At 38.8% G+C, this 282434-nt stretch overlaps 28 protein-coding genes, 1 long non-coding RNA gene and 1 pseudogene across 49 annotated transcripts; 12 read left to right on the top strand and 18 right to left on the bottom strand.

Moving 5' to 3' along the window:
• Nucleotides 1-2130: 2130 nt before the first annotated feature.
• Nucleotides 2131-4840, top strand: LOC116255702 (protein ECERIFERUM 2). The gene is made up of 2 exons (XM_031631612.2): nucleotides 2131-2813; nucleotides 3704-4840. The coding sequence occupies exons 1-2, from the start codon at nucleotides 2406-2408 to the stop codon at nucleotides 4652-4654; spliced, it is 1359 nt and encodes a 452-aa protein (XP_031487472.1). The 5' UTR covers nucleotides 2131-2405; the 3' UTR covers nucleotides 4655-4840.
• Nucleotides 4841-5822: 982 nt separating this feature from the next.
• Nucleotides 5823-9168, bottom strand: LOC116256277 (myb family transcription factor EFM). Its single transcript, XM_031632598.2, has 4 exons — nucleotides 8809-9168; nucleotides 7678-8292; nucleotides 7469-7545; nucleotides 5823-6573 (listed from the first exon to the last, which is right to left on the bottom strand). The coding sequence occupies exons 1-4, from the start codon at nucleotides 8996-8998 to the stop codon at nucleotides 5995-5997; spliced, it is 1461 nt and encodes a 486-aa protein (XP_031488458.1). The 5' UTR covers nucleotides 8999-9168; the 3' UTR covers nucleotides 5823-5994.
• Nucleotides 9169-14887: 5719 nt separating this feature from the next.
• On the top strand, nucleotides 14888-17591 carry LOC116256381 (protein PARTING DANCERS homolog). Of its 4 annotated transcripts, XM_031632739.2 has the most exons (9): nucleotides 14888-15130; nucleotides 15720-15841; nucleotides 15920-16008; nucleotides 16079-16174; nucleotides 16258-16352; nucleotides 16432-16472; nucleotides 16546-16629; nucleotides 16948-17123; nucleotides 17212-17591. In XM_031632739.2, the coding sequence occupies exons 1-8, from the start codon at nucleotides 15067-15069 to the stop codon at nucleotides 17095-17097; spliced, it is 741 nt and encodes a 246-aa protein (XP_031488599.1). In that variant the 5' UTR covers nucleotides 14888-15066; the 3' UTR covers nucleotides 17098-17123; nucleotides 17212-17591. The 4 variants fall into 4 exon arrangements, with proteins under 4 accessions (XP_031488599.1, XP_031488596.1, XP_031488597.1 ...); XM_031632736.2 differs by having other exon boundaries at nucleotides 15720-16008; XM_031632737.2 differs by having other exon boundaries at nucleotides 15720-16008; nucleotides 16948-17119.
• Nucleotides 17592-18730: 1139 nt separating this feature from the next.
• Nucleotides 18731-20385, top strand: LOC116256789 (molybdate transporter 2). Its single transcript, XM_031633275.2, has one exon. The coding sequence runs from the start codon at nucleotides 18785-18787 to the stop codon at nucleotides 20201-20203; it is 1419 nt and encodes a 472-aa protein (XP_031489135.1). The 5' UTR covers nucleotides 18731-18784; the 3' UTR covers nucleotides 20204-20385.
• A 2167-nt stretch (nucleotides 20386-22552) lies between these two features.
• On the top strand, nucleotides 22553-25863 carry LOC116255543 (uncharacterized). Its single transcript, XM_031631405.2, has 6 exons — nucleotides 22553-22872; nucleotides 22961-23076; nucleotides 23179-23297; nucleotides 23412-23574; nucleotides 23668-24219; nucleotides 24313-25863. The coding sequence occupies exons 1-6, from the start codon at nucleotides 22696-22698 to the stop codon at nucleotides 25475-25477; spliced, it is 2292 nt and encodes a 763-aa protein (XP_031487265.1). The 5' UTR covers nucleotides 22553-22695; the 3' UTR covers nucleotides 25478-25863.
• A 3127-nt stretch (nucleotides 25864-28990) lies between these two features.
• LOC116255689 (root phototropism protein 3-like) lies at nucleotides 28991-31062 on the top strand. Its single transcript, XM_031631597.2, has 2 exons — nucleotides 28991-29961; nucleotides 30246-31062. The coding sequence occupies exons 1-2, from the start codon at nucleotides 29161-29163 to the stop codon at nucleotides 30867-30869; spliced, it is 1425 nt and encodes a 474-aa protein (XP_031487457.1). The 5' UTR covers nucleotides 28991-29160; the 3' UTR covers nucleotides 30870-31062.
• Nucleotides 31063-33389: 2327 nt separating this feature from the next.
• Nucleotides 33390-38390, bottom strand: LOC116256301 (uncharacterized). Of its 2 annotated transcripts, XM_031632635.2 has the most exons (3): nucleotides 38071-38324; nucleotides 34016-37780; nucleotides 33390-33886 (listed from the first exon to the last, which is right to left on the bottom strand). In XM_031632635.2, the coding sequence occupies exon 2, from the start codon at nucleotides 37672-37674 to the stop codon at nucleotides 34531-34533; it is 3144 nt and encodes a 1047-aa protein (XP_031488495.1). In that variant the 5' UTR covers nucleotides 37675-37780; nucleotides 38071-38324; the 3' UTR covers nucleotides 33390-33886; nucleotides 34016-34530. The 2 variants fall into 2 exon arrangements, 1 of the variants encoding a protein (XP_031488495.1); XR_004173090.2 differs by lacking the exon at nucleotides 34016-37780 and having other exon boundaries at nucleotides 38071-38390.
• Nucleotides 38391-40288: 1898 nt separating this feature from the next.
• On the bottom strand, nucleotides 40289-44824 carry LOC116256177 (uncharacterized). The gene is made up of 7 exons (XM_031632442.2): nucleotides 44319-44824; nucleotides 43880-44199; nucleotides 42885-43619; nucleotides 42288-42416; nucleotides 41755-41958; nucleotides 41319-41516; nucleotides 40289-40890 (listed from the first exon to the last, which is right to left on the bottom strand). The coding sequence occupies exons 1-7, from the start codon at nucleotides 44572-44574 to the stop codon at nucleotides 40753-40755; spliced, it is 1980 nt and encodes a 659-aa protein (XP_031488302.1). The 5' UTR covers nucleotides 44575-44824; the 3' UTR covers nucleotides 40289-40752.
• A 3757-nt stretch (nucleotides 44825-48581) lies between these two features.
• Nucleotides 48582-50243, bottom strand: LOC116256179 (caffeoylshikimate esterase). Its single transcript, XM_031632444.2, has one exon. It carries the CDS (start codon nucleotides 49842-49844, stop codon nucleotides 48867-48869), a length of 978 nt encoding a protein of 325 aa, XP_031488304.1. The 5' UTR covers nucleotides 49845-50243; the 3' UTR covers nucleotides 48582-48866.
• An 872-nt stretch (nucleotides 50244-51115) lies between these two features.
• Nucleotides 51116-53730, top strand: LOC116256180 (V-type proton ATPase subunit c''1). Its single transcript, XM_031632445.2, has 4 exons — nucleotides 51116-51510; nucleotides 51631-51708; nucleotides 53138-53308; nucleotides 53379-53730. Exons 1-4 carry the CDS (start codon nucleotides 51383-51385, stop codon nucleotides 53542-53544), a joined length of 543 nt encoding a protein of 180 aa, XP_031488305.1. The 5' UTR covers nucleotides 51116-51382; the 3' UTR covers nucleotides 53545-53730.
• Nucleotides 53731-54122: 392 nt separating this feature from the next.
• LOC116256176 (putative pentatricopeptide repeat-containing protein At3g15930) lies at nucleotides 54123-57065 on the bottom strand. The gene has a single exon (XM_031632440.2). It carries the CDS (start codon nucleotides 56407-56409, stop codon nucleotides 54235-54237), a length of 2175 nt encoding a protein of 724 aa, XP_031488300.1. The 5' UTR covers nucleotides 56410-57065; the 3' UTR covers nucleotides 54123-54234.
• A 1001-nt stretch (nucleotides 57066-58066) lies between these two features.
• LOC116256178 (ADP,ATP carrier protein 2, chloroplastic-like) lies at nucleotides 58067-62201 on the bottom strand. Its single transcript, XM_031632443.2, has 5 exons — nucleotides 61309-62201; nucleotides 59509-59778; nucleotides 59280-59423; nucleotides 58858-59205; nucleotides 58067-58747 (listed from the first exon to the last, which is right to left on the bottom strand). Exons 1-5 carry the CDS (start codon nucleotides 62074-62076, stop codon nucleotides 58352-58354), a joined length of 1926 nt encoding a protein of 641 aa, XP_031488303.1. The 5' UTR covers nucleotides 62077-62201; the 3' UTR covers nucleotides 58067-58351.
• Nucleotides 62202-69426: 7225 nt separating this feature from the next.
• On the bottom strand, nucleotides 69427-84489 carry LOC116255763 (carbon catabolite repressor protein 4 homolog 6-like). 6 transcript variants are annotated; one of them, XM_050078427.1, is made up of 18 exons: nucleotides 83921-84489; nucleotides 82597-82687; nucleotides 81377-81670; nucleotides 81015-81285; nucleotides 80450-80616; nucleotides 79777-79842; nucleotides 79387-79439; nucleotides 77730-77811; nucleotides 77325-77374; nucleotides 76837-76927; nucleotides 74397-74489; nucleotides 74258-74290; nucleotides 74074-74168; nucleotides 73581-73996; nucleotides 72515-73281; nucleotides 71178-71263; nucleotides 70755-70839; nucleotides 69701-70061 (listed from the first exon to the last, which is right to left on the bottom strand). In XM_050078427.1, exons 3-18 carry the CDS (start codon nucleotides 81443-81445, stop codon nucleotides 69705-69707), a joined length of 2781 nt encoding a protein of 926 aa, XP_049934384.1. In that variant the 5' UTR covers nucleotides 81446-81670; nucleotides 82597-82687; nucleotides 83921-84489; the 3' UTR covers nucleotides 69701-69704. The 6 variants fall into 6 exon arrangements, with proteins under 6 accessions (XP_049934385.1, XP_049934384.1, XP_049934383.1 ...); XM_050078426.1 differs by having other exon boundaries at nucleotides 83426-84489; XM_050078428.1 differs by lacking the exon at nucleotides 69701-70061 and adding an exon at nucleotides 69427-69694 and having other exon boundaries at nucleotides 82597-84489.
• Nucleotides 82637-91199, bottom strand: LOC116255914 (ADP,ATP carrier protein 1, chloroplastic-like; annotated as a pseudogene).
• Nucleotides 91200-96280: 5081 nt separating this feature from the next.
• Nucleotides 96281-191471, bottom strand: LOC116255729 (protein INVOLVED IN DE NOVO 2-like). 8 transcript variants are annotated; one of them, XM_031631667.2, is made up of 11 exons: nucleotides 107848-107975; nucleotides 107582-107745; nucleotides 107316-107479; nucleotides 106784-106947; nucleotides 106621-106681; nucleotides 104813-105767; nucleotides 103200-103381; nucleotides 99752-99841; nucleotides 99357-99635; nucleotides 98927-99136; nucleotides 96281-96765 (listed from the first exon to the last, which is right to left on the bottom strand). In XM_031631667.2, the coding sequence occupies exons 6-11, from the start codon at nucleotides 105741-105743 to the stop codon at nucleotides 96538-96540; spliced, it is 1920 nt and encodes a 639-aa protein (XP_031487527.1). In that variant the 5' UTR covers nucleotides 105744-105767; nucleotides 106621-106681; nucleotides 106784-106947; nucleotides 107316-107479; nucleotides 107582-107745; nucleotides 107848-107975; the 3' UTR covers nucleotides 96281-96537. The 8 variants fall into 8 exon arrangements, with proteins under 8 accessions (XP_031487527.1, XP_049934388.1, XP_031487531.1 ...); XM_050078431.1 differs by lacking the exon at nucleotides 106784-106947 and adding an exon at nucleotides 107050-107213; XM_031631671.2 differs by lacking the exon at nucleotides 107316-107479.
• On the bottom strand, nucleotides 114431-117148 carry LOC116255732 (3-ketoacyl-CoA synthase 11-like). Its single transcript, XM_031631678.2, has 2 exons — nucleotides 116910-117148; nucleotides 114431-116461 (listed from the first exon to the last, which is right to left on the bottom strand). The coding sequence occupies exon 2, from the start codon at nucleotides 116385-116387 to the stop codon at nucleotides 114852-114854; it is 1536 nt and encodes a 511-aa protein (XP_031487538.1). The 5' UTR covers nucleotides 116388-116461; nucleotides 116910-117148; the 3' UTR covers nucleotides 114431-114851.
• Nucleotides 119654-131001, bottom strand: LOC116255728 (aminopeptidase M1). The gene is made up of 18 exons (XM_031631665.2): nucleotides 130402-131001; nucleotides 130157-130259; nucleotides 128419-128605; nucleotides 128253-128346; nucleotides 127885-128038; nucleotides 127689-127793; nucleotides 127477-127593; nucleotides 125335-125448; nucleotides 124878-125060; nucleotides 123247-123568; nucleotides 123050-123171; nucleotides 122879-122976; nucleotides 122004-122181; nucleotides 121803-121917; nucleotides 121657-121724; nucleotides 121461-121538; nucleotides 120337-120414; nucleotides 119654-120214 (listed from the first exon to the last, which is right to left on the bottom strand). Exons 1-18 carry the CDS (start codon nucleotides 130779-130781, stop codon nucleotides 120029-120031), a joined length of 2682 nt encoding a protein of 893 aa, XP_031487525.1. The 5' UTR covers nucleotides 130782-131001; the 3' UTR covers nucleotides 119654-120028.
• On the top strand, nucleotides 138251-151931 carry LOC116255731 (uncharacterized). The gene is made up of 13 exons (XM_031631677.2): nucleotides 138251-138577; nucleotides 140005-140179; nucleotides 141326-141409; nucleotides 143346-143587; nucleotides 143719-143962; nucleotides 144275-144354; nucleotides 146670-146754; nucleotides 147364-147495; nucleotides 147569-147682; nucleotides 149111-149158; nucleotides 150263-150347; nucleotides 151309-151359; nucleotides 151444-151931. The coding sequence occupies exons 1-13, from the start codon at nucleotides 138411-138413 to the stop codon at nucleotides 151512-151514; spliced, it is 1578 nt and encodes a 525-aa protein (XP_031487537.1). The 5' UTR covers nucleotides 138251-138410; the 3' UTR covers nucleotides 151515-151931.
• LOC116255733 (pentatricopeptide repeat-containing protein At4g14190, chloroplastic) lies at nucleotides 152185-154827 on the bottom strand. The gene has a single exon (XM_031631679.2). It carries the CDS (start codon nucleotides 153970-153972, stop codon nucleotides 152743-152745), a length of 1230 nt encoding a protein of 409 aa, XP_031487539.1. The 5' UTR covers nucleotides 153973-154827; the 3' UTR covers nucleotides 152185-152742.
• On the top strand, nucleotides 162541-166418 carry LOC116255735 (EG45-like domain containing protein 2). The gene is made up of 3 exons (XM_031631685.2): nucleotides 162541-162720; nucleotides 162793-163096; nucleotides 166314-166418. The coding sequence occupies exons 1-3, from the start codon at nucleotides 162606-162608 to the stop codon at nucleotides 166318-166320; spliced, it is 426 nt and encodes a 141-aa protein (XP_031487545.1). The 5' UTR covers nucleotides 162541-162605; the 3' UTR covers nucleotides 166321-166418.
• LOC116255734 (EG45-like domain containing protein) lies at nucleotides 174199-180112 on the top strand. 3 transcript variants are annotated; one of them, XM_031631684.2, is made up of 3 exons: nucleotides 174199-174487; nucleotides 174575-174875; nucleotides 179411-180112. In XM_031631684.2, the coding sequence occupies exons 2-3, from the start codon at nucleotides 174622-174624 to the stop codon at nucleotides 179574-179576; spliced, it is 420 nt and encodes a 139-aa protein (XP_031487544.1). In that variant the 5' UTR covers nucleotides 174199-174487; nucleotides 174575-174621; the 3' UTR covers nucleotides 179577-180112. The 3 variants fall into 3 exon arrangements, with proteins under 3 accessions (XP_031487544.1, XP_031487541.1, XP_031487542.1); XM_031631681.2 differs by having other exon boundaries at nucleotides 174203-174491; nucleotides 179411-180082; XM_031631682.2 differs by lacking the exon at nucleotides 179411-180112 and adding an exon at nucleotides 176293-176454 and having other exon boundaries at nucleotides 174210-174491.
• On the bottom strand, nucleotides 179706-187369 carry LOC116255915 (protein INVOLVED IN DE NOVO 2-like). The gene is made up of 5 exons (XM_031631999.1): nucleotides 186481-187369; nucleotides 185894-185996; nucleotides 185557-185636; nucleotides 185360-185481; nucleotides 179706-179912 (listed from the first exon to the last, which is right to left on the bottom strand). The coding sequence occupies exons 1-5, from the start codon at nucleotides 187367-187369 to the stop codon at nucleotides 179706-179708; spliced, it is 1401 nt and encodes a 466-aa protein (XP_031487859.1).
• A 5665-nt stretch (nucleotides 191472-197136) lies between the features above and the next one.
• LOC116256679 (dnaJ protein ERDJ3A) lies at nucleotides 197137-202785 on the top strand. The gene is made up of 7 exons (XM_031633090.2): nucleotides 197137-197355; nucleotides 199751-199806; nucleotides 199953-200026; nucleotides 200729-201252; nucleotides 201363-201704; nucleotides 201790-202143; nucleotides 202249-202785. The coding sequence occupies exons 1-7, from the start codon at nucleotides 197263-197265 to the stop codon at nucleotides 202528-202530; spliced, it is 1725 nt and encodes a 574-aa protein (XP_031488950.1). The 5' UTR covers nucleotides 197137-197262; the 3' UTR covers nucleotides 202531-202785.
• A 537-nt stretch (nucleotides 202786-203322) lies between these two features.
• On the bottom strand, nucleotides 203323-208183 carry LOC116256779 (cytochrome c oxidase copper chaperone 2-like). 2 transcript variants are annotated; one of them, XM_031633260.2, is made up of 3 exons: nucleotides 207765-208183; nucleotides 204157-204199; nucleotides 203323-203587 (listed from the first exon to the last, which is right to left on the bottom strand). In XM_031633260.2, the coding sequence occupies exons 1-2, from the start codon at nucleotides 208014-208016 to the stop codon at nucleotides 204185-204187; spliced, it is 267 nt and encodes an 88-aa protein (XP_031489120.1). In that variant the 5' UTR covers nucleotides 208017-208183; the 3' UTR covers nucleotides 203323-203587; nucleotides 204157-204184. The 2 variants fall into 2 exon arrangements, with proteins under 2 accessions (XP_031489120.1, XP_031489121.1); XM_031633261.2 differs by lacking the exon at nucleotides 204157-204199 and having other exon boundaries at nucleotides 207765-208175.
• Nucleotides 208184-212735: 4552 nt separating this feature from the next.
• Nucleotides 212736-221122, top strand: LOC116256848 (U-box domain-containing protein 34). Its single transcript, XM_031633361.2, has 9 exons — nucleotides 212736-213215; nucleotides 214969-215090; nucleotides 215269-215384; nucleotides 217486-217607; nucleotides 217695-218092; nucleotides 218254-218355; nucleotides 218462-218890; nucleotides 219788-220540; nucleotides 220637-221122. Exons 1-9 carry the CDS (start codon nucleotides 213011-213013, stop codon nucleotides 220832-220834), a joined length of 2445 nt encoding a protein of 814 aa, XP_031489221.1. The 5' UTR covers nucleotides 212736-213010; the 3' UTR covers nucleotides 220835-221122.
• A 1968-nt stretch (nucleotides 221123-223090) lies between these two features.
• LOC116255474 (protein ALP1-like) lies at nucleotides 223091-225000 on the bottom strand. The gene has a single exon (XM_031631309.2). It carries the CDS (start codon nucleotides 224734-224736, stop codon nucleotides 223336-223338), a length of 1401 nt encoding a protein of 466 aa, XP_031487169.1. The 5' UTR covers nucleotides 224737-225000; the 3' UTR covers nucleotides 223091-223335.
• Nucleotides 225001-233930: 8930 nt separating this feature from the next.
• Nucleotides 233931-234596, bottom strand: LOC126410176 (uncharacterized). Its single transcript, XR_007573711.1, has 2 exons — nucleotides 234387-234596; nucleotides 233931-234273 (listed from the first exon to the last, which is right to left on the bottom strand). It is a non-coding gene; the product is annotated as an uncharacterized LOC126410176 (long non-coding RNA).
• A 1988-nt stretch (nucleotides 234597-236584) lies between these two features.
• On the top strand, nucleotides 236585-240178 carry LOC116256112 (protein phosphatase 2C 50-like). Its single transcript, XM_031632322.2, has 5 exons — nucleotides 236585-236869; nucleotides 237011-238487; nucleotides 238586-238924; nucleotides 239002-239107; nucleotides 239639-240178. The coding sequence occupies exons 2-5, from the start codon at nucleotides 237534-237536 to the stop codon at nucleotides 239971-239973; spliced, it is 1734 nt and encodes a 577-aa protein (XP_031488182.1). The 5' UTR covers nucleotides 236585-236869; nucleotides 237011-237533; the 3' UTR covers nucleotides 239974-240178.
• A 4731-nt stretch (nucleotides 240179-244909) lies between these two features.
• LOC116255916 (protein phosphatase 2C 16-like) lies at nucleotides 244910-249245 on the bottom strand. Its single transcript, XM_031632001.2, has 8 exons — nucleotides 249207-249245; nucleotides 249090-249109; nucleotides 248007-248175; nucleotides 247886-247924; nucleotides 246595-247614; nucleotides 246158-246496; nucleotides 245975-246080; nucleotides 244910-245436 (listed from the first exon to the last, which is right to left on the bottom strand). Exons 1-8 carry the CDS (start codon nucleotides 249243-249245, stop codon nucleotides 245102-245104), a joined length of 2067 nt encoding a protein of 688 aa, XP_031487861.1. The 3' UTR covers nucleotides 244910-245101.
• Nucleotides 248845-257718, bottom strand: LOC116256111 (probable 1-deoxy-D-xylulose-5-phosphate synthase, chloroplastic). Of its 2 annotated transcripts, none has more exons than XM_031632319.2 (11): nucleotides 257096-257718; nucleotides 255721-255831; nucleotides 255462-255626; nucleotides 254417-254567; nucleotides 253862-254133; nucleotides 253167-253422; nucleotides 251674-251984; nucleotides 250967-251248; nucleotides 250354-250638; nucleotides 249207-249511; nucleotides 248845-249085 (listed from the first exon to the last, which is right to left on the bottom strand). In XM_031632319.2, exons 1-10 carry the CDS (start codon nucleotides 257264-257266, stop codon nucleotides 249362-249364), a joined length of 2154 nt encoding a protein of 717 aa, XP_031488179.1. In that variant the 5' UTR covers nucleotides 257267-257718; the 3' UTR covers nucleotides 248845-249085; nucleotides 249207-249361. The 2 variants fall into 2 exon arrangements, with proteins under 2 accessions (XP_031488179.1, XP_031488178.1); XM_031632318.2 differs by having other exon boundaries at nucleotides 251674-251987; nucleotides 257096-257717.
• Between the last annotated feature and the right edge of the window lie 24716 nt (nucleotides 257719-282434).

Here is a 282434-nt window from a genome sequence, read left to right on the forward strand (position 1 = left end):
AAATTTCTACATTTATGTGTCGATCTTGTGAAAATCGTCTACTGAAGGTTGAGAAGTAAGAAATTTGACCTGGATTAAGTAATTTCTCTGGACGTTGTTAATTGAGTGGTTGAATCTGGTTCGTGGTTTTTGGGACTAAAGTTGATAAAAATGCTGCACATCATTAAGTCTGAATCCAGTTATCTATGAGTTCCTTGTTGAACAACTCGGTGGTTCTTCCATACATATATTTATGCGTGTGAAAACTGAGATTAGTCAGATCCCACCAGTTTATGCTGATTAAAAGATGCACTGAAGGTATTGCACCTCTTTTAGCTTGAAGGTCTAGTGCATTGGAACAAAGTTGCGTATCTAGCTGCAGCACATATGTAAGGATTGTTCACGTAAAAGTGGCTTTGGAAAAGGAGAGAGGGTATCTCAAACCGTCGACAAAATAAAATGATCATGACACTGATCATGCAAAAAACATGCTACACTTCCGAAGTTTGCTTCGCGTTATGGTGCAACTGATGTTTGTTGCAAGATAGCATGGTTGTCACACGCTTCAAGGGTATTCGGTTTATATTACTGAACCATCAAAAAATGCAGCAAAAAATGCAGCAGCCTCCCCTTATGGTGAATGTGCGGTGTAGTGTTTCATTTTGAAAAGTTTAGTCTTGTATTTAAAATTGTAAGGAATTTTGAGGAGCTTGAGAGTTAATTGATTGGTTTTAAAATTGTAAGGAATTTTGAGGAGCTTGAGAGTTAATTGATTGGTTTCCATGACTGAAATTATTAAGGGTTAGGTTGAGATCCACCAAACGAGGAGCCCGAACTTTGTATGAGATTGGGTCACAGTGATATCAGAGCCAGTTTAATACTTCGATAGAGAGTTTTATATGTGTCGATTTGTGTAGCTTAAGAGGAGTGAATTGTAATGTCCCACTTGAAAAAGTTTAATCTCATATATAAGATTGCAAGGAATATTATGAGATAATAGAGTTATTTAAGTGATTGATTTGCCTTGGTAGTTTGTTTTGGGATTAAAATCAAAACTGTTAGGAGACGAGCTGGGGTCCATCAAACCCGGAGTTAAAATCGGTGTGGAAGTGGACCAAATTGTTACATACAGAGTCAATATTAAATGTATTTTTAAAACTTAAAAGGCCACTGTTGCTGCATGAACAGGATTGTTGGGCAGTTCATGGCCACGCTTTTAGACCCAACACCTAATGCTCCCAATCTAAGAAAACTATTTGGTTGCGTTTGGATGACACCTTAATAAAAATGGTTTTTTTTTTTTTTTGAAAACCTGGTTTTGTGAAAATCAAATTGTTAATGAGTTTTGAAAACTTGGTTTATGTGTTTGGATAACCTGTCAAAAACCAGGTTTTCACTTTTTAAAACCTGGTTTTTTGTTTGGGCAACAAAAATGAGTTTTTACATCATAATATTATTTACAACCAAGGTTGTTGAAATATTTATCATAGTAACCGAAGTAAGATGAACAGTGCCCTTTTCTCCAAAACATCGTTTTGGCTGAAAAAAGACAACCACACCACGCACGTGATTTTTGGTTGCAAGAATGACCGTATTCTTGAATAAAAAATGTGAAACCACAAACTGTATGTCAATATTTTCTTTTAAGTAAATCACTTGTAAATATCACTTTCTAGGATTTCTTAAAAAGATTAACGTCGTCAACTTATGGATGCAGGATTCTTGGAAAAGCATACTGGTTGCTCTGGATTTATGTTATTTACAGAGTTGCGCTGTCAAAACTTCTAGAATCAAATTCGTCCTGCCAAATAATAGATGTGTAAAGAAAAAGTGTGGTAGTTGCCATTTCTGTCGTAATCCTATGTCACACAACCAGTAAGAGCTCCATAGAATTTCGAACTTGGTAGGTTGATCAGTTAAGGATGTGAACAGTCCAATACCAGAAAAGCTTCTCCTGGTGTAAGATAGCAATACAATTCTGCCTCACCTAAGCTTGCTATATATATACACACACGCCCGCATACACATACATGCACACAAGAGTGAGAGAGAGACTTAATATACCTCAAAAAGAAAGCGGCATTGCAATATTTTGGTCCTAAAATTTTGCTGTTTATCTTACTAATTTAAGTTTGTTATAAACACGCCTGTGCTTTGTGTGTGCCCACGATTTGATACACCTTCCAAACAAAATCAGCCTTAATTGCAATATTTTAGTGCTAAACCTTTGCTGTTTTATCTCCCTAATAATCAAAGTCTGCTACTGAGAAACGCCACCAATCACCATCCATCCTAAAGATGAACGGCCTTAAGCAGTAAGCCTTCTGGCTCGCCTCTGAACCTTACACTATAAATCTCCAGTACCAAGAAAGGTTGTAGACACGATACCGGAAGGCTATTGGGAGAGCGGCCTCGCCAACAGTGAAATGGCTGAAGTCTTCATTAGACGTGTAAGAACTGTTCCAAGCACAAAGCATTCGATGCCATGGAAAATTTTCTCTCTGTCAGCCCTCGATCACTGCATGGAATTTAACAGCCTTCGCATCATTTACTACTACAAGTTTCCCGGCGAAGAATCAATTACCAGGAGGTTGCTGCAGTCACTTTCAGAAGCGCTAACGAGCTTTCCGGTGATAACCGGGAGGCTCCTAATGGATGACAAAGGGAATTGGACGATCAAAAGCAATGATGCTGGAGTCAGGGTGATACAAGCTACAACAGGAGTGAGCCTTGATGAGTGGATGAAGATTGCAGGTAACCGTGACGAGATCAGACTTACATACTGGGATTACGAGCACGAAAAATCATATGTCTGGTCTCCCCTTCACATCCAGGTAGAGAAATTACAGTGTCTCATTCTTCAATTTTAGTCTTGGAAAATAAGCTTTCTGTTCTTGTCCACCAGTACCCATGTGAGCTTGGATCCTGCAGTCAGTCCTGCATCCATTATTTGGTCGTTTTGGATCAAGTTGGATGACCAAGTTATGGTTGGTTCGAATAATATGCTCCCACTGTTTCAAATAAGGCATATGTTTTGGCAAACAAGTAGCTCAAACTTGATCTTTGAAACAGAGAAATTCATGAAAATTCATTGTCTATATAAGATTTTTTGAGCTTCGAACGCTAGCTAAGACTTAATTCTAAATCCTTTATGATCTTTGTCTGCGTGTCAGATTTTCATGATTTTTCTTTTTGAAATTGCAGTTTTAGAGGTTCTGCATCCATCGTATGGTTGAAGTTGTAAAAAAAAGCTGTAAAATGGGTGGACTGAGTGGACAGAAAATTCTAATTCCCACTTATATATGTATCGGTATGATAGGTAACAGATAGCCTAAGGCCCTAAACATGCCGAGGCTGTTCGCTGAGTCATTTCAAATCAACATGAAAAAGTTCTTCTGAGCCGAGCATGATTCTTAATAAGTTGTAAAAAAAAAAGCTGTAAAATGGGTGGACTGAGTGGACAGAAAATTCTAATTCCCACTTATATATGTATTGGTATGATAGGTAACAGATAGCCTAAGGCCCTAAACATGCGAGGCTGCTCGCTGAGCCATTTCAAATCAACATGAAAAAGTTTTTCTGAGCCGAGCATGATTCTTAATTCTTATTATCCTGATATTTCAAAGTGTGGAAGAGTTCTTATATTTTGACTTGAATTAGGCCAAGTTACTGTAAGATAGCGGTGATGGCATACTAAAACCATGTAAAATTTTCATTTGTGAAGCTAACAGAGTTTGAAGGTGGAGGGTTAGCGATCGGATTGAGCTGCACTCATCTAGTTGCAGATATGGCCTCCCTCACCATGTTGGTCAAAGCTTGGGCAGATACGCATGCACTGAAAGAGAGACCACAGCCTCCTTCTTTCTATCCCTTACCTGCAAAAGCTTGCAAGAAAACATTTTCTAAGCTTGAAAATGGGATGATAGAGTGCTACAAGTCCATGTCTAAACCAATCGACACTGAAACTCCATGTCCAGAGACGTGCGAGCCCAAATACGAGACACTTGCATTTCTCTTCACCGAGGAACAGATAAGCAAGTGCATGGAGGCAGCACAACTTGGGTCAGTCAATGAACCTGCAGCTTCTGCCGCGTTTGAGGTCCTTGCTGCCTTGTTTTGGATCAGTTGCACCAAAGCAAAGAAGAAACCCAAATTAGTGGACCTGTTAGTGTGCATTGACATGAAGAAGACAATGGGGTTTCGATCCGATTTTTTTGGCAATTCCATGGTTTTCAATAAAGTATATGGCTCAGACGAGATGTTAAGAGATAATGAGTTAAGATCTGCATCAAGGGCTGTACATGGTACTGTTAGGAAGATGGGAGAGGAGGAGATGCTGGATCTTCTTCAATACATGGAATCAAATAGAGATGAGTATGGTCGACTTCCGAAGACTGTCTTGCACTATGGACCTGACCTAGTCTGCATTAACTTGGAGAACTTGGAACCATACTCTGCTATATTTCAGAAAGGAACAGAGCCTCTTCATGTCTCTTTCCACTCATTGCCCATGGTTGGCAGCGAGGGACAGATTATGATTCTTCCGTCCCCACAAGGGGGATTGAGCAGGATGGTCATGGTTTCGCTCCCGCTGGATCAGATCAGAAGACTTAGGGAAGATGCAGCTATACTAGGCTTCAACCCAACTATACTTGGGGGGACGAGGAAACCATGAGCAACATAATCTTGGATGTGCTTTTAATAGGCTATGCACAACTTTGAGTGGATCATGAAAGAGAACCAATAATGCTTTTATTCTAGCAATCTTGGGCTTTCTAATCTTGAGAAGTATCAGAAATCTTCTTCAAAATATCTGCTTTTCCAATTCTTGAACTGGTAATGCTTATCATTCCTTACAATCTATACGTTTTCCAAGTTCATTTTCGCCAAGTTCACAATTCAGCACGATTCCTCATTATGAATGGGTAATAAATTTTACATACTAAAGGGAAAGGTGAAAAGCCTTTATGATCTCAGGTTTGCTAATCTAGTTCCAGTTTTAAAGTCAGAACTTTGACCTCTTTTAAATTGAAGGCCTTATGCCGGATAACTCAGAGCTCTTAAATCAAGCATAAAAAGCTCTGAAATTTCAGAAACTGAATTTGTCAAATGTAATTTAGACAATATTGTTTTCCAAGAATGATTGGATACCTACGACCAACATGAGCCAGCACATGCACATACTACTGCTGAATCCTCCATTAACATGAGACAGGAAACCAATCTGACAAGGAAATGCCTAAAAAGGATTCAAACACGGTGCCGTAAGCAGTTTTACATCAATAACAAGGCATGAGAGGATACCGAGACATAAGTTAATTTAAGTGTCTCAATAGCATAGTGGGAACACATATACGGAACAAATAATACAAAAACATTACAGAAATAAATCTTACCTCAAGGGGATGTAAGATGCATGAGATGATTTGTCTAATATGCAATGGAAGGCTCAACGATCTTTTTGCAAGTTAGAATATGATCACAAGACCTAACTTGTGCGATCACTAGGTAAACTGCAAATGCCCTGAAATCCTTTGAGATTTCTAGTTTTTGCTAAACTATGCTTACAAATTTACAGGTTCAAAGCGAAATTCAGCAATTTGAAGGACTTCAAACTTTAAATATGCCATATATAAGAGTTAACTTTGGTTGGATTGAACTAAAAACTATGGGAGCGTGACTTATCTAAAATTAATATTTCAAAATCATGCAGCTGAATGTAAGCTTACCATATTCTAATGACCTACATGAAAATTTTTTGATTGTATAATCTGTGTACTCATATATTTAAATCTATAAATGGATGAGACAGAGAGATGGAGAATATAAGCATACTCCTCAAGTACAAATAGGGTCTTGATACTTTTCCTGCAATTCTATAAACAGACTCCAGTCTCTCTTCCACAATCACAAAGCCCAAAAAGAAAAAGAAAAAAAAAATCGGAGAAAATAGGAAAAGAGAACTGCAACCTCAAACTCTATCAGGAAACCCAATAAGAATTGCAAAAGGCTTCCCTAGAACTTGAGGGTGATATCGCTGCCCGTGCTCTCCTCGCCCTCCTGATCATCTTCATTCTCACTTCTTAAGCACCTGCTCTTTCTCAAAGACAACCCTCTTCCCAACTCTTTCCTGCTCTCCTCGGCATTCTCTCCCTTCCAGCTGCCGCTCTCTGACTTACCCTCCTCCTCAACGCTCTCTGTTCCCTCACCTGCTGTACTGGAGCGAATTGAGCTGTGAGAATTGGAAGAAGTTTTGTTGTCATTGTTGTTGTTGCCGCTATTGTAGTTATTGTTATCCTTAGTAGTCTCTGCATAGATTTGGCGGAGTTGGTGGTGGGGAGGAGGATTCAGTTGAGAGCAGTACCCCAGAGTCATGGCGGAAGGATGAGAATAATGTGATGGTGGTGGTGGTGGCGGTTGTACCGCAGCGGCTGCGGCCATAGTAGTAGTGTACACATTTGGTGCTGCTGCGTGGGCTGCAGTTGTGTACTCCTGTGGAACCCATATCCCACCAAGGACAACCAGCTGATGTGCTGGCGCTGCCACTACTGCCTGCGGCGTGTGGCTTGGCCTCCTTGTGTGCAGTCTGTATTTCTGCATCGTCACACAGTAAAGCAAATCAGTTCAGATTTCTTGTGAAGTTGTCTACCATGAATGCATATTATACGGTTGAGAAACACTAGATCATCTCCAACTCATGCATAAAATGCTTGCATCATTTCATGCAACAAATAAAAATTAAACTATATATATATATATATATATATATAGATAGATATAGATATATAATTTAGCTTCTATATTTGTTATTTAATCTTCATCACTTAATCTCGTCAAAATAGACAACCTAGTTAAGTTTCATCAAGTCTCTGATAACTACTTATTTTCCTATGTATATAATTTATCTTTAAAGGAAAAAGGAATTTCTTTCTCTCTCTTTTTTCTTACAAGAGAAGCCTTTTTTATTTGTGATTCGGGCGTGATGTCTCTCTACTCATGGGAAAGTACACTTGGCTTCCACCTTACAATAAGATTCGAACTCATGACACTTGACCTAAGATGATTTTCATAGGTTATGTCTACCAAAGTATTGTCGACAGGAATAACCTTTTGTCTTTGAAAGGAGGAAAGCTAAAAACATAGGAGGGCTTGTGAATAAGTTATTCCTAGCCTGCTGCTTTAGTGCATAGCATCAAGTACATGGCACCATGCATTCTGCCTTCATATATATATATATATATATATATATATAGCTCCAGCAATATGCTCTGTCATTGAAAAATAATGGCATTAATCTCTGTCCGCTCTTTTGTCAAAAAGTTTTCACTTTGTTCTGGCTATTCTGGACTGATTAAGTTGACGAAAATAGAATCTTAGTGATCTCATGTCTCGCAGCATCCTTCTCATGGCTAATCAAAATCGATGAACTGAAATATGGACTTGACAACAGGCGAAAGTTCTGGAGAGAGAGAGAAAGAGAGAGAGAGACCTGTAGATGACTTTTCACCTCATCATTCGTTAATCCATCAACCTTCATCAGCTCACGTATCTGCTTTGGAGTTGCGACTGCAATCCAAATGAAAAGGAGTAATCTGATCAGTCTAGCAGTTGGCAAATCTCTCTCCCTCTCCCTCTCTCTCTCTCTCTCTCTCTCTATATATATATATATATATATATATATATATATAGTAGTTTTACCTTGGGAACCACCCAATTGTTGCAAAGCATTGACAAATCTGCGGTGAAGATCAGGAGACCAACACCTTCTTGGTTTCCTATGAGTCTGACCTGCAGTCTGCGCCTGCTCGTTGCCACTCTTATGATCGGTCCCTATTCCTCCACCACCATTGTCATTGCTACGGTGGACGTCCTCACTGCTCATGATTCTCGAGACCGGAACTGCCAACTCCGCCGCTGATTCCGTCTGGCTGGGCTCGTCGGCGCACTTATCACTTGGAGCAAGTGCGAGTTCCGGAAGAGGCCTTAAGGCTTGAGTTGCGCCGGTCTTATCTTTCGTGAATGGAAGAAACGCACCTCCGTTTCTTTGCTTAGCATCGAGACCTAGCTTCGAGGTTGCCGGTAAGCCGTGCTCGGATTCCATGGCTGCAGATCCTTTCTGCTTGCTGCCATCGTTGGCTTGGCTCCATAGTTGGGCTGTGGTCATCCAAGTTGTCTTGTCAGGACTCGTTTCGATCGCCGTCAGGCTTCTATCAGAGGATTCCGGATGTTTAAGAGGTATGAATTCTTCAAGAACTGGGCTAGAGCTGTGATTCAGCTGGCATGCTGCTAGTTGCTGCCTGGAAGCTTCCATGACTGCACATAAAAGCAATAATTATTTAACAATATTGGATCCAACCAGAGAGAAAATGATCAGCTTTTTATGGCCAATATCAATCAACCAGGAGCCACCCTTAACGATGACTATCCATCACTTGTTGATCTAAGTGGCGATGGTGCAATTAACTAGGACATAGAATCTTTTCCTTAGATGACAGAATACAAAATCTCCGTGAGAGGATTATTGGGTTGTGTTCGAGAGAGAGAGCTGACAAAAAGTACAGAGGCCTTCTCCCTGAAAAGAGGCCGGTGCTGTTCAAGTCAAAATTTCGTCCTTTCCAGACAGCCGATGTGGAATAGATAAAAGGAAAGAAAGAAGAGACAATTATTAGTTGGTAAGGCTCATTTAGCTGCTGAGATTCAAGAAAAGACGAGAACTGCTGCGCAAGTGCTATACTGATTGCCGTATAAAATTGCAGTGATCTTCTGCTGATCAGTTGGAGCAGAAAGGAGATGGGGAAAAGGGAAAGGAAAAGAGTAGATTTGAAGTACCATCATTGAGCAGTTGCATGCAAAGGGGAAGTTCACGTCTGAAGGCGTCGATCTTGAGGCGCTCCTCTTCCAATCGGTTGAGGAAGTCTTCGAGCTTGTTGGTCTTGTCCAACTGATCGCCAAAAGACTTGAATAACAGAGCGCAGCTGCTGGGCTTGCTCTCTAAGCTGAATTCAGAAGAAGGGTTCATCTCTCTTAATTTCTCTCTCTCTCTCTCTCTCTCTCTCTCTCTCTCTCTCTCTCTCTCCCTCCCTCTAAGTGTTCATGTGCTTCTTGTTTTGCTGATATGGAATAACTGAGGATGCTTGTATGTTGCTGGGGATTAATGGAATATGAGATGAGGAGGAGGATATCGGGGATCGATCATATTTTAGTGCAGTAGAAAGAGAAGAGAGAGAGAGAGAGATCAAAGAATAAAGCAGGAATAAGGAAAGAAAAGAAAGCGATAAAGCAAGGGCTTGTAATTTCTTTGAAAGAGCAAAGTTAGAAAAAGGTTAACAAGGAAGGTGAGGAATCAGGTGGCAATACCATGTGCACTACCGCTCTTGCCTCGTAAACATTGAAATCCTTCAATTTTTTCCTTTTCTTTCAGACGAACTTTATTTCCTCTTTCTGTGAATTTTTATGCTTATTTTATTTTAAAATCGCTAGTCAAGAAAAGCCTTTTTCCCTCTCCTTGAATCATGAAAAAGACAGAAAGGCCGTTTCCATCTTATATTCATATAAAGTTTGTGAAAATATTGTCTCTTAAATCTTTAATAACGAGAATGACCTTTACCTTTGATAAATCAAACAAATTCCCAACTTTTATTACAATTATAAACAGTTTTATCTTCTAAATTGTCATAATAATACATAATTTACCTAGTAGAGCAGAGACTCATTAAGCATGTAGTTTTCATGTTTTCATACGATTTAGAGCGACAAAACCCAATGTCATTCTCACATTGCACCGAAAGAAAGTTCTATCTTTTTCACACTGTACTAACAGATACATTCTTCTATTCAACCCAAAACCTGGTTCAGGTAAATTAATAAGTTATTTGAGAGAAAGAATTATACATCTTAATTTAATCAAGCAACTCTTTTTAACCCATTTCATGGCTGACTTCAAATGAAGAAACAAACAAATCGCTAGATTTGAGGTTGTTGACAAACCGCAGGTTTCTAGGCTTTGTTCTACACAGTAAAAAAATCGTGTGATATTTTCTCCAAATTACGAGGAAGAACCATTCAAGGAACAAATTAATTAGTTGATGGGCGTTGCTCCTAATTCAGAAGCCAACCCTGACAGAGATCAAATTATTATAAGGAAAACACCAAGAGAAAGTTGAGACTGAAAATTGCAGAATGGTAAGAAGGTTGGCATTTCATCATCAAGTTCCTTGCTTCAGCATCATCATCATCACCAGGCGAAATGACACAGATACAGTAGACCTCCTTAGACAGAACCTAGCATACGTTGCATCATTAATGATGTTTGCCATATCACTGTATTATCATGCATGGTAGAATAACATCATGATGGTCGATCCTCACATGATCCATACTATCATTGCTAGTCAGAATGATGTTATGCTCCCCATTTTCTTAGTATTCTAAAAGGCAGAGTATCCTCCTCCCCCTGCTCATCATTGTGATAGAATTGCAATTTGCAAACACGAGAAGATAGAAGAATTAAAGAAGAAAAGGGAAAGAGGGAGGAAGAGAAAAAGAAATTAAAGTGGGAATCTTGCCTTGTGCTTCTGACTTTAATGCAGTGGGAAGGAAGGCAGGAAGATTCTGATGATCTTGCAGAATTCTAATGGCAACAAAGGAAGGAGAAGGAAGAGAGAAAAATAAAAAAAACTGCATCGAATTCGCTGTGCAATTATTGGATTTGATTGCTGGACTTAAAACTCTAAAGGGAAGTCTTAATTTGCAAGCTTCCAAGGCTCACCTTTTTCTCTTTGCCTAAGATTCTCTTGTTTTCGATGCGTCGGCAAGAGAGAGAGAGGGGGAAAGAAAAAGCGAAAGAGAGGAAGGGATTGTTACATCCTCCACCTCTATGGCGCCCAGCCACCACCACCGCCGCTACTGGCAGCGCCATGGCCACCACCGGGGCCCAGCCACCACCACCATCGCCGTCTAAAGAGAATCCGTCAGCGACAAGTTCCCACATATTCTGTTCTATGAATATCCTTTTTGTCTCCGGTTTACCAAAGAATATTCCTCTTTAAAGAGCACAGGCGTTCACATTGCACCACCAAGACTGCACTTTTCTTTCAAAAAGAAAAAATCTTTAGCTCAGCTTGAGAGAAAGTATTATTATGACCTTGTTTTCTTTAATGACAAGGAATCATCTGCGTTAGGTGCATGGATGGAACTTGTTGCCAAGATTGATTACAAATTTTATAATTTGAATCATGAAATCACAAAAATGTGTCGATATCGGCGCCAATATTTTCTGCAACATTAATCACATTTGCATGTGCATATATCCTGATTCTGCATAAGTGGTTGATCCTTCGGAACTTTGAGCAGACAAGATGGCCAAGAGTTTCACATGTTTGACTCCAACTTTCAAGAGTCATGTCAACCAATTAACTAATATGGAGGGAATCAATTATATGTCACAATATTAACCATAACGCAATGTCCTTGGACATGGTTGAGAATCTCTCCATGTCCAATATTCTTCCTTTGTTTTACACCTCTCTCTCTCTCTCTCTCTGCACTAGGTAGGTATATGCAACGTTTCCTACCTTTTTCTGACTTAAAAAACAGATGGGGTAAGGCAGATTCTCACTAGTTGCAGGAATTTGTTCTACCATCTTTGTTTCTTTGAGAAAACCAAATGACTAATACACGACTTACAGTTTTCCATCTTAATTTTGAGTTTAATTCATTCTCATCACACACACATACACACACAAACTCCCATTGCATATCTACAATTCTGGACCTGATCGATGAACCAGTTAGAGTGTGAAACAAAAGACATGACATACCATTTGGAGAATTGGTTGTTTACGTTTTGGTGGATCATTTGGAACTACAAAAACAATATTATTTATAGAAATGAGGTTGTCTCAGTTCAGCGCATGACATCCTCCATTTTGAATGATGTCTGGTTAATTTCCTGTAACCTATGGAAAAATGATTGTACATTCAACTTCTTACAAGAATTAAGAGCTGATTTTTAGATGCAATCTTTATTTGAGGTTCAAAGTTTTTGTTGGACTTATGTTAAGTTATCTCTCTCTCTCTCTCTCTCTTTCTTTTCTTTTATGCTTCAAGGAGCATAGCGTAGTTGGTCGAGCGAGAAGTACACAAGGCACATACATTGTAAACACACATGCATGGCAGCAGCAGAAACAAGGAAGAAGGAGCAGGAATATATATAACTTGCTTTGTCTTTCTAATGGACGAAAACCCCTTCATCTGCGAGAGTGCAATTCTGGGATATCCATGGACTCATCTTTATTTGTCTCCATAGTTCAACTGGAATCTCTATTATGCCTCTTTTACAATGTTAAAACAAAAAAAAAGGAGGAAAAGAAAGTAAAAAGGAAAAGCCAATATTTGGAGAATAATTGTCCAAAGGGTGTTCACCAACATATTTTAACAAAAGAATAATCAAAAGCATCAATCTAAAAGGAGATTCTAACTTGTCGTGGTTGTTTTCTAAAATACAACAGAAAGAAAAGAAAAAAAGGAAGTTCCTCTGCGTCCCCATGGAGCCATGGGTGGCCCAATTTTAAGGCACGGTAAAATTAATGACTGTAGGGACGAATATGTGACAATTACATTGTCTGGGCTCGTGTGGGCAGTTGCCTACGCAAGCCAATGCCTCTGCCCGTGCTGAAAAGTTGGACCAGACAGTCTCCTTTTTAATTTCCTTGGCAAACATTCTCCTGTGGACACTTTTTGCTATGCTTGAAAATGACTGAAGAAATTATCTCCCGTCCCTCTCTCCTACATAAGGTTGTGTTTGTTTCACTATAGATCTGATATAAGCTGTGATCCGAGATCCTTCATGGATTTAAAGTCACATCCTCCTCGCCTCCATTCCAATCATAAATCCATGGTTTTTAAACATTTCATGCTACTCACAAAAATAACTCATATTTTTGTGTAGCATCAGATTTAAGATCCAAGACTATCAAACACAACCTAAAAGAAAAGCTAGAAACAGATTTTTAATTTCCTTGAGACATCATTAGGGAGATTATTTCAACCAACATTTACATGGCATTGGAGGTATCTAGTCCAAAAAATACACCTGCTACTTGGTTGGGAACTTCATTTCTAAAAAATTATGCTTCTTGCTAATTTGGACCTAGGGGTGCAAACTAATTGGATATGGATACTCAAAATACATGAAAAGGATTATCTATAAGATATCTGCCCTGAATCCAATCCGTTTGCAACACTATTTGAATATGAAAACTGATAAATCGGACCTGGTATGCTCAGAACTTTGCTTACAGGTCAAAGATCTGCAAAAACTTCATTAGTTTTTTTTTTTTTAATATACGAATGTCTCTTATGGTTTAAAATTTAAAGTAAGAGTGCATTTTAGCTGGTCCTATTGTTTCATAGAGTTACCCTCTTGGATTTGGATCCAGATTCACTTTCAGGTTCCCAAGTCTGAGTTCAAATCCAATTGGGTCGGATCCGGGTGAATCCGAACCGGCTCGGAAGGGCTGGTGCTTTGTCTGACTGATGCAGCCTTTTGACCATGTGGGCTAAAAAGTAGGATAAGATGTGCTGGGACTCGGGGAAAAAAAAGTTCTAAAATCGACCAAAAACAAGATTCAGGGACAGCTGATGACCGGTCCATAAAGTCGTCGGGCAAACGTCACCTTTTTCCTGAAAAGAATATATCCGGGAATTTCCGGGAGACCGGAAAGTGCAGGCCCGGATTCTTTCTGGCAGAGAAAGACAAACCTGGGGAATTTCCCGGAAACCCATGAGTGAAGCTGGCGGTCGGTGCAGCTCCGGCCGTCGATCTGAAACACGAACGGCTGACAATGTGCGGGTTCTCTGGCGAAAAGTACGGTCCGGACTCGAGTCCGAACGGCTCTTTACCAGGTTTGATTTAACTGGATCTTCTTTTAAAGTCTGCCCACTCAACCATGTTTAACCTTTTATAAATCTGTCAGATTTTTTTTTGCTTTGGAGGAAGAGTGAGATCAAAGAAAGGAATTGGAGGGAGGGCAGCAGAAAATATATGTGTGGCGGTGGCTCCTTTAAGAGCTGCATTTGCGATGGTTATTAAAAGATTGTACCTGGATGTCTACCATTTTCCTGTATTATCTTAGTTTCTAGACTTGTACTTCTCACCACCAAGAACTATTTGAGTAAAAGAAAAAGGTGAGAATTATGTCCACCCACCTCTCTCTCTTCCCCTCTATATGTGTATAAAGTATTCCTCACATCTTAAAAGTAATAAAGTTCAGTCAAGTATCTCTGCAACTAATGCGCTTTATAGAAGCCTGAAGGGTGTACATGTTGTTAATTCGATTCTTATGGATACTATTCAGCGGTGGAGTCGGAAGTTTTCGATCAAAGGTTACTCGTTCAAAAAAATATGTGACATAACAAATAAATAAACTGATCGTTGGAAATTGCCAATTTAAAAATGTGGAACTGTGTGGGCAACTGTCCACACATGCCCATATGCAGCTCAGCCACTGATACTATTATAATGTGAGAGTGTCACACTTAACTGATAGGACATTGTCTTCCATCATATGCGCCAATGCAGATTTAAACCCTAAAAGCAAGAGAAAAAGGAAGGGCTCCTTGTTTGGATGGCTTTTCATTCAAATCCTCAAATATGTTTTGTAAAAATTAATTATAGAAATGTGATCTCCATGTATAGGAGCGAAGCTATGTTTTGAAAATTTTGAAATACTGAAAAAAAAATTGAACAAAACAGTTTCGTGGAACATCCCTGATCATGACTTAATGTAAATCTAAGTTTAGTTATGATTTTGGGGCTTAATTGGTTTCCCCTAAATAAATATTGAATATAAATATTAAATTTAATGTCTCATTGGAATGTATAAATGTCAGTGGGGAGGAGGGAAATCAAACTTTTGCCGCCACCCTGACCTCAACGGACGGGAAGAAGAGAAGGGCCTTCAACGCCTTCTCCTGGCTACGATTTCTATGCGTCTCCTCTATGTTTTTCTTCCAAAAGAAGTGCGTAACAGATTGTGTTCTTTCTTCACGAAATCACGAACTTGTTAGCGGCGATCTCACCCTACAATGGCCGGCTGCCGGCAGAACTACAGAGTTCAGAAGAGCGATTCTTCTACTTCAGGAAATTTAGGTTTGACTTTGCTTTATCCCGAAACATTTGTGCTTTGTTTCCCGCACGCTTCAATTTGGGATAAATTCTATTCTAGCCGTCCCTAGCATCAAAACATTTTGATCGAGTATGGCGATTGTCCGTTTTTCGTTTTTTTTTTTTTTTTTTCTTTTCCCATTCTGCTCTTTATTCGTGTCCTTTTAGGTATAGCGTGATCGTCGATTTGATGCAAATCGTGAAATCCTTCTCCGATTAAGTTTCTTGATATATTGTTCTATCGGCTTAGCATTAAGTTTTTCTTTGTACGATTTTTCAGTTTTCCCGTTCCTCTCGTGAATTTGGAGAACGGAATCACGTTGACTAATAGCATGGAAGGAGCTGCAATGTTATCTACAGTTTTGAGGAAATCAGCATACTTCTTTAGCTACTCTTGCTTTTGCAGTCTCTGCTACTTCGCAGAACCTAAGTTCGTAAAAACAAAATTTTCGGAAGTACAAATTTGAAAAAATTGCAACATGGCTGTGCATACCACTGCATTAATCTGCAGGATCCACGTATTTAAACTTGTTAATCCTTAACGAATAATGATGGAAAGTTCTTTTGAATACAGGTATCGGTGTCTGCATGATCAACAATTCATGGAGAGATGAGCAGCGTCCAGACTTTATACAATTTGTTTCTTCCTTTCTGAGAGCGAATGCTTATCGGCTCAATTTCCTGCCAATTGCTCCCGTAATTTTCCCTCAAGATATATTTTACTTTCATGCCACACTAGTTCCATGTATTAAGTTCCCTGAGCATGAGGTACAGGACTTTATTTTCAACAATGGTGGACTGTCCGTCGCATTCATCTTTATTACAAATTGGAACCCTCAGAATATCCCAGCAATATTTGGCAGGTATACTATTTGAGCACGTGAGATCAGATTTCATAGTTCATTAGCTTATTGACGTTGTTATTGCCTGCAGAATTACAAAGTTGAAAAACCAGTTTGGCCACTTCTATGCTGTTGCGACTATTTGTTCTGCAGAGCAGAACGAGTCATTCATTAATTCATATTTCAAGTCAGTGTGCAAGCTAACACTGATCTCTTCTCTTATTCTTTGATGGATATAAGAAATGTCTTATATTACTTATTATGATGCAGATATGGCATAGAGATTGGCAAACCCACATTTATCATAGTAGACAATCCAGAAATGGGATTTGAAAAGATTGTGAAGATTGCATATGTAAAAGGAGGTGAAAAGCCATTCTTTACATTTTACAAGATGCATTTATTCCCTACACCGTAGTTAACTATGTCCTATTTCCTCCACAGAATGTAAGAGAAAAGATGTAATCTCCAAGTTGAAGACTGAGGTTAGTCATTGTTGAATTCTCAAATTTAGCAAATTAAGTTGCTGACGAACAATGGTTCTCTGTTTCTTTAAAGCGTGAGCTTTCAGTGCAGGTTATGGAAGCTTATGTCAATGTAATCACTGCCATACCTGGACTTGACAACCATGATGCCAGTGCGGTAATTTAGCTTGTTCTTTCGAAACAATATTGAGACCAGCACCAACTTTACGATGTCATTCTTGTTTTATTCTATGTGTGGGCGAGTGAAGCAGGAAGAAGGCATCTCCCAAGAAATTAGAGCGATTAATGTTCTGCTTCACTGTGCAGGAATTTGGGTGGCTTTATGAGTCGAATTTTGTTTTTTTTTTTTTCCACTGCGCGTGTCCGTTTTTGTTTGCATGTGCAAGATTTTGCCTTCATTTCCAGATGTTGACATGTCGTGCTTGTTTATTTTCATCTATTTATCCTTTACATGTTCCTTATTTTCGTTGTTCAGCTTATTGGTTCCATTGGTTCCATCGAAGCATTGTCTAAAGCATCCAAGGAGTTCATAATGGAGAACACTGATCTTTCAGCTGAGAAAGCAGAACTAATTGAGAAATTCTTTAAAGATCCCAAGTATTATCTGTCTCCAAAATTTAACTAGTGCTATGCTGTTTCCACAAGATGTGGGTAAAGTAAAATACTTTCTGACAAAAAATGGGGTTCCTCAGATTTGTAAATTCATTCGATTTAATTCTATGGTTACTCCTCCTTTCAGGATATCCAATTGTTTCAAGAGACCTTCATGAAAATGGATAAGCAGACATTAAGCCATCTCTTGGTTGTTGCACAGCTATTTTTATGTGCTTCCAACTAACCTTGTCAACTCTCAACATGTACCTGCCCCTTTCAGAGCAGCCCCAGGTGGAGATGCTGCTGCAAAACATACATGATCTGGTGAACCGTTACATTCAAGATTTCTTTGTGGATGCCATCAAATAATTCAGGACCTTCAGACTTGGTAAGACTGCTGACGCTGAACTCCGGAATGGGGAAACTATGTCCTTCAGTTCTTAAGCGAAGTTGCAGCAATCAAAGTTGCTGATTTGACGTACTCGGGAAATGATGATCTTTTACTGCTACGTGCCTGCATATTTGGTCAATATGGTTATGATTGACTCTACTGGTATATATATATATATATATATATATATATATATATATATATATATATATCAAAAGTCTTATTAAAGAAAACAAGTCACAAGAAAAAATGCTGGCCGCCAGAAAATCTCATTGGAAAATTGCTGGGCATAAAAAAATCCTACTGAATAGGTGGAGTTTCAGGGATCTTCATTTCCATTATATATAATGGTTTAAATGAAAACGTAATTTGTAGATAAAAATGGCTGGATCAACTTCGACCGAGTCTTTAAAAAGATGGATAGGGCCATAGGTTTGTTGACTGTACCCGGGTTTGTCTGTGTTCGGGCCATGTTCAAGGGTCTGCTCGTAGCCTTAACCGTATCTTACACATGACGACACAGGTTCCCTGTTGACATAGCCACATAAAGGTACCCGTGGCCGTCTGATAGATGATTCAACCAATTAGGCCTGGACGTGAAGTGCTTTTGGTTTGTAGTTGTTAAAAGTAGATGTGTGAATACTGCGCTTTTTCAACTACAGAGGACGTTGTGTGAAATTGAAAACAAAAATGTTTTTGGAAATTATTGTCAGCAAGTAAACAGCTTTCTTGGAACCTGTTTTCCATTCAGGAAACTCGGAAAAGTGAAGCCCATTTTTGGGAGTAACTGCAAAATATTGCCCAGATGGAATTTTCTCATTAACCATGCAGGAAAGGATTTGAAAATAAGTCTTCCGGCGCCTGCAGATTCTCAAATTTCTCTGCAGGCGACACAACTACTGCTTCTGGCCCAGATGTTCCAAATAATTTTTTTTAGCAACAATTACGAAGGCTGTACAGTTCAGAAAGTCGATTCCGCTTTAGTTCTGCACCTGAAGTTCCATGCTCTGAAATTTAAGCATATGTATGGAGATAAAACTGGTACATCTCCATGAGGCCGTATCTAGAAGGAAGATAAGATCCAGACACTGAGCAAGAAGTATCAGTTCCAAAAAAATTAATAATAAAAAAAAAATGGATCTGAGATTTTATGCTGTTACGTCCGCATGTTTTAGCCAATCATTCAGTGTTACCGACTTCCTGGAGACCGATACCAAATCCAAACTAAACCGTCCCATTGCCAAAAAAGCATACGAGATAAGACTCCTGAAATAGCCAATCATTATTCATAAAGACTCCGGGGGAGAGAGAGAGAGAGAGAGAGGCCATGGAGGCGGAGGAGGAGCAGAGAACCCCACTTCTCCCTCAGCACTCACACCGATGCCTCTCCCACTGCACCGGCAGCTTCCGCTTGAAAACCAGCCTCTCGTCGGAGCTAAGCGGTGCCGTCGGCGACCTCGGCACCTTCATCCCCATAGTGCTGGCCCTGACACTGGTGAACCACCTGGACCTCGGCACCACCCTCATCTTCACCGGCCTCTACAACATCGCCACCGGCTACCTCTTCGGCGTTCCCATGCCCGTCCAGCCAATGAAGTCCATCGCAGCCGTGGCCATCGCCGAAGGCCCGAACCCTCTCACCGTCGCCCAAATTGCCGCCGCCGGCATATCCACCGCGGCCGTCCTCCTCCTCCTAGGGGTCACCGGCCTCATGGCCGTTTTCTACCGTCTTATCCCGCTGCCGGTGGTCCGAGGGATTCAGCTCGCGCAGGGCCTCTCTTTCGCCTTCTCGGCCGTGAAGTATATTCGCTTCTCCCAGAACGTCTCCACCGGAAAATCTGAGTCTCCGCGGCCGTTCCTCGGATTAGATGGCCTCCTTCTGGCTCTGTTTTCCCTGTGCTTCATCATCCTGGTCACCGGCTCCGGCTCCGGCTCCGGCTCAGGCTGTTGCAATGGACCCAGCACCTCCAGCAACAGAACCAACAATTCGGAATCAGGACACGAGGACCGGAAAACCCGGCCGCGGATTCCGGCAGCGTTGATCATCTTTTTTATTGGGATTGCTCTGTGCTTCATCAGGAACCCTGCGATCGTGAAGAACCTCAAGTTTGGTCCTTCCAGAATTTCTCTCTTGGCGATCTCAATGGAGGACTGGAAGGTTGGATTCTTGAGGGCTGCCATACCTCAGATCCCCCTTTCCATCCTCAACTCAGTCATCGCAGTCTGCAAGCTCTCCACCGATCTCTTCCCGGAGAGCGGCGCCCACGTGTCGGCGACGACGGTGTCGGTGAGCGTGGGCGCCATGAATCTCATAGGCTGCTGGTTTGGGGCGATGCCGGTCTGCCATGGCGCAGGCGGGCTGGCCGGGCAGTACAGGTTTGGTGCCCGGAGTGGGTTCGCGGTGCTCGCTCTCGGCTTGGTGAAGCTGGTGCTGGGCCTTGTTCTGGGGAACTCGTTCAAAGAGATCATTGGGGAGTTCCCGACAGGGGTTTTGGGGGTTCTGCTACTGTTTTCTGGCATCGAATTGGCAATGGCTTCCAGAGACATGAACACCAAGGAGGAGTCTTTTGTGATGTTGGTCTGTGCCGCGGTTTCGTTGACTGGCTCCAGCGCGGCGCTTGGGTTCGGCTGTGGGCTCCTGCTGTTTGGTTTGTTGAGGGCTAGGGAGGTCGACTGGGTTGGGCCGGTGAGAAGGAGAGGTTGGTTTGGGAAATCTTTAGGAGAGGATTCTGCTCAAGCTGAATAAATTGGTAGTCGCTTGATCAGTTGAAGAGCGACCTTGGAATCTGGATCTGCCATCCGTTTATGACAATATGAATGTATGTTGCAGCTTAAGTTTATGTCAATCTGGATCTGCCATGAATTTATTTCAACATAAATGCATGTTGTAGCTTCTGTTTATGTCAATACGAATATATGTTTAGGTGATGTAATTGCTTTTTTGTCAAGCACAAATTTGATTGGTGTAATCATGAAAGTGAAAGGGCTTGCTACCCACACAAGTCCCCATGCAGCTTAGAAACCTGGAGCGCTCCAACAAAATGAAGGGGACCTTTGGAACATCTTCTAGATAGTAGGATAACCTCTTGCTCACCTGAAAATCGTGAAAATGGTACCATAGATTTTAGCTTATTTAGTACTATTCAGTCCGTAAGGGTATTCTTAATAATTTGCTAATTGCTGAAAAGCTTGTTAGAACTTTTGGCAATTCTAGTGAAAAGTTGTAGCATCTCACGTGATCTTGCCTTTATTTTCTGCGGATACTGTAGATATATATAGCATATGGCTGTACACATAGTAGTATTTTGATTTTCATTAGAAATTGAATCTCAAGTTCCTGGATCATACAAAACTGAAACCATCCTCTAGTTCTTTGAGAAATAGCTGGAAGGTTAACGTTCAGGAAATCTTAAAAACAATACTGTCGTTTACTTCGTGCTGGCAATTATCGAATTTAAGCCAAAAACGATGGAGAAGATGACTAAAACATTATTGGAGTCCATAAAGAAGTCAATGCCAATGGCGTGATGAGGCTTCCCTTCATCCTCATTGTCTCCAGGATTCACCAGAATTATTCCCTTTTCTTTGGCCCCCGTCAGCGCAAACATCATCCTTTTTGTCCCGTTTTTGGCATCACGCCATCATGGTCGTCATCGTCATCCTTCTCTCCCGGCCGAGAATCCCTTTCCGGCACGTCTTCAAGTGTCAGATTTTTTCACACCGATCCCAACTTCCCGAAATCTTGAATTTTACATGTTCATCTGTGGGGCTTTCTTGTCATGAACCATGGAATGTTTAGTCTTTGTTGATTCTAAATAGTTATAGTCAATTCTTTGTTAGCGTTTATAAATCCGAGCTAGGAGATCGCTGCTACCAATTATGGAAACAAGTGCAAATAGCTCCAATTCATATCCTGATCTTCTGACTTTGCTCATTCCGGGCTTTTTATAAGCGCACACACAGTACACACAGTTTGGAAATGCCATTTGTAAACTCATACACGATCACCACATTAGGGATGGGAATGGATCAGAGAATCCCAGCATGTAATCTGCATCCAATTCAGTTTGATTAAAGAACATAGGAACGATCTGGACCCAGTGGTAGAAGGCCTTCTTTTCTTTGCCAACTTCCTACGAAAAATGAACTCTGCTAGAGAACTTCGTCGCCTAAAATAACAACAACAAAAAAATTATATCCGCATTTTCCCTAGATCTTCCGGCATGTTGAACACCATCTTGATCATCGAAAGCTTTACGGCAAAGAAAATAAAAAACGCTTCGAAAGTCGTTTAAAACAAATTGTGTATAAAGTTTTCTTTTGGAAGCCAACAAAGCATGGCCGCTTTTTTTTTTTTTTTAAAGTAGATTTTAGAGTCCAAAATCTAAGCCCCAAGAGATGTAGTATACCTTGTTTTCGACATTAAATAGTGTTAATTGATAGGTGCACCACAAGTTCACCATGGTCTTAAAGTTGCCCTATACCTTGAGGTCTTTAATGGCTTCTGTCACAAATTTCTAAAATATAGATTTTGGAGTCCGAAATCTAAGGTCCAAAGAGTGTAGTGTAAGTGGTCGGGCTGGCGGGCCGGTGATGGCATGTTTGTCCGTTTGATTATTATGGATGCTATTTCTTTAGATTATAGACGGTAGCAATGTGTTGCTTTAGTTGGCAGGTGCATTATGGGTCCACCCAAGTCCTGAAGCAATCTTAAACCACAAGGGTGAAGGTAAAATGTGAGAACTTGGACCATTTTTCGAACAGATTCTACTCATCCAAAAAAATTCAAAATCTATAACCCATTAGATTTAGTACTGCTGAGATCCAACCAAAATTGGAACCGTTTAAATTTGAAGGACAATGGCTTGATTGGAATCACAAGTCTCCACAACGGTAGCCGAGGTGGGTCCATTTCATTAAGTGGATCCAATCGAATCTATGACAAATGCCATTGTATTTGTTTCTTTCACACCTTCCGCCTCCTTTTTCTTATCCCCACCTTCCTCACAAGCTTGCACCAGATGCATGACCGTTGGGGCGCTCCGACCTCGCCCCCTGCATGACGTGGCTCCCTGTCCGAGCTTTTAAATACATGAAAACCAAGTACCATTTCAAAAAACGAAAAACCAAACTCGACCGTTGCTTAGGCGAACACCAACTCACTCACACACAGGGACTCTTGTTCATCATCACCACCTGTCTCTCTCTCTCGCTGCTGCGGAGTAGTATCTGCAAGAGATGGAAGACATGGTGGCATCCTCTTTACCCCAATTTGCAGAGGAAGAAATGGTGGTGGACCAAACGCTGGGCTTCCCAATAGCGTATGCCAAGCTCTGCAGAGACCCCGATCTCGGGAACCCCTACACGAGAGGGCCGCCGTTCACCTTCACCCCGTACATCTTAGAGCCAAGGGAGGTAAGATTGTATCCTTCTTTATCTGTTTTCAGGAGATCACGCTGCAGGATCACATGAACTTTGGTTTTTTGGGTGAATGAATTTCTAGGCTCTGAGGGTTAAAGAAATGAATATGATGTTCCCCATAGTCGACCCAGACAGCAAACCCATCATAAACCCCAAGAAATACACCGAGCTGCTGTGGAAAAGGCTTAATCATCTTGGGTAAGTTTTGAAATCTTGGCCGTCGTGTAGTGGAAAGGTTCTATTCTGGGGTTATGGTTTATGATTTATGCTGTGCTTATTTCATTACCCTCTTTCTTTTAGCAATGCTGGGTTTGATCCTGACAAGTTTCGAGTCGATCATTATGGAAACGTTCTATATTTTCATGCGGATCCTGCTTCTCCTTTGGCTTGGGATATTGATCATTGGTTTCCTTACGCAAGTAACAGTTCCTCTACTTTCTTTTTGTTTTTTTGGCATTTGGGTGTAGTGACATGGGTAGTCTTGTTTCTGCCTTTCCTAATCTTTTAGGATGATGTTGTATGAAAATATTTAGGAGGTGGGAAAACGGTTCCTAGCAATCTTAGGATAGTACAAAAGAAAGCATGCAGAAAGAAGCGAGACGCCCTCGAGTTTCTGCTTCCATGGTGGGACCTTCAACTGGGAATCTCTGTCAACCAATTCCTTATGATGTTCACATCCAGAAACAGTGATTTCAGGTTCAGTCTTTTATTTTCCTTTTTAGGACTTTTTGTGTTCCTTCTCAAGAATGATGCTGATTATTGTTACTGAGAGCTAGTAATTTTGGACAGGCAAAGAGCATTTTCACTTCTTTTCTCTGAAAGTGACAGCGGGGATCTCAATGATTCACAAGTTTGCATCTCGCATGCTTTTCCCCTGCCGTTCGAGGAGAAGAAGCGACGAGTTGGTCTTGCTCCAGCTGCTATTGTGCAATCTAATAGAGATTTAGATGCACAAATCTTGAAAACCTTGGATTTTAACCGGCCTCAGAAGAAAATATCGTGGGAGGAAGACGAAGTAACAACGAGCGCCGTTCAAAAGCATCGCCTCCACGGGCAGAAAGAAAATGACGCTGATTTAAAGAACAACCAGATAGTTGCATCATCCAAAGAATTGACAAAACTCAGAGAAGGAATAGAAAATAAAAAAACAGAGATTAGCAAACTGGATGAGGAACTAACAGAATTGAAGAGGAAGAATGATGAGGAAAGGATAGCCTTGCAGGAACTGGAGACCGTTCTCATAAAGCGCAAGAGGAGAGTCGAAAAATGCAGGCAAGTCTCAGAGGCACAGTCATCATATAGAGGTTTGCTAGAGAAGATGATCCGTGACGCAATGCATCAGTAAGACATGAAAACAAAACACTGCTCAAGTTGAATATATTTGCTCCACTCTGTTTTTTCTTTTTCTAAATCAATCTTCTTCTGCCGTGGCAGGAACGTTGTCTACAAGGAGCAGGTTAGGCTGAACCAAGCGGCAACAGCATCACTTATGGCAAGATTGGAAGCACAAAAAGCAATCTGCGATTCTTCTGAAAGGGAACTGCAGAAGAGGTTTAAGCAACGACAGGAAATTGAGAGACTGATAATACCAGAGTGGGAGAAGGTGCGCAAGAGATCAAGAATGGAGGTAAACCAAGTTGAGGAAAGGCTCAATAAGACATGTGAATCATCCATAACAGTACCAAGATCAACACCGGAATCACAAAAGGAACTGCGGTTGCTTCTGGAAGAAGACCGAAACGCATCAGAAGAAGACATGCCTGTAAAAGAAAGAGATGAAGTGGCCTTGCAAAAGCAGAAAGGAACGGTGACTAATGAAATTTATGATCTTGAAGAATGTAAGCGCCGACTAGATGATAAGTTCAAGAGTCTAGTAATTGAGGAAGGGAAGCTTGGTCAAGCCTGCACGAGAAACAAAACTTCAGCTGTAATTCCGAGAGGCGAAGAGGAAGGTGACCAAGAATACAGAAAGAAGATTGGGAAGGTTAATTTGGACAACTGGCTCCGCATGTTGCTGGACGACACGGAGGGAGGTTCTCCAGAAGGCTCGCCTTCCGGGTTCCGGCAGCAAGGAGAGAAGAAAAATAGAACTGAAGAACTGGTTAGGAAGTTGAACAACGCTAACCAGGAGATCAAGATCCTGAAATTGCAAGCAAAAGACGTGGAAGTAAAGCAAAATCCTGCTGATGTGCTGGAGGAAGTTAGCAGTCTAGCTGCTAATGTTGCAGAAAGTTCAAAACATGTTGGGGAAGACAACGCATGCCGACTCATGAAAGGAAGCAGAATTAATGGCGAAAAGAATATAACTACAAGATTCGTGCACAAGCCGATTGAGAAGCGGAGACACAGCAAAAGCTTTGATGCAGATGAAAGAAGTGATGAAGGGCACGTCAACGGTAGAGGTTACGGTTCAACTCCTGCATCTCCATGTGCAACGAAGAAAGAAGAAGCAGCTGAACGAGTTGGGCAGAAGCCAGTGGCGAATGCTGATGATAATGGCTGCGAGAGTATTTATGAGGAGAATCAGGTAATGAACAACTTCATCAAGGTATCCATCAAAACATGCTCCCAAGCATTGAAGAAGGCAATGAAGAAGTAATGTGCTTACATATCCGCATTCTTATCCTTATTATGTGTACAGATTTCTCTTTGTTCAAATAGCAATGAACCTATTGCTATGAAGCTTCTGCTTGTTCAGTAGGGAGGTTGTATCCTGTTTCCATTTGTTTGTACTAAGATTGTTTGCTTAATGATTTGTCAAAGAAAACGGATTGAGCCATAAAGTGTAAAGAAAAAAGCAGAGAGGAGAGGGTTTATGTGGTTCGGTTCAGCTGAAATCTGCATCCATGGCAAAGGCACACACACACATGATGATATTTCATTAGATCCGGAGGTATGTATACATCATCGTGTGGTTTCATCATTTTTTTGTACTTTTATGATGGCTTGTATATGCCAAAATATTAGGTTTTCTATTTGTTATCAGATATTGGCATAGCTGGATAATTTGCAATCACATTTTCCTTTGTTGCAACGATAATATCCAGCATTTACCAACAAATTTTCTTTGAATCAACATAAGAAATCTTCTCATACCTTTTAGCCACCAAAATCGATATCAACAGATTTCGTTTCAACGTGCATTCTATTGAAGTGATATATTGTCCAAAGGAACATTTTTTAGGCATAACTAAGAGACAGTTTTGTGATGGCTTAATGCCTGAATTTGTCGCTGTTAACTGGCTTGCATAAGCAACTGGGATACACTTGCATATCGGAGTCTTTTCTCTAGAACTGAACTCAATCCCAAACCCTCGTCAGAGAAGAGGCAGAACTTGTTCCCTCCAGCCAAGGAAGAGGAATGTCCATAGAAACCAAGCATGACTACACATCGGACATCCTTGACCTCCACCGACCTACTTCGGCCTTGGCTTGTTTCTAGTTCTTTTAAGCAATTTAGACATTAAACAAATAATTCAAGGTTATCATGCTCAACTTTGCACACTCTTTGTTAGTAAACCCTCTTTCAGAGATATCAGAAGTCAGATAATTCCGAACAGCTCCATTGTGATTCCATGACGGAGACAAAATGGGGAAGGATAAACTGCTGGACTGAGCAGCAGTTGCAACAGATCTATAATTAGCATTCAGATTTACTTACACTTATCTTATTTGAATCACAGCAAAGCAAATGAAACTGTACTGCATTTACTTAGAATGCTGCGAATTGCTAAAATCTTTTCCACTTTTATGTTGCCATGATCTTGAAAATCTTTGGCTTTTGTTTGGACAACTTGATTTGAAGTTAAATTCATAGGATGCATCGGAAGTTAAATTCATAGGAAAACCAACCGGCGAATTTACCTGTGCATCTTGAATGGCTTGAGAAAATGTGCAAGCATCGAGAGATTGAAGTCCAAATGAGGCATATTCTGACAGATTGCAAGTGAGCATGCCATATGGGAATATTTCTTGCTCACACGTTTGCATAGACTGCCACTTCTGCAAAGAGACGAGAAGCCCATTTAAAGAAGGAATATTTTCCCATTTAATGTGATCGTTGTTTGTTGCTTCCTTTTCTTCTAAACAATTGTCCTTGTCCTCAACACATCGACATCAATTCCCCTACTCTTTCGCTGGCCCATGCACTTTCTCGTGCTTCCACTTTTCTTCAAACGGGGATAAAGCAAAAGCTTCCAACAGCTTACTGCAGCAACCCAAGTAAATAGATGTAACTTCTGCTTCGGTTTTTTTGAGACGGGATCTTATACTCGAACCTAATACTGTGCACTTTTATCCTCATAAGAATACTGTGTAGCGAGTGGGCTCTGACCCACTTGCCTATTTCAGTGTTTTCAGTTGAAGGGGAACTACAAGACTCAGTTGGACTACTAAATCTCACCTCCCTTCTTCGATATGAAGTTTTTTTTTTTCCATTAAATACATATGTCAAACGCTTCAAGAGCAGCCATAGCGATTATGCTCCTAAATCTGGACTCCTTGAAATTTCTTTTCGCTTTCTTTTCTTTGTTTCTTAATCGCTTTCTCTACTAGGGTAAAAAATTTGATTTCAAGCTGAAAGAGGTCAAAAGTTTAATATCATGGCATCTCTTTCTGCAAACACTGATTTGATCAGTTGCTTAATCATGGCCTGCTAGATCTAAAGAAAAAAGTAACGGAAATTTTTTTTTAAAAAGAAAGATTGTTCCAAGTTTTAAGAAACTTAATATATTTATGACGTCACATTGTGCTTGCCCACACGAGAGAGAGTGAGAGAGAGAGACCTATAAGGTTTATAGATATATAGGTAAAATTCATATGTATAGCTATTCAAAGACGGTAAAAACTTTTTTTCTCAACGCAGAGATGAAAAATACATCTTATTTGATTTGTAGGTGAAGAGCCATTTTCAGGTACAGCAGTAAAATTCGTTGAATACAATGACATCCGTGTCTGTTTCCTGGTTAACGCCTATTCACGCCCAGCTCATAATGTGCAAGCTACTTCTTGGTAACTCATGCAAGTTACAGACATGTCCTGAATTCACTTTATTTGTCCACACGCGCATTGCAAATCAATTGTCATTGGCGACACTTCTCTGCCCATTACGTTGAATCATGCGACTCCTTTAATATTGCAGGTTTTCCGCTATTCATAATAAAATTTTCTGGCTTTCTTTCGAAGCGTCTCCACATGCACGGTGGAGAAAGAACAAACGGCTCAGGAAGTGAGAAAGTTTGAGGAGAAGATCGTATAAACCTCATGTGCCGGGCCACTCACAAGCCACCACGTCATTGTGTCCAGCACATTTTTTGTTCTCATAAGGGGTGTTTTTATCCTTTTTTAATGCTTCACACAACCTGCTTCGACGTAAATGGAGCAGTGTAGCACTGGGGATCTGGCAGTCAAGAGATCATCGACTCATATTGCACATGCGGAGGATTAGAGTCAATCCTCGTAGTTGAGCTAGTGTAGTACTTTGTTTTTATAGTTTATTCATCAAGTGAAGATTATGAGAAATCTTTAAAGATATATAAAAAAGTGTTTTTGGTTGATTGGTCATCCTGGTTTTTAATTGAGTTCGAACAAAAACTACTAAGGGTAAGTTGAGATCCGATAGACCAAGGGCCTTGAGAGTTGGGATGGGTCATTACAGCTCACATGCTCACCCGCAACTACATCTTACCATCATCTGATCATAATAAGACTCAAGTGAGCTTTTTGCTACCAAAATGAGATATGACCCGAAGCACATGCATAATTGTGATATGATATGTAAAATATGGCTGAATGCCGAGAAAGATTACTCCATTTCAGAAATTACTTGACCTTGAATCCTCTTCTTATCTCCATGTATGTTAGCACTTGCTTTTCATCCGACTGGATTTTCTTGTTCACGTCTTTATGCACTTTTTTTGTACATACCGTTTATGTGAACCAATTAATTTAAGATGGTTTTTTCTGATAATGTTATCCGTGGCTCAGAGAGGCAGAGAGAGAGGGGTGAATATCTCCTAAGGGGATGAAGACAAAGGTAGGAGAAACTGAAAGGGATTATGGTATTGCCTATTTATCACTTACATCCTAAGGAGAAAAACATGGACACAATAGCGTTGCATACTTATTACACCTGTTTCCTTGTATCCAAGATAGCTCCAAAAGATCTTACCAATAAAAGATGACCGAAAGAAATACCGAAGAGAGCCTTAATTTTTAAGGTGAGAGCCTCAAAAGCTATCCCAGTAGCAGAAGATCACTCCCCATTCTGGTGTCGAGAACCAAATGCTTCCGGGCGCACCTCTCCTTCCCACAACCACCAAGATGAGGCCATCTTTTGAATCCACCGCCAAGCAGGCCGCAGAAAAGAGAATGGCAGAATCAGTAGAGGCAAATTCCGAAAAAATGTCTCCTGGATGCTGTTGCGAGGATGCCTGCATCCTGGACATGGACTACTTTGTCAAAACAGTCTCGACCATCAAGGCCAAAGGCGTTCAGCCGGACTTGATCGGCTCAATGATCACGCATTATGCTTCCAAGTGGCTTCCCGACCTCGCCGGCGAGCCGGCAGCGAAGAAGAAACCTGACAATTCTCGGCACAACTCACCAGAAAACCCTATCTCCTCACTTATGAGGAAGCGCCTCTTGGTCGAGACCCTTGTGACTTTGCTGCCGCCTGAGGCGGGCTCGGTCCCCTGTGGCTTCTTGCTCAGGTTGCTTCGAATTGCAAACTTCGTCGGCGTCGAGCCGATGCACCGAGCAGAGCTGGAGAAGAGGATCGGGCACCAGCTGGACCAAGCGTCACTTGAGGACCTTCTGATTCCGGCCTTCAGCCACACAAGTGCCACGCTTCTTGACGTTGGTCTAGTGCTTAGAATGGTGAAGAGGTTTGTGGCACTAGAGGGGGGCACCAAGAATACTCCACCATTGGCAAAGGTGGCTAAGCTCACTGACTGCTATCTGGCAGAAGCAGCCATAGATGCTGGTCTAACAGTCCAAGAATTTGAGGCAATGGCCGCTGCGCTGCCGAGCCATGCTCGCATTAGTGACGATGGGTTGTACCGCGCCCTTGATACTTATTTGAAAGTAAGTGACACTCATAATTACAGAAGATCATGGTTAATTTCTTTTTTTATTCCTTTGCTTCTTGACATCACTATGGCAAGGGCTGTTCCAAGGCCTCACTCAATTTTGCCAAGGTTGCTTGCACTTGCACACCTTATCTTGGTTAATCTGCCATGTTACTTACCATTATGTGGAGTAGAGTAAATGTTAGATCAGTAACTTCAGTAGTAGTGTTGTATGTTATTGCTATTCGTGTTGATGTGCGTCTAAGTCTGAAATTTTCATGCATGATTGCTGGATTGTAGGCCCATCCTAGCATGACGAAGAGTGAGAGAAAGAGGATGTGCAAGTTGATAGACAGCCGCAAGCTCTCATTAGATGCGTGCCTGCACGCGGCGCAGAACGAGCGCCTGCCTGTGAGGATGGTGATCCAAGTTCTGCTCTGCGAGCAGGCCAAGTTCAACAGGCGCATCAGCAGCAGTCCGTCATTCAATGGACTCACTTTCAGCCCGGGTCATGGCTTAGAGGCACCTAGCAGGTGCCATTCCAAGAGAGAAACTACTGGGATCTGCGACGGTCGCATACTACATTCGGAGATCCGCAGCGCTAAAGAGGAACTGACAAAGTTGCAGTTGGAGTTCCTGACTATGAAGAAACAGATAGAGAAGTTGGCCAAGAAAAGGAGCTTCTTCTTCTTCCCATGGAGGACTTCTAGAAGAGAAGGTGTCGCCGGCGGTGGTGGTGGCGGCGGTAGCGGTGGGACAAGGAGTAGGATGGATGAGAGCAGCAGCAGCTGTGGGGTAGGAGGAGGGTCTGACTTGGAAATGTATGTAAACTGCAGCAACGGGACACCCCAAAAGATGAATGGTGTCAAGAGTTGCAAGGGGTTGGCTGCCAAAGGCTCCAAATTTAGGCGTTCGCTCTCCTAGTACCAACCAGTTAGGTGCAGTTTCACATGCAATCAATCATCGACACACCCGCCCTCTTCTTCCTCTTTTGAATGGCAACCAAACCCAAGTTAGGCAGACCCCGTGCTTTCAACCTGTGACCTTTTAACATGCATGCTTTCTCCTTTTGCAATTATTTGCACATCTGAGATAATAAACGAACCCTCTCTCTCTCTCTCTCTCTCTCTCTCTCTCTATATATATATATATATATATATATATATATATATAACATTGCCTAATATAATGCATCGAACAATGTGGCTAATCACGCCCGTCGGATACAATTCATCTGCAGTCGTGATTGGACAGAGCTTAACATGGCTTGAGGATTTCAGCTTCTATCTATATACATTGAGGCAAATCAATGCATCATAAGCTGAACACCAAATGGAACCATGCATGGGAAATGACAAGATCACAAAGCAAGTATTGAATTCATTAGAAGGATAGGCCTCATCAACCATGCACCCTGGCTTGAGCAGGTTAGGATATGGCTCCAGTGATGGCGAAAAGCAGAAGAGGATGGAGTTGTCGATGCGGAAGAGGATGGCGGCATGGGAGCACTCCGCTAGGTGGGAAGCATCTGGTAAGACTTCTTGTCTATGATGATGCCGTCATCGAGAAAAGGAAGGCTTGGTCTCCCTTGCTCAGTGAAGTAAAGGAAATGGTGGATAGGGGGGGAGGATGCAGTCTTGGAAGCTTCAATTGAGGCTCCCAAAGTAAGAAATGAAAAATAAAGAAATTAGGGCAATGAGAATCAGCAGGTTATATGTAAATACTAACGGTCAACAGAACCACATGGCTCGTCCGTGATATGATATTCCTAAGGCCATTATGGCCATAGCTCCTAACATAGGACAAGAAAATGTTGGGTATCTAAAAAAATAGGGGCCAGCATCCGACACCGTATCATCCATGCAGGAAAGGCAATGCCGATGGCGGCTAGCCAAAAAGTGTCAAATTTACCAAGGAAGATGTTGAGTGTAAGAAGCTGGGCTTTTGCTTTAGTTGTGCTTTTGGGAAAGATGCTTCAATTTCCTTTTCCAACAAGCACATATCATAGTTCAGAATCTCTTGGTTTCATACATGTTGATCTCTATCAGCTGGTTGTTTCCTTTTGTGAGAAAATTTGGTACTCGCATGTTTTGAGAATTTTTAACTTACTGGTGAACAACAATTGGATCATGTGATCAAAACTTCCGAAGTTACTCTGGAACGGAATTACTGAGAAAGAGTTTTCCAACTTTTATGGTGCAAATAAATGGAATCAAGTGGTGGCTGGCATACGCACCATCAAAATGGTGTTGTAGAACAAAAGCATCATGATACCATTGAAAATTAACCATGATGATCCATGCCTCTATGCCTCGTCACTTTTGGTTTGATGTATTTCAAATTGTTGTACATACTAATAAATGGCTTCTTACTTCAGAATTGAATGATAAATCCCTCTAAAAAAACATTTCTCAAAAGGAGCCTCAATATGATTATCTTTGGGTGTTTGGATGCACTAATTGTCCCCTTAGAATCAAACTTCAAAACTTGCTCATATGAGCACATGTTCTGCTCGGATAAGGATCTTGTCATTAAGGGTACCTTAGATTTGATTTTACTGAACAGAAGTTTTCATACCTAGACATAATGGAAAGGCATCTTTATAAAGACGATGCGAATCTGTCCCAACGATTAAAAGAGAGGCTAACCAGTGGTTATCTAAAAAATCTTCAAATGCATCTTCACAAGATGGATACACTTGTGCCCATAATGTTACCTAGACCTGCTCCTAGTCATGGTTCTTGACGAGACCGATACTTGTGAAAGTTAACAAGTTCTTACTGTAAGCCACAATGTGTCAGGTAACCATGAACAGAACGTTGGTAATGATAATCAAGAAGGAAGCTGCCATAACCAAACACCATCTCATGGCACCAATCCTTGCAATCAGAACTCATCCTATGCTATAACTAAATCTCATGATGGGAAAAGAAGACCCAAAAGTTTACTAAGCGACAGGTTGAGAGTGAACCTGCTGAGCCAACCAGCTTTGAAGAAGCACAAAAAAGTGCTCAACGAATACATGTTATGCATAATGAAATGGATGTCCTTTCGAAAAATCAGAACATTGGGAACTTCCTTCACCGGCAGAAAGTTGTAATGTTGTTGGATGTAAATGAATCTATAAAACCAATTCACGTCCAGCCTTGTTTGACAGCTGAGTAAGGACAAACTTACCGTGGATGTAGGGTGGTTTGAGCTGAAGCTGCTGAACCACGTACATTTGGTGCCATTGTTTGAAGTTGTGCGAGAGTGCTCGTTTTCTTTACAAGCGAGCAGTTGTTGCAGCCCCTCCACGACCAGAGAAAGCATGATTCGATTTGTTGCAAGTCAAGAATGTGAATGCTGGAAATTCACTAATGCGGCAAACATCTAATAATCACAAAGAGAAAAACTAACAAGATGCAGCATGCTATATTAACTTTTAATACAAATATACAAGCATTAAAAGCAAGAAAGTATAAATAATGTTTAGTAGAAAAGTAGAGAGTAAGGAGCGAGAGAGAGAGAGAGAGAGAGTTGCTACAGTAGACCGTATTGTCAAAGATCAACTACATTGACATCATGTTAAACATACAACATATTAAGTTAACCATACTTTAATAGTCTGTTAATAGCTCATGAAGCGAAACAGCATCCAGCTTGAGGAATAAAAAAGCGTAATTGTTAGTTCATAAAGTATAGACCGGTAACATGACAGTTGACCACGTACAGAACCTGCCATATATCGTTAAACCTCCCTTCGACTCCTCTCTTTCATTTTGTTCTTCACGGACTCCTTGCTATGTGTGCTTGCTGCTTCAATTGTGGTGAATGACTTGTAAACTGCACCTTCGTACCAGTAGACAATAGGCTGGAAACGCTCCCAACTGTCACATATGCCTCATGCTCTGCCTTTGAATAGAACGTAGTACTTGTTTTGGAGCTTCATCGTCGAACTCCTACAAAAAGCAAACAATTAAACATGTGTAATAATAATCATTCCACAATACACTTTCGCAAACATGAAGAAACACTTTGTTATCATTTCATATATATGCAGGCGTGTCTGGGAGTCGGACGACACACACCTACTATTTTCAAAATCTCTGAACACTTAAAGTTGTTATCGAGTGTGTGCAACGCATTTACTGTTTCCTCTTTGACAAGATTGTGCGGTAACGTCATGGTCCCTCAAGAAAGTTGCCCTTGATGCAATATCATATGATGGGCCGTCATGAACATCAAACTGCCTTGCATTATGATAACATCAAACTGCTTTGTATTATGATTGTCTTTTAGAATGAAACTTGTATTACCACCTCGGTTGATGCAAAACTATGTAAAAGCAGCATCAACCACAATAAATGCCTCCCAAAAGTAAATTACAATGATCTTTCCACTATCTTTTGCCACGAATACATAAAGAAATAAAAAATAAACGAATGTCAGTGCATCCTTTTCTTGCCCGATCCTTGCAAAATATATGCAGAAAATCTGAAATTGAGAATCTTCCTGAGTGAACTCCAAAATTTGCCAAGAAAGCGTAACAAATATGCCGAACATTCCACATACGGTCCCTGTGCAGTGTCCACGAAGTGCAGTTTCATACTTTTCTTGCCAGTGTTCGCTGCTTTGTCGCATGCTGAACAACTTTCTCCTCCACGGGGAGCCCTTTTCTTCGCCTTACAGCATCAATAAGTTTCCTCGCCGTGTTTGGTGGTACACTAGAACCATCACCAAACTCTTCTATTTCCTCTTCTGTTTTTGGAACAAAGAAAGGGTCCTCAGGCAAAGCCTCCCAATGGCTAAGGAGAAGGAGAGCACTTGAAGCACCTGACGTCCATCTCCTGAGCTCATCAGAAAATCCAAAACTCTCAGAGACTGGAAGATATGCATGCACAGTAAATACAGGCGACCCTTCTTGCATTTCTACCTTCAATACTCTCGCACGCCTCCTTGCAAGAACGGCATTCAGAGGCCCTAAAAATTCAGTTGGTGTGCTCATCTCACAAAAGTACATTGCTTCGACCAGGCGAGGCTTCTTCTGAAGTACTGCTGCCCTGCAGGCTTCCTTTACAGCATGCATAACTTGCCCTGTCAAAACTCCATATTGATCGAATTGCTGGTTATTTTCAGGATCTTCAGGTTGACTTTGCCGCGGAAGAATGTATGCCTCTATTAGAAATGCCAAACCCCACATGGGTTCATCACATAACGGTCCAGCTGCTGTAGCCAATTGAAATCCTGAAACAATGCTATTGGCAAGACCCTCTGCTTCCATCTGCAGATCCCGAGTTGCAGGATTGCAAGTCTCAACTGATTCCTTTTCTCTGTTTGCAGCAGAAGCATGGAGAAAGCCCAATTTTTCAGATACATGAGGGTAACCTCGTATGAGAATGCAGTCATCCATAGGCTTGCTTCCACTGTTCAGGCCATTTTCGTGCATGATTGTGGGAACAAGGCATACATTGGGTCCGACTTGTCGAGGACCAAGAGCCCAAATCCTTTGGAAGAATTGAAACCACAAAGTTATGTACTTCTCTCGCCGATCTCTATCAATATCTTTACTGCCAGATTCTACTTCAATCTCGATAGACTTAACCATGCGGTCTCTGAGTGCAGCAACTGAATCCTCGAAAGAAACCTCATTTTCATTGTTGTTATCAGGAACTTTGTTTTCAGAGCTTCCAATCATCTGCTCTGGTTTCCGTTCAAAAATGCTACCAAACAGGCTACCACTCTCATCAAGAACCTTTATGAGCTCAGTCGGGAGCTTCATCACTTGTACTCTCACAATGCATCTGCCATTTGGTGTCATCTTTTCAATATACTCTGCACCGCCAGTCAGCATCTTCAAGGTCTCAAGTGGGCCACATTCCTCACCCTCTATCGTCTCCTTATATGACACAAGCGGAGGTGAAACTTCCAACTTCACCCTTGCAAATCTTTCTTTGAGGTCCTTTATGCACCTCTCCAAGTGCACCTCTCCCGCAGCTGCAAGCACTTGTTCACCTCTTGAGGACACAGTAATCTCTACAATGGGATCTGCTCTGTTCAACAGCCTGAGTCCTTTCATCAGTGCACCCATGTCTGCAGGATCAGAAGGCTCGATTGCCACTTTCAGCATGGGAGAGACCTGATGCACCATGCTTGAGAAAGGCTGACAGTTACGTGTCGATGAAAGCGTGGCACTTTTTGAAATGAACTGCCCAAGACCCCTTATTGCAACCACATTACCAGCAGCAGCAGAGGCAACTGGTTTCAATCCTTGCCCCATCATCAAATACAGAGACCGTAGTTCCGCAACTTGCACATGCTTCTGTATTGTTTCACTCTTCAATGGATCATACATGGAGGAGAGCACACAAACTTTCTGACCTGTAGAAAAGATGCCACTGAATATCCTAGCAAAAGCAAGGAAGCACTCTTGATTACCTGCATCAGATTCGCCCAGTCCGCCAAATTCTTCCACGATGTTGTCGATTACCTCCCCATTAGGACCTCTTTGCGGGACCATTTTAAGGGGAACCGCAAACATCTTTGCTACAAAAGCCACGCAAGGAGCAGACGACCTCGAATCACAAATCTCCACGCTCTTCCTTACTTTCTCCATCTCAACAATTAGATTAGTATCCCATCCCCTGTTCGAGACCTCAATCTTTGGGAGCAAGCGGGAGATCCTCATTGACTGTGCAGCAATGGGATCTGGAATACAATTCACAACCATCTCCAATACAGCATCCGACAAAGGAAGCCACCGGCTCATGATGGCCTGAAGTACTGTCTTCTGGTCCTTGTTCTGAAGTTCCCGAGGCGGAACTGATAAATTGAAAGACTTGATCACCTTTTCCAACATTCCTTTACCTCCCTCACCCTCGAGAGCAGACTCATACACCTGCCAAAGTGGTTCAAGCACAAACTGCACAAACATGGGCTTGGCATTCTTGCTCCCAGCGATTCCTTTCTTTCCGACAATCATCTTTGTCTTCGGAATGAAGTAGTGAGATCCCCACAAAGCCTTCCTTAATATTGCCGAGCTCGCCCCGAGCTTACAGGCGTAAAATTCTGCGAAGGTACCAGTGCTAAAACCCCAACCATCCAAAGCACAGACGAAGACCACATTGCCCTTTTGAGGCTGGAAGGTGTCTTCTTCGTCGTCTTCCACCAACTCATGCCCTTCCTCACCCATCTCACCCGATCCTGCAAGTACTGAGTCCACGTTCGATAGATATTTCTCTGATTTATAAGCACTCATTATCCCATTGACCTCGTTCACAATTCTCTGCAACCTGGCATAGGCCTCCATGGGACTCAATTTGAGTTCACAAATCAACCGATCGATCTTGTTCAGAACCAGGCACGGTGTCAACTTCTCGATCCATGCCTGCCTCAAAACAGCATGGGTCTGAATGTGAACTCCCTCCACAGAATCAACTAGAACCAAGGCGCCGTCGCTCAACCGGGCGGCAGTGGAAACTTCACTGCAGAAGTCCACATGTCCAGGAGAATCGATGAGGTTGATCAGGTGGTTCTTGTAACTCAAGGCAATCGAAGAACTCTTCATCGTAATGGCCCGCTTCTGCTCTTCGTCAAGGTAATCGAGAAACCTAAGCTTGCCGGCCTGCTTGGGGTGGAGCAACCCGCCACCATAGCGCGCAATCAAGTGGTCTGCGAGAGTGGTTTTTCCGTGGTCGACATGGGCAAGGATGCATATGTTACGGATGTTTCTCTGGTCTTGGCTCTCCATTGCCAGACGCGCAAAATCTCAAAATTTCCCACCACTTGAAGATATTGGTGATTCAATGCACGAGGCAGCAGAAGTCCAACCTCCCCAATTTGAAAGCCCGATCATTCTATGCATATGTGATAGACAGACAGTATGACATAAGAATAAGAAGGTGAAAGCCAAAAAAAAATTGCGTCGAGCTGGGAAACTTCAAATCGCCCCGCACATTAGTGAATTTCGATTACGAAATGATGGGGAAAGGAGTTTTGGAATTTCAAACATCCTATATGCGTGTATGTGCGCAGGCGCTGGTTTTTCTGTGTATGAACGAACGTATGGACCAAATCGATATCTACTGAAGGAGAGTGGTCGGACACACACACACACACACACAGAGAGAGAGAGAGAGCCGCATACCTGTGCCAACGCCGCCACTAGGTGCAGCGAAGTCGACGCCAGTCCAAAGAGCAAGAAATCGAGCTTGGTTTTCTGGCTGGAGAAGGGAGAGAGAAAGAAAAATGGAAGCGATAAAACCGAGAGGTGAAGAAAAAGTGAAGAAGAGAGAGAGATTGGAGAGGGAGAAGAAGTAGTGGGGATGAGAAACCGGGAGGGGAAAAGAAGCAAAACAGGGGTTTTGGAGGCGTGAGAATGGGAGGAGAGAGGGAAAGAGAGTCGTCAGCCGAGGGTGAGAGGCGCGGACGAGGGCTGTCCGATCTTTCGTGATCGGACGGCTGTTACCAGCCGATGCCGGATTTCGTCATCCGATGTAACGCAAAGATACATATATATATTTACCCCTTTAAATTTTAGTTAATAAGAAAAAAGGAAAAAATAAAGATGGTATAGAAAGTTAATTCCCCCCTCCCTCCACGGCGAAACTCAGTGATTATATATATATATATATATATTTTTTGCACTTTGAATTATACCTTTTCACGAGTCTCTTGAGAGGTTTAAAATAACTCTGTTTTTTTCAAGTCTATCACCTTAAATGCACCTATTATGGTTCGTGCGATTAAAAAGAAATTGTGTATGGAACTTTGTGCCTGTTCTCTTTCTCTCTCACTATATATATATATATATATATATATATATATATATATATAGTGAGAGAGAGGTCTCTCTCTCTCCCTCACTCTCTCTTTCATTATTATATATATATATATATATATATATATATATATATATATAAAGGATGAAAGGCGCACTATAGGCTCAAACGTGAGATGTCATAGTCTCATAGAATGGTGAATTGATCAAATGAGTTCCAATGGGATCAGCGGTTCCGTGGTTTCAGACGAGTCAGACCCATGACCGCAGCAATAGCAACAAGAGGTGCGTACGTTCATCATACTTTGTTCAAGGAACCACGCGTGAGGACCATTTGCATTGGTTGAAAGCAAAGATACGTAGTAATCCTAGCAGGCTCTCTTCATGACACCCAACTTAGATGATAAAGTCATTAGCTTCCTGCCAACACAACTTATTTGCTACTTGATCCAATCCCGGAATCTTGGGCATAATCTGCCCGAAACAATAGGCCTGCAATTTTTGCAGAGAAAAGCAGCGTTTCTGGTCTCGTTTTCATGCAATTGAACAGCAGACCAGTGTTCATAGTCTTGTTTTCATGCAACAAGTCCTGTAATTTGCAGAGAAGAGCAACATTTCTGGTGTTGTTTTCATGCAAAGCCACCAATGTGGTCCTTTGGCATGCCACTGCTATGGTCCTGCAAGGTCCTGTATGTAACATTATGGCTAAGAATCAGCTTATAAAAGAGAAGATATTCACTAGGAAGGAAGATAAAAGGACCAAATCAAGCCCTTTCTTTCTTTAGGAAGAGCTCTACCAGATCACCCAGTAATTAAATATTGACTTCTCTGTAAACGAAGTTCTTATTAGCAGACTGATGAGCCAAATGATCGCAGTTGTACTTTTAATGGCCAAGCTGACTGAGGTTCGAGCTGAATTTGCAGCCTGGTTACTCCATCCAGCTTTTTTATTCCATCAAGCTGAGTCGATGAGTTGAAACAACTCCTTTTTTTTCTGGTCTGCAAGTTTTGTCTTAACTACATCTTTCATGGAAAAGAAAAGAAAACGAAAAAATGATTGCTTTTGCTACAAAAAACTACAGAGGTAGCCAAAATATTACGCCTAATGCATTTTGATTTTGTAGTGTAGAAGACAAATACTGAAAGTATTCGAACCCTACGTTGTATCCTTTCAATGAGTCCAGTTGGTGCTGGTAAATAGGCTGACAGGATCCCCACTGACATTATCTTTCGGGATTGTTCACTTCAGAAGATCGATTCGCTTCAAACTTGTGGCTTGGTTGAAGACGAACATCTTCCCGTAAAGATGACAGCCACAAAAAAAGCTCAGATGGATAGTGTAAATGGCGTTCAATGCTTAATAATGATCAAGTACTTTCACAGCTTTCAGTTTATGCAAAGACCTATATGATTGGCATGAACATGTTCTTGGACTCATTTTCTTAGAGCAGAGAACAACCTAGGGCTTTGAAAAGCTGAGCTAGCCAATCAACCATCTGTGTGTGACTTTGTATACATGCATATATATTGAGAGAGAGAGAGAGAGAGAGAGAGCTTTTTGTACCACATCTTTTCGAGGAGAAGATGAAAAAGAAGCAAAGCAAGCTTAGGCTCATGCATGTAGGTTACAAAAATTACTCAAGTAGTTCCTTGACATTTAGCACTCTCACGTGGATTTAACTATTATTTTTACAAAAAAGTGGTTTTCCACTTTAGGAAAACAATGATTATTTCCTCTCCCAAAGGAAACGACAAAGAAGAAAGCACGAAAACCTCAAATTTAAAGCAGAAAGAATAATGTTAACCAGCAGCTCTGAGTAATTCCCACATCCGCTTAACCACACCGACAAAGGTCAAACCAGCTTTGTACCTTTGCAGAAAGAATTTGTGATGTTTCATACCGTGGTTGAGAAATCTCAACAAAGGCCAGTCTTGGGATGAGAACCTCCCATGTCTTTCAGAAGACGACTTCACGGTGGTCTGCAAGAAGGGTTGGCTGTCACTTGGCTATTCCTTTTTGGCTCCTTCCCTTGTGTATAATTGAAGCTTTCATGGAAATTGTTGTATCACTGAATCTTCAGTCAAGTCACATAGCAAGCCATTGATAAAGGGGGAAAGAGCTGCCAATAATGCGTTTGGGCATTCCTCATGAGGAAGATGTCCACATCCGGATATTGCAACAAGCCTCTGTGCAAGATGAAAAAAATTCTGTCAACGACTCAATTCCACATCCTAGTTACATACGAAATTTGCAGCTGCATTAACTGTATCCAACGTGACGCAAATAGTGCATCTATACAACATGCTATTTCCTTGTGTGTGCTTCTTAACCCCAAAGAAGGAAACATGCCGTCAACCAAGTAAAACTGTGCCAAACATCAAAAGGAAGAATACCGACATGTTGCCCAGCATGGCAATAGTGAATGACAGTGAAGAAAAAATTAGGGGAGAAATTTGATGATGTAACATCATACAATCACACATTGTAGACATAAAAATACAAGCTGTTCAAAGGTACTTCACTTCGCATGATAACCTCTCTCTCTCTCTCTCGTTCACTGCATGAACATGTGCGAGTATGAACATATGGCAGGATAGGAAAGATCATGACTAACCGAATTCATGAGCTTCAAAGCAAGTGTTTGTGATGATTTCAGGGGAACCAACCGATCCTTAGCACCTGCAACAACCAGAACTGGCAAGTTCCCAACGGCTTCCAAAAGAAGAGAGGCGTTCTGAAGGGAAAGAGTACTAGCAAATGACGTTCCAATTTCTTGAAATGCTTCATCCCAACCCTCTATGCATAACGGTGCCTGAACCCAAATGTTATCACTCAGGTCAGTAAAAGAAAGATAATTGGACTCATCCCTAGGGCCACTGAACACATGTAGACCCATATTTTGAGCAGCAAAGGTGATTGTTTCCACCAGAATGTACATAAACAAACAACTATAATAGCCATTCTGCTACGGGATATGATGACATATGGGATAGCCAAAATAACAATTTTAGTAACAATCTAACAATTTTAGTAACAATCATTCAGCTTACCTTGTACAGATTCAAAACTGCAGGCGTCATCTTTCTCGCATCATACCAAGCTTGGCGATTAATCACCTGGTTGATTTCAGCCCGCAGTAGTGGACGAACCATGTGCTTCTTCCCTAATGATGTACGAAGGAGAATTCTTGCAAAACTTGGAACAACGTCTCTTGAAAGGCTGACATTCAGGAGAACAATTCCTTTTATAACCACCTGAAATACAAAAGAAAAAGGTTGAGAATAGACAGACAAGTGCAACAAGGAAGAGAACTTCGAAAGGAAAATGGTCGTCTTAATGTGGAAATGAACTCATCATGAAAATGAAATCAACAAAAGCTGAAGAAGAAAAGGATTGGAAAGAACTGGATGAAGTAAACAGTTGGTTTCCAAATTGCAGGTTCTGGCACTGTTTTTTTTTAAAAAAAAAAAAAAAAAAAAAAAAAACTCGAACAGGACGATCAGTGAAGATGCATTCCCCACTAAAAAGCTGGTAACGACAACGTCGACAAGTACGCATGACATAGGTTTTGCCATCAACCAACCTGCATGAATCTGCTGCATGTTCTTGCTCGTTCAGCAGCCTTCAATGCAAGAAGCCCTCCGTCATCATGGCCAACAAGCACCACCGAAGAGAAACCCATCTCAAGACAGAAATGAAGAAGCAAATCCACCTGTTGATGGAATCATTAGACAAAAGATCATGCTGGAATTTTCGAGCATGTGAAAAGAGAAAAGGAAAATCTGGTTCAACCAATAAGGGAGAGGAACACAAGCATACAAAAAAAAAAAAAAAGCTCCTACAATGCCTACCATGTGGCTCCAAGTACGATTAGACTAGTTGTTAGACCAAAGAAAATAGAGTTCGGCATTCATTAATTCACTATTTCCGGGGAGGTGCAAAAGTAAGTTTCTGCGGCTAACAAGAATCCAAAACATGTACATGTGAAACAAATTAAACTAATGGCTGTTGGCTGGTAATGCTGTTTTCTACTAAGTATGACGTGAGATCAGTAGAATGATGCCTATAAAGTATAAACCTTTAGGAAACAAAACTAATTGCCATAAGTAATTTTTTATCTACCTGTATCAGAACCATTTTCATGGTAGGCAAGTGAAGAATTTTTTAAGCAAAAGAATACCTGTGACTCCAGATGATATGGATTAGGCAACTGATTCACCTCCCAGTCTGACTTCCTAGGGCGAGAAGTCAGTCCCCAACCAGGTCGATCAAAAGCAGATACCACGCACTTGGTCTGCCTCGCCAACGGGCCCATGACATGCCTCCATGAGAACACTCCTCCTCCAAATCCATGAACTAAAACAATGCCGCAGACTCCATTCGCTACCTTTTGAAGATTGCCATTTTTGGCACTGCAGAAGCTCATTTCTTTATCGTGATGCTTCACTCCTAAGATAGTTATATCATCAGAATATAGACGACCAGAAGCAGCTGCAGTCAACAGAGGAGCACGCAATGAATCCCTGTCAGACACATTACTGAAACTCCTGTTTAGATGAAAGGTTTTCGATGGAACAGAAAGGGATGGCCCGTCCAACTTTAGTCTGCCTGTCACTACGTTAGGAGAGTTGAATTCTGGGTGATGTTCTGGAAAAGCACCGGTCGCCAGAGATGGGAAAACTGGTGAATCTCCATCGGATATCTTGTAATGAATCGTCAGTCCCTGGTATGTTATGAATAAGCTATCAACATCAGCCAGCAACTTCACTGATAGATGGCCTTCTTCACGAGCTGCAGAAGTAGCTGCTGTTGCAGTTGCAACTCTTCGCTTGGCTTCAACATCGATCCTAGAATTTTTTCCAGTGGTAGGAGTCGGTGATCGTGGAACTTTCAGGTGCCCAGAAAACCCAAAACCCTGTAACATCAGTGTGAGAACAAAATTATAAGTTCCATGGCATTTCATTAAAAAACGAACAGATATTGAAGTTCTCCAATCAGCAGAAATGCATCTGCAGAAACCATGATTACACTCAATAGAACTTCTATAATATGAAAGTCAAGCTCTCAGGAGCCCAAGAACTGAATGACCCCAGAAGCTGGGAAGAATAAATAACTTAGCAAGCACAATTGCACAACCAAATTTTGAGAGATATGTCAAAGATAATACGAATGTACCGCTTCCTGGTCGATCCGGTGGAAAGGAAGCTTCCGGCGGGCCCTGCAACTAGTTCGGTACGCCACCACGACATGCCCTAGAGCGAAAACCATAGACGACATGAAAAGCGCCGGCATGCCCCATGACTGCTTCAAGTGGAGTTTCCTTTGCACCACGAACGCTTCTGGCGAGCTCATGCCCTCTGATTCGCCCTCCTGGATCGGGCGGAAGAGGCATGCTTTCACCGAAAGGATAAGGATCGACGACAGAGAGCAGAGCACCGCTGTACCGACGTAAGGCCCGTGGGATAGTCCCGGCGCATCACACAGTGAGTAAACGCCTAAACAGACATTGAACAACACAGGAAGATCGTAAGCCAGTGCTTTTTCTCTCGGCAAACAGAAACAAGCCGAAAGAGAAACGGCTGAACCTTGACCATAGCGCTAGATAGGGGCTTACATAGTACGATGAGGGATCTGATCACGGAAATGATGGAGACGTCGACGAAGGAATGGCGAAAGCCGTACCTCTCGAACTGAGACCTCAAATTCCCGCCGGCGAAGACCAGGAGCAGGGCGGAGGAAACTAAGACGTCTGCGACTGCCGCTAGGACAGTGGCGGAGCAGAGGAGAAGCGAGGTCAGCAATGCTGCCATGAAGTACAACGTCCGTAGCGCCCTTCGGAACTTCTCCCCTAGGCCCTTCCCGGAAGCCATTCGTTACCTCACAGAAGCCTCGAAATCACAAAGAGGAGAATTTCCTGCGGCTAGACTGAGCATGACCCAAGGAGAAGGCCAGGCAGGAAAATGATGGCGCCGTCAGTACGGTCATTGGCTTTCCGACGACCACTCTTCCGTTTTCAACCCGGCGCGTCGTCAAATTCGCCGGATTTTTCCTTCGACCCTTTTCCTGAACTTTTGATGCAGGAAAAAGGAGATGCAGAGCGGCGAGCGGAAGGAGGCGGAGAAAGACGTTTGAAGCAAAAAGCTGACTTTGGTCCTCAAATCAACTTGAATTACAATAATGTCATCAAGAGCATTCCATCATGTTCATTTCCACCAAAGCATGCCTTTCCTTTTGAAACTAAAGGCACTTTTTCTAGGTCGTGTGAGAAATTGTTTTCCCACGTTAATGAGAAAATGGTGCCCATGAGCCCCAATTTCTTGTGCTAGTGCAACGCCATGGGAAAGAAAATGCAAGAAAAAAATCGAGGCTAATTATATTTATAAGCACAAGGTATTGAAAAGTTGTCACCTTCAATTTTTGGTGCAACGTGAACTTAATGAGTTAAGCATTATATGTTTAATCTTCTCTTGATAACTATGTTGTAAATGTAATGAATTAATGAGTTCAAGTAAGTTGGCTTTTGTTCATAAATTAGATATGCGGCTCAATGAGAGCCTGTTCGTCAGTTTGATTCCAGATATGCGGCTCAATGAGAGTCTGTTCGTCAGTTTGATTCCATCAACATTATACTCCTAGATTAACGGTTTAAACCTTATGTTAGACTCATCTCCAAACAGCCATAAACCAACATAGCCCTTGTGACAAACAATTGAATCAATTATTTTTTGCAACGATACATATCATTTATATGTCTAAGAATAATGTTTTATTGGGTAAGTGGCTTTTGTACTGTCTTCGGCAGCCTCTTCCCCCTCCCTCATCATTTACAGTGTTCGCAGAACTTGCTTCGAAACTTATTATCTAAAAAATAATGGTATTGTTATAAACCCATATGAATCGAGCCGATTTCCCATTAAAATAAATAATAAGGTCCCGTTTATCTATGGCTGAGCCAAAAACCAGCAGTGCTATGAACCTACTGCTGATATCAGCTGCGCGGAATTGAGTTCAGGCCTCTGTTGGATCTCATTTCGGTTTGAGATTCCCTCGGATTTGAAATCCGAGGGAAAACAAACGCAGCCTATGTGAAAAGAAAATTGGAACCGAAACGGCGCCAGGGCGGACGGAGGTGCCCATTTCGTAATTTCGTTATAAAAATAAGGGTTAGGTGGGGCTGTGGAGCTGACCGTTAGGGGGAGGGAGGGAATCGTGGTCGGGCCCAGAATCCTATGCAGATTGCTGGGTTGGGGGAGCGTCAGTGGGGGCCACCCCTTGGTAGGGCCCACCATATCAAGTGTGGTCACCATCGTATCGGCCGATTCGAATCGGTCGACAGACAGCCCAAGGACGTCGATTCCTTTCAGCCCATCCTTTTTTTTATTATTATTAATTAATATTGTTTCCCCATTTAATTAAGTACCTATTTTTTTTCCTGAAAAATGGCTCGTACATTTTTTTTTCTTAAATGAGAGTGGGCCGGGACTAGAGAAAGAACAAAATGAAAAATCTTTGATAATTAGTATTTATTTCGAATATGTTTGTAACAAATAGGCCTACTTTTTCTTAAAGCTTTTGGTTGTTTTGAATGTTTGCGCGAGTTTTTGAGCTGAAATTTTTATTTTGAATCTGATTTCTGATTCTACCCAACTTTTTAGGAACCGATTTTACTTTAACAATTCTGATTCGTGCAAACTTCTTGAAAAGCCAAATTTAACTCATCAATTCAAGTCGAGTTTTTATTTTGTATGCTTCGAAGGGTGTAGCATAGCTTTTTCGGCTGGCTGGTAGGCTGCCGAAAGCTTAGCCGCTCATTCTATTCACGTGAAAGTTACTTCTTTAGACCGCAAACGGTAAAATAATAATACTCTGATTGTTGGGTGTTCCATATCCTATCTAGATTCTAAAGTTTGGAAACATAAAGTGCGTCTTATTTAAATAAATGTGTTTAAAACGTTAACAACAAGTCAACCGAATAAAACGTGAAAAAAAACAATTCTTTTAAAAGTGGATAACAAAATTTGGGAGACCAGTTTTTTTTTTCATTTTTTTCTTGTTTTTTACAGTTTAAATTTACCAGATTTTTTTTCACATTTTTGTTTTTTAGATATTGGCCACATTTTTTTTTTCTGGCTAAAAGATTAATTGTTTTAAAGCTTTTCAAAACTTTCCCATTTTTCTCAATCAAAAGCAACTTTACGGTTTTATAACCGTAAAAACCTCACCACTTAAAACCCGAACCAAGGACTGCAGCCTCGATCAGATCCAGTTGTAAGGACCATGTGGTCCAATGTTCCAAGCTTTTTGTTGGCCTATTAGTATTGAGCTTGGGTCCCTTTCACCGGGGCACAAGCTTTGTCCCTTTCAACAAGCAGATTCTAACTGTAGGCATGGTGTGGACCTCAGTTTTAAAGTTGATTAATAGCTGGACTCTGCTTGGCATTTAGACATATCGGTTCTTACACTGTAGCAGATCCATTGAATGGAAAAAAGTAGAGTAAAAAAATGGAAAACTTTGAATTACTACCATATTAAATATCAGGAATGCGGCCGAATCGAATTTGAATCGGATGTACCCTTAACCATATCCAATTTATCGGATGTTTAAGAAAAAAGCTTGGCACCATATCTATATCCGATTTTTAAATTCACAATCTGAATCAGATATACATCTGGATTTCGAATCTGTCTTTTGGATAGTTAACTGAATCTAAACCGCATTCTGATTTAGTAATAACCGACTTTCAAAATGTATGGATAATGGGTATGGGACATTTATTTTAAACTAAATCCAAATCCGATCAGATGCATATTTAAAGCCAAATTCAAACCAATTTCTTGATCGAATGCTAATCTTTTTTTTTTTTCATATCTGACATTTTTTGAAGCAATTTGGTCAGATTCCCGCTTCATGAGATCTCCAATTTATATCAAACTAAGCATCATATTATCTTCACTTGCTGTCACATGGGGTTGGACCGAAGAATCATCATCCCCGAGAACATGGGTGTACAACAAGATGCATGCATTTTCTCCCTTATTAAATTCTATGGGAATCTTTGTACTTTTCTCGACACATGGTGGTTTTGGTTTAGTATGGCCGTGGCCATAAGGGTGACCAACGAGCCTAGCAACTCGAGCTCGGCTCATTAAAACTCGGTTCGAAATCGAGTTCGAGTCGGCTGTTTTAGGGTGGATTCATAAATCAGTTGCAAATTGTTACATTTATCAAATAAGCACCACATGTTTTTGTTTTTTATGCATTATTTTCATTTCAAATTATTTTTAAAACTAAAAAATACAAAATAAGGCAGTACAACCGATACAAAATGAAACCTATTCGCTGTGTAAGGATATTTACAAGAATTGGAAACTCTGAAGAGTTGAAAAACAAATAAATAGGATTCACAAGAATCAATTAAGAGTTAAATGGTTGTTGGCACAATTTGTTCTTCTTTCTAAGGAAGAAGGATCACTAGAACGATGCTAAAATCAAGATAAGAACCTGGTTTTCACATCAAAACAAGTTTGTTTAAGCTTATTTTGATCTAAAGCCAGGTTTTTCACATTATGTACCATCAAACTAAGTGGAAATGATAACTCAGACCCCTCTCTTTAAGGGACTTAATATATATAACACGAAGTCAGGTGCTACCATTGTTCCCCAAGATCTTCTTTAGTGAAAAAATGTAAAGAAAGTACAGACATTTACCAAAAAAGAGACACTTAGCAAATTATGTTTCATAAACATAAGGGTAGGATGGATTTCCTTGTGCTTTCTAAGTGATCGTTTAAAGGTTTCAAGAATCTACCTTAAAAGATTAAGATAAATCTATAAATTACTAGAATTAGATGTCCGAAACTTTACGACAAATTCATGTAACAGTTACAAAGTGTTTTATTGAAACTCTACAACCTACCATCTAAAGTCACACCAACTTGAGAGAGAATTTAGGCTGCACTTTTCGTCTTTCCCAGCACCCGAATTCCTTGAGGAAGGCAAGCAGTTGTATTCTCGTTTTTGAAAAAAGTAGTAGGTAAGTTCTACTAATAGACCAGACTCATCTTCACCACCAACTTGGTGCTATTGCTCATCCGACCAAACCAAGGTACAGCAACAGCAAAATTGTAGACGTCGGTCTACCGTTAGGCCGACTGGGCTCGACTAATCGAGGACGCGTCCGAGCCCAGTCTTGGCTCGGGCGTCGAGCCACTCTCTTATGTCCGCCAGCACCTTGGTGCTGTTCTCCTCGGGCTCGCCTTCAATCAACGCGTGGTACATCCCCTCGTACAGCTTCACCGACTTGTCCTCGCTGGCCGCCTTCTCGTACAGCAGCGTGCTCGACTCCGGCGCCGTGATGCCGTCGGCGGTGCCGTGGAGTGTGAGGAACGGCGCCCTTACCTTGTCGAAGTTGGCCTGGATGTAGTCGCAGACGCGGGAGAGCTCCCTCATGGTGCCCACCCGAGGGGGACCGGCGTACCGCCGGGGGTTGGCGACCATAATCTTGAGCTTTTCGTGGTCCTTCACGGAGCCTATCATGTTCAAGGCGGGCATGGCGGCCCAGGTATCTGCAAGGCCGAGGAGGAGGCCGAAGAGGAAAAGGCGCAGGCGGGAGGGCTTCATCTTTTCCGGCATGATGAAGAGCGGGGCGCAGAAGATGAGGCCGGACCAGCCGTCGGGGTCCTGGAAGTACATGAGCATGGTGGCGGCGCCGCCCATGGACGCGCCATAGAGGAAGGCGGGGAGGCCGCGGAACGAAGGGGAGTCGCGGACGGACTGGAAGAAGAGCAAGGAGGAGGAGGCGGTCTTGGAGAGGTCGCCGACGTAGCCGCGGAGGCCGTCGGAGCGGCCGTGGCCCAGGAGGTCGGCGCCAAAGACGGCGTAGCCGCAACGAGCGAAGAACATGGCGGTCTTCTGGAAGACCCAGCTGGTGTCCTCGCTGTAGCCGTGGGTCATGCAGAGGATGGCGTGGACGGAGGCGGAGGAAGGGAGCCATGACTGGGTGAAGATGGTGCCATTGGGGGTGCTGAAGTAGGACTGCGTGTGCTTCACTCCCTGGGAAGCGTAGTACTCTTCCTCCGGCATGTCCCCCCAGAAGTTGGCCGGCGTCCCCGAGTCCTCCGCCGTCGGCGTTGAACCCATTTTTTCCGGTTGGTGTTTGCCGAACTACCGGAAAAGCTGAAGGATTTGGTCGATCAGGTCGTTTCCTGTTGAATCAGGTGGTGGGTAGATCAGATTATATCTTGAGCAGAGAAGGAGCTCTTCACTACTTAATATAAAAGGATAATTGTCACAAGGTTCACCGGATTCAAACGATTTTCAAGCTTGAAAATCAAGCAAAGAAAGATCTAAATTTTCTCGTTCGAATTCAAGGTATTTAGAAAGCGGTAGGTTTTCTCTCCCTTTCCATTGCCATCTCTGTTGATCTCCACCTGCTTTCTCCCCCAGCTCGTGAAACGTGTTGGTGAGAGTAGGAAAGATGGGCCGGCCGTGTAGGAGCTGCCACCTACCAACCAACCACATCCCAGCCAAACTGATTAAGAAGGGGCGGGGAAACAAAGATAAAAGATACATATATATATATATATATATATATATATATATATATATATATATATATATATAAAAGTCTGTTGATCTCATTTATATCATCCCAGATATTTTAATAAGTATTTATGTACAAGGGTGTTTCAGTAATTTGATGCTTAATGTGATAAGCCCACCCATATCGGATTAGTAGTAGGTAAAAGTCCGATTAGTAGTAGTAAAAGTCCGGTTGGTAGTTGGATTTTAGTGGACACTATACCAACTGTAACTGTATGCACTATACCTACTACTCTCCACTTACCTACTACTCTCCACTAATGTTCTCAAACCCAGTGAAGAAAATAGGGAGGGGCGTTGATACCATCATAAGTTTTTGAAAAGATCAACTAAGATTTTCAAAGTTCCTCTGTTGTTCCTTTTAAGATCTTAATAACAGATATATTATGATCAGTTTCCCCGAATTTCCCGGTAGCGCATAAGGTGCTTCGGGTCGTGGAGCATAAATAATCAAATTGCTTGACTTGCAATGAATAGTTTTGATACTAAAGTCCTGTTCAGAAGCTTAGAGAAACTATTATGAGCAATGAGCTGAGTTCAGCTTGACTTAGCATGTTGAGTTCAATTTCATTGATTTAAACCGTGACAGTATTTAATTCTTGAATTTGAAACGAACCTGCCTATGGTAGCTGCATTTACAAATATTTTCTAGTGATCTTTAGAATTTTATTCGATCATGTTAGGGATGTCAACGGTATGAGTATAATTCAATATTTGATTGTGATTCATATCCAAGCGAACCGATTCCACCGGAAAATCGCATCTGAATTTGACACAGATTTTAATTTTTTATGAAATCGGACGAAAAATCACGCGGCCAATTGCTAATCAGATTTTTTTATTGTGACATCGGATGAGGTTAGATCTTGGCAGGCGTCTGAATCCCATTCGTTGTACAATCAGATTTCGGGATTTTGTTCGCGTTCTCTTCGAGGAACCAAACGCGACATTTCTACCCACGGAACCGCCTGAGTCTGGCGGTGTATTTTCGTCAGACCGTGGCAGAGAAGAAGGTCTGCAGGAAACCCTAGAGGCTAGAAGAGTTCTTTCTCCTCTGCGTCCTTCCCGGAACATCGATGTCTTCTCCCGCTGCGATGGTCGATCCGAGTTCTTGGTCATCCGCTCTTGTGCGGATCTCGCCTTACACGTTCTCTGCCATCGGCATTGCCGTCGCAATCGGCGTCTCTGTGCTCGGGGCCGCCTGGTAAGGACGATAGCAATTGAATTTTTGCTCGAGTTCTTCCATGATTATTATTTTTCTTGACTTAACAGCATCTACTTATTATTGTATTGTTCGACTTTTTTTCCGGCTGCTATATATTAGGGGAATCTACATCACGGGGAGCAGTCTCATCGGCGCAGCGATTAAGGCTCCTCGAATCACTTCCAAAAATCTAATTAGGTATCAATTCTGAAATCTACGATTCGTCGTTTTCCTTTTCATCTTCTCTGGTTCTTTGCACTAAATATTTGTGAGGAGCAATATTTCCATGTATATTTCGTTTTGGATGTAACAGCGGTGTGGATTCGATGTACTTGACTTTTTCAGCGTGGCGTTCACACGCTTAACTCTTATCAATTTATCTCTGCAATCAGATGTGCAAATTAAATTAGGCAATTTTAGTTCCCCATTGGATCTCAATAGTCCATGACCGATTAGAAATTGCAGCGTAATTTCCAACTGCCAGAGAGAATCCATTTAGATGATGATCATATAAAAACTTTTTTTTTTCTGTCATGCTTGTTGTTCGTTAGGATGCCACTGTAATCCGCGCCCTACTATGCTTGTATTACAGTATGTTTGAAACGTTGAAAGGGGAAACCAGCTAAATTATGTCAGGGTTGTCTAAGTCGCGTGAAATTCCTCCCGCGTTGATGTTATTGCAGATGAAATCTCTAGGAAGGTTATATTTAACTGTATACTATAAGCATTGGCAACTGAACCACTGGATACATCAGGAGCTGCATCATTGGAACTAGTCGAATCCTCTCTTGGGACTATCACTAAAGGAGACAGTATGGGATACTCTTTATTTCTCATTCATTATTGTTGCAACAGTAACCCTGGGTAATGAATCTTTTCTCTACAAAACTGCCATGATCTCATGCTACCAACATATCTGGTGGCACTTGTATCGAAGATCGGATGGTAACTATATCCAGTTATCAACAACTCGCTGTAGCTTCTTAAAACCCGAGTAGGTTATATAAAACGTATAAAATGGCGACTTTGCTAGCAACTTCTGGGCAACTCTGTCACATTTCGACATAACCATAGAAGAAAAGTTAAGACCGTTACGTAAAACCCTCGTGCAATAAATCTCTTTCCTGCACGTTACATGGCCATGTTTATCTGGAGCATGCGTTTGAAAGTTATCCGAAGAAATCTGGCTTTTGTGATTAGTTCATCGATCTCTATATATGTTTCCACTTATGTATCCTTGAACGAACATTAGAATCTGTTTATATTTGCTAGGTCGTGATTGTGGGGGCGTGCGCATCAGAGAGAAACCTGTGCATGTTAAAAGTACTTCAAGTTAATTTCCTGCTTAGAATTACCAAACAATCATCATACCCGTAACTAGTGTATGGCACCTGTTCTCCTGCTCTCCTGCATGCTCTCTGATTGTGCTTACATTCAAATAGCTGTGATTTCATCTGATGGCTGCTTGTAGTTAATCATGATTTATCTTAATTAGAAAATTGTGCCTTCAATGTCATGCTTCTTAGCTAGAAGATGCATGCTTCTATTCATCATTTGAATCTGCATGCCTTCCCTGCTATTGTTAATTTTTGGTACTTGGAAGTAGTTTTTGACTTCTCCATTTCAGTGTAATCTTCTGTGAGGCTGTTGCTATATATGGCGTGATTGTGGCAATCATTCTACAAACGAAGCTAGAAAGTGTTCCACCCTCAAAGATATATGCCCCTGATTCTCTGAGAGCAGGATATGCCATCTTTGCTTCTGGAATCATTGTTGGTTTTGCCAACCTGGTTTGCGGGTAGAGTATCTTATCCTTTCAGGTTATTTAATTTTTGAGGAGACGGTTCATCCCACATCTTCTATGACAGGGTCTGTGTAGGAATAATAGGAAGCAGCTGCGCTCTCTCAGATGCTCAAAACTCATCTCTTTTTGTGAAGATACTGGTGATTGAGATCTTTGGTAGCGCACTTGGGTTGTTCGGGGTGATCGTAGGCATCATCATGTCTGCACAGGCAGTATTCACAGCAAAATAGTAATTACAGAGTGGGAACTAAAGCCTACATATTAAGCAGGGATGTTTTGCTTTTGAGCTGTAGCATAGAGCTGGCTGTTGAACACCAAGCTGACGGTTGCCTCAGCAATTTTGCTCGTGTATACATTCTGCTAGAGAATATGTAGCATGGAGTTTTCTAATATATGTACTTTAACCCCTGATTCCATTCCATGTCTCCTCTTCAACGCTTAACATATATATATATATATATATATATATATATATATATAGACATTCTGCCAGAGCCTATGTAGCACTAAGTTCTCTAATAAATGTACTGTTAACCCCTGGTTCCATTCCATGTCTCATCATCAACACCGTGCTTATACCTATGCCTGTCTCATACAGGCTCAGTGATTGCTGTGGATCACATTTTACTAATATCAGCACATCGTGGCCTTTCAAATTGTGCACATATGAATTGAACGAATACGATCATTGTGACCGACTGTGCTGAATTATTCATGAAGCCACTAAACTACCGTGTTTACTCAAACCAATACTAGACTGTTTCTACAGTAAAGCTTCCCCTGGTAATTTGGTAAAAAACGCTGGTGCTTTAACTAATATAAATAAATTGAACCATTTGAGAAGAAGGGGGCCTTCGCCATTTGTCCATCGGCATTGGCATTATAATCAACTGACCACGGGAATGAGTGATTCAAAACTCTCACCAAAAATCCTTACAAGAACAGAAACCATCATCAAAATGGTGGAAACGAGTGCGGTCCCTGATGACCACTTTCCTGCCGTACAGTTTTGATATGATCTTTATGGCAGAATGGCAATCGGGGCACATCCGTAGGTTCTTCACAATTCGGATGGTTGCCTCTGGACCTGAGTTGATAAGGCCAAAAGCCAGTGCCAACTTCTCACTGTGGCGATGAAGTGCATCCTCCTTTTCTTCTTCCCCAAGATCAAGCAACACTTCCGATGTATTGGGCACGTATCCCGCTAACTTCAACTCACTTGCCATTTCGTCCAACTTTGAGTAAATAGCCTTTGACTGAGGATGAGAGCCATCTCCAGCAACAAATTCATGAACAACCCCATTCATCTCAATCAAACTGCAACCAGGTGTCTTCTTCATCTTTTTGTCTGTCATCAAAGACCGCACCTTACGAACGTCATCCCATCTGTTACAAACAGCATAAATATTAGACAGGAGTACATATGCAGCACCATTTTCAGGCTCTAGTTCAAGGAGGTGTTTTGCGGCCTTCTCAGCCAGTTCTATGTTCTTATGAACCCTGCAAGCACCAAGGAAAGCTCCCCAAACAATGGAGTTGGGTTTCATTGGCATGTTATCGATCAGTTCCAGGGCTTCGTCTAGTTTTCCTGCCCTACCGAGAAGATCAACCATACACCCATAATGTGACACTGTAGGCAAAATTCCGTAATCTTTGACCATGCTAGAGAAGTATTCCTTCCCTTTATCCACAAGGCCAGCATGAGTGCAGGCACTCAGGACACCAATATAGGTTATCTCATCTGGCATTGTTGAAGAAACCATTTTTGAGAAAAGATTAAGTGCTTCTTCTGCATAGCCATTAATGGCGAGCCCTGTGATCATTGCTGTCCAAGTAAACTTGTCCCTTTGAGGCATTCTATCAAAGATGTCTATCGCACTTTCAATGCTACCACATTTTGAATACATATCAATGAAGGCATTCCCCACAAAAACATCAGTCTTTATATTGCTCTTCTCGATGTAAACCCTTATCCACTCTCCAACATCAAGTGCCCCCAAGTGGGCACATGCTGTGAGTATGCTAACCATGGTGAACTCATCAGGCTGAACTTTTGCCATTTGCATCTCCCGGAAAACTGCCAAAGCCTCTTTGAACCTGTTTGCCCGGATGTAGCCGTCTATCATTGCAGTCCAAGACACGAAATCCCTATCAGGCATCTGATCAAACAATTCTCTCGCTTTGTCCACCTTCCCCATGTCTGTAAATCCAGTAACCATGGTCGTCCAAGAAATGATGTCCTTCACCGGCATCTTCTCGAAAATATTGGCTGCCTCATCCATTCTCCCACAAGTAGCATACATATCAAGTAGAGCATTTTCCAAGATCAAATTCAGCTCAATCCCGCTTTCTTCTATACACAGATGGATTCGTCTGCCCCACGCAAAATCTCTCAACTTCGTGCAAGCAGAAACCACCGAAACAAAAGTCACAGGAGTCGGCTTCACATTCTCGGCTCGCATCAAACTGAAGAGCGAAAGCGCTTCCTCGTACTTCTTGCTTTTGATGTACCCAGCAATCATCGCATTCCAAGCAATGGCATCCCGTTCAGGACTTTTATCAAACAGAAGGCGTGCATCGTCCACGCTACCGCACCCAGAGTACATATGAATCAGAGCATTCTGCACGAAAGAGAGCGAATCCTTCCCATATTTTATAATCTGCCCATGAAATTCCTTTCCGCAATCCAACGCCAATTCTCGGTTAAACGCCTTAAGAACAAAAGGGAAGGTGTAGTTGTCGGGACGCAATCCATTGTTCAGCATGTCGACGTAGACGCCGGCGGCGGCTCTAGGATCGTTCCAGCGAGAGTAACATCTGATAATGGTGTTCCAAGCAAACGTGTTTGGTTGGTAATGCTCTTTGTTTCGGATGAATTGAGCGTGAATTTGTCTCAATTCCTTAATGCTATTGCACTTCTCCAGGAGAAGGATTGACGGGTTGTGGTTCTGATTCTTTGGGTGGTGGACAATGGTGCCAATGGTGGTGGGGAGTGGTGGAAGAGTCTCTAGAGTGGAGGCCATGGGCGGCCTCATTCCGGAGAACGGGGAAACTGGAAAGCAGAGCTGTGGCCGGAGACGTGTGGAGAAGATCATGCAACTCCTACACCGTCGAGGCAGAGACTGTTAAAGGAACAAAGCGGACTACAATATGGCGGTGAGTAGCCGCTCCGATTCAAAATGACACTCTGTTGGTCTATTCCATAGGTGAAGATAGACCTCTGCACTCTGATAGCGACAACTGATAAGGAGGTGCAATCCATCAGAGAGGAAGGCATCACTCCCTCTAATCAACAAGAGGGAAAACCAGCTCTAGCTTCTCACAAGAACAGCTGCATCCTCTCTCAAATGCTAATTGCAAATCCATCAGTTGTGACAAAGAAAAACTTTGTAAACGCCAGATTATATAGAACAAAGTAGAAGAATTTAATGAAATTAAGAACCTCCACCTCAATGTGGCAAAGCAGGAACAGGTAATGACAGGATGCTTAAACCTTTAACAACGGACGGCCATTTATTATAAAATGAGAAACGCCATTGATCGCGAGGTTGGCCTAGTTACCATAATTTCTAGATAATTTCAACTAGATTTTGGAGGTCTTCTAGCAACCAATGAAGATAGAGATTAAACAGGGTTCTTGGGGGGAAATAACTGAACTGAATTTGCAAATACATGTTAAGTGCCTGTTTCCAGCACCCCTCAAGAAGGAATAAATGGATGTTGAACATCTTGAAACCGTGTAGTTGACGAAATTATGTAACATAACCAGGCATATAATTCACTACCATTTAATTTATCTACAAAACATTGCCAAGTGGTGTGAAAGAAAGAAACTGTTGCTGAAACAGTAACTCAGAAACTTAGCAAGCTCCTAAGCAGTTATTCAGGAGGAAGATGGACTAGCCCGATCTCAATAGCCTACCTGGTCCGCGCTTTGAACCATAGTAGCAGCCGCTAAGGATGTCCATGCGTTCGAGTATTTGTAATCGAATTGGTTTCGAAAACAATTTTAAATTTTTGGCTGTCTGAAAATAAAACCAAAGCAGTTTCTGAATATGTAAAAAAAATATATTTTTATATTTTTATTAAAAGGCTGAAATGAAAAATATAAAAGTAAACAAGATGAAATAATAATTTGGCGAATAAACCAGTATTATCAATATGGCTTCGAATCGGAGCATATATAGATAATATCGGCTCCTTGCCAATACGATACGAAACCAATACAAGTTTTATTTTTATTTTTTCAAAATAAATTTAAAACCTTTAAATTCAAAAATTTAACAAATAAAGCGGTACGTGACGATATATCATTGATACGTATCAGTGGATGTGTTGTAAATAACCAATTCCGATACGGGGTTCATACTCTTGCAACATTCAAAATCAATGAACTGTCCAAAAAAGAAAGTAAAATAAAGCGTTAGAAGGAAAATATAACATATTTTTCGGCCGCCCACAACATGCTCTAATTAAAAAATAAAAAACAGAGCCGCCTAATCCCACTTGCACTACCTTATAGTTATCAAGAAGAAAGTGGGGAGCCTAAATGACGTCCAAAATTTTCTTGATGGAAAACGGCAAAATCGGTTGTTTGGATTTAGAAGGGAAAAAGGTTATTCCATGATTGCCGTTGCATGCATCGTTTCGATGCACAGGCTTCCAGCAACGATACTGAGGATCTAAACGGCAACAAGACAAATTACTACAAGTCTACAACCTTAGAGAACTAAACAATCAACTGCATCCACATTGATAAGCACCTCAATTCAATTCATTCAAAGATGCCGAATGCATCTTACTGTTCTTACTTCCGAGAAAGAAAAAATATAAGAGAAGCAAAGACGGCAGCACAATTAAACTGTGAACGGCAAAGCATGTTTATTACTTCTCAAAAGAACATGACTGCTTCCTACCGTTATTCCTACTTGTGCCCGTCTTAAAGGTTGTCGCTTCTTCAACTTGTTCAACATTACGTTCCAGTCAGGCAGTCACATTCCACAAGATCACCAGGATTCTCGTCGACCATGAAAATCTTTAGCTTCTTGGTAGCCTTGTTTCCTCTGAACTATCAGAGCCTTCAGTAGCTGGTTTTTTCAGAGCAGAAACATCAGAAGATTCAGTTTCATCACCCACAACTGAGCCATTTCCACTGTTTTCTTGTGATTTGGCATAGGCTGAACCATTTGCATCTGATTCTGACGCTTTCGTTGTTTCTGTCACTAATTCTTCCTTTGCCAAAGTAGTGAACTGTGAATCCAGTGAACGAGCAGCAGCGATCCAACCAAGGACAATCACCAGGAGTATGCCTCCAAGGTAGGGAGTAGAATTAGCAAGAGAACCGAATGTAAGAATCATGAACTGTTGGATCAATGCACCGCCAGATTTGCCTAGAGGATTGCAGACCACATCAATTGCAGCTTTTCCTTTCACCTGAAAAAGAAAATAAAAATTTGTAAATGAGAACCAGGAAGAAAGGATGTACGAGAAAAATGAGAATCAGGATAGCTGGGACAGCAGAATATGGCTGTGGCAGGACCGACCTTAGTTTCGTCATCCAATGGGATATAAGCCATCTCCTTGCAGGGATCAAATAAGCTGTACTTGGAACTCTTGCTGAAGATGTTTTGCAGAGCACCCACATAGACGGCTGCAAGCAGAGGCGTTAAACCAAACTGGCCAAGCATAGGAGTCAAAGGTTCACCAAACAGAAGAAGTGAGAAGAATCCAACTCCTGTTAGGAGCAAGACTGTGGGTGTGATCATGGCAGCAACACCCCATCCGTATCTACGGAGGATCACCCGGCTGAGTAGCATCATGGTGAAAGTAGCAATTCCTGTGCAGGTTGAGAAGTCACCCATAAAGGATGAGTACTCGTTCGGGCTAGGATACTGCAAATTAGAGATAAGAAATCATCAAACAATGAAATCGAGAAGAAAGAAGGCCACTGGATATGCAGGTTTACCTGAGCCTTGAGCTTTGATTTCCAAGTAACCTCTACAAGGTTGATGCTGATACCATATGCAACAACCAAGGTAGCAAGATCTCTCACATACCTCGATGACAGCAAAAATTTCATGCTCTCTCCCACGCCCAATTTGAGTTTTTCCTGCAAATACCAACTCTCAAATTTACATCATCTGTTGCCTGCAACAAGAGGATTTCAACCACAATAACTAAAGGTGAAAAAGTACCTTCTTCTTGCGAGCAGCAGGTTTGGGCACAGCTGGGTCAGTCAGAACGAATGTGTTCACACTCCAGTAAATTGCACATATTACAAATCCCAGCAACACTACTATTCCCATCATTCCTCTTAGAGAGATAGCCCAACCATCAACCCCTGGTGGTAAATTTTTGCGAAGGTTTGAGAAAAACTTAACAGTGCGGCCGGAGAAAATAAGAGCAATATTTGCACCAAGCCCGAACAGTGGATAGAACTGTTTTGCTTCATCAACAGTGGTAATCTGCAGTGGACACCATAGTGAGACCCAAGGAATGGCAAAACTCGAGGAGAAAAATAGCAAGGGCACATTGATATTTGATAGTCAGGATTATGGACAGAAATGGCCTTTTCACGTTCTTATTATCAGTAAGTTGAATAAGCGAGCCAGATATCATAATTAAACAGAACCAAAGAATAGACCAATTGAAGTAACAGATGATTATTGAATGACATTCTAGTGGAGGCTGAAGTCAGATAGTAAACGCTAAATTCTTTTCAAATAAGCAAATCCATGAGGTCAACAGTGTCATGTTGAGTAACACAAAAATTTTATCATGAATGGCTCAAACATAGTTAAATAACAAGATCTAAGAAATTTATGCACCAGAATGGAATTTAATGAGAATTTTTGTATGTAAAGCATGATATAACCCTCCTGTATTAGACTAAGAGTAATTAGCAATGTGATCTTAACTGTCAAAATTCAATAAGCATTTAATAAATAAACACGTTACACATATGTTCAGATCACAGCAACAGCTTGTTAAGATCAATACACGAAGTCACGAACTAAGAAAACGCATGCTTAGCCAAGCTTGTCCGAGATATTAATTGGTACATTAAGTGACAGCTATTCAGTAAAAGCGACTACCCAGACACCATCAGAGCACATGATAAGGGTAGGTACAGGCAAGGGAGGGGAATGGTAGCTTAGACTACCATGTCACCAATACGTCAACATGGCAAACTTAACCTAGTTCTGCTAAATGGTCTCTGTTATCGTCAGAACTAAAGGAAGTAAAAGGACAGAGAGACATTGTAGACGAAGGATAGGCAAGCTGGGATTAGACAAAAGCCTACTAGCTTATCTCAGCAGAGCCACACGTTGGTACCAAATTTATCGACCCCCTTCAACTCGAACACTCTAAGTTGAACCCCCTAGAGAGACAAACCGTGAAACAGAGAGAGCAACCAACTCCTAATAGAAACTCTCAACCGAAGTGTCTCTCTTTGGTGCGAGCATGATGGTAAGAACATCAGTGCAACATAGTCTCGGAAGGTAGAACTAATTGCATAAACCGATTCACCTTAAAATGCAGAGTAAATTAGTTCATCATCTAAGCAATATCATCGTTGTCGGAGAGCAGCAACTAAATCTGAATTTCCATCAGCTGAAAAAGGTAAATCATAAAAAAGAAGAAGCAAGCGTTTCAAAGATCGTAAGGCGAGGTAAATAAAGGGAAAGAAAAACGCAAACCAAAAGGACAGATACCCAAGGAAAAGAATTTTCATGTGTTCGACTAAACAAGGGAACCAAAGGAACCGTCCAGAAGTCACAAATACATATAAAATTCTTCCTGTATTAAAATAAACAGGGGACACAGAAAACCATTCCAGAAATCAACCTTCAAGGAGTACACCATTTGATAACAAGAGTGTCGATTTCTATCAAAACCCACATGAGAATATTATCCCCGTGGCTACTTAAGGTATAAAAGAAGCTGAAAAAAAAATATATATCAAACAGATGATCACAGGCACAAATGTATACCTGATTAGCAAATCCCCAGAAGAGAACAGAGATGACCACGCTACCCCACAACTCGGCCATGACATAGAAGAGGCAGAAGCTCCAAATCCTAAGAATAGCAATTGGACCAAGGAATCTTGGGCCTAGGGATGCCAGAAGCTTATCAGCCAAAGCTGTTGGATGAATATAGTTGCTAAGAGGATACAAAACAAAGCCAAACAGCCCGAAGAAAGCAATGAAGGGCAGGATAACAGTATAGAAAAGGGCCTCCTTCGATAGAACATTTGCAAGATTCGCGTACAGAATCATGAAAGCAAAGGCCAATGGGAGGTTAACCCAAGTCTTAAGAAATGGGATAATCTCTGCACTGCTGCCTTTGGCTGTCACCACAAGCACATCCTTGGTGTCCCTAAGAATGGTGTAGTTGAAGAGGATGCAAAAGAACATCAACCCAAGTGGGAGAATCTTCTTCAGCGTGGTAACCTCCACCCCCAAAAATTTGTTGGCCTTCTGGATACCACTACCACCATCATCAGCAAATACCTCTCCAGCAGATGCTGCTCTGCGAATCTGCAGTCTCCCATCATCCCTGGAGCTCAAGGGTTGAACCTTTCCTCTGCTTCTGAGTCCTTGCAGGGAGCTTCCAAGCCCTTTGGCTTCAAATGATGGAAGGCTGCATATGGGGAGGTTGGGTCTGAAACTGAGCCTAGATTTCAGACTCCTTGACGTCTGGGCTTTTGGGAGTGAAGGTGGACGGGAGAGCCCGTGCCGCTGGATGAGGGCCTCCATCGTCTCTGGAGAGATAGACCAGGCAGAAGCAGAATTGCAGAGAGATAAGAGGGACTTAAATATTGGGTTTTTGATGAAGGAGAGGATGGTTCATGAAAGTAATGATCCATTAGACCAGGTGATGACAATAAAAAAATGTGTTTATGGAAGGAAAGAAATCCAACCAACAGCAAGATGCGATTTTTAAAGTACACAAACAGTTCAACGGGCCTTCTCTGACTCAGAGAGGGAGAGGGAGAGACAGAGAGGGGTTGGTTGGTGGCTGTACAATATAGAATTGATTTATGAGAAAATTTGGGAGCTAAGAATTTTTTGTTAATGAACAGCCTGTCTTTTCCTTTTGCAACCACAGATATTCTTCTCCATTGGTTACGTTGGGCCGTTGTTTCACCAAAAATGCTGTGTTTCATACCAAATTAGTATATTCACAAATCACAACCTTCAAACACACTTTGATAGCATGGCACCCTGCATCATTGGGGATGTGAATGGTTAAGTTTCATAGTCTCAGACCTCGATTTTTATTCGGTTAAAATTAGATTTTAGATTTTACAATGAGTATCAGACCAATTTGGATATCGGATATGAGTCTGTATCAACGAATATGCATCAGATTGTTTGCAACCATTTAATCTTGTACGGTTGATGTTTCAATGAAAAACTAATAGTGTTTCATTTAAGAAAAAAAAATCCACGTAAATTGATAATCATTTTGGTTGTTGATACAAGTTCCTCAGGAGCCCAGACCGAAGCGCATGGAAATTCTAGTTTTAAGCTGTTCAGATAGGTATCTGGTATAACGGATCCAATCTGATCCAAGTCTGAGAAAAGGGGATCCAAGTCTAAGAGAAGGGGACTAGTTAGGTTAGTTCCAATTGAACCGGACCCAATAATATCTGGATCTAACCCATTTCTTGTATACTTTGGCAGAGAACGATTCTCGACCTGCCCGTGATATCTTTTTTTGGACTTATCTTATTAAAAAAGGGTATCTTCTTTATAAACAAGTGGGCCCTTGAAAAATTTTACCACTATGCACTGACGCTGAAAGAAGTAGATATTTTTCTCCTTTTCCTTTCAAAATATCTCCTTTTCAAACGCAGAGGTCCATAGGCTAAATTTGGATCGAATACCCAAAATAATCTGAATCCATTTGGTTGTGATTCGGCGGAGCATCGAGTACCCAATTCTAATTAGGTTCAGCATAGTCTTCTACATGGATCCAAATCCAGTTCCTTGTAGATTTTGAGCCATATAAGGTGTGTTTGATAGTCCTCCGATTTAAGATTTGAGGTGATTTGAGATCACTGGAATTTCAAATATGAGGATTCTAGGTTGGACTGCCCTCAAATCTGAGGTTTTCGCCATAATCTAAAGATTTCAAAACTTTTTCATATAGTGGTAAAGTTCGGCGTTTGTTTACACTCCGAGTCTCATAAAAGGGAGGGACTTCAGATCAATTTTGAATCTAAGATGCAAGACTATCAAACACACCCATAAAGAATTCAAGACAATGAGATATGGATCATATATGACCAGTCGATATGAATTATAATGCCAACTTAGCTAGATAGAACTTTGGTATATACTAAAATTGACAGTTGAACCATTTTTTCAAGGAAAAAAAAATGTTTTTAGGACTTCCAATGCATGAAGATTTGAAGAATCTCAATGTCTAAACTACTGGAATTTTAGAACTTTAAGAACATGTGCACGAGTCATGGATCAGACAATTCAAATCTGGATTCTGATGATATGGAACGATGGTAGAAACAAATACAAGGAAATAAATATGACAAACCCACAAAAAATATCTTGCGTGGAAGAAGTTTCAGAATTCAGCAGGAAAGGTAAGAACTATGCGTTTTTTTTTTCCGATTTCAACATGAAAATGAATTTGAGAAAAACTCTTCTTGCAAGCAACATTGAACTCATATTTTTGCAACAAAAAACTTACTTACTCCCCATCTTTAAGAAGTTAAACTTAAGACCTTCGATTTAGAGGATATCTTCTCTTAATTACAGCTGAAATTTCGTAGGCACCATCTTCTGTGTAAACTTAAGTAAATATAGACCAGAAAACTTAAATGAAGAAAACACACAAAAAAAAAAAGTTGGAGAATCTCGAACTTTGGATTCATTATAGACATCAATCTAACCCCAAAGAAAATGCTCCTAAGATTCCGTGCGTACTAACATTTTCTTTGCTGTTTTTTTGTTTCTTGAGTAAAATTTTTTATGGCTATGCGAATTGAATTGACATGAACCAATCAAATACAGTAAAAGTCAGATCAGAATCGGAACTGGTCCGACGCAAAAGACAAAGGCTCATATGCTGCATCCACCACATTCCATTTTTTATTTATGTTCATGTACCTATGTTATAACAGTATGTTCCACTCCTACTCCCGGCTTGGACTCATAGTGTGTGACGGATTGATCCCCTTCTTTTCCTTAACAATCTTTTTTATAAGTCCCTTAAAATTTTTCAGGATCTTACATACAAGATTAAACTTTAGTACGTCACATGCATGTATTTGTGGAGTGCGTATATATTTTGGGTTGTGCGCCGGAACAATTGAATTGGTTGCAATCAGCAAACATTAAAAAATAAACGAAGAATTATATATGCACAAATTAATTAAGAATAAAAATACTTAAAATATCTAAAAAAATAGTTTAAAATGACGCATGCTGCTCTTGAATTGGCCGGAGACTGATTTGATTTGAATCGATGGATTTGGTGACATTGGTTGCTAGAACATGGTTGTTGGGGCCATATGTATGATGACTCAATATTCATAAAAATCAGCTAACTATGATTTAATAAGCGGAAAACCGATCCAGCTTGCCAATCGATTAAAGGATGTCAAGTGGCATATAATATTCATTTATTATCACAACTTTAAAATTTATAATGTATAAACTAATGGTTTTACAAATTTATAGCCAATTGAGCAGATCAACCAAATCCACTGAATTTGCAGTTTGGCCTCTCCAATTCAATTTCCCACATTGATAAGCATCGCTCTCCCATGCCAATTGGTAGTGTGCACAGCTCTTGTGGAAAGGCATTAATATATATATATATATATATAGTGTGAGAAAGACAAAAAAAGTTTTGTTTGTTTGTTTTAGAGAATCGTATTGGGCTCTTTTATTTGGTCGCTGGGGGAAGACTGTTTAGAAGTCTCGTGACGGCACCTCCCTCGTAGTAGAGAAAAAATCTTTTGTTTTTTGTTTTTTTTTTTTTTGTGGTACGAGGATGAAAGAAGAAGAGAAATAGGATTTGTACAAGCAAGAAATTGAAAGCAAAAGTCAGATAAAGAAATTTCAATTAGTTGAGCATAACGTTTGATTTTTGGGAGATTTTCTTGAGTCTTTTTGGGTTCTTGGCAGAGTTCTCAAGTTGGATTCGATTGGGTTCCAGTCTTTACCGGTGACCAGTGGGAGGACCATATTTAATATGATTTGAATTTAGATTCGGCCTCAGAATTGTATTTTACTTATTTACTACCAAATTCGGATCCAAGTAGCATAAGATCCAATATTTATATTTAATCAAGTAGAGTTCTTATCTGATCTCATCACGAGTCCGTAATTATTCGATACTCGGGTACAAATTTCTTTAATTAACTGATTAAAAACAACCAAAATCAAATCAACGAACAGATATATCCAACCCATATAGTTCACTTTTGAACCTTTTAATAGCTATATCATGTTTTCCTTTGTTCCATTTAGTGTTTAGCAATAAACACACTTAACATAATGCTCCATAGTTCTGTCCAAAAAAATGAGATGGATTTACAAAATACTAGAAAACAATGTTTCATGAATCTGCCTAAATCGCCAAAACCACCCTTGTTTCTCAGATAATATCTAAAAATGCATATGTTGTCACAATATGCATCAAAGTCCCACTTATAACTTTCACGATTGCATAAATTTGACATTAATTAAGTTGGCGATTTTGTACTTTCAAGGGTCATTTAAATCACACTTAAAAAAGTGCATAGACAAAGTCAAGTTAGCTTCAAAGTATTGCTGAGAAGCTGCTCACCTTTTAGTATTGAATCCTCTCAATGTTAGTTTCATAATGAACAATTAGAAGCATTGTTGGTAGTATTTGTGTCTATCCACTCGAATTGGCTGATACACTTTAGAAGGTTGATCAAAATTAATTTAAGATTGGTTTAAATTTTAAGTTTGTTCCTTATTCGAGAAAAAACTGCACCCACGTCGAGAGACTTTGTTGTTTGCCGTGTTCGGTGGCGTAAAATTCCGGAGGCGACCCCACCCAGTAGCCAATTCACATTTATACGAAAAAGAAAACAAGATTTACACGATTGATTGAAAGCTCTACAAGTTGACAAGAACAAGGCTTTCCATATAATTTTGGGCGTGGGGACATTGTCTGTGCAGTTCTTTCTTTGATGAACAAATTGCGCACTACATTGAAGAGCTTTGTGGTCTTCTCTAGTGCTTGGATGGATAATGACTAAAGATTCCAAAAAGGACCACCAACATTATTTTCTCGCCATTTTGAACTGGATGTTTGTTGCATTATCTTGAAATTTCATGATCTCATCAATTAGTTTATCTTTCATAGGAAACTTGTTGCATTATCTTGAAATTTTAGGATCTCATCAATTAATTTACCTTTGTTCAGAAAAATCTTTAGAAGAAAGCACAAAAGTTTTTGTCTATGGAAGGTCCTACTTATTCACCTTGAACACCTACAGGTCCCATTCTGTATTTTTTTTTTTTTTGTGGGCAATCTTTGAGAGGAGAAACTTTTTGAAGGAGAAAAAGTTTTCCGTGTTTGGATTCTTATTTTTTAACTGGAAAAACCGAGTGAATAAAGTCAGACTGAAAAAATTATACTAAGTGAATATTTGCCACTGTTCACCTTATCGATTGTTTTGTCTTTAGTTTCAGCCTAAAACCACAAACAAATGCACACAATCATGCACGAAAGGCACTTTCCATGTTATGCCCTTTAACACAGGGAACCATGTTCCCACCTTTTTGTGAGAGCACATTTTTCTGGTAATTTTAAGGGTGAAAATTTTTCAAGTTTCATTTTTGCCCTTATTAGGGAAAAGTTTTTCATTCAACTAGAAGGGTCATTTTAGTCATTTGGGCTCATAACACATTGTCCCTTGTTGAGGACTATATAATATATATTACTTGCTCTGATCAAGCACCACCTAAATGAGCTCTTTTGCGTGTGGTTTGCATGCATGGCTCACGCTTGCTAAAAGCTTGAGTTTCTGACTCAACTCATATCGTAAACTTGTTGCTGTTTTTAAACTCAAACAGGTTGTTGAGAGAACGGCGGATTTTAGCTGTAGAAGAGCAGTTCTGGTTTAAATTTCTTGAGCGTTGTCCCTCCATCAAAGTTGAATTGAGATGTACCTTTAGAGGGGGTTTAGCATAGAGACATCATGGAATGTCTCGTGAATCTACCAAAAAATGGGACAGATTCATAGAACACTAGAGCTAATCTCTCATGAATATACCCCAATTTTTGGGGCAAATTCGTGAGATACGTGCAAAGTGTTCCTGCTGCCAAACAAACAGTCACTTAAGCTGTTACAATGTTGCATATAAAGCTACCACACTGAGAACTTTATTTTGTGTTCCATCATCCAAAAACATGTCATCCATATCAGGAAATTGTCTTTCACCATCATAGAAAGGAAATTGGCCTTGTTAAGTTCCGTTCAGACTCTGGCCCCATTCAGTTTTTACTGAATTCGATTAACTAGATTCTATATAATTGGATTTGCATCCCAAACTCTATTTTTAAACAAAAAATGAACTTTTATTTGTAATTCGATCAGATCTTTATATCAAGAACGGGTTCATAGTCAACTACGAAACTGCATATGGATTAGTAATTAAGCTCAAGGCATCTTTACATTTGCTTGATCCATCGCACTTCGTTTATTTTCAAGCTCTTTTTTCTTCTCGCTTCTTGCTAATAAAATATGTTGCCAGATTTGGACATGGGAGAATCATTTCCATGCGTATAATGGGCCTACGTAGTGACAAATGCAACATGGCCAGTGGCCACCACGTCTACAAGCATACTTGAAAAAACTTCACTAGATATCAATGGGGACACAGCAAAAATGTATTAAAAAAATCTATTAACGATGATGGGGTTATTCAAATTAACATGATAATAACAGTGACGTTTTAGCCGTTTAAAATTTGTGACCAAGACTGCTACATAAAGCGACGCCAGACTCCTGTCTGGAATATATTTTAAGAGCTAAAGTCACAGGTCGTGTTGTCCCATACATAACATGGGAATATATATATATATATATATATATATATATATATATATATATATATATATATATATATATATATATATATATATATATATATATAACTGAAGTACAATGCAAGCTCCAACCTTGGTACAACCTAAGCAGTCTTGGAACCTAAGATGTAGAAGTGATAGGTCAATAGATTCAGATTCAAAACCACGACTGCCCGCTCAGAGAGGCAAAACCCACTTTGAGTCTAATAGAAGGTAAAATGGTGAAAGGTTCAACGCAATGCTCCTTTTTCTTTTTAAAATCAACCAACCCTATCAATAAATTATGGTTGTGCTTTCTCCCGAAGACACCGTACTTGGTTCTTGAAAAAATGGGGCAAGTGGAAGCGAGAGGCTCTAATTTTTTACTTTTTAATCCGATACCGTCGTCTTCCGCCTTGTGGTTCCTTATTTCAATGTTCTCATTGATCATCATGCTTAGCATTAATACCATTTCAATCGTACAAAGTCTCTCTCTCTCTCCCCCTCCCTCTCTCTTGCTACTTGTTTACCTTAACGAGTTGTGTGAATAGATCTCAAGCTTGTTTATAAGCGGGCCTAAGCATTTCTAGAGACCGTCACTAACCCTTGGCAAAGCTTGAGCAAGTTCATGAAATATCCTCACATTAAAGTTATATAGGTTGGCATTTGTATGATTAAACAGTCTTGAACTTGGGCTGCTTAGCCAAAGCCTGTCCAAGCTCAAACGGGTAGTACAACCAGGCAATAACGTGACTCAGGATCCGAGATTTGAATCTCATGGTCATTATCGCGCCAGAGTGTGTTACTTTAGTGAAATACAAACAATCGTAAGTGCAACATTCTGAATTAAATGACTTAGTATAAGTCCACTCAAGCCTCACATGCGAGAATCTTGGAGGATTAAGGGTAATACCCTTAAACGGGACCAAGTAGCTTGCAAGGCGAAATGGGGGCTCATAAGGGGTTCACCTCTCGAGTCAGCAAGTGTCCTGTGTTTGAAGGAAACCTTGCTCTCAGAAAAAATAAAGAAATAGACACAAATAAACCATTGCCCCATAACTGGTGCCATTTTCTGATTTTCTGTGGAACAGATGAATGTCAATGTATGCACCACTGATACAACTGGAAATCAGATTCTCAGCTATGAAGCTGCCCATCTGATCACTCACGAAAAAGACCAATACAATCGAACCATACACGTGATTACCGGGCATCAGAATCCTCATACATTTTCAGCGACTGATAATCATTTTTGAAGGCCAACTGACAAGCTAAAGCAAGATGATCGCTGCCCCATTTCTGCAATAATTTAAATCAATATAGCAATACATGTCCACAACAAATCAAAATCAGTTGACGTTTCAAAAAGAAAGCCGGTACCTTCAACATGCACAGCAACAAGAACAGATAAAAAAATATAAACTTTAAACTGTAATATTTTAACACAAGTTTTTATAAAAAAAAAATTATAAACTTTGAACTGTAATATTTTAACACGAGTTTTTATCAAAGCACTTAGCAAATGCACTTGAAGCCACCTTTTCAGGAGAGGAATTGGACAAAAGCAGCATGTACACGTAAAGCCAGAGGTAACAAAATATGGATGAGGGACAAGAACATGATGCAGAGCAGGGTATGAACCACAGTACGTATACACCGGCAGACACTGAAATAGAACATGTATCTCAGAATAACAGGATAGCAATTGCTTTAATGTAATTGCATTAAAACAACTGTACAAATATTCAAACTAAAGACACCAAATAATCAAACTAAACTGAAAAGTAAAGTATATAGCACTACTAATAGAAAAGTATAAGCTACGTCACACGGGTATGGGTACAGATTTTAGTATGGGAATTGGTATGGGTACTGGTGCAAAGAAATTTTCCAGAATTTGTGTACGGAAACAAAGCCTTTATATATATATATATATATATATATATATATGATTTTAGCTAAATAAACACATGAATTTATTGTTTATATCCATAAAAAATATATTACTGAACAAAAAATACTAAAATATACTCAAAAGGTAAAACAAAAAAATATAAAAATTAAGGCTGCAATCGAACCCGTGTGTGCACCGCCTTTTCAGGTGCACCCACCTTTCATGAAGTAAAAGTAAACATCTATTAAGAAATCAAAGTTTATAAAAGGATATAGGCAAAGTAACACAGATCATTTATGGGGTATGATCACTCACGAACTGTCCAAATCTCATGTCGTCTCGAAAAAGAAAGATATACCTAGGAAAGTGTCAACTTGACACAGCCGTGGCTCTATAAATAGAATAAAATAAAATAAAATGGTCAAGAGGGTTATTGGTGGATGTAGAGGATGAAAGATCACGTACATGTGTTGGGAATCCTCTAGTTCTTTGTAGAATATGTTTCGGCAATGTACCTAGCACTTTGATGGTCTGAAGACCTTCTGACCGCCTGCAAACAAACAAGAACTTATATTAACTCACATTTGAATTACCAAAATCACAACCCATCACATGTATGAACTATGAACTACAATAGGGACGAAATGTATCTTAAGCACAAGAGACAAGGACTTGAAAGATACTTTTGAGGCAACAACCATGCAATATTTGATTACTGAAAATCCATGTATCTAAAACACATATCACAGACAATTACCTCATAAAATTTCTGCAACATTAGTTAAATAAATGACCAAGATCAACAATGAAGAAGCTATTTGATTTCCAAAAACTGGTTTGATTAGTTATTTTTGTAACAAATAGAAACAAATAATAGAGATAACATACCATATGTAGTCAACTGTGCCCATGAACCTTCTATTATAGCTGGTAACCTCGGGCTCCCTGCTTAAACCCCTTGTTCCAGAGAAATCCTATAAAGTACAGCAAAAAGTTCCAACAATTGACATAGCAGCCAAACAATTAAATCAAACATCTCAAGAGTTAAATGCTGGCCATTAAATCCATGAAAATGAAAATAAAACAAAATAACCATGAAATTTTTATTCCACCCAGGCAGTGTTTGATATTTTCTTGTTAAGTACTCCCACTCTCAGCACATCAACCCTAGAGACAAAGTCTTCCACATTCACCAAGTTAAAGGACATGCACAGTTCATCTAGGTAGCATGGGGTGTTCCTATTCACACTTCTAGCTAGGCAAATCAGAAAAATATGAAATAGATCTTTGAGAGAAATGAACCATGTCACATGGGTGTGGAGTCCGGGTACGGGTGCCGCTGTGGGATGCAGCAAGTTCCAAAAGAAATTGGGTGCGAGTGCCGCGAGAGCATATATATATATTATTTGTTATATAAGTAATTTTATTTGTCTATATTTTTAAACTTTTTTTTATCAAGGTTACCTTAATCTCATCAAAATTCAAAATTTGATGAAATAAAATAAGGGGGAGAGAGGAGGGAAAGATAGGAGAAGAAAAACCCAGCCCGAGACGGGCCGGATGGACTGGCCAGGGTCAGCCCGGCCCCAGCCCGTTCCAGCCCGTTAAGAGGTAACCCTCTCGCAGCCTTGCCCCCCATTGATCCTCCCCTCCTCAAATCTGCGCATCTCTGCCTCTCCACCACAGGTAACCATCTCTCTCTATCTCTCTCTCTCGTAGTTGTTCGTCTGCCATGAAAGAGCAGCCATTTAATGTGCAGATCTGTGAAGACGAAGGAGTTTGAAGGATGCAACACTCGAACACGCCGTGGGCGAACATCCCCTTTCCTGCACGCACCTTTCCGAAAGTCAAGACAGACGGTGCCGGAATAGCTGAACTGCCGGGGATCGCGACGCGGCGCCTTTTCCCCCGGATGGGCAAAAGGGCAGTCAGTGCAATTGTGGCTCCGGGCTTGGGTACCATAGTTTGCGCATCCGTGTGACTCAGGAAAGGAATTAAAATTTGAAAACAACCCAAGTATCACCAAACAAACATGCACTTACAGAATTTCATCTAGAGAATAAGATTCTAGCAATTCATGTCAATAGTTCCATGTTGACATCACATTTAAAAAAGTTCTGTTTAAAGTCTACAAACATTACCATGAATAATGCCAGATCAGACCAGTTATATGGAAGATAAGATGACGAACCATGTTTAAAGATATAAAACTGTAAAAGTAATACCTTCACTTCAGTGTAAACACTCCTTAGTTGCAGCTGGTGTTCGGCACAAGGGCACTCAGCATTCCCAGTTGCTGCTTCTATTTCTGTTGAACTCCATATGTGTGGATCATAGTCTTTCTTTACTGCATCATCACCATGACCAGTAGGGATAAAAGGTTCTCCCTGAGATGTTACTTCCAAGGAGCGCAGCCTTGAATCAAGTGAAGAAGTCAGACCATCCATTATGAAGTCAATTTCTCCATCTCCACTGACAATGTTATCCACTGAGGAAGATGAATTGGTAACAGTTGTACATGCTGACACTTCTGACCTTTCTAAGTATAACTCCTCATATTCTGCATTCCTCTCGCAAGATTGTTCTGATTCTTGTAAGAGATCTGCTGCATTTCTAGGATTTGATGTCAGTTCCAAACTACAGGATGCATCAGAAGTAGAGACGTAATCAACAGAACTAGAATGGAGATCCAATACAGCCTCATGTACTTCCTGATCACAACCACTCAGCCTAGTGTCACACAGTTCAGTTGATTCCCCAAAAATTGGCATGTCGGCATTCTGCTTGATGAAGTTTGTCATGAAATCAGACTCCAAGACAGAGGAATTCTCACACTTAACATGTGTCTTCTCCTGCATAGCCTCAGATTCTCTGTCCCTTGGGCCAGCATTGTCAACGCTTTCTATTTTCTCAACCAATCCAAAAGAAAGGTCAGTCATTTGCTGGACGCTTGGAGTAGAAGAATTAAACGACCTAGGACTGCGACTAATCTCTGGACAAAGAAATACAGAAAATTTGTCAACTAGACGAACAACAATGCATATTTGAAATTGTCAAGAAAAGGAAAACTCATAGTTAGCTACAAAACTAGCATAAAGAACGGAAATACATAAATAGCATGTGACATTTTATTAACAAAAAATTTGGACCAGGAGAAAAACTAACAAAAAACAGAGCCTTATTGAAGTTCATGATCTTGATCTCTAGTGAACTACTAAGTGTCCATTCCTGGTGTAATCCCATGGATATGCTTACTCATTTACATATTTAAAGCAATGTTTCTGCACTTACGTGTTGAACCTAAACCAGCCTCGGGCCCTTCTTTGTCTTCTAAAGAGCTCAAGCTTAGGTCCTGCATGCCGATATCCGTATCTAACAATATATTCCTGGGATCAGCCATCTCAGATGTAGCTTCCAAACTCTGACATGGTTCCTCTGATTTCCCTACATCATTCAGTGGTAACTTTTCACCCTCAATCTTCAGTTCCACAGAACACAGATTGACATGATCATCCTTATCATGCATTGCAGCAGGTATAACATCTGCAGTATCAGGCGCTGCATTTATTCGTTCGTTTTCTGATAAACAACCTAGTGAAGATGCATGTCTGATGTTACTCTCTATAGGCTGATTACATATTTCTTTCATATAGGACAAATTCCCAGCTGTTGGTCCACTGCCTTGGATATAAGGTGAAGCTTGTGACCTGCTCCAAGTGAGGACTGTCATTTTAAGAGTGTTTCTCTAAAAAACTAGGAGCCTTTTCAGTGACTCGGGTTTAACCTGTGCAGATCCCGATTGTAATCTAAAACTGGTAGACCAACATGAGCTGAGTATTGCCCAGATATCTCCTTCCTGGAAAGTCCAGACAATTCTAACTGCACCGAAAATTATGATTAGGAGATGGAGCACACGATACTCTATCTGCCTCTAAATGAAGTAACATAATGAGAACCAAGCATTTTACCTTCTGCTGAGAAATGAACTTGTATAATGGACTCTGGAAAATGTACAAACCATTAAAAAATAAAATCCCACATTACAACCACAAGCTAGTATAATAATATATGATATTTCATAGATTTAAGGAAGCATATTGTTGTTGCCTCAGGAGTGCAGTTGAAATCGCCACATACGACAACAGGAGCATCATCCCAGAGCCTTGACACAACGTGTGCACGATTTAGCAACACCCTAACCTAACAACATGGAGAAAAAATGTCAGTGTCCTGTGACTCTCACAGAGCATCCCTCGAAGAAACAATTTGTAGCTGGGTCCAGAAATCAGGGAATACTGGAAGCTCTTGAACTGGGCATTCATACACTATTCATCATATTTTTAGCAAATGCCAAACATTTCAAGCAGCTAACTTCTTAGACCACCATGCCTAGTAAACCCTAAAGCCCAAAAATCAGTAGTGAGGCTAGATCAAAGATTCCGCTTGATTTAAGCACAATCCTGCAGTACAAAATTTTGCAGTGCCCACCCTGAACCGTACGTAGTGCCCAACCCCCACTCCCCCCCCCCCCCCACCACACAAAAACAAAACCCCACAAAAAAAGAAAAAAAAAAGAAAAACTCTTTAAGCACTATTAAAAAGAAGGCTTTTGTTTACAGTAATTCCACTCTTATTGTTTAATTCCAAATTTGGTCTTGTTAAAGTGGACTTTTAAATCCGTTTTCTCCTTGACCATTACAAACCATCATTTATGTTTATTTTCCCTTAGGGGCATCACATAAGCCATCAATTTTACCCTTATTGGGAAAATATGGGGCATGCTCAACCGCAAAAACTTTAACAGGGTAGCTCAGTGATGCCTTTTCCACAAATCTAACTGTACAGGTGTGATCTCCATGTTTGTAAACCTACATATGGAAAATGAACAATAATAACAATCTTGTAAACATAGAGATTTCCTCCATGACACATAATTCAGGTGCCAAGCATGAGACACGCACTTACAAACTTCTGTAATTGCCAATGGTGGTCTCATCTTTATTCCACACTATATATGCATGTGCAAGATTATGTTGTCTTGAGTAATCTATAATCTAGAGACATAAAACCTACTATATGAGTTGTAAAGAAGCCAGCTCTGTACTAGTTTGACAATTCAAGCAAAAGACACCACCATGATAGCATAACTAATGCAAGGTTCTTATGAAATAATAATTTCACAACTTCCACAAAAATTGGTAGACAAGATTCTGGGTGTCTGTCTGGATATTCAAGCATAACTGGGGACATGCATAACTAAAGCAGGGCACATACATACACACAGTGTATATATATATATATATATATATATACACTATGTGTGTATGTATGTAAGAGGGGGAAATCCTCACCATCCAATTATAGATGACCAATGCATGTGCTGTGAGAGGCCAGATGATTTATCCGGCCAAACCCGGATGGAGAAATCCAAGGGTCCTATATAAATAAATATATATATATATATATATATATGTGTGTGTGTGTGTGTGTGTGTGTGTGTGTGTGTGTGCATGACAAGAGACAAACATGATTTATTATATCATTATATATATGATCCATAAAATATCTCTTTCCACTATTCTCAACCCAAGACTTCTCCAAATCTTGACTTTGCTTTCCTTTTATTGCAAAGGGTCCCATAGAGGCTACATTAGGTGATTAACCCAACCTACAGAAAGTTTATCTACAACTTATAAGTTACAATATGCCGAGGGGTTTAAAAGCAAAAGCAAAAAAAAAGTACAGAAGGAGAGGAGCTATCTTGGTCTCAAGAGAACAAGTCAATAAGTCGGACCGAAAAATTGAGTGCCTAAAGTTCAGGCGTCTAGGGATCCAAAACCCCTTTTATTCCCATCAAGGAGCAAAGCTAACGTTTCCAGATTTCAGTGATAACCAATCCATATACACATCCAACATTAGCACATGGAGGGTTGTCGTATACAAATACATAACTAAGCACCTTTATCAGAATGCTCAAAACTTACAGATTTAAGAGCTTGGCAGGTATATTAGCTATTCATGACATACTCTTCTCAATAAGCCTAAAAAATTTTACTAAATTATTTATTTACTTATAGCATGAGAATATGTTATCAGAACTGTCTCTCTCCCTAGACATCAGCAGGCTTATAGTGTCACATGCTAAGAACTAACAAAGTGCAAATTTTACACTTCGAAGCAGTAACTTACAGGATCATTGTTAAGAAAATAATTCATAGAAAACATTGCATTACCGAGGAGGAGAAAGCTTGTGCCATCACACCTAATCCAGCTGAGTATATTCATGATCACAAATCTGAATGTCCACTCATATCCCATAACCAAAAGAAAATGCCTAGAAAATGTTTGTATCTAAGAGAGAACCCTCATGTCATATTCCCTTTAAATATACATTTTCATTCAACAAAGAATAACAAGTCTCAAGCATTTAAGTTACTGAGAAAGGAATACCAGAAAACCTTCAAGAGAAGTCCAATATAGCTGGCTGATAGAATTTATTTGAATTAAGGATGCTTAAATTCATAAACCAAATGATGCTTTTTTGTACCTGCCCTAACTTAATTTCTCCACGATTGGGATTGTAATGAACATGGATGTTGCAGACCACGAGTCTCTTTGGCTTCTTTGCCCAGTGAAAGCTGCAAAAAAATCAGCAATTGAAAACTGCACCTAATATTTCATTTCTTTTCTACAACTTGCATGCTTGCAAAATAACTGCACTACAAAGAACAGGTTCAGCAATTTGATACAGAGTCTAAACGAAGCAAAGAACTACAACAAAAAGAAAGTACAGGGCAAAAAAGAGCTTATCTGCTAACTAGATTGCACAAAGTTCTAATCTTTAACCATCTGATATTGCCCACTTGAGCAGACAATGGCCGTTTAATATAGCAAAGGTTCATGTCTTATACCTAATGACACAATTTTTACTAAGATCTAGAATGATATAGTAGCTTTAAATAATTACTAGGAAAATAAATTCAGGCAAAAATTCTGAAATTAGAGTTAAAAGAATACTGAAAGATATGTAGACACCTGGCAGATGAGGATCCTGATCCAATTTCAGCTTGACTTTGACTCTTAGACTGGCAAAGGCACAAAAGCGACATCAGGAAAAGTAACCAACACATAATGAAAAGAAAGTTGAGAGAAAATAAGACCACAATCAGAGCATCAAGAAACAGCCACCAAAGATGGAGGCACTATAAAAAAATTGTCTCCATGATTCATGGAACATTAAGTGCATGAACTAGAGATAATAACAGTAGATGGGTGGACCACACGATTCAAACAAAAGCACAACATATCTCCAAGAACAAAATCGGGTTGCTAGATTGTCACAGGCTGCAACACAGGGAAATGTAAGTGCACACTCTAGAGAAAATAAAAAATATGTAGATGAAGTGAAACTATCAAAGTTCCAACAAAAGCAAAATATACCTCCAAGACACAGATCTGTGCAACATTGTCTCGAAGGCCAAGCTGATTAAATTCAATATTCTCCTCATGAGCTAAAACAAACCTACAGTGAAGATTACATTCATAACCATATGAAGAAGAGGGTGACACTACAATTGCAAAGATACAAGCTCTTATTTGGTTGCAACTTAGGAATCAATGGAGTAGTCAAAATAGGAAGATATTGCAGGAAGCATGCAGAACTTAGAAATCCAATATTTTCAAAAAAGGAAGATATTGAAGGAAGCATGCAGAACTTAGAACTCCAATTTTTTTAAAGCCTTGTTTAACCTCATAATGATACTAAATTTGGTTTTTGATCGTTCAAAAGCTAGCAAATGATTGTTTTCTTGGAAGGAATTGGCTTTCAGCAATAGTCTGAAAGTCAACAAAAGGTGTAATAGCTTGAAGCATTTGTTTAAGCTAAAACATTCAAAATGATCAGCTAGACAATAGATTATTACTATGGTCATGCTATGCTACCAGTAACTTATGGTTGTCTGCCACCACAAATTATGGTGATATATGGTACCACAATTACCAAGGGATTAAAAGAAAATTATGGCAGTATGCCTTTGACTTGCAAAATCTGACCTTGGAAAAGAGAAACAACCCATGTGATGTTTAACATAATTCATCTACTAATTTGATAAATTGGGACGATCATGATTATCGAGATTGCTCTTGAACCCACATAATGTTCATTAAACAGTTACTGTAAATCAATAACTATCAAACATGTATATGCAATTACATTTAACCCTGTGTATGTCTTTGTGGCAGAGCATATGCTAGAGCCTAGCACAACAGAAAGAGACAGACAGAAAGAGGGAGAGGGAGGGATTGCCAACTTTCCTCTGGCTCAGGAAAGTGGAGCGGGAAAAAAAAAATCATTGAGCTTAGGGTTGGAAATGGACCAGGTACAAAACAGCATTAGGCGACAAAGCAGAAACACATCAGGTACATTAGAAATTAGTAATACACTAAAACTATATCCAGAGCACTTGCAACCCTAGTTGAGTTGGATTGAGCAAGCTGCACCAACCGACAGACTATGTTGACATCTGCGACAAGGTATTTTTGGTTTCACTTGAAACAATATAACAACATAGGAATCACTCTCTTTCCTTTGGCTTAGGAAGGAGGATATTTTGCATATATGGATAGAATCAGCTGAACCAACTAACACAATATGCTGACTTCTGCCATATAGGACTTCAGTTTCCGCCTAAACAGTATAAGTCTCTAAGAGCATATTTAACCAGTACAACAAATAATTAGCTTGTCTTGTACAGCAACATAATATTGTTCTAATACATGAAAGAGTAATCAGTTTGACTTGTTCTGGTTGCTCAGTATACATACTGAAACCAACCTTGTTCTCATGCATATCAGTTGGACTTGTGCAGCGACATGCTTAGAGAAAACCTTGTTCTCATACTTAAAGAACAACCAGCTTTGGAGCAACAACATACTTAAGAAACCTTGTTCTCATCAATACAATGAATAACCAGTTTAATTTGTGCTAAACTTAATATTATTCATCCAATAACTTAAAATGAATTTCCAGCAAAAAGGTTATGCTTCAAGAATTTATGACCATGAACCGAGAAAAATCAGGAAGTACAGACAGTATTACCTGTCATATCGCCAAAACATTGCACATCCATCAACAGGAAGGCCAGTTCGCATCTGCAACATGAAAATAAAACCATTAATGTGAAGCAATTACCAAACTTTTCCAACTCAGAACTTATCAATATTTAGGCCACTACATGCACTGAAATTGAGAGTGAGAGAATGCAATCAACCGGGCCAGCCCAAAAAAGGAAATGGTAACATGATATTCTCACGTCCTTAATTTTCTCTGGGTTTCATGATCTACATAAGATATTGTCAAATCTAAAAGAATGAAGCACTAACTTGAGAAGAAACCAATGTTAACTTTGACCAGTCAGCAATCACTTTAGGTATAGAATTTTTCTGTAAAACACATATTTAACCAGACAAAAGTTTAACATGAGGAGACCTTCCAAGTGCCACTGTAACCTCTAAATTTAAGCTCTTCTTGTAGTTCTTGGAACCTGTCTACCTCCTGAAAGAAATTTAAGTCAATAAGTATTACCTTAAACAGAATATAAAAGAGTAGCCTAGATAACAAATGTGAAGAAAATGAGACTAAATGAGGTCAGGATACACAAACAGCAAAAAGTTAAGATGAATGAAAATGCCTCAACTCCCTTAGGTCTCATTGTAATCTCATCAACCTAGACAACTACCTGCCATTAAGTGCCGTAGAAAAAGCATCAGAAAGAATTTAAAGAGAAAGGTGAGGGTGTCTTGGCGCTGAGACAGAGAAGTGATTATGAAGAACCTCATCCTCATACCAATCTATCCAGAGAGAGAGAGAGAGAGAGAGAGGCTGAGGAACTTGAAAGCCAATATGAAAGAAAATGAACTTGATCTGGAATACTGAAGCTCAGCTACCACAATTGTAATGGTTGAAAATGATTTACTCACCTTGTTATATGAATACTTGAAAGTCCAAGTCATTAGGGTCCAGAAAGGAATGTGCAAGCTCGAATAAAACTAGAATCCTATACGTTCAATAATTTGTCCAAGAAAGGAAAAGTAGCTATAGGAAATCCAACAATTCAAAAATACATACAAGTCACGGACCAGACAGAATATAGAAAAAAAACCTGAAGACACATGATATCAGGACCCCAAAGCCCAAGCTCCATAAGGATTCTGCTCTTACGCCATTCCCAATCCAATATATGTGGAGGTATGTGATCATAAAGCTTCATCTGATGATCCCTAGCGAGATAATCAGCAAGGATATTGTATGAAACAACAACGAATTGTTCTGTAAAGACAAGTTAATTCAATCAAGAAGACTGGACAAAAAATAGGCTATGCAGTTCATAGAAATACCCTTAATAGTGAAGCATCAAATCATTAATGCAAACTCAAACCAGGAAAAAAAAAATAATACATCAGGGTATGCAGGAAAAAATGGTAGGCGCCAGGAAAACAAAATTGCTCTAAGCCTTTTCAAGTTTTCAACAGCAAGCTATGACAAAGAAGTTTCGCAATCTTAGAAAAATATTCATTCAGAAGGAAAACTGGAACTGAGAGGGAAAGCTGAAGCAGATAAAAATAAACAACCGACCGATTCTCTGTAGCTATATCATGTTCAAGTTCCACAAAAATTGCTTAGAAAACAAAAGCAGAAGAAACGAATGGAGATATATAAAAGGGTACCAGAATCGCTCGGCGGCAGGGTTGCAGCGTACTCCCAGTGACGATAATCATCAGTTCTACGAGGCGGTCTCGGCCGGAATTGCATCCTTGGAGCGCCAATAAAAGATCCACCTCTCCCTCGATATGCAAAGCCCCCATTTTCTCCCTGCCGGACACCAAAGTCCCCACCTCTCCCTCTCCTAAAACCCGGTTCCCCAAAAACCTCTTCGTTCGGCCCTCCCCCGGAAAACCCTCGGCTTCCTCCGCCGCGCCATCGGCCTCGACCTCGAAACTGCAGATACGAACGAATCATCCACAGATTCCACACGCACACGCACACACACAGAAGGAGGGGGAGGAGAGAGGGAGAGAGAGTAATTTACGGGAGAACGCGGGTAAGACATCCTGCAATCAGCGAGTTCGACGAAGACACCGTAAAGAGTAGGCCTCATCACGATGACAACGAAGAAGAAGGCTCCTCCTCTAAAGTCTCTTCATTTGGGTCGTGACGGGGTCGGGCTCTGGACAGTGGATGCAATCTTCCCTCCCACGGAGACCGTGCGCGACCCCACCCTGCATGCTCACCATGGTCATGGAGGGTGGAAGGCACGACTGCGCTTTTGCCGCCTTTCCCCCTCCCGCTTGCGCTGAAGGGTCCACAATGACCCGATCCGACCCTACAAGCCCGTTTGGATTCAGATGTGGAGATATAATAGACCCAAAGTCCAGAAAAGGTCAACTCAGTTGTGCAATCTTTTTCTTTTGTTTTGCCTGTGATTAACTGTCAAGGGTCATCGTGGCGTTACTATAATGAGAAGAAGAAAAATCAACTGTGCATGAAAAACGATAATCGCAATTTCTTTGTATCCTGGTGGCTATTGGGGGAATGAGCAGTCGGAGCTCGAAACCACGCCGACGACAATGATGGCGTCGATCGATTGGAGAACCGGACTTCCGCAGTTTCAGACAAGATCGATGTGCCGTCGATGAGTCACATAAGTATAACAGGAGAGAGAGGGGAACCTACTGTCAATGGCAAGCGACCGGCGGCCACGGTCGCTCCTTGCAGGAACGGCGGCGATGGAGGCTCAGCTGGCTGCTGTCCAGAATAACTGATGCGAAAGGGAGAGGGAGAGGAAAGGACCAGGTGCGATGGGACCGGGAGACTTCCCGTCGTCTATTTTCCTGTCGGGGGTTAAGCCCTCCTTCCGATCGGGGATGATACGGACGGATCATCGGACATGGATTTTAAATTTTAAGTTTATTAGCATACGGATCAAACGCCAGGCTAACAAATACGATTACATGCCGTGATTGCTGCAAATAGGGAATCAGTTCAAACTTGAATTCTTATTTTTCAAAAAACCATTTTCTATACTGAATATTTTCTCTTTCATACTTTGAATAATTAGGTATAAACGTACTTGAAAAGTTGACATTAATTATTATAATTAAATAGTTACTCTGCTAGACCATCTTCTAATCTGCGCGTCAGCTTCAGATTTGCCTGCTGAAATTAAAAATATATATATTTAAAAATATATAAATTTTTTTTATTAGCATATCAAGTCATGTGAGTCTTCAAAGTTCCTTAACAGGATACCTTCCACTTGCATTGTATTCATTAAGCTCCTTAAGGGCAGTCATCCGGCTTTCAGCTCTTTTAACCTTTCATCGTCTTCGTTTATGATTTCCTGTCAGCAACAATGTCATCATCAGAAACTCATTGCTTCAGTTGAGCGTAAAAAAAAAGAAAAAGGAAAAAAAAAAAGGGTGTACATGTTGCATAACAGCAGAAGCTAAAGATTCAAAATCAAAATAAAGAACAAGAAAGCCGCATTTCAACAAATAGCACAGTTCAACTTGTTCATAGACCTTTTTTTTCTCTGCTTTGGATGAACCTATCTTCATTATCAAAGAGTTTCAAATTTCAATCAGTTTAAGTAGAAAATTCCCTATTTTCACAAACAAATAGAAACATGTTTTTCACTCTTATTTCTTAATTGCTCCACCGTATCATATCACAAGTTCACAACATTCATCCCAATCAATGTCATTGGCATTAATGCCACCAGCCACAATGTTACCACCATAACCATGATCACTACCACGCCACAAACACGTGTTTGGCCTTGCAAAACTCTCATCATCCCTACCATTACCAACTACGGTAAATTTTTAAAAATTTTTAAAAACTAAAAACAAATGAAAAATAAAATAACTAAGAAACTAACAATACAAACATAAAAAAATAAGTAGATTTGCAACAAATAAAAAATAAAAAACGAAAAAAAATTGTTTGACATTGAAAAACTAAAAAAAAAAAGTAAAAAACACGTAAAAACGCGGTAAAGACGTATTTTTTTCGTTTTTTAGTATTTTTTTTAAAACACTTTTTTTGAAGTTTTAAATGACCATTTAATTTAGCTCACATTTTTTTCGAGAAAAACGCGCTTTCTATGACCATGACTACAAGTAATGCTGCCACCAGCACCACCATCCCATCAACTTCCTTCACCCACCACCATCAGTTTCTGCCACTAGTGCCACCACTACTGCCACACGGTTGGCCACCACCAGTTTAAGCTGTTCCTTTTCAATTTATGAAACTAAAATGACAAAGTAAACATCATTTGGGGCATTAGTCCATGGCTTTTCTAAATGATCCTATATGCATGTGCTATTCTTATAAAGCTACTTGCAAATATAGGTTTTGAGTCATTTACAAGGTTAGAACTTTTTCATCATTTACGAAGTCTAAACAGCATTGAACTAAAGCAGTGGAACTGTGGAACTCTATAGTTTGACAAAATAACAAAAAATGTCACGTAAATAAAACTTTTGCTAACCCTCGCATCTACTAACTACCACTTTTATAGTATTTCAAGAAAAGAATAAACCTTTCATAAATTTGAAGTCCAACTTACAAACATAAAAATTGGAAATAAGGCCAACATGAACAATCTCTAATACAAGCAGAATTTGAAGGTAAAAATAGAGAAGTTGAAAGGAAAAATACAAATGATGGAGCATATGGAAGGTGATGATGTTAGAGACAAAATAGAATCCACTAGGACCATGCTAGAGGAAAAAGAGACTGAGCTGGATGACTTGGATCAATTGAATATCACCCTCTTAGCTAAAGAGCGGATTGCAAATGATGAATTACAAGAGGCCCGAAAAGAAATAAAACCTATATGGATCGCTCTCCTTTTCTTTTGCATAATGTTATTGAAGAGAAAGAGCGATGTATCAAAATATTTAAGCATAGTAACAATATGCGAAAAAAAACAGAGCGATTCATATAACTATTATTTTTTCTGGCCTCTTGTAATTCATCATTTGCAATCTGCTCTTTGGCTAAGAGGGTGTTATTCAATTGATCCAAGTCATCCAGCTCCGTTTTTTTTTCCTCTAGCAGGGTCCTCATGGACTCCATTTTGTCTTTAACATCATCACCTTCCATATGCTCCAACATTTGTAATTTTCCTTTCAACTTCTCTATCTCTACCTCCAAATTCTGCTTGTCCTCCAGCTTCTTTTACATATCAAGAACCTTCTTATCATTTCCACAAATGAGCCATTTCCACTGTTTTCTTGTGATTTGGCATAGGCTGAACCATTTGCATCTGATTCTGATGCTTTCTTTGTTTCTGTCACTAATTCTTCCTTTGCCAAAGTAGTGAACTGTGAATCCAGAGAACGAGCAGCAGCGATCCAACCAAGGACAATCACCAGGAGTATGCCTCCAAGGTAGGGAGTAGAATTAGCAAGAGAACTGAATGTAAGAATCATGAACTGTTGGATCAATGCATCGCCAGATTTGAATAGAGGATTGCAGATCACATCAATTGCAGCTTTTCCTTTCACCTGAAAAAGAAAATAAAAATTTGTAAATGAGAACTAGGAAGAAAGGATGTAAGAGAAAAATGCTGATACCATATGCAACAACCAAGGTAGCAAGATCTCTCACATACCTCGATGACAGCAAAAAATTTCATACTCTCTCCCACACCAAATTTGAGGTTTTCCTGCAAATACCAACTCTCAAATTTGCATCATCTGTTGCCTGCAACAAGAAGATTTCAACCACAATAACTAAAGGTGAAAAGTACCTTATTCTTGCGAGCAGCAGGTTTCGGCACAGCTGGGTCAGTCAGAACGAATGTGTTCACACTCCAGTAAATTGCACATATTACAAATCCCAGCAACACTTTCCCATCATTCCTCTTAGAGAGATAGCCCAACCATCAACCCCCGGTGGTAAATTTTTGTGAAGCTTTGAGAAAAACTTAACAGTGCGGCCGGAGAAAATAAGAGCAACATTCGCACCAAGCCCAAACAGTGGATAGAACTGTTTTGCTTCATCAACAGTGGTAATCTGCAGTGGACACCATAGTGAGACCCAAGGAATGGCAAAACTCAAGGAGAAAATTAGTAAGGGCACATTGATATTTGATAGACAGGATTATGGACAGCAATGGCCTTTTCACGTTCTTATTATCAGTAAGTTGAATCAGTGAGCCAGATATCATAATCAAACAGAACTAAAGAACAGACCAATTCAAGTAACAGATGATTATTGAATGACATTCTAGTGGAGGCTGAAGTCAGAGAGTAAACGCTAAATTCTTTTCAAATAAGCAAATCCATGAGGCCAACAGTGTCGAGTAACACAAAAATTTTATCATGAATGGCTCAAACATAGTTAAATAACAAGATCTAAGAAATTTATGCACCAGAATGGACTTCAAAGAGAATTTTTGTATGTAAAGCATGATATAACCCTCCTGTTGTAAGACTAACAGTAATTAGCAAAGTGATCTTCACTGTCAAAATTCAATAAGCATTTAATAAATAAACACATATGTTCAGATCACAGCAACAGCTTGTTAAGATCAATACACGAAGTCACGAACTAAGAAAACGCATGCTTAGCCAAGCTTGTCCGAGATATTAATTGGTACATTAAGTGACAGCTATTCAGTAAAAGCGACTACCCAGACACCATCAGAGCACATGATAAGGGTAGGTACAGGCAAGGGAGGGGAATGGTAGCTTAGACTACCATGTCACCAATACGTCAACATGGAAAACTTAACCAAGTTGTGCTAAATGGTCTCTGTTTTCATCAGAAATAAAGTAAAAGGACAGAGAAACATTGTAGACGAAGGATAGCCATCTGGGTTTAGACAAAAGCCTACTAGCTTATCTCAACAGAGGCATACGTTGGTACCAAATTTATCGAACTCCCTTCAACTCGAACACACTAAGTTGAACCCCCTGGAGAGACAAACCGTGAAACAGAGAGAGCAACCAGCTCCTAATAGAAACTCTCAACCGAAGTGTCTCTTTTTGGTGCGAGCATGATGGTAAGAACATCAATGCAACATAGTCTCGGAAGGTAGAACTGATTGCATAAACCGATTCACCTTAAAATGCAGAATAAATTAGTTCATCATCTAAGCAATACCATCCTTGTCGGAGAGCAGCAACTAAATCTGAATTTCCATCAGCTGAAAAAGGTAAATCATAAAACAAAAGAAGCAAGCGTTTCAAAGATCGCAAGGCAAGGTAAATAAAGGGAAAGAGAAACGCAAACCAAAAGCACAGATACCCAAGGAAAAAAAATTTCAAATATTCGATTAAACAAGGGAACCAAAGGAACCGTCCAGGAGTCACAAATTCATATACAAGTCTTCATGTATTAAAATAAAAAGGGGAAACAGAGAACCATTCTAGAAATCAACCTTCAAGGAGTCCACTAATTGATAACGAGAGTGTCGATTTCTATCAAAACCCACACGAGAATATTATCCCCGTGGCTACTTAAGGTATAAAAGAAGCTGAAAAAAAAAATATCAAACAGATGATCACACGCACAAATGTATACCTGATTAGCAAACCCCCAAAAGAGAACAGAGATGACCACGCTACACCACAGCTCGGCCATGACATAGAAGAGGCAGAAGCTCCAAAACCTAAGAATAGCAATTGGACCAAGGAATCTTGGGCCTAGGGATGCCAGAAGCTTATCAGCCAAAGCTGTTGGATGAATATAGTTGTTAAGAGGATACAAAACAAAGCCAAACAGCCCGAAGAAAGCAATGAAGGGCAGGATAACAGTATAGAAAAGGGCCTCCTTCGACAGAACATTTGCAAGATTTGTGTACAGAATCTTGAAAGCAATGGCCAAAGGGAGGTTAACCCAAGTCTTAAGAAATGGGATAATCTCTGCACTGCTGCCTTTGGCTGTCACCACAAGCACATCCTTGGTGTCCCTAAGAATGGTGTAGTTGAAGAGGATGCAAAAGAACATCAACCCAAGTGGGAGAATCTTCTTCAGCGTGGTAACCTCCACCCCCAAAAATTTGTTGGCCTTCTGGATACCGCTACCACCATCATCAGCAAATGCCTCACCAGCAGATGCTGCTCTGCAAATCTGCAGTCTCCCATCATTCCTGGAGCTCAAGGGTTGAACCTTTATTCTGCTTCTGAGTCCTTGCAGGGAGCTTCCAAGCCCTTTGGCTCCAAATGATGGAAGGCTGCATATGGGGAGGTTGGGTCTTAAACTGAGCCTAGATTTCAGACTCCTTGACGTCTGGGTTTTTAGGAGTGAAGGTGGACAGGAGAGCCCATGCCGCTGGATGAGGGCCTCCATCGTCTGTGGAGAGATAGACCAGGCAGAAGCAGAATTGCAGAGAGATAAGACAGACTTAAATATTGGGTTTTTGATGAAGGAGAGGATGGTAAATGAAAGTAATGATCCATTAGACCAGGTGATGACACTAAAAAATTGTGTTTATGGAAGGAAGAAATCCAATCAACAGCAAGATGCGATTTTTAAAGTCCACAAACAGTTCAACGGGCCTTCTCTGACTCACACACAGAGAGAGAGAGAGAGGGGTTGGTGGCTCCACAATATAGAATTGATTTATGAGAAAAATTGGGAGCTAAGAATTTTTGGTTAATGACTAGCCTGTCTTTTCCTTTTGCAACCACAGATATTCTTCTCCATTGGTTATGTTGGCCCATTGTTTCACCAAAAATGTTGTGTTTCATACCAAATTAGTATATTCACAAATCACAACCTTCAAACACACTTTGATAGCATGGCACCTTGCATCATTGGGGAAAAATTAGATTTTCGATTTTACAATGAGTATCAGACCAGTGTGGATATCGGATATGAGTATGTATCAACAGATATGCATTAGATAGTCTGCAACCATTTAATCTTGTACCGGTTGATATTTCAATGAAAATATAATAGTGTTTCATTTAGGCCCCGTTTGATTGCAGGGAAGAATTTAATGTGGTAAATTTACCATGGAAAAGAATTCTAGAAAAAAAAAAACAGAGGGAAAATTTCACTTCTTCCAAAAAGAGGTCCTTTTTTATGGCAGGGTAAATTTTTGCAGGGTAAAATTAGCTGTGTTTGGTGCACATGGTAAAACAAAGGAGAGACTTTTTAAGTGACCGTTGGAAGATGTGTTTTTTTTTTTTTGTTCTCCTCCATTTTCACGTGGATACACTTGTATTATTAATGGGGCATCCAAATAACATGGTTAGCATAATGATACCCATTAATAGCATAAGAACCTCAGCAAGAAGGACCCGTTTCATTTCATTTTCTATTTTTCCAATAGGATTTACACCTAAGCAAGAAGCATCCAGTACCTCAAAAAATGAAGCTACAACACCTCTTGGCAAGAAGAAGAAAGCAAAGGCAATCCAATCCGGTTAAACAACAATCTAAGGTATCTGTGGAAACACAATCAAATACTTTTCCTTCTTTTTAAAAGGTAAATGATCATTAAGGTAGCATAAAAAATGCACATAAAGGATGGGAGCAGCTAAGAAAACATTCAGGATGATAATGATAGTTATCACAAACTGGTTTTCTGACACCTAATGAGTTGTCTAGCAATTCAGTACCTACTCATCCAATGGAAAAAGCCAAAAAGAAGTGAGAGGACGAGTTGGTCACAAGATATATCTACACACCTTAAGCAGCTCATATATATAGTAGCGTATGTCATAATCAGTCAATGTTGGGTATAGAACTTTGAAGTCTGTACTATTAACATATTCAAAAACCAATCTGGGAGTTTTTGATTGTTGATCTCAAACAATATCAAGTAGCTTCACAATGTTTGGTCCTCTACAAATATTTTGGAGTATCTTGATCTCCCTCTTTATCTGCATCACAAATTCATAGTAATTCTATAGCATGTATCTGATATATATAGACAAGGCATGGAAAAGATTCACAAAGTGCTATCTTCAACAAGATGCAGATATGAACAGGAAAAAGGTATTAATGCTGCCAAAGAGGCAAACAGAGTCAACAAGATGAAGAAAGAAACCAGTGGTTCACAAATGCCCAAGTAGTCAGTACACATGAAGTGGGAAGTGAGAAGTTAGAAGTTAAGAAAAACAACCATAGAAGAGCAGATATGAACAGGAAAAAGGTATTACCGTCTTAGTCACGGAAGCAATTTATCACTAACCTACATGTTCAGGAATACAGAAAACTTCAACTATCTGCATACTTTATAACAGCATCAGACTGAGATTAGAACGAACCACATCCAAAGAGCTTACATAGCACATGAAAACAAGCACAAGGTTTGAACCTGACATTCTTGGTCTATAAGGGCATTTTATCATCAAATATAGATTTTAATTTATGTTTGGCCGTCCCAATAATACAACAATCACTTTGTTTTTAGGATAAAACGATCTTCACAAATAAGTTGAAAGAGGAACGACAACAGGAATACAAAAAAAGTTAGTGACTCTTATTCACCTCCAAAGACGAGGTTGACATAAATATGCATTTCCAACACACGAAAGATGGTAGGACATGCTGCTGGAAGTTATGAATTAGGCCCTCAGACTTTTTAACATCTTTGGCCATTCATCCACGAATGACCCTCATCTAGAATGTATTGAATCAATGTATACAATTATACAAGGGGTGGTAATAGAAACAAAAAATAAGAACTACATGTTCGCGGTAACCACCATTTGCTTCGGTACTCTGCAGACCAAGCAGATGCTGGCATTTTGACGCTAAAATCAATCGCTTGAGCATGTCCAGGAATTGCATATCAGATTACCAATATGTCAACTTCACTCCTGCTTGCTAAAAACACCAACTACCTAGCAGTTACCAATATCCAGTGTGGAAAGTACTTAAAAAAACAAACGAAGAAAAGTTAGAAAAAATCGGGGGACTTGAAATAAACAGTTGTGAAATAGAATTTTGGATAAAGGATAGACGAACCATGCAATTCGACCTAAATCTTGTACAAGTATAGACATGTATGTAGTCAAATTAGATCATAATTTCACGCGATATGACTAAACAGATTGAAAACTACCATACCGTCTACCAAGACAGAAATCAACTGCCTTAATCAACGTCTTGTTTTGGCGATGTGTTCTGCAACAAGATTCTTCATTATTTTCTCTGTCCAGTTGCACAGGATTTTTAGATCAATCAGGGTCGTGTTTAGACCTTTTTTGGACCTAAACTTGAAACGGAAGAATCATTGCTATTTTTATTGTGCTGTCTGAGCCACTAAGAATTCTAGCAGGCAGACAGATAACAGAAGGATCGAATGAAAAAAAGCAACAGCAAGGAAAGAAAAAACGTGATGTCGAATTAGAAGGAAAGAATCCCACCTTCTTCTTGACAGGCTTAAGAATCTTTATGATGCATCTCTCCGAGTTGGTCACATTGATGCCCTCGAACACCTCGCTGTATTCCCCCCTCCCCACCTTCCGAACCACCTCGTAATTGTCCTGATCCCTGCATTATTCGCCACCACCAAAGAAAGAGACAACTTAGAAACTCCAAGCTTTCGCACAACCACCTTCTTCTTCCACCCTAAAAACCAAAACAGAGTAGCCGCAGGAAGGGAAAAACAGAAAAGAAAATGTACAGAGCATTTGAAGGACCACGGCGACGAATAGAAAAAGAAAGAACGCAGAATAGGGAGAGAGAGGTTGGCGTACCTCAACTTCTTCAAAGAACAACGGCCATGGCTGGAGGCAGAGCGGCGGCGGTGGTGCAGGGCGACCGATCGGCCGAGCGGTGGAAGAGGAAGGCTCCAAGGAGGAGTCGATGAAGCCCTAACGGGGCGAAAATTTTATCCCCGCAAAAAAGTCGGACCCCTTTTCCTGCGGAAATTTCTCCTGCATTCCATGTTTTACCACGTCAAATTTAACGGTGTTTGAAGCCACGTCCAATTTCACCTCCGCGACAGTCTTTCCCCGACAATCAAACGGGGCCTTAAGAAAAAAAAATCCATGAAAATTGATAATCGTTTTGGTTGTTGATACAAGTTCCTCAGGAGCCCAGACCGAAGCTGTTCAGATAGGTATCTGCTTTAACTGATCCAATCTGGTCCAAATCTGAAAAAGGGGATCCAAGTCTAGGAAAAGGAGATCCATATCTGAGAAAAGGGGATCCAAATCTGAGAAAAGGGGATCCAAATCTGAGAATAGGGGATCCAATTGAACCGGACCCAATAATATCTGGATCTAACCCATTTCTTATATACTTTGTCGCAGTGAACGATTCCCGCCCGTGATATCTTTTTTTTGGACTCATCTTATTAAAAAAGGGTATCTTCTCCGCTTTATAAACAAGTGGCCAGTGGGCCCTTAAAAAATTTTACCACCATGCACTGACGCTGAAAGAAGTTGATATTTTTCTCCTTTTCCTTTCAAAATATCTCCTGTTCAAACGCCAAGGTCCATAGGCTAAATTTGGATCTGAATCTATTTAGATGTGATTTGGCGGAGCATCGAGTACCCAATTTTAATTAGGTTCAGCATAGTCTTCTAACATGGATCCAAATCCAGTTCCGTGTAGATTTTGAGCCATATAAGGTGTGTTTTGATAGTCCTCCGATTTAAGATTTGAGGTGATTTGAGATCACTGGAATCTCAAATACGAGGATTCGAGGTTGGACTGCCCTCAAATCTGAGGTTTTCGCCATAATCTAAAGATTTCAAAACTTTTTTCATATAGTGGTAAAGTTCGGCGTTTGTTTACACTCCGAGTCTCATAAAAGGGAGGGACTTCAGATCAATTTTAAATCTAAGATGCAAGACTATCAAACACACCCATAAAGAATTCAAGACGATGAGATATGGATCATATATGACCAGTCGATATGAATTATAACGCGAACTTAGCTAGATAAACCTTTGGTATATACTAAAATTGACAGTTGAACCATTTTTTCAAGGAAAAAAACATGTTTTTAGGACTTCCAATGCATGAAGATTTGAAGAATCTCAATGTCTAAACTACCGGAATTTTAGAACTTTAAAAAGCATGTGCACGAGTTATGGACCGGACAATCCAGATCTGGATTCGGATGATATGGAACGATGGTAGGAACAAATACAAAGAAAGAAATATGACAAACCCACAAAAAATATCTTGCGTCGAAGAAGTTTCAGAATTCAGCAGGAAAGTTTTTTTCCTATGGAAGGTCCTACTTATGAAGCACAAAATTTTTCAAGTCTCACTTTTGCCCTTATTAGGGAAAAACCTTTCATTCAACCAGCAGGAGCATTTTGGTCATAACACATTGTCCCTTGTTGAGGACTACATATATAACCTGCTCTGATCAAGCACCACCAAAATGAACCCTTTTGCGTGTGCTTTGCATGCATGGCTCATGCTTGCTAAAAGCTTGAGTTTCCGACTCAACTCATATTGTAAACTTGTTGCTGTTTTTAAACTCAAACAAAGTTTTCGAGAGAACGGCGGGTTTTGGCAGTAAGAAGTTGTCCCTCCATCAAAGTTGAATCGAGATGTACCTTTAGAGGGTGTTTGACATCAGAGACATTATGGAATGTCTCATGAATCTGCCAAAAAAATAAGATAGATTCATAGAACACTAGAACTAATCTCTCATGAATATACCCCAACTTTTGAGGCAAGTTCGTGAGATACATGCAAAGTGTCCCTGCTGCCAAACAGTCCCTTAAGCTATTACGATGTTGCTCGCAAAACTGCCAAACTAAGAACTTTATTTTGTGTTCCATCATCCATATCCGGAAATTGTCTTTCACCATCATAGAAAGGAAATTGGCCTTGTTAAGTTCCGTTCAGACTCTGGCCCTATTCAGTTTTTACTGAATTCGATTAACTAGATTCTATATAATTGGATTTGCATCTCAAACTCTACTTTTAAACGAAAAATCAACCTTTATTTGTAATTCGATAAGATCTTTATATCAAGAACGGGTTCATATTCAACTACGAAACTGCATATGGATTAGTAATAAGCTTAAGACATCTTTGCCAGATCCGACTGAACAAATCAGTAACACCATATGTTTGATTCATTTGTATAACCAAATACAGGAATGTCAAATAATTCAGAAACATCTAAAAGAAAGTCACCTTTCGTCTACATTTGCTTGATCCATCGCACTTCGTTTATTTTCAAACAAACTAATATGCTAAGAGCATTAATTAAGCACTAGTATGCTAAGCGCATTAATTAAGCACTACTATGCTAATCGCATTAACTGGATAGTATGCAGAAATTTCAAATGTTGACATTTTCCAAAATTAATTTGATTGGATCTATGTATAATATGTTAGCTAGCTTTTCGTATGTAATGGAGTTAGCTAAGCACTAGTATGCTAAGCGCATTAATTAAGCACTAGTATGCTAAGCGCATTAATTGGATAGTATGGAGAAATTTCAAATGTAGAGATTTTCCAAAATTAATTTGATTGGATCTATGTATAATATGTTAGCTAGCTTTTCATATGTAATGGAGTTAGCTAAGCAAGTATGCTAAGCGCATTAATTAAGCACTAGCATGCTAAGTGCATTAATTGGATAGTATGCAGAAATTTCAAATGTAGACATTTTCCAAAATTAATTTGATTGGATCTATGTATAATATGTTAGCTAGCTTTTCGTATGTAATGGAGTTAGCTAAGCACTAGTATGCTAAGCGCATTAATTGGAAAATGTCCACATTTGAAATTTCTGCATACTATCCAATTAATGCGCTTAGCATACTAGTGCTTAATTAATGCTCTTAGCATACTAGTGCTTAATTAATGCGCTTAGCATACTAGTGCTTAGCTAACTCCATTACATACGAAAAGCTAGCTAACATATTATACATAGACCCAATCAAATTAATTTTGGAAAATGTCTACATTTGAAATTTCTGCATACTATCCAATTAATGCGCTTAGCATACTAGTGCTTAATTAATGCTCTTAGCATACTAGTGCTTAGCTAACTCCATTACATACGAAAAGCTAGCTAACATATTATACATAGATCCAATCAAATTAATTTTGGAAAATGTCAACATTTGAAATTTCTGCATACTATCCAGTTAATGCGATTAGCATAGTAGTGCTTAATTAATGCGCTTAGCATACTAGTGCTTAATTAATGCGCTTAGCATATTAGTTTGTTTCGGTGAAGAACTTCGTATAATTTTTGCTGATCGGAATAGTTATGTCGTACTTTAAAACTTTGTATGATTTTTGCTGATCGGAATAGTTATGTCGTACTTTAAAACTTTGTATGATGTTTGCTGATCGGAATATTTACGTTGTGCTTTAAAACTTCATATAAATTTTGCTGATTGGAATATTTACATCGTGCTTTGAAATTGGCTCTGGATAATTGTCTTCATTGGTGAAATCAAGAGGGAGGTTTGATCTGATGCTGTGGCATTTAAACTATTGAGTTCATTGTTCTTTAGATGCCGTTACAGGTAGTGTACAGTAATTCCTACTGAATTCTGCAAGCTATACAATCCATGCAAATACCACTAAAATAACATAATCCCAATTTGGCTCTGGTTTTTTCCTTTAGATATCTCTCTCCGTAGAGTTCATGAAGATCTGAATTGGACCAACTGGTGTTCTTCCTGCATTTCATCGCCTATATGCAGTTGACATCTTTGGACATTCTATCTATCCGCCTCTGCAATTAATCAATTACCAAGTGAAAGCCCATTTACTTATTTGCCTAGTTCTTTAGGATTCCCTTGTTTGTCCATGTTGCTCCTACATACTCTTGTTTATGAATGTATCATATAGCATTATGGTACAGAAACATGCATTCCGCTGTGAACTGATCAAATTAATTCACTGTTTCATTGCAATCGCCAGAGAGCAAGCCCATCTCAAAGAGTGTAAAACCAATGGAAAGAGATGCATTCATAGTGACTTTTCATTTCAACAGTGGTAACAGAAATGTTGACCTAATGTTTAAGACTCCATCAATATCGTAAGGAGGCAAGAGGAAGCTTGATCCCGGTTCTAAGGGCAAGAACTTCACAAAAAAAAAATGCATCTTTTCTTTCTATACAGGCTGGAGTCTACCAGTTCAGAAGATGAAAGTTTACGACACACACACGGTCTATTCCGATCTGTGGTCTTTGAGATTTGGGATCCTTGAATTGAAGGTCAGACCTTCCCCCTCTAATCTTAGATCATACTCTTTTAGGAGGATTTCTATTGTGGATCTTAAATCTAGCCAAAAAATCCTTAGTTTGATGAACCATGACTTTAACTAAACATCCTTTCTGCAACATCAAGAAAACTAGGACACATTTGATCCATTAATCTTAAATATGTAATCGTACACCAACTTGGGACAGCCCGAAGCCAATCACAATCTTGGCACAAAAGATCACTTAAATTTTATTCCAATAAAAATTTTTACTGCAGTGGCAATTTGTGATTCTTAAATCAATGAAAATCAAGGCTGCTTAATTCAATTGTCCGCTCCAAAGCATTGGTTGTCATGTATACGCAAGCTGGGTTAACAGAAATTATTCCAGATAAATATTAGATGCATGGAAGAACTTTCATTAGACCAAATCAAAATATGAATTTGTTTATCTGGAGTTTTTTTTTTCTTTCATTTCTTTTCATCATTCTTTTTTAAGTATCAAATGAAACGGAAACCAAAGAATGTTAGAGAACAAGAAAAAAAAAATCATGTAGCGTTTATTGCTAAATATTATTATACACACACACACAAACCATACAAGGGAGGCCACACATGGGGCCAACTAAAGACAAGTCACCATACCCAGTTACCAAATACCGGAACCAGATTGCTATCAGAAAACACAATAAGATAAATGACACATAGAGAACAACTAACCAACCTCGCATCTCCCGTCAGCCTCTCCGTAGCAATTCCCCCATCTGTGCAATCTTTGGACTTTGAAACGTGATTAACTTGGGTCTGCCAAGCGTCATCGTCATAAGCTAGCGTTATTATAATGAGACGAAGAAAAATCAGCTGTACATGTGACCAATATCAACAACAGGCAAAATATATACATCATATGAGCCACCAAAACTGCTCAATCCTGAAGTCAATGACCCACTACCGTTTTCATTTTCAGTTTGAAGTTCAGATTTGATCGGAGCAAAAATGTGAGAACTTCCCCCATAAAAGGGCAAAAAGTTTTCAGTTCCTGACATATACAAATAAGCGAGTTACGTTAAGCACTCTCATTTCTTGCGCTTATGCAACTTGCAGGACTTGATGAGGTGCTGGGCAGCCTCCTTCAAGCTGGCTTTTCTCCCAGCTTTGAAGTTCCAAAGTTCTTTAACAGGATACCTTCCACTTGCATTGTATTCATTAAGCTCCTTAAGGGCAGTCACCACGGCTTCATATATGCCTTCGCCACATCCGGCTTTCAGCTCTTTTAACCTTTCATCGTCATCATTTATGATTTCCTGTCAGCAACAATTTCATCATCAGAAACTCATTGCTTCAGTTGGGCGTAAAAAAAAAAAAAAAAAAAGGTGTACATGTTGCAGAACAGCACAAGCTAATTACATGCAACTGAATCTTTCGAAAGAAAAATAAAGAACAAGAAAGCCCCATTTCAACAAATAGCGCGGTTCCACTTTTTTATAGACATTTTTTCTCTGCTTTGGATGAGCCTATCTTCATTATCGAAGAATTTCAAGTTTCAATCAATTTAAGTAGAAACTTCCTTATTTTCACAAACAAATAGAAACATGTTTTTCCACTCCTATTTCTTAATTACTCCACACCGTATCATATCACAAGTTCACAACATTCACCCCAATCAATGTTACTGGCATTAATGCCACCAGCCACATCATGATGTTACCACCATAACCATGATCATTACCGCCAGTAACACTACTGCTGCCACCATCATCTCTACCATTACCATCAAACTCTCAGACACCATTACTACAAGTAGTCAAGTACTGCTGCCACCAGCACCACCATCCCATCAACTACCTTCAACCACCACCATGTCAGTTTCTGCCACCACTACTGCCAGCCACCACCAGTGCCACACGGCCCACACCACCCCCCACCCCCCAACCCAAAAAAGAGAAATTGCCATGACTGTTCACTATCCAACACCATAAACCATCCAGTTACAACATATTCTATGTAGCATAGTATTTGTGTCAACCGTAATTCACAACCAATAGGAAATCTCACTCACTGAAGCATATCAGTTAGAGAAATTCCATGATATTTTTACCATTTTTGTCTCTGTAATTTTTTTAATATGACTTTTCCCTTGAGATTAACGTAAGTATAATACACAGATTAGAAACTTACGAGGTGCAGAATAAAAAAGAAAACTACTTTACTAGGTTAATAGTGATGATCTTTGTTATTCCTTCATCTTCCCACCACCAAACACTTTCTTAGGGTACCGAAGATGTGTGTGCATGTGTAAGACAGAGAGAGAGGGAAACAAAGACAGAGAGACTAAAATAACATTGAAAATGCCCAATGAACAGTTGAGACCAAGACCACAGTACATGAGAAAAGAGAGGAAGGAGAGAGAAAGAGAAGGTAAGAAACAAAATAGTGCTAAGCTGAATAATAACTCAAAAATTTTACCATTAGGACAATGCAATGGCTGTGATGTGGATTCGACTAGTTTTTGACTAATTTCATAAGGACATCAGACCAAAACATGCCCGACAACCAAGAAAATATTACAACTAAACTTGCATAAAATTTTAAAAACATTGTCGTATCAATTCCTATATACAGTAAAAATTTAACCAAATAATTTTCACAAGCATCTTCACAGCTTATTCACATTCATGGTTGATGAAATATGTGCATTAAGTAAATATAAAAGATTTACGAGTCATTTAAACAGCCTGATTGATGGTTTACAAGGTGCTACATGCAAAACTACTAAAATGAATGACAATTTGGACTTTCATAGTTTCATTATACCATATGAAAGAACGAGCAAATTATTGCAAACTAGATCCAAAGATCTCAAAACATGAAAATCCACTGCCATGTCTTATCATTTATTATTGTATGCATTTTCAATAATGATAGAAATAGCGATGGTAGTCAGACCCGTTAACAATCTAGAAGCCAAAAGAAGAATGCGATAAAAAATTTTCATTTTTAAGCCGTTCATTTTCAATTTATGAAACAAAAATGACAAAGTAAACATCATTTTGGGCATTAGTCCATAGCTTTTCAAAATGATACTCATATGCATGTGCTATTCTTATAAAGCTACTTGCAAATATAGGTTTTGAGTCATTTATAAGGTATGAACTTTTTCATCATTTATGAAGTATAAACAGCATACTGGTGAACTAAAGCGATGGAACTGTATAGTTTGACAAAATAACAAAAAATGTCACGTAAATAAAACTTTTGCTTACCCTCAGGAGAAGTTTTAATTATATTTATAAATGAATGGTTAAAATATTACTGAAAAAGGAGAAAAAAAACTTTTCGCATCTACTACTACCACTTTTATAATATTTCAAGAAAAGAATAAACCTTTTATAAATTTGAAGTCCTACTTCAACAAACATAAAAATTCAAAATAGGGCCAACAAGAACAATCTCCAAACTCCATACCTTACAGTTGTCTCCATCTTGGACCACTTTGAAGGGGAACCAATTTGGATCTCGCAATGAAGCATCCCATGAAGAGGCCATTTCCACTGCTTTGATTTCATAATCCTTGGGATACTTTTTCTTGCATTCCTCTTTGAAGGCCTTCGAATCAAGCTCACCCATTCGTTTAACTCCAATATGACCACGATTGCTAAATAACTCATCAAAACCCTACAATAGCAGCAACTTTGACTTAAGAGATGGTCCAACAAAAGTTTCAGACAATGTGTAGCTTACACAAAACCAACCAGAAAATGAACTATAAATCTATAGATAAAAGCAGTACCAACTCAGACTTCAGTAGAGCATAGGATAATGAAGAGAAATAGCGATGTACCAAAATATCTAAGCAAAATAACAATATGCAAAAGAAAATGAGAGTGATCCATACAGCTATTATTTCTTTTCGGGCCTCTTGTAACTCATCATTTGTAATCCGCTCCTTGGCTAAGAGGGTGGTATTCAATTGATCCAAGTCATCCAGCTCAGCTTCTTTTTCCTCTAGCAGGGTCCTCAATGATTCAATTTTGTTACTATCATCACCACCTTCCATATGCTCCACCATTTGTATTTTTCCTTTTAGCTTCTCTATCTCTACCTCCAAATTTTGCTTGCCCTCCAACTTCTTTTGCATATCAAGAACCATCCGGTGTGCTTCCTCTTTCTCTCTCTGCACATTTAATAAACACTATTTAGCCCATACTCAATTTTTGTATAAAGAGCAATAGATTTTGTTAAACTAAACTATGCATCAAAAATTTTCAATAGAGAGAAGCTTTCATAGACCTTATGATCCTCCAATAGCTTCATTAAATTTTCATCGGTCTTCTTCTGCTCCATACTGGCAGCTTGAAGATCAGCATCTCTGGCAGCATACTAGAAATATGGAAATTTAACATAGTAAGCTAACATGTACACATTTTAGAAGACACCTCATCCATTATGCACGTATACAGTACCAAGAAAAGACAGGTCATAAAAACATGAAATTCAGATACCCATTAAAAAACAGCTACGCATCACCAGACATTGTGAAATGCTGAAAGAAAAAGTTACAACGATTTGATCCTCACAACAGCCTATAAAACAGTTCATACAAGAGGCAGTTGGGATTATAAAAGAGTTTATGCAAGTAGACAGAAAATTAATAATACAGCATGTCAAAAATACTGTTTTGTAAGTAATGAAATTCAAATCCATGACTTTTTGCTCATTTCAATTTTCATGCTATACCCATAGAACATAGTAGTAGATGTACTTGGGATTCATATTCTAAAAATAATCAAGAAGTATAAACCATGTATCATCAACGAAAGACTTTCTTCAAAGTCATTTCCGACAAAACTCCCAGTTTGTGAAGTGATGGAGGTGACATACATGGACACTGGAGTTTTTCCCTAACATGAACACCAAAATTATGATGGCTCTAGCACAAAATGTAATTACAAACCAAAATGCTGACGTGTAAGTAGGTCAAACTTGTAAATAATGCATTGTCCAGGATTACAAATAGATTGATGGACAGAAGCTCTAGGCACATCTGATACTATTGGTTAACGTTAGAAGTTCTTGATAAAGGCACATTTAGTGGCATCCTGCATGAAAACTGAATTGATTACTCATATTTAAATCAAGATTTATGTGCAATGCTATTCTCGTAAGTCACATGTAACAAAAAATGTTCTACCCAAAAGTTCAAAATGTGAAAGTTTGTGATATATAATGACAATAATGAGCACTACAAACTACAAAGCCTCAATGACTCAACTTGGAATTTTTCAGATTTATGCAGAAACAACGATCAAACTAAAGCCATCAAGGATCAACAATGTGGAAGCACTGTGCAAGATGATTATTAACCATGTATACATGCAGCAGCATTGTAGATAGTGTGCTATATTTTACAATTTGTTATGGAATGTGACCTACTGTGAAAACCAATATGCTACACCCTGAAACTAGTTTCAAGAGTGCACTGTGCGTGTAAAACCTCATAAGATATGGTGCAACATGTTTTGAGTCATGCAATACTGACCTGGTGGCGAAAAGGGAACCAAACCCCCCTTTCTTATTTTGAGCTTTGCGGGCACCTCATACTTGATTTCAACACATGTTGGAGTTCATTTGTGCATTTGAGGATAAAGACACTGTTTTTAAAAGTCAATTTTGTGCATAGGAGACTTATTTTTGTTAAAGACCCAGGTTTTTCGCATTTTTCAGCATCCAAGGACCACAGCATAAATGTTTGACTGTTACTGTAGTTCTTTCAACCAGAAGATCTAATGACCCTACATATGAAGACCATCAGACAGTCATGTTTAAATTTTAGAAGGACTGCAACATGCTTTTATTTGCAATCAGCAACCAAAGGATGGAAGTTCATATGTTCAAGTTACACTTCATTAGCACCATGACAACAGCTTATGTTATGCCCCATGCATTTACATAAAAAAGCCACCCGATTTTTGTATATGATTCATATAGGAATTCATGCAGAGAAGAATATAGATTCCAATTGGCAACCCCACAAATCATTGTTTCCATCTCCAAAAATACACTAAGGAAATCTGATTGCCTCTGATTCTCAAAATGAAGATGTTTCACCAACATCAGTTATATGACCATCGCATCAAAAGGAATTAGTGGAGAGAGAGAACATAGTGGAATAGAAAAAACTGGCAAAACAGAAGAACCTAGTGAAGCCATCAGGTTGTTACTGCAACTACATATTGGCTCTTACTTTGAGCAGTAAAAAAGCCTTGCTATTAGGAATTTTCTTTGCATGGGACTTTATGGTTACTATACAAGGCTTGTTAAATTGGTGTTTCATGGTTGTCACCTGTTACATTCTTGTGTAACTTATATTCAGGCAATTCATGTCTTCCTATAGGTAACTATTTCTTATGTTTTCATTATTTTTTGTAATTTTCTCAATGATTTTCAGTACTTTTTCAAGAAATTTTGATACGTTAGAAAAAAAAAATTATTATGATTTTTTATGTTATGTTGCAAATCTAATTATGGTTCTGATTAATAGACATTATAATACAAACCTTATGGCATTTCCCAGCTGTCATAAGGCAAAGTTTTATTTGTCAAGCCACATAAAACTATGTAGCAATAGCATAATCCTCCTGAAAGAAGGAAGGGGAGGCAAGGAAGGAAGGAGGGACTAGGGAGGGAGAGAAGGACAGAAGGAAAAAAGTATTTTTGTACCTTGACGCCCCATTTTTTCCCCCTTTCTCTCCAGAAAATGCTTGAGATCCCTGGCCAAATCTTAATACTGAACTTGGTGTGGAACCTAACACTACCTAGAAAGGTATGAATATTGTGTGCAGCTGCTTCCCTGTCAGCCTAATGGCAGAAGAATAATTGTGCATCCATTACACAAGTACCAATGATGTGCCTAAATGGAGACTAGACCTAATGGTTATGACTTCACAAACTAAAAGGCCTCCTGGCTTAGAAAAGGGAAAGACAAAAAAGGGTCTGGATTTTCTAACAGTGGATTGAAAGAAACAAAAGGTATGTCAGAGCTCTGGAGGATGTTAGAGATCACATTATAAAATCTGAGATTCTGAACATGAATTTTCATTGAAGGGACAGTTTTTAATGATATAAATGAATCTATAATGTACTTATACTGGTCCTATCTTCTTTCCAGTCTTCATTTGTATAGAGTAACTCCTCGATAACTGTTTTTTACCTTTTCAACAGATGCTTAAATTCCTGTCACAGAAACAGGAATTACACTTAAATTTGGCACCTATCTGATAGACTTAAAACTTAAAAGAATCCTGTGCCATTAGATTGCCAGTCTGTGACGTCATACATATGGATACTACAAAATGTGCTATTTTATTGCTTGTTGCTTGATAAACAAACTGAAAAAAGAAACCCCACTGACATGCCACAACAGGAAACTCTAGCAAATGATTTTTACAAACTGGAAACTAATGAAAGATGAACATGGGCAAAGAATAACAAATTTTCATCAGTGGCTCCAGACAAAGTTCATTGAACAACTTTGAAAGCTTACACAAAACAAAAAACCTAAGCACCAATTTAAAACAGGCAAAACTTCAAAGGCCTTACAATGCCAATGGTATGAACTATAAACCAAGTGCTCGATCGCAAGTGGAACCATGCCCCATTGAACCAGACAAGCACAAGCAAGCAAAAGATGCATACAAACCATAGAATACTGAAACTATGAGTGAGGCAGTTGACAAACCTGTTTCTTTTCATCTTCAAATTTTTTCTTCTCGTAATCATTTTGTGCTTCCTGTTTCAGCAACTCCTTTTGGCGACTTGCTAGTTCTTTCTTTTCCTTTTCTAATTCTAAGCGACATGTCTCACGCTCCTGAAGAACTTCCATCCACAAAGCATGCTGCCTTCTTTGTGAATTCCTCATTTCTGACAAGATGAGCACAAAAGCACAATAATTTTAGAAATAGTTTAGAGACAAGTATAAATAGGAAGACTAATGGAACTCCCAAATAAAGCTTCAGAATACTTCTATTAAACCACATATCAAGAATAGCCGTCTTCACTTAAAATTGAGAGCAATTTTAACATACTTCCCATATGAAAAATATTCACCATGAAAATGATTGTTCTATATAAACAGGCATTACTTTGCTGTTCGTGTTACAACACACTCAGTTTTCTCAACACATACAACAAATCGACATAGAAAAACTTCTAATAATCCTCTCACCTGTGATAATAGAAATTTTTTGTAGTTCAATCAAGTGAGGCAGTATGAGTTCCAAAAGACCAGAGAAAAAACAGCAAAAACAGAATTTCTTAAAACAAAGAACTCACATGCTACTTGCACATGTACCACCATATAGGTACATGTGCATAATTCTCTGCTGGGACTAAGGGTGATTAACCTCTATGCAGACTAAATTATACTTTTCTAACATTATTATATCTATATGGGCTGTCTTCAAGCCTTGGAACTATTCACATATAAAGAGTTCTAACAGGCACCATCACCATTAACGGCAGTCACACACTACTATCCTCAGCGGATGTTCATAGAAAAGGGTGAGTCACATTCTTCCACAGAAAGATCAAAGTTCAACTGCAATATACAAAGATTAAGCTTTAAAACCAAATGAATAACAATGGATGGAAGAGGTTGTGCATGCACGATTGCAATCAAAAGTCATCCAATCGAAATGCATATATGTGTTAGAATTTTTTAGAGCACTTCAAAGTTCAAGCCTATATTCGTCATTTGAATCTTTCTCACGGATATATTAACTAGATGAAGCTAAATCAATAATAAATTTGAACGAGTGATCAACCAAAGAGTTTTTCACTATAGCAACACATTCATAAAAAATTGACTACCCCACATGTGTCACAACGATAGAATCTAACATGGACATGGCAAATTCATCCCCAGGACATGTTTTGGGTTGGGTCTGGGTCAGACCTGATCCAGATCACATTAAATCCTTTATCTTTTCAACAAAATGCATGCATTTTTTGTGGGATTTTGTATCTATGTATGGACATATATATACATATAACACTTACTTCAAAATGCATTAAACCCTTCTTTTTCACAAAATGAAAAAATTTTTATGCTATATATCCCCATTTGCACATTTTCTAGAGTCGTACCCAAACCCATGCGACCTACCATAGAATGGAGTATACAGAGGCAAAAGAATGGAAAATATATCCACGATAAAGAGTCCAACACCACTAGCATAAAGAAGTATCACAGAAAGTGCAGTAGTGCATCAACCTCCATGTAAGTGAAAAAGAAAAAATAAGAAAAACTCATGCAGATGAAAGGAAAATAAAAAGGTAGACATATGGAATAACCTTCATTATATTGGTCCATTAACCTGGCCATATCGCTTTCCTTTTCTTCGAGAGAAGCCTTAGTCTGCTCCAGTACATACGTAACCTCCTTCAGCCGCATCCCAGATGATTCCAAATCCTTGTTCTTTAAATCTATTTGTTCTTTAAGCCCATCAACAAGGATATCTTTCTTTCGCTTCTCCTCATCTTCGAGCTCAGTAACAGTTCTGAGATCACCATGCTTCCGCAGATGCTCCCTTATACACCTATCAACACTGTTGTAGTCATCCTCACGAGCCATCCACCCATACATTCTTGACCCGTGCCCTTGGAATTCTATCCATTCTTTTTTCCCATGATGATCCACCTGAAAAGACCGCTCAAACGAATTCGCAGCGTGATACCCACTCCACTCCTTGTTAAATTCTAAAATGGCCGTCCCCCGGAAGCCCTTATAATCCCACAGTGGATAAGCTCTTACGGGATTGAACCAAGCAAACTCCTCTTTCAATCTAGAAGCAGTCGCAAAGTGTTTCCCATCCTTCCCCTTGGCCTGGATATTCACAACGATTCCCATCCAAGGCCAAACAAAACGCTCCTCCTCAGCGTCCTTTTTGAAACGTTTGGATGATGGAGCAGATCTCGGAAATGAAGGGGTAATAGAAGGTCCAGGCTTCTCTACAAAATCCAACTGCAAGAACTTCGCCAGTGCTCGATGCTTCGCAGTTTCCTTTAATCTCTTGTTGGAGTTTCCAACTCCTGTTGCATGCTGAAGAAGATCCTTGTATTTGTAATCTTGTTTCTTCCTCCCAAGGCAGTAGGGGCACCTAAGGAAGCCATCAGAGCTCCCAGTGAAGACATTCTTCTCCTTCAATTCCTTATATAACTTTTCCACTCGCTCTTCGATTTCCCCCTCACTAAAATCACTGCAATCATCTGAACCAGACGACATCCCCTCCTATGCAAAGCAGATCACCTAACAAGAAAACCAAAAGTGACCAATAAAATTGATGATCAGGACAATGATCTACAAATTACAACAAACTTTAAAAACCAAACAAGGGAAAACAAACCCACTTAATAGTATTGAGAATTATGAATATTTTGATATGTTTCAGATATTTTAATTATTTGTATGTATATTGTCAATGGTTCCTTATACCTATCAAATGAGACAAAATATTTCATTTAAGGAAACACATTTCTTTATCTGTCTATATATATATATATATATATATATATATATATATATATATATATTACCGACATTTGTTAAACAATAAAGCCCATTACATCCCTTAGAACAAAAAAAAAATTGACAAAAGAAGGTACACGGCAGTGGAAAGGCCACAAATCAATCTGGGAGACAGAAACTAATGAAATGCATAAAGGCTTTCCAGAATTTTCGCATAAATCACATGTTTCTCAATCAGAGTCACGATATACTTGACAGTTGATACATGACGACCTCAAACCAGCAGCAACTTCAGTCAACAATTGGCTTTTCAATAGTAACCCAAACTTTACAAGTTGACACATGGCACAAAAGGTTCTAAAACAGACATAAAGAAATAAATAAAAGGCCATCAGAGGGAGTCCGCTGACCCCTTGTTCGTTATTTTCATGTTAAATTTGGGCATATTGAAGCTTTACTTAAGGCAATGAGTTAGGCTGATTTTTATTAAACATTCCAGTAACATGGCCTTGTACAGGTTCTTTTCCTTGTTTTCTGTTTCACCAACCATCATATTAGAGAATGATAGGAGTAAACTCAGAGATGAGTCGATAGAGAAGAAAACGTAGTTAAAACGAGAGAAAGAAAAAGTAACCTCAGAGGTGCGCGGTGCCTTCAAGCGGTGACAGATGCTGGTGGCCTCTGGGACGTTCGGGCTGCAGTTGTCCGGCAAGGAGAAAACGACAGAACGAGAAATGGAGGGTGAGAGTCAGCGAGAGGACAGAAAGAAATGAGGGAGGTAGAGAGGGAGATTCGACCTGTCACCGGCGCTGCGAGTGGCCGTCGGGAGAAAGGGTTTGGGTTGCAGCTGCTGCCGATGAGTCGATAGAGAAGAAAACGTAGAAAGAACGAGAGAAAGAAAGCAGAGATGCGCGGTGCGTTCAAGCGGTGACAGATGCTGGTGGCCTCTGGGACGTTCGGGCTGCAGTTGTCGGGCAAGGAGAAAACGACAGCACGAGAAATGGCGGGTGAGAATCAGCGAGAGGACAGAAAGAAATGAGAGAGGTAGAGAGGGAGATTCGACCTGTCACCGGCGCTGCGAGTGGCCGTCGGGAGGAAGGGTTTGGGTTGCAGCTGCTGCCGATGAGTCGATAGAGAAGAACACGTAAAAAGAACGAGAGAAAGAAAGCAGAGATGCGCGGTGCCTTCAAGCGGTGACAGATGCCGGTGGCCCCTGGGACGTTCGGGCTGCAGTTGTCGGGCAAGGAGAAAACGACAGCACGAGAAATGGAGGGTGAGAATCAGCGAGAGGACAGAAAGAAATGAGAGAGGTAGAGAGGGAGATTCGACCTGTCACCGGCGCTGCGAGTGGCCGTCGGGAGAAAGGGTTTGGGTTGCAGTTGCTGCCGATGAGTCGATAGAGAAGAAAACGTAGAAAGTACGAGAGAAAGAAAGCAGAAATGCGCGGTGCCTTCAAGCGGTGACAGATGCTGGTGGCCTCTGGGACGTTCGGGCTGCAGTTGTCGGGCAAGGAAAAAACGACAGCACGAGAAATGGAGGGTGAGAATCAGCGAGAGGACAGAAAGAAATGAGAGAGGTAGAGAGGGAGATTCGACCTGTCACCGGCGCTGCGAGTGGCCGTCGGGAGAAAGGGTTTGGGTTGCAGCTGCTGCCGATGAGTCGATAGAGAAGAAAACGTAGAAAGAACGAGAGAAAGAAAGCAGAGATGCGCGGTGCCTTCAAGCGGTGACAGATGCTGTTGGCCTCTGGGACGTTTGGGCTGCAGTTGTCGGGCAAGGAGAAAACGACAGCACGAGAAATGGAGGGTGAGAGTCAGCGAGAGGACAAAAAGAAACAAGGGAGGTAAAGAGGGAGATTGGACCTGTCGCCGGCGCTGCGAGTGGCCGTCGGCAGTCCAGGTGGCCGGCGAATGTTGAGCAGGGCGATGACTTGAACAGAAGAACAAAGGCGAGAGAGCATCCGTCGTTACGAAGCAGGCGGAAACCTAAGTTCCTAACATTCGTCGGGCTTCTCGGGCCCCCGACTAACAAAGAGTGAAGCCCGGGCCCGACCCGATTATTACCGAACCGGTCCGGCCCCGAGTCCGATCCCGAGTCGGGTCCGATCCCAAGTCCAATCCCGAGTCGGGTCGAATACCGAGTACCCGCGGCAGCCCGACCCGTTGCCCAGGCCGGAAGAGCAAGCTTTGAAAACAAGTGAAGGCCGCAAGGAATGAATATTGAAATCGGCAAAGGAGGTGTGGTCAAAAGTGGGTTTTGATTTCTCTAAAATTATATACATATTTTTTATGATATTAAAATTGGATTTTTCTAATATCCAGGTATTGACAAAAAAAATTTAAATGATGATAATGTACACTTTAGATAATACCGATTATTTATAATAGCTAGATAATAACTTAATAACAAATATTTTTAATAGAAAAAATGCAAATAGAATCATATTTGATAAGGCAAAGGCTTGTCGCTTTCCTTCTCTAATCTTGGATTTTAAATTTCAGATTGGATTTCAATAATATATTGGATATAATATTGAGACATGTATCATGGGAGTAGTAGGTGCCTGAACAGCCGTCCCTTCACTTAGTAAGTGCAAGCTCTTTAATAATGTCATAAATGCTTATAGGAAAATGTCATTATTCACTTTGTAATTTGATCTTATATCGAATGGAAGATGATACTGTTCGATTCAAATCGGCCGATTCATCCTGATTTTAATAATGCTAGTTTGGATGACACTTCCTCTAAGCCAGTTTTATGAAAACTTGGTTTGATTAATGAGAAACTTTGTTTTGTTTGTTGGGTGACACACTCAAAATGTGTTCACGATTTTAGAAATATTTATTGCTCTATAGGGAGGTTGGCTAGATTATTCGTTGCCTTATTTAATTTATTTTTTTTATTAAAAGCATGAACTGGAATTGCTAAGGGGTGGAAAATTGAGACGGATTATATTGTAATTGAGATCAAAGCCAAGTTTGACAATCAAATCTGGAGTCCTACACATGCGGATGTGTGATTTGAGGGATGGATTACCTTATTAAAACACTCTATTATGAGTTAGAACTGGGTACAGAAATAGGCCGGATAGATTCAATACAACATTTTCATAAATAAGAGGATACATAGTTTTTTTTTTAATACAATTTCCCTTTTTCGTACTAAACACATCTTTTAGTTTTTTTTATTAAAACATACAAGCCACCTTGACTAGACCTAGACATCGAGTGGGCCGGGCCCATGCCCGGGCTCAATTCTCAAGCCGGTTCGATTATAATAAAAATTATTTTTTTAATATAAAATAATTTTTTTAATATGAATATATTGTTAATAATAAAATGTAAACTTTTTTATAAAATAAAAAAAATATTATTTGTTATCGAGCCGATCGGGGCCGATTTTTCTCATGCTCGGGCCCAATTGGGAACCTGTTGGGTACCCGGTCTGATGCCCATGTCTCACCTTGACCTTCTAAGTTGTTTCATATTCCATTGGTGATGGCGGTCATTCAAATGAAAGGAAAATAGAAAGATTGACAAATGGAATAACCTTCATTATATTGGCCCATTAACTTGGCTATATCGCTTTCCTTTTCTTCGAGAGAAGCCTTAGTCTGCTCCAGTACATACATAACCTCCTTCAGCCGCATCCCAAATGATTCCAAATCCTTGTTCTTTAAATTTATCTGTTGTTTAAGCCCGTCTACAATGATATTTTTCTTCTGTTTTTCCTCATCTTCGAGCTTAGTAACCGTTCTGAAATCACCATGCTTCTGCAGATGCTCCCTTATACACCTATAGCACTGTTGTAGTCATCATCACGAGCCATCCACCCATACATGCTTGATCCATGCACTTGGAATTCTACCCATTATTTTTTCCCGTCCATGAAAAGACCACTCAAATGAATTTGCAGTGTGATACCCACTCCGCTCTATGTTAAATTCTAAAATGGCCAACCCCCGGAAGAAGCCTTATAATCCCACAACGGATAAGCACTTACGAGATTGAACCGAGCAAACTCTTCTTTCAATTTGGATGCAGTCGCAAAGTGTTTCTCATCCTTCCCCCCTGACATGAATATTCACAACGATTGCCATCCAAGGCCAAAGAAACGCTCCTCCCGGTCGTCTTTTTTTGAAATGTTTGGATGATGGAACATATCTCAGAAATGAAGGTGTAACAAAAGGTATAGGCTTTTCTACGAAATTCAACTGCAAGAACTTCGCCAGTGCCCGATGCTTTGCGGTTTCCTTCAATCTTTTGTTGGAGTTTCCAACTCCTGTTGCATGCTGAAGAAGATCCTTGTATGTATTTTATACATATGTTATTAATGTCATATTTATTATCACATATTTTTATATGTATTTTATACATATGTTATTATCTCGTCATTATCTTATATTTATATTTGTTATTTCGTACTCTTGTCGTTATCTCATACACATCATTATCTCATATTCAGTAGCGAAGCCAGCGTGGGCTTGCCCACGCCAGCCCAAGATAGCTCCATGTGATGATTTGCTTGTTGACATAACATAACAAGCAAATCATCTTGTTGACTCGGGGTTGCCCATGCCATAAATGGATCGGGTCCATGTGATGATTTGCTTGTTGACATAACATAACAAGAAAATCATCTTGTTGAAGCCGGGTTGCCCAGAAATGGATCGGGTCCAACAGTGGCAGCCGGCCCATCACGCCCAAAATCATAATGTGAAATGGAGCCTCACGAGTCACACTAGTATTGACGCTGAGTTGGCCATGCGATAAGCGATCCAGCTCCACCAAGAAACTTAAAACAGTCAGCCCGCCCATTACACCCAAATTCATTGAAACTCGAAAAGGGAAAGGCCGAAGGGGCGAAGCACCCAAGCCGCGAAACGGCGAAGGGCGAGGCTGCCAGGGCCAAGGCCCAAGGGCGGCACACCTGCAGTAGCCGGCAAGGCAACGGGCACCAGGTGATTCTTCTTCGTGTTCTTGAATGATTGAATCATTTCTTTTTCGATTGTGTTAGTTTTTTTCATTTTTCCCTCATTTTGCAAATTTCAAAGCTCTTGGTCTGATTTTTGTTGTGCAACAGCCTGGTGGCCGGATCTCGATTCTCACATGCGCAGTCTCGTTCCACATTGGGGGACTGATGAGGGTTTATCTTCTTGGTTCTCCTTCATTTTTTTTGTCACTTTGTTGTTTTTGTCTAATGTCTAATATGTTATATTTTGTTAGGTTGTTTTCATAAAATACCGATTGTTTTTTTGGTTTAAATCGAACAATATAATCTGTTTTATTTGCTTTATTTTTAAAATAACATATATTTTAGTTTGTAATTTTTTTCATATACTATATACTAGTGCCCCATAGCCAAAATTTTCTGGCTCACGCCATTGCTCATATCACTTCCTGTTATTTTCTCAAACATTAAGAGTATGAGATAATGACTGAGATATGAGATAATGTTTTGACATTAAAATAGATATAAATACTGATAATACAACTCCTAGTTGAGAGTTGACGTACACTCGTTATATACATGGAGCGACGTATAGAACTTGGTCTCTTTGAAATAACTTGGAAAGTAGATGAAGGGCGTATACATTGAACCTGAAACAAATTTAAGTAAAAGGAAACTACTAACAGGAGGATTTTGAAAAGGAAAACAGTTGGGATGAGATTTAGATTGAGATCTGTGAACTATGACAATAGAAAATTTGAACAGGAGCTGAAATACAAAATTAAAAAAATTATATATGTTAAACTATAATTTTTCAAATTTACATATAAATTTTTGTAGTTTTAAAGTTTGAAAGGGGGAGAGGTGGTTAAGGCCTCTGCCCCTGGTTGTGAGGCACTTTGATTTTAAATTTCAATTTTCGAAATACACGCATATAAAAAAAATTGACAATTAATGAAATTTCAACATTTAAACAAAGTAAATTTTGTAAGGTGGCGTGGACAACTACATCATAACTTTGCCTTTTGAAAACTTAACATGCATACAAACATCATAGTCTTGTTACCTTGTTGAGTTTCCATTAAGAGGATAACGAACAAATAGGATCAGATTCTTTCACAATTTCGGGAGACAGTCTTTCTAAGACGCTTGTCAATTCAGTGTGAACTTGTGACAAAAAGATGTTCAAAAGTTTCTTTTTAGGTTATATACAATCAAGAAAAACACCTTAGCATGGGATGCAAGGAAGGCCTTTTAAGCCCACAAAAACTTGAAAATGACTTGTTGGCAACCTGCCATCATAATTTTTGATGATGAAGTTGATGAAAGTGGGGAGTTGACAAGGACATAGGACTATTAATTTATCTGATATCGCACATCCATTTTGTAAATAAATGATCTATCTTACTTAAAAGGGCATACCATAACTAGTCATTTTAGAGGCACATGTCTTTAGTTCGATTTTATGTTCGATTTTATGGATACTATGTTTCTGCGTTTTAAGTCATAGAATACAGTATCTAAGTTAAAGTTAGCCCAAAGACCATGAACGCAAGAGGAATGACAAGCCTTTTGTTCTTTTTTTTTGCGATTTTAACCTCCTACATGGTGGGATGTGCTGAGCCCGGCCCAAAACTCTCTCTCTCTCTCTCTCTTGTTTTTTTGAGTGAATGGGGTTTCAATTATTGCCTGAAATAAGACCGAATCCCTCACCCATTCCTTCATCAACTAAAATACATGGTCTGCGTCAGTACCTTGAGATATCCTTCTATTAAATCAAATTACCCAAAGGTGTTATTCTCATGAGGTCATGCCAAAGCTTATCCACCATGATACCATAATTATGCCACCTAATATCGTTGCTATAGATATACAATCTAACATTTTCTTTTTTTTTTATGTAATTTGTAAAAAAAAATCAAATTAAGAAAACAATCATAAGTTCCAATGTTAATGAGATGAGAAATTGACAAGAATAGGTTTATAACTCCGAGCAGGAAATGCTTGACTTAAGAAGTGGATTTTAGTTTTCAGTAAGTTATTTATTTTTGTTTCATAAATTTATTTAAAGACATTTTAAATTGCTTTTTAAATTGAACAGCTATGTACTGAAAATGAGATCAAACAGAGTCCATAGAATATCTTTTTAATGAGTTTAAGTGCACATAAATTTGACAAAAAAACAAGACCAAGTTGTCAATGCATGTGACAACTTTTCAAAAAAGGCGCTTTACAGCTGATGCAGTACGGCTCGAATAAATAAATCACTTCCCTTTTATTATCACTTATCAGTCCCGACATTCGCCAGCTTGCGCTAAGTGAAGGACATAATTTCACGGGAACTGACATAAGAGGAAGGACAATCATATTATATAATGGCCTCCGCTAAATTTGTGATTTGCAACTTACATTAATCTGCCGACTTCATCACGAGAAAGAGAAATGAATGGAAAGAATGTCCTTTCCCGTGCTTGAATGACTAATTAATAACAAGGGAAAGGAATTAGAGCTTGTTGTGTGGTTTATAAGAAACTTGGATTTCCCTTGAGGGTATTAGAGATACAAGCAATTCGGATAAGAAAATTGGATTTAGGGTTCTAATAACTTTTACCTGTTGTTCCACTGACTTGAGAAAAACCTATAATTGTGACTTGATAAAATCCTAGAAGCACAAGATGCTGTAGACTATGGTTGGATTTCATAACTATGTTGTGTGAATAAAGCCTGCTTGATGTTAGTGTGCCGGCTCCCTCAAACTTATGAAATTTTTATATTGGCCAAAGTTGAACTTTTAAACAATTTAGCAAGTAGAATTTCCCACTTCTAGCTCCACAATCTTTCCCCCTCTTGCCACAACGGGTCCAACACTATGTAGGAACCAGGTGTAAAGTAAGTGCATTGTCAACATGGTGCAATGAGTTACTGTATATGATACATGAGCATAACACCCATAAAAAATGATAAGCAAAGATTAGACAACATGAGATTTTTAAGCCCATACGGCCGCCTAGCTATGCTATACTTTGATTTTTAAGTCAATAAGATCGACCAGCTATGCTATATCTCTTGAGGCTAACTCTTGAGGCTAACTATAAGCATATGACTGAAAAATAGTTGGATGCAATGGTGAGCACCAATTATTGTGGATAAACAAAGAAAATGCAAAGTTGAGATGAAAGTTCAAACAATTAATGATGCAGCATTATTTCTAACACAAAGATGTTTATGTGTGGGAAAAAGTCTGACAGCGTGCGAAGCATTAAGATGTTTATTAAAAAAATATTCAGGAAACGACCAAGCCTATAAGCGGTGCCAGTCATGCGTAATGGTCGGGGCCAGTGGAAGTTAATGTTTAGTAATCAGACAGCAGGGCCAGCAAGTGGTCTTCTCTTTCAATTGTCCCTTGTTGTTTATAATAACTATGCCAGCAGCAAATATGCATGCCCAGCTGCAATTTTGTTTCTTTAGATTTAGTTTATTGCATCTCATGCAATGGAGGATAAATAGTAATTCATAGAATATAAACCTTTCTTTGATCCAAATAGTTTATCTCTGTTCCACATACAGAGAAAATCTAATAAACTGCAACTGGTGCAAAAGACAAGGATACAGAGTTTCACAACAAATTGGTTTTTTAAAAGAAACAAGCAACTAAGTTTCTCACTGAGAACATAGAAAGTCACCTCCACAGAGGCGTGACTTGTTTCACTTCCACCGCTTACAGGGAAATCATCAGGTCGCCTCGCAAATAGCAGTAAAAGCTACCAATCATCTGAACCAGACGGAAATTTCCTCCAAAACTAATCATCCGAATCAATTCATGAAGAAAAAAAAATGTTACCCAAATTACAATAACGTCTCTACCAGGATCTAAGGCCCCAAAAACCAGCTGAAAAACAAGCTGGAAGACGTCAACTCACAGCGCCGATACTCTAGGCACCACCACAGGAAACTGGTCGATCTCTTCCATCCAGGGGTTCTTCTCCTTCGCCGGATTTATGGTCCTGAGAGCCTTCCAAACAGCACTGTTGCACTTGAAACCGGAACCAAATGCTATTTGCCAGGTCCTGTCACCCCTCTTCATTCTCCCCTTTGCCTCTGTATAAGCTAATTCATACCACAGAGAGCTGCTGGATGTGTTTCCAAATCTGTAAAGTGTCATCCTAGAGGGCTCCATATGCCACTCAGACAAGTTCAAGTTCTTCTCCAGTTCATCGAGAACTGCCCTTCCTCCAGCATGAATGCAGAAATGCTCGAATGCCAACTTAAAATCCGGAATGTATGGCTTAATTTTCATCTTCAGCAGCTTCCTTCCTACCAATGTAGCAAAGAAGAGAAGCTGCTCAGACATGGGCAGCACGAGCGGACCCAATGTGGTTATGTTTGTCTTCAGAGCGTCTCCAGCAACAGCCATTAGATCCTTGGACAAGGAGACGCCGACCTTGCCAGTATCGTCTTCTTCCTGATTCACGCAGCCAAAGCACTTGTCATCTGCGCCTTTGTGGGTTCGAACAGTGTGGACCAACTGGTATTTCGACCGCCGGCGATCAGAGCGCTTGTTGGAAAGGAGAATGGCAGATCCACCCATACGGAAGAGGCAGTTCGACACCAGCATCGATCGGTTGTTTCCGAAATACCAATTGAGCGTGATGTTCTCCATGCTAACAACCAGTGCATAAGAGTTAGGATGGGCTTGCAGAAGGTCCTTCGCGAGATCAATGGATATCAGGCCCGCACTGCAACCCATTCCGCCGAGGTTATAGCTCAAAATGTTGCCTCGAAGCTTATAGTGGTTGACTATCATGGCGGAGAGTGAAGGGGTAGGATTGAAGAGACTGCAGTTCACGATCAAGATGGCGACATCCTTTGGCTTCAGGGTCGTCTTAGCGAACAATTGGTCGAGAGCTCCAAACATAACAGTCTCGGCTTCCTTTCTTGCTTCCGCCATCGATGGATTCGGTGGTATGTTCATGACGGCTTCAGGGAGGTAAGTTGTGTCGCCGAGGCCGGATCTCTCGAGGATTTTCTTCTGAAAGTCAAGATTCTCCTGAGAGAAGCAGCCGGTGAGGGCGGACTGATCCATGAAGACCTTTCGGGTGCATTTCCGTGCATCGACAGGCTTATAGCAGGAGAAATCGACCAAGAAGACGGGTCGCGGGCGCCTAAGGAAATACAGAGTGCAGAGGAAGACGAGGAGCATGGAACAGAGGATGACGGAGATGAGATTGTAGCGAAGATGGTCCCACAGGTCGTTGAGGTCTTTGATGGAGAAAGTCGATAGCTGAGCGGCGATGGCGCCGATCACAGGGAAGAGGAAGAGGTACATTCCATGGGAGATAAGATAATGGTACCCGAGTTTCACGTATTTGAGCTTCACAGATAGCAGAAAGTCGGGGAGTTTCTGAGAAGTAGAAAACCTTCGCGCTGGTGGCTCCGGTCTTGGTTCCGCCATTAGTGGTCCGCTTACACGAACGATGCGCTGTCGAAATAGCTCCGAGAGAAGACTAAAGGGCTAACACCTTGAACCTGAAACAAATAAAGTAGAAAGGTAAGTAGTTTCCTCTCTCTCTCACTCTGTGCAGAACAGGATGATTTGGAAAAGGAAACTAGTTGGGGCTGAGATCTGGCGCCACCAAGAGAAAATGGTATAATTAAAACAGCCCCGCAAATCTCTCCCCTTCTCCCTATGCTTCCATTTCTCTCTTTTTTCGAGGATACAATTTTCAAATGAAGCACAGTTATGAGGCCAAAAGCACCACAAAAGTAAAATGGAAAGAAGATGTATCAGGGGCGTAAATCCTCTACCCTTAGATGAGTTCACAGAAGGAAAAAAAGAAAAAAGAAAAAATCTGAAGGAAAAGCTTCCGCTCTCCCTCCACGTCTCGGTGAAGCGGCTTGAATACTAGCCGGAAAGATGAGAACGCCTTCTTGGTAACAGTCTAACAGAGATAGGAAGAGAGAGAAGGGCACCGACCTTAGTTGGGGACGTCAGAAATGGAGGCTGAAGGAGGGAACTCGATCGCAGCAGCGTCACCGATGGAGAGAATAAGAAAGGGAAGAGAGAAGAAGCGCCCCTCTGCGCGTGCGAAGATGGGAAAGAGGGAGGGCGGGACCGCAGGGGTGAGAACTAGGAGACAAGCGACGACCGAAAGGCACCGAGACAACGCATCTTGACTGGGCGATGCGAGGGCGCGAGATCGAAGGTGATGTAACGTCGGATTCTGCACCCCAGTTTCCGTTTCCCACCTTGCGCCCTCACCTTTACAATGGGCTGCACCGGCCGGAGTCGGGCACCAGGCAGGCACGGTTAAAATTTAAAAATAAGTTACAACAAACATATATGATCATATATAAATAAACAAAATCATTACTTTATATCTCCACATTTTTTTTCCAAATTCACTTGTGAGCATGAACCACCATTCGTCGGGTTGGCATCGGCTAATTTCTGAGTGTTGTAAAAATTTGAAAATGTGAACCATAACTTTGGTGAACAATGTATTATCATCGGTATAATGATCGTGGCTTCTGTTGTTTGATGGCACCAAATGTATGCCAGAATGATTTATTTTCTGCTGTTGAGCAGACAAATGCTGGTTGAAAGGAAAAATCAGATCTTCTTTTCCTCGATTTTTTGCGTCTTTGTCGCAACACCAAGATTCTTTTGAAAAGTTTCAGCGGTTGTATGCTTTTACCAGAGTCACTCAACCCACCTACCCCTTGAGATATAGATGAAAATTTTGGGAAGCTTTTTAGGCTCACATTTGATTTTTGCCAAGGAAGGATTCTATGATGATGTCGTTGGTGACCTAAACCTTAGAAACTAAGCTTCGGACTTTTCAAAGTCAGCAAATGATAAAAAAGAAAGACCACTTTGACCGATTCTTGGCTCCTTCTAGAAAACTTGTAACTCAAATGGACTTTACTTTTTCAAAATCAAGCTCAAGATTTGACACCCTCAAATTTAGAGTTTTTTTAAAATAAAATTTCAAGAAATCTTGAAGCTAATGGCGTGTGGATTTTGTATGTCTTTCTCTCCTCCCTTTGTATATTAGGATGCGGAGTTAATGGAAGAAAACGGGTCACAAAATTTATTAGTAATTGTACTAAACGATGTTTCCTTTTAATAAGTACGTGTAGCGTTACCACGAAAGATCTCACACTAGTTTGCCATTGTCCTTAGAATTCATGCTTCATGTTTCTAATATTTATACATCACTTTAATTCATGCTTTATGTTTCTAATATTTATACATCACTTTAGAGTTAATCATTTGAAAAGAATGCTCTTAATAAAAGGAGCTGTTACAATTCGCAGATGGTTCCTTCAAGGTTTATAATTATCCTTAATAAATTTCAACATTATCATCCACTCAAAAATTTCCTTCGTTTGGCTTGAATTTTCATCCCATGATTGACGCCATCACCATCCTCAATATTATTTCTTTGGCGATGGCGCATGGGGTGGAGTGGGACTTTTTACAGGCCTCTTGGTTTTGCCAATTGTTTTTGCCAATCGATGATGAAGTAGGATATTGCAGTGATGTGAAGATTTACAAAAAGTTTTTTTAGATGAACATGAGGAGTATTTCATATTATCTCTTAAAAGAGAGCTGAACTTATTCAACCCTTTATTTTTGTATGGTATAAGACATGTTTCTAGTGTTTCGGGATGTTGCTCCCATCTTATTTTAATTTGCATGTTGGTGGCCCTTTTTTACAGCACTGATAGTTGATGCTTTAGGGATTCGAAATGGAAACCAACCCTACAATGCTCCACCCCAACTATTGTGCCAACCCCCTCAGAGTTAAAGGTCCATGAAGTCTTTGAGACATAGAGTTTGATGAAGAAGAATGTGAACCAAGCTAGCATGCCTAGTTTAGTTCTTCCATGAAGTTCTGATTGGAGACCTTTGATTTTGAGTGGTGAAAGTCGTCCGTCACCATGCGCAAAGAGCCAATCCCTTCGACGCGTACAGTCTGCATCGGCCGAAACTTTTTCCCTCTTTCCCTAATTCACGAGTCCTTTACATTGTCGACCTTTTAGCAGTTAGATGCAGTATTTCACGAATAGGACTTCTAGTGGCTTTTGAATTTGAATGACACTCTCAGGAAACTTGATTTTTGAAATCAAGGTTTGTGAATATCTAGATAAAGAGACTACTTTTAAAACGTAGTTTGAATGTTTGGATGACGACAAAACAACTTACGGGAAGGAGACAAAATTCAGTTTTGTCTGAAAAACCTAAGGAAAAAGCAAGTTTTTCGGGCCTTTCATGAAAATCAGGTTTTGTCAAAACTGAATTTTGGCGAATCCCATTTTGATGTCGTTTAAATACACTTCACATGGTGTTTTGGATGCAAATATAGGTTTTATATCAAAACCAGTTTTGGGCTGTCATCCAGATGCTCCTTTTATATTTCATTTGGGAAGAAAAAGAAACCACACGCAAAATCCGACAATCATAAGTGCAAGAGAGTAAAATTTAAAGTCGTGAAAGAACGTAATCAAATGACACAACTTTCTTCTGAATTGGGATAATGTTAATGGTGTCTTAAAGACAAAATATGCCGGTGGCAAGAAGGCTTCTCAGGGTATCGATGACTGTTTAACCGTGTCAAGAAAACAGATTTGTGTTTTGCATCCAGTTCTTCATTGTAGACAGGACGAGCAAAGAGGAAGGAAATACACGGGATGAAACCTCTTACTGCGGTTAAATGAAACAAAACAAAGTTGAAGTGCATTTTTGTTATTCCATCAAAGCTTGAGTGTACTTTTTGTAAAATGTTCGCCAAAGAATCCAACAAATGCAAGAAACCATCATCGGAAAATTATCTTAAAACCAAGAAAAGGAAGCATCCAATGCCACATAAAAAACCCAAGCATGACCCCCAACACTTTAGCGGAGAGTCGTGCCAAAGCATATCCTCCTAGCATGTCGTATAATGGATGTCAGATCACCACCAAACGACAAACCCTCATGTGTTAACGTGGATATATGGACCTTTATTTCTAATATCATAGATAATTCACAAAACAGAATACTCTTTAACTGTTCCTCTGGGCAGTGCAACAGAGAAAATTACTGGAAATTCAAGATCTCTTGTTAGCGAGTTCACTGATGAGAGCGTCTAACAATTGTTCCTCTTGCACGCTCTTAACCCACTGGGCATCAACCCGGATGCGTTCAATGCTTTGCTTGACAGTCCGTGCAATTGAAGGTTTAGTACGGCTTGCAAAAAACTCTTCAACTTCCAGAGCCTTGTCATGACTAGAGAACTGGAGCAAATTGGAAAAAAACACAATATAATAAAATCTAACATCAACACAATTTTAAGGAAATAATTAATTTCATAAAAAAGACTTAACACTTAAAAACATAATTAATACACTTAAAGAACCTGAGAAGCAACAGCAGAAACAAAACGGGTAATGAGAAACCCAGAGCCCCATGTTGCAGAAATGTGGTCCCATTTCTCCTGCATTGAGCATATGCCCAAAAGATTGTTATCGCTTCAGTAGTTACTGTAGAGCACTCAAAAATAAAAAATGCCATTTAGCTGTGATCTTGTCACTACGGATCTTTAAGTGCATATAAAAGTCTGGAAAGGTACTGCTATGTTTAAAAAAGTAGACTATGCATCAGAAGCTGAAGATCCTTGGATATCATTTTCTTTGAGGTATCACTTTGGTACTGATCAAGCATCATTAACCCAGTTTTTATGGAACTGTGCCACTGGGGCCTCATTTCAGGTAGGATAGAAGGGATTTAGGCATCCAAAGATATGTAGACCTCAATCATTACATCAGATAGAGTTTTAAAAATTTGTGAGAAGTTCCATCTCAAACTTGGTGATTAATCAGCCGATCAGGATTACCAGATTTTTAACGACATTTTGATGTTGACTTTTTCAACTCCCTCTCAAGGTCACGTCTTGCCACCACATGACTATGGTGAGGCTAAGGTGCCATCTTAGAGGCCTCCAGACAATTTCTTGGACAATAGATATGGAGGAACTCACTTTCCTCTTCTACAATTTGATTCCTCATTTCTGCCTTTCTACCTGCTTGACACTGTTTCCTTGTATTCCATCAACCATGCTAATATAATATTTCAAAACATTCATTTCCTGCTTTTGTTTATAAGTTTCATTTTGCATCTCCTCTTTCCTTGCTGATAACTATGATTTAGAGGATGGCAACAACTCCTCCCTGATGTGACCAGAACATAGTCAACTTTAGATAACCAAACATGTATCAAAGAAATGGCTGTGCTACAGAATGAAAGCCTTCAAGATGATTAGGACAACATGATTGATCACCAAAGCAACTCAAGAACTACCAGAATGATCTGATTTGGCTACTAACAACTACCAAGCCATGCTGTCATATTCTTCCTAGCCAATTTGATACACAGATAATACTGTCCACTTCAGGAATCAGGGTTCTAGTTGCATGTGTCAATGCAGGAAAATCTTTACCAAGTAACCATTCAGAGAGGACAACATAATTGAACAGTTTGTACCTTCATCCACTGCCATGCAACATCACGCCCTCCTTTGTTTATTCCTGCCAGTCCATAAACAACATCTTGGCTACGAACCTAACATATCATACAAATTTTATTTTAAGAAAAGGATAGTGAATAACCCAATGAGTAATTATCATAATTCATTTTAGGGAAAAAAAATTAACGTGAAAGAAAAGTTGAACTCAAATACCTCAGGAGATAATAGAAAGTTCAAAGCCTCAAGAACAATATCTGGATCTGGGCAGCATGCTAGTGAACCTGAGAGGGATCAATAAAATGTCAAAAACTCTCTGAAGGACATGTTGATGAATTTAAATACTAAAGGGATCAACTTACTCAGTACACGTCCTTTCTCTTGGCTTAGATCACTCTCCCTATAAATTTGTAATAGAGATTCATACCCAGATCTCTTTGACGTACAGACATTTTGCATGATGGCAACATAGGCTGCCTAAGAAGACAAGAAGCAACATGCAACATCTGCTTTAGAAGATCAATGATTGAATCCATGCAATAATGCGATGGACAGTGACTAACCTTTCTGGTGTCAGGTGGTAGAAGTGGTGTACTTCTATCTTCCACAAAGGCATTGAAACGCCTAATGGCTTCAGTTTGTATTGCATCATCTCCAAATAAAGCTAAGGCTGTCAAGAGCTCCCCCCGTAACATTGAGTCAGAATGGCTGTCACCTGGTCTGGGTTCCCAACCCAGTTTTCTGATCCATAATCACAGGCAGACGAAGTTGTGAATATACAGTATTTATTCACCACGTGGTAGAGCCGTAGAGGCACTTGCAGATACACACATTTGAAAGAGTTAAAATACAAATGGTACACTATAGAAAGTCGAACACCATGAACCAACAACAAAAAGATTGACAAGTCGGGTGGAGGCAATGCAAGCAAAGAGCTTAAAAGTAGACTCCTCCATTGGAGAAGGTGCTAGGCAAGATTGACTTGGTTAAACTCGATTAAGCCGGTGGTGAAAGAACATGTAAAAAATATTTCCTCTTTTTATCACAAGTAAAAAGTTACCCTAATGATCTTCTTTGAGGCTGGCAATCCACAGGTTCAGCGTCCAAACCTCAATGTCTTACTTTATATTAAGGATACTTTTTTCTACATGGCTCGGCTAAGCTCCAGGCAAGGTTTTGGCTTGAACATAGCCGAGCTGAGTTCGAGCTCTCTAAGCTCGAGCCGAGCCAAGCTCAAGTTTGAAAATCCAACTTGACTCGAGCTCGAGCCGAGTTCGAGCCAGCTCAGCTCGGCTCATGAACAGCCTTAGATGTAGATGCTCAGGAACAGAGGCACATCTTCCTAAATGCTAGATGCAGTAAAATTATGAACAGTCAAAGCATCAAAGGAACAGGAAAAAGTCAATTGAATCTGCGATTTGTAATAGAGAGTACTTACTCAGCAGAAAAACGCAAGAGATTGATGAGGAAGTGTTTAAGGTTACCATATGATTCTGGGACTGCATCACTTGCTATCTTTGCAATTTTTTGACTTATCTGACACAAAGAAATGTTTGTTGAATTTGCTGGAGGAGTTGCAAAGCTAAACATGGAAAGGAAGAAATCTTACATTAATCAAGCATGACAAAACAGTGTAATCAAGTTCATCCCTGTATGCATCCATCAAGATGAGCAAAGAGGACAAGGACTGCTTGCTAGCTCTACACAGAGCATATGAGTCATCCAAGATACCTGAGAGAGCACAGACAATTGATGTCATAAGGAGACATATAGTTGTACAAGTGCACAAATATCCATCTTATTTACCAAATCGGTCTGTTGCAGTTAGGCACTTTGCCTCTATTGCAATTCTAAGCCTACTGGAAAGCTCATCGTCGTACTTCACCCTGTAAAAGCCAGTCTGCTCAATGTTAACCTTCAACCAAGAGCTTCGCTTTTCATGTTCAGAAACACATTTCCCAAAAACATTGGGATTTCCAGATGTAAGCCTCAGCAATTCAGATGAAGACACAACTTTGTGCTGCTTATCGAACAAAAAGGACATACGGTTATCATATGAACCACAGGACAAAGTTATAGGAACAATCCATTGGCCACCCCCAACAGAACCACTTGATAAGAATTGTGTCTGCAAAAACAGAATAAATATGAAGTCCCAGGAAAGAAACTAAAATAATGAGCACAAGCCACAAAGATTATGTAATTTATAAATAATTAGAAACCTTGTTGCATTGCCAACATGGATACCTAAAAATTCCTCATTGACATGAAACTTTTACTTATTTTGGATGAAAATGGCATAAACCATGCAATGCAACAAAAAGATAAATGGTTAATCATGCACACCAGGTCAAATTATATGCAAATTATTGATAAATAAATATCTTGATCACATGGAAATATCTATGGATTATTTATGTGCATAGATGGGAACTATCATTGTCTCAAGACAAAGGGTAGAAGGCCGACCATGTTCATTGAAACTATTTGCAACTGTTTGCAAATTACTGGTAAATAAATATGTTGTTCATATTCTGAAAGAAAAATCAATTGATTGTCAGCATATGTAAATAGGAGCCATTGCTAGATCACTAGTTAGTAAAATCTGCAGTTGCACTCATCAACAATACTATTTCATGAAATCCAGAAAAGTGATTGCTATAAAATATTTCACAAAGTTAACGTAATGAACAAGTGAAGTCCCTGGATATGCAGTCAAAAGCTGTTCCTAGGAATTGTATAGGTCCCCTTGAGGTAAGTCTGTTACCTCACACCACAGTGGAGACAACTTCCAGACAACCAATTTTTTCCTTTCTAAAATAATGTAAATATGGTGTCTTCAGTTGTTTGCAATTATGTGGGCTTTCATATTGATTTTCACTTTAAGTTTCACTAAGTTTATAATTATTTTTTAACATTTATGAGACCCAATCTTCCACCTAGGCCCGGGCTTGGAATTTAGGAGGTCGGGATGCCTAGGTACCAAGCATTTTATGTTTGATTCAGCATGTCTTTGTACAATGTTAGGAAACTACCCATCCTAATGTTGCCAAGAAGAAAATTCAGAAATCTAAAGAAGGCATGAAATTATAAAATGCACTATGAACAATAAAACCAAGAATATAGATTATCCCATGATTAAAATAGCTGCATTGAGACGTTGCATAAAATACATGCAGATTTTTCTCATAATATCCATCTAACAACATTGTCGATCAGACAGTCAATTCAAGTTCCAAAAACATTTTGCTCATTTGGTCCACCTAGCAGTGTTATGGATCATGCAACCAATTCATGTTTCTCCATGAAAATACTAAAACAGAGTGAGTAGTTACATGAGAATAATAGGATGTAATAGACCCTTAGAAGTGATGCAATGATGAAATATGTTGACAATAAATGCAATGATGCATGAAAAGGGAAAGTGATAGACAGACCTGCTCAAACTCCAATGTATTCTCACCTACTTTAACATGAATAACTGGATAACCTTTTTGCTTTGTCCATGAGTCCATTAGCTCATTTACTGGCTGTCCAGATCCTTCTGAAAGCACGGCCCATAAGTCATCCGTCTTTGCATTCATGCAAGCATACTTCTTTATATATGCAGCTAAAGACCTCTGAGAGATTATGCAATGAAAAAAAAAACAGGCTAAATCATGTCAGGACCTTATTTGTCTTATACACTAAGTGACAAAATCAGACACGATGGACTGGTCTAAAACTCATCCATCCTTCATTTAGGGGAACATTCAATAAAATCAAAGTGTCAATTCAATTCATCCGAAAAGGAAAAAAGTTGATCTTTGCCATGAACATCCCCACATAATAAAGAAGAACAATAAAGCAAGTGCAGAGAAGAAGAGAACTAAAAGGGGAGGGGGCGAAAATTACCTGAAATGTTTCAGCACCGAGATAACTTTGCAGCATCCTGATAAGAGAGGCCCCTTTTTTGTAGCTTATTGCATCAAATATTTCATCAATCTCTCTGGCATGGTGAATCTCCACCTACAAAATATTTTCAATAGCATGTCATAATACTGTCAAGAACACAATCTGAAGAAGGAACCAAGGAAATTGACAGAATTTCAAGGCTGAGTATCTGTTAGGCAGAAAATTCTTTTCCAGATTCTGATGAAATATACACTTACATATTTTTCTTCAAAATTATATAGACAAAAAGAAAGATCAGTAACCTGGAATTAAAGTATGTCTGTGTTGGAAAGAAGGGTTGTAGACTACATTCTACATGTTCTAATGTCATTATGTCAAATCGAATCAACCAATTAGATGTCCTCCTTGGCATACCAAAACGCACACCCACACACACACTCACACAGAGAAAGTGGCAGAGACACATCCAGTTTAGGATGGGCAGATGTGTACACAAATTAAAAATTTCAAACATAGAAATCACACCATAACTTCTACTTTGCCTCTTTTCATTTGTTTATTTAAAGAAGAAAAAATGATAGTACTTCATCATTCTAAATTCCAGAAAAGAAAAAATACAAGTGTTGTTCTGACTTCTGATGCATGCTTGAAAGAGCAACATTAACAACACTCAACAGTTTCCTTTTTTGTTTAATAACTTTTTTAATAAAAGCTCCTAAATTTACTGAATATGTACTTTTTATTCACCTTTTTATGCCTTTAGATGTGATCTTCAAATAGTTTTTTTAAATAAGCTTGTACCTTCTGAATATGCAATTCTGATTTCATTTCTTTATGTTTTGGATGGGATCCCCAACTCCTTTGTGAAGACTTAAAAGTGACATACAAATTACTATTTGATCCATGCCACGAACACCAAATTAGTATCCCTTTATGAGGAACTTACACTTTCTTTTATATGCAAATTTTGGTTGAAGTTAAAGAAGAACTTAGGTAATTTTACTTTTTATTATATTAGAATCACGAAATTACTTAGATAAAAAACAGAACCAATAAGAGATCATTAATGGAGTTGCTCAAGATCAATTCAGTTTACCCAAAATGTTTATTAATGTTTCTTCAATTGCTGAAGATATCTCTTTTTAACCATAGAATGGAACAAGATTATTTCATTCCATTTTTAGTCAAAGGGTGAAACTATGAAGTGCATTCCACAAGTAGTGCCCACAGATGGAGAGGTTGATTTTTTAATTCATTTTACAAAAATATTGATATGTACAAAATCTCAAAGACCAATTACACACACTCTTCAAAGTTCAAACAGTTGCCACACCCAGGTCATGTTGTGGCACCAAACAATTTGCAATATTTTTCATTAAATCACTAGGAGAATCATAGCTTGTTAGTTGTTAATTGTACGTTTGTAAAATAGCCCAACTTCACAAAGAAAACCTTCGAAAACACCAACGAGCATTAAGTCTGTGTGTTCTTCATAGTAAAGAGGTTCTAATTCTATCTTGTACTTATAATTTTATTTTACACTTTTTCCCACCCTGATTTAGATCTCTGACTCCACCACTGCACACAAGATATAAACTGATAAACATACAAAGAAAGAAAACAAACTAGTAAGTTTCATGATAGACATAACACTAGAGGAACATTTCCACCTAGAAACTAAATTTAGATAAACGAAGAGTATGACACCATCTAATCCACATGCAGTAAGGCAATGGGTATGGGTTGACCTGAAAAATTATGAAAGGAGTTAAGTGATGAACCTTTAGTGTCATAGCAGCAGAGAAGCTCAAGACAAATTGAAAATCATAATTTCGAGAGTGCAGACCCAACTCATATAGATACCAATGCAATCTTGTCACAAGCAGAAGGACATATATTTTCTATTTCATTCCTGATCACAAAAAGGAGTAAATTTTGCCAAAATTTGATAAAATTTTATAACAGAGTCAAAGTCTCTACCAGGAGATATGATTATATTATCTAAAGCAGTAAATATTAGGAAGCTTATATGTAAAAGCAAGCATGATCTAGCATAGACAAACCAGTTATAACTTATAAGATTAACCAATATAATAGAACAACCAGCAACAGAGAAAAAGTAAACAAAAAGGGTAGCATTACTTCAATAGGATGTGATTCTGCCAACGCATCAAGCCTGAGCCCCTCAGTTGACTGGTCCAGAAATTGAGTCCAAATATTCCACTCGGGAAACAACACATCGGTAGCTAAATAACTAACCTGCCAATTGCATGAGATGAGAGTGTAAGGACTAAGAACTCATACAAAGACAAAATATAGCTCCATATTTTATTCAGAAACAAAGTTGAGATTACCCATGTTGCAAAACCTTCATTGAGCCACAAGTGTGTCCACCATTCCATTGTCACAAGGTTTCCAAACCATTGGTGTGCTAGCTCATGCGCCACAACAATTGCAACCTAAAGACAGAAACATGGCCATGTCACAGAACTTATGAAAAGAGATCAAAACAGGCTAATTTTTGTATTTTCTGAATTAAGAAAAATTCACCCTTTGTTTGTTAGCTGCAGCAGAATGCCGCTCATCATAAAGCAATGCATTTTCACGATATGTAACTAGACCATAGTTCTCCATAGCCCCAGCAGCAAAATCAGGAATAGCAATCATGTCAAGCTTAGGAAGAGCATAAGGAATTGAAAAGTATCTGCAGAGATTTAAAAAAAAAAGTTACAAGGATGAAATTAGAAAAGGATTCTAGTGTCAAAGCAAGAGCGGGAAGGGGGGAGGGAAAGTTGGAACGGAAAAGCAGATGGATGGAGCTAAACAGAAATATGCCAAATAGAATCTAAACTAAGACAGATAATTTACAATTAACAGGAAGAGAACTCAAGCAATCCAGTGTAGCGGTTGTGACTCACTCATTGTACAGGCCAAGTGTCTTTACAGCTACGCTTAATGCAAACTTCCCTTGATCTGTCTTGCCAACTTGACAATATACACGCACCTTTGTCCCTACATTTAGGATACATCATGTGAGAACAAATGGACTGCAATACAAGGCACACACAGTGAAAGAGGTCTTACCATCTGATGTTATGTCTTCAATGTACTCAAACACGCCAACAACAATAGCAACTAAATAAGTTGACATGATTGGTGTTTCCTCAAAACAAAAAATCTTAGTTGGGCCATCAATCCTCTCATCAAGAACTGGCATATTAGACAACGCTATCATGTCCAAAGGTGCTTCAACTGTTAACTTGAATGTGGCCTGCACATAAAACAACACCAGTGGAAATGGGCATCTATAAACATTTCAATGAAAAACTCTTTGGGAGCCTGCTATGCCAAAAGCAAGAGAAGCCCTTGTCCTTCCTTTTCCAATCTAGGAGGCACATGGGGTGCAAAAGGGGGAAATTATGTAAAAAAGACACCACCGCCTTTCTTTTTTGTGGAAGAAATGCAAGAAACTCCAGCCTCAGATTAGGGCAGGACTCAGAAGTTGCTTGCAGTCAGCAGGATCATGTTGTAAGCAACTTTCAAATAGCAACTATATTCCCACTCTTTTAGTGATAGTAAACCTACCAAGTAAGAGAATCCATTTCCCCTCATCTATCATGTTTCCCTAACTTCTTCTATTGAGACTCTTTTCTCACCCTAGAATCCCAGATAGTAATCCCCAGATGGCAGCCTAGATCAACAATTTACATCACCTGTAAATCTCAGGTATAATCCAAGCAAAGGTTGATATATAATATAACTGACAAAATGATAATTGAAATTTGCATCCACTGGATAAGACAAAGATCGTGTACTTCACAGACTACTTCAATGTTTCTTCTCAACAACTACAGGCATTTGGGTTCCAATTTCATGATTTACACTCTTTCATGTATGAAGAACAGCTTGTCAATAGACAGGTGGCCGCACAGAAGAAAACAAGCCAACATTATAAGAGGAATTAACACAAATTTTAAATGGCACCAACAGCATGCATGCTTCTAGGCCATTGTTAAAAGTTTCCTGTAGCAAAATATTTTAGCAGATTAATGGCACTCTACCATCTTCAATTGATAAGATTGTAACGAAAACGAGATACTAGCAACTAGCAAGAACTGCAGTTAGTCATTGCTGACCGGCTGCCCCAAGTGCCAGATTGGGTTATCAACCATGAGCCAGATTATGAAGAAAAAGTTAATGCAGATATGAAAACTTTTGCACATGTAACACTGGATCACCAATTTGGGATTCAAGTTTAGCACCAAATAAACAATTGTCTGCAGTTGTACGTCAGCCAGAGTTTACAAGTGAAGCATAAATTGTGGACACTTGTGCTGCGGACCACCAAATAGTAGCAATTATTTTGGACGGCCAGCGTGGACGTGTTTCACATATTGGTTCGTGCTAATACAGCAACCAGGAAGGGCTGCTACTGGGTCAATTTGTTAAAGGGTTGTTTAAAAGTTTCAATGTCAAGGCTCCCATTTTTTGACTGACAAATGTTCAAGGAATAAGAAGTGACCACGTAATTCACGGGACAGAAACAGATATAATCTAGACCCAAGCAAGAGGGATAAAAAAGAAAGGCGATATCCCAATTACGGTTCCGATCAACGCCCATGCTTGAACCTATAGAAGCTAAGTAGTCCGAACTAGAGGAGCAGCAATCAAGGAGAAGGACGTCAACTATGACTGTTTAATTAACGACAAGCATGCATGAATTTGATAGATGGATAAAAAAAAACACACACACACAAAGCATATAAGGAAAGCAACATCAGTACTCTCAAGGAGAAAACAAATTGAAAGCTGAAATCGACACCTTGATTGCAGGCTCGTCCCAACAAGGGAAACACCGGCGAGCATCGGCGGGCTCGAACTGTGTTACAGCCATGTTTCGCTTCTCTCCATTTAGGACAAAAGTACTGGATAGAAAGGGAATCCAAATATCCAGACAATTATGTAAGCACCATTGGAGAAACTTTCTTAACAGCAGAGGAAAGAAAAGTATCGGAAAAGGGAAAATGGACGACGAACCCGTCTGTCAACCGGCTATGTTAGTCTTACCTTCTATAAAAGCCTTTCATCTGATCATTGAGAACGCCTTGGAACCCAATCCCCAGCGTTGCCTTCCCGAGGGGCAGAACGTCATCGAAACCCAAAGCCAAGATATCGTTCTCCTCGAAGAGGTTGACGCTCGATGGACGGAGAACGACGGACGCGGCGCCGTTCTCCGACTTCTTGAGCCACAGAGAATTCCCGTCATTGGAGACGCTTAGATCGGCCGCGTTGAGGACGATGTTCCGCGTCTCCTGCAGGATTTCGACATCAATTTCGACGAACCCATCAAATTTGCAAGTGGAGAGGTCGGGCTTCAGCCTGAGATCGTATCGCCGTGGGACGACGAAACCCGGCAACCGAGCCAAACCCTTGAATTCGTCTGCCATTCCTCCACGGCTCCTCCTTTCTTCCCTTCTCCTCTCAGCAAGCCTCTTCCTCTCCCTAGTTCCGGTAACAAGAGTGGCGGGTAGAGTGCTGCCGCAGTTCGGCGCGTTTTATTTAGGGATTTTTTTTTTCAAACTTATCATCGACTTACAATCATTTGATACATGCCTAGCTCACTTTACAGTAATCGACAGATTCGTACCTAAATTTTCACTTCGAAAAGAAATTACATTCTAGGTGGCCGGAAGGAAACTGCAACACATGAATCAATTTACAATTATTCCATTCAATTGGTACTTGACTAATGGTCCGGTCACAAGAATCCCCATAAATGATCATACTTGACTAATGAGATGAAGAAAATAAATGCTAGGGATCTCTTCTTCTAAGAAAAACTTTTTCCTACAAAACTAAGAAAAATTGTCGCGAGTCTCACAGCTTCTTTCACCATCTTGCAGAAAGAGGGGAGGCCACAGGCCACTTCGTAGGTACATAATAGAGCAGCTGGAGCAGATTATTCATCTCTAGTTGGGAGGGCCGGGGTGTTTGATTCACTTGGAACCAATAGAATTTTAAAATCATTATTCTCATTCTTTAAAAATGGGAATCATGTTATCAAACAAATGATCTTGATTCTGAAACTACAACTTCATTTCAGATTCAAATTTATGAAACTATGATCTCACTTCAGGGGGTGCAATTATGTTTATAGAATTATGATTTTTTTTGTTTTTAATCTCTGTTTGGGGGCACAATGCATAAAGGTTTTAATTCATGAGTTGTATAATTTTATTCTTTTTCCATCAAACAAGTCATTTTCTATTCTGAAATTAAAATTTATACATAATCAAACTCAAAGGAAAATTTAAAGTGAAATTTTATTCCAATTCCAGGTTGAGGTGGAAATCCGATCTTGGAATTTTAATTCTGGAATAAAAAATTTAAAAGAAGTAAAACATGATTAAGCTAAGACAGTAAGATGCTATTTAATTCACACATCAATGCCACTGACAGATAACACTTGACTCCCATTTCTCGAAAAAAGTCCACAAAGGAAAGAAACCAAATTCAGGGATGCATCTAATCCCCTGTTTGTGTGTGTTTATATGTGTTTGCTCATATAAGTCGATGATTAAAATAATCTAATAGTGTCTATTACCTCTAATTTGATCTGTTCTGGATTCTCGTTTCTCAGAATTTAAAATTCTTGGATTCGAGATCTGACTTCCTGTTATATATAATCATAATTTTAAGTGTAAATCAACAAAATAGAAATTTCAAGCATGTATATGGTGCCCAAATGAAGACCCTTAGTTTAATGAACCATGGATTTTAGTGTACATTTCTTGTCATGTCATGTTTGTGTGGAAATTTTAAGAAGAGCTAAGTCTAACAAAATGAAAGATGTGGCATGATGCTCTACATGAAGTATTAAGTGAGAATCCATCTTTGGAACAAACACCTTTTATGAGCTATGATGGTCTCGGGAACATTTTTGTTCCCTCCAAGTACTTCAATAAACTTATATGATTCTTTCATTATCACCTCCAGCTCGTGGCAATGACTATAAGGAAATATATTATCTCATAATAGTTCCTAAAGTTGTGATTTCTTATATTGCCAACACAATCACAAGAAAAGGAAATCTCATTCAAGAAATGACAAGTAAATCACAAGATACTTATGCATGCATCTGTTCATTATAATTCGAGAGAAACTTACTTAGTTATTTTCTCAATAAGAAACATACTCTTCAAAAAAGTATGAAAGCTATCAAATAAAGGGTTGAGATGAATTTTCGTTGACATATAAATAGAAGAGGTTAATTAGTTCAACTTTTCCTTGTTCAATATTACCTTCTATTACTAAATACAGCTTTTTATCATGTTACACATTTTTTCTTTTCAAATCAATGAAAGTTTAATTGAAACACTTGTTTGTTGGTTTTGATGAAAAGTACAGTACGTAAGAAGAAATCACCAAAGATGAACTGTAAACTTAAAAAAAGTTTTCCTGTTTTTCATTATACATAAAATATCCCAAAGTGTTTCAAAAGCTCTTGTTCTATATATTAAAGAAAAAAAAGCTCTTGTTCTATATATTAAGGAAAAGAAAAAAAAAAGCTCTTGATCTATATATTAAAGAAGCGTTTAACACCTGCAAAATCTAAAAACTAGATTTCAGTAAAGTGAAAAAAGCGATGATAAAAGAATGTGATTCCCTTGAAGATCAACGACTAACTAATGATTGAGCGATCTACGTCAAGTAATAAGGCTCCTTCTTCTTTTCACGCCTTTAATGAAGAATATGATCCATCCATTATTACCTTGCGATGAATGATACGAAAAATTATTCTCTCATAGTGCTTCCAAAAGTAAAAGATCAGAGCATCATATCATAAAAAATGTTTTTATATCGACCTATCCGTGCAATTTTTAACTTTTATTTAAAAAAAAAAAAAAACTGTTGTGTATAGCTCTTTGATACAAATATCATGTTGTAACCAGGTTATGCCCTTCTTTCAACTAAACAGCCCTGGGTACAATTAAAAAAAATATATATTATTATTGTTATTTTTAAATATTTACTTATGGGAAACCAAAGTTTGGCGGACCTACGGTATATCCTTCAATTCTGTTTAGGTAATTTCATCATGTTTAATAGAGTTTAAATTTTAATAAATAACATCCAATGAGATTCAGATTCAAATTTGGATTCGAACTAATATCCTGTAAAATTCATACTATGAGTTCATATTTTAATAAATATCCTATTCACTGTTCATATAGCTTGCAACAACTCCGTTCTATCGCAATGTGGTTCAGATTCGGATTGAAAGCCATATTTAAAAATCAGATTCATTGTAAAATTTAGACTATCATTTGTATGCAATGTGCCTATCATGTTCTCGGTCTCTGGTGACAATGTTATCGTCATGCTGTTTGACTGACGGACCTCGTTGGGCGTTTAATATGCTTTTCTGGACTAGTGTCCTGAACATGATCACACGACCTGTTTAATAAACCAAGCGAATTTCTTGACGTCAAAATAATTATTTTTTTAAAATCAGGGCACCGTTAATTGGTAACAAATTTTCAATTAAGCAGTGACTCGGATTTAGTAGGGCTATGTCATACATACAACTGGATCCAAGTTCGCCCAAGTTTCAACAATGAATTAACGTTTCAAAGAGTGGGCTTGGTGAGGCGTATCTTCGTGGGGCATCCGCTCACAGACACCCCACCTCTCTCCGCCCCTGTTGAGTTCATAAGTCTTATAGTCAATGGCCAATGGCCCACAAGATCAAAGAACTTGGAAAGGGTATTTTAGTCATTTTGTATAAAAACTTTTCCAGTTTTGCCCTTACACGAGTATTGCTTTATTCTAAAAATAAAAGGGCACTTTGGTCATGTTTAAATGGAAGGAAAGAAATAGATGAGTTCGTTTAAATGGATGAGAAGTAAGGAGGGAATATATGTGCAAATGTGTGCTTGGATATGAGGAAATGAAAGGCACAAGAAAAATATTTTGATTTCATTTATATTCCTCAAAAAATAGGGAGATTTGAAGGGAAAGAAGGGTAAGTGACTCACATGCCCTTGTTAAATGAAGGGGAAATGAGGAAAAGAAGGGCGTTATCGTCAACACGGTTAAACCATTTCCTTTCCATTCATTCATACAAGTAAACAAATATAATTTTTGACATTTGCTTTCCTTCCTATCCAAAAATGTTTTTATAATACTTTATTTCAAATCATTTTTCTTTATTTTATTTTCCTTCCCCATTATTTTTCTTCTCATCCATTAAAATTCTTTGCTTCGCATCTATTCAAACCGAAGGTTGTTAGTGTCAACTGATAAAATAGAGAACCACAAAATTATACAGGCACTTCGCACTAACACCAACAAGTTATAACTATTTATATATTTATTATAAGTAACTTTAAAACATTATGCGACAGGTATTACTAATGTGGCGTTGATTACCATTTTATTCTTTTGTTGTTGGTTCAAATATAGAATGGTGTTTCAAGATTGTCAATTAGCCTGAGGGAATGACTTGACTATGAACAGCATTGACATATTATTCTTCTTTTCTATTTTTTAACAAGGCCAGCATTAAGAAACTCATTGTTGCAAAACACACATAGACTTGACTTGCCTTTCCCATTGTAGAAGTTCTAAGTGGTGGAGTCTCATCAGGCATTTTAAATTTAAGCACAACAAAATTTCCGTGGGTTGTTTGATGTAATGACTTGGACCGAGTTTTTTATATCGCGAGTCAACTCGACGGGTTTGCCAACTATGAAAGAAAGGTCCAAAAGGCGAGATTCTGCTCATATATATGTGATCAGGGGGAGAGATCAGGCTCTAAAGGCAATGGAGGATGACGAAGAACAGCTAAGAACAACCTTTTGTATGACAGCAACTAGCAGCAGTGGATGATGTTTTAAAAGAAAACAACTGAGTGCCACCATGGAAATGGTTCAACAGCTAGAATTGGTTGGCTAATGGGCCCTCTGTTGCACACGACTTATATTCCTCTTTGCTTGAACTGTCTTGCAAGCACCGAGTCAACCCCCAAAAATGCCCCCACAAATATTTAATCTTAGGGGCCGTTTGATGCATTGGAAATATGGAGTTGGAAAGAAGTTTCCAGAAACTTATTCCAGGAATTCAAGAAGTGGAAACAGAATCCAGATTTCTAAAACCACTTTGTGTTTGATGGACTTGGGTTTATGTTCCAAAAAATAAATTTCGCAGTTTGATATGAATGGAAGATGAAAAAAGAGAATCGTTGGATTAGGGAATGCTTGGGAGCCTAACGATTACTTTTTTCATCCTCAAATTTTCACCCTTTGGGATGAAAAGGAATTTATTGAAAACCAACCAATAGTTACCTTTTTCATCCCAAGTTTGATGGCTAAGAAAATTTTTAAAAAATTTGAGGATCTGTAACTCTCCAAGATGGTGTTTGATAGCCTCGGATTTAAGGTTTGATATTACCTTGAATTTTGGGCTACATGAGGTCCACATTTTAGCACAACTAGCGATTTCATCAGCATGGATCTCGGATCCATGCTAAACATAAAAAGTGTGGATCTGAAATCCGACATAGGGAGTCAGACTTTTAATACTTTTCTCTCATTGCAAAGTATGAGGATTATTTTCGGTTTCCAGAGACCTTGACAGTGGTGGTGGTAGAATTTTTTTATGGGGAGGACGGCCAATTAAAGTTTATAAATTTTAACTAGGGCCAAAATTTTATATAAAACAAGTGAATTTTTTTAAAATTTATATATAAATAAAAAAATTGTGGTAAGGGCAAGACCCAAGCCGGCCCTACCATGGCACCGCCCAGGCAAAGGGGAATTGGAGACTTTTTTGAAAAAGTGAGTTGTTAACTTCCCGTTATATGAAATGAACTGACTACGTGTCATGAGTTGCAAATGACTAAACTACCCTTACTAACTAAATAGGGCACACTACTCTTATAAGGACAAAAGCGGAACTTGATAAAAACATTCATTTTACTGTTTTTTGCACTTTGATGACCAAACCGTTAACTTTTATCAAATCTATGGTATAAAGCACGTCTAATGTATGAAAACTTGGGGGACCTAGATGTTTTTCTTTTTGCCGTTTGACTGCCATCTAATAGGTTTAGTCATTTTTCGCAAATTCAACTATAGATATGTGCTTGCAATTTGACAAAATGTGACAATGCAAAATGAAACAACTTTTTGTAGTTAAAAAATTAATGGTCCTATTTTTCTTTATTCGTAAAATTTAGTTTAGACATCGTTTCTTCTGTTATTTTTTTTTGTTTTTGTTTTTTCATACTCCACACATATATGTGGTTAGAACATTGAAAAAAATGCACCAGGAACTATAAAATTAGCGGTACATTTCCCCAGTTGTGTGTGTATATATAGTATGCTGGATAAATGCTGGATTGTTGAATTTAAAAAGTGTCGCTAAAAAAATTATAGATCATAAATTGTAGCTGAACCCTAAATCGCAACTAATACCAATCTAGTGACGATTTTTAGTGTCAATTTTTAAATTTGAATCTATTTATTTCATTATGGAGCATTTAATAAGAAGTGAGATTATCATTTCTTATGGAACTATTGCCAGTAATGGAATTCAATGCAATATTTGTTCACACAGGCGCATATAGGGCTCTAAGAAAGGTCCAAATGAATCAATGTAACTTACCAAATTTCGCATTTGTCTTATCTTGCATTAAGGTTCACAAATTCTTAGAAAAGTTGTTAATTATTTTTTCTGCTCTGGCTGGTCCGGTCAAGACGAAAGCCAGATCCAAGTTTGGACTGACGTTGATCCGGACCATGCTGACCTAGCTGGGTTGAGAAATGCTCATTTTCCTAAAAAGTGACAATTTTTTTCCAAAAATTCCGAAACCTGACGAGATGTTTTCTTAATTGTAGTTTACGGGATACTAAATTATAAATGGAAAATGGCCATCCGAGTTCGCCCAAAGCAAAAAAAATTATGACAAAAAATAAAATCCAATCATCTTGTTCTAATTCTTATTATTTTATTAATACAGTCGACGCCAAAATGGCAAAGCTCATATATCCGACCAACTTTCAAGCAAATATTCACTAGAAAATTCCAAGCTTTGACGATATTTCAAACACAGGCCTAAATTCATGAAAAGTGCGGGCAAGCACAATTTCTTACTACAATTGCCATGTAGCCAGGTTAAACTTAAACCTGTTCAACACATTAATCATTTTTTAATAAAATACATAATTTTTTCATAGGATTTTTTATATGTATATATATATAAGACTCGATTCAAAATGCATAAATCCTTTTTTTCCTTTTTAATAAAATGTGTAAATTTTGGTGGGATTTTGTATATACTATATATAAAAATAGCGCCTATCCTTGTATCAAGATTTTTCAAAAAATTATCATATCCATATATGCATCATTGTACTAGTCCGTGCACATACTTATGTAACTTATTCCCCAAAGCTCAACTCTTTTTTGGAAAAAGCAATTCATAAATGCCTCCAACTTAAACACCATCCTAACTTGAAACTCCTCGATCAAATGCTTCATTGTTAACAAATTATTTACCTTTTTTTTTCCTTTTACGAAAATTCCTCGGCCCTTTTTCATGTTCATCGTTTCACGGTTATCTTCCCACGAAGCAGGTTATTTGTTAAATCATTCCACACATGTGCTTCCGTGTACTAAAAGGAAACGAAGAATCTTAACTGCACCAATCCAAAATAAAAGCAAAAGTTTGGACTGTGCTCGTAAATTCATCTTGAGTTATGTTTTTCAGGTTTATTTATTATTAGCAAATATTAGCAAAGCATAGAGCCATACCACAAGTGAGTGATCTAACACAGCACAGAGAGCACGCACACACACGCACGTCATTCAGGGCTGTACGTAGTTTAGGGGCTTGTCTTTAAGCCACAACTCTCTCTCTCTCTCTCTCTTCCCTCCCCTCTCTCGCTCTGCTGTCCTGAACAATAATCAAAAGTACCAGGTTCATAATAATAAGGTAGAAACTAGGGTGAATCCATCCATCGATTCTCAGAGGGAGAGGGAGAGAGGCAAAGGACTCAGAGAGGGACAGGGAGATGGGGGATCGAGGAGAAGCGGCAAATGGGGGAAAGGATGGCGAGCGTGTGGAGGAAGAGGAGACCCTCGGCTCAATCCTCACCATGGAGAAGGTCGCCGCCGCTAAGCAGTTTATCGAGAACCACTACAGAGCCCAGATGAAGAACATCCAGGAGCGGAAGGAAAGGTATCTTCCGGGCAGCGGAGTTGCTCTTGATCTTTCCGCCTCTGTTTGTCCATTTATCTTTCTGTTGATAGGAGAGAGAGATCTCATCTAATGGACTGGCTCTAAGGGAGTGAGTTTGTGCTGGCGGGTTGCTGTGTGCCGTGTCTAGGACGTTTCTTCGGTTTGTTTGATTGCTTTTTTCTTTGTGTCTGCTAAACTGTTTAGATGCAGCTTCCGGATGAGCTTTGGATAGAGTTTCGGGTTTTGCATTCATTTGTCACCGCATGATAGTGATAGAATTAGCTAGAGAATTCTGGATCTAGCGAGCTTTTAGCTAATCCGAGCTTCATGAGTAGTAGATTGCCTCTGCGATCCACCGATTTCTCCCGTGTCGTTGTGATATCTGAAGAACACGACGTGTGTTGAAAGACAAAGGTTTCTCGAACATTGTTGACGTTACGTCCAGAAAGAAAATGAGGATAGGACGAATGTTTTAGAGTAGCAAGGAGGCGAAGGAAAGAGATAATTGCGTTACAGTGCGATATTGTTCAAATGTGTTTAATGCACTGTGTTCGCGTTTGTGCATTGACTTAAACCTATCATCCATTTCAACATATTTGTGGAATTTTTTCCCGGGAAAACATTCTTTCATTCCCTTTTGTGAAGTCATCTGCGTCGTTGGTTGGAAATTTTTTTGCATTTTGCAATTGTTTGGTGGATTCATGCTTCTGATCTATGAATGTATCAGTGGTTAATTTAAGTCCAGCATATTCAGGGAACTTAAACATGAACACACTGTCAGAGTCCTCTTAGAAGAAAGTTACTTGCTAGGACATTTTCAGAATTCTGTGCTAAACATCGAGAAATGTCATTTATAAAAATGTATATCTCTTACTAGATCATTTGTCAATGACAGTAGTCATTAGTATCTTAGCAGAGGGAATTAAAGATACATGAAGTTTCCTGGAAGTTGCTTGTCAAAGATTTCCTTTTAAATCTTGGTGTTGCATGCCTAGGGAGGTGAAATCTCCAGTTTTCTGTTCTATGTGTTATTGTGAAAATCGTATGCAACTATAAATTAGGGTTTCTCAGAGTACAGAAATAGAGATAACCAGGTCAGTTGGAAAATGCAACTGTGCTTGATTTTTTCCCCATCTTTTACACCATCATGGTTTAGGGGCAATCTAATGAACTTCTTTAGGCTTCCAGGTGCTTCACTGTCTAGAACATGTCAGCATATAATCTTATGCTTTTTGGATGAATAGACATCCCAAACTTGGTATTCTGTCACATGCTTCAATGAAGTGTGTGCCTGCATCTTTGTATTCTGTGACTAGTTTAGCATGCTTATACAGAATGTGTGACACCTCCTTCTTTAGATATACCTGTGATGTTGCATTTCCATTAATGGGTTTTGTTACATCCGGTGCCAATTTGAAAATTTATAGGCGGTATGTGTTGGAGCGGAAGTTGGCTTCTTCAGATGTACCACAAGAAGAGCAAATCAATCTTCTCAAGGATCTGGAGCGTAAGGAAACTGAATATATGCGACTGAAGAGACATAAGATTTGTGTAGATGATTTTGAACTTTTAACCATTATTGGAAGAGGCGCCTTTGGGGAGGTCCATAGCTATCCTTTCTCTGGTCGAACTTTCATAATTTTGCTTCTTGATAAAGAATTCTCTTGATCTGTGCTACATCTCTAAAACTTTAGATTAGCAGTAATATGAATGGCTGTTTAGCATTGTTATAAAATGAAACCATTGCTCCATCTTTTTTGGCTTTGCTGTTTGATGCTACACGTGGATATCATTCTTCCTACAGTATTTTGGTCTTTCCAATAAAGGTACATTGAGCCCAACAAGGGCTTAGCATCTCTAGTTAACATGCACAACCTACAAGTCCATTCCTTTGTAGATCTTGTGGAGTGGAGTATTTATTTAATGTTTTTATTTTATCTAGAAGTAAACAAAGTTAGTTTGATTATGACTTATAGTAATATGGAGGTCTATGAGAATGAAGAATGTCCATATCTGTTATTAATGAATGGTGTCACCAAGTGTATATACATGCATCAAGATAAGTTTGTTCATCTTACTTGAGGTTGGATTGGATTGTATTCTTGGTCATGGTGTAAGAAGAAACATTAGATGAAGGGGGTTATTTCTATATGCTGATTATGTATTCTTGTCTAGCCTTCCTTTTTGTAAATGCTAGCGGTTTATAACTTTATCGAACATTTCTAAGTGGATCTGGGTTTACTGAAACAGTCTCTTACTTGGTTTGATCCACTCCACCTCCATGGATATCTCTCAGTCACATTAAAGGCTCTGGTTTGTTCTAATCTTGTCTGGGTTGTACTTGCAATAGATAACTTTAAAGTTGGATACATGGTACTTTGTCTTATACAATTGCAGAGTTGGTCTTGTTTTTGCGCTTAAAAGCAAACAAGAAAATTCATGAAGATTGGTAACAAGGTGTTACCCTGTGATCAAATTGGAGAGATTTTGGAAATAACACTGTCAACCATCTTTCAATGGCTCAAAAGTGTACCTTAGGAATGATTGAAAAGAATGTGATGATATGAATTTCTGTTTGCATCTGGGCTTAGTTAGAGTTTTCACAATAGAATGTGCTTCGCGGTTAGCCTTTTGCTGTTTATGCTAGAACTGTTCTTCCTGGGAAAAGCAAAAAAAATTCATTTCATTGTTCCTACTTATTTATCTTTGCTTTAAATTCACATGAACATCGTCACATGCAATCTGCAGGTTAGGCTCTGTCGGGAGAAAGCCACAGGGAATATATACGCCATGAAAAAGTTGAAGAAATCAGAGATGCTTAGTAAGGGACAGGTGATTTGATGCCATTACCTTCCACTGAATGCATTATGTTAGCTGTTAATTGGTTTTGTAACTAAGTGGTCAAAGTTGACTAATTGGGACTATAAATAAATGAATAATATAATTGCATGGAAACAAACACAAAACCATATGTACCTATACAAAAAAATTCTATATATTTAAGGGCCAGGGATTAGTTGGCTGACCAATAACTCGTTTAACCAAGTCGGTACTCTGACCAACTGTTGCAGGTTTTGAAACTCAGTTTGGTTGATGACTGACTCAATGGACTAGTCAGAACATTTTCACAATAAAGTCCTTTAATCTGTCATTTTTACTATTGTCTCTTTGCGACTGAGACCATTCTTCTTATGTTAAGAGAAAGAAAGGTGCTCTTCCTTTAAGTGGAATTCCAATCATGTCCTTGGCTCCCTGTCTACCTCATTGGAATTTATAGGATGTCCATCCTGACTTCATTTGTCTAAATTGCTAGGCTTTAGGCTGCTGTTTTGTCATAGCTACCATTATCTCCACAAGTAACAAGAAAATGTGACAAAACTATGGAAATTTAATTGATTTCCTTCCTAAAAATAGTGGGGAATTTCTGAAAAATTTATGCTAAAAGACTTAAGCCAGAAATTCTTGTTCCTGATAATTCCGGTGAAAATGGAATCTGATTTTTTCTGTATTCGTAATAGTGCAGAAAAGGGCTTGGCCTGGGTAAGTGTAAGATTGATGTGGTCTGCCTAGCTGGTGTATAAGTATTTGAAAAGTCTATGAAAGAACAACATTGCAAAAATTGTGGATAGGCATGCGTAATCATGCCACTTGACTGACTGACATGATCAATAGCTTTCTAGTTGACCTAAGCATCCAGTACAATGTGTTCTAGTTTTCTTCTTCCGCAATTATTCATATTCATGTCTGTTAAATGTTGATTCCATCTCTGTTAGCAGGTATAAGCACTGTAATTCCAAGGAGCTGATGATTGACCTCTAAATGATTAGACACATGCTGATGGTTCTGTTTAAGAAAGCCAGAACATAATGCTTGTGTATTCAGTTCATAAGATTAAGAGGAAGCATTTGATTTAATTTGATGTTCAAATATGCAAAAAGACCCTGGATGATCTTTATCTCACATCATCATGACCCCTGTTTATGTGTCCTTTTGCAAACATTGTCTGTGAAAGCGTGAAACTTTTAGCCCTTGGCTACGTGTTTAACCCTTTGATGGCTTTATTCAGTCTTTGGTAGGATATCAATAGTCTTTCAGGAGACTTCTGCAATGCATGGGAATTTGGACAGAGAACAAAGAAATTTTAACCATTTCATATTGTGGTGAAACCGTGAAAGATGCTCAATTGTAATAGAGACTGTGGAAATCAAATTTGGATTGTCGTAGGAGAACATGATAGGAGATGGTACATCTTTAGATGTATGATTTTTTATCTGATCAGGCAGCCAGAAGAACTCTTAGGTTGTCCATATGTACATGTGCTTGAAATTGGGCCTAGTCTACTAGTCAAGGTTTCTCATCTTTGTTTTTTTTTTTTAGCTAGGACTTCTTGATCTACGATATTAAAGAGTTGTATTTTATTCATAAATATGTAATGTCTGTCTGCACAGTTGTGGATACTCTTAATGGACATTTACTGGCTCTCTTTTAATTTCTTTTTTGGGTGGATGTTTATTGAGGTCAATGAAATTGCTGAGGAATTGGAGTTTCAGAATATTGTCTGGGGCTCTGAGCTACACTGTGGGCTTCAAGTGCTCCTTTTCTGATTCCTTGGGTTCTTTCTATAGCCATTACATGTTCAACCCTGAATCAGGATGGCCTTACTTTGGTTTTCACGCTTTATTTTGTTAGGTTATTTGCTATTTTCTACCAAAGTATATATCTTTTGGCTGCTCCTCTGTTGTTGTTAATGCATCTTTTTCTTAGACAGGTAGAACACGTTAGAGCAGAAAGGAATCTGCTTGCTGAAGTTGCTAGTCATTGTATTGTAAAGCTATACTACTCATTTCAAGATGCTGAGTACCTGTACCTCATAATGGAGTACCTTCCTGGGGGAGACATGATGACTCTCCTTATTAGAGAAGATACATTAACTGAAAACGTGGCAAGGTTTTACATTGCTCAAAGTATCTTGGCTATTGAATCTGTCCATAAACACAACTATATTCACAGGTTTGATTCCATCTAGGCTGAATTTATGGGAAGCTTGTAAAGATGTGCAATATATTATTGTAGAGACCTGAAACCCCTGTCCTGTTTGATTCTGGAGCTTACTTTGTGTTCTTCCATTAACATCATTGCAGGGATATCAAGCCTGACAATCTTCTCCTAGATAAAAATGGGCACATGAAGTTATCTGACTTTGGGCTGTGCAAGCCTCTAGATTGCTCAACTCTATGTACATTAAATGAAAATGAGCCTATGACTGAAGAGAACCTCAGGGAGTCAATGGATATTGATGGTGGTTGTAGAGATACAAGCAATATGGGTCCATGGAGAAGTCCTCAAGAACAGCTTCAACATTGGCAGATGAACAGGAGAAAACTGGTGTGAATCAGACTACAACTTATTAGATGAGCTTTGCTCCTTGCTGCAGTAGAACTGTGGAAGTTTCCTATGCTTTCTGGGTTTTTGGAACTTCTGTTTTTTACTTCAATATTTTGTCAATGCTTTTGTAGTTCTGGGTTTTTGGAACTTCTGTTTTATACTTCAATATTTTGTCAATGCTTTTGTAGTTCAGACTCCATTGACTGGGTTTTTGGAACTTCTGCTTTATACTTCAATATTTTGTCAATGCTTTTGTAGTTCAGACTCAATTGACTCTTGTATCTATGGCGATGCTTTTGATAATAATTCCAGGCATTTTCTACTGTGGGTACACCTGATTACATTGCACCAGAAGTGCTGCTAAAGAAAGGCTATGGCATGGAGTGCGATTGGTATATAGCTTATGTTTATTTTATAATTTTTATAATTTATTTTTTATTTTGGGAGTGAGTGAGAGTGAGCTAAGGCTTATGTACCTTATGCTTTCATGTTTTCTGTTCTTCCTGCTTTTATGATGTTGCATTAGCATAGTACTGTTGGTTCTGATAATTTGAAAACGTTGCAATCCTTTTTCAACTTTCAAGCTGGCTGAAAATGTCAACAAGATGTGATATTTTTCATGTGTTGTTTGGGATGGAAGCTTTTTAATTGTAGTAATTTCACAGTGTTGTTCTAAGTTGTTGATGATATTTCCTTGAAATATTCCTTGTTATTGTTCTGAGATGTTAACAATATTTGTTCAAAATATTCTCTATAGTGTTACAAAAAAAAAATAAAAGAATGACTTTTGCATATTTAGGTATTCAGCTCCTTTTCATTTTCTATGTCTTGATTTGTTTACTTGTTTCTTTACATAGTCAACTTTTTTCTTTTTTAATCTTTTAAATTTTCAAGTTTTAAAACAGTAAAACCTTCCTGAGCTTAACCATGTTGGGAAAACAGATATTCCTGAGAGAAACTGATAACAATGTTAGAAACTATATTTAATAATAGATTCAGATTTATGGCCTATCCATTGATTGTCTTTTTTCTGCTGAACGAGATTCCATGTCTTATCATTAGGTCAACAAGCTTAGCGTAACAATCAGTTTGTAGGCTTTTCTTTTGACTGATCACTCAGTGCTTCTTGGTGCTGTCATGCAATCTGATAATCATGTTACACAACTTCATGTATTTTATTAGTTCACAACTTCACATTGCTTTTATGACCCAATGTTTTAATATTAGATGATAGATCAGGTGATTATGGCTTCTCCAATTTGACATCCTTCTGTATAGTGAATAGTTTGATTATAATGAACATCTAATATAACAATATCTTGAAAGAAGTGATTCTCATATATGTGATGAAAAAAACTTCTCTTTAATCTGAGATGAATGTTCTTAAAAGTTATAGCATCGTAAGAGCATACACAGCTTAAAAAAATTATAGAAGTGAAACTTGAATTTAAGAAATAGGTTACTGGAAGTCTGGAAGTTTTCACTTTTGACCACGAACTGGAAAAAGGAGCTGCTAAGCCTGCAGATGGACAGGATAATGACACTAGGGGTTGAAGCATTTGGATCTTTATCTGGGAAGAAAGACCTGTAAAAATTATAAGGAGTGGTGCCTTCGGAATGGAGATCAGCTGGCTGTCTAAACTTTGGGATCCACCATAGCAAGTACTTGTGCCTGTGTGCTTCTTACAAAGAACGCTATTGTATTACATGTAATAATGGATAAGCATTTGCCTGAATCTTACCTCCAATGACCTCTACAAGTTGGACCACTTTGGAATACCTATCCCTATCAATAATATGCAATCTCCCTGTTTGCCCATCTGTCTGTCTGTCTCTCTCGCAATTTGGCATGTATGGATCTTAGATATGACTGGACTTAAATAAGTCTCTTGCTGACCTCTTCCTTGGTTGGGTGTGTCCTGATGTGAGATAAATTATATCCAGGTTGAACCTATAGAATTTTGTTTACTCGACGGATGGCATTGCTTTCAACTTTATAGTTTTATATGTGAAGTATTGAGGGTTGTGTCAACTCTTTGGTCTTATCAGATTTTGCTTGAACGATAGAAATCATGACATCATTTGACTTTGAAAAGGATAATGTTAGCGTTGTCTCCGTATCCTCGTAACCTGTAGTTCTAGTAGATCTTGTAATTATTTGAATTTTGTACATATTTGTGCCAATTTAGATAGTTGAATCATTAGCCTATACTGCCACAAGGGAAGGGCATGCAACCTTATCAAGTAATATAGGCATTGTGATTGGAACCCATTAGATATGGCTGTACCTGTAAAAAGATGAGAAAAGCTGTATAAATGGGGAGATAGTGTTGTTTCAGTCTGGCTGCTGCCTTTGCTGGAAGTTGAACAAGGGCTTAAAGGATCTCCAGCAGCACTCGAGATTAGATCCTTGGTGCGACAGAAAGGTTTTACCTGCCTCGTGACCAAAGCAGGCCAACAATGACCTCTTCTTGCTTGGATTTCTTCATACTGGTTGCTTTCAGTTTATTCGCTTTTGTTGTTTTACACTTCGTGTTGTCTTCCCTAGTCATTCCTTGTTACAAGGGGCTTATTTTTCCTTCATCTTTCAATCTTTGTTTTAGGAAATATAAAGGGGCACGGTTGGACTTTGATTGTTCAAATGAACATGACGGTGGAAACTTTGTTTCTGATGTGCTTTTCCTGATTCTGAACATTTTGGTTATAGGTGGTCTCTTGGGGCAATAATGTATGAGATGCTTGTTGGATATCCTCCATTTTATTCTGATGATCCAATGACAACTTGCAAAAAGGTTCCTTCTTTCTCCTGGTCTAATGCAATATTTTGTTTGCCTTAAAGAAAAATGTTTCAGTAATTGAAATTTCTCTTATATTTGGATGAAATTGAAGAATAAGATTGCCTTACGAAAAATCATAATAATAACAATATGAACAAAGATTGGGATTGTGTTGAATAACCTTTAATGGTTCTGTCTTGTGGTATGTGAAGTTTGTTTTTCGTCTTCAGCACTACAAACATCAGTATGCCACTATGCCTACTTGTCATTTGGCAGTTTTTTCTCTTGAAGTCAAAGCTATCTCGGTTGTGAGCTTGTTCACATTATAGACTATCTTCTACTAAATGCCTTTTATTTCTTCAAGTCAAGCAGTTATTTAGTTTGTACACAAAATCACCTTCAAATTAGGCTTTTCTGTTGGAACTGTTGTTAATTCATGAATTCTTGTGATTGAATTGGATTTTCAATCCTTACAATTTTAGGCATTTAAAATGCATTTTCAAGTTCAACTCAATGTGGCCAAAGTAAAAATACAACTGCCACCAGTTTTTTGTGAAAGCCGAGGAAGAAACTATTAAAATATAATTCCCCTGAGGAAACATTAATTATTCCTCCCTTGTGCAGATTGTGAACTGGAGACATTACCTAAAGTTTCCAGAAGAAGCACGAATATCAATAGAGTCCAAGGATTTGATATGCAGGTTGCTTTGTGATGTTGAAAATAGACTAGGCTCTGGAGGTGCAGACCAAATAAAGGTACTTCTACAAAAGAGCTTTTGGGCCTTACTTCTTCAACCAGATCTTCAAATCTCATTTTGTTTCAATACAGGCTCATCCGTGGTTTAGAGGCATTGAGTGGGACAAGTTGTATGAAACGGATGCAGCATTTAAACCTGAAGTCAATGGAGAACTTGATACACAGAACTTTCTAAAGTTTGATGAGGTAAAGGGTTTTATCTTGTTGGTTGGACACCTTGCTCATAAGTATCTAATATGCAGATTGCTGGTTTTATAAACCTTCTAGATATATGGATATGTCTTCGAGAAATATTTAAAATTTTAATATGCATTTTTCTGACATTCGCTTGTTAGTCACGATGGACGAAGCTCATTTTAGTGCAGATGTAATAGCCATCTAAAAATGGTCCTATTTCTCTGTGTGTGTTTTACACCGTATTATCCCTTCTCAATTTTTTGTGCGAGTACCACTGTCACCTTTGAAATATTTCCATTTGCATGAAACAATTTTATTTTCTGACTTCCCTTACAAGACTTGTTCAAGACTTTTTATTTACTGGGTGAGTGTGCTTACTGGATATAGGCATTTAACTGTGGTCACACACACACACATATATGATATATGATATATATATATATATATATATATATATATATGCATGTGCATATTTGCACATATCTACGTGTAGTATAGTCTTTATCATTATAGTATTTTAAATTCCCTTTCTTCAGACTGCCATAGCAAGGTATAGTTTGTTTCTATTTTCTATGTGCACAAGATTTCACCTTTCTCAACAAATTGTGTACCACACTCTTCTCGTGATCTGGAGGAACATTCTTTTATGCAGTATTTGGCTCAAGTTCTGGCCTTCCTCCATCTATAACATGTTCAAACTTATCTGCGTCAATAGTCTATTTTTGTAATCGAGCATTCCGCATGCAAAGAAGTAAAAACTAAGAAAGAAGAGATGCCATGGCCCATACATGCAATTCTTTTAGGGGTTAAAGAGGAAAAGAGAAAATACAAGGTTTAGAAATAAAAATGAGGAGTTTTTTCTCCCCTTGCTTTGTCTCTTTCACCAAATTAGTAACTCGGTGGACATGTGGGTATGTGCAATGAGTGCGAGCCTTGCTGCACACAGCAAGGTTATGGAATGGCCGCCACCCAATCAAGAGCACCCTAAGATATGGTAGATGAATGCCTATGTGAGATCCAATGCTTGAAGAAAAAAGTGTTAACTGCGATGAACTTCAGAACCTTTATAGTTTATGTATAGCTTTTCGACCTTTTCTAGAATTACTAGGTGATAATGCATAAGCTATCTATGCTTCCCTGGTTCTTTTGTCTGCACAAACCCATTCACAACCTAGCATATAACTTCATGCTTCTATGAGAGGCTCACTCCATCTTCCTGATTCGTATGTCTCTGGGTCTATATGCTCAGTTGCCTGAGTTAATTATTACTGAGTCACTGTTACGTAGTGGAGGTTCTGATTGATGCATGCTTCATTTTCCATGTTTAATTGTAGGTCAGAATATTACTACATGACGTGGACTTTTTATATGCCCCATATTTGCAATTTGTGATGTATATATCATCTCATGCCCCTTTCCAATATTCTGTTTTCTCAGCTAAATCCTCCATCACAGACATCAGGTGGCTCTGGGCCATGGCGGAAGGTATGCTTTCTGTTAATGAAGAAGCAAATAGATAAATGGTCTTATTTGTAATTAACAGGAAACCCGTTCTACTGTTAATCACTCATTGATTTCTTTTGATGTTTTTCCTTAATAACTGGAGGAGTGATCTTGCAACATTTTTTGAACAATTATACTTGGGCCAGCCTTGTGAAATCATGTACATATATCTGTCATCTGTGTTGCTTGTGCAAGTTCCAATCTACAAATGTGGGTGTATGTGTAAACTTGTCACCTATGTCACATGAGTGCATGGTGTGGGTGCGGATGCAGGTGCCGGCTTGGCACATCCCAAAAAATTTGGGTGCGGGGGTGTGGCGAGGGTATATATATATATATAATATATTATATTCATAATATATATAATTTTCAGCTTGTTTCTTAGCTTAATCTGTCTTTTTTTTTTACTTTTATTACTGTACATAAAGAAAGAGAGAAAAAAAGAATAGGAAATATTTTAAATCTGCATAAGAGAAGGTGCAGTTGGGGTGCATGTCAGAGCCGCATGCGTATCAGCACCAGTACCAGCACCAGCGTCATGTCGACACGGGTGCGGCCCTTTTCTGAAGAGTCCGTGTGACAGCTTGTCACTTTAATGCATGTATATATGCATGTCATGTATGTAATGCTACACATGCAATTGTGGTATTCATGTCACTTCCCCTAGTCATTCCTTCTCAGTGGTTTTCCTTTCTCATGCGTATGGCTATATACTTTTGGAGAAACAGACCTATGACAACAGACATGACACACGGCTGAATATATTCATTGCTTGTGGTCATGAAGGTCTGTGTGTTAATAGTGACATAGTGATCCTCGTTGAGATGGAGACTTTGTGATATCATATATGTTCTCGACAGGAGGAGATAATTTTATCAAATTTATTGAGTGATGCTGGCCAACTGAAAAGCAACTCGTATTTCAGTTTTCTTTTATGTTGCTTGTAATTTGCTATTTTTCAGTTAATTTTGCTGTTACAAATCTAAGGCATAATTGCTTGTTACTGGAGAGTTAACTTGGAAATTCTAGTTCCAGTTCTAGAATCCAGTCCATGACAAGCATGTGTGTGATCTTTCAATTTTTCAGGCACTATTGACACCAAAGGACCTGAATTTCGTTGGTTACACATACAAGAATTTTGATGCTGTTAAAGCAAAACATGTACCTATTGGTAAAGTCATTACTGACACTTCAGATCTTTTCTGCCATGTTCTCCCATCATCTTTTGTAGTGAGTTATTTTGGCTATTGCATAGTCTGCCTGCCTTTCAAGAGATCACTCTCATTATCATCACTACAGAGTTTTACCTGCTTTGTTGTGTCTGACGTTTATGCATGAGCTTGTGCAGGTGCATAGGTTTATGTAATTAAAAGTGCTAGAGGGCGGACCGGTAAAGGGGTAAAGAAAAAAGGAAGAAAAAAGAGGAAAAAGAGTCACAGTGGGGGTTTGTGATAAAACTTCACTTCTATGAACACACTAGACGATACAACAAGAAAAAGCTAAAGTTTTAAAATAAAATTTTTGTGTGGACTGCTTAGATGCCTCAGCCTAGGCGTTTTGGCTACCACCTAGAGTTTTGAACTACAAAGGATGCAGGTATAAATTCGACTTGTAGTAGATTCTTAAAAGTTCAGTGATATGTATCTGTCTGGATGGTCCGACCAAGTCTGCTCTTCTGAGGTTTTAACATTTCTCAAGTGTGGATGCAAAATGAAAGGATGTTATAAAAAAACATTTGTTCATGGAAAAGTTTGGAACTAGGAAACAGAATTATATTGACGAATAACTTTGTAGGGATTGACTTGTTATCTCAATGCAACAAGGGGATCATCTCCTGACACTTTTTGTATCTGTAAATAGTGAGGAAGTAATGTGACAAAGCGTTGTTTCCTTAGAGAACCATAGATGAATATATGTAAACCTGCAGAACAGAATAATGCTTTTTACTAAGAAGTTTAATCCTCTTTAATTTTCTTAGGCTTTAATATTTCTAGAAATTCTAATATGTTACTCTTTGAATGTTATGTAGTAGCTGTTCTTTACTTTAATGTTGCATTTCGTTTTTCCCCAAGTTGAATCTGCGAGATTTTTCAACCAATGACCGGTTCTTGTTGATCCGTGATATTTCATAGATATGAAAAGAAGCAGTTCTCCAAGGAGGCCATCAATTAATACCCTTTTTGGTGAGTATCTTGCAAAATCCGTACTTGCAATATCATGTCATAGATAAAATCATATATGTTTATTAAGACAAAATTATGTCGCAGGGACTTCTGTGTCCGATGAGTCAGGACAGTCGGAACTGGAGCCTTCATCTGCTGATGCAATGTCGCCATAAGAGTAGATTCACCACAGCTTCTCTTATCCTCCCCTAGTGTAAAGCTTTCATTGTTAGCCAGAAGCACCTGCTCGTTTTTAGTCAGGCGCGTGCTCATCTTTAGTTTTGATATGGTATCTCATCGCACGAGGCGTTCCATTTCGTGGAGAAATTTTGTGGGTTATCTTGATCTGGACCGTATCACCTGAGAGGTTGCCTATTGGGGATATGTACATGTGTCCTGACTGCCCAGGTTGGCAAGAGGCAAGACTAATAAATGGGAAAAAAGCCTTCTCTTGTGGCAGTTTCTGTTTTAAATATATGTAACGTCTTTGAGAAACATTATGTTTTTATAGAATTGGATTTTACCCTCCAAGGAATATGGTGTGTTGTATGAAGATGTTAGGAATGATAACTTATCCATTAATCTTTTCTTCTTGGGACATTTGCAGAAAATGATCCAATATGAGTTTCGGTTTGGCTCTTTGTGACTTGTAAATCAATTAATCTATTCTCACGAAACAAAAACTAGGCACTTAATCTGCATCATGAGCTTGTTTTATGTCTAATAATGTGTCTGCGTCCATTAGTCGATTCAAGTATCTTTTTTCAGCAAGAGCAATGCTCTTGGAGATCTTATCCATCTCTTCCGGTACAGACAATACTCCATCTCTCTCTCTATATAGACATATTCCAACAAACTATATAATTTTTTATGAAGAATCCACCTTCATTTTTTCATATTCGTGTGACACAGATTAGAAGTGTAAAAACCTGTTCTGTGTACCTTATTCAAAGCATCATACCTATGGAAAGCATGGGCTGTTGGCTTCTTACGGAACTTTCCCCGGTTCTGCCTCAGTGAAAATGACAATCAATCATCCCACAGGCTTTAGTCGCATACTTAACCGACGAGTTCCCTCTCTTGAATCATCATGGAGTTCACATGTTCCCAAGTAACTTTGCAATGTAGAGTTTCTCAACTTAGTTTTGGTTGGAGATATTGAAAGCAACCACTTTCCTGATTTCTGGCAAACAAGAGAATCACGGCTGAGAATGTGGGTGTCGGCTGACAGTGTAGATACCCATTTTCCTCCAGTGAGAAAAGCAGTTCAATCTTGAATCTCTCCACAGCAAAAAGATTGCTTTCTTTCATCCCTTGGTAGTTCTTTTTCCTTTGGGTGTGCTGTAATTTGCTTGAAGCAGATGTTTCCCAGCAAAAAAAGAACCTCGCGCTTACATCCAAGCATCAAACACCAAGATGAACGGAAACCAACCTCAGCAGCTCCTGATACGAACAAGAACTCAGTTCCTTCTCTCTCGAATTCAAATGCAGAGTCATGTACCTCTCCTCGCAGGCTCTATGAAACGCTCCCTTCCCAAATGCTGCAATCACGAGAGGGTCTGTTCTCGTCGCTGCAGCCTCATTCAAGAATCCCCTCTTCACCCATTGTTGCAGCACGCCTCCATCACCCAGCAGCCCGCTAGAATAGCCGTCCATGGCGACGCCGAAGGTCACCATATCCGGCCTAACGCCATCACCGCCACCGTGGGGAAGAATTCGAAACTGAGAAGCCAACCACCAGGAGAGGCTTTTGGGGTCCTTCATCTTGAGGTACGCCAGCGCCACCGCATTCGCGAATGACGCGTCGTCCGCCCACACTCCGGCCGCCTTCACCTCCCTCGCGACGGCGTCCATTCCCTTCCGGCTCAGAATGCAGGCGTGAGAGAGCAGCTCCAGGCAACAAGCTAGCGGTGTTCTTCTCCCTGCCCTCAATGACACCTGACGGCCCAGATCCTCCAATCGAGAGAACCTGTAGTTTTGGAGGTAGACCATCGCCATTTTCCGAACCAGGCGGTCGCCTGGGACAAACGTCGACCGGTTCCGATTGGCGAAGAAGGCGTCGTCCATCTTCTGCAGACATCCCAGATTGGCGTATGCCTCCAACATCGCCGTCTTAGTCTTGGGTTTTAGCGGAAGTCTCGCAGACAGAAGCCTCCGGGCGTGTTCTTCCATCTTTCCCACCAGGCCGGCGCTCGCGAACTCGACAAGCAGGAGGTTGTAAGTCGCCTCGTCCAGGAGGTGGCCGACGCTCTTCGCGAACCTTGATAGGTCGTCGTAGAGCCCGAGGCGACCATACGCCTGGATGAGGAAGGCGATGGCTTGGCAGTCCAGATTGTCGCCCTCCAACTGTTTGAGGAAATGCTTGGCCTCTTCCAACCCCGCTTCCTCCTTGAGGAACCTCAGGGCAGAGGAGAGCTGGTCGGTGGCATTGTGTTTTCGACGTGAGACGTCGACGGGGTCTGAACGGATCATGGATTTTTCCGTAGGGCGATGCTTGGTGGACGTTGGTGGTGCCGCTCGAATGAGAGGAGAACGGCGGCGGAGGGTGACTGGTACTGATGGCGACGATGGCGATGAGCGGTAACGAGACACGAGGCCGGCGTTGAATGAGGCGCTGAGTGAAATGGTAGCCATCTCATGTCATCTCCTCTCCTGCTGAGACTTCTCTAGCCGAACGATGCGTTTGGCTTCCACATCCCTGCTCGGCCTGCAGAACCACCAGACTGGAAGTGCCGCCGCCAATTTCTGAGAGAGAGAGAGAGTTGTCGACGAAACGGAAATAGGGTCTAATTCCAAGAGACGGCTTCTTTTGTACCATTCCTTTCTATAGTGTTTGGCAGCACTGGGATTAAAATCCTGGAGTCAGAAACGAATTTTAATCTGAAATCACCTAAACAAGAATTTGCATCATTATTTTGTGTTTGGCTGATAGGGATTTGGATGTTAAAGATTCTCTTCCAGTGTTTGTTGATTATAATGGAAGAAAATATTAGCCCTTGGAAAAAAATCCCAGAGGCCTCCAACAGACATGAACATTTGAGCATAGTTGTGAAAAGTGATTGAAAAATGACATGTTATGGCACTCTTGAACAGGTCACAAAAAAAATCGGTTTGCCAGTAATTCAATCCAATTGGCCGATTTTTCATAACACTGATCAGTAGCACTCGTGCAAAATTTCCTATGGAAATTGAATTAGTGGCAAACCGATTCTTTTTGTGGCCTGTTTAAGTGTGCTGTAACAGGTTATTTTTCAACTATTACTTAAGAATTTGATCACTTTTCACAACTGTGCTTAATGTTCATATCTGTTGGTAGCCTGTAGGTTTTTTTTCCAACAGCTCATATTTTGTTCCTTTATAATCAACAAACACTGGAATAAGATCCTTGGCATCCAAATCCCTATCAACCAAACACAACTCCTTTATGGAATATGGATGCAAATTCTTGTTTAGGTGAATCCAGGATTAAAATCCAAGATTTTAATCTTAGTGCTGCCAAACGCTACAACCCGTTTGATTTTTGTGAAATGAGTAAAAAATCACAGCGATTCATCTGTTACTAGAGTTTTTTTTTTTTTTTCACCAGCCACGAAATTTCCAAAACATTGTTGGAAAAATTCATTCAACAATTTCGTTGTGTACATTTCAAACGGCCAACGTTCCAGCACATTTGATAGTGAATAAATCTGAATATTTTGCGGCCAAAACATTTTATCATGATATCTCGCTTAAACCTCCTTCTGTTCAGTGATTCTCTCTTGATTGTGGGTATATTTGAAACAGTCTTTTAGCATATTCCGTATTTTATAGCTCAGCAATGGCAGGAGAAGCTTGGACCTTGGTTGGACGTTTCAGAGGCGGGACAGAGGGGTGAGAGGAGAAATAAGAAGAGAGGGGCTTTGGGTCAAGGGAGAAGATAGAGAGGAGAAATAAGAAGAGAGCAACTTGCCCCCAAGAACTCTAACGCCAGGTATATCAAGATGATATGCTCACACAATGTCTGGTGGGCATATCAGGTTGGAGGAGATCTGTATGAAGGGAAAGGAGGTCAAAGGAAGCAAGACTGGAAGAGAATGGGAGCACAACTGAGGGGTTTGTAGGGAGAGAAGAATTTTTTTTCGAGGTCCTTTAATTTACTTTCCCCTCAACACACACACATATATCTAGCCTCTCACGCATACATCCCCATGCACACAAATCCATTATATATATATATATATATATAGGATGTAGATTTTTCCTTCTATTATGCTTTCAATCTCTTATACACACCGCCCAATGCAAGATTCTTTCCAAAGCCATTGTCATCACAATCCCACCCAATGCATTGGGCTACATATATCAAATGTTAGAGCGTTTGAATGGCTGGAGGATTTTAGCTTACATATACACACATGTATATATATATAAATCTGTCGGCTACTTCCATTGGGAGATGATTTTGCTTTATTTTTCGTCATTAAAAACACCAAAATCATTAATAAATGCCTTGAAAAACTGTTGGCAAATAAAAAAAAAGTGGTTAATGCATTTTTTGCGACAGTTTTTTCTGATGGAAAATAAATAAAAATTCATCTAGAGGCAACCCCAGGATTCAGTACTCCAGCCTCTCACACACACAGCCCAATGCAAGATACTTTCCAAAGTAATTGTCATCGGCTGCATGTGCGAACGGCTAGAACATTTGAATGGCCGGAGGGTTTCAGCTATGCTGAAACTTATCAGCTGCCTCTATCACCACACGATTATATATATATATATATATATATTTATTCATTGAAAACAACAAAAATTGTTGTTAAATGCCTTGAACTCCTGTTGGCAAACAAAAATCATGGCTAATACACTTCTTGAGACAGTTTTTTTTGTAATGAAAAATAAATAAAAGTTCATTTGGCAGATATATATATTTATATGAAAATTAAAATTAGTTTGCTACCCTATGGCCGGAAACTGCTTTAAAATGTGCATTCAACTTTTAGCATCTCCGTAAAGGAGTCTTCGTTGGGAAACTTCTCAAGCTTAGCCTCCAAACTTAAAAACATTTATTTCGTTTGATATAAAAAATAAAAGGTATACCAAAATGGCAATACTAGTTAAAAACATTTATTTCGTTTGTATTATACTATTTTACCGAACATTTTTACGGCCACTCAACTTTTTTTAATGAGCAGCGTGCAAAGGTCTTTTGTGCTCTTGATGCTCAAGAGAGACCATCATTCCAATATGAGGTGTGGAAAGTATTGTGATTGATTTATCTAGATTGTACTTCAAGCTAGTTTTCAATTCAAACTCCTTCAACACCTTTTTCACCTGGGCAACGAATCCAAAAACGGAGTCCGAGTACTGAGTTCGGGTTCAGCCCAATTATATTTAAAAATATATTTTAATATAAAATAATATATAAATATAATTAATTATAATAAAAATATTATAATTATATATATAAATTAATAAAAAATTTAAAAATAAATTATCGAGTCCAAATTGGGCTTATCGAGCCCACCCGAACCGGCCCGATAACGAGTCGAGCCGGCCCAGGTCCCTTTTGCCCGGCCTGAAGTTGGGCCGGGTACCCGGCGGCGGCCTGGCCCGATGCCCAGCCTTATTTCCAAGCTGCTGCAGTTTAGCCTCACAAAGGAGAATAATATTATCAACAAGCAAGAAAGCAGAAACAATGACAAAACAATGACAAATTCAGCTTCCAAATGAACAGTTTTATCATCAGAGGAAAAGGCAAGGGGAGAGGAGATCTCCCCGTCTAAGACATCACTTTGCATAAAGGAATCTTCATTCTCTACCAATAATAACAACAACATATGAGATTGTAGTGACTTCATTGTGTTGGAAGGCCCAATCGAATTGTTGGCTAACTCGGTGAGTCCTGAGTCGGCTCCGGATCGCTCTCTCACTAGGCCACGAGTCAGGACCCAAGCGAGTCAACACCAAAACTTGACTAACTCAACCAAAAATCGGCTGACTCATTGGATCGGTGACTCGGATGTGAATCGTCCGAGTTTGCTTCAATTGTTTTACAGTGCAAAAATTAATCTTGATGCTTAAGTTTTTTTTTTTTTTTAAATAATCTTATATATATATTTTTTAAAATACATGAACAAAATACTTGCCCAACAATTTGTAAATATACTCGCACCGGCAATTTCTAAACATCTAGAGGTCTATGGAGAATTAGGTGTATATATATATATATAAATAAATAAAAAGAGAGAGAGAGAGAGAGAGAGGTATAAATAAATACAAGCTAAGTGTTCTTAGTTTTAAGTTTGCAAATCATGGCCAAGATCATCAGAGATGGAGCCAAAAATTTTTCTTTGACGGCGGAGGGCAGGGCCCCTGCCAGCCCCACTTGCTCTGCCCTGCTCTATGTTGGGTGGGAAGAAAGTAGATCAAGCTACAATATTACAATAAAAATGCACTATAACAATTTATGATTTGACCCAACCGAGTCCTCGAGTCAACTTGCTGACCTATTGACCTGGTCATCTATTGAATCGAGTCCGATTCCCGAGTTTGCCAACTATGCCAACCAATCTATTAATGATCTCCTCAACTATCATAGGCTTTGGAAAGATGTGGCTTGAGCATAAACGAAACACCATTATGATGCTCAATACTATTTATATACTCATGTATGAGGACAATATGCTCATGAATAAGTCAAGTAGGAAAAAAAAACCCCTTGTTTAGTCAAACTAAGGATCTTATTTTAGACATAAGATTCACACTCAAAATCCTTATTTTCTCTTTTTGAATTAAGAAAAAGGTCGAATTTAAATCAGAGGGAGAGGATCTGATATCAAATTTATTATTCTCAAACCCTAATGAGTTTGTACCTAAGTCATTCATTTCGAATAAAAGCATGGAGCCTACCTCCCAGCTCTATCGCTCGTTCCAGAAACAGAAATTAAACAGAAAAAGCTAAGTTACAATTTCTTTTCCTCAATATTACTCTACAGCTAGATTGCCTTCTTGTCATTTTTGCTAAGATTTTTTTTTTTGTTTTTCACGTTAAGAGAATTTTTTTTAAACCTTTTATTCTTCAGTTTTCATGTAAAACATTGACCTTAGGAAAAAAATCACAAAAATGGTTATTTTTCTAAAAATGGAAGCAAAAATTAAGATTGAAAGAAATTAATAAAAGTTAGAAGTGGGTATAAATAGGTGAAAGACATTAAATGCTCAGGCAAAGTCCTCTCAGTCCTCTTTTTCTTCTCTTACATTTGACTACCAAAAAGTGCCAAAGGACATAATACTTTACATGCAAAAATTAAGTTGAGGTGAACAAAAATGATAATCTCATCTCTCCATTATTTCTTTTTTTCCTTGTCTCAAGAGTCTAGGGATGCTCCGGGACTTTGGTGATGTGCCCGCACCACTAGTAGAACTAGAAATTTTTTCTAGTGAGGGAACTCATTCAATACCTATAATTTTTTTTGGCACTTACATATATAACAATCAAATATATCAAAACATTAACATATATATTAAACTAATTTTGTGAGGCTGGTGTGGGCAACTGCCCACACCAGCCACCATATGGCTACGTCATTGGCCGGCACTGCACATGAACTAGTGCATCTTTGTGTCTCTATGTACAACAAAGGAGTCTAGAGACCAAGGAAATCAAACTGCCAATAACCATCCACTCGACTGCCCTACCAGCTATGCTAAGCCTCTTAGAACATGAAAAAATAAGATCCGATGTCGTATTTGATTACGATACAAACCAAGCGCGATCCAGCTATTGACCAAGTCCCAATCAACAACTTGAATCCAATCCAAGTCAATGTGCACTCCTTTTCAATGTGTAAACCGTCCATGTGTAAAGGACTCGTTCTGGTCAGAAATCCAATTAAAGCTATCCATTTCTACTTATGGTGCGGACCCGAGTCTCAACATCACTAAAGAAAAGGGCGCAGCTCCCATAATGATTTGAATCAGACCAAGTCCATATCCAAAAAACTTGTTACTAAGGGAAAATCCGGGACCCCCATGGATCTGGAATCGGGTAGGATGTGAGAGGTGTCTGCTGGGCCCAGGTCCCACGATTTAACGGGTCAAGTCTTTCATACCAGGTGGATCCAAACTTTCTGACTTGAATGTGAACACATTAACTTACTAACAAGGACATTGGATCTAAATATCTTTTACTGTTTCAACATGAAATGACGTTTAAGTGATAGCACCACCACAAATCTGGATCACTACAGAAAATTGTCACTATAAGTACCTGATCCATGGATATATACGGAGCAGCTTAATTTTGAGTTTCTTGGGTGACCCAAATCCGAACAGTTGGTTCTCGAACTTGGTTTGCTGACTAGCAAGCGAACGATTCATGGATTTGGATTAGCAAGTGAACTGAACACGATACGACTCGTCCGCTTGTTTTGGATCGTACAATCATATGCACCGAACCAGGCCGAGTTGGCTTCGTCGGCTTGCACCAAGACTCGAGCGACTGACTACTAAGCTCGATCAACTGGGTTCACCAGTTGAGTGGAGAACAATTGGATAGAGTGTGAGTTTGGGGATCCGAGTCAAATTCAATGAACCTTCAATCGTGGTTGTTCTTATCAGCCATACAATGAAAAAAGGGAAAGACCGGTTACTAAAGAGAGCCGAAATTTCTACCCAATCACTTGTCTTGCGTTTGCACCGATCTCATGCCGTGATCCCGAACTATCAAACAGAGTTTCAATTGTCAACTCATTAAAGAAAGGAGACAGAGACCAGTTAAACAGTAGATTTGCTTACTGTTCCGAATCTTCTGTGACTTCGAATGTGGTGGCCAATACCGGCGTCATCCAGCTTTCCAAATTTTTTTTTTTTTTTGGGTTCTCAATAAATATAACGTGGTCGTCGGGTTCCCAGCGCAGCCGGGCCCCAGCGGTCTGTACATTGCTATTGGCGAAGTCGCAGCTTGGCCGGAGCCCCTGCCAGACCGGCATTGACCCACACCAGTCATTCAGTTTAGTGTGGGCACAAAAAATAGCTGAACTTAAAGTTCCGTCACAATAAAATACTTCAAGGACTGGCTTGGGCAGTGGCCAGCACCAGTCATTCATACAATATCCGCTACTGAACAGCTGGTTTTCCAGAGTCACCCCTTATTCCGTAAGCACCTCCACCACAATCCAGCTCTGTGGCAAAGATGGCATGGCGTGGTGCAGATTACAGCGAATAACTGCGCAGCGTGTGACAAGGACTACTCTATCAGATGCCTAAACGGCACAATGCCCCCCAACCCTTGCCTCGCCGGTCGGGTAGCGAAGGACTAACGCTTTGTTTGGATGGAGGAAAATGGAAAGAATGAGAGGGATAAAAAGGAAAGAAAAATAAAGGGAGGAAAATGAAATTAGAAAAAAAAGAAAAGAAAAGAAGTGATTATAAAACTTGTTTGAATAAAAATGAAAGAATTGCTAAAATCATATTTGTTTTGGACTACATAAAAGAAATGAAAAGATATAATTTATATTACTTTACAATAATACTCCTGCACCAGATGATGAAGAGGAAGAAAAAGAGATCGTGAATGGTAGTAAAAAGGTAGATGAAGAAGAGAAGAGACAAATCTAAAGAAGCTTATTTGCTGTGATGGTTTACGTGAATGGAGGTAAAAAGAACTCTTGGTCGAAAAAATATGCTGCTATCGCATAAAACGTTGTTCATGCATGGTCAGAGTGAAAGAAATGGCATATTCGGTAGAAAGCGATAAGCCTTTCATTTTCTTCCCACTCTCTGCATAATTTATATTAGAGCATCATTTCCAAGTCCGATTCAATTCCTAACCAAGTCCTTTTCAGAATTGAACCTGAACCAGGTCAATGTGCACTCTTTTCAGCTCATGCCTTTTTACTCCCGTGAATCTGCACTTTTTTTTTTTTTCATTTTTAAGTAGTGTTTGGTGGTAGGCTAGAGATAAAAGCCACTATGTTTGCTTTGTTAGAGGGTTGAAGGCTAATTCGAGAAATAAGTGATCCAATAGTACACTCTTCAATTAAGTGTTGCACATAAATGACACCCCATTGACCAACTGTGCATACTCTTTACATTTTATTTTAAGCCGTGTTTGCTAATGATGTTAAATATAAATAAAAGGCCAGTAGATTATCTATCTTTTAAAATATTTTAAGAATGTTTAATTATACACATCGTTTTTACTAAAAAATAAAATTTTTAATATTTTTGGTCAGACTGAATAGCCGGTTGAATGGAACGGATGAATGTGCGCAGAAACAATACTGCAAGTCAAATGGCACCCCATGTACTTGACGTTCAGCGATAGAAGCCCACAGATTTTTATCTCTTTTTGGGTTTTCAATAAATGTAACGTGGTCGTCGGGTTGCCGGCGCGCCAGCTTTCTATAAATTGCGCGTCTCATAACTCGCCGCCTGGCCGGAACCAGGGCCCGCCAAAGCGCGTCGGCACAACTCCGGCCACCACGTTGACCGTGTCTTAAACGAAATTCCAGACGTCATACGTAAAAGTTTGTCGTTAATAGAAAATACTCCAAACTTTTGGTATTTTTTATAGATAACAATAACATTTTCTGGAGCACGTTATGTGTTAAAAGCTTATAGGGATTATATTTTATGGATTTGAAACGATCAAAATACCATTGCTGGCTAACTGGAAGGCTCTTAGTCTTAGACAATATAAGTAACATCCTCTTGACACGGGAAGACATGTTATCGCCAGTGACGGCGCCAAAAATTTATGAAATTTTTAAGGACATTCATATGTAAAAAAGTGAAAACTACTCAATCCGATCCGAGCTTGGATATAATCAAATATTTATATATCTACTCAAAACCAAGGCTTAATCAGATCAGTTGTCATTCCTGATATCCGAATCTGATATGAGACATTAATGAGATATTAATTTTTTTTTCATATCTGATTTTAAAAAATGTTTGGTTGGGACATCCAATGCAACTCAGATATATTAACATCCTTGTTTAGACGGGTAGATCTAGGTATGAAACAGTTGACCTGATCAACAACTATAATATTTCTATCTTTCAAGTGAGGATAGCTAGCAGGTAAATAAACGGCGCTCTTGTTGGCATTCTTGGACTATGGTATAATTCATATTAATAAAAATGCTGTATGCCTTTTAAAATTTCACGTCAAGGGTCGCATTCATCAGAAACTTTGGTCCTGTATAAGACACACAGCGCAGAGAGAGGCTCTTCGGCTATCGTCACCGGATAGAGAGGAGAGAAACAAGGGGAAGAGAGAAATGTCACAACCTCTTTCTGCAGCAGCCATTTTACTGGTTGCACTCTTCCAGATTTTCGCCGGATTCTGTCGGGCGGACGTCGGAACAGCTGCTTTCTACAATCGCCCTTACGTCCGTAAGCACCTCCACCACAAATACTCTCTCTATTTCTCTATACTTGTACACTGAATGGACAGCGCTGTGGCAGCGACGGCCTGCTACGGGACGAGCGTGGTGCAGATTCCGGCGAATAACTTGTTTGCGGCAGTGGACGATCGGATCTGGGACAACGGTGCAGCGTGTGGGAGGGACTACTCGGTCAGGTGCCTGAGCGGTGCGACGCCCCCCAACCCTTGCTTGGCGGGTCAGACAGTGACGGTCAGGATCGTCGACCGCGCGCCGCCTGTTTCGACGCCGTCGAGCGCGGGAACCACATTCGTCCTCTCCAACGACGCCTTCTCCGTCATCGCCAACTCCGCCCATGCCAAGCAGATCAACATCGAGTTCTTACAGTAATCACCCCTCTCTCTATATCTCCGGCCAATTTTCTTACAGTGAACGGGATAAATGACGTTGGTCAACGCTTATATTGACCCCGAAACAACACCAACTTGACTAGGCCCATCAACTCTTTGGGCTCAATATGAGCTCGAGATCTCTTCTATTAAAATTTGAAACAAAGTAATACATGTAAACAAGAAATCTACTTTGGTGTTAGCTGGTTAAGTGACGGTTAATTAATTAAACCCATAAGTCAAAATACTACTAAAAATTTATCGTTGAAAGTACCATAAACCATTTCTACACTAGAACCTATTGCTAATACTCCATGTTAATTTTACCACACTAGAGCCTATTGCTAATACTCCTTGTCATTGAGATTTTTAAAGATAAGTTTTGGATATTTAACAATTCAGTAACATACTACCAACTGATTTCAACTCCCTCTCTCTCTCTCTCTCTCTCTCTCTCTCTCTCTCTCTCTCTCTCTCTCTCTCTCTCTCTCTCTCTCTCTGTTTGTATATAAATATCCATATAATATATATGGGGAACGTTAATGACATATATTAATTATAATGAGAGGACCAGATTTACGTAATTGTATATATCATATGATAGGATAGGCCACCAGAATAGGGTGAGATTCTTATATTGGTTGGGTTACGGTTGCTTTAGAACTAGCTAGAGCTATTTTTGAAAGCACAATAGAAGCAAATTGTGAATGGTCCTTTTTATTATACATATTTGTGTATATTACGATATCTTCCAAGAATACGTCTCACGATCGATTGAGGAGGTCCAAGAAACATTATAACTTCATCTTCAAAGTTTTGCAGTATACTTTTAGTGAAGAATGAGTGACTCTGCATGCTACAGCACTTAATTAGTATATATTGGTGGCAATGCCTAAGGCACATGCATGTGAATTGCCTGGCTCACATAAATTACTCATTTACGTATTAATGCTTTGTGGGCATTTGGTTATTTGTTTGTTGGTGCCATTGATTTCCCTTTTTTGAATGGACTTTATGTCTAAAATGTTGTTTAATTTTTTTTGCATTTTATATAACTAGTGCTTTGGTCTTTTCCGGCATCCCAAACATTTAATTTGGACCTCAAAGCACATAGACTGCTTGATTTTACCTCCAAGCATCCTGTAAATGACCTGGTTTTGAGTTGGAAGACAACCCGACAAGAGACACTCCTTTGTCTTTAGCATAAGAGCAAGACAACCCCAGGGAGTAAGCTAAAATTCTAGACAAGAACAAAGATTTTTCATTTCAGGTTTTTCTTGGCATTTTCGGGTGAGTAGAAGGTTAATAATTCAACTTTTGGAAAAGAAGCCTGAAGGGAGCTGCATTAACATTGATGACAGTGATGTGCGTTCAACTTAAGTACCACCCTCCACTACTTAAAACACAAAGATATAATACCCAAAAAAATAGAACTACCGACATACTTTTTCATAAGCTCTTATCTGACCAGCTATGTGATGCCCCTTGAGGTTGAGCTCTCTTTCTCTTTCTCTCTCTGAAATTTCCTACAATAATTTCTTATGGAAACTAAAGTTATTAAACCACAGAATAGTACTTCACCATAATTGTCTTAATTTTAGTCACAAGTCTGGAAATCTGTTGCTCAAGTTTTGTCCTACCAGATGTAAGTTTGGGATTTCTAACATTTGGTATTAGACTTAGTCAATTTGTGGCACTTTCTTTCTAATCTGTAATTCATGTTTCAACATTCTTCTGGTCAAACGAAGAACAATCAAGGTGTTACTGACCTTTCTGAACGTACGAGCTTCAGCAACTCCATTAGTTTGATATCGGTCCCCGACGAAATAAAGAAAATGAGAAAATGACAGGAGAAGGGAGCTTTTCTCAGCCTGCCCTGTTATGTCTATCTTGTGTTTGACCAGAGTGTGAAAGGAATCCGAGAATCCTATCGAAACTAAAGGCGACGTTGCAAAGAAGAAAACGAACACACATTTCATTTTCCCTTTAATTTCCAGCAGTTTGATTGCAACGTAGGCCACAGTGCAATATAATTCAAGACATCGCATTTATAAATTACTCCTTGGTGGTTCGCCTTACACTTGGAAAAACTGAAATGACTAAAATACCCTTACTTTGAGGTGACAGAAAAAGAAAAAAAGATTTTCCTCTCTCATATATGGCTGATATTGTTTTGACAATATCGAAGCCAAAGAAAACTGATAGGGGTTGGTGCAACGGTCAGAGTAGGAGTTAGTAGATGATCGATTTTGAATCTCGAGTACATCAACTCCCTGTGCTACAAAAAAGAAGCCATTGATATGTAAGTTGAAACATAGTAGAGACAAGAGATTAGGTAAAAGCTTCGGCTCTCTTCTGAAGAGTAGAATGAAAAAAGAACTAATAGGCAGCCTTGTTATAAGCGACTGAATACTCTTGAAATGTTCTCTCTTCTTTAGCAGAGATGGAACAGTGATTTAACCTGCTATGTCCAGTTCAGTTGCCTTTCAAGGACTGTTAAACTTGGAAACCTTCGTCTGAAAAAACATCTTAGGTCGACAATGATCCACTTGTTTCAGTCAAAGGCCCAGTTGGTGACATGAACATTAATGTATATATTTCAAATTAAGGAAGACGCTAGTATGTAAATATATGTACTTGCATATATACATATGCAAAGCAACAATTGAGTCTACTCTCACACCTAACTCCGGCACCTAGTTTTGCAGGTTACAACTTATCATATAGCAGTTTTGGTCTCATCCTCAAAATGGATAGAAACCAGAACAACCATTTATTTAGTCAACACTCTTACAGACTCCCGAAGTTTTTCAAAAATATTCAATATGAGGTTACATTTTCTGGTAATAGGGTGTTACAACACTGGCTACTATTTATGCTGAACTCTTGTTTTTATGTCTCCTTTTTTTCTCGTGCGGTTTGTGCAATGGAGGCGTATGGGCTATTACGCGATCGGTTTTTGTTTTGAACTTTCGTAACATTAACTCTATGTATTGTAAAAAGAATAGGATAGATATCAACATGCAAGTTGAAGTATGTAACCATTTTGGGGAGATAGAGGAAAGTGGGGGAGGCTTCGGCCTTTACTTGGGTGGTGATATTAGCCTCTCACTTACTTGAACGAGTGAAGCTAGTTTTGCTGTTATGGGTATGGAGTTTTACTACCCTTTTAAACTTTATTCTGAACTGAATATCAACGAATATGGTGATGCAGGGTATGAGATGGAGGTGCTTGGTGTGACCGTATGGTGCCGCGGTTTCTTTCATCACAATGTAATATTCATGTATCAAGATAAAGGAAATTATACGTTCATAAACATTTTTGTGCTGCAAGTCTCCCACTTCTGGGTGTGTATGGGATGCATGCACGTGTGTGTATGTGTGTGTTGTGGAGGAAGCGTCTCATATATGTGATGCGTGCATGGGTGTGTGAGTCTCCATATATATCACGCCAAAATTGTAGCCGTTGGAGATCTGGTCGAAGGTTTACCACTACCAGAAGGCCGCTTACTAGTCTGTTAACCTCTAACTCAGGAGTTATTCCACACCTAATTATTGACAAATTAAAAATTAAAGAAATAAGTCAATAATCTCTAACGTGCAGAACCCAAAAAATAAGTATATATAAATAGTCTTGCCATAAGATCCAACCAAGAGTGACAAGATGAATATCCTAATTTAAATTAAAAATTCGAAAGAACGTCCGCGCGACGTGTGGGGCAGAGCCAAGAGAGTGCCAGCAGGGGACGATGGTGCCCCCACAGATTGAAAAGAAAAGTTTTAGTTATAATTTTTAAAAATTTTAGTTTAACTAGTATAAAAATTTTGAAAATTATATTCTGGCCCTTATCAAAATTTAAAACTATAATTCGGTTCCTCCAATAAAAAGTTTCCTAATTCCATTCCTGGATATAGCTGAGGGTGTAAGTAAGGATGGGCACCTTGCCAGGCCCGGTGGGTACCTGGTATTACGCCAACTCGCAAAAAAGGGCACTGGGCCGACTCGATAATTAGTTAATTCACCGAACGATATACTTGTTGCCATCAAACAAGGAAGAAGTTATCGCGGACATCGTTTCCCTACAACCCCTTTCCCTGCGTGACTGAAAAAGGCATATTTGTAGAGCTTTGGTTTTCTCCAGCCCGCATCAAACACCCTTTATTTTATTAACCACCAAAGTTTTTGAGTTTTATCATGAGTTTCATGCAAGCACTCTAACTAACAACTTCAATAGTGGAGTTAAGAACTCATGGCCGACACACTAAATAAGAAATCTGAGATTTGAGGGGCTCCAATTTATAATAAACTAAATTATATGGATAAACCATAACCTAACATATGAATAAAAACAATTATATGTTTCTATGGAGAGAGCTGCCCATACAAGCCCACACCTACCTTGCCATTAAAATAAGTCATCAGGAACAAAATTAGGTTTAATCATCGGTTGGAGAAATAGTCGTATTTCTTGAAATTTTTTCACATGAAGCCAACTGCCAGTCCCCTAAAACTTAGACCTAGAACCACCACAATTGAATTCGGGTCCAGACTTGATAATGACTAGATAAGTACTGAAATGTGATGATAAGTTACTACTTTAAAAAACTGGCCTGTCTAAGCGTGGCTGCAATGAGTCTAGCCAACTGGGCTTCAACTCGAACTCCGACTTGTTTAAGAGTCAAGCTCAAGTTTAAACCGCTACAACATTTGTGGCGATTGCCGATGGTCAAAATCACCGGTAAAATATGGTTTTAACCGTTGGCATAGAATTTACCGACGGTTTACCTACCGTCTGGAAAATTATAGACGGGACTCCGTTCCTGACATTGAAAATCGTCGGTAGATCGTTGTAGTATTCCCAACGCTTCCAAGTCTTTGCATAAACAAAAATTTCCCAACAGTTTGGAACGTTGGGTTCGATGTTTATCCCAACGGATTACAACATTGGGATTTACACTATACCTTGACGACGCTAAACGCCGGCAATTGTTGGCATATATGGACGGTTAAAACCGTCGGGATATATATATATTTAGGTTTGCTTGAGAATAATGGCCCTTTGGAGATAATGATTATTGCTTGAAGGTTCTGATCCCGGCTGCTTGTAAATTTTGGATCTTATGCCTTCCATGATCCAGATCAGGTTTCAGATGTTCAGGTCCAAGTCTGAGTTTGGTGTCCAAACCGAAGAAGGAAGTACCAGATTAGGTGGGATCTGGTAAAAGTCGATCCAAACATATATTAGACCATGGATTGGTGGGTAAAAATCAACTTCTAGTTTGTAGTTTCACCTAATTTGATAAATTGGTCTATGGTTATTGGATTAGAACTAGTGAATGTTGAACCCAAACTCGATCTGTCGACATCCATATTGACTTCAAACAAAAGGCTGCCTGTGTTTTAAAGATAACCCTTTTGGCCTTTTCCCCTTTCGAATCAATCACAAAAAAGAAGGAAGGAGAAAAGAGACTAATGATCAATGACACTTTGTTCTTTTCAATTGTGCTTCGTAGTTGGTATCAGCTGACATACTTAGGAAAAAAAATCTCTTTCATGTTTCCTTTTCTTCTTGACTTATGTGAAAGGAAGCAAGATTCTTCATGAACTCTTAAGAGCAACATGGTTCTTGATGAGCGGCTGCGCAGATTTTGAGAGGCAAAGGAGAACTCGTATACCAATTTCTTTTTTACTTCTAATCTGAATCTGGCTACGATTAAGTCTGAATCCAGATGCGATTATGTAGATCCAGGTTGAGATTCAAAACTTTCCGGCCGAATTCATGGATATTAAAATTCTACAACAACTAAATGTTTGAAGTTACTTACTTTCTCTGTTGAAATCTGAGACTAATTAGTAACCATTGTCAAGTTATGAGTTGCACCATACTAAAGGCGTGCACAAGTGCAAGTGTTGATCATTGTAAATATGATACATGAAATCATGGATTTTGTATGCTGACCACCCAAATAAGTGTGCTTATGAACATATCCAAATTCAAATGCAATTAATATATGAACATCCGATCAATTGGATTTGGTAAGGGATACATTCAATTCAAATCCAATCAGTTGGTATCTCTATAGTTGGTTCAAGCAAGACTTTGATCTTGAGGAAGGCCAGGAGCTCACTATTTGAACTGGGTTTATCAGGATAAGGTGGATCTGCCAGGTCCCATTTTTCCTAACTTAAACTTGAACGAGCCTGGCCTAGCTCGAGCTTTTCTCACTTTTCTTTTCTCCTTCAATGACAAAGGCAACTACAAATTTTTGGAACTGCTGAACTGTGTTGGGGATAGGAGCGGAGCTAAGGTAGGGGCCGCATAGGCAGTGACCCTACCTTAATTTTTTTGAAAGAAATTTACATGTAAATTTTAGAAAATTTCACTTGTTTTATATAAAAATTTTAAAAAAATGATATTTCGGCCTTAGTCAAAGTTTAAAAACTTTAATTCGGCCCTTCTCATGAGAATTTTCTGGCTCCGCTCTTAGTTGGACACATTCAAGAATTCAATGAGATGGTTAGTTAGATTCTAACCTTGCAAAAAGGGCCACCGTATACGGCAGTTTGCACAGTCATGCACAAGATGTAGCGGATCTTTCGTCTCATTCTTATCATTGATCAATTCTAGTAGAATTCAGATATCTCTAGTTGAAGACATTCACAGATTTCCATGTCCAAAAGACACTCATATATATAACAAAACAAACTTTTGAAGATGTTAATGTGAAAACGAAGAAACATTCCATCGAACCTCTTTAAAAGCCCAGGATTTCACTTAAGAAGCAGAAACATATTTCAAAATATTTGAATTCAGTTCCGGTTCCATCAAAATGGGCCGTATATTTTTGTGTCCATTGCGTGGATACCGGAATCACACTTCCGGAAAACCCGTCCCACCACTTATTGAATGGACAGTTTTCTCATTAAGGATTCTTGTCAGGGAACTAAATCACATGCGCCTGTTTCCGCCTCTAAAGCTAGTCAAATTGGGCCGGCCGAAGCCTAGCATAAGACGGCGGTTGTCCATTTCAAACAGGACACTGAGCCGTGATTCTTGATTTTTGGCTCTTAGATGAAATAGAAGAAATAAGACAAGTTTGGCATTAGAGCACATCCAGTGAGACTACGATCAAGCAAATACAAGGGAAGCTGATTATTATTATTATTTTTGAGTTAAATTTATTCAGAAAAAAGTGCAGAAGTAGACTTCAGTTTGTTCAAAGTGTATATACCACGTACACCAAGTGACCATCGGCAATAATAGAAAAAATGCATACATCTTTGATATTATTAGAAATACACGCAAGTTCGTTTCATAGTCAACTGAACAAATTTATAAGATTATTAGAAGAAATGTACCTAACTTAGTTAACACAATTAGGGTGGAGGGCTTGGCTCTCAACCGGGCAGTATGATGAAATACTTCTCTTACTCATTCAGAAAAGAGAAAAATTCCACTATCGTTCGAGTGAGAACAGATGAAGCCTCCAATGCACATCATATAGTTCCACACCATTTGCATAAAGGCAGTTTGACACTCATGCGGTTCGAACTAATGACTGGGTGCCTATCAACCACTATTTTCTAGCCGTGTATAATATTTCTTCTCCATATCAACCACTATTATCTAGCCGTGTATAATATTTCTTCTCCAATTAAGCTCAAACTCATTTCTTATTTCAGGTTTTTTTTTTCTCTTGATTTAATGGCGTCCAAAGATTTTTTTGTGTTGATTTTTTAACCAGTATTATCTCGACATACTACATCAATCACTTTCATCACAAAAAGTATAGAAATGCTTAGCACCAAAACTTTATGAAAAGCTGTATTCTCTTTTCATTCCCCTCCACTTGCAATAATTAATTAATTTGTATGTTGCCATTCGGCCTTGCTAGGTTTGAAAGAGATTATGAATATTAATTGAGAAATGCGTAAAACTTGTTGATCACAATGGCCGAGAAGCATATGGGCAGGTGTCAGCTATTGCCTACGCCAATCCCATAAAAATTCTTTATTTTCATAACGAATGTCTTTGTTTGCTTTTTTACATGCATTAATACTCTAAAAATATGAGAGCTTTTAAATTAGTGCCTTTTGGCCAAAATTTTGACTCCATCAGGATGATCAAGATTGTAATTGGTACCAAATTATCAATGATTTTTATTTTGGACTTGAATTCGCCAAGGTTTTCAGCAGGATGGGTTTTGAATCTCTTTAAAAGAAAAAAAATAAAAACTTCATTTTCTTAAAAAAAAATACAAATATAAGTTAATTTAAGGCAACTTGTTGATCGGCCATTTAGTTTATTGGATTTAATATGATAGTATTGGAATCATTAACTCAATGTCCGGACCATTTAATGATGAAAAAGTGGGGAAATGCATACTGCTAACTACACGCTTTCCTTTGAGTTGGCATTTAAGAGCATCTAAAAATGCTTAATCGGCTTACTTATCATCTATCATATCAAACTTGAAAGATGCATCGAACTAACCTATATACTTTTGCAGGGAAGTTCAATGGAGGGACAAAATTTGAGTCAAGCATGGCTTCCTTAGTAGGGATGTCAATATATCCGATTTGAATCGGATATTCGACCGATCCGATCCAAAAAAACGGATATGGATAAAAATTTAATATCCGATTAAGAAATCGGATCGGATTCGGATTTAATAAATGACATCCGATCGGATTCGGATATACATGAATATCGGATCAGATTCAGTTTTAGACAAATATCCTCTATCTAATACTTGAAAAATGGCAAAATCCGGTTCAAAATTTGGATTCAGATATAAATATAAAAATCGGATTCGGATTGTAAAATCGGATTTTGGATTCGGATATGACTTTGCTTTATCCGAATTCAAATTCAAATCCGAATCCGAATATATGAATATCCGAAAAAACGGATATGGTTGAAGATGTATCCGATCCGATCCGTTGACATCCCTATTCCCTAGAGCACCATGGACCATGTACACAGGGTGTGACTTGTGAGGGCAAAATCATGTAGAAGTTAGGCTTCAAAGGCTTGGAATTCAACTTGTTTCTTGTTGTGTTCAGTAGCGGAGCTATCTGTGGGCTGGTGTAGGCCATTGCCCACGCCAACCAGCACCAGTACTTGAAAAATTTTTATTAAGAAAGGGTTGGATCTGGTTCAAACAGATGCGGTGCCCACGGCAAACTCACATTAATGCCCCATAGACGCCAAACCCACTAAGGTAAATGCAAGACCAATAAAGATTAACGAACCTAATCCGTCTGCACTCACAACTAAGCTAAAAACTAACTAAAACTCAAGCAAATGACTAGACGAAAGGAAAGAACAGAAGAAAACTAAGAAAGAGATTGCATTTCATTTCCTTTTTTTCAATTTTCCACTGTCTACTAAATGAAAGCCTTATAAAAATAAATTCAATTTTAGGAAACAAACATGATGAACGTCCCTTCTACTTGAACACGTCAGACAAGATTTGAACCTGAATGAGACTTGGACTTGCTATGCTGGTTAGGTGACTCAATCGAGGCACTAATTCAGGAGCCAATAGAGATCTCGGGCGACAATAATTGAAGTTCAGATCTTAATAATATTGGATCTTATTTATACTCCAGGGATTTAAGTCTGAACCACGATCCGAGACCCAAGTCTAAACCAACCGTTTATATATATGTCACTAACATTATGTTATTGAAACATATATTCTTATGTCATGTATTCAGAGAATTCAATACTTTTGTTCCAAGAAACATGATGCGGTTCTTCAGATTGTTCGTTTATCTAATAAGAATATAATACTCTCTTCGAACATGTGTTCCAAAAATACAATACTTTTAGTCAAACATCTTTAAGATTTTTTTTTTATTTGAAAACTTTAATCTAAGAATTTTCTTTTCTTTTTAGACTATGAACAGATATTTCGCAAGCAGGAGAACAAAATCCTTTGAGATTAGAACCTCGAAAAGTGGAACATTTCACGTGGGGGATAGTGATTATAATTAAAGGAGTGGCCAGTTGTTCACCTCGAAAGAAAGGTCCACCTTTAGAGATTCTTACCTTTTATTTATTTGTTTATTTTTGTTTGAATACCTTTCATTACATATAGGGTTCTATTCTTGTTCGCTTTCTCGCTTGTTTGAAACAAAAGCTGGTGGAGCCTACTTATTTCTTTGCATGCATCATTTTTCATCGAATATTTCTAAAACTTTATGAAGATCACGTGAAAGTATGACTCGTGAACACATTCTAAAAAAAATACTTTTTCATTGTATGTTAATCTAATTTGAATGAAGTTAAAATCCAGGATAAAAACAATTTTTTTTTTAAGTGCAAAGTCTTCTTTTGACCGGAATTGTTTTTATTCTGCTCGATGCCAGCCGTTTGCACCAACTTGACCGATTTTTCTGGTCCACTCGAGAAACTTAATTTTCATTAATTTTCTTGAGTTTTGGATCGAAGAAACTCATCGGGGCTAGATATTCTCCAGTTGATGGATCTAAAAATTGAATGGAAATTTTTTCCTAGGCAGATGCTTGGTGAGCAATTACCTCTTGAGAAAAAGAGAGATTCCTTCCTTTGGATGTAAACGGTTCCGATTTAGTCACGGCTCTATAGTCATTATCTAATTTGAATTGAACCTGAATTTCTTTACCTGACGTGCAGTACATTGGATCCATCAACACAAGCATAAGTTCTAGAGCACAAGAATGAGTTTTTTGTAGTTCTATAACGTATCCAAGTTTAAAATACAAAAAAATATGCTGAAATAAATTTTAAGAGTTGGGCTTGTTAAGAACGATGTGCTCTTACACTTTCAAGATTAAAAAACAGAAAATAAGCAAGCTAATAAAGGATGTAAGGATTTACATAATCGAAAAAGAAGAAGAGGCTGTTTGATAATAACAACAAACTGTTAGTGTTATTGTTTCATAAATCAGGTTTAAAAATTAAAATATATTCATGAAGTACTGTAACATAATGTTGAATTTTGAGTTAAGTTATTCACATTTAACTTCTATCATTCAGAAAAGACAAATGCACATGAGGTGCTAGCTCTCTTTATAAGAGTCTTCACAACACTCCAATGGCAGAGAATTATTTCGTGACCAACAATAGAGAGGTCAATGTATTTCAAGTTAGATTTTCTTTTCTTTTTTTTTACTATATTTGAGATTTATAGGAAACATAAGAGAAAGTTATCACATGAGAGAGAGAGAGAGAGAGAGAGAGAGAGACTCGGCGAAGAAACCAGAAGAGGGGAAGAAGAAGAAGAAGAGAGATGTCAAATATGGTTTGTAGAAAGGCGACGCTTCTCTTGATCATCCATCATCTCCTCGCTCTCTGTTCAGCAGACGTCGGCACTGCTGCTTCCTATGACCGCCCTTACGTCCGTAAGCTCTCCTTCTCTCTCTCACTTTCTCTCTCTCCCCTGCTGTACATCAAGGTGACGGAGTTTTTGCATGTTTATGGGCAGCAACGGCGTGCTACGGGTGGGACGTGTCGCAGATTCCGTCCGACAACATGTTCGCGGCGGCGAGCGAGCGGATCTGGGACAACGGTGCCGCCTGCGGCAGGACCTACCAAGTCAGGTGCCTCAGCGGCGAGGCACCCCCCAATCCTTGCAACTCCGGCGAGAACGTCAAGGTCACGGTCGTCGACCAAGCCCCTCCGGTGTCCACGCCGTCGAGCTCGGGCACCACCTTGGTCCTCACCGTCGACGCCTTCTTCGCCATCGCCGACTCCTCTGCCTCTCTCATCAACATCGAGTTCTTACAGTAATCACACCCTTTTCTCTCTCTCTCTCTCTCTCTAGTCAACTGTTGTTGAGGGTCAAAGCTTTTAATGCACTATAAATGACCACAGAGCCAACATAATTACTAACTGGAACATAATCTTTTAAACCTTTTTCTGTTTCTTTGTTTACATATGTTAAGCGATGGTAATCTAACCATTTTTTTTTTCATTTCACGGCTCCTAATATCTCTTTTGTGTCTTTCCCTAAGATTTCACAAGTTTACTTCAAACTTATTATGATTTAGAAGAAAAGATGTGATAATGACTATTTTAAGATTTAAACACAAGTTTCTTAACCGCTCAATGCACTACAATTCCTTGAAATTTAAAAGGTATTGCAACAACTATTGATTAATTTTTTAAAAAGGTTTTTGGGTTGAGAAATAAAATGGACCCACATTCCAGCCTTTGTCTCTTGCATGGAAGGAATCCAAGCATCATGATCAACCCTAGTCACGATAAAACGAGAAAAAGCGAGAATACGTGCCATCAATCATTTGTTCTCTACAAAAAGCGTGTGGAATTTACTCATCCCTTCACTTCCTTCAACTTAAAAAGAAAAAAACACTATATATTTATTGACTTCAAAAACTTAGTTGCAATGAAAGGTGGTCTGACCCTATTCTTTTTACTCATTATAATGGATGGTTTAGAGAAAAAAAAATTATCATTTAAGTATTAAATTGCACATTCTTCAACTTATTTTTCTTTTAATCATTATGATGAATCAGCCTCATACATAAACTGGATGATTTTAGATAACCATAGTCATCATTCTTTTTCTCTTAAGTGATTTTAGAAAGCTAGAATCATCTATAAATTTATGTTTTTCTCCTTCACCATTGAACTTTGTATAGGAATTTGTTTAAAGTTGTATAATGACTTAGACGGGTTTCACGGAGCATAACGTAGCTGGTTGAACTAGAGACCGATATAAAGATAGGTCTTTAGTTTAATTCTTGTATGTGTTATATTCTTGTGTCTTAATGTAGTAGGACGTGACATCTAAGTTGAAGGATGTACCTTTGTTATCGTTGACACCGACGCACAGGAAGAATGAAGGGCTTTCAGGCCTTGTTTCAAGCAGTGGGATGAACCTCTCGCTTACCTAAATGAGTTTCGCTCACCTAAATGAGTCTGCCCGTAAATGAATTTGAGTGATTTTAGAAAGCCAAGTTGAATTTGTTTAAAGTGGTTAGTTTAAAATTTTTCTTTTTTTTTTAAATTAATGCTCTCTTTATCCAATAAATTGAAAACAAACGCACACTCAAAAGGCACAGCTCTCTCTCTCTCTCTCTCTCTTTTGTTTATCTACACACACAAAAAACAAACATGGCCTCATCGCTCACGCTAGCTCATTCCCATTTACTAATCTTATGACGTGATGTGGTGGTGTAGGGTATGAGTCGAGATGTACAAGTTGGAAGACGGCAGGTTTTATGCGCGGAGAAACTTTTGGCCCACAGATCATTAGCCGTGGGTTTGCGGCCTCTTGTATCATATGTATTTGTATTCTCCCACCATTTCATAAGTAACAATAATGGTTTAATATTTTTCAAATGGGTTCTGATTTCCTTTTCTTTCAGCATCCTCACTGTTCCATTTTAAAAATATATAGGCTTTCCAATCTCTCTCTCCCTGTCGTATTTAAATATTTTAAACAAAAATGATAACTATAAAAAATAAAAGAAAAAAGGCAAATGACAAAGTGAACCATAGTTCAAGCTGGGTTAGTGCTTTTATAAGTGCCATAACACATACAATATATTTATAAATGAAAAACTTGGAACCCTTAACTTTTTCTTAAAAACCTAATGTTGAAGTTCTGAGCTAATAATAGATGACAAAAATGTTTAATCTCTCTGTTCTCTCTAGTTTTCAATCAATCACCAATTGAAAAAAAAAAACAAAAAAAAAAGGTAAAATGATTCCTTATAAGTCTAACTAATAACAAAGAGTCCAACACCTAATATATATTTTATGTTACCATTGTCAGATAGCTAAAAATAAAAATATATCATTAAAAAACTGCCAGCTATTACTATTAGTAATGGTTTATGATGCAATAGCTGTTCATGATGTATTTATCAATGATTCATAATATTTTTATTGACGAATACTTGATTTTTAGCAAACATACAGCACATCGAAGCACGTGTGTGTGAGGAAGACTTCATTTTAAAAAAGAAATGACTTGTGTGGCTTCATTTATGACCTTGGTGGCATTTAGTTTCATTAATGGTACTAGTGTTGTCATGAATTCTATGTGGAAGACCGTGTAATATTATGTTTGTGAAGATGGAGGTCGTCCGAGGCAATAAATGACTGGGTTTTAATTTCTTTTAGTTGCATGCACTCTGTTTCGGAAACCAGTGTTCGGGGTACGTGTGGGCATAATGTAGGCAATGTACATAAAAGGTATTTATTTTCGTATTGAAACTTCATATTAGCTTTTTTTTCATTTACATATGAATGCCTCTTAAAAATTTTAAATTATATAACTTATTTTCATATTAAAACTTCATAGCAGTATTTTTCATTTACATATAAATGCTTCTTAAAGCATTTTAAATTATATAACTAATGACCCTTGACTAAAATTTTCTAGCTCTGCCCCTACTCTTAACTCCAGTGACGCCGTATACAATTTATCGTGATGCCTTTCCTGTTGGATGATGAGGCAGAGGCAGTCCTTGTGCCAATGTTTGAAAGAAGGGAACACATAGGACGCGGCCAAGGATTTTCATGGTTGGAACACCAAAAAGTTGTTCCTTTGTATTTGTGTTAGCAAGACGTGTTTCGGATGCTTGTTGTTCGAACGAGCTTGGAGATTGAGTTTTTTATTTTTTTTCAAGGTGAGTAGTTGTTCTTCCACACCGTGAAAGTTGTAGCCCAACCCCTGCATTGCTCGCCTTTTGGGGTGCACAGAGCATGCTTCATAACATTTTATGATCCAAATAAATAGTGCATTGGGTGAACGACTACGATCATAGGTTTCATAACAAGGACCCCATGAACCCCACTGTGGCTGTTTTGCCTCAACCTTTTGTGTAAGTAGTAGTATATCCGACGTCATCGGTTCCAAACCCCACTGTGGCTGTTGCACTGATAGTGCTTGTAAGGTAGCCTCTAGGCCTACTTGAGTCGGTTCAGTGGTCATGGTAACTTGGCCGTCACCTTCTTCTTTGGGAAAAGTCAGGGACACGTTATTAAGGAGGCATGTCGACATTGGAGAGTGAAGAAGATTTCTCACGCGAGCCATGTTTTACAACAATATTGAAAAATTTGCCACATTGCATTAAACAAATGAAGGTTGAAATAATTTACAGTTAAAAAAGCCAGTTTAAATGTCCGTAATAAATGTTGGTGAAATCGGCACATAAGTGTCAAATTGGCTCATTTGCAAACAATAACAAACAGGCTACTAGGGTTAGGATTTGCTCCTTTCCTCATGATCCGAGAACGAACCTCGAACTCGAACCAAACAAAATTTGGAGGGAAATAGCGGCAGCAAGAGTTATTCAGCCAGTGGCAGCATTTTGGTCATTTCACAGAGTACGAAAGTCTTTGCAAGGCAGGCACTTTAGGCAACTGATGTGAGTTGAAAAACATCTTTTTTCCCTTGATGATCCACTTGAAAAAACCGCTCAAATGAATTCTTGATGATAATACATGCTTCCCCAGTCATAGAGAGGACTCTATAACACTGGTGATAGGTGTATAAGGGAGCATCTGCGGAAGCATGTATTATCATCAATAATTCATTTGAGTGGTTTTTTTAGGTGGATCATCAAGGGAAAAGAAAATACGTTTTTCGACTCACATCGGTTGCCTAAAGTGCGCACCTCGCGGAAACTTTCGTACTCTGTGATATGATCAAAATACCGCCACTGGCCGAACAACTCTTCCCGCCACTATTTCCCTCTAAATTTTGTTTGGTTCGAGTTTGACGGTTCGTTCTCGAATCATGAGGAAAGGAGGAAATCCTAACCCTAGTAGCCTGTCTGTTATTGTTTGTGAAGGAGCCAATTTGATAAATATGTGCCGATTTCACCAACACTTATTACAGACAATTAAACTGTCTTTTGTAACTGTGAATTATTTCAACCTTCATTTGAGTTTCCTCCGCACAAGTTGGCTGACGAGTGCAGCAAAATGAATGCGATGTTGCAAATTTGTGAATATTGTTGTACAACATGGCTCATGAGAGAAATCTTCTTCACTCCTCAATATGGACACTTCTCAAAGGTTGCTAGGGCGTGTGCACGTGTTCGTCCACGACACTCATTTGAAAAGAGCCACTGTTGCTGCTCAAAGTTGCGTAAATTTTTAATTCTTTCCTTTCGATACCAGGCATGCTGTAATTGGACAACCTGCAACTTCTTTTTTATTTATCTTTGTGAGGTTCTTTACGTTTCCACACTCTTCGACTGATCGCTCACCAGCAGTAGAAGAGTGTTTAAGTGCTGATATTGTGCATTCAAGTGCTTATCTCTTATTAAAATCGCTTTTCCAGCTACAGATTCCCTAGCAGAGTGAGGGAGACTGGTAGTTTTTCATCCACTAGTGAGGATAGTGATCAAGCTTTGCACAGGTGGGGATGTCGTCTGGTTCAGATGATTATAGTGATCTTAGTGAAGGGGAAATCGAAGAGTGAGTGGAAAAGCTATACAAGGAATTGAAGGAGAAGAATGTCATCTCTAATGTCTTCATTAGGTGCCCCTACAGCCTAGGGAGGATGAAACATGATTACAGATACAAGGATACAGCCTAGGGAGGATGAAACATGATTACAGATACAAGGATATTCTTCAGCATGCAACAAGAGTTAGGAACTCCAACAAGAGATTGAAGGAAACCGCGAGGCACGGGGCACTGACGAAGTTCTTGCAGTTGGATTTCGTAGAGAAGCTTGCACCTTCGGTTACACCTTCATTTCCAATATTTGTTCCATCATCCAATAGATTCAAAACCACAACTGCTGGCTTAGGGAGTGCAAACCCACTCTGAGTCTGAGTCTAGTAGCAGGTAAAATGGTGAAAGGTTCAACAACAACACTTTTTTTTCCTTCTAAAATCAACCAACCCTATCAATAAATTATGGTTGTGCTTTCTCCTAAAGACACCGTACTTGGTTCTTGATAAAATGGAGCAAATGGGAGCGGGCGGCTCTGAATTTTTATTTTTTAATCAGATACCATCTTCTTCCGCTTTGTGGTGCCTTATTTCAATGTTCTCATTGATCACCATGCTTAGCCTTATTTGCCATTTCAATCGTACAAGGTCTCTCTCTCTCTCTCTCTCTCTCTCTCTCTCTCTCTCTCTCTCTCTCTTTCTCTCTCTCTCTCTCTCTGTTGTGTGGATAGATATCAAGCTTTGTGTAGGAGGGGATGTCGTCTGGTTCAAATGATTACAGTGATCTTAGTGAGGGGGAAATCAAAGGGCAAGTGGAGAAGCTAACAAGAAAACCAAAACTGACCAATAAAATTGATGATCATGAAAATGATTGCAACAAACTTTAAAACTCAAACTGGGTTAAACAAGCTGAGGCAGAACACTCCCCACAAAGTATATACGAGGAGAACATCTACTTTGCAACCAAATCCAATAGCTATAGCGTTGCATATGCTCTTCCCCCCACCATTCACCCCTCTCAGCATATGTTATACTCGTGCACTTAACAAGGAAAAAAAAGAAAAACATTTGCAAATACAAAGTAATACGACTACCACTGAACTCTAAACAGTTTCATTTGCCATGGTGACTCTAGAAACCAGAGTATAAAATGATACCCAAAAGAAATCGTCCAGTTCTTCAAAGAACTGCAATGATGCAATTCAGAAAACAAGCAGTGCACAATATCTGAGAACAGGAATACCTCCGGTATCGATGATTACGATGCCCTTAGAAACTACTGGATGCACAACTCCTGGACCACTACTATAAAAAGGAAGAATAAAGTATAACCCGGTTTGAAGGTAATCGTCCGGTTGGATAGCCAGAGAGAGAGAGAGAGAGAGAGAGAGAGAGAGAGAGAGAGAGAGAGAGAGAGAGAGAGAGAGGTCATTGACTCTAAGTAGGACTGCGTGAAGAAAAATTTGAAGAGGTCTTGTAATGAAAGCATGAGATTTAATCTAGTTGTACACCACGGAAGGCCACCATTGGCCTTAAGGATCATATGGTATGACTTGATATTTATACCTTCTTTTTGCAATAATCTCTAGGCATGTCTTTAATTTTTTTTACAACTCTGGGTCGCTAAATTTCTTTGTTGATAGCGATGCAATTATTATTTTTGTTGGTTTCTTTATTTTTGTAGATTATCATTTCCTTACAGTCAATAATAATAACATTTCTTTTGTTAAGCAAAAATGTTAATTGCTTTATATAACATCAACATTATTAGATTTGATATTTATACTCTTAGTTTACAATAAGGTCAAGAAACTTGATTTTTTTTTTGCAAATTCAGGTGGATGACCACACTCGTTGATAACAATGTTATTATTATTTTTATTACATCTTTGCTTTTATAGATGTCATTCACTTATAAGTCACCACATTATCTTTAGCATTAATAATGTTTCTTTTATTGAGAAGATTTTTTTTATAACACTAAATCTCTCCATTTTCACCTTCAAGACATACTTGAAGAATCCAAGAGATCATATTTGATATTTTTAAATTCAAATATAGATATTTGATTACTAACAAGGATTTAAAATTATTTATTTAAAAAATTCAAAAATTGCAGCATATATTCATAATTGTTGATTTAAATTAGCCGGAGAACGATCAATTTATGGGAATAAAAATTCACACATGACATAAACCACTTTTTAAGGGAAACAACATATATAAAATTCACATACATATAAGAAACTAAAGGTTTTCTTTAAAAAAAAGCAATCAAAGAACAAGACACCACATAATGCACATCAAATATCCGGTCAGTTTGAGTAAAGAAGGTATTATTTTTAGTTTGGGTTTGCTCTTCACAAAGTAGTAAAACTTCAAATGGGTTTTAGCAATGCATATTACCAATACAATGCAAGGAACCATTAAAGGTTCATTTTGCCAAACCAATTGCAAAAAGTTCAATAAAAATTAAAGCAGTCAACAACCCACTGTCCCAAACCAATTTCCAAAATCCAAACCCAAACTCTGTCCATGTGTACAAGGGATGCCAACTTCTACACATGCATGATTCAATATTTTATACATATTTATCACCTAGTTCCTTTGGTTTACGTCTTTCATCTTCAGACACTCTGAGAGTGTGTTTGACAATTAACCTCATATTTTAATTCCAAAGCTGATCTCTTTTACGTGGGATGCATCCCACAATGGAAACAAACACTGGATTTTACTACTATGTGAAAAAGAGGATTTGTTTTCTAGGCATTTATCGCAAAAAACATGGGATTTAAGGTTGACTAGGATGAGATCTGTCCTTAGTTCTGCCCTTAAATTCATGAATCTGAGATTCCAGTGATCTCGAATCTGAGTTTACCATGCGCTCCATAAAGGACTTCACTTATTGTCAAACATAAATTTTTGTTCATCAGACAAACAACATGCAGATAAGTGCACATAAAGTAGAAACAATTGATCATTGATGTGACTAGCAACGCCTTCATGGAGGCTGTGTTGTAAAAATAAGGCGTCCCATCGAATTTGCCAATTCACATGGAGCAGCAAAAATAGTCTCCTATTTATTTTTAAAGAACAATTGAAAATATGCATACAAATAATTAAAAAATCTAAAACAGAACAAAAAAGAATCATAACACACTACTGTTAAGTGGGCTGATAAATTAAATTAAATCGGTCTGCTATCAATTTGCTTCGACTGCATTAATTCATGCGGAAATTCAATGAAACAAAATTTCCAATTGAAACAAATAATGATACCGTTCATTTCCATTTTTCCAGAAAAGCATACAATAGAACAGGCTTTGCTATCAACTTTTTCGATTTAACAGCTAAATATTTCAATTTCTCGTTCAACATAAATTCTATAAGTATGTTTACACCTAATCATGGTGCTTAACACTTTGACTTACTCAAAAACGATAACCGCAATTTCTTGGTATTCTGGTGGCTATTGGGAATGAGCACACGGAGCTCAAAACCACGGCGACGACAATGATGGCGTCAATCGATGGATGAACCCCGACTTCCGCAGTTACCATTCCCACATCAGTAGAACAGGAGAGAGAGAGACCTAATGTCGATGGCAAGCAACCGGCGGCCACGGTCTCCCTCGCAGGAACGGCTGGCTGCTGTCGGGAGTAACTGTGCGAGAGGGAGAGGGAGAGGAAAGGTCCAGGTGTGATGCGACTGAGAGACTTCTCGCCGTCTATATCAGTCAGGTTAAATCCTTCTCCTTCCGATCGGGGACGATACCGACGGATCATCGGACTTGCAATCCATGGATTTTAAATTTTACGTTTGTTAGCGTATGGATCAAACGACAGGCTAACAAACACGATTAAATAGGCTAGGCTTGTGCGGTTGTGCTCTGAGAGAGATTTGTCTGGTGAAATAAGAAAACATTTAAAAATATATTCCAGACAGGAGTCTGGCTGAGCCCAGTTTTGCTTACTGAAAAATAAGGGATAAAAACAAATAATATTGTCGCTTTATGTAGCAGTCTTGGTCACAAATTTTAAACGGCTAAAACGTCACTGTTATTATCATGTTAATTTGAATAACCCCATCATCGTTAATAGATTTTTTTAATACATTTTTGCTGTGTCCCCATTGATATCTGGTGAAGTTTTTTCAAGTATGCTTGTAGACGTGGCCACTGGCCATGTTGCATTTGTCACTACGTAGGCCCATTATACGCATGGAAATGATTCTCCCATGTCCAAATCTGGCAACATATTTTATTAGCAAGAAGCGAGAAGAAAAAAGAGCTTGAAAATAAACGAAGTGCGATGGATCAAGCAAATGTAAAGATGCCTTGAGCTTAATTACTAATCCATATGCAGTTTCGTAGTTGACTATGAACCCGTTCTTGATATAAAGATCTGATCGAATTACAAATAAAAGTTGATTTTTTGTTTAAAAATAGAGTTTGAGATGCAAATCCAATTATATAGAATCTAGTTAATCGAATTCAGTAAAAACTGAATGGGGCCAGAGTCTGAACGGAACTTAACAAGGCCAATTTCCTTTCTATGATGATGAAAGACAATTTCCGGATATGGATGACATGTTTTTGGATGATGGAACACAAAATAAAGTTCTCAGTTTGGTAGTTTTACGAGCAACACCGTAACAGCTTAAGGGACTGTTTGGCAGCAGAGACACTTTCCACGTATCTCACGAACTTGCACCAAAAGTTGGGGTATATACATGAGAGATTAGTTTTAGCGTTCTATGAATCTGTCTAATTTTTTTGGCAGATTCATGAGACATTCCATAATGCCTCTGATGTCAAACACCCTCTAAAGGTACATCTTAATTCAACTTTGATGGAGGGACAATCTCTTACTGCCAAAACCCGCCTTCTCTCGACAACTTTGTTTGAGTTTAAAAACAGCAGCAAGTTTACAATATGAGTAGAGTCTGAAACTCATGCTTTTAGCAAGCATGAGCCATGCATGCAAACCACACGCAAAAGAGCTCATTTAGGTGGTGCTTGATCAGAGCAAGTAATATATATTATATAGTCCTCAACAAGGGACAATGTGTTATGAGCCCAAATGACTAAAATGACCCTTCTAGTTGAATGAAAAACTTTTCCCTAATAAGGGCAAAAATGAAACTTTGAATTTTTGTGCTTCATAAGTAGGACCTTCCATAGACAAAAAACTTTTGTGCTTCCTTCTAAAGATTTTCCTGAACAAAGGAAAATTAATTGATGAGATCATAAAATTTCAAGATAATGCAACAAGTTTCCTATGAAAGGTAAACTAATTGATGAGATTATGAAATTTCAAGATACTGAAACAAACTTCAAGTTCAAAATGGCAAGAAAATAATGACTAGGACTTTTACGAGTTTCCCTCTTTCCCTAATTCACGAGTCCTTTACATTGTCGACCTTTTAGCAGTTAGAAGTCCCGAATAGGACTTTTAGGTGGCGTTTGAATCACACTCTCAGGAAACTTGATTTTTTAAATCAAGTTTTGTGAATATCTAAACAAAAAGACTACTTTTAAAAACCTAGTTTGAATGTTTGGGTGACGACAAAAATACTTGAGGGAGATGAAATTCAGTTTTGTCAGAACAACTTGAGGATAAAAAGGTGAGTGCACTTCAAATGGTGTTGTGGGGGCAAGTATAAAAACCAAGGCATTCAATGCCACATAAAAGCCCAAGCATGACCCCAAAACTTTAGCGGAGAGTCGTGCCAAAGCACATCCTTTAATTTGACTTATCTGACACAGAGAAATGCTTGTTTAATTTGCTGGAGGAGTTTCAAAGCTAAACATGGAAAGGAAGAAATCTTACATTAATCAAGCATGACAAAACAGTGTAATCGAGTTCATCCCTGTATGCATCCATCAAGATGAGCAAAGAGGACAAGGACTGCTTGCTAGCTCTACACAGAGCATATGAGTCATCCAAGATACCTGAGAGAGCACAGACAATTGATGTCATAAGGAGACATATAGCTGTACAAGTGCGCAAATATCCCTCTTATTTACCAAATCGGTCTGTTGCAGTTAGGCACTTTGCCTCTGCTGCAATTCTAAGCATACTGGAAAGCTCATCATCGTACTTCACCCTGTAAAAGCCAGTTTGCTCAATGTTAACCTTCAACCAAGAGCTTCGCATAAAAACCTCAACATAAGATAAATATTATATGCAACTTCGTTTGCTGGAATTGTGGTTCAAAATCCATACATATGGGTTATAAGATGTTTCCTTCAATTTTTATAAACTTGCAAAAATTTAAGGCTACCATGTGTACTCTTCACAATAACAGAAAAACACAAAGGAAACAACATGAAACAAGAAAAAGTCAGGATGTTCACTTATTACCCCTGTTCCACATCCTTTGAACTAGTCTGTGCAGCATCTGAACCATCACCAATATCCAAAAGGGCAGGAGGAGGCTTTTTCTGCTCAGGGTGAACGGCAATTCCTGAAGCAATTGCATCATGTCAGTGGGAGGTGAACCGTTGCACTCCACAACTCAAAGACGGGAGAAAACTGAAAAAGGGGGGACAAAAAGAGAGAAGGAAGAGGAGAAAAAACAGTGTTTCATGTTGGATCCCCTAATAAGCATTTTAACGAACAGTTAATCCATAGAAGCTGCACATAAATCTGTAACATGTAAAACTTTAACCAAATGTAAATGGAAAAAGCCGGTGCACAGACAACCGGAAGTCCTTTGGCTTGCGTGGCATGTGTGAAATTTAAAATATCAAAACCTGTTGGCTGTAGTTACCAAGAAGAATCAAGAAAGAAGTAAAACATGATTAAGCTAAGACAGTAAGATGCTATCTAATTCGCACATTAATTCCACAGACGGTTAACACTTGACTCTCATTTCTCGCATAAAGTCCAGAAATGAAGGAAACCAAATTGAGGGAAAGGAAAATAAAAAGGTCGACATATGGAATAACCTTCTTCGAGAGAAGCCTTAGTCTGCTGCAATACATATGTAACCTCTTTCAGCCGCATCCCAGATGATTCCAAATCCTTGTTCTTTAAATCTATCTGTTGTTTAAGCCCATCTACAAGGATATTTTTCTTCCGTTTCTCCTCATCTTCGAGCTCAGTAACAGTTCTGAGTTCACCATGCTTCCGCAGATGCTCCCTTATACACCTATCAGTACTGTTGTAGTCATCCTCACGAGCCATCCACCCATACATGCTTGATCCATGCCCTCGGAATTCAACCCATTCTTTTTTCCCGTGATGATCCACCTGAAAAGACCGCTCAAATGAATTCGCACTGTGATACCCACTCCACAACCTGTTAAATTCTATAATGGCCGTCCCCCGAAAGCCGTTATAATCCCACAACGGATAAACTCTTATGGGATTGAACCAAGCAAACTCTTCTTTCAATCTGGATGCAGTAGCAAAGTGTTTACCATCCTTCCCCCTGGCCTGGATATTCACAACGATTCCCATCCAAGGCCAAACAAAACGCTCCTCCTGAGCATCCTTTTTGAAACGTTTGGATGGTGGAGCAGATCTTGGAAATGAATGTGTAACCGAAGGTGCAGACTTCTCTATGAAATCCAACTGCAAGAACTTCGCCAATGCTCGATGCTTCACGGTTTCCTTCAATCTCTTGTTCGAGTTTCCAACTCCAGTTGCATGCTGAAGAAGATCCTTGTATTTGTAATCTTGTTTCTTCTTCCCAAGGCAGTAGGGGCACCTAAGGAAGCCATCAGAGCTCCCGGTGAAGACATTCTTCTCCCTCAATGCCTTATATAGCTTCTCCGCTCGTTCTTCGATTTCCCCCTCACTAAAATCACTGTAATCATCGGAGTCAGACGACATCCCTCCTATGCAAAGCAGATCACCTAACAAGAAAACCAAAGGTAACCAATAAAATTGATGATCATGATTTACAAATTACAACAAATTTTAAAAACCAAACTACGGAAAACAAGTCCACTTAACAGTATTGAGCTTTATGATTATTTTGATATGTTTCAGATATTTTAACTATTTGTACGTATATTGTCAATTGTTCCTGTCTTTCTCACTTGTCCTTTCAAAGATATTTTGGGCACCTGAATAACAATTTAGCTATGTTTACAATTTAATCTCAACCATCTAACATCATTGGAATTAGCTGCTCAGCCTACCAAGTATGGTTTATGTGGGTCCGGTAGCTACTTGTTTTCTCTCTCTCACAATATCTACATATATATATACATATATATATATATATATATATATATATATATATATATATATATATATATATGCAACTTCATTACCGAGACTTGTTAAACAATAAAGCTCATTACATCCCTTAGAACAAAAAAAATTACAGAAGGTACACGGCAGTGGAAATGCCACCAATCAATTTGCGAGACAGAAATCTCGGAGACAGAAACTAATGAAATGCATAAAGGCTTTCCAGAATTTTGGCATAAATCACATGTTTCTCAATGAGAGTCACGATATACTTGACAGTTGACACATTATGACCTCAAACCAGCAGCAACTTCAATCAACAATTGACTTTTCAATAGTAACCCAAACTTTATAAGTTGACACATGGCACAAAAGGTTCTAAAACAGAGATAAAGAAATAAAATAAAAGGCCATCAGAGGGAGTCTGCTGGCCCCTTCTTCGTTATTTTCATGTCCAAGTTGGGCATATTGAAGCTTAAGGTAATGAGTTAGGCTGATTTTTATTAAACATTCCAGTAACATGGCCTTGTACAAGTTCTTTTCTTTGTTTTCTGTTTCACCAACCATCATATTAGAGAATGATAGGAGTAAACTCAGAGATGAGACGATATAGAAGAAAACGTGGATAGAAGGAGAGAAAGAATGAGTAACCTCAGAGATGCGCGGTGCCTTCAAGCGGTGACAGATGCTGGTGGCGTCTGGGATAAGATGTTTTTAGACAATCTCGAAGACAGAAACTAATGAAATGCATGAAGGCTTTCCAGAATTTTGGCATAAATCACATGTTTCTCAATCAGAGTCACGATATACTTGACAGTTGATACCTTATGACCTCAAACCAGTAGCAACTTCAATCAACAATTGGCTTTTCAATAGTAACCCAAACTTTGTAAGTTGACACATGGCACAAAAGGTTCTAAAACAGAGATAAAGAAATAAAATAAAAGGCCATCAGAGGGAGTCTGCTGGCCCCTTCTTAGTTATTTTCATGTCCAAGTTGGGCATATTGAAGCTTAAGGTAATGAGTTAGGCTGATTTTTATTAAACATTCCAGCAACATGGCCTTGTACAGGTTCTTTTTCTTGTTTTTTGTTTCACCAACCATCATATTAGAGAATGATAGGAGTAAACTCAGAGATGAGTTGATATAGAAGAAAACGTGGATAGAACGAGAGAAAGAATGAGTAACCTCAGAGATGCGCGGTGCCTTCAAGCGGTGACAGATGCTGGTGGCATCTGGGATAAGATGTTTTTCGACAATCTGGGAGACAGAAACTAATGAAATGCATAAAGGCTTTCCAGAATTTTGGCATAAATCACATGTTTCTCAATGAGAGTCACGATATACTTGACAGTTGACACATTATGACCTCAAACCAGCAGCAACTTCAATCAACAATTGACTTTTCAATAGTAACCCAAACTTTATAAGTTGACACATGGCACAAAAGGTTCTAAAACAGAGATAAAGAAATAAATAAAAGGCCATCAGAGGGAGTCTGCTCGCCCCTTCTTCGTTATTTTCATGTCCAAGTTGGGCACATTGAAGCTTAAGGTAATGAGTTAGGCTGATTTTTATTAAACATTCCAGCAACATGGCCTTGTACAGGTTCTTTTTCTTGTTTTTTGTTTCACCAACCATCATATTAGAGAATGATAGGAGTAAACTCAGAGATGAGTTGATATAGAAGAAAACGTGGATAGAACGAGAGAAAGAATGAGTAACCTCGGAGATGCGCGGTGCCTTCAAGCGGTGACAGATGCTGGTGGCGTCTGGGATAAGATGTTTTTCGACAATCTGGGAGACAGAAACTAATGAAATGCATGAAGGCTTTCCAGAATTTTGGCATAAATCACTTGTTTCTCAATCAGAGTCACGATATACTTGACAGTTGACACATTATGACCTCAAACCAGCAGCAACTTCAATCAACAATTGACTTTTCAATAGTAACCCAAACTTTATAAGTTGACACATGGCACAAAAGGTTCTAAAACAGAGATAAAGAAATAAAATAAAAGGCCATCAGAGGGAGTCTGCTGGCCCCTTTTCGTTATTTTCATGTCCAAGTTGGGCATATTGAAGCTTAAGGTAATGAGTTAGGCTGATTTTTATTAAACATTCCAGTAACATGGCCTTGTACAAGTTCTTTTCCTTGTTTTCTGTTTCACCAACCGTCACATTAGAGAATGATAGGAGTAAACTCAGAGATGAGTCGATATAGAAGAAAACGTGGATAGAACGAGAGAAAGAATGAGTAACCTCAGAGATGCGCGGTGCCTTCAAGCGGTGACAGATGCTGGTGGCGTCTGGGATAAGATGTTTTTCGACAATCTGGGAGACAGAAACTAATGAAATGCATGAAGGCTTTCCAGAATTTTGGCATAAATCACATGTTTCTCAATCAGAGTCACGATATACTTGACAGTTGATACCTTATGACCTCAAACCAGCAGCAACTTCAATCAACAATTGGCTTTTCAATAGTAACCCAAACTTTATTAGTTGACACATGGCACAAAAGGTTCTAAGACAGAGATAAAGAAATAAAATAAAAGGCCATCAGAGGGAGTCTGCTGGCCCCTTCTTCGTTATTTTCATGTCCAAGTTGGGCATATTGAAGCTTAAGGTAATGAGTTAGGCTGATTTTTATTAAACATTCCAGTAACATGGCCTTGTACAAGTTCTTTTCCTTGTTTTCTGTTTCACCAACCATCATATTAGAGAATGATAGGAGTAAACTCAGAGATGAGTCGATATAGAAGAAAACGTGGATAGAAGGAGAGAAAGAATGAGTAACCTCAGAGATGCGCGGTGCCTTCAAGCGGTGACAGATGCTGGTGGCGTCTGGGATAAGATGTTTTTCGACAATCTGGGAGACAGAAACTAATGAAATGCATGAAGGCTTTCCAGAATTTTGGCATAAATCACATGTTTCTCAATCAGAGTCACGATATACTTGACAGTTGATACATTATGACCTCAAACCAGCAGCAACTTCAATCAACAATTGGCTTTTCAATAGTAACCCAAACTTTATTAGTTGACACATGGCACAAAAGGTTCTAAAACAGAGATAAAGAAATAAAATAAAAGGCCATCAGAGGGAGTCTGCTGGCCCCTTCTTCGTTATTTTCATGTCCAAGTTGGGCATATTGAAGCTTAAGGTAATGAGTTAGGCTGATTTTTATTAAACATTCCAGTAACATGGCCTTGTACAAGTTCTTTTCCTTGTTTTCTGTTTCAGCAACCATCATATTAGAGAATGATAGGAGTAAACTCAGAGATGAGTCGATATAGAAGAAAACGTGGATAGAACGAGAGAAAGAATGAGTAACCTCAGAGATGCGCGGTGACAGATGCTGGTGGCCTCTGGGACGATCGGGCTGCAGTTGTCCGGCAAGGAGAAAACGACAGCACGAGAAATCGAGGGTGAGAGTCAGCGAGAGGACAGAAAGAAATAAGAGAGGTTTGAGGGAGATTTGACCTGTCACCGGCGCTGCGAGTGGCCGTCGGCAGAAAAGGTTTGGGTTGAAGCTGCTGCCGATGAAGTTCTGGTCTCTTTCTATAATCAAAGCCTTGTGATTTTTTTTTTTGTTCATTCTAAATGTTTCGACCCTTAGTGCTAAATTCAGAAAACATCTCAATGGATCAACAACTGGCTTTTATTATTGGATAATTGTTCAACAACTTTGAAACTCTAATTAATGGTGAGACTTCAACTCTCAAATGCGCCATTGAAGTGAAAGTCATTGTCAGATATTGCAGTTTTGATTAATGAATGTCTTTCTCTTTATTGTCGAGCACTTAACTAATTACAGAAAGTTTCTTGAGGAAGTGCCTGCTGAGCTCTTTAGCAAAGGATGCCCATTTTCAGAAAGTTTCTTGAGGAAGAGCCTGATATTTTCTCTCGATATTTTTCTGAATTTAGCACTAAGGGTCGAAACATTTCGAATGAAGAAAAAAACTTAAATCATATGGACAGGTTGCAACCGTGTGAAGCGGTAGAGGGAGAGAGAATCAAGGAGCAATGGTGCCGTCCAGCGTGGAATGTAATCAATGTATATTATTTTATCATTTCAACTTTAAAAATCTTATTTTCAATCAATTTGCCAATTTTAGATCTTGCATCCAAATAATTTGACCACATAGTGAGCTGTCTTCAAATTTTATTATTATGTTAATCATGCTTAAAATTATTCTGTGAAGAGATAGAGAAACTTAATTTATGTACATATAAAATAATATAATTTTCATTAGTCACTAAAAGTCTGTGCTTGTTTATTTGGTAAGAACCAACTTAGTTATAACATTCAAAGTAACTGAAGCAATATCGCACAGGGTAGTCCTGCGGTTAGGCAGACGTCTACTGAATGAACTAATGATAATTACAACAATAAGAGTCTGATATTTTCTCCCGATATTTTTAAAATGGGCATCCTTTGCTAAAGAGCTCAGCAGGCACTTCCTCAAGAAACTTTCTGTAATTAGTTAAGTGCTCGACAATAAAGAGAAAGACATTCATTAATCAAAACTGCAATATCTGACAATGACTTTCACTTCAATTGCGCATTTGAGAGTTGAAGTCTCGCCATTAATTAGAGTTTCAAAGTAGTTGAACAATTATCCAATAATAAAAAGCCAGTTGTTGATCCATTGAGATGTTTTCTGAATTTAGCACTAAGGGTCGAAACATTTCGAATGAACAAAAAAAAAAATCACAAGGCTTTGATTATAGAAAGAGACCAGAACTTCACCTGACCATATGTTCTGAAACATCCTGGCTGTATAACAGGAAGAGTTATACAGCTAGTGGCGGCATTTTGGTCATTTCACAGAGTACAAAAGTTTCCGCAAGGCGCGCCCTTTAGGCAACCAATGTGAGTCGAAAAACGTCTTTTCTTTTCCCTTGATGATCCACCTGAGAAAAAACCGCTCAAGTGAGTTCTTGATGATAATACATGCTTCGGCAGTCATAGAGAGAACTCTATAATATAATACATGCTCCCTTCTACACCTATCACGGTATTATAAGGTAGCATGTTTTATAGAGCATGTACTATTTTCCTCCAAATTTTGTTTGGTTGGACTTCGATGGTTCGTTCTCGGATCATGAGGAAAGGGGGAAATCCTAACCCTAGTAGGCCTGTTTGTTATTGTTTGCGAAGGAGCCAATTTGATACTTATGTGCCGATTTCACCAACACTTATTACGGACGGACATTTATACTGGCTTTTGTAACTGTAAATTATTTCAACATTCATTTGTGCTTCCTCTGCACAAGTTGGCTGACCAGTGCAGCACAAAATAAATGCGATGTCACAAATTTGTCAATATTGTTGTACAACATGGCTCGCGAGAGAAATCTTCTTCACTCCTCAATATGGACACTTCTCAAAGGTTTCTAGGGCATGAGCACGTGTCCGGCCAGGACACTCATTTGTAAGAGCCACTCTTGCTGCTCAAAGTTGCGTAAATGTTTAATTCTTTCCTTTGGATACCAGGCATGTTGTAGTTGGACAACCTGTAACCTCTTTTTTTTTTAATCTAAGTGAGGTTCTTTACGTTTCCACCCTCTTCTATTGATCGCTCACCAGCAGTAGAAGAGTGTTTAAGTGCTGATATTGTGCATTCAAGTGCTACTCTCTTATTAAAATCACTTTTCCAGGTAGAGATTCCCCAGCAGAGTGAGGGAGACTGGTAGTTTTTCATCCGCTAGTGAGGATAGAGATCAAGCTTTGCGTAGGTGGGGATGTCGTTTGGTTCAAATGATTACAATGATCTTAGTGAGGGGGAAATCAAAGAGCAAGTGGAGAAGCTAACAAGAAAACCAAAACTGACCAATAAAATTGATTATCATGAAAATAATTTACAACCAACTTTAAAACTCAAACTGAGGAAAACAAGCCGAGGCGGAACACTCTCCACAAAAGTATATATGGGGAGAACATCTATTGTGCAACCAAATCCAATAGCTACAGCGTCGCATATGCTCCTCCCCCCCACCATTCACCCCTCTCAGCATATGTTATACTCACAAAGAAAAAGAAAGACTACCGCTAAACTCTAAACAGTTTCATTTGCCATGGTGACTCTAGAAACCAGAGTATAAAATGATACCCAAAAGAAATCGTCCAGTTCTTCAAAGAACTGCAATGATGCAATTCAGAAAATAAGCCGTGCACAATATCTGAGAATAGGAATACCTCCGGTATCGATGATTACGATGCCCTTAAAAACTACTGGATGCACAACTCCTGGACCGCTACTATAAAAAGGAAGAAGAAAGTATAACCCGGTTTGAAGGTAATCGTCCGGTTAGATAGCCAAAGAGAGAGAGAGAGAGAGAGAGAGGTCCTTGACTCTAAGTAGGACTGCGTGAAAAAAAGTTTGGAGAGGTCTTGTAATGAAAGCATGAGATTGAATGTGGTTGTCCACCACGGAAGGCCACCATTGGCCTTAAGGATCATATGATATGAATTGATATTTATACTCTCTTTTTGCAATAATCTCTAGGCATGTCTTTAATTTTTTTTACAACTCTGGGTTGCCAAATTTCTTTGTTGATAGCGATGCAATTATTATTTTTGTTGGTTTCTTTATTTTTGTAGATATCATTTCCTTACAGTCAATAATAATAACATTTCTTTTGTTAAGCAAAAATGTTAATTGGTTTATGTAAGATCAACATTATTAGATTTGATATTTATACTCTTAGTTTACAATAAGGTCAAGAAACTTGATTTTTTTTGCAAATTCATGTAGATGACCACACTCATTGATAACAATCTTATTATTATTTTTATTACATCTTTGCTTTTATAGATGTCCTTCTTTTATAAGTCACCACATTATCTTTAACAATAATAATGTTTCTTTTATTAAGAAAATTTTTTTTATAACACTAAATCTCTCCATTTTCACCTTCAGGACATACCTGAAAAATCCAAGAGATCATATTTGATGGTTTAAAATTTAAATATAGATATTTGATTATTAAAAAAGATTTAAAATTATTTATTTAATCGAGAATTGCATCATATATTCATGATTGTTGATTTAAATCAGCCAGAGAACGATCAATTTATGGGAATATAAATTTACATACGGCATAAATCTCTATTTTAAGGAAAACAACATATATAAAATTCACATACATATTAGAAACTAAAGGTTTTCTTTCAAAAGAGTAATCAAAGAACAAGACGCCACAGAATGCACATCAAATGTTCGACCAATTTGAGTAAAGAAGGTATTATTTTACTTTGGGTTTGCTCTTCACAAAATAGTCAATGTTCAAATGAGTTTCAGCAATGCATATTACCGATACAATGCAGAGAACCTTTAACAACAATGCATATTACCAACACAATGAAAGACCCATTAAAGGTTCATTTTGCCAAAACAATTACAAAAAGTTCAATGAAAATTAAAGCGGCCAACAGCCCACTGCCTCAAGCCAAGCCCAAAATCTGTCCAAGTGTACAAGGGATGCCAACCTCCACACATGCATGACTCGATATTTTATACATATTTATCACCTAGTTCCTTTGGTTCACATTTTTCATCTTGAGACATTAAGAGTGCGTTTGAAAATTACACTAGATTTCAATTCCAAAGCTGATCCCTTTTAAGTGGGATGCATCCAATAGTGGAAACAAACTCTGGATTTTACTACTATGTGAAAAAAGAGGATTTGTTTCCCATGCACTTATTGCAAAAAACATGGGATTAGAGGTTGAATGGGATGAGATCTATCCTTAGATTCATGAATATGAGATTCTAGTGATCTGGAACCCGAGTTTACCAAATTCTCCATAAAGGACTTCACTTATGATTGATGTGACTAGCAACGCCTTCTTGGAGGCTGTGTTATAAAAACAAGGCTGAAGTTCTGAACTAATAATAGATGACAAAAATGTTTAATCTCTTTTTCTTTTTAGTTTTCAATCAATCACCAATTTGAAAAAAGAAAAAGAAAAAACAAAAGGTAAAATGATTCCTTATAAGTTTAACTTAGTCTAACACCTAATATACATTTTATGTTACCATTATCAGATAGCTAAAAATAAAAACATATTATTAAATTATTTTTACATACTATATTAGAATAAATTGCACATAAAATTTTACATTTTTGTTATATAGAATAAATTATTTTTTTAAATTTACATCTAAATTATTTATCAAAAAAAAGTTGAAAGGGGCGAGCATGGCCCCCACCAGCCCTCTTGCCTCTGGCCCCAATGTAGGTTTTGTATCAGCCAATACCTTAACGAGTAGTTTGATAATAATAACAGCAATGTTTCATGTATGTCTCAAAGATAAAAATATGTTCATCATGAACCAATAACATGTTATTACTATACTATTGCCAAACATCTGCTAAGGAGTTCTGTTAGATAAAAGCATTAGTTCTAGTGTTTACTAAATTTACCAAAATTTTTGAATGTGATTTACGTGACACTCACATAGTATCCTTAATGTCATATACAATTGAATCCAAATTTCATTAGGGAAAGTAAGTTTTAAAATATGTAATTTGAGTTTGATTAGACATTTATTTAAAACCAAATCCGAACATTTAAACTTGCATTGGAAGAAAGAGATGTTAACAACACAACACTGCGTCAAACAATGGAAAATGCACCTCAGCCGTACCCTTTTCAGTCGCAACTTGGGTAAAGGCGATGCAGTTGTCAACGGATATGAAATCCCGCAAAATTTTGGGATCGACGGTCTGGGAGTCCAACCGTAGATCGAGTACGACGGACGGTGGATCTTGAAACTCGAATCAGCATCACTTCTCGGCGTCATCTTTAGGCTGACGAGATCAGGAAGTTAATCTCTCCCAAGGATTAAAAATCTTAAGAATGGAAAGTGCAAGGAAGTTTCAATGGGTTGACAATACTTGATCAGTTCTATTCTCCACTTGATGTGCACTGAAAAAAAAAATATTAACTGACAAATGAGAGAGAAATTTTCATTTTAGGAATTACACTTACTTTTTTCCTAAAAATACAAAAAAAAAGAAACCTTTTTGTGTTTTTATTAAAAACCACATTTTTTGTTAAAATTATCAAACAAAAAGCTTGGGCTAAGGTAAAGAAAATAATTCAGTTAAATATTGAAGAAAAAATTTGCAGTTTATTATCTTGTAAAAAAAAACATTTTTGGATATTCTCTATCAGAAAAAAATAAACAATCTGATAAATAAATAATTTTATACAGAAAAAAAAAATTTACATCTTCCTTCCTAAACCAATGGTGTTAATCGCAACCGTCAGTTGGATCCATCGGACGGCGGAGGCGAAACGGCTGACGACGAGAATGGGTCCCACCTGCCACGTATACAAGTAATGACGAATCGAGAACCGTCTGGACTCGCTCATCCCGTGGAATAAAAAACCCGAGGGGCAAGAGGGCGCCCCGATGGACTGACCACCGGAAATTCGTCGCCGTTCGCTCCTCGCCGTCTTGATCCTCTCCTTCCGTCTCCAATCCGCAGAGAGAGAAATAGAGAGAGATGCTGCTGCGTCGATCTTTCTTGATTGCCCTTGTCTTCCTTCTCGCCTTGTCCTTACTTCCTTGTCATGTTCATTCCATCGACCCCTACAAGGTACGCCTTTGCTGGTTTTCAGGTATTGTCTATTTGTTTGTGCTTTTTCTGCAGTTGTTGAATTGGTCTGCCGAAATTGTTTCTTCTGTTTTGTTTGTTCTGTTGAGACACTAGGTAATGAATTTGGGTATGATGGCCTAATTAGCAGAATGTGACGCTTTGTAGAGTTTGGGGGTTTCTATTCGCTTTCCGGTGCCGATTGCGTAGTTACGTTCAGATGTCCCGGTTCAACTTAGTGCCTGACAGTTACGTCTTGTTATCTGGACAGAAAACCATGCGTTTCTACCCTAATTGGACAACCGACGGTGTTTCTGATGCGTAGGGCGATGTTTTTCGTGATCGTTATCTTTCCTTGGTATGTGGTCTCTTGTTGATAGACACTGATGCATATGGTGAGGAATTGATACTAATGTCCCTAAAGAGTGCCCAAGATGAGGGTTTCCGGCTTGGGGCCGCTGTCTTCTGTGCATGTTGAGGTGGGAATCCGTACCCCTCATTTGTTTTTGAAGAATTAAACACCTGATTTGGAGGACTTTATGAAGCCTTTTCTGGGTTCTTGTCCCTACCATAGCAACACGATCTTTTAGAAGCCTGGGAGTCGACTGAAGCCAAACCTATGGTTGAAACAGAAAAAGGAGTATATAGAATTACTTTAACGGTAGATAATGAGAGTTTTTAAGTGGATAGTGTGTTGCGATTCACAACTGTTACATTGTTTCCCCCGTTGACAGTGGTGCCCTTAACTATGCGGCGGACTATTTTTCATTGAGTATCCTACGCGCGGCCGCCCTAGAAGGTTTCCCGAACAGCACGATATGGACTGGTTAAATCTTTGGTCGGTCTTTTGAGATGCTTCAAAACAAGGAAGCGGGAGTTGCCGGTGCCATATATTCGCTGGTGTCATGGTAAAATCCCTAATTGACACTTTTGAAACCGAATCAAGGAGAGTAGCATATTGGTCCCTATCACTTATCTTTTCTCTCCTATGGATTTCCTTTTTTCTTTTAGCTTCTAGGGTACATCTGTTAGGTTCTCTTACGTTAGCCAGTGCACCTCCTTCTATCTCTTCTCTTACCTTGAAATCTATCGTCATTTGTGGCGTATGTATTTTCTCCTAAAGTGCTAGATAGAGCTTAGCTTATTGGGATATTAATGAAAAGAAAAATTTGAAATTCTTGTCGTTAGTTTATTCTAGGAGTGCTTTTCTGCTATGTTGATACGTTGTCCCCCTTTAGAGAGCTCCAAATTCTTGATTTCATTGCTTCGATTAATCACTTGCAGAAAGATGTAGCATGAATTTAACATCCTGATCAGGCACACTTTTAAGCTGGTTATATGGTTGTTTATGGCCAATAAGCCCATCAGGAAGGAAAAAGAGAGTGCATGGAAGAGGAGAGACAAATATGAAGTAGGGTACAGTTTGGTTATATTGTCTGGATGCCTTCTCAATGGATTGGATAGAATGGATGGCGATCTTGTTAATGGGTGTTATCAAGCGTCATGATTAACCTTGGGTAGCATGGAATATGTAGCGCTCATTATAAGGACAAAGACTCACCTTCAGCATTCATCATGGGCCATAAGTGTAACAAATGCTTGAAGTAGACACAAAGATTATATAGGGCATCGTTTTCCACCTTGGGAACCTGCCATGGGGTAATTTCCATCAAAGATATAGACTCTTCTTCCACTATGAGCATATTTATGGAATAAAACTAGGTATGGACTATGGACTATGAAGCATGAACAGGAAATCAAGCTTCTTTCTAATGGGTACCGTTATCTAAGAAAGAAGAGGATTTAGGGGAAGTTGTAATAGAATAAATGGCCAAAGTAATTATGAGAAAGAAATTTTTGATTGACAGTTAAGCAGTTCATCTGGATTAGAATATTTGTGTGGGGCATTGTGTAGCATTATTTTGGCTTAGTTAGCAAGTTGTTGTGCTCTTTTGGCTGTTCTATTTCCATTCTTATGTATCCCTATGTCACATGGGTACGGATACAACAATTTTTAAAAACTTGGGTATAGGGTACGACAGCGTGCGATTGTAAATATATATATTATATATACAATAATCCACAAAATTTTCAAAATAAAAAAAAAATGAGAGGAAAAATAGAATCTTAGTGGAAGGGAAATATAAAAGAAGGGAAAAATCAAAATTAAAGAAAAAATTAAGTTTGAAAATATAATTTTAAATGTTTTTAAATGCAGCCGTACCCCTGTACCTGTGTCGCCGTACCCACATACCGACACGGGTACCTGGGCAAATCTCACGTACCCGTGTCACATAGATGTATCCTTTTCCCTTTTTTATTGTACTGTTGGATTTTGAGTCCTTGTTGATGACATGCTTAGCAGAAACTTTTTGGTGATATTGAATTGTTATTTCAGGTTCTCGGCATTGACCGGAAAGCAAGTCAGCGTGATATTCAGAAAGCTTTCCATAAGTATGTGATAACCACAAAGCTCTTCTTCTGTCCTAAAACTTATTCCTCAAGCATAGCTAGAGATTGCAGTTATGCATTGATGTTGCAATATACTCCTGTTTTATCTTGTGCTGTGTAACGTGTAATATGTTGTGTTTTCTTGTCAGGCTCTCGCTTCAGTATCACCCTGACAAGAACAAAGACAAGAGTGCACAAGCAAAGTTCTCAGAAATAAATAATGGTTAGTATATCTTTCAAATGGCTGTGTGATGTTCAGGTCCCCTCTTTTCCTCCTTACTCCTAGATCTTCTTCCTCGTGTCACTTATACTATCCTTTGCACCAAGTCTATGTAACAGTATTTTTGTTTTTTCCTGTTACTTCATATTCAAATATTCATTACACCTTCTAATGTATATATGCCATTATTTGATTCTTAGGGCCTAAAGCTAGATTTCAAATCTTGTTTTTGACGAGTTGAGAATTTGGGTACATTTATTATTCCCTTGAACAGGTCTGCTTACACGTTATGGACACATTATTGATTAATTTACCTTTTTGTATTGTATAGACCATCTAGTTCATAGATTAGATTCATCCAAAAAACGTTAATAATTGAAAAAAATGATTATTTCTACTAAGATAGGCAATCTGTGCCTTAAAATTTGTTTCTTAGCCTTAAATTGGGCCCTTGGATAAAAACAGGAACCATATGCTTTTCATGACGTAAAAGGTTGTGTTTTTCATTTTCTATGTACTCAAGAACCTAAGATGGACTGAATTATGTTACAGGAACTTGCGTTTTACATCATCAAATGCAACTATGCAAGTGCGGTCATTTGTGTTCCCATACTCTTGTTAATATTTTACTTGTTTCAGTTTCTTTTACATTGATTTATAGGTTAATATCACTTCTCATCTACCTTACATTTTACTCTTTCTCAGCATATGAGATCTTGTCAGATGAGGAGAAGAGGAAAAACTATGATTTGTATGGAGATGAAAAGGGGGGGCCAATATTTAGTGATATGAACTACGGCGGTCCTCAGGGAGGATCAGCACATTTTACCTATGGGGGCCATGACTTTGGACAGAGCTCATGGCACACGATGGGCAAGAACAGAGATTCAGAGACTTATAGTTATTCCTCTGGAAAACCAGGAGGAAGCAGCAGAAGTTACAGTTTCGACTTTGGAAGTTCAGGATTTGCGGGAGACCTTTTCTCTAACATATTTGATGCTTTTCTCAATAAAAGGAGCTTTAGCAGTTTTAGTAGCTCAAATGGTCCCAGTTCAGAATCTCAAACTATTCAAAATATTCCAAGTGTCAACAGAAAAGTATTTAAAAGCAAAATATCAGATCAAGGCTTAACCTGGCTGTTGTTGTTCTATATGCCTAATATGAGAGGTCTCCAGATGATACAGTCCATCTTGCAGGAGGTTGTGGGTTCTCTAAAGGGAGCACTGAAGGTCTGCTTCAATCCCATTTGCTTTGTGAGGTTGTTGTTTGTGATCCATTATGTCTTTGCGAGCATTACTATCTGAACTCAAAATTGTTCACACTTCGTCATTTTCTGCAGGTTGGTAGTGTAAACTGTAAAACGGAGCAGAAATTCTGCAAAGAACTTGGTGTGTGGCCATCCACAATGCCCCGGATATTTGTGTATTCCTATAGGAGCTCTGAAGAAGGCTCGTTGGTTGAATACAGTGGTGATCTGGACTCCAGGCAACTGAGGAAATTCTGTCAGGACCAGCTTCCACGGTTTTCAAAAAGGGTGGATTTGAGTGCATTTGATTTTTCACCCAAAAAAGGGAAGAATATGCCTCAAGTTGTTTTGCTTTCAACCAAGAAGGAGACGCCTGTTATATGGCGTACCCTTTGTGGCCTGTATCGAAAACAATTAATTTTCTATGATGCAGAGGTATGGAATTAATGACCGTGTTGTTGCATCTTTCTTCCTTTTTCTTTTCATGGACAAGTGTACATAGCTGATTTTTTTGATGCAGATTCATGATGTTTCTAATCCAGTGATGAAAGGGTTGAAAGTGGATTCCCTTCCAGCAATAGTTGGCATCCTCCCAACTGGTGAAAAGCATATCTTGAGTGCAGGAATGGTTGTCAATGATCTGGAATCTGGAATAAAAGAGATTTCAGAACTATTAGAGAAGTTCGAAAAGAAGTACAAAAAAGCATCCAAGGAAACTGCAAGAGAATCAACTTGTGACTCTGATGACGAACGTGTTCCCTTGCTTACAAAGGAAAACGTGCGTGGTCTTTGTGGAGAGAAGACAAGTGTGTGCATCATTGGTGTTTTCAGAAAACCAAGGACAAAGGAGAAGTTGCAGGCTATTCTTTCTTCTGTAAGTGACTCATTATTCAAGGAAATGCTGCAGAGCCCTGTCCCTTAGTACCAACAGTTTTCAGGCACTTATTATCAACCATTTTGTGATTTACCTCTACTACAGGTTTCTCAGAAGAGGATGATGCGGCGTCAGGATTCAACAAAGGACATGGTGGTCTCCTATTCTCTGTTGGACGCAAGCAAGCAGCCTTCATTTCTTTACTCATTTGACATGTCTGGTTTCAAGTCCTCAGATGGGTTATTGGTCTCTTATAAACCTCGGAAAGAGAGATATGCAGTATATTCTGGTGATTTGAATTTTGAGAATGTGGAGGATTTTGTTGGCTTGGTTCTTAGTGGGGATGTACAGTTTAAAAAGATACTTAGGGAAGCAGAACTCAAGTAGATGGCAGCAGGCCAGCGGCATTCATTTTTGTATCCCTGGTTCGGATGTGAGTCAACGGCTTGGCGCATTCACAACTTCTGTGCCAATTGAAAGTATTGTAAAGTTTGCATACGCATGTACAGGAGCTACTAATTATCAGAAAGTTGGTAGTATGAGAAACTTTCTTAAGAAAATGCCCTTGAGAGGGTAACAGTTTCACAGTAACGCCCATACGTAGTTTTGATTATTGAGTTTGGTGTCAGAAGAGGTTTCACATTTTCTCATTTTCTCCGAGGCTCATCATGCATGGATTATTGGTCTTGGTACCCAACGTCAATACCTGGGCCGCAAATCGTCGGCCTGGTGTGTCAAGCAACTAGATGTCGATGGCCATAATCTTCTGATTACCGAGTTTGGCAGGGGATTGCAAATTTGGCTTAACAATTGCTTGTTCCCAGATGTTGCTTCTGAAAGCATTCGGGAACCCCCGGCACACGTTTTATATACATGCTTATGATGAATAACCTTCACATCTTATAGTTATGGATGGTTCCAATCAAACCTTTGTTGTGAATACAGACCATCCGATGATAAACAATATCTCATGACCTATCAATGGGAACGCTTATAGAAATCCTGAAAATTTTAGGATCTAAAAGATTTTTACTAAATTAATTATAGAAAAAAATTCGATCGAAACAAAGCTAAAACCATGGGGTATGTCAAGGGCTTTTGTTAAACAAGCTTTTACGGCTCCATGACAGTATCGGAGTTTAATAACGGGCGTTGGTTGCATGTTTCCTACACCATGCAGATCTTAAGGTTTTTAGAATATCTTTGGAAGTCTTGCCCCTCAGAAAATTGCGAAACCAGTATGCTACAGAAAATTGCCATACAAAAGCCGACTATGAGTTGGCCGCGTAAAAGAATGTGCGATGTGCTGATATCAGTTTGTACACACCATTATTGCTCGTGAAACAAGACTTGTGCTCTAGTATTAGTTTCTACACGTTATTGCAGTCGAAACATAAACAAAACTGTGCTGCTCATGCCCATTCCTTTTTTAGTATCTTTAAACCTGAAAAACAAAAATATAAGTATCAGGATTCAGCCTTCAGCCAAAATATGACAAGTCCATTTGGACACACTTCTAACTGCTATCATAATAAAGGCTAATAGCAGATACTAGACTTCCAGCAGTTAAGGCAGCCCAATGCATAGTGAATGCAAGTAGCGCACTCAGACGCAAAATCTCACGACGATTTTTCCTATAATTCTGTTCTCCAAAGATCTCCACACTTGAAAAAAAAAATGTACAAAATGTAAAAATAATAAGGTCACACAATAAAGTGTTTTTGAAAACGTAAAAAACATGTTATAACTTTATAAGATTTGAAATACAAAGAAACATAAAAAAATGGATAAAGAGTTTAAAATGTAGAAAAAAAAACATGCATTAGCAATATTATTGAGAACTGTAGTGATTTTATCAAATAAATTCAAATACACTACATTTTGGAAAAATTGTGATGTTAATTTTCACATCATATAATGAAAGTATTTGTTGACATCTTTAACCTGAAAAAGAAAACCACAACGTATATAATGTCGATATTCAAATGTTGACGAGGGGGAAAAAAATCTCACAATAATCACGCATGAGAAGGGCAGCTGCTCAACCACTTCCTAGCTGCATTAAGCAAGGGAAGAATCATTGCAGGCCTTTTCTTTCAGGCCACTAACAAAAGGACGTTAAGATTTCTGTAAAACCTAAGCAGGCTAAAACTTTATCATAATACTAAGAGGCCACCTGTAAAGCGGCCCAATGTGTGAATCCTAATTGGCATGTGTATCTTATACAAGATACAGGAAACATGATTGTCTTCAAGTAACCATGAAGTAGAACATAAGAATCTAAAGCAAGTCTAACTTTAGAGCTCAGCAGGACAGAACTAGGCAATCAAAATGCATTGACGATTTATCTATGTTTGACATCAAAACTATGGTTACTACTAAGCACTTGAATGTTTACTCAAGTTATATTCGGCAAGCTCCACCAGAGTGCTTTAATAACTTTTTCAAATATTCAGACTGAAAAAGAAGTCTAATTTATCAGTAGATTTGTATAGTTTAGTAATTAATATCTTCCGCACAAGTATGGAATATACTACCAATTCCTCAAATTTGCCATCCGCAGAGCCTTCAGTAAACCAAAAGAAGAAGTTTTAGTTAATACAACCAGATGCAATTTCCCCTCCAGAACTCCATGCAGCAATAATCATGCGTTCTCCATTTCTCCAATGAAGCTATTCACAATCTAAAAATGCCGATATATATGATAGTTATCTATCTTCTAAAGCATGATTCTGCTTAACTGCATACTTAGAAGTTAGATCATTGAATCACCAGCTTGGATGTTTTCCCAAACTGATGTGGTTGCACCAAATATCATGGCAGAGTATAACTTTTGCTACCATTCCTAATATTTTTGAGTGATGTGACACATCACAAAAATGAGTCCACTAAAACTTTGTATGGACAAGAAATCTTTTTATTATCATGGCATTGGTGGCAGTGCGGTTTGTGCCTTGCATCATACATCAAAAAAGCAGCAATTTGTTTGGTTATGCTTTATAGTGGGACGACCTGAAAGCTTCAACTAGGACTTTTTCTCCGGTGTAGTAGTATTTTTCATCAAAAATCATGAGTAGCTTGGCACATAACCACAAATGCAATAAAAGGGAAAATGGTATGAAATGTACAAATGGGTTAGTTCTTGACAACAGTTGGAAGTTTCAAATCGACAGTAAAACTATTTGTATGCACTTTTATCAATTTACAAATCTGTTTTATTTGTTTGAATATTTACTCAGTTCATGTTCAGTATCTCTGCCACATCAAATCAGGATTCACTAATTCATATCAAATATTTGTCCTCCCTACTTGCCATAAATTTTACCAGATATATGGTTCATCAGATTTCCCATACAATCCACTATTTTCTTGGCTTCCGTTGTTTGGGGATAAATAAACTTGTTCATATGGATTTAATCCCAATCCCATCAGTCAGGCCCTTCCAGTCTCTACAAGTCAAGAAGTGCCATTGGCAAATCCTACCAGTACTACTTCCAGTCTTCCTATAAAAGAATAGCCAAAGATTTTCCTTTTCTTTTTGTGTCACCTTCTGTTTGTCTTTTAACCCATAATGAGGCAAGAAGAAACCAAAGTCCCACCTTGGTACAATATGACCTTGAGATTGCCAATGGAGATGCATTACGTGAAGCATGAGCTTACTGTGCCACAATCAGATATACTTTTCCCCAGCATCATTAATGCACATATCCTTCTATTAACATTCAAGAGAGTGGCATATGCAAAAAGGATTAGGAACAGGGTTGAGTTTGCCTTACCTAAACAAGGCAACAGTACACACCATCTACTAATTTGGTATAGGCAAGAGAAGGAATATATAGGATCACGTGGCCCTTTACAATCCCCCAGTACAGTACTTCTCTTAAGACCAACATAGGCCCTCAATTGCAAGATTGAAATTGAGGAGACGCTAAAGGCCCGGTTCCCTTTGCATCTAAGAAAGATGTGCCTACGTCTCAAATTTATGGATAATACAATACAGGTTGAGTATGGAATTTTCTTTTCTAGACATCCAGAAGAGAAGTGAAGCCTAGAAAAACAGAAAGACAAAAAAAAATACAAAAGCCAAAAAAAGGCTCATCCACATCCACGATAAGAATTAACAAAGATTACTTCATTCTCTTTAATTGTGTGAAGAGCTTAACATGCAATAATGGTCGCCTTGATACATACCTTAGAGAAACTAAAGTATGGACTTGGGGAGATTCTGTCGTCCCTAACTTTTTTCAATCTCATCGCCATGCCAACATACATATAATAGCTTTGAATGATATATTAAATAAAGAAAAGGTAGAAAAGTTAGTAATATGACTAGCACTTGAGTGTTTTAGACTCAAAATCAGATTTCACTATTTCAGCCAATCCAACCTTCAGCATGTTATGTGCTATTCCCTCCATATTCTCAGCACATCAAACATTCTACAAAGCATTATATAGAAGCCTACAGAGAATCAGAGATCCATCTAGTCCCAGTACTTCCATACTTGCCATTGCACCACTCACCTTGTACACTTGCATTTCTTTCAGTCTCCAGACACTAGATGCAGAAAAGATATCTGGATTAAAAAGAAACTAGAATATCGCTCTGCTGAAATCAATTCTTTTCATCATTATTGCTTTCATCCACTATCTCCTCCCCTTCTACCAATCTGTCCAAGATCTTCAACGAAGGCACATACGTTCTGTATAAACGACAAGGAACTATGATCTCTTTTCTTCGTCCAACGTACAAATACACATCACTCTTAAATAGTTCTCGATGCCTTAGTGTTCAAAATCAATCAATCCATTTTCCAGTTTTCATTTCAAAGGATTTTTCTTTGTTTTGTCCACATCATAGAATTCCTGAAGTTACTAATCTCAGGCGTCAATGTTCAAATTCTGTTTTTCCTTTTTTACTGTTTCTTACAATACTTTCTTCACGATATACAATAGCTTCCTCATACTCTATGTTGCTGTCTCTGTATCTTTCATATTGAAATTAAATTGCCATAACGGGTCCAGAACGCAGGCGAATCTACTTCCTTGGTCAATATGGACCACAAGGTAACACCAACCGTACATCAGAACCAAAAGGCGCTTTTATTTGCTCATAAGAAGCACGGAAGACAAGGTCATCAGAGAAAACACGAAAATCAGGAGGAAACATTAAGGGCGGCCAAGATACTTCTACAATAAGAGCTGGTTAGTAACAACCAAAGTAGCATCAGCAAGACGACATATCAATATCGGACGTCCCACTATTACGTACCAATAGTACTTCCCCATAAAGAAACGTTACTAAATTCGGAGCATCTAACAGCTAATTTTCAGAATCAAGCAAAGTACGACCAGCAGAACCATCGGCCTAATAGCTCATAAGTAGACAGAAAACTTTTATCAAATGCTTCTATCCTCGCAGATGTCCCAAAACCAAGGTTAAGAATGTTACCAAGGCAAGCAGTAATCACCTAGTAGGACCATTAATATAACGCAAGCACGAAGTGAGCTGCCATTTTCTAGATCTTGAACAAATAAGCAAAAAACCAAATCAATCTCTAACACAGGTGCAGCCAGACTCCTTCTAATATTTGTAAAGGGAGAGAGAGAGAGAGGTGCGAGACCTTGAAGCCCTCGGCACGCAGGCATTCGAGATGGGCTCGAATCCATTTGGAGCAAGCCGCCTCCCCGTGCTGGACGATGCACTCGTCTCTGAGCCGCTTCGTGTCCGGGCAGGCGCAGCATATCTTCTTCTTGGGTGCAGCCGCCTTCGACGCTTCTTCCTCCTCGTGATGCTTCTGTTGCTGCGCCAGCGAAGGAGTTTCCTTCTCCCCCATAGTTTTGGCCCTCACCGAGCTCACATCCAACGCACCCATATTCCTTTCTTTCCTTCCTTCGATGCTCCAACCCTCTCTCTCTCTCTCTCTCTCTCTCTTTCTCGCCCTCTCTCTGTGGGAAGGCTAGGTAGAGAAGAAGAAGCGAAATTCTCTTCTGCGGGAAATGCGGTGTTTCCGCGGTTGTGGTGGACAACCCACTTTGAACGTGCCGCCTTTCTTGACACCCACGCCACCGTGGTGGACAAGAAACCGAAGCGCGGAAGCGAGAAGCGTGTTCTCATTTGGAGCCTCTGATCTATCGGAGCAAATTAGTTTTTTTTTTTTTAATATTTATTTAAGAAACACCACCTGTTGTGCAAAACCTTCAACACATGAGCTGAGCTGCAGTAAAAGATGTGCTTCTCAAGTCTCCAGTTTCTTATATCTCCGTAACATGGATCTCAGATCCACCGGACATGTTAAAAGCCATAGATTTAATAGGATGAAGGGTGGTCAAATCTTAAATCCATGGGTTTAATATCTTAGGAATTAATATCCTAGGAATTTCAGATCATGTGAATCTCAAATCCACGGTAAACCTTACTTCTTCAAAGTTGTATTTTATTTTGAAGTCTAAATGAACTTCTCATATATCTTTCAACTTGAATATTGTTGAATATTGTGCTTGTCAATGTTTACAATTTAGAAGATTAAGGACTACGGGGCTTGACCTTTTGAACCTCAACCCCTTGAATGTGATCGGCCTTGCATGTTGAAGCCAATAACTAGAACTTTTGATTTCAACCACTTTGAATGTTGCCATACAAAAAATAAAACTCATCTCTCCTTTCGTTGTTCCATGTCAAAATCATAAGAATTTCTTCTCTCACATAATTTGAAACTCTGCAGTACATCATTCAACTCGAATGTTGTGTTTTGCTACTGTTAGAGTATGAGGTTTGAACCTCAAACCCAATTCAAACCTTTAGAGTGTGATGATTTCATCCGTTGAGATTGAATGTTGTAGCTGAACTGCACAAAAAATTGAAACAAGTCTCCCCAACTCCCATTCCATGTCAAAATCATTCGATTTTTTTTTTTCTTGCATCCTTTACTCAAGCCTCTTGTGAGCATTTAAAAGATTGTATATCGATCAAATCTTTGGCTAATTGGGTCTCCAACGTTCGTTTCTCATATATAATCCCACATATTCAACTAATTATCAAACATAAAGAAAAAATTTCTGTCAATCAATTTGCTATTCCACCTTTTCTTAGCTAAACACAGATGAAGATAAAGAATCAACAATTACAACTTCGCTCTCTCCTGCAAACCTAACTGTATAGAAGTAAAGACAAGACGTCGTATTATCGTTTCAAAGTGCTCAAGTCTTCTAATTAATGTAAAAATCAGTGCAGATATGATTCCAGAGGAAGACTTCCTTCTAGAGAGAGGGAAAGATGGGACATTATGGTAAAGAGGGTGACATACAACCAATATCCGAACCGATTACCTCAATATACATCAATCAATCAGGATTTCACATTATAATTTAAATAAAACATTCACGATGGCTACGCAAACTTGCTTCCTCCAAGTTCTTGTATCTTGTTAGATTTCAGAAGGGAGACGCCCTCTGTTCTTCATCTGTCATAGAGGAGCTGATGAGGATGATTCATTAGGACAAGTCTACTGTCTCCCAAAACTCGCTCGAAAAGTAGATTTCCATCAATTGGACGCTCAAAATCTAGCATCTCCTTGATAGAGAAAGAAAGGCGATTGCCAAACAAGTTGAGCTTCTTCCTTGAAAGGGAAGCGCCAACCAGTGTGTAGTTTAGCTAGTTAGATTTACGAAACGTGATAGCGCATCTCAAGTTTGATTTCTATGGGCGTTATACTCTAGTCGTGGTTCAGATGTAAGGGTTGAGGGTCAGGACCTGCAGGATCTCTTTCTTTCTCTCTCGAAAGTACAGAAGCAAACTACTAACAAGACACTATGCTAAAATTTGATGCTTCCCTCGTCGATGGTCCATGATACTTGTTTAATTCCATTGAGCCCATCATACTTTTCGCACCTTTTTGTTTTTAAGAGTGAGTGGTTCATTCCACCATTCTTAAGAGAGACCATTGCCCCCCCCTCTCCTCCTTGTGCCTGCCTTACTGAGTTCACAGATCATGCTTCGAGACCTTTTACAGTTTAGAGGTAGAGTGCAGTTGGATGTGACAACGACCCCTTCAAGATTCAAACACGAGTCCTTAAAAGAGTTAGACCACATTACCGCCTAGTATTTTTGGCACCTTAGCGGCGTTGAACTTATTATAAATCACACCACTCATCTTTAAATTGATCTTTTGAAGAAGGGCAACCCCAAAAAAGCAGAGTGGTAGAGGCAAGAGTAGTTCTTGAGAGGTTAGTATGGCTCTGATTAGCCTAGAAAGGAACGACATGATAAATCAAACATGGTATTTTAGTTGTGGAATCAAGATTCCAGGTTATCAAACACAGATAAAAATTGGAATTGGATGGATTTGGAATTTTCATTCCAATTCCAGTTTTAGGTGGAACTTTGATTCTAGACTGATCAAATGACCCCTAAGTGGCTTGTTATTAACCTTAGTGAACAGAATATCATATGTAAATATGAAGATGGCAGGGCATCATCCCACAATAGAGGGGCATTTGTTTATCTCAAATCTGAGATTTGAAGTGATTTGAGATCGTAAATCCAACGATTTGAGGTCAGACCCCCAAGCAATCCGACTCCAAATCTGAAGCTTTGGCTATATATTAAAGATGTCAGGTTCTTATTTTTCTATGAAAACTTTTCACAAAAATGTACTACTCTTTTTCAAAAATCGACATAGAAATTAGAATTTTTGAAAATATTAGTATGTAAAAAATTGACTTCTTACACAATAAATGAATTCCTACGTGGTTTTTTTTTTCTTTTTTATCAAATCGATCCAAGGAAACTTTTCTCTATCAATTAAAAAAAACCTGCAAACCTAAAACTACATCTAACTGAAACTCTATCATTCTACATTCTACATGTTGTAGAAGAAAATAAAAGTTGCTTTCAAGTTTGTTTCTGTCTTTCAAAAGTTTCTCCTTTCCTTCTTTTTCCTTCTTTGCCTTTGAGGCAATAACGCAGCTAGTGACGTAAGACCGAGGTTCATCAATTACTGGTTGGAAGAGTCTCTTCTTTCCCAGCTTCCATTGTTGCAGACAGTAAGATTTACTTCTGTAGATTTTTACCTTTTGCGCAAACTAGAACATGATATAAAAGACAACAGGCAGGACAAATCACGTAGCTTTTTTTTTTTTTTTTTTTTTTTTTTTTTTTTTTTTTTTTTTAATGCCGAACTCAGTTTACCAAAAAAGAAAAGTGTAAAAATACATTAGTATATCATGCAGCTGAGGTCACCCATGTTAGACGACCTTGTCCACTCATTTTCCAGCCGTGCATTGTCGGAAAACTTTAAAATGAACAAAAGGCAGTTGGCTTGAATATTTTTTCCGGTCGTTTTCGGCCGATGGCTGACTGTATCGTTTCGTACCGTCACCAAGACGGCAGAAGTGCTAGAAAACCCTTCAAGTTCACGAGAAGTTTTCATGTTGTATTTGCATATGCATGTTTATGTGCGGATGATATATTAGAGAATCAGAAAGTTCATTATTGATAAGTAGAAAGTATTTATTATATATTGAGACGAGTAGCGGAGCTACATATAAGTAGGCGTGAGTAACTGTCCGCACCAGCAACAAAATTTTTATTTATTTTTATATTTTTTATATAGATTTCTTACAATTATTTACTTATTTGTATATATTGTGACCCTTTAAAAATGATAATTTCTATAGCAGTGCCCCATTACAAGAACTTTCTGTCTGTGCCACTGAGAATCATGTCAATTTTTTTCATTTATATACAAATGCCCTTTAAGAGTTAAAAATTATATGGTTAATTCTCTTTAGCCAAAATTTTGTGCCAAAAAAATTGTTTTATAGTTCCCAAACGCTCAATGTTTGCCAAAAGTAAAGTAGACATCGAATGTTCAAATCTTTGGTGATTTACTTACAAAAGTTTTAGCACGAAGGCTTTTAAAGCTGCATTCTAAACAACATTAAGAAATAATTATTTGTAATTATTTTGTAATTAATTTATCAGCCTGCGTCAACTGATGCGAGTGAATCGGTGTTGTATCGGCCAATTTGCAGAAAGACCCGGATCGGTCCGAGCCGCACTGCAGGGAGGGGGTTGTCGGGATGATGTAACGCGTGTGACCAATATGCACCCGTCTTTACAACTCAAATGGATTTCATAATCAATAGTCAAACTCAAGGCTTGTTCTTGTTTGAAACAAATGCAAGCCATTTTTTTAGCACAAGCAACAATTGATGCACCAAGAAAATTTTGCATCGCTTGGTGTTAGAAGAAACAGCCGAAAATGATAATTTTTTTTAATACTTACATATTTGTTTTGTTTATTTGACAAAAACAAAAAACAAAGAGAGGGGCTCCACATAGTTTGGAATTTTAAGTGGTTATTTATCAGCCGTTACCAATCATGCAAACCTTGAAAGAAAAGGAAAAAAAAAAACATTCAAGCTTAAAGACATTTTCTTTTAAGATTTTTCTTTTCTGTCTCAAAGCACGTTCGAGCACCGCGTAGACAATAAATTAGATTTCATCTATCAGCCAATGGACGGTGAAGATTCTGGATTTTTGTTTGGATTTTGATGTATTACGAGAGATCAGACGTTGGTGAGGAAAATGTAGGAAGTTTCAGACTTCGCCAGGGGTCTCCAAGGAAAAACTGCGTTTCTTTGTTCCTTTTGACTGGGGAATCAAATTTAGAAGGTGGTAATGGCGGGGGCCGCCAGTCAGTCGTTGTGGAGAAGAAGCTCCCCTGGAGCTTCTCCGTTGACTAGCAGACCAGGCGGAGGGACGCGACGGCCTCTCTTTTGTTCGGTTTTCAGTCCCCCCATTTTCCTTCCTCCTCCTTCCGTTTTCGGTTAGAGGCTGCGGAAGGGAGGAGAGAGAGAGAGAGAGATGGGAAGCACCTCGGCGGAAGGAACGCCGGGGAATGGTCCGGCGGTGGCAAGGAGGACGAGGAAGGAGGTGGTGGTGGCCGTCGGCGTCTGCGAGAAGAGCAGCAGCATGCGTGCTTTCCAATGGGCGATCGACAACCTCGCCGGCGTCGACCGTTTCGTCCTCGTCCACGTCACCCCTCCCATAACCTCCATCCCTACGCCCGGTAATTATCCACCGCTCTGTCTGTGTGCGTGACTGTTTTATTGTTGGTACTTTGTGAATTCAAATATCGGCGAAAATTTTTACATGACGAAATGTTTTCGTGGCTGGTACTTTGGATTTTGGTACTGGAAATTCCGCGACAGGCTGCTCGGAAAACATAGCTGATTTTGCACTTCCCTCTAGGACCCATTCCCCGCTTCTTATTGTTTTTGGTGGGAGCATGGTTAGGCGTCGAGGACCAAGTCAGGATAATTCTTGCTCACTCCGTAGTTCACATAATTCTCTCATTGATATTTTACTTTGGTATATGCTTTTTTTCATAACTGGCGACCGAATCAAGGTAGGGTGATTGTAGAAGGTATGCACATCTTTGGTTGCATTCCATGGATACGAATCCGAAGGATCGACAGTTTCATGTGCGTTCATGTCTGTGAACAAGGCAAAGTCGTGATTTACATTTCTTTGTCGAGAGATGTCAACAAAATTATTGGCAGTTGGTAAATATGAAAATGGAAGAAAGAAAATAGTAAGGTGTTTACTTGTTTCCAGAAAGTGTGGAAAATGTGAAAGTAATTAGAGAACCCAAATTTGAAACGTACTATGAAGGAAACAGAGAATTTATACGGTAGTGATCATTTTGTGATATTTTTTATTGTTTGGTTTCGAAATTAATTCGGTACTTTTCCTACTGTATGCTTTGATGGGTCGATAACAAGATAATATTTCTAATTAATATATATTTATGAAAATATGCGAAATTAATCTTAGAAAATTGATGGGCGAAATACTAGGTATTGAATATCAAGATGGAGAAAAACATATAAGGAAAGCTAAAGGTTCACAATTGAGAGTAAATAAGAAATAAGGACAAGATACCAGTGAATAATAATATGAGAACGAAAGGAATGAGAAAATATGACATCAAAAAAGACTAGTGATGGACTCAAGGAATGCGTATGAAAAGAAGAAGTGCAAGAAAATGGAGAGTGTCAAGTACAACAAAGAAGCTATGAACAAGGTTGGGGCACATTACTTTGATTGTTTTGGTATCACAAAATTCAGAGGGGAACCAATTGAACCTACAGGAAGAAGAATGGATGATGAAGAAATTCTAGTCTTGAAAATCACATCGATAGTGAATATGTTAGAATGTATCATCAAAGTTAGTATTTAGAACATTCAAAGATAAGAAAATATTTAAAGTAATACGATGAATATCTGCATTTGATTAGAAAGACAACCGTGATGTGACAGCAGTAAGTGCAAAGAGTGATTTATTATGTATCAAAAACAATAGCAATCACAGCTTAACAATGTAATCTTGTCAACAAATGCGGAAGGACAACGCACTGTTTGTTACTCAATGTTTTACAACAAAAAACTGGTGAGTCATTGTTCAACGTTATTGCATTTTCTTGTTCATTGTCATTGAGGTTTTTTTGGCGTCTGAGCGTCTGTATCCTATTCAACATGGACCTTCCACGTAAAAATATTTCCAGAGGAAGGTAAAAGTGCCTCTCACGAAACTGTAAAATTTTTCGACAACTTCTAGTTTTTATGAACAAAGAAATTCTTTTTGGTGATTTATCTGAGGCTGCAATGTCTCACCCATTGGGTATTACTTGAATATCGTTTACTTCTTGTTCAGGCTTGACCTGAACATCATATATTGGCTGCTGTATGATTTGTCTCGACTTGAATCTGTCATACAATCTATTAATTTTTGTCTTTGAATGTTTCTTTTTCCCAAATAGTTGGCAACCGTATACCTGTCTCTCAAATGCCCGAGGATGTTGTATCTATGTATGTTCAGGAGATGAAGTCAAGAATCAGTGTGGTTTTTCTCCCTTTTAAGAAACTATGCCGGGATAGACAGGTTTCTCTCTCTCTCTCTCTCTCTCTCTCTCTCTCTCTCTTTCTCTCTCTCTCTCTCTCTTTCTCTCTCTCTCTCTCTCTCTCTCACACACACACACACACACTCACACACACGCACACACAATTCAGTTGCTGCATTAAGATTCAAGTGTGAAAAAAAGTTTCATTGCTTCGTCCAGATTGATACTGTTATATTGGATGATGATAAGCCTTCAAGTGGACTTTTGAGATACATATCTCAATTTGATGTGGCAAGCCTTGTTTTGGGAGCCTCTAAGTCAAACTTTATTGCAAGGTAAGGATACTGAATGTCTTGGGTTCTGATGTAATGCATCTTTTATCAAGCATAGTATTTAAAGCAAATGCACTATAATCTTCCTGCCATGCCCTGTCGTATCTCTGTAGGAATGTCATTTTAAGGGGTCTCTAATATGCTTGTCAAGGTGCAAATTGGGAATTGAAGTAGGTTTGCTCTATAAAGGGAACTCCTAACTGATTTTAGTTTCAGATATGGGGCTAGAGTTAGGTTGAAACCAATTTCATGAGGCTGAGCTGTATCGTGGGTGCACATACTCATCTCATGACCTAATTCTTATTTCCCCTGCGATAGTTATTTCTTTTCATTCTTTTGTCTCATGTTATTTAAATCTATACTAATAGGTCTCAAAAGCAAGCAATTTAATGGAAATAAAGGACTACAAAAATAATAATAATTCTTAACTAAATTACAGACTGACCAGGTAAACGAGGCTGAAAATGAAAGACATGGTGGCTATTCTTGTACACCAGGGTAGAGGAGTTCTACATGGGAACCTTGTACTACCAGTAATCCAGGAACTACCTTAATGCTCTAATGGGAGTTGAGGATATGGGCTTTTGTTCATGTAGCAAATAGAAGGGAGAGCTGATCATATATCCATCCTCTGAGATCTACTTTCTTTTCGTTAACAAGCAGATTGACGTCTACTACAGGTGAATCTAAGAACCCGGATATATTAGTGAAGGAGGCATAGTTTTCTCATCCTGTTGCACTCCAGATTTTGTTACAGAAAATAGGGTAGAACGAGAAAGAATAACTGCATCTTAATGAAAAAGTTTCATATCATAAATGATGGAAATTGATCCTGGAAGTAGGAAGAAAAAAAATTCATATCTTTGGACAACCTTAGATATCCATGGACTGGAGGAATTCATGTTTTAACCTGGATCGGCTGATCTGGAGCTAATCTATCTATGCAAAACACGGTAGTGATCTATAGGCCAACCAATCTAACTTGTGCAACAAACGTGAAGCTGAAAAAGAAAAGGAAGGTAAAGGAAATGCCCACCTTCTTTCACTTTTGGTATGAAGTGTTTGCACGCCTTAGATGGAGTTAGGATTTTAGTGAAACCATTGGATGGATCTATTTGGTCCTTGATTTGGTCATATATCCTAATCTCATGGCCCATGGGCTGGCTATAAGTTATAACATATACAATAAGTTCTCTAATGTGTTTACAGGAGAAATAGATCTAAGAAGACCTGCTGAATGGAGTCAGAAAGCTGATCATCATCATTGAGCGTTACCTAAACTACTGATAAAACAGTCGATAGGAAAATAATGCAGTTTAATTTTCCAGATTCGTCATTCATAGAAGGAACATTCTTGATAACGTTTACTCAATAAAGAAATCATGACATCTTGATTTTCGGCCAAGGCAAAAGTTCTTGTGATGAAGCAATTTATATTGTTAGAATATGGACCTTGTAGATTTAAGTTTTTTTTTTTTCTGTTCAGTGGATGATAGCACAAGATCCAAATTACAAGGGAATTAAATAATATAAGTATCTTATTTGCTTCACTGCCTCTTGCACTGTTGCACACTAGCTCTTTGATGTGACATCTCTTTGCAGTATGTTGAAAGCATAAACACAAATATATTGATATTTTAAAAAATATCGTGATATTAACTAAAAAAAAAACATAAAAGGGAAAAATCACATTATTTTGAAAAAAAAGTTAAAAATCAACTTGTTCAAATTTATCATGATTTTTTCAGGATTTTTTCATTTATTTTTAATTTCATTTCCTATTTGCAGTTTTTTCAAAATTTATTCCATTGTTTTATTTCTTCCTGTTTTGGGCATTTAATGTGACCTCTTAGATGCAATGCAATGCTTATTACTTTATCATTTTAGTAGATGTTTTTCTTATGTTTTTTTATCAGTTTCTCATTTATTGTATTTTTACCTAACATGTTGATTTTTTTATTTTTCTAAAATCTCTGAGATTTTACCAAAAAAAATATTTTTGCTGAAAACTACCCGAGAAAAAACTCACCAACAAAAACCTGATAACAATAATTGTGGCTATGGTTGAAAGTTATAGCTAATTGAGTAAACAATGGCTGCGCAGGAAATTGAAGGGCCCTAATTTATCCTCAGTTGTCACAAAGTTTGCTCCACAGACGTGCAACATTTATGTCATATCACGAAACAAGGTCATCAAAAAGCTGGTCAAGCCTACTCGAGTTGAAGGTTCAAAAACTTTTATATTCTTCTTTTCTATTTGCTGCTGGACTAAAGAAATGCTGTTTTTATTTGACCTTTAATCTAACTTTGCAGGAAAAATGGATTCCTTGAAAGATAATTATGAGACTGGTAATAAAACTGGCATCAATGAGAGAAGAGATAATACCAGTTTATATAAAAAACTGTTCAAGTTTGATGTTCCACGTGCTGACAAAAAGAAGGATAAGCTTTCCAGTTTTGCTTTACCACAAGATCCTGAGAAAAAAATTTTGAGTGAACTTGGTGATGGCGATTCTTCTCCTAGATTGAGTAATACAAGTAAACAAACAGATATATCATATACTCCACCTGTTGAAGAAGAAAGGCTGGGAATGTCTCATGAGGAGAATCACTTACCAGGAAAAGATGCAAAAATTCCAAGAGCAAGAGACTGTAATAACTTGCTTGGATTAAAGGATAACCATTTCCTTGTGCAGTCGCCTGCTAGGCCGGTGAGGGTATATTTGGATTAGTAATCTCTTGTGCTAATTCCTATGCCTATATTTTTACTGGCAAAATTTTAGCAGTTCTATCTATATCTGCTAGGACAAAGATGCAACTGCTCCGCAATATTATGGACCTTATCTTATGTACTGTATCTGTGTTTTTGCAGGCTGAAGCTAAGTCTGAAGTTGAACATTTGAGGCTTGAGTTACAATTCACTCTTTCCATGTATAACAGAACATGCGAAGAGCTTGTTTATGCAAAAAAGAAGGTCTGATATGTGCAAATCATCTCTTCCCTTTACCGCTGCTGTGCATCTATAGAATGTAATTAATACTGAAGCATGCATGAGATACTAACAAATATGTCTGCGACAGGCCCAGAGGCTTTCTGTTGAGTGTGCTGAAGAAGCAAAAAAAGTAAAAGATGCACAGGAAAGAGAAGAAATGGCAAGAAAAGCTGCTGAAGAGGAGAAAGCGAAGCATATGAGTGCACTTAAGGAAGTTGAGGCTGCAAAACAATTGCTTGCTAAAGAGGCCTATGCTAGGCAGAAGGCTGAAGTAGCAGCCTTGAAAGAGTCATCTGAGAGAAGAAAGCTAGCAGATGCACTTTTTTCATGTGATCAGAGATATAGACGGTATTCTAGGGAGGAACTGGAAAAGGCAACCGAGTCATTTTCTGTCACCAAGAAAATAGGTGAGGGAGGTTATGGATCTGTCTATAAATGCAGCCTCGATCTCACACCAGTGGCTGTGAAGCTACTTCACCAAGATGCATCCAACAAGAAAGATGAATTTCTTAGAGAGGTAAGATGCCAAATAATGTTTTAGAAATTACGCATCAAAGAATTAGAAATTGTGGTATTATCTTACAGATGTTATTCATGTGACACTAAATGGCCATTACTGTTTCTTGGGAAACTTATAAGCAGCAGTTTTCATAAGAAAAACTTGTAAAGCAATTTCTCTTTTTCACAAAGCTAGAAATGAAATTATAGGAAAGATTAATGCTTTACGTGATGAGATATATTTACCTGAAAAAAATTTCATGCCAGCATTATGATTTATGTTCTAGGATTTGCGTTTCTTTTCTGATATTTTCGTTATGTTCTGGTGATTTTAACATAAATTTGTAATTGCAATTGCCACAATCTTTACACTTAGTCAATGTGATAGCATTAGTCCTATAATAAATGGTTATTTTAACACGTGTAGAAACGGTTGAGCTTGTGGAACTAAGTTGGGATCTTTCTGGTTTCATTAGGCAGAAGATGGGACACCGTGCATTCTCATGATTTTCACAGGGCCTGAGGCTGATTGTGTTGTCTCTCTTTTCCAATTTAATATTTTATGTTATGGTTGCATTAATATTGTATTTGTAATACCTTGTCTCTGTCATTGTATTCTTACATATGCAATAAAGTGAATTGGTGAATGGCATGCATATATGTTAGTAGTTTCCCTGTGTAGTCTTGCAACCAACTTTGTGTGCATCTTAAGTCCCAAAGTAGCTTATTTGCCAGACGGGGTTCATTTGTGTCCTATTCCAATTCTGGCTTCTCTGGCTCTTCTGAAGCTACACAGTATGTGTGTGTTTTGCTTGTGCAAGCGAATCTGTTGTACATGGATAACCTTTATGCATACTGAATCTGGTTTGATTTTTTTTTTAATGAAAGATTAATTCATTTGTCCAAATCCATGCAGGTTGAAGTGCTGAGCCAAATACGTCATCCACATATGGTGTTACTTCTTGGTGCTTGTCCCGAAAATGGGTGCTTAGTCTATGAATATTTGGCCAATGGGAGTCTTGAGGATCGGCTTCTCTGCAAGGGAGGTACACCACCCTTGTCGTGGCCTACACGATTTCGGATCCTGTATGAAGTGGCCTGTGCTCTTGCTTTCCTGCACAGCTCCAAGCCCGAGCCAATTGTTCATCGGGATCTAAAGCCTGCAAACATCTTGTTAGACAGCAACTATGTAAGCAAAATTGGAGATGTGGGTCTAGCACAGTTGATGTCGAATGTGGTACCTGATACTGTCACTGAATATAGGGAAACACTCCTTGCAGGCACACTTTATTACATGGACCCAGAATACCAGCGAACAGGCACTGTCCGACCTAAATCTGATTTGTATGGTTTTGGTATTATTATGCTTCAAATATTGACAGCAAAATCTCCTTCGGGACTGGTTAAGATGATAGAAACTTCCATTGATAATGGTTCTTTTCCTGAGAAACTTGATAAATCAATCAAAGATTGGCCACTTGCACAGTGTGAGGATCTAGCTCAGCTAGCACTCAAATGCACCCGATTAAGGTGTAGGGATAGACCTGATCTTGAATTGGAAGTGATTCCTGAGCTTCAGCGGTTTAAAGATGTTGCAGATGCTCTTCGTTTTAAAATGATTCAAGGAAATATTTCTATACCTAGGCCATATATTTGCCCCATTCTACAGGTTCTAAAATTTACACCTGGTTAATTTTCGTTCGAATGTCTTCTATGAGATACACAATCGCAACTGTTGTTTACCATGTTTCTTTTGTCTGTTCAGGAACTGATGATTGATCCTCACGTGGCTGCTGATGGGTTTACATATGAATATAGAGCAATCAAAGCATGGCTCGCAAACCATGATGTATCTCCTATGACCAAGCTTCGGCTTCAGCACTTGGATCTTACACCAAATCTTTCTCTTCGATCTGCAATCCAAGACTGGAAGCAGCGGGTTGTCTCTAGTTCTGGCATCTGAGATCGTGGTCTCTAGCAGACATCTACTCTTTTAGATGTCTGATGTACATTAAAAAGCTCTGATGTACATTAAAAAGCGATTGGTTGATAGAAAGCCACTGCAAAGATGAAGTTTTGTTCTTACACCAATATTCTTTGTGCTTCTTTGGATTTCCGTTGTGAAAATAAAAAAGTTGATGTACATAATAGCAAAAGTAACTGGAGACAAAGCAAGGCAATGTCTTCACCTCAGTGTCTTCATTGTTTACACCTGATTAATCATGAAAATTCCAACTGCATGATGTTGATTAGCCATGTTTCTAAACCTTTCTTGTTTTTGGGATTAGAACAAATCTCCAGTCGTCTGGATGTGCAACTTTAGTCCTAAGTCTGCTGGATGGATGCTTTTTTTGCAGTCGGATCTTGTTCGGTCCAAGTGCTATGTAGACATGGACTTGCTTGAAGCAGTCCCATCTTTGATAGGAGCATCAGAGTCATTTGTCTGACGAGCTGCTAGTCCAACTCATCATGCGGATGATCATAAACTAATTTCTCCCATAATCTTGGAGACCCATTTATGCGAAAGATATACCCAAGATCTGCTTCCTGCAGCATAAGCAATTATTCATATGTTTTGAGCCCTTAAATGACGATGGCAGGGAAACTGTGTGCTTCTACGGTATGTTCTCACCAGTAAGTAGGTGGTCACCCTTTTAACTTTTGAAAGTAGCTTGAACATGCTTTTTTATGACTCCCATCTGCAACTAAACTTGTCATGTCATGGAATCCCACATCCACTGCAGCATGGGGACTATCCACCTAGACAGGGAGGAGGAACATGCGGCCAACTTTAATCACCAGGCATGGTGTTAAGTCACTCAGATGGACTTTGATCTAACGGTTAAGTTTGTAAATAAACCATAGCTGAGAGCTCACAAAAGATGCTTACAAGTGAGTTTAACGTTCATGAAATGCCTGCAAATGATATATGATTGTATAACAGTTACCGTTTATGTTGGTTAGCAATTCAAAGCCAAATAGAAGCTAATGGCTTGAAATCAATGTGTAATAGGCACCGAAAGTGGACTGTGTTGCATCTTCCCCTTTCTAAAAAAATCCAATTTCCTAATGCAGTCCCTCACGTGGCAAAACCAGTTTCCAAGACAATTGTCGTGTATGCACTGAAGTCATAATAATGGCAAAAATATCGAACAGAAATAGCAACAGTAACAAGAAGAGAACGCAGTGTACAGTATTAGTCAAGTTGATGCCAAATTATCAAATAAAATGCAAAAAGTGACGAACGAAATATCCAATATGCTGCACTATTAAATATGTGGATCGATTGCCTTGTCGTATGTTATGTTTGTCTCGTAGGGATTGCAGGCTGAAGTAAACTGCCCATGTGATCCATGTTGAATCATGTCTCCTCTTCCAAGTTGTCACCAAACAAGACGAATTAAGAAGAAGATGCATTGTCATCTGTGAGAATTGATAAAATTCAAATAATTTATTATAGAAAACGAATCTTTGAAACTGTTTCAGGTGTTGGACATATCGAAACCTCCACTTTCTCAGGATAGATCACATGAACATTAAAGAATTATGCTCGAGTTGTCACGGTGCCCTTCCATGAAAATGAACCTGTCTTGTCTGTGGAAGGAACCCAGAGATCTGAAAGGTTACAATTCCACTTGCATTACGTGTTTGCAGACGATATGACACGTCTACCACATAAGATACGATTTGCCGCATGAGACATTGCATGAGCAGAGCGACCTGAAATCTTACTAAGATGGGAGAGGAAATTTGATTCTGCTACTTCAATTCGCGTCTAATTCGTGAAGCAACTTAACAGTATCCATGGATCCGGTTCTTTCAAGCAATCCATGCTGAAACTGGGAAGTCCTGTAATTTAGATAACAGGGAAGAACGTACCGCCTTGGGGTCATTTGGACAGGGGGACAGTTGATCGCTCATCAACCCTTTCTCTACAAATGGTCAAGTGGCTCTACGAGCAAGGACTGTCGGACCACACAACCATGCTTGCAATGATCTGAAATTGTTCAAATAATTTGGTAAAGAAGTTGAATAGCAGTTCTCCAGGTTTGTGGACACTTTTAATGCACCATAGACCACTCAACAGTAGCAGTTTGGCAATAAGAACATTCGATTTCACTTTTTACAACTACATTAAAACAATCGATCCTGTAGATGACGGATCCTGTATCTGACGGAAGCATTTACATCACAGAGCTGGCACTGTGTACCAAACCGATAGAGAAACATGAATTTTGTCTTGATTGATATAACAAATAACAAAATTAACAATAGAGAAATTTAATTTACAGGCAGCAATTTTGCTTTCATCAACGTATACTTGGGTTGTCTTTTTTTTACATGTTTCAAAAAAATTGAAGGCTGCATTTTTCTTTGTCGCTAGAGCAATCGATGAATCCTTGTTTACAAAAGTATGATATCACTGTTTTCTGAAGTTGGGGGAACAGAAGAAGATCCGGTTGATCACAAGAAGGCAGTGCCAGCGTGTGCGTGATGCAACAGGTTATGGGCAATGCTGTCCCTGGCTCGCATTGCAGCCGCCGAGCGAACGCAATTCTCCGGCGGCACCTCGTCGTCGATGAGGCGGTACTCGAACTCGGGATCCATGGCCTCGCGGCGCTGCTCACAGATGTTGTGGAGGACGCAGCAGGCGCCGAGGAGCACGGGGAGGTCCTGTAGCTTGACTTCGGTCCGCTTCTGTAGGCAGGACCATCTCCCCTTCAGCCGGGAGAAGGCAGCCCGGGCGACGGCCTGCACCTCACCGATCCTCTCGTTGAAGGCGTGTTGGGTCCAGGTGAGGTGCTGCTGCGCGTAAGGAACGAGCACCCAGTCCATCAGCGGGTGGCCGGCGCCGCCCACGACCCACATGCCGTCGAGCATCCCGTTAGCGCCACGGCGGTATAGGCCGGACTTCTCGAGAACCTGCTCGTCCGGCATGGATCCCGGCGACCCGATGCAGACGTCGGTGAAGATGCCGGAGGGGTCGACGACGCCCTGGAGGATGATGGAGTAGGACGTCTTGTGGTTGCGCTCGGTATGCCACTTGTTGAAGTACGCTGAGACGCCTGTTTTGGGAGCAATAATCGGTATGTGGGTGGTGTACATCGCTCCGACGACGTTTGGGATGCCGGAAATTGCCTGGAATTGCGCCCCCAGCGACCGGAGTTGGTCCTCCGAGGACGGCCACTGCAGGAACCTCGACATTAGCACGTCGCGCATCGCGGCGCAGACCTCGAGGACGAGCTTGTGGCAGGTGGATATGCCGAGGCCGAAGCGCTTGGACACCAGCCGCAGCGGCTCACCGGTCGCCAGCCGCCACACGCACACCGCCACCCGCTGCCGGACGGGGATTGCCGCCCGAAGCATCGTGTCCTCCTTCTCCACCGCCGAATTCAGCTCGCCGCAGATCATGTCGAACGTCGCCCGCCCCATCCGAAACGCCCGCCGGAACAAAGCCTCCGGGTAGTCTGGCGCGCTCACCGCGTCCCACCACGCCGTCGACCGGTCCTTGACCCACAACCGCCTCATCGTCGGCGCGGGCGCCGAATCGTTGTCGTCGGCGGTCGGATCTTTGGGAACCACCGAACCAGTAACCGCGGCGGGGGAGGCCTGGGAGAGGCGAGGCCGTCTCTTGCGGCGGCGATCGGAGTCCGCATCGTCGGAGCTGAGTTGTTGGTAGGTGTGATCAAGGAAAGAGGCGGTCGTGTTGCTGGCGAAACTGGAATCGAGGACGTGCTGGTCGTCGAGCACCTGCCTCTCCTGCCGGTGGCTCTGATCGTCGAGCATCCCCAGAGCGGAAACCAGCTGGGCCACGGCCTTGGGGTCACCGAACTCCTCCTTCTTCTTCTTAACAGCACCACCCATCAACCACCAATACTCGCCTAAGAAACCAACTTCTCCCGCTTCTCTCGAATCAAAGGACGGAGTTGCAGAGTCGGTTGATCAGGGGAAGAAGAGAGACGCCGAGGACGGTGGTGGGTTGCCGTTTACATATTGGAACGGGCAACGAGGTGTGAACGCAACAGGGAAGCAACGAAGAAAGGCCGCAGTTGGTGGAGGGAGCCCGCCGTCCGCCGCGACATCTCTTAATTGCTCTTTTGGACGCCGCAAACGCGTTTCTGTTCCCACGGTGATCGGGTCGAGCACGGTAGCTTTAAGGAGTTCCGGAGCCTCACCGACTCTGCAGTTTGACTATAGGATTCAGACGTACTCTATGCTCGACTCGATTCTGAATCCCTCGCTTTTTCGCGGTGACCAGTCGTCAGGCTCAGTGAAGTGGAGGACCAGCTCTTTACCTGTTATGACACTTGGGTGCTTGATCATTGGGGGCATTGCTATTCAACGGATCCGCAAGCACAAAAAGCTCATCCCCCTTACTGAAAAAGTAAAAAGGAATGTGCACCTCCTCAACATTAGGGGGGGAAAATTGGTGTCATTTTTTGACTTTTATGATGATTTAAAGGTGGACGGTTAAGGACGAGGGGAGTTTCGCGCTGTTGGCCTTTCTCTCAATCCAATACCAGACTTCTTCCTTCAGTCAACGTCAAAGTCCACCGCCATCGGCAGCTTCTTTCAGAATACAGAATATATATATATATATATATATATATATATATATATATATATAGAGAGAGAGAGAGAGAGAGAGAGAGAGAGAGAGAGAGAAAGAGAGTTTGTAGAACTAAAATGAAAAAATAGTGATGACCAGATTATTCAAAGAAAACCATTTAGTTGTATTGCAATCTGTTTTGTTGGATTGTTTTATATTTTTTTTTGTTTTACCAACAATTCATGGTACTGTTCTTTAATTATGATCAGAACAGGTAACATTATTCACTTGGATAATGAATGAGATTCACCGTTCATTCGTTTTATGATTGTACCCAATGTTTAGTTATTGAATTTAAAACCTCTAATCTAATATACATAAAATATATAGTTTTTTTTATTATGTATCTTAGAAACATTTACCCTATAAATATACTATTCTTCTTGAATTGGAGCATACTAATGCAAACAATTTTAAATTCTTAAGGAAAATAATATATACAACAGCCAGTCCACATGTGACGACTCGGCCACTGCTTCTTATCAAACACCCCCCCTAAAGCGGGTGTTAATGGATCCTGTGACTTTGTTCAGCTTGAAGATGTCAGCTGCAGGATTAGGATTAGATATACTTATTTATCATACTTCAACTATTTTGCATATTACTTAGTTTATTTAATTTAATTCACTGTTTGAATTCCAACATAAAATATTCAGATTTTCTTTTTTGAAAATCATGTATTTATTGTATTTGGAAAGAAAAACTTTTCACAGAATGTATATATATATGTGTGTGTGTTTGGTCAGAGCTTGGCCCGTGGTGGTCGGGCTGGCCCCAGCCTGCCTTTTTGATAGGTTAGGCCGGGCGGGCCCGACACCCAGCTCAAAAGTCTAAGGGCGGAATGATACATGATTTTTTGTACAGTTTATAAATAGTATAACCAACATTTGTGATTTATGATTAAAAATAAGATGGGAAAGGTAGGTGCATATATTCGAATGATATTTATACACTAAGCACCAAGCAAATTTAAGGGTATAATTCTATAATGCCAAATTAACTTCAAAGTTGGTGGGTTTAGCAACAAAGCCCACACCAACTTTTTTTACCAATCTTAGTTCTATGCCCAAAAAAGGGTGTTGGTTTATAAGTATGAATTTAGTAAATGGGGAATAAAGGGGTTGTGTGCTCGCGTCATTTATATTTATTTTTTTATTATTGGCAAGTTGGAGTTAGGCAGACTCGTGCCAAAGTATGATCATTCTTGATATTAATTAAACCTTTTGAATCTCCGAGACCGTTGGTGCATTGACTTTTTTTTTTTTAGCATTAAGAAATACTTCTCATATTCACCCAAAATTAAAATTCTCAACCTCTCGTCGTAACCTTTTCCCTTCCTTTTCAATATTTTAATGTAATGACCAATTGAATTCATGCATATCTCTTCTAGCCCTTAAGTTTAATTTGCTATTTGAAGGCATTCAGTTTGTCACGTCACCATAATGGTAGATCGCTTGAACATATTGTCTCTCGTCATCGTGACATATATATATATATAAACAATAGATAGTAGGCTTTAATACGTCAAACCCAAGGTCATTGATTTGAAAAGGATTTGTAGGATGGAGATTAGGTTGACAAAAAAAAAAGATTATTTTTATTTGCAAAAAATTGAAATATCTTTCATTTCAAAATAAGTAAGAAGTCTCAGTCAAGGAGTCAATTGAAGCGGATTTCGGTCTCTTAAAAATACAATTCCTTTCCATTTTTTTTTTAACTTAATCTTCATTCATAAATCCCCTTAAAATTAAAATTAAGGTGTTTATAATTCCCATCAAATCTAGCATATATAAAAATATATGGCAACTACCTGTCTTCCAATATATATACACTCATCCAGGGGCAAAACCAAGATTTTTTTCAAGCACGGGCCAAACGATCTGCGGGTTGGGCTAAGAGAAGCGACAGGAGAGTGACGGGTTGGACCAAACTAAAAAAATTTGATTTTTTCAATATAATTATTTTTTTTCTGCACTCACCCAGGCCATGACCCAAGCGCTCCCTCCCTCCGCCCCTCATCCTCAATCAACCTAAGATTCACAAATTACCCTTTTTATCCAGTTCTTAAAACAATATTCACTACCTAAATCTTAACAAATTAGAAATAACAAACTAAGAAAAGTGTCCCCCAAGAAAATATTTAACTCAAGAAAGGGGGAAAATATGAAATCCGGCTAAAATGGTTCACCAAATTGTCCTGCACCTCTCCTGATCCTGGTGGAGATGAATTGAAACTGCAGCTCAAGCTGTAACATTTTGATGAACAATTTTAGCCACATTGTCCCCACTTTTCTTGAGTTAAATCTTTTCTTGCGCGACAACCCTTTTCTTAGTTTGTTATTTCTGATTTGTTAATATTTTGGCAACTGAATATTGATTTAACAAATGGATAAAAAGGGTAATTCATGAATTTTAAGTTGATCGAAAATTTGAGAGTGATCGGCGACAGCAGGACCTCTCCTCATCTCTCTCTCTCTCTCTCTCTCTCTCTCTACCATGAATTTCTTCTGCATTTGGCTGACATCTTGTTATTATATATATATATATATATATGTATGTATATATATATGTATGTATATATATATATGTATGTATGTATGTATGTATATATGTATGTATGTATGTATAACTTGATTCTACCACATGCCCAATGTAATCAGTTGGTTAAAATTTGAAAATTTACTGTTAAAGAATAGTCACCAGATTAGTATTAGTGGCAGTTCATGGTGCGATCATGGTTTATAATGGTTTTAGTGACGATCCATAGTCTTTTTACCAACGAATTTTTAAATTTTACCTTTTCGACAAGTGTTGTATCCAGCAGCATTGTTTTTCCCTGTGTGTGTATATAGAGTCTAAAACTTAAACGATCCAAACGCTTTTCAGCTTAAAGAAGCCCGTCTACAGTAAAAGAAAAAGCATTTAAACCATCTTGCAGGCAAATTAAAGTTCTAGTTATAAAGAGCACAGCGTAGCCAAAGGCAGCCAATGTTAGGTCACTGTGTATGAAGATTTCAGTGTCTCCATTATAAGAGTTTCAGGAAACTGATGCTTCCTGTATTCTTTGTCTCGACGCTTGTGACAAGCAGAACACGATGATTTATATTTGAGTCAGGTACCACTGTGACACATTGAATTGCTCAAATCAGAGAAGGCCTCCTTTTCATTCCAAGACACAGAAAAAGTGCATCTCTAATAAATGTGATATATGCTTCTGTGGAAAGCTTTGATTCTTCTGTTTCATTCACTATAGATCTGGTTTAATTTCCTGCACATCTCTATCTATTCGCTGCAGTAGTAGACTTTGGGTGGTTCCCAAGATTCACATAGAAAGAAATTCATATGTAATCTTGTTTCTGTTACACCATTAAAAGTTGAACACTTTTTATTGTTAAAAATAACTAAATAAATACATATATATATATATATAATCTAGCAACTTTTCAAAAAACATTCCAGCCACTTTTCTTATTGTCTAAAGCAAGACAAACAAAAAGGTCTTTAATTTGCTTGTACTTTCCATGGGAATATTGGATTTTATTGTTTCCCGTCATATAAACAAGGCTTCATTGGGCTTGTGGTTACTTCACATAATTAAAGTTCATATAGTTCTCCTCGCCATAATATATATTCTTCTATTCTTTTGAGAAATATTTTTAATATGATTCCTTGAACGTAAAGCATTCTTACTTGATACTTGGTTGAATTCTAATGAGTATAGAACTAATCTGGGCCAAACCTTTTGGACATACTCAAGTATTCAATAACCAATGTTTTAAGAGCTAAAAGATTCTAGACCAATTGCTTTTTGCAACTGTGCATGTCTACAAATCTGTATAACTAAAATAATTGTTTGAGAGGAGGAAGAGAATGCCCCTAGAATTATTCCTTCCCAGAAGAGTTATTCAAGATTATACATTATTGGTCCGTGAACTTGTTGATAATCTGATGAGCAATTGCATGGATCTTTCAAAAGCTTATCACAAAGAAAATGGTGAATTCCTAAGAAAATTCAATGCATAAACTGCATCCATCTGTTTGTTGTGGTTTTTTCAAAGAGGTATTCAACAGGGGACCCCATGTCTCCCCTCCTTTTTCTTGTGATGTTGAAGAGTCTCTCAAGAATATTTAAGTCACGATCAGAACTTTGACAAAATCATGATCCCTAAGAGTCTTGGTTATGATTTGCTCTTGCCAAGATTGTTCTATGTAGATGAAGATGATGTAATTATGTAATGTAAAGCATATTTGACTTCTAGTACTGTGATATCATGAAGGTTCAATTTCCTCATGTGCTTTTGTCACATGAGTTTGCAAAAGAAAGTTTGTGATTCTTAGGGTCTGAAATTCAATTATAAAAATTTCTCTTCCAAGCTTGATTAGCAAGACCTTAGTTTGGTAAAAATTTAAGAGAAGAAGAACATTTCATGATAATCTTCAAATTGCTTTCCTTTTCAGAGCTAAGGTGGGTGGATTTTCAAAGGTGGATGTAGTTAGATTGGCAGCTGAGTGGAAAGAAATGGCGGCATGCAGCATCTTTTATGGCTAGAAAGAAGTGATCCTAGTGTTAGAGCCTAATTATTGAAAGTGATGTTCAGCTATGAGCCACAGATATCACAAAGCACAGGAATTAGGGTTCCTATGATGCATTTACAAAGGCCTACATGTTAAAGTAGATGACAATTAGGGGTGAGCACAAGCCGAGTCGAGCCCGAATTCAGTCAGCTCTGTTGAGCTCGAGTTCGACTCGATTAAGACACGACAAACTCATTTTAATAGAATTGATATTCATCGTTACTTGTTGAGCTTGAGCTCGACTCGATTAAAGCTCGACAAGCTCGTTTGAATAGTCATCGTCACGTGTTGAGTTCGAGCTCGACTCAATTAAGGCTCGGCAAACTCGTAAACTCATTTGAATGTATCGACTTGATGAAGGCTCAACAAACTCGATTAAGGCTCGAGCTTGACTCGGTAGTTACGTGTTGAGCTCGAACTCAACTCGATTATTTGAACAAGTCGACTCATGAACTCGAGCTCGACTCGTTAAGCAAATGACTCGGCTCGAACTCGTTCAAAGCCAAGCTTTAGTGAGTCGCTCGAGCTCGTTGTTCACCCCTAATAACAATGCTCTGGTTGCTGAAATTCTGGCTCTCCTCATGGTTGAGATATTTCTTCCCAATGGCAAGGTTATAGTCTAGAAGAGAAGGATGTCTCCAAAGGCTAGAGGTTGATGGTGAAGATGATTATTGATGTCCCTGATCTATTTGTTTGTTTTTTGTGTTTTCATTCTTTTGTGTTATCTTGATTCCTTTCTTGTACTTGTCTCTTTTTTGTCAATAAAAAGTTGGGGGGGCTATCACCCTACAGGTTTGTATGGGCAATAAACAGTTCTACCAATCACCATCAAAAGACAACTTTGGGAGTATGTGGGCCTGAGTTGGGAACCAATTGACATGCATGTTCATGCAAAGTGGGGGTGAGTCTAGTGATTGAATGTGAATGTGAAGCTACCAAATAAGCTACATATAGGCAACGTGTGGCGACGACGGCAAAAAACCACGTGTCATACATTATTCTTTTTGTTCTTTTATATACTTTAAAAGTTTTGTTTGTAATTATTTGTATTTCTAGATATGAATCACTGAATGGGAAGCTTGGGCAATCCAATTTGGTGTTCTATTTTAACAACACTGGTTTGAACAAGCACCAGTTCTACTCGGTTTCAGAAAAAGAAAGTATTCTTAGATCAATGTGAATGTGGCACAAAGGAAATGACAAAATCTCCATATATACCATCTTTCAATGGACCACTTTGTAAACCTGATCAACTTGCTTAGATCTCATTTGAATGCAGTACAACAACACATGACAAAATCTTCATGTAACCTAATCAATCTGGTTTCAAGATTGATATCATGTGTTGCAGAAGGATTGCCAGAGTCAGAAATTTTCATGAGAATGACCGAATTAAAGTTTCTAAATTTTGATACGGGCCAAAATATCATTTTTCAAAATTTTTGTATAAAAAAATTAGATGTTTTTTTTTTTAATTTAAACTGTCATTTACCTTCCTTCGGATATCAGATATGCGGTTATCGATCAAACATAGACAAAGATGATCTATTTAAGTCTTTTAAATTATAATCCTTAAAAGCCAAAACAGGAAGAAAAAAAATTGCAGGCTTCCTTCCCACCGAAGGAAAATCACGAAGATCATGTGCCAAGCACAATAATTAACTTCAAGAAATATGATATTATATTGGAGACTTGAACGTGAAAAGCGGCCAGTGAAACATCTCATGTTACTGGCAGTACTCTTTTTGATGCGCTTCTTCGAAAGAGGCCCCAGAAACAACGGTCAGCATCTATAACAGTTCATCAAAAATTTGATCACTGTATTATAAATGACCGGAGCACGCAATGGTTTTGGTGCTCACATGCCACCCTGCCCTATTAAAACCAAAGAATGTCATATCCCCAATAATATCAACTCCTCCGCCCGCTCGTTTCTCTAGGAAAAATGCTTTTATATGACTTCCTGTCTAAGAAAGACCGCTTACCATTCCGATTTCTTGGATCATCCCATGTGGCTATATATATATATATATATATAAGATTATTTACTAAAATACTTTGTTGCAATTTAACCTTGTAGATATGATCTTAGTGACTTGATGAGAAACATATATTAGATTAACCGTTTTCTTCCTTAAATAATGTTTTTTAATAGGCAATAAAATGAATGTCTCTTATAACATCAAAATTTTGATGGTATAAAGATCAATTGTTTTTATAAAAAATGACTTGAATTAAAGCATGGTTTATAGTGTTTATAAATACATTAGAAGGTTCACTTTTTTGTTTAAAACACTTCTTAACATGGTTTTCATTCCTTACATAAATAAATAGTCTAGTGTGTGCGTGTATATATATATATATATATACATTCAATTTGTAGGTAGAAAAAAAATCAAAGAATAAGATACAAAAATTTGTATACTTTTGAATTAATTTGTCATAGCTAGAAATTTTGAGACTTTGGAATATATAATGAGGGTGGGTCAATGTATGCAGAAACGTGGGTAGAAAGGTGTGGGTGTGACATCCTTGAATTCTTAATGAAGCAACGGAGAATTTTTTATTATCTTTTGACAATTTTGAGGTGCTTTTAAAGTTTTATACTTTTTTGAGTAATTATATGCCAAACATGCTTCAGCAAAAGTTCATGATGCTGTTAGTTTCTTCTTGAAGGATCTTTGTTTCACTTTTTTTGGACTTGATTGTGAATTATAGAAAATGATTGTGGGTTTGTAGACAGAGGTTTAGCTCGTAGGCAACTTATCACGAGTTCAAAATAATGTTATGAATAATTGGGGGGAGCCATATGATGCGGACATTTGCCCACACCAATCGATAAAATTTCATGATTCTTTTAATAATGTGCACTTTTGAATCCATCATTTATGAAAACCAAGTTCTTTTAATGAGTTGTAAAAATTTGTTTTTCTCGCTCCACCACTGGTTATAAAAGTATACAATAGAATCGATTTGGTCAGACTGCCAATTAGAAATCTGAATGACACTTCTAAGCATCATCAGTTTCGTGACTTATAAGCAAAGATCTCAATCTACTGGTATTTTCTTGAGATGGTGCTGCATGAACGGTGTATTTTTTATTATTTTATATTATCCTTTAAACCAAAAGAGAAAAAGTATATATATTCCATCGTTACAAGTGAAATACCGGTAAAAACTAAGTTGCCATTAGTTTTACACTTTTATTGGACAGTTAGTTTGCTCCTTTAGAAACAGTAAATACCAGCGAGTACAGAATCAAAATGTTTCAAACATGCTGTCTAATTACATCAAGCCCCATTCGGTGCGCGTTTCAGAAATTTGAGGCGTAGGAAGCATTTCTTGTCGTTGTCGTATACAGTAACGTACTCGTCATCTTATGTCATATGGGCTATTTTGCTAACAAATGAACGATAACAAGAAGTTATATGTGTGTCCATGATTAAGCAATAGAAATTCAATGATTTTTATGACCCCACATATATGCAAACCCATAATCATGCATCTTGATTGTAGGACCTTCTCAGTGGTTGTTAATCTTATGATATACATAAATAAATTTAATCTTTCTTAGAAAATTTCTTCACATGCAAAACTGAAATATGTATAAGCGTGTAAAAATGTAAATTCAAAGGCTATAGATAACGCAAGTGAGTAACATTCTGATGACATTAACAAGTTGTGATAATTCAAAACATTGCGACATGGATTTGGAGGTAAATAAGCTTTGATATTGTTATTTTTCCAAAAAAAGATCCATTTTCTAACGTTATTAGTAAAAAAAAAAACAAAAAATCTCGACTTCTAATAATCAGCATCACTTGATGTGCAAATTTTTTATTTTTTTCAATTTCAGTGTTTACCGAAATTTCTAAAAAAAAAAGGTGATGCATATTTCGTTCCAAATTACAATTCCAAAGAAAGCATAAGCACGCCAAGTCTTGTAATTCTCAGCACTTCTCCTTTTCAAATACTAAAAAGATAATCATGGCCGCCATCTGTGGAATCTCAGAAACACCTTCTCTACTCCAACGCAGTAAAAATTAAAATCGTCGTTGGCGTTTTAGTAAACAACATAACATGCATTCTAAACCCTAAGGCCATTGATAGCTTCAGATCTGAAATCCGCGACTGATCACGAATCCCTGTTGCCGTCAATTCACAGTTGAAACATCAACTGTGGATTCGAGAACCGCATTACTTTCTCAACGCATAAACTGAAAAGGGATCCAACTACAGTGTTAGCTTCAGATCTCAGATTCGACGCTATCAAACACAAAAGGAACAAAGAAAAGAAAGAGAGGATCAAACGAGGCATATAAATGCTCACTGTGGATGAAGAAATCTAGGGCAACTTTCTCACTCTTAGCAAAACACTGTGTTTTTCCCTCTTTTCTTTTATCTATTCAGCACAAGGCAGCAGCCATTACCGCACCTTCGCTTCCAGGCGCATTCACGTGACCTGCAAAAACAAAAGGAAATTAAGAAAAAAGAAGAGAGAGAAAAGTGAACAGAAAATAAAGTAGAGAGAGAAAGAGAGTGGGAGGAGTCTTTTTTTTTTTTCTTCTTCCCTCCTTTTTTATCTTTCCATGACCATCGGCGGAAGAATCAACCCCAAAGGACACGCGTCTCGCGGAGGTTGGGCAGATGTGCGCCACGTGGCTACAGAAGATATGGAGCGAACCAACCACTGGAGCTGCGCCACGTGTCCACGAGAATATCTTCCGCCTTACGTCACGTGACCTCATGGATGCCATGCATGTGATCGCCGAGTACATGTCATGTGATGCATCATGTCATGGCATATGTCAAACTTTTTTAAAAAAAATATCGTTTGTATCGGATATTCCGATTACTTAACGTTATAAACGCCGTTCCGTTTGCTTAATCATTTATGGTGGATGCGGTCAGGGTGCGGGTCGACAGAGTGTTCATTTATGAGCCAAATACCGTACTTACCGATCCGGTTACTCTGGATTTGGATCCATGCCGCCCCTCTTCCACCTGGTTGCATACAAAAAGCGGGACCCACCCGAAAACACCCCATGTGATACATTATGACATGCATTGAGGAATATTTTGTTTTTATACAAGCGGCTTCGTCAAACAGTATGTATAAATTTTTTATGGAAAATATACTGTAATAAAGGCTTCAGTTTAACTGAAAATATAATGTAAAAGTTTACTGTTAAAGATGTTGATAGAGATGAAGATGGCAAGAACAAGAACAAGAGAATGTTTTACATCAGAATGAAAGCAAATCAGAAATTGGAAGGAGAAGGCACAGGCAAGCAGAAATGTGAGTGGATAGAGACGGAAAGAGGTTCTCTGTTTACTCCTTTTCTTTAGTTGGAGGTTGATGAACTGAGTTTTAAATTTTCTTCTGTTGCTTTTCTTAGTCTAAGAAATGAGCTGTAGATTTAGTTTGTTCATCTTTAAAGGGTGTTTGATATAAAGAATATCAGAACATGAGGACATGATCTCCGTGGAGTATGTGTTATAAGAAAATGCGTTTTAATAACAAAATATTCTTACCAAACACCATTTTATGATTAAGTTACGATCATATTATTGCCTTTATTTGAGCATGAAGTAATGACTATTGAATTTGAATTTTATAGCAGGTTTGTGATGGGCGAGCTCAACCCACTAAACCAATCTAATCTGCTTTAACTTCCAAGTTTTTAAACGCAAATCGGTTGAAAGATCCTTAATTATTTAAAGCTTCCTGAAATTAGCTTCAAACATTATAGAAGCATTCCTCTTTGATATCAAAATATACGTGCCTTGGAGTCTTGATCTTGATTTTATGTTACGTATATTTTACATGAAGAAGCGTCACAGGAGCTGTTAATTATATTGTTATTATACAACTATAAACTGTTAAAATAACTAGCAGATGGCAGTTGGCAGGTTCATTTTTGCATTTTGGGTCTATTTGTACTCCATTTCAGACGTTCCACCCGTGCTTCATGAATGCATCATGCTCAGCATCAATGGTCAACCGTGAAAAAATAAAATCAGGTTTGAATGACTTGGATATGACTAGATATTCCACTTGAATCGGGCATCATTTCATCTGGAGATTCAAAGTCTTTTAATAACATTCAGATTGATGGTCTTGTTTGGCTTCACCAAACTCATTATTTCACGTTCACTTCTGACCGATCAACCTGAGTGCTTCATTTAATAAGATTCAGGAAAAGTTCTACCCAGATTCAACTTAAGTTTGTAAAAACCTGATTTCTGTTTTTTTTCCGCTGTTTTTGTTCTTTATCCAGATGCAGTTATCAGCATGTGCAATTGGATCTTGGGATTCTTGGCCGCCTCATAAGATGATCTTGCGCTTGTGTTTGGTATCTGGCTTGATCTTGAGAGAGAAATCCAGTTCCTTGCACCCTACCCACAAAGCAGAAAAGAAGAAAGAAAAAGTGTCAACGAAATTTAAACCCCATCAATTTTTTTCGTAAGCAATATCTATCAGCGTCGCAAGAAGGTGGAAAAAAGACGACTACTTTAGACGATGCACGAGGAGAAAAAAAAATTGAGGGAGAGAGATGAGGGAGAAATGCTGCTGTAGTTGGTCCCGCTCATCACTTGACATCTGTCCGTCTCTCCCCCCTTCCCAACCCCTCCGCCTCCCTCTCTCCCCGTTGCGCTCTGAGTTGGGGACTGTCCTTGGTCTACATCTTCTCGTCTTCTGCTTCTGCCTCAAATTGCGCTACTCCTAGTACCATTCACTAGAAGCACTACTTTCCTCTCCCACCGTCTCCCCACTGTTGTCAGGTTACTCCACCCACCTTCTTCATGGAGGTATGCACTTTCTTGGCTCACTCGTTATCTGCTGATCTCTTGATCTTTTTGGGCGTCCTTTCTTGAAGTTGGCGGTCTAGAAATTGATGGTTGATATGTTTCTTCATTTCCTTTCTGGTGGGTATTTAATGAATCATGAAGGTTGGTGGGAACCTGCTGGGATTCATGCTCATTTTTGCTCTAGAGGCTGTGCTGGTTCCCCATTCCTGAGGGCAACCATGACAGGAAAAAGGAGCAAGTGACGTTTGCTCAAAGTTGCAGATTCATACCCTCTTTCCCTGTTTCTTGCTTTCTTCGCCTGTGATCCCCTTTCTGGAGGTACCTTTTCTTTTGAAGTTTCTGAGGGGACCCAGATGCTAGAAATACGCGCTTGGTGGTGCTTTTCTTGCTAGGGTTTGTGGGTTTTGGATGTTGCCAAAGTGGGTCTGGCTTAGTCTTCCTGAAAGTGGTCGCCGTCTTTTGGTTTTCGATTCACGGCCGTCTCAATTTTGTCTTGCTGGTTTCGCCTTTGGGGTTGCGATTTCTGTCCATGAGTCATGGGAACTTGACGGGTAATGGTGGAGCGATGATGGGCTTGGGGAAGGAATTGGTGGTTTTGAGGTTGGGAAGATGGTAGGTGGTCGGAGTGCTGGTTTCTTGGAGGGGTTTCTTGAGGGCGAATGCGATGGAAGACGTTTCTGCGTCGGCGATAGTTGCGGTTCCGTCATTTAGGATAGGTTCTAGTTGCGTCTGTGAGAATTCCCTACATATGGATGTTGGGCACTTCAAGATTGCGACTGATGCCCCTGCAACTGGCTTCGTTTCTGAGTCCACGACCGCGGCTCTGCAGCCCATGGCTTCTTCTGATGAAATTGCATCATGCGGTTTTAGATCAGATCTAGACCGCGAGGAGGTTGTTGGGTGCTCAGCCAAATCGTTGGAGACCAAATTTGCAGAAGCCTGTTCTGGCATTGGTGCCTCGGAAGGCGAGGATGATGGTACGACTACGAGACCGGAGTCTCTTGATGAAGTGAAACAGTTGAGTGTTAGTTCCGTGCCTTTTAGTAACGTGGCCGAGGAGGACGATTCCCTGGCTGCTCAAAGTGACCAGGTAGCAGAAGACTCTTGCTCTCTCTCGGTCCTGAGTGATAGTGGAAGCGTTTGTGGTGGGGGTGGTGAAGAGTCTGCTGATGATACTAGTCCTAGGTTGAACGATCTTGAGGCCATTCCCAAGGATGCCGGAGCTTTGTCGGAAGTATTTGACAATCACGACATTGCAAGGTCTCCTTTGGACAGTCGTCCGAACATTTCAAACGTTGAAGATGCTTTGACTGATCGAACCACGCTGACCGACATCCCTGCTGTTCCTATTCACCGTGCTTCTTCTGATCTAACTGGTTCAGTTCTTGGAGGCAAGCGTAGATTTAGTCCTGACATGGACTGCCAACCTCCCTGGGGATGTGTTTCTATCTGTGGAAGGCGACCAGAAATGGAAGATGCTCTTGCTGCTGTCCCAAGATTTACAAAGCTTCCAGCCACGTTTCTATGTGATTCTCACTTGACCGGTGCCCAACCACAGAATCCAGAATCCTCTGCATTGCATTTCTTTGGAGTATACGATGGCCATGGCGGTTGCCAGGTGCACATTGGTTACTTTATAACTGACATCCTGCAGTTATGAATGGGATCAGCTGATGGAAATTTCTTTTTCTGAATTCTTTATATATCAATTTTCAGGTTGCCAATTACTGTCGTGATCGGATCCATGAGGCATTGGTCGAAGAGCTACGGAGCTTTGATGACGTTGGTCCTGATGAAAACAGCTGGAAGAAATGCTGGGAGAAAATACTTACTAGTTGCTTTCTTAAGGTTGATGCAGAAGTGGCGGGAACAACGGTCAATGAAGAACCACTTCCTCCTGATAGTGGCAAAGAGCCTATTGCGCCCGAGACTGTAGGATCTACTGCAGTCGTTGCTATTCTGTCTTTCAACCAGATAATTGTGGCCAACTGTGGAGATTCGAGGGCTGTACTTTGCCGTGGTAAAGAAGCCATTCCACTTTCTGTCGATCATAAAGTAAGGGCAGATTTTAATATCATATGCTTCTTCTAAAGTTATTACTTTCAATGTCTGACCTCCTTTGACTGTTTCAGCCGAACAGAGAGGATGAGTACTCCAGAATCGAAGCAGCTGGAGGGAAAGTCATTCAGTGGAATGGATATCGTGTATTTGGTGTCCTTGCCATGTCAAGATCAATTGGTAAATAAAACCCTTTGAGCTGGTCTTTTCATGTCCCTCTAGTTCTTGCAATTGGGGCTTAAGCACAGCATTATATTTGTCACCACAACACTTTGTGGGCATCGTTAGCCGCTACAGACCTCTGGTTATTCTGTCCGCCTTTTTGGACCATTTGCAGAACTCTGTAGCTTGATGCCCATTGTGTTTTAAAATATGCATGCTTGGAAATGGACTCCGTATTTTGTTCACAAATTTATATGAGTTCTGAAGCCTCCTGTGTTTAAACTTTAAAGGTAATAGCAGACAAATATCTTTTGCATTTGCAATGGAAATAACAGATAGATGTTCCACTGGCTTTGCAACTGTCCAGAACCTACACGTTTTTTTTTCAATTTTCCTCTCTCTCTCTCTCTCTCACACACACACACACACACACAACAAACACATGCACAAACGCGCGGGTAGACAATGTTAACAAGTGCATAAATATGTTTACCTTGGAAGATCTTTGTCTATTTATGCTTATGAATCTCATGTACACATCCGCATCAGGTGATCGGTATCTGAAACCATGGATTATTCCTGAACCTGAAGTGACATTTGTTTCTCGCATGAAGGAAGATGAATGCCTTGTATTGGCTAGTGATGGCTTATGGGACGTCATTCCTAATGAAGAAGCTTGTGACATTGCTCGCCGACGTATTTTGCATTGGTATAAAAAGAATGGTTTGACATCTTCTATTGAGAGGAGTCAAGGTATAGATCTTGCAGCACAATCAGCAGCGGAGCATCTCTCTAAGCTTGCCCTTCAGCGGGGAACAAAAGATAATGTCACTGTTATTGTCATTGACCTAAAGGAAAGAAGGAAATTCAGAATAAAGACTTGAAACATGCTGACATAGGTCACTCCTTGAGTTCAATTGTCAGAGAAAAATGATCATATAACCCAGGTTCAGTCCTTACAATTGATACGTACATTTTTAAGCCCATCCAGTTTTTTCATTTGGGCATGATGGTTGTACGAATGTGATACTCTGTAATATAATGACTATGTTCAAAGTGGTAACCATCCAAAAGGTAAGCCTTTCCACACTTTCGACTCTTTGTTTCTCTCCCTGTCTCTCTCTTTCTTCCTCATTCCCTCAAGTAAGACAACGTAAACCTGAGGCTGGATAACTATGGCCGTATGATTTCATTTGCAGCTCTTACTGCTGTACAAAATATGTTAGTCAGCCTACGCAGTTGAAAATTGTTGCCTTCCACTGGTGGTGCAACATCATCACACGCATATGTTCATATCCAGTTTTCTCTTTTCTAATCTTGGTTTATTTATTCATACATAAGCATTTTATGCTTTTGTTTAATTTTTCACTACCTAACCTTGAAAGCGATGAGGGAATTGAGTTTTAAGGAAGATTCCTGGCTGAAAGTGAAACATAATTTCTAAGCAATGTACAAATTCCCCTTCTTAGCTAGTAGCCAGAAATATGTAAATGTTTGGGCTATTGTGTTCAGCCACCTATGTCATATGAATTTCGCATACATATGCAGTGTATACCATTGTTTGCTTACTGAAAAGCAATGCTGTAAATATTGGTTTTCATCAAGCACATTTATCACTAATGCACAATAGCTCACACATGTAATTCTTATGTTCATATCCAATTCTTTCTTCTTTTAATCTTGGTTTATTTTTCTATACATATAAATATGCGTTTATTTACATTTTCACTACCTAAACTATGAGGAGAATCATGGTGCTATAATAAACTTTCGTGGTGTTAGTGGCATACGAATACGATAAACTTAGTCAGTGCTGCTGGATTAATGGTCAGTGTATCTGTACTGAATTTAGATAGCATTTTAATCTCCTTATTCAGGCTAGCAGTTATCTCAATCTTAGTGATTGTTGTTTTGTTTTGCATGAACAAGGTTTAAACCTCATCATTTTCTTTTGGTTTAGCAGACAATATGTTGGTTTCTTTGTCATTTTAAACTTTGGAGCATGAATAGTCGTTTTCCTCTTTCATGTGGTTTAGAGTGTGTAATGGTTACACAATATTGCACTTGCTAATTCCAAGTGAACAGGAGAGAATTTAAAAATCTCTCCAGCTGGCAGTAATGGTTACACAAGATTTCACTTGCACTCTGACCAATGTTGTTTGTTGATTTTCTGTATGCCTCGCAATCCACAAAAACCATTAATCAAGCAAGCGAAATGAATTTGTCTAGCCCTATGTGCATATTTGTTTTAAGGGAGTAAAGTCTGTAGCAAATCTATTGAATATGGTTTGGACTTTTGACAGATGTTTGATTCACAACCCTTCATTCTGTGACATGCAAATTTTTAGCCTTCCATTTCCTAACAGAGTCGGTTGAATGAATTATTTTTAGAAGATAGAACATGGTATACCCTGTAGTTGGACGAGTTATTGTCAGGCTAGCTAGTGCATGGTGTAGGAGTTGGCATGGAAGCTATCTAGAGGATGGTACCTCTATGAACTGTAATAAAGATGATAGAGATCTGCTGAACTAAACATTTATAAAACTGAACATAAAATGGTAACCAATTACCATGACTGTCATTGCCTCCACAAAAGAGAATGAAGCTATCCTGTCTGTCATTGACAAAGTTGTTTGTTGAGTTTACAGTTGAAATGTATGACAGATGAGGTGATGGCATTTGTAGTTAGCAGAGTGGAAAGGTTTATCTTGTAACTCAAAAGTGCTAGGCGAAGTCATATACCTGATTAGCTTCTTTCGATGCTTGGGCACGTGTTCCTAATGTCTTCTATCAATATAAACTATATCGATCAGTTGGTAGTTAATGTTTTCAACTACAATGAATCACTGGTGGATACAAAAGGACTTTTTTTCTTGATAGACCTCTCATCATTAATTGTTTAATTCATGGGACCTAAGCAGCAGGATGTGTTTTTTTGCAAATGGGCCTCTTAGAACACTTTCAACGACTTCATGTTGTAATTTTTTCCAAATATTTGAATTACTACTTTTGGTGCTAGACATGAAAAGTATACTGCTCTTCATGCCTAAGAGAAATGGTTTAGATTTTTTTTCCCTCTCCCAATTTAGCTTGCAGGTGGCCTCATAAAATGTCAATTCTGTTTTGTTTTTTTTTTTAAAAAAAAATGTATTTTAGGCATATTTCTGTTGCCGTTCAATTTAAACTTCTGTTGCTTTAGTATTCCAGTGCAAGAATGGAGGCTCAATACGGAAAAATTTAAGTAGTTGAATGTCATTACTTTTAACTTCCAAAGGTAAAAAAGAAAATTAGTTAGGAGAAAAAATGTCTGTTAATTTGTAAAACCCAGTTCAGGGAGTAACCGATTCACTGTTTGCCCCACCCAGATGTAGTAGCCGACTATTGTACCACTTGTTAAGGATATCACAAGCTGGAGGTCTTTATCCAACCTGAAATGGACTAACAGGCCTTGGTGAAAGATTTGCCTTGAAATTGTCTTTTAAAGTGTCTACTTTCTATAAAATTCCATGTAGCAAATATCCTTGACTTCATCCGACCTGTATGCTCTTCATGTATTATATCGAAGGAGTTTGCATCAGACCATTGTCAACTGATTGATTGGAAATTTTCTATTCTAAAGTATTTAATTACCTTTTTTCTGTGGAAAAAGGTATTTGTGTTATGCTGGTAGCAGGCACTCCCGCAAAGCTACTTCTGAGCGCTGCCAGCAATCTGGAGACATATATGGAGCCGGACTTTTGAAATGGAATATTGAAATACAAAATTTGATAGATGTGCATTTAGAAGAAATATCGGATGGTTTAAACATTTACTGACTTGGCTTACTTTTTCTGAAGAAAGATAACAAGTATCAGCATCACCATAGTCTGTTCTGTTGTTCAATCTTTTGAATCTTGTCATTCAATAAATTTCACAATTTCTTTTGTTTAAGAGCCCTATCCATTTCATGGTCAAGTATCGCAGAGATATTCTGGCCGCTGTTCTACTCTGCATTAGGTCATGTTTCTATGCTACATTAACTGGTACCTTATTCTATCCTGTCAAGGAGCTTTTTTATGGTGTTACGTTCTTCTTGATTTAATACCATTACGACCAAACTCCAACTTGTAAGAAATTCTTGTCATTACTGGCACAAAAGGTCATTTGCTTCTTGCATTCAGCATGGCTCGCCATTGTCTTTGTATTAGTTTGCTTTGGTTAAGTAATTTTCTCTGTTAAATGAGATATTACTTCGAATTGCTTTTCTTCGTGTCTGTGTATTACATGCTTCTGGGTGACCAAGGCAGAGCGACCTGCAGTTTGTTTCAAGCATCATCCTCTTACAGATTCATGTGTCACTGTGATATGTGATTATGTGTGAGGACACATGCATATCTGAAGCTTACAAATATTTGGAAACACAAAGGAAGAACTTCCAAATGCTAAGAATTCAAGAAGAGTATAATCCTTACAATTGAGGTTTGTCATCCAACGACATAAGCGTCGTGATGTATTGCTTGATTAAATCGTACCATAGGGAAAAGGTGGTACTAGTTTCAGCGGTGTAACCGTGCTATGTCCGTGCAATTTGTACAACTCCATATCCTATAGAATACTGCGATACTATGCTACCCTTTAAAATAAAACATTCACGTTTGATGACCGTTGAGTTGTCCGAGGAGCAAGCGATACACAATGAACGTACCTCTACACATCGATCTTTTTTGCGATTAGATTGTCATTTGAATGTGAATTTGTATTTTCTTTTTGTAGAAACAAAATGTTTTCGTGTAATGTCTTGTTTGAGGCAAAACAAATGAAGGTTGCATGCATATTTTACGACATTGCTATTATAATGTCCTCGGCTCCACACGTATCTCTGGCTCGAGTTATGAGGGCAAGCAGTTGTGCATCAACTTCTTTTGAGTGGAAATCTTCAGGGTGCAATTGTTATACTGCAATAAATGTCAGCCAATTGTATTAATCTGTGGACACACACGACCACAGTTGTAAAATCTATTGACTCGAGGATCGACTGAGTGGGTGGACGCATGCCCCGTTAGAGCCGATAGTTGGCTTGGCAATGAACATTTCACCTCTTACGCATAGTAATGTATGCTTTCACATTACATGCTTTCTCTCTCTCTCTCTCTCTCTCTCTCTCTCTCTTTGAAGTTCACATGATGCTGCCGCAATTAACAGATCACTACATGCTTCTAAGGGGAGCTGCTTGTACCTGGCGATGTACGTGCTTGATGAAAACAAATATTTACAACACTTCTTTAAGGACGCAAACGATGAATAATACACTGCACTGCACATGTATGTGAAATTCATATGAATAGGTGGTTGAACGCAATAGCCCGAGCATTCAGCATGTTTCTTGCTAGCAGCTAACAAGGGTATCACATAAGTTCTGCTTGGATGGCACCCTTTAAAGAACGTCGTTTTGTGAAAAACAGGTTTTCTATTCAGTTTTTGGAACCCGGTATGCGTGTTTGTGTAGCAAAATCAAAAGATGTCTTGAATTATAGAAGTCATGTTGGGTTATTCATGCCCTTTTGAAAATGTCGTTTTCTTAAACCAGGGTTTTTACAAAACCCAATTTCGAGTGTTGCCCAAACAAGCTCTAAATGCCTTTTTGGAGGATGTTTGGACTCCAAAATGGTGCTTAAGGATAATCTCACCCAAACAAGCCATGAGATATTATTCTTCATGCAGGAATTAATGCTTCCCTAAAAACCAACTTCATCTCTCTGTCTCTTTCTCTCTACTTTCAAGATTAAAGCATAAAGGATTATGTACAGATAAACAGATTATGTTGCATTTGGGATGGGCTTACCTTTTGGATGGTTACCACTTTGAACATAGTCATTATATTACAGAGTATCACATTCGTACAACCATCATGCCCAAATGAAAAAACTGGATGGGCTTAAAAATGTACGTATCAATTGTAAGGACTGAACCTGGGTTATATGATCATTTTTCTCTGACAATTGAACTCAAGGAGTGACCTATGTCAGCATGTTTCAAGTCTTTATTCTGAATTTCCTTCTTTCCTTTAGGTCAATGACAATAACAGTGACATTATCTTTTGTTCCCCGCTGAAGGGCAAGCTTAGAGAGATGCTCCGCTGCTGATTGTGCTGTAAGATCTATACCTTGACTCCTCTCAATAGAAGATGTCAAACCATTCTTTTTATACCAATGCAAAATACGTCGGCGAGCAATGTCACAAGCTTCTTCATTAGGAATGACGTCCCATAAGCCATCACTAGCCAATACAAGGCATTCATCTTCCTTCATGCGAGAAACAAATGTCACTTCAGGTTCAGGAATAATCCATGGTTTCAGATACCGATCACCTGATGCGGATGTGTACATGAGATTCATAAGCATAAATAGACAAAGATCTTCCAAGGTAAACATATTTATGCACTTGTTAACATTTGTGTCTACCCGCGCGTTTGTGCATGTGTTTGTTGTGTGTGTGTGTGTGTGTGTGTGAGAGAGAGAGAGAGAGAGAGGAAAATTGAAAAAAAAACGTGTAGGTTCTGGACAGTTGCAAAGCCAGTGGAACATCTATCTGTTATTTCCATTGCAAATGCAAAAGATATTTGTCTGCTATTACCTTTAAAGTTTAAACACAGGAGGCTTCAGAACTCATATAAATTTGTGAACAAAATACGGAGTCCATTTCCAAGCATGCATATTTTAAAACACAATGGGCATCAAGCTACAGAGTTCTGCAAATGGTCCAAAAAGGCGGACAGAATAACCAGAGGTCTGTAGCGGCTAACGATGCCCACAAAGTGTTGTGGTGACAAATATAATGCTGTGCTTAAGCCCCAGTTGCAAGAACTAGAGGGACATGAAAAGACCAGCTCAAAGGGTTTTATTTACCAATTGATCTTGACATGGCAAGGACACCAAATACACGATATCCATTCCACTGAATGACTTTCCCTCCAGCTGCTTCGATTCTGGAGTACTCATCCTCTCTGTTCGGCTGAAACAGTCAAAGGAGGTCAGACATTGAAAGTAATAACTTTAGAAGAAGCATATGATATTAAAATCTGCCCTTACTTTATGATCGACAGAAAGTGGAATGGCTTCTTTACCACGGCAAAGTACAGCCCTCGAATCTCCACAGTTGGCCACAATTATCTGGTTGAAAGACAGAATAGCAACGACTGCAGTAGATCCTACAGTCTCGGGCGCAATAGGCTCTTTGCCACTATCAGGAGGAAGTGGTTCTTCATTGACCGTTGTTCCCGCCACTTCTGCATCAACCTTAAGAAAGCAACTAGTAAGTATTTTCTCCCAGCATTTCTTCCAGCTGTTTTCATCAGGACCAACGTCATCAAAGCTCCGTAGCTCTTCGACCAATGCCTCATGGATCCGATCACGACAGTAATTGGCAACCTGAAAATTGATATATAAAGAATTCAGAAAAAGAAATTTCCATCAGCTGATCCCATTCATAACTGCAGGATGTCAGTTATAAAGTAACCAATGTGCACCTGGCAACCGCCATGGCCATCGTATACTCCAAAGAAATGCAATGCAGAGGATTCTGGATTCTGTGGTTGGGCACCGGTCAAGTGAGAATCACATAGAAACGTGGCTGGAAGCTTTGTAAATCTTGGGACAGCAGCAAGAGCATCTTCCATTTCTGGTCGCCTTCCACAGATAGAAACACATCCCCAGGGAGGTTGGCAGTCCATGTCAGGACTAAATCTACGCTTGCCTCCAAGAACTGAACCAGTTAGATCAGAAGAAGCACGGTGAATAGGAACAGCAGGGATGTCGGTCAGCGTGGTTCGATCAGTCAAAGCATCTTCAGCGTTTGAAATGTTCGGACGACTGTCCAAAGGAGACCTTGCAATGTCGTGATTGTCAAATACTTCCGACAAAGCTCCGGCATCCTTGGGAATGGCCTCAAGATCGTTCAACCTAGGACTAGTATCATCAGCAGACTCTTCACCACCCCCACCACAAACGCTTCCACTATCACTCAGGACCGAGAGAGAGCAAGAGTCTTCTGCTACCTGGTCACTTTGAGCAGCCAGGGAATCGTCCTCCTCGGCCACGTTACTAAAAGGCACGGAACTAACACTCAACTGTTTCACTTCATCAGGAGACTCCGGTCTCGTAGTCGTACCATCATCCTCGCCTTCCGAGGCACCAATGCCAGAACAGGCTTCTGCAAATTTGGTCTCCAACGATTTGGCTGAGCACCCAACAACCTCCTCGCGGTCTAGATCTGATCTAAAACCGCATGATGCAATTTCATCAGAAGAAGCCATGGGCTGCAGAGCCGCGGTCGTGGACTCAGAAACGAAGCCAGTTGAAGATGTCAAACCATTCTTTTTATACCAATGCAAAATACGTCTGCGAGCAATGTCACAAGCTTCTTCATTAGGATTGACGTCCCATAAGCCATCACTAGCCAATACTAGGCATTCATCTTCCTTCATGCGAGAAACAAATGTCACTTCAGGTTCAGGAATAATCCATGGTTCCAGATATCGATCGATGATCTGCAGCAGAGTACATGAGATTCATAAGTGTAAAGTTCTTCCAAGGTAAAAATGTTAGATCTCATACTTGTTAACATCTTATTTGTCTGCTGTGTGTGTGCAGGATCTGAATAGATAAGAAATTGCAAAGCCAACGAGTATCTTTCATTGATTTCCTTGCAGAGGTAAAAATATTTGTCTGCTATTTCCTTTTATGACTAGAGGATTCATAACTCATACAACTTACAAGATTGTGAACAAGATATAGCCTTTCAGAACGTCAACTTCAGACGTCTGTTTTAAAACATAATGGGGATCGAGTTACAGAGTTCTGCTAACGATGTCATAAAGCGTTGCAGTGATAAATATCATGCTGTTCTTAATTAAGCTTCAGTCGCAAGAACTTGAGAGACGTGAAAAGAACAACTGTTATTACCAATTGATCTTAACATGGCAAGGATGTCCAATACAGGATATCCATTCCATTCTACAGCTTTACCTCCAGCTGCTTCAATTCTGGAGTATTCATCCTCTTCGTTTGGTTTATGATCGAAACAAAGATTTTCATGGTCCAATAAAGGGCTTTACTATGTATTCGGCTTTTGGATCAAACCCTCCTTGCCTTTGAGGTTTTGGATGTCATTCTTGATATCACATCTCATACTCCTATCCAGTTGCATGTGTGGTGGCTATACGATACGGAATTTGACGAGGCTTTTTTCATCATGGCATCATGATAAATTATAAGCAAGCTGCCCTTGTTTCAGTTTCTTTGCATCACATCTTGGGTGCCATTTGGTAAAATGGGATGAAGTTATCAAGCAGATTAATACTCATGGTGGCCTTGGCATTACATCCATTTGCTTGAAGAATGTTGCCTTATTGGTAAAATGGTATCCTTAATCCACATCACCCTCGGCTCAACTAATGAGAGAAACGTATGATTTGCAAAAAACCAGGCCACATGTGCCAACCAAAATGGCAGGATGTAAATCAAATCTATGGATTTTATATATTAAAGAATTCAAAAGGTCAAGGATTGCAATGACAGCGAGGCAAAAATAATACCTAAATTGGAAATTAACACCTTCAGTAGAAAGTGACAAATGTATATCTTTCAATACTACCTCCAGGCATGAAATTATTTCCAAGGATTTTTTATGGGTTAAAGTCTTTCCGTTGGACGTTGTTGACATGACTGAACGTGCAAATACAGAAGGTCCGCACTTTGTTCAAATGAGGAAGAAAGCATAGAAAATTTGTTTTGGTATTGCCCATTTATGCAGCCGTTATACACAAGAGTCTGCCATTCACTGAAAGCAATGGTTAGATGGCAATCTGTCGGTATAGATTTCATCAACGAGGGTTAGGAGGCACATGAATAATGAGGTACATAATTTGAGCACCAGAGAAATTCCTTTGTCGAACTTCAGGCATTAGGATCGACTGGAAGGGAGCTTTAGTTGACACCAGTTCTTCAAAGCAGCATGACCTACATTCGGAGAACCAAATCAAACTGAGGGTAATGGAGCAGACATTAATAATGGAAATATCGATGATCTCGCAATTTTCAGATAGAATTCATTATAGAATATTCAGATGATCATAGGCACCTTAACGGGTTCCACTGTAATGAAGGCCTCTTTTGCCATCCTCATCTTCATTGAACACCTCATTTTTCATCGATCATTGATAATAATTTCTGGTTTATCTACTGCTTGCTAGCAAGGTTAGAAGCAGAGGAAATGATTCTAGTGGTGCAAGCCTGTCAAGGCATCAAGTGAAGAGCATCTCTTGGACGGCCTAAGAGACTTAAAACAGTAGCTGCTATATGGTGGCCTGTCAATCCTGCCATAGAAAGCTGCTCCCTGGGAGAAGCCTGCCCTATGTATTTGTCTGGTAAAACAATTGGCCGCCACTGCAAAAAGAGCAAATAAACAACCACATGTTAATCTTAGACAAAGGGAATACTTTTGCTATTATAAAGGGGAGAGAGAAAGGAAGGAAAAAACTATAAATAAAGAACCCTTCGACATCCTAAAACTGGGATCTGAAAGTTGAAAACGCTTCTCTCTCTCTCTCTCTCTCTCTAAGGTGGTGCACTGGAAATTCTAATATGCCCCCATGTGCCCTTGGGTCGAAAATAACTTGCTGAAACTTTGAAGGTACAAATGGACTCACCAAGGTTTTCAAGTCAGAAATTACCTTGAATCATGATTTTCTGAAACAAAAGCATGCATTTTTAACCAGCAAATTCTAATGCACTGGAAGATGGTGGGTATCGACACCCTCCTCATTCCTCCTTAAACCTAAACTTGTGTTTATTAGGTAAACCACATATAAGACATAAGACATCCATCATTTTCTTCAACCATCTGAACCAGTGTTGCACATATTGTACAATAAGTAATGTAAATTATAATACCAATAATATACACCTTTGAAACTAGTTTCAGACAGATAATTTTGTAGTTTGTACAAATCCAACCATATGAAATAATTCAAAATGTCCAAAACTACAGAACTGGAAAAAGAAATCCATCATGTAGATCATATTTTATAAGGGTTGAAACACCACTGATGTTGATTTTTTGGGTCACAAATCCGATTTACACTGTCAAAAAATTGTGTTATGTATTTATTTATTTTTGAACATTCTGGGTGCATCAGAATAGTTGGATTCGTAAAAAGAGGTCAATACAGTCAATACACTGGTTCCTAGAAGCTATGCCCAACTATACTAACAAGTCAAGAAATTACCTTAACCCTTCCGTCAAGCTGGCCATCAAGTGCAAGAAATTGAGCAACATGTGATCCAAAGCCCCCAACTGTTCCTTCCTCTACAGTAATGAGGAACTCATGATTCCTACAGAGCTGCCGAAGAAGCTCAATGTCAAGTGGCTTGCAAAATCTTGCGTCTGCAACTGTTATTTGGACCCCCAAGTTAGCAAGCAAGGATTTGGCTTGAAGGCAGTTATGCACCATTACTCCATATCCTAACAATGCAACATCTTTTCCCTCTGCAACGACTTTACCCTTGCCAATCTGAAAAGAAACAGACGCTGGTGTTTCAGACTCTACAGGCCATAAGAAGTATAAAACTTGTTCTCAGTGAGGAATGCATTGCCAGGTTTCAGCAACTATGGCAGAGTAAAAACAGGGTTAACTAGGATTTCTTAAGAAGCCTTGCATGGGCAAGGGTCTTTTTGAGTTCTCACACAAAGAACAAAAGAGACAAACCAACACCAATGTATGGTCCATGAAAAGTTCACCTTCTGGAGAATTCAGCTCAAATTTTAGCTTAAGTGATGAGGTGAAGAAGGATGATTAGATAAGTTAGAAACAGTTCTACAACTACAAAAAATAAACATACTTCAAGTGGTTCTACACTGCAAAATAGTGGTTTTCTCAGTTCCACAATGGCTCCTCTGGGATAACGAAAACAAACTGGCCGGTCATCAATACGTGCAGCCGTAGCAACCATGCGAATCAACTCTATTTCATCTGATGGTGCCATAACAATCATATTAGGCAAGCATGCCATGTATGTAATGTCAAATGCACCACCTAATGCTGGTCCATCTGATCCAACCAATCCTGCACTTGTGATAGCAAATCGAACAGGTAAACGCTGAAGGTCAACATCTTGCACTACCTGCAAAGTTCAAAGACTTTGAGATTTTATTTTCCATGCTATGCAAATATGATCCTGCAAAATGAAAGGTGCAGTGCGTGCTGCAGAAACTAGTGAAGAAACAAGTGTAATAAAGGCACGAGAACCACAAACTGCAAAATAAATTTCAACTGCTAGATATCTGTATTTAGAACCTCAATGTGTGTTACTTGGATTATATAGAAGTCTAAAATTTTCACTAGCTCACAGTCAAGATATCCAGAACATTTTAATAAAGAAGAGATCTTAAAGGCCAAGTATTAGAAGACATTTATCTAGTTCAGACAATACATTTTTCTTTGCAAAATTGAGCTTATCTAGTTGACCATTTCATAGATGATCCAATATAGCTTCCTTTCAATTTCAAATGTTAAGCTAGAAAAGCAAAAAGTTAAAGTCATGCTAACTTGGTCAAATCCTCTCTGCAGAGATGAAGAACTTATGATGCAAAAGGGCTTCAATCCACCGCATGACAATCCAGCAGCGAATGTGACTGCATGTTGCTCAGCCATCCCCACATCAAAATATCTGTCAGGAAATCTTTTTTGAAAGGCATGAAAAGATCGCTCCAGGCCAATACCAGAGTGAACTGCTACAATATCATTGTCTATCTCTGCTTGTTCAATTAAGGCGTCAACAAAACATTCTGTATATGTCTTAGTCGCACTCCCGACGTTGAACTTTGGGTATGAGGTTGAAGTGTTGGAAGTTAATCCATCTGCTGCACAGATGTGAGCACTATCAGGCGAAAATCATATACATGTGCACAATATCTAAATATCTCAACTTGAACATGTGATAAAGGTCCTGCTTCTGAATGAAATAAATCAACAGAAGCATTCACCACTTACAAAATTTAAAAGCAAGTCAATATATCATAAGCATAAAAAAACACAATGAGAGATAAAAGGAAGAAAAAAATTGTCCAATCTTGCCAAAACAACTCCATTACAGAGGGAATTTCAGAGGCCCCATATGATACAAGTACTACAAAACAGAGATGTGATAAGTGATAACACTGTTGTGCTCCACATACCCCTTACGAGAATCACCATGAGATATTATGAAGTTGCAAAAAATAGAATGAAATGGGAAACAGTGATTCATAGAAGTAATACAGGAAGTAGGATATTCCAGGACACAAACTCCTAAGAATCATGAAAATAGTTCATTTTTATCACAAAATAAGCAGAAAATTTAGATGGAAACAAATTAGTTGGAACTCATGTGCGAAGAACCAGATCCTAATACAAACTAATTCAAACGGCAGGGAACTGGAAACCACAATAGCTGAAAATAGAATGGCCAAGAACATGATTGACTCAGTAACCAGTTAAGCTAAGGTTCATTGTCCAACAAGGAGCATGAATCGTGGGGAACATTTCAATGATGCAAAAGCACCCTCTTCTCCTTCAAAACTCTGTTGTCCCCAGAGAAAATATCCCCTTTTAATTTAATTAATAGTGATTAACATGTTGGACGCTGTTGTCGTTAAAAGCTTATCATTTTATCTGTGTATATTATCAATGTCTTTACCGTCATTACTCATTAGAACTTTATTACATTATTTGAAAGATATAATCAATTGGGCATGAGTGATTTAGCCAGCATATTAGATCCTTAATCTGATGTTGAATACTGGGTTGTTAAGAATATTACTAATGTAAACCGGCCCATATTCGAATAAACTTTCAGGAAGCCCCTGTTGCACAATTGCCAATGAAACCATCCTAGGTAATGATAGAAAAAGAAAATTGTAAGACACAAGGAATAAAAGTTTAGGTAGTAGCAAGTAAAGAAAACAATACAATTTACAAGCCATCGACCAGATAAAATGAAAAGCAGAGTTCAGATAAACAATTTAGCAGTTGCACACAAACTTTTGATATCTTCTACCTACCATATCTTGGCATATCGGCGCCTCGTCCTTCATCAGTGATGACGTGAACTAGGACAGGTCCAGTTGACTCCAATGAAGCTACCTCTTGAAGAACACAGACAAGATCTTTAATATTGTGACCATCAACAGGGCCTATGTAGTACAAGCCAAGCTCCTCAAATAGTGTAGAACCAGGTGGACCAATCATGCCTCGAGCATACTCATCAACTTTTGCCGCCCATTGATGCATCCCTTGACCAAACCTTTTGGTTATGCCCTAAAAACAATAGTGAAAACAATGTGAATAGCTACTGACAATTAATATTTCTGATCATTATGTCTGTTTAAACACAATATGTATCACAAAAGTCATTATTCCAAATGGTTGAAATGTGAAATTCCATTGAGATAGGAAGTTATGGAAAAGTGAAAACATCCGAATGCTCGGATAGCAGTTACCAACCACAAATTGCGAGTGCACAATTGAAAAAACAAATTTGTCCACATGAAATGCATAATCTGCACTTAACTTCATGTCAATACAGAGCAGTTTGTGATCATTCAACAAGTGCACAAGGACTTACTAAAAATAAAGGGACAAAAAAATGGCTTCACATGTCCATAATATAAAAAAATTAATATATTTTCTTGACAAAAGTAGCAGCCAAATTAGAAATTCTAGCAGATAAAATATGTCTAACAACCGTCTGACTGACCTTTAAAGCTTCTCTAAATCTTCTGAAGGATTTGCTAGACTGGATCTTACTTAACGTACTGGAGAGTATGTTTACAGACATCTTTGGAGCATTTTCTGGCCTAATCTGCTGTAATGAATGCCTGGTATCATTTAGTATAACTACCATATTTGAGTCGAGATATCCAGCATTGTTCATTGCCTCATAAACCTGGCCCGCCATGGTTGTTCCATTACTTATTACAGTGACAATGCAATCCTTTTTTCCTTTAAGATCCCGAGCAGCAGCCATTCCTAAGGGCATTGTACAACAACCAACAATGACAGCGGCAAGGTAGCATCTTAGCACACAGCCTTGAAAAAGTGGGGAATTCAGCACTATAGCAAATATGAGATGTGAAACAGATAGTCTAAAACAATAGACAATTCACTAGAAACATCGCGTCTTCACAAATAGATGTATAGATGTTTATGTGACCATTACATCTGAGGAACTAACTTCTTTGATTAACACTGTTGGCCCTCGTTCTCACTCTCTCTCAAACACACACACACACAGACACTTATGGTTCCTCACCTAGCCCAGCAGAAATGCTGTTACATCCATGGCCAGCACCAAATGCATCATACTCACTTTCAAAGCGAGATGTATAACCTGAAAGTCCATCTCTCTGCTTCAAAGTGTGCAACCGTGATCTTCTTCCAGTCAGGATTTTATGTGCATACGCCTGCTTAGGAATAAGAAAAAATTTCTGGAGTTAAATATGTATATAAGGAAACAGGAAGGCAAAAATATGAGATAGTACTTTAAAGTAAGATTACAGCAGAAGACAATACCAAAGGATAATATCATGCCATGGGTGTCATTGCTATAAACATGCTATGGGTTCAACATTTATATTCCATATTACATCAACCTCTTCACTGTTTCCTGTTCACATTTCAACTATGTGATTCGATCATTTCCAGGTCATCAGTTTACTAGAAACGATTGCTAACCATGGTCCGTTGCCTTCTTCTCCCATCCTTAAATTGCTAGACAGGACATCGATTTTACTCTAACAATATATATGGGTTTCAAGTTTAATTTTACTTTTGGAGATGTGACAATTTCCAGGTGCTATCAACAGAACCATAAATCATTGAATTGGGTCCTGATTTGCAGCAAGTGGAATTAATTCCATTATGGTCATAATACCTACTCGTTAGATTTAATCCAATATCTCCTACTACTGCCTTTCCCTACATGGCATTTCCAAAGGCAGGTTGCAATGGCATCCTGCAATAATATGCCAGGAGCAATTGCCTCTGCCGCAGCAATCTTTTCAATGAAAAGAAGATTTTCAAGGAGCAGATGTCATCATTCAAAGCAGCAGCGGGTTGAAACTTTGCTTTTTGTTAAGGGCTATAGACTTATAGTGGTTGTGCCTTGTACTACGAACTATGAAGTAGCACATGCATGCATAACCTGGATGCTTAGATTGATTTCTCCCTCTCCTTGGGCCACCCTCGAACCCTAAACCTCTAGGTGGGTCTCGTTACCACCACTGACCCAGGGGACAGCTGTTGGGCATAACCTGATTTTACCTTAACTATCAGGAAAGTAGAATCAAAAGTTTTACCTCTTCACCAACATCCCAAAGTATCTTGTCCATTGGGGCATGGAAAACATAATGAATTGCAACAGTTAATTCGACAGCAGCAAGGCTGCAGTTAAGAGTCTTTTGTGTCTTTGACAAAACGAATGACATCTCAGAACGAATTTCATCAGCTAACTGCTTCAGATCCTGCAGTCATAAACTAGGTCAAGCCTTGACTAAATACATAACGATCGTAGACATTTATAAGCAATTGCAGTAAGCTTTCAACATTGTACAAAACCTTGAGGGACAAGTTCTTCAACTGAATTGGGGTCTCAATCAGATCCAGTAATGGAGTGGGTGCCTTCTCCCAGAAGAAATCATCAAATTCTGGCAATGCACTCGCATGCACCTACATAAGATGGTTCCAATTCACATGTTACAAAGATCTATGCGCAAAATTATTACCTAATCTGAAGAAAATAAAAGAAAAAAGAAACAAAAGGATGTCTTTTAACTTCCAAGAAAACAAAAAGATGTTATATCCCCAAAGCGTGGTGTCTTCTAAAAAGATCTTTCCTCGTTGCATCACCTTTCTTAAGTTGAAAAATGACAAGGAAATGGAAGAAAAAATCTAGTTAAGCTATTCTATGGCCTCTGTGGGATCAGCAAGTTAAAATATTGAAAAAGGAAAAAATTTAAAACATAATCTCCATTACTGATCCTTGGTGGCTCTAGCTTGTCAGCATGAAAGACTAAGGCTGCAAAAACAAGACCATTCAGAGCAATTATGAGTTATGTTCTATCAGTTGCTTTTGGATTCTGTATTATTCTACTCCAAGGCAGAAATTGGTTTAACTCAAGTTTCACGTTTTTCAGGGCTTAAGTTTTGGCTGGCCAGCATTATACACCCGTTGCGTCGTCCAAATGTATGCGGCTCATAAATCTGGTACTTCTCATCACATAAGACCAAATTACCAAGTCAAAGCTGTTCGCCTTATTCGAGGCTCTATCTGGAGGGTAAGAGGAAAAAATCAAAGGATTTTGCTTCATGCTTTCCAAATTCCTTTTTTCATTATTAACACGCTTTGTTTTTACTTTTTAAGAATCGGATACCATATATCCACGATTTGATTTCTCTCTTCTTCCCCAATTGATTTAATTGGCTTATGATTTGCTTTCGGTGGCTGAATCTGCAAATGAACCAAGTATAAAAACAGTTATGTTTTATGAACCAGGCTCAAGGGGAAATTTGCCCACCAGCTTAATTGCTTCGGATAACTGACAGACCTAAATTCTAATTAAAATTACAACAGCACCTGATAAACTCTATAAATTGAAATAGGAAAAGGTTAAGAATTTAAAACGAGGAAGAATATTATAGGTTGCAATCACCAAGCACCGATTACTCGCGTCAAAATAAGGATTGGGGAACTAACAACCTATATATAAGGTGTATCAAACAAGGTGCCTCACACCTCAGCTATTTGCATCAAGCACAATAGCACAACTGTGCGATTACAACAATAAGGCTATCAAAAGAGCAATAAACATCAGAAGACTCAAACCAGTGACAAAGATATAAAAGTGTGACACAATTGGGAAGTCATTGCCAACAAAAAAATACACAAATAGCAACCAAATAATTGAGGCGAACCACAATTAGGACGGCATACCTTTGAAGGAGAAATGAGAACGGTATCAGACAATAGTTTGGGTAGGAAGGAAGGCCTCTTCCTAGAATAGTGATGAACAGGGAAGGATGAAGTCCTAGAAGCCGAACTCTCGAGCCTGGCTTGCCCCAGAACCCTGTTTAGAGTTGGGCAATCGAAAAGAGCACTCCCCATTTGTGAATTATCAAAAAGAGATTCTTCAACGCCAATTGGATAAGAAAAGTACAGAGGAAGAGGCACTCCCTTTCATTTGAAGACAATAAACAGGGAAACAGTTAAAATGAGAGGGACGATGTGTTCCAGCTGAAGAACCAAGAAAGCGAAGAAGGATCGTGAGTAATGGCTGAGACTAGAAAGCGGGAGAGCCGACAAAATGGAAATTAATCAACAAAAACCAGTGGTGAGAAGTCACCAAGTGTCGCAAAAATCGGAAAAAAAGAAAGACTTCTCTGGGCTGTCGAAAGAACAAGTGGGATACAAGGACAAGCTTGAAATTGTCATGATATTTTTTCTTTTCTCGTTTAGACGGAGCGGAGAGTTTAGAAGAAGAGAAAGAAGATGCCTTCCGCCCTGGTGCTACCGCTGGTCCGCTACGACAGGGACGAAAAAGTTCAATCTAAACTATCGTGATATTATTTCTTCTCTCGTTTCCTTGGTTAAAAAAAAAAAAAAAACCCATTGTGCAGAGTGGAATTTGAGAAAAAATGCGTCATTGGACAAATATAGATCAAAAGAATAGAATATAAACAAAGTTCCCTTTTTCCTTGATAGAACTGGTTGACGTAGATGTAAGGCAGTTGACAAATTCACATTTCGCTTTATTATTATTGAAATTCATTCTTGCTTTCCGATTAAATTGAGAAATTTCTACAACAAACACACTTAGTGGTTGCATAGGAGCAGGCCGACTTGTGTGTTCAGCCCGTATGTAAGCCACCATGCTTCCTTTTGTAAAAGCTAGGAGGAGGAAATGAAGTTTTAGTTTGTCATGACGCCAAAAATCGAGCATGGTTTGCACAAATTTAGATTAAACTTGCTAAGAGAATGACTTTTTTTAAACTGAATTGGATCAGAAGGAAATGACTCACTAGAATAATATACAAGTGATTTTCAAATGGTACTAACTTATTTAGAAGTGCATGATTATGGTAACTAAGTAGTTCGCCACAACAATTTAGCAGAAAGATGATCCATCTATCTTGAAAGAATGAATGTCACCCGTGGATTTGTTCACACTTGAAGCCAGGATGAATTAGAAGAAATTCTTGACGGTGCCTTCGAAAGACAAGAATTTGGAATTCATAGATAGAGTGCAGTACAGCCATCTTAGTGCCGGAGGAATTTAACAAAGCTAAAGTTATCAGGCCCCACCTGGACATGGTACACGGCGACAATGTCGCCCCTTGCTTTACCTCGCCGTCCGGCATGAACGTGCCAATTGGCATGAGAAGCCGAGATTCTCTATTCTTTCTCCTCAATTTCAAGGTTTAAAGTTGTTTCGGGGTTCGGATGGAAAACAAGACACATATTATGCCACTGGCACCAGTCCAACCTGCTACACTACACTAAGTTTTTGAAGCATTTATGATAAAGGTGACACTAAGTTTTTGGAGCATTTATGATAAAGGTGACTTTGGCACATGATGAACATATATGCACTTTTTTTTTTCCTTTTTTGAGGGTCAATTTTATCATTTATCTATATATTTTAGTGTTTTTAATGAAAAAAAATGAGAATTAGATGAAAGCATTGAGGGCCAATCTGATATAGTTTAAAAGTTGGGCAGGTGTTTGGTGTTTGCTCAAACATTGGGCAGCATTTTAAAAAAAAATATTTTATAAATAGTTGCGAATACTCTCAAAATCGATTAGCCCGGTCAAGTTTTGCTTCAATTGCTCCAACACTAGAAAGTGCGTTTTTTTCCCTTTTGCTGAAAGCGGACGTTGATAAAGGAGAGTGACAGCCGTCATGCAATGGCGGATTTTTTTATCATGGCGACTGGTGTCCAGTGTTGTCTCATCACATACATTGAGTGGGGAAGATCTGACGTCTTGCTCAATAAAGTGTTAGAAAATACAGGAAAAGAACCAGACGGGTTTCCACAGTGAAATTGGGAAAAAGGTTTACTGTACAGTAAAATGAAAGAAGAAGCGCTAGTGGGCGGTGTTTGACAGGAGAGAGACATTTTCCTCCGATGTTTACCAGGAGAGAATGTCCCGCCGATCAGACGTTCAGAAAATTAATTTGAATTTAACGTAATGTCATAACTTCTCGCTTTATGTGCAAAAGTATAGTAGGAACTTAATATGAGAACCATAAGCACCAATTATAAGTAAAACAATCGATCTTAGCCATTGATATTTTCTAGTTACATTTTTCTCTTGTTTTTTTGTCATCATCCGGTCTAGAAAAGGTATAGGGTTGACATTTTTTCTTTATCTATCTTATATATGTGTGTGTGTAATGCATATAAGAATTTTGTATTGTTGTATGTTGTTTTTTTGCTGAATCGCTAAAAATTAAAATCAATTGCAAAAACCGCTATAAATTGTTGTTGAAAAACCACATGAACCATTGAGGATTTTTAACCATTTGACACATGACAAGAACTCCGACATATAATAAGCTTTCAGTTTATGAAGTTGTTTGATTTAGTAAAACAATAATAAAATAGTGAGATTGTAGTAATTCTAATAAAAAATAGTTTCATTTAGCATTTTAGCAATAAGATACATAGTGGTAGTAATTAAAGATGATTAAAAAAGTGTATATATATATATATATATATATATATATATATATATATTAAAATTGGATGGTGACGCTAACTTTTCAGAGTCAGACAACCATTTAATCAAAACTGTCCAATTCAACTTGATAAACAATAAAGAGAAAAATAAGGAAAAAAATGTGATAGTATTTTTGTTATCTAATATTAGTGCGCACCATTTTTTCTTTTTTTTTCTTCTTAAACATCCAATTGCTTTAGATGAGCGGTCCTAATTAGATGGCGCTATGTGTTTCTAATAAATAGCTAGAGTCAGTCATGATTCACTCGTGTGTGTATATATAATACAGCAGGGAAAAAGCAATAAACCTCAACGCCAACGACAATTTACAACTCAAAGATGCACTTTATAATCATTCTTAGTTACCAACACTAAGTATCGTATTGCGAAAGTGGCAGACGATAATATTTCTTTTGCTAGAATTGTCATAATCTCACTATTTTATTTTTGTTTTACAAAACCCAAAAACTTGGTAAACTGAAAATTTAACTTCAGTTTCCACTAGACATGTTTTATCTTGCATGTGCGACACAAAAGCAAATACTCAAACATATGCCATACAAACACGGAATGATCTATGAGAATTAAAACAAAACAAACCATGGCGCTTGGGATACCTCTGCTTTAGCAGAAATGAGATTATGACTTTCAAAACACCCTAATCATATTCATGCCTGGGAAAAAATGACACATTTCTCCATCCTGCGCATTGGGAACTCTCTTGAATATGGTCTTGCTGGTGGCTTTTATTTTATTTTATACAAAATGAAATATTATTTTAATGATGGCCGCTATGGGCTGATGCATGGCTAAAAGGTCGTCTCATTTAGGGGTTGTTTGGTGACATGGACATTTTGTGATTGTTCCATAAACATGTTTAAAAAATAGAAGCAAATTCATGAAACACTAATTCTAATGTTCCACGAATCTGCCTCATTTTTGGGGCAAATTCATGAAACATTCACATAGTGTTCAAGCTACCAAATAACCCCTGGGTATGATTCATGAAAGAATCAAATTTTTACATCATTACTCTTTTCTAATTTGATGTTTTGTCAAAAGACCGCATCGAGTAGCAAACCTCAAGACCACTTTGGGAATGCATGGTGTTAAAAGGAGGGAAATATAGACCTGTGACATTCATGATGCAAGGGTGGCATGACAATAGACTTGGTGTTGGAAGTGTTTGACAACAAATGTACATAATGGAAAACGTTTTCTTACAATATATAATTGAAAGTGGCATGACAATAGACTTGGTGTTGGAAGTGTTTGACAACAAGTAGATTATGTAGATGTTGGAAAACGTTTTCTTACAATATATAATTGAAAACACCATATTTATGTTTTAATATACATGATGTGATCATGGATATTGTTAATTAGTATATCCAACAATCAAATGCTAGATGTATATGATTATATACCATGTTTTCTTTTTTAGTAAAAAACATGATATTTTTTGTACAATTTTTATGTTATTATGTGTTCTAAGCACAGCCAACAACCATAGCCAGAAACCGTTGGACATACTCTTCGGCCTTTAATTCTCAATGCCAACCGGATAGTAATACCTACATGAAGTTGCTCGACCAATTATGCTACAAAGAAAAAAAATCACATACGATGAAAAGGGTCCTTTTTTTCCTGATCATTTTGTTTCAACTCATTAATACATATGTATACAAGTTAAAATTAGGTCTCATCAATATTTAAAACTTATCTACCACAGATGTGATCATCTTAGGTGTCGATATTGAGAGACTGCCACGCTTCAATTGATCACTAAGAAGGTCCTCCACACTTGCAGGAAATTAATGCAGTTTAGGATTGACTGGACCGGAAGAGACATCTGACGCTAAATCCATGGACCTGAAATTCTCAATGATCACAAATCACCTTAGATCTCAGATATGACGCACTCTAAAAGAAATAACTAGACGATATTAAGTACAAGTATGGTTTTTTTGCAAATTATAAATGAGTTCACTTAGCCAGGATGGACGTAAATGATCAGATCTACTAATTACCAGCTTTGACTTAGTCGGATCTTCCTTAACTGTGTATGAACTTGGACTTAGCTGAAATTCTGAAGCCAAATGATCTGGATCCAATGGCAGATGGGAATTGTTGGATCTTGGGTATGAACAATCAAGAAAGTGGCTCGGTTTATGCAGAAATGGGCTCAGTGCCTTGACCACCACGCACCCAGTTGGCCTTCTCATGAGATGCCATTCGAGAACTCAACGAAGGCGACAAAGTATCATATGCTTAATTCCCAGTTTAGAAGACCAATGTGAGGCCACCATTGAAACAGGCCCCGCCAGGTGCATCTTCATAATCTCCCCAAGTGTTTTATCTGCTCATAGATATGAGAAATCTAAGTTCATGGCTAACTCCTGGCTGATTTTTATCATGAAACTGTGTTCTCGATGCTTGATTCTGATCATGAATCCTCGCTTTTCTTTGGAGCTGGGCAGTCTGGTACATATGCCTAATTCTGAATTATCATGAATCCATGCTTTTCTTTGTACCTGGGCAGTGTGGTACATATGCCTAATTCTGTAATGAACTACCACATGAGACTTGAGCTTTGGTCCGGCACATTCCAACCGCCCCCTCATAATTTCAGTTCTAACTTTAAAAAGGTTAGAAACCATGACAGTCAACTACTTAACCAACCTTATTTTAATCTCCTCAGATTTCTCACAATATTAAATATAAGACTAAATTTTTCAATGAAGTGTTACCATCCATCCCCTTAAGTCACATGCATCCGTGCATGTAAAACCCTAGGTCCCAATGTTGCATTGTGCTCTAATACCACTATAACGACTTAACCAAGTCCCACACGGGCTCAGACTCTTGGTCCAGTGGACCTCAATTTGCCCCCCTAACAACTTTGGATCTAATTCCGAAAGAGGATAGAAACTAACACAATCAACCATTTAACCAACCCCATTTTAAGTATTCCCAAAATTTCTTACAATATTATATACGAGACTAAACTTTTCAATGAGGCCTTACAAATTTCTGAATTGGATGAGCTAAGTTTCTAGTATAAAGGCGTTCAAATATGGGCTTAGTTCGGTAAGATATATATTCTTTTTCTAGAAGGGCACATAGTTTATGTGATGGTGGAGGGAGAGAGATTATTTAATATTGTTTGGAGTATAGAATGAGAGAACATTCCTGCCATAAAACTCAAGTCTGCTGATATTAATTCCTCTCGATGAAAGACTCCAGGTGAAATCTTATATATATATATGTTGTGGACTGTAAAACCTGTAAAAGTAAATGCTGGCAGCTAAATCACTCATTTCTTGATAGATATACAATCATATATTCTTCATTCCTGCTCATTTACTTCAGGCATCGCTAAATATTGAAGAATAATCACTTTGATGCTTTTGCTGGCTTCAACTACCTTTTATGAGGTACAAGCCGCTGACTCTCTGTAAATGCCAGATGCCTAATCTACAGATGCTGTTTTCTAAGTGAGCTATGGAGATCCTTCTGTAGGCTTGGATGACACAAAAGACGTATGCAACTATTTTTTTCCAAAAATCCCATATATGTCATTCCAGATTGTAGACTAGGGCAGTACCAAAGGTGTGGGTGTGACGCATAATCAATCAAAACACGTAGGTTGAATCATTAGTGACTTTATTTTTAAAAGGATGACTCCAAGCATGTCAGCTTTTAGTAAGAAAATTATGTTGAATATATCTATGCAATAAAACTAAGGCTAATTTTGTGTTTTATAAGCTCGAGCCATTTCATGGCAGTCTAAAACTTTGGAAAACAACACCAGTTCTCTCCCTCTCCCTCAGGTTGGTTGATTGATGGCAGTTAGTGGATCTGACATCAGTTCGATTCTAGTGGGTGTTTAAGTGTTGAGGGGTACGTTTTCTCTCTCTTTCTCTCTCTATATATGTGTATGTGTATGTGGAGATGTTCTCATATCACTGTTGATGGTACACTCATGGTGGCTTCAGAGACATCCGATGATACACTCATAATTTTAATAAGTTCTTTCTTAAGAAAAAAGTAACATCCATTAGAATTTTATTAATTCATTGTAAACTGTGTACGCAGTCTTGGTATATATATATAAAGATGCGATTGCTGTGGTGATAGTTGCATGTACGTTCTAATGGATGTTGGATGTTCGCAGTTTGGATCCTTTCTACGTGTATAGCAAATAAAGTAGAACGTGTGGAGCACTATCTCTTTTATGATCATGGGTCCTAATCTTCACAAAGGGAGAGAAGACTCGCCCCTTCTTTTACATAATATAATACTATACCAAATAAAGTATAAAGGATTGCCAAATAAACAATAATATCATACTGCAATGATACGAACATGATAGGGCTCGACAAAGGAGGAGGACAGCCATGTGCCATTGCCTAAAGCACATAGACGGGCAAGCATGTGCCGCTGCCAAAGTCACTAGAAGTCAAAGTGCCAATTCGCTTCCACTGGTCAACTTTTTTTCTGCAGAAATTCCTTCCAAACGCTTCTTTTCCCAATTTTTTTCAACTTCTTCTCCAAGGATATCTTTATTTAAAAATTTTAATCCAAGTAAATGGTCTTCATTTTAAGGGGCGTCCCTTGTGTCTTGAAGTATGACATCGAAGTTGATGATACAATATTGCTATTGTTGATGCCGACGCAATCATGCAGCACAGGACCCTTAAGATAAGGCGTGTGAAGCGACCTTCAAACCTCATTTTGAGTAATAGGAATGAACCTCTTATTCACATAAAAGTATGTAATCTCATCAAGAAATCCAAACAAAGCAAAAATAGAGAATTCTTTAGAGCACATTATCTTTTGAAGCTTATTATTATCAAGAGAAACATAGAATCTTGATTGACGTAGAGGTTAGGAGCTAGGATCGCATGATTCCCCTCTTCCAACTACAAACATTTTCGATCATTTTATAACTCAACCTTTCAAGAGGAAAAGAAAAGGAAGTGCGATCCTTTAGACACCCCCAACCGCCTCTTCTCTCCAAAGCACGCGGACCTGTGGCCCAATTAGTGAAGGTATCCAAGAATGCCACTCGTGGCTATGTAATTGGTCTGCACATTAATCAGGATAATTAAGTTTATTTTGTACGTCACATAGATGCCATTATATATTCATTCCGCTTCTTTTGCTCCACGGTCAAAAAACGTGTACCCTTTAGCTTTTTATAAGTTTATTATGTGCCACTCGTGGCTATGTAATTGGTCTGCCACATTCATTAGGATAATTAAGTTTATTTTGTATGTTCTTTTGCTCCACGGTCAAAAAAATTTGTACCCATTAGCTTTTCATAAGTTATTATATATATATATATATATACTCTAACAAAAAAGTATTATGAATAGTGTAAACCATTGTTTATCATCGATCACGTATGATTTGATGGACAAAATTCAACTTCCTATACTTTTTTTCATCTCCCACTCTTGAAATGGGAGGCAGTTGGCCTGGGGCATGCTACAGATATTCTCTCTATACTGCTTTTTAGCTTTAGTGATTCCTTGGTGCCTAGCCATTAGATTTCACTTAGATGGACATTGGAGATTGGTTCATACAATCTACGGCTTTTAGAAATCAAATCATGAGGTGATTGATTGTTCATGAGTGTCTAGCTTGAGAAACCAAGTTAGCTAGGCCGTAAGGGTCTTAGGATTATTAAAAAGCTGGAATTTCTAAGAGGGTAGAAGTAATTAGAGTAGTACCACAATTTCAAGAGCAAACTCTTGGCTTTCTTAAAGTTTAGACTATCCAAAATTTTTCAAACAATGCAGCGGCGCAGTTAAAGATTTTTCTCCGAAAGTCATTATGTAAATTCTCGAAAAATTTACCAAGGTTGAAACCAAAATTTTAAAACATTAAGCGGTAAAATTAAAATTTACGAAAGCTGGGGAGGCCATGGCCCCCCTGAGTCAAATGAGTAACTCAAATAAATAAGCCCATTTCCTGCTGCCAATCTCGAACTTTCCTAGATGAACAAATCTGTCTTCTCCGATGCTCTAAAATATAGCTAACTAGTACATACTCGGGACATGTGTCTTAATCTGCTCTTCATTTGAAAGCAATACTGCAAGCTGACTATTTCAGGATCAAGCAACGTTGTTGAGTTAATAATCAAATGGATATTTAACTATAATGGAGTTATATCTTCCTCAATTGGACATGGAAGGTCATTAGAAGATCAAAATGTTTGTGTTGTTTGTGATGATGAATTTGGTACTAGACAATCTCGAATGCCCAAAACGATGGATTGCTACCCACCTCCAGTAAAAAAAACAAGGGAGCCAACTACAGTGGGGTTGATGGTTTTCAATAATATCGCAGGAAGAAACACTTGGTAAAAGGGGTTGGTCTTTAAGGAGCAACATATATACTGAACAGAATTGAGAAAAATCAGAGCGACATTCTGGGGACATCAGGATTCGACATTGTTCAAAGTTTCTGCGAAGCTTATGCACCTTCAGGTTCCAATTACAGAGAATAAAGCTGCTGTATGTTTTTCAGATAACGTTAAAGTTCTTTTCATCCAACGTTGAAAAACTGTATATATGTATCAATCAAATTAGCGCAGATAGGTTGCAGCTTGCACCGATAGAGATCATCTATGGACCTCCCCATTGGAGGTTGTTTTGGAAAACATGTCTTTAGTGGTTTTCTCGAATCGTTGCACTGAAAGAAGAAAAGATTCAAGGGCCGCCAAAAAAGTTGAGTAACAATAAATTAAGAAGACACCAAGTTAATAAATAATAAGAAATTTTACTTGTATATACTCTTAGTTGGCATTAGTTTCCTCTAAACAGTACTTACTTTACAGATGGAGGAAAAGATTTCTATGTGCTTTGAGAATGTTAAAAAAATTCCAAAACCTGGGTGCTCTACATATATATAAAGCTCCGCGTGACTAATCATTCTAACTGGCTAATTGAAAGGATGGTTTGGTTCTCTTAAAATGAGAAGGGGCGGGGCACAAGAACCGAAAAAGCTTCTTCAAGTGCATGGGAATTTGAAAGGCGTGAAGGGCCGGGACAATGAATGGATGAACTAAATAAGGGTAGCGTGGCCTCCGGAGATAATGAAATGAAAGTAGCAGAAGCATCGATGAGCGTAAAGGTCGTCGGTGATCCTCGGAATAGAATAACAGATGGCATCAGATTGATTGATTGAGAGCTAAAAAGAAGAGAAAATTGGACCTTTTTCTTCCTTTATTAATGTGACGGCCTTTATTCTCAACCATCCTCGATCGTTGCTGCTCTTCATCGAGCATATATTTATAGGCCCCCACATACGGACTTTGATCATCGGGACGAGATCACCTCACCTCTACTGATCTTAATTACTTCTTTTCTCGGTTGTAAGGCTAAGACAAGACGGAGAAGGAGAGTGCGTGCAGTTGGTTCTTGAGGTTTCGTGTAGTGCTGTAAGTTCTATGCCGCAGCAGGTATTGATGGAGGTGACAGAAGAGAGTGAGCACACATGGTGTCTTCAGCATGAAAAGTACTCGTGCTCGAAGCTATGCGTGCTCTCTCTCTGTCTGTCACCCCTTTCTCTCTTTTTCCTTTCTCTATCTACAAGAATTCTTTTCATCTCCTGTCTGAATGGTGCGGGTAAAAGGCCTTAGTAGTAATATCTTGAAAGGTGAGGCAAATGGTACCCCTTTCTCTCTCTCTTTATATATATATATATATATATAACTTGTATTTCTTCTTAGAGTTATTTAAGATAGAAAGTGGAGTTAGTCGCTCGATAAAGAAAAAAAAGATTGTTTGCGTAAGGACAATGATTAGAGAGAGATCAGCCGATCCAATGTTTTGCTTTACATTTTTTTAGATTTCCTTACATACGTCTCTCTTAACAGAAATCCGATGTTAAGGACAATGATTAGTGGGAGAGTTTTTCATTACGCCTGCCATCCTTCCTTTTAATGGCTGGCTCCCTAGAGAGAGAGAGAGAGAGAGAGAGCCTAAAGAGAGAGAGAGAGAGAAAAAAGATTTCACTGATCCAAAGCATTTATTTCTTTCCTTTTTCCTGTTTTTTTTATTCTTCAGTCCTCACCTCTACATTGGGAACTTCGCATCTCTTAACGAAATTTGATTCCTTTCTCTCTCTAGATTAGATTAAACAAAATCGCGCGTGATTCGTTTTGCTTCTTCCATCCGACCGATGCCTTCCCGTGGTGGTGGCAGCAGCGCGCATTTCCGGCGGGGAGAGCAGGAACAAAACCTGGCCACTGCCATAACACCTCTTTCTCTCTCTCTTCGAGAACCAGGAGCAGAACCGACATGCATCAGCGCGTGCACTCGACTGCCCCACGTTTCTTGGGGTGCTCCTTATGTTAGATGCCGGTAAAGGGAAGAGGTTTTAATCCTTCATGATCAGTAAGTGGCAGCACATACTTGGTTCGGATCATGAGATGCTGCTTGATCAACAGGAAACTGTTCAATGAGAAAGAGTTAATTGTCCTTCTCGGCTCCCATGGTGCTTTCTTATCGGATAAGAGAGACCCATTGAGTGATCTAACTGGATCTTGGTGGCTTTGTTGTCAAAGAACTTCTATTGAACAGTACTTACCATGGATTGGTCTTCTATTGTGAACTGTTATCGAGTGTGAAGTACCTTTGGTTACCGCTTGCTCTTGAATGAACCTTGCATTCACTAAAAGTTAGCTAATTGCTTCCTGAGATGTAATACAAGAATGGCCTTGAAGTTACACAATGTTCCCGTCCAAAGAGAAATCGACAAACACGTAACCAGAGTTTCGTTGGGACTCGAAGATGCTTGTTGCCAATTATCAAATCCATTTCTTTTATGTTCAAGATGGGACTTCTTTCCTCAGCCATAAGGAGCAAATAGAGCGTAGAAATGGAGTTTTGAAAAATATGTAACGAGCAGGAGCAACAATCTGTGTCAGCTTCGTTGCGTGAAAAGTACAGCAATAATTACAAAAATCTTAAAATAAGTGCGTTGCCAATTGGTTTTCTTTACATGGTCTAATAGGATTTTAAATAACTTGTTTGTAAGTGCATCGTACGTACTTATTTCGTAGTAAACAATTTCAATCCTAAGCAAGTGCCACAGGAGATTACATATCTTAAAGGCTGAAAGCCTGAAATCATGGAGAATAAATGACAACCTAAATGGTATTTAAATTAAACGCAAGAAATGAAACTCCTCATACAAACTAGGATAATATATTTTTGACTCCACCGAAGAAACGTCAAAGTCGACAGCTTGCACAATGCCGTATATATTCCATATAAATCAAGAGATGACTGTGGCATTGTAGTTGAATTATTAAAAAACTCATACATGTTACACGAGGAGTCTGTCGACTCCCCTTTCAGATTATCTTGGGTAATTTTAGGAAAAGTAGAGCATGTGAAAAGAAGAAATATTTCTTTGTACTCAACGTAGAGAGAGAGAGGGAGAGAGAGAGAGAGTTAGCATTGCTCAAGAGTTGGCAGCACGAGAGAAAAGAACGGCGATGTCTAGAGCAGCACAATTACGAATCAACGGCAGCAACGGGTGAAGAACATTCTTCTTGCAAGAGCAATCTAGCAAAGTTCAATCCTCCAAGTACCCTCTTCAATCCTTTCAAGGAAGATGTCTTATTATGTACAAGTTCAAATTATGTTTAAGTTCAACCAGTTTGTATTTTTCTGCTAAACAGTACCTGCTGATCATGTGAGGCTTCTGCTTAATTGGTTGCGGTAAAGCTGAGGAGGAACCAACCAATCGATTGTTTCCATTAACTGATCATGCATTTGGGTATATGTTCGTGTATAAGTTTTTATATATTAGTAATTGGAGGCTCAAATTGTGCTATTTTAGAACAATACGGGGCGTTCGACGACAGGAAAACTGATACAACATTGTTTCGTGGATACATTCAAACCAGATTCATAAAATATTGTACTAGTGTTTCTATCACCCTGAAGGTTTGTTTAGCAAATAAAACAGTATATAACTATTCTCTAAATATGATCGAAAGATTGAGGGAGATTCATAAAACAACTTGAACTTGAGAAAAGTATAATATGAATCCGTTCAGAAAAATTATAAAGGTTAATTTGCATTTATAGAGTCATGGGGCCTTTATTTTTCCTAAGATAATGATATCATCTATCCCAAAACTGAACTTTAATAGAATTCTTATTTAACGACTTAGCCATTTATTTTTCCTAAGATAATGATATCATCTATTAAGTGCATTTAAGTCAAATTCGTCACTCACCATGGGTTTGCATTTGCCGTTAAGCATGACAGATTATCCTAGATTCTAATTTAATTAAAGACTACGAAATAGGTTCATTGATACCCATAGGGATTGGTCTCCCTATTTGATTATCCATGTCCATCCCGTTAGTTCATTGCTTTTGCCTTATCGTAAAGGAAGTCACAGTTACGATCTACGCCATGATCGAACATGTTAGTTTATTATACAGCACCAAGGGGTGAACCTGAATAGAACCTTTTTGTATTGCAACTAATTTTCTAGGTGCCCCACAATTCTAGGAGTTTGTGAGAACCACTTAGAATACACATAACCCACCCTCTTAGAAAGATAATTAGGTTGTGTTTGGTATCCCTTGGATCTTAAATCACAGATGATCTCAGATCTCAAAATCTATGGGCCCTCACCTGTTGCAATGAGGACTTATCTCTCCCCTCCCCCTCTCTCTTACACACTGGTAACCATCTCTCTCTATCCCTTCTTCTTCACTGGCCAAAAGAGGAAAAACATCAGCCCAACGCTCCCTCCCTCTAATCACCGATGAAGGTATGGTCGATCGAGAGTCTCTCTCTCACAGCTTGCCACTAATAAACTAGTGGCAAAACCACATGTGCTTTATTAACACGGAGATACTTTATTAGTTTTCACCTTTTTATGTACATACAAGTGCTCTTTAAAGATTGAAATTCAAAGTAACAATGCTCCTTAGCTGGAAACTTTTAGCTCCACCATTGGGTGAAACCCTTGGTTAAACTCCCCTCTCTGACCAAAGTCCTTCCTTTTCTATTTGTCCCTCCTTGGTGGCTGAAGGTTTCGCTCTATCTCTCCTCATCGATTGAATGATTTTTTGTCTCCCTTCCTTTCCTCTACCGAGACAGAGTTGAGTGTGCTGCTCGATGCATTGCAACATACATACACTAAAAGAAAAAGGGGGACGTATTTGAAATTATTAAAAAAAAATCTTTTTTATTATTATTTTTTGTTTCCTCTTTTGTCTTTGCAAAAAATTTCTTGTTCTATTTAAGTAAAGGCATTTTCGTTATTAATGCATGAAATTTCATGCACAAGCACGACATACATAACCAGCTTAGCCCTCTCTCTCTCTCTCTCTCTCACACACACACACTAGCGAGGGATTTCAATAGTTGAAAACCTCCTAGGCAAATACTTATACATCAATACAACAATAGAGGATTAACCCTCCCACCATGGCTTCTTGTGGAGATTTGAAATCCAAGCTTGAATTCTGACTCACCCTCAGATCTAAGATCCTTCTATGTTATGTATGGGTTATGTATGGCCGTGCCTAAGGGCATATCCATTGAAGTAGATTCATCTTTTTTATCAATCAAAACCTCTTCCCAAATTGTACAAGCTTCTTCCAAAACATACAACTTTCTGGATATAGATGATGATATCTAGACAGATGGATCTTATATGAACCACAAGTGAATATATAAGAACCCAAATATGCCGAATCACTCATGTTACGATCTTCTAAATCATTGGTCTCCCCATCTCATAGATATGAAACTCATGGAACTGAAATCATTCAGTCCGAGTGCTACATGAAGAACATAAGTTAGATGACGAAATGGGGAGACCAATGATGTAACCTCAGTACGAGGGTTATGAAGAGCACCTTCAAATAATATACTAGAGATTATATGTTATTATGCTTTAGGTTCAATTACCTTACCTTGGTTAATTAATTCTAAACTTGTTATGGTAGTGCACAATGAACGAGTTAGGGTTTATTACATATCCTTCTCACTCAACAACAACATTATCAAAGTAAAGTACAATTTTTGAGCACAATGAACGAGTTAGGGCTTAAATGTGTCCAACACAAACGTCACTCCATCAAGTAACTCATTAACCTTTTTTTTTTGGGTTCTATACTTCAATGGAGTATCAAGAAATGTTTTGCTTGTATGATAGAGAATATAGGGTTTCTTTTCTACATGTTGCATGAATCCGAGAGTACATTAGATGTATATCACAAATGAGAATCAACTGTTCGGATAACCTTGTAGCTTTCTGCTCATCACTCAAGGCTATATACTTAACATTTATTGAAGAGACAAAAAAATAGGATAAAGTTGTTTTAATAGATTATTGTCATGATGTCAACTCTCTCGCCCTTCTTTATATATATATATTGTGGATCATTGATATAAATATTAGAGTTTAATTTGAAAATATGGAAGCCAAACTATTTTTAATTAACCAATATACCCCTCAAACGAGGAGAGAGAGGGAGAAGAAAGGCCAAACCTTTTCTATGTTGTTTTTCTTATTCGTAGAAATCCTTCTTTTTGTAGTTGGATGCAGCCCTGGTTTCTTTGGATCCTTTTTTGCTGTTTTGTCATACGGATTGGCATGACATTATATATATATATATATATATAGACACACACACATGAATCTACAAGATTATCATCCACCATACGTACCCCCTTCCTCTCGTTTTTCTTATTTCCTTGAATTTATGTTGAGAGAGAAAACCGATATGTCCACCAATCTTGACTACCCTATCTACTAAGTTTATCTTTCTCCTTTGACTTGGCATATACAATAAGGAAAGATATAAACCATTACATGTGGTGCCATATTTATGCGAAATCAGGATCCAATTTCGCTATACATATATTGATAATTGATGTAAGAGCGATTCAAGCTGGTGTACCTACCCACATCTGGGTGTGTACAACAAGCCGGCTTGACTTGAACTTAGCTTTTGACTTTTTTTTTATAAACAAATCGAGCTCGAGGTAAAACTCAAGTTGTAAATGAGTCAAGTTTGAGTTACACGAGCTCGACTCATTTAAACTTGACCAACCAACCTCGTGTCTTCCATGTTTGTTAATTTTTTGGGGTATGTAGTTTTGATGAATTTTAACACCTTTTTGTGGTTTTTATTTTTATTTTAAGAAATATATGGATCAAATGGCACAAGCATAAATGAGTTAGGCTCAAACTCAAACTTAATTTAGCTTATCAAATCGAACTCGAACTCACTACATAAATCTCGACTCAAGGCCAAGTCAAGCTTGAGCCAAGCAATAAGAAATTCGTAACTGAAGTCCAGCTCGACATCGACTAGCTCGTGGTGCAGTATTATTCCTACCTACGTCGCTCCAACTACCATTAAAAAAAGTTGCAGGAAGAAAAACAAGTTAATGCCGCCTGAGCCTGACTAGCTTTCGTGTTATCGTCTCTGTAGCGATCTGTGGACTTTCTTTTGGTGATTAAAGGAGGCATAGGCAAACATCTCTCGAAACAAAAAGGACAAAAGGAAAGGAAGTCACGGAACGCCACGTTTAGCAGTTATGTGTCGCTCATCCTCCCACGTTTAGCAGTCCTGCGTCACTTATAGCATGGGCAGATTAGAAGTTGCTTCGTTCAAACTTCCAAAGTTGAGGAGTTTGGCCAACAGCTTGACCTAAAGTCTGAATTATTTCGTCTTCACAACAGGCAAGTCCCATATTAGTTGACGCGACAGCTTGCAGTAATTCTCATTAAATATTTCATGTTCAGCTGCTCAATGCGTCTGGTTGATCTCCACAGGAAGGAAGAAAAGGTAGGAACCAAAATGCAGCACCTTTTACAGACCTGTACTGGCACCACAGTACACCATGTGCCATGCTTCCCGCTCAAGCTACTTTTTGACATGACAAACAGAAAAGGCAGCCGCAAAGTGGAAGCTGAGGGTGGAGGAAAAGAAACAAAAGCAAACCGATCACGTCAATTCAGAAGCACCAACAGTTGCAGAGCTGAGGACTCTGACCAGACGCTGCAAGGTACAGAGCACCATGGAAGCCTTTGCCGCCTTTCCCACCTCTCTATCTTCTTAAAAGATGCATATGGAATGGCGACAGCTGGGGAGGGGGGGGGGGGATCTTCTTGTCCTGTTGGAAGTATATGCTCTGTGCCGTAATTGGCATGGAACATAATGGCAGCCTCTCATTCACTGCACCTCATGGACAAAGCAATATTCCAAAAATGGAAAAAAATGGATGGGGAATCTTTTGATGTCGCCCTTGAGAGCCCGTTTCTGTTGCAATTTGCCTTAAAATTATAGAAGTTATTCAGAGGGCTTGGTGAAAGTCCAGATCTGATGCTGGAAAGTTAAGGTAACTGAGAAAAAGGTTAACGAAAGGCTGCTAGATGGTTATTTAAATCTTCATGGCTTCCATGAATTTAATTTTTCTTAACGAAATGATCAGTTTTTGTTCTTTTAAATCCGTAGAAAGAGACTGTTGACTGTGACATGGTTGAAAACAGGCGTAACATGGAGAATGACAGATGATTTTGGATTCACTATTTAATGATCAACGGTTGGGGAATAATTGTTGGGGAGATATTTCTATTCTGATTGTAAGGAGATGTGATATTCCATGATGGACGGCTAGGGCTTACTGTGATTGGAATGGGAATCCATGCATTGCACCTTCACTAACAAAGCTGCTTTCTTCTCACGTCCACAAAAGGAAAAGCATTGAAGAGAATCTTATTGACTGGTGATGGAGTTCCTGTAAAGCATGCTGAAGGTAAGAATCTCACGCCCTTTATTGACTCATGGGTTCATCATGTTGACATGTTCATGAGAAAAAAAGAGGTGTTTTGGAACATACCCAAAAAAGCATACATTTTTTTTTTAGTTTAAATGCATGGGCTCCATTTGCTTTTGTGCAAAATGATGAGTAATCCGCTTCTGAAGAAATGGTAAAACTGATGAGAAACTTATCTATACTGAAAGCAAAACTAGCTTTTTGGTTCATATGATCATGACTCCATGACAAAAATGAAGTTGACCCTCTTATGCAGAAACAGTAAAACTGATGTGAAAACTTGTCTAGTGAAAGTAAAGATAGCAGCTAGTATCACAATTAACGAGCATGGGAGCTAGTATCACACTTACGAGAATTGGGTAGAACCCAAGTGTATTTCAGTAAGGTACACGTGCCCTTGTCATGTACCCATACTCAGTGAACACTTGGATACTTTTTAAATCGAAGTTAATCCAAACTGTTTAATTTTGTTTGATTTAATTATTTCTAACTCAATTTTTATTTTGTTTTTTAGAGTTATTGTTCATTTAATATATAATGTTTTTATTTAAAAGCACTTATTAAATGATGCTATTTTGTGTGTGAGTGTCATGTCATACTTTCGTATCCACATTTTTTAAAGTTGGAGTATGTGTACCTGTATCTTCATGCTAATACCAAAACCATACCGGTACCCATGTAACTTAAGGCTACTTATTACATTTTTTTTTGTAAGTTTATTTTTCAATGATTAAAACACGAGCTTGGCATCATAAAGATTTTTTTGTAACCAGAACAAATTGTTACAGTCTCATGAATAAAAAAAAAAATTAAACATATTGATGTACTTCATAAATCTTTCTTAACTTTTTTTTTTAAACTTCATCGCCAAAAGAGTCCATAGAAACACCAAAAAAAAAAAAAAAAATCAAGACTTTCGGTATCTTCTGCACGTTGATGACTGGAACCAACCAACCAATAAAAGAAAAGTACAGATTGACATGTCATCATCACTTGAAGTGGAAACAAATTCCAGCCGGTCCAACATGCGAGGGGTGTCATTTGGGTCCAATCATGCCTTGCAATGGGTCCCAACAGGCCTTTTTGAGCATGCTGATGAGAAGCTTTTGACTACTCAGGAGTCTCATCCACTGTCCTTTGAAGGTCCCAAACGAGCACTCCAAAAAGTTGACATGTGATGCATCAGGCCTGCTTTTCCACCAACTGTAATTTTGTCCTCCTCTTCATTGTTTAATCTAAAATATGTGGCCACTGTTGCTTAATATTATTTTTTTTCCTCAACATTTTTGATTTGGGAATGTGTAAGTTGGGATGATTTAAAAATCTTCTCTGCTTTAGAAAAAAGATTAGATGCTTTTGGTGTCTTTTGTTCTACTTAATCTCCTCTTTTAGTTTAAGAATGATCAAGGGTAGGTACTTTATGTGTCATCGAGTTCGGTTTAATTAATGGTAAATATGTGCCGCATGCCTTTTGTTCCCTTAGGCAAAGAGAATCTTATTTGTTCAAAGTAAAGGCAAATATGTGCTAGATCTTACCAAATCATGATATCATGTTAACAATGGGTGGGACAAATTCTGCGTAGGCTAGATGGTTTCTCGCTTTAATTGCTTAATATTATTTCTACTTAGAAGAGGCAATTGTTTTTTGATGTATGAATATCATAGACTTATAATATTCTGAAATTTTTTCTTGCAAAAAGATATTCTAAAAACAAACTGCTAAAAGATCGGATCGAACTGTGCCAATAAGATATCGATCATGTGGAGTATAGATGTTGAAATCATACATGAATATGTTCGATCAGATTTTCAGGACGATGCAAATTATCCTGCTGGGAACTCAGCCTCCTTCCTTTACGATCACATTTTCTGAAGGTTCTTTGTCTGAAGCCTCACAGTTTTGTACCAGATGATCTGTTGTAGCTACGAAAAAACTCTAGTCAAGTATGAAACTATTGCAGATAGCGAGATTCTCAGAACGAAAGATTCAGCTTTCCTAGAGAGATATATATATATATATATATATTTACGCAACAGAAAGCACACTTCTACGTACACAAAGAACGTTGCTTGCTATCTAAATGAAGAACATGCCTAGGGGTTGATCATGGAAAGTGGCCAGAGATGCCTAGTCTGTGGGCATGCAGTTGCAGGGTGTGTCCACAGTATAAAAATTTCTGTAATCCTATGATACTGGTAGAAAGTGAACCTCTAGACTATGAAGAAGGGACAGAGTGGTGCCTATGTCTAAGAACTCCCCTGACTCCACCTTTAATCGAGGACAAGAGAGAGTACGGGAGATTTTCCGGACACAAAGCATGATTGGAATGGCACAGTTCAGGAACAATGGAACGTTATCAATCTCCACATAAAAGACATTTTGGGACATGGACGTGGACTGTAGGTCTAGCATGCAGCCATGCACCAGCGAGATTTTGAGGCATTTTTGAAGAGGAAATATATATTTTTAGAATTTGATCTTTTTCTTTTCTCATGTTCTTTTCCCATGTTTTTCTCTTGTTCTTTTCTCATGTTTTTTGTTTTTATAGGAACCTTTTCCTTTTGACAGATCAGGGGTATTCGAGTCATTAAAAATTTACATTAGGTCTCCTCATAATTCTAATGCAAGATCGCAGGAAGATTCTTTAATGCTTTTTATTTACATAATGGTGCCTCCATATCGTTTAGTTTATTACATATTGGTGCTACAAACTTTTGATTCAAGACGTTATGTCGCTCACTTGATGATTTTGCTGATTATGCATTCCCAACATCGGCCGGAATGTTTGGCCAGAAAACTCTATTAATTACTTGACGACAATGTTTGGCCAGAAAACATTCAATACCCTTATCATAATTATGAAGCTAACGGTCTCCTCGGTGCTTGTCTAAAACTTAAAAGATTATTAAACCAAGAGGCAGGTGCCCACCGGGTAGTCAAGCACTTCATGTTGACCTGAAATAGTTCAGGTGGAAGTGTTTGTATCGAAGTTGGGCCCAATCTAGCCGGACTAATAGTTAATGTGTCAGTTTGAATTGTTTATTGTATAAAGTACCCTCATTTTTCTCTCTCTCTTTCTCTCTCATATATATATATATTTATATGAGGAGCTGAAATTCTCTAACTATTTTTAGTTCCGTTTAATCATAACCACCCTCAATACAATGCATCAGATTAAAAGATTTTCCCAATCAAACTTAACAGGATAATCTATAAATTATGTATATATATATATATATATATATATATATATATATATATATATATATATATATATATATGCGTACTCGGTTTTAAACTCAGTCAGAACCATGATTGTTGCTCTGCTGCATCTGGGACTCTGGGCCATCACTGGCCCACAACAGGGCTAGCACGGCCCAATCCTCACCTTGCCGTTGACAATTTTTTGGGATGTGCATTTAATGTTCCCCCATATTATGTTGTCGTACGTAGCCTAACATTGTTAGAAAAAAAAATCAACTATAAGATGGGGAAGTCATGTATTCTCCAGGTAGTATGTGCTTAATTAGAGAAGACACAAGAATTGTGATAAGGAAGAAAAGAAAAAGAAAAAGAGAAAGCAGAGTTCTAAAGGGATGCATTGAGGAGAACCAAGAGAACATAAACACGAAACGAATAACATGTGCAGGAAGAGAGAAAAATCTTATCACTTTTTTTTTTGTAATTTAAGGGTAAGTAGTTAATTCTACTGCCCCTAAAAGAGACCACTGGAGGCCCCTAAGTTCACAAAGCATGTTTTTAAACTTTTTATGGTCCACAAAAAGAACATAGTGAGACCACTTCAAAATTTAAATACGAGTCCCTATAAAAGATGGACCACCTTAATGGACAGTACACTACCACCCATCAGGGTAGATTATCGCAAGGGTTAAATGGTGGTATTTAAAGAAATAACTCATCATTGGTTGTGTTAATTTGCTTTGGAGTAGAGGCTGATATATTTTTTGTTACAGCTGTTGTTGCTTGTAGTTGTTAACATATTCTCAAAATTTGCCAAAGGCTTTAAGGTCTTCCTGCAGTCATGTTATGTCTATAATTTTTCTAGAAACTAATTAAATTTTATGTTTATATGGTGAAATTGAGAAACCACATTGAGATTCAAGTTCACCTCATCTTTGACCATGTAAAGGATAAAAGGTAAGATGAGTTGGTTTATTCCTAATTAAAGGAGCAAATAGTGGACATATTCATGGAACCGTTCAAGGCAGAAACCTTTTGTTACTTAGAATGTCCCTCAGAGAATTAGCAGTACAATTAGTTTTAATTTCTTGTTATTTTGCTTTTAGATAATTTGGTAAATGTGCCTTCTATGACGATTTTATTGGTCATCTTAGCTAATATTTACAAAATCATATATTAGTGACAGGTCGATGGTGATGATATTATATCTTCCTATATTTTCCATCAATGCGAAATCCCGTTTTCGACACCTGTATATGGAAGTACTTGCTTTTACATGGTCAATGTTCCCCTTGATCAAGTCAGATTTATGTCATTTGAGTTGGCTAATTTTCATCTTCCAATTTTAGGTTTATTTAATACTGCATCTCAAGCATTATGTAACTTTGAGTGGTCACGCGGAGTGATCAGGAAGGGTTCTTAAATCATGTTTTATATTTAGAGTGCCCAAATAGTAACCCTTCGTCTGACTTGCAATGAAAAATTTACAAAGACACGGAGAAGTTTTGATGGAGTAAAAAAAAAAACACGCTTAAGTTTTGATTCCTTTCCGTGTATATCCGCCTACATTTGATTGGAAACGGGCGGTTAAATGAAAGAAATCTAAACTTATTCATGTTGTTGTAGAAAACTTCATCTAGTTACAATGTCAGTCATCACTGTTCCAATGTACTACTGGTTATCCGAGATGGCTATATTCTAGACAGATTGACAGCTCTCCTTGTAAATGATTTTGGACGCCTTTACTCAATTTACGATGGTAGATATGATCTTATAACACTAGTTTCGGTAGAGAAAAGTATTAGCAGAGAAACTATGGCAAATTAAATTGGCCTTTCCGTGTCTACATGTGCTTTTTAAACAACAAAACATTAATAGCTCATCTAAAGCCCAAAAATTTGATTGTAAGCAATATCTAATGCAAAAAGGGATCCGACTAGTTCATACATATATAAATGTGCAGGCCTTCCTCTTTCATGGAAATGAAGTTGCACAGCGTCCTGATCACCAACCTAGTTGTACACCTGAATGGGACTTCATTTTAGATGCAGAAAACTACTTTGTAGGTACCCTTGCCTCTTCCTTACCTGCTTCAATTTGTAACAGCATATGCAGCGATATAAGACCAAAAGAAAAAGACCATACCGAGCGCCCACACCAACTCCAGAATCATGTTTAATTTGCCAAATGGGAAGGCCAAGTTTCTATCCCAATCCTGAGCTAACCCAAATTGGGTTTGTTTTCTTTTACACAGTAAAAATGCTGAAACTAGACAAGAAATAATCGGTCCATTAATACGAAACAAATTTCTTCCTGTAATAATCAGATGAAAAATCAAACATAATCCTTTCCACATCCTTCAAAGTGATTTTCCTTTCAGTAACAGTATTATACATTCGGAAGCCATGTACGAGGAGTGACTGCGCACAGTACTTCTGCGCATTTTGAATGAATTCATGAATAGCTGCCCCTACTGGTATCTTATACTGCTTCCTGATTATCAGAAGACCTGTATAGTTAGGAATGTTCAGTAAGTTCAGCGTGATTTTTAGGAAAGGGTTCCTTCTTTAGAACAAAGAGAGTTTTGTTTGCTGTAATCCAGTCGTTCAAATCCAAAAGAAATGTTTGTTGCGGTTTCTAAAGTCCAAATCATCATTATTCACCACTAAGCTCTAGAAGTATTTATGAATTATGTGCCTCACATATAAACCATCTCTGATCCTCAAGTGGGATCGCTTTTCTAGAGGTATTTATGATTTATATGCCTCATATATAAACCATCTCTGATCCTCAAGTGGGATCTCTTTTCTTGAGCACCAGCAACCTCTAGATTTTATTATTCGATTATCTGCCTAAAGGTATAGTGGGATACGTTCTCACAAGAAAATAAGCTTCTGCATATATTCTTTCTCGGGACTTTCGTCATCAAAGATGACCTACTTCTTCATAGCCATTACCTGTAAGTTAGATTCATTGAGGCTGATCATTGTCCCACGTAAATTTGAAGTTACTATAAAAAAATATGCAACTTGCAGTATGAATTGGTATGCCCTTCAGTTGACCTACTATATAGAAAGAAGCTAGAGCGCGCTTTCAGAAGTTAATTTGTAGTGGTACCATTAATGTGTTTCTTTAATCTAGGGAGATTCTATATATTCTGCAGTTTATACCTTGAAGGCTTGCTGCTTCACCTCCTCCATATTGATGATGCATATCAAATCCACTTCGGATTCATGGCGGGATTGTCTAGTGGAGCTTGAGCATCTTTTTCATTTATAGAATTATTGTATCATAAGCCCATAAAATGCTGATCGAAAAGGTAATGATCAAATTCTTTGGTTCAGTGGTCCTGCTTAGCTCCTTCCCCAGGAATTTAGTGTAATTTTCTATTGCTTTAATTATACAACACAGATTTGTTGTGCGCTTTTAGCTGAAGGATATTAACATGGCATTAAATAATGAAGTGATATAGTCCAAATAATATTGCTTTGGAATCAAGATCGACGTCACAAAGACATATATACTTGTCCCGGCCATGTCCAAATGATGATAATGAGCAGGAAGAATTTGTCCAGTGGACTTAGCGATGCCTACATGCTAAGGAGATCTATCAAAATGGTACACCAATAAATCCAAGTTCTGATGTTATGAAGCAGTTGGTTGTCGAGAAAAAAGATTGTTTATGGTTCATTTTGTAAGGGATGATTTAGACAAGGACTGTAAAGAAACATGTTCTGATTCTTCAGATCAGATATGTACAAATCAAGATGTGCGGTCCAAATAACAGGCATAAGAAATGCGCTACTTTTGCTAAAAAGTATGCAATTGTTCATGGCGTCCATAGTTATTATATTTAACTGCGTGTGGGAGAATGATTTTCTTTTTGAAAGAGCTATAGAAGAATGTTCGATCGGTTATATCATACGTCATCAAGCGACATATAGTTTCTGTCGGAATTAAGGCACCCTCGTTGTAACGTAAGGGATGAGATTAGGCAACTTTATCTTTTTTAGGCAAGAAAGATTTATGAGCATAAAACAAATTGTGGGTGACGAGGAAGGACCCAAAGGAAAAGCAGAAGGCAGGAGAACCAACAAAACAACAAAATAAATACAATATAATATACATTGAATGCAGTGCAATTTGATTGGTTGGGAATGGAGGTGGTGATAAGGGAAAGGGAAGAAGGTTTGAGAATTTAAGAGGCATTGGTAGTCGTAATGGGGAGTAAATAACGGAATAAATGTTGGATAGCGTCGACTGGGAGAGGGAAATTGTTATTTTAATTACAAAAAGACCGAGTAGCGCGGCTACAGTTACCTTTATTCTCGGCCACATGGACTGCTTTCTTATCCTACAGCCGCTATTTATACCGGCCCATGTCCTCTGCAAAGTGGCCATGGAGTGCGGTTCCAAATTGTCCATGGCTGGCTTGAGCGTTGGGCATGATGAAGGAAGCCGTATCCTTCTTGCTTGTTGGTGTTTGCAGATAACGTTGAGAGGTTCTGTAAA

Source organism: Nymphaea colorata, chromosome 6 (genome assembly GCF_008831285.2).
Source record: "Nymphaea colorata isolate Beijing-Zhang1983 chromosome 6, ASM883128v2, whole genome shotgun sequence".
Classification (NCBI taxonomy): Eukaryota; Viridiplantae; Streptophyta; class Magnoliopsida; order Nymphaeales; family Nymphaeaceae; genus Nymphaea; species Nymphaea colorata.

What these genes read in the sequence shown, in the direction of transcription:
- LOC116255474 (XM_031631309.2), bottom strand. Translation starts at nt 224,736, where the DNA reads ATGGGTGGTGCTGTTAAGAAGAAGAAGGAGGAGTTCGGTGACCCCAAG.
- LOC116255916 (XM_031632001.2), bottom strand. Translation starts at nt 249,245, where the DNA reads ATGGCAAAAGAGGCCTTCATTACAGTGGAACCCGTTAAG. An exon ending in ATGGCCATGGCGGTTGCCAG is followed by an intron (nt 246,497 to 246,594) that starts GTGCACATTGGT and finishes ATCAATTTTCAG; the next exon opens with GTTGCCAATTACTGTCGTGA. An exon ending in CACTTTCTGTCGATCATAAA is followed by an intron (nt 246,081 to 246,157) that starts GTAAGGGCAGAT and finishes TGACTGTTTCAG; the next exon opens with CCGAACAGAGAGGATGAGTA.
- LOC116256277 (XM_031632598.2), bottom strand. Translation starts at nt 8,998, where the DNA reads ATGAACCCTTCTTCTGAATTCAGCTTAGAGAGCAAGCCCAGCAGCTGC. An exon ending in ACAATTGGGTGGTTCCCAAG is followed by an intron (nt 7,546 to 7,677) that starts GTAAAACTACTA and finishes TTTGGATTGCAG; the next exon opens with TCGCAACTCCAAAGCAGATA. An exon ending in AGGTGAAAAGTCATCTACAG is followed by an intron (nt 6,574 to 7,468) that starts GTCTCTCTCTCT and finishes GTGACGATGCAG; the next exon opens with AAATACAGACTGCACACAAG.
- LOC116256779 (XM_031633260.2), bottom strand. Translation starts at nt 208,016, where the DNA reads ATGGGTGCGTTGGATGTGAGCTCGGTGAGGGCCAAAACTATGGGGGAG.
- LOC116256177 (XM_031632442.2), bottom strand. Translation starts at nt 44,574, where the DNA reads ATGGCTTCCGGGAAGGGCCTAGGGGAGAAGTTCCGAAGGGCGCTACGG. An exon ending in CATATCATCTGGAGTCACAG is followed by an intron (nt 42,417 to 42,884) that starts GTATTCTTTTGC and finishes TTCCATCAACAG; the next exon opens with GTGGATTTGCTTCTTCATTT. An exon ending in CAGTTTTGAATCTGTACAAG is followed by an intron (nt 41,517 to 41,754) that starts GTAAGCTGAATG and finishes ATTTGGGTTCAG; the next exon opens with GCACCGTTATGCATAGAGGG.
- LOC116255543 (XM_031631405.2), top strand. Translation starts at nt 22,696, where the DNA reads ATGGAAGACATGGTGGCATCCTCTTTACCCCAATTTGCAGAGGAAGAA. An exon ending in ACATCTTAGAGCCAAGGGAG is followed by an intron (nt 22,873 to 22,960) that starts GTAAGATTGTAT and finishes ATGAATTTCTAG; the next exon opens with GCTCTGAGGGTTAAAGAAAT. An exon ending in TCCAGAAACAGTGATTTCAG is followed by an intron (nt 23,575 to 23,667) that starts GTTCAGTCTTTT and finishes AATTTTGGACAG; the next exon opens with GCAAAGAGCATTTTCACTTC.
- LOC116255729 (XM_031631676.2), bottom strand. Translation starts at nt 105,743, where the DNA reads ATGTCGTCTGGTTCAGATGATTGCAGTGATTTTAGTGAGGGGGAAATC. An exon ending in AATGGACCAATATAATGAAG is followed by an intron (nt 103,382 to 104,812) that starts GTTATTCCATAT and finishes TCATCTTGTCAG; the next exon opens with AAATGAGGAATTCACAAAGA. An exon ending in CCCGAAAAGAAATAATAGCT is followed by an intron (nt 99,137 to 99,356) that starts GTATGGATCACT and finishes CTGCTATTGTAG; the next exon opens with GGTTTTGATGAGTTATTTAG.
- LOC116256301 (XM_031632635.2), bottom strand. Translation starts at nt 37,674, where the DNA reads ATGGAGAGCCAAGACCAGAGAAACATCCGTAACATATGCATCCTTGCC.
- LOC116256180 (XM_031632445.2), top strand. Translation starts at nt 51,383, where the DNA reads ATGTCTTCTCCCGCTGCGATGGTCGATCCGAGTTCTTGGTCATCCGCT. An exon ending in ACTTCCAAAAATCTAATTAG is followed by an intron (nt 51,709 to 53,137) that starts GTATCAATTCTG and finishes TCTCCATTTCAG; the next exon opens with TGTAATCTTCTGTGAGGCTG. An exon ending in TTTGCCAACCTGGTTTGCGG is followed by an intron (nt 53,309 to 53,378) that starts GTAGAGTATCTT and finishes CTTCTATGACAG; the next exon opens with GGTCTGTGTAGGAATAATAG.
- LOC116256848 (XM_031633361.2), top strand. Translation starts at nt 213,011, where the DNA reads ATGGGAAGCACCTCGGCGGAAGGAACGCCGGGGAATGGTCCGGCGGTG. An exon ending in TGCAGTCGCCTGCTAGGCCG is followed by an intron (nt 218,093 to 218,253) that starts GTGAGGGTATAT and finishes GTGTTTTTGCAG; the next exon opens with GCTGAAGCTAAGTCTGAAGT. An exon ending in AAGATGAATTTCTTAGAGAG is followed by an intron (nt 218,891 to 219,787) that starts GTAAGATGCCAA and finishes AAATCCATGCAG; the next exon opens with GTTGAAGTGCTGAGCCAAAT.
- LOC116256112 (XM_031632322.2), top strand. Translation starts at nt 237,534, where the DNA reads ATGGAAGACGTTTCTGCGTCGGCGATAGTTGCGGTTCCGTCATTTAGG. An exon ending in CACTTTCTGTCGATCATAAA is followed by an intron (nt 238,925 to 239,001) that starts GTAAGGGCAGAT and finishes TGACTGTTTCAG; the next exon opens with CCGAACAGAGAGGATGAGTA. An exon ending in TGCCATGTCAAGATCAATTG is followed by an intron (nt 239,108 to 239,638) that starts GTAAATAAAACC and finishes CATCCGCATCAG; the next exon opens with GTGATCGGTATCTGAAACCA.
- LOC116255732 (XM_031631678.2), bottom strand. Translation starts at nt 116,387, where the DNA reads ATGGCGGAACCAAGACCGGAGCCACCAGCGCGAAGGTTTTCTACTTCT.
- LOC116256179 (XM_031632444.2), bottom strand. Translation starts at nt 49,844, where the DNA reads ATGGGTTCAACGCCGACGGCGGAGGACTCGGGGACGCCGGCCAACTTC.
- LOC116255689 (XM_031631597.2), top strand. Translation starts at nt 29,161, where the DNA reads ATGCTTCCGGGCGCACCTCTCCTTCCCACAACCACCAAGATGAGGCCA. An exon ending in CCCTTGATACTTATTTGAAA is followed by an intron (nt 29,962 to 30,245) that starts GTAAGTGACACT and finishes GCTGGATTGTAG; the next exon opens with GCCCATCCTAGCATGACGAA.
- LOC116255915 (XM_031631999.1), bottom strand. Translation starts at nt 187,369, where the DNA reads ATGTCGTCTGACTCCGATGATTACAGTGATTTTAGTGAGGGGGAAATC. An exon ending in AACTGCAACAGACCGATTTG is followed by an intron (nt 185,482 to 185,556) that starts GTAAATAAGAGG and finishes GTGCTCTCTCAG; the next exon opens with GTATCTTGGATGACTCATAT. An exon ending in TTTTGTCATGCTTGATTAAT is followed by an intron (nt 179,913 to 185,359) that starts GTAAGATTTCTT and finishes ACCTGCTACTAG; the next exon opens with ACTCAGACTCAGAGTGGGTT.
- LOC116256178 (XM_031632443.2), bottom strand. Translation starts at nt 62,076, where the DNA reads ATGGAGGCCCTCATCCAGCGGCACGGGCTCTCCCGTCCACCTTCACTC. An exon ending in CTGCTGCTCGCAAGAAGAAG is followed by an intron (nt 59,424 to 59,508) that starts GTACTTTTTCAC and finishes TGGTATTTGCAG; the next exon opens with GAAAAACTCAAATTGGGCGT. An exon ending in CATTGGATGACGAAACTAAG is followed by an intron (nt 58,748 to 58,857) that starts GTCGGTCCTGCC and finishes TTTCTTTTTCAG; the next exon opens with GTGAAAGGAAAAGCTGCAAT.
- LOC116255763 (XM_050078427.1), bottom strand. Translation starts at nt 81,445, where the DNA reads ATGAGGCCTACTCTTTACGGTGTCTTCGTCGAACTCGCTGATTGCAGG. An exon ending in GTTACAGTGGCACTTGGAAG is followed by an intron (nt 79,440 to 79,776) that starts GTCTCCTCATGT and finishes TTCATGTTGCAG; the next exon opens with ATGCGAACTGGCCTTCCTGT. An exon ending in CTAGAGGATTCCCAACACAT is followed by an intron (nt 70,062 to 70,754) that starts GTACGTGATCTT and finishes GTTCTATTTCAG; the next exon opens with TGTCTGCCGGTGTATACGTA.
- LOC116255734 (XM_031631681.2), top strand. Translation starts at nt 174,380, where the DNA reads ATGTCAAATATGGTTTGTAGAAAGGCGACGCTTCTCTTGATCATCCAT. An exon ending in CTATGACCGCCCTTACGTCC is followed by an intron (nt 174,492 to 174,574) that starts GTAAGCTCTCCT and finishes GTTTATGGGCAG; the next exon opens with CAACGGCGTGCTACGGGTGG. An exon ending in ATCAACATCGAGTTCTTACA is followed by an intron (nt 174,876 to 179,410) that starts GTAATCACACCC and finishes TCGCTTTTCCAG; the next exon opens with CTACAGATTCCCTAGCAGAG.
- LOC116255733 (XM_031631679.2), bottom strand. Translation starts at nt 153,972, where the DNA reads ATGGCTACCATTTCACTCAGCGCCTCATTCAACGCCGGCCTCGTGTCT.
- LOC116256381 (XM_031632736.2), top strand. Translation starts at nt 15,067, where the DNA reads ATGGCCGGCTGCCGGCAGAACTACAGAGTTCAGAAGAGCGATTCTTCT. An exon ending in ATCCCAGCAATATTTGGCAG is followed by an intron (nt 16,009 to 16,078) that starts GTATACTATTTG and finishes TATTGCCTGCAG; the next exon opens with AATTACAAAGTTGAAAAACC. An exon ending in TTCATTAATTCATATTTCAA is followed by an intron (nt 16,175 to 16,257) that starts GTCAGTGTGCAA and finishes ATTATGATGCAG; the next exon opens with ATATGGCATAGAGATTGGCA.
- LOC116256176 (XM_031632440.2), bottom strand. Translation starts at nt 56,409, where the DNA reads ATGATCTTCTCCACACGTCTCCGGCCACAGCTCTGCTTTCCAGTTTCC.
- LOC116255735 (XM_031631685.2), top strand. Translation starts at nt 162,606, where the DNA reads ATGTCACAACCTCTTTCTGCAGCAGCCATTTTACTGGTTGCACTCTTC. An exon ending in CTACAATCGCCCTTACGTCC is followed by an intron (nt 162,721 to 162,792) that starts GTAAGCACCTCC and finishes GCGCTGTGGCAG; the next exon opens with CGACGGCCTGCTACGGGACG.
- LOC116255728 (XM_031631665.2), bottom strand. Translation starts at nt 130,781, where the DNA reads ATGGCAGACGAATTCAAGGGTTTGGCTCGGTTGCCGGGTTTCGTCGTC. An exon ending in ATGAAAGGCTTTTATAGAAG is followed by an intron (nt 130,260 to 130,401) that starts GTAAGACTAACA and finishes CTTTCTATCCAG; the next exon opens with TACTTTTGTCCTAAATGGAG. An exon ending in ACTTTCTATTATCTCCTGAG is followed by an intron (nt 121,539 to 121,656) that starts GTATTTGAGTTC and finishes ATGATATGTTAG; the next exon opens with GTTCGTAGCCAAGATGTTGT.
- LOC116256111 (XM_031632318.2), bottom strand. Translation starts at nt 257,266, where the DNA reads ATGGGGAGTGCTCTTTTCGATTGCCCAACTCTAAACAGGGTTCTGGGG. An exon ending in TGAAGAACTTGTCCCTCAAG is followed by an intron (nt 255,627 to 255,720) that starts GTTTTGTACAAT and finishes TTATGACTGCAG; the next exon opens with GATCTGAAGCAGTTAGCTGA. An exon ending in AGCTTGACGGAAGGGTTAAG is followed by an intron (nt 249,512 to 250,353) that starts GTAATTTCTTGA and finishes CTCTTTTTGCAG; the next exon opens with TGGCGGCCAATTGTTTTACC.
- LOC116255731 (XM_031631677.2), top strand. Translation starts at nt 138,411, where the DNA reads ATGGGGGATCGAGGAGAAGCGGCAAATGGGGGAAAGGATGGCGAGCGT. An exon ending in GAAGAGGCGCCTTTGGGGAG is followed by an intron (nt 140,180 to 141,325) that starts GTCCATAGCTAT and finishes TGCAATCTGCAG; the next exon opens with GTTAGGCTCTGTCGGGAGAA. An exon ending in AAACACAACTATATTCACAG is followed by an intron (nt 143,588 to 143,718) that starts GTTTGATTCCAT and finishes ACATCATTGCAG; the next exon opens with GGATATCAAGCCTGACAATC.
- LOC116256679 (XM_031633090.2), top strand. Translation starts at nt 197,263, where the DNA reads ATGCTGCTGCGTCGATCTTTCTTGATTGCCCTTGTCTTCCTTCTCGCC. An exon ending in ATTCAGAAAGCTTTCCATAA is followed by an intron (nt 199,807 to 199,952) that starts GTATGTGATAAC and finishes TTTTCTTGTCAG; the next exon opens with GCTCTCGCTTCAGTATCACC. An exon ending in TGCAGGCTATTCTTTCTTCT is followed by an intron (nt 202,144 to 202,248) that starts GTAAGTGACTCA and finishes CCTCTACTACAG; the next exon opens with GTTTCTCAGAAGAGGATGAT.
- LOC116255702 (XM_031631612.2), top strand. Translation starts at nt 2,406, where the DNA reads ATGGCTGAAGTCTTCATTAGACGTGTAAGAACTGTTCCAAGCACAAAG. An exon ending in GGTCTCCCCTTCACATCCAG is followed by an intron (nt 2,814 to 3,703) that starts GTAGAGAAATTA and finishes TCATTTGTGAAG; the next exon opens with CTAACAGAGTTTGAAGGTGG.
- LOC116256789 (XM_031633275.2), top strand. Translation starts at nt 18,785, where the DNA reads ATGGAGGCGGAGGAGGAGCAGAGAACCCCACTTCTCCCTCAGCACTCA.